The sequence below is a fragment of the Symphodus melops genome (genome assembly GCF_947650265.1).
Source record: "Symphodus melops genome assembly, chromosome: 14".
NCBI classification, from domain to species: Eukaryota; Metazoa; Chordata; class Actinopteri; order Labriformes; family Labridae; genus Symphodus; species Symphodus melops.
Genome location: NC_136704.1, coordinates 22,717,411 through 23,004,771, shown reverse-complemented (window position 1 = coordinate 23,004,771; position 287,361 = coordinate 22,717,411). Strand labels below are relative to the sequence as shown.

Sequence of the window (287,361 nt, the reverse complement as noted above, 5' to 3'; positions counted from 1 at the left end):
GGGGGAGTCGTACTCTCTCACTGTCTCTACACCTAAAAGTTATCTCACAGGTGAAGACACACTCACCTCTCGGCAACCTCCCAGTCTGTGAAGAGGATTAGAGGACTGCACCTGTTGACTGAAAACACTTCAGACATCCTGACTCAAACTGGTACAGTGTCAGCCCCCCTCCCAAATACACTCTATCTGAATTTAGTTTGTAAATTGTTTGAGCAGGTGGAGTACATATCAATATTTAATGGATTATTCTTAAGAGTGAATTAAAAAAAATCACAAAAATTCCCCAAATTTACTTAATCTGATTTATTTTAATCTGACTTTTCCAAACATACATTTGGCACCAGATTCATAAAAGTAAAATAAAACCTTGTTTCCTAAAAAGCTTTGAGGTTGAGTAAAATGTCAATAAAACAGAATATATCTGATTGCAAAACACTGAAACACCATATTTCTATTTCTTTAAAGGTTTATTTGTTTTATATCAACAAAAGTCAAAACTGAGACATTTGTTGTTGTTGTTTTTTTAAAGGATGTGTCCAAGTTATATCTGATGCTGCTTCCAGGTAAAGATATTCTCGATGTATGTAAAATAATCAAGTTCGTAGTTTTTTTAATCTACATTGATAAATATAGGTGAAATAACATGAAAAAGTTCAAAACCCACCTCAAAAAATTATTGTATGGGACAAATTCATCTCTGCTCGATGTTGCACATCAGTCAAATCTCTGTATTAATGAATATTAAAGAGTGGTACAAACAAAAACAGCTGTAACTTTATGAATATTCTTAAATATAAATACATGATGCTGCAGGTTTGGGCTTCAGTGGGCTTTTACACCAAGATAGCTTTAATCTGTTTTTAATCTGATTTTTAAATCTAGGGTACTCCAAACATTTTATTCAGAGATTTACTAAAACAGACACATTTGATTTATCAGTTTAGTGGAGAGGCTGACTGCTCTCTAGGACTTAAACCTCTGTACATGTACCAGAGCAGGTTTCTTTTAAAGCTGGAGGAGTTTCAGGCTGAGAAACACATCTTCACTTTCATGACTGATAGTTCAGTGAAATCCTGCACGTTCTTCTTGTCTGCACCTTAAAAAGGGGCCCTTAGCTGCCGTCTCTCTTTGCTGGTGGCCCCTGGCTGCAGCCTGAGTCATGCTCCTCTGTCAGGACTCCTCCTCCTTTAATCCCACAGCTCTCAAAGTGCAGCTGAAGCCTGAATGTGTCAGGAGTCTGTCAGCTGCTCTTTCTGTTATGAGGTTAAACCACTTATCCGTCCATATGGGAGCTCAGCTCGCACCCTGGTACCAAATAGCTCATCACTTTACTAAAAGCCTAAACCGACACCGGGTAAACAAAATCTGCTGTTTACTGTTTGGAGGGATCAACGGCACAGAAACACATCGGTTTGACTGGACGTGTCAGCCACTGGAAGCCGATATCAGTCCTTTAGAGAAGCGACAGGAGCTTTAATAGTTGGACACAATCACAATGAAAAATGCTTTATTGATTTTTAAAAAAATAATTTCTCTTAAAGTGGGAAGAAATGCTGGAAAAATCAGGTTTGTTTTTGTTCTGATGTGAAAGAGTCGTCTGCAAACATTACACCAATTTATTACAAGTATTTGCAGTGAAAGTTTTTTGCAGGAATAAACCTGAACATGAGAGACTCACTTTCCCCCCCATTCTGGAGATGAGACTTTATCTGAGTGATACACTGATGATGCAGCGCCCCCTCATGGCCAGGTCATGCTACAGCACCCAATTACAAACAGTGACTCGACAGTTCCTGCAGACCTTCATTGAGTCATCCATCAAAGTCTGAAAGCAGCTGACGTCCCGCTGCAACGCTCTTTAATGAGGAAGCCGGAGACGAGAACAAGCGCTGCATTTATTTTATTTTCAAGTCATGAAAAAAAAACAAAAACGAATATATTATTTACAATTACGTTCACAGACATTTGGCGTTTAAATGAGAGAATTTAGTGTCGTCGTTTCAGTTCAGACGTGTCTTCGTCAGCCTGGAGTTGTCCGCGGCGGCTTTACGTTTACGTGACGGAGTTCCCGGAGGGTCGTCGGAGGGAGCGTCGGTCAGGTGGTACAGGTCGATGGGCGGGGTCGGCTCCTGGAGAGAGGACGGAGAAGAATCTTTAACATTTCATCTTCTGAGTTGAAGCTCGTTCTGTCTTGATGCTTGTGATCACTTTCACACTCGTCTCACTCTCTGCTGATGTCCACTCACCTGCATGAGGTAGTCTGCGATGTACTCCGGCTTCAGGCAGGTGACTCCGTGCGAAGACGCCTCCGACACGCTGACTCTGAAGTCTCCAGGCTTCAGCCGACTGAAGTCTGCAAACAGGTGAGTGGCGTCCTTGTACAAAGACGGCGAGGGACTCGGCAAAACCTGGAAACATTCAAATCTCAGTTAGAAATACAACTGGTTTTGTCTTTTACACATGAACAGTGAACATGAACCAGCGTGTGATTCACACGACACCGAGGCCTCTTTGTGAGTTTTAAAAGCAAAACAAGACGAGGCAGCGACGGCCTTCTCGTCCTTCACTCGTCCACGCACAGCGTGCGACTGTGTGACTGTTGTTAAAGCGTCACCTACTAACTGAAGCCTTCATTATGTGATTGGTTGTGAAAATCCAGGTGGTTCAATCCTGACCGAAGCCCCGTCTCCACCAAGCAGTCCAGTTTGGTCCAGTCCAGTCTGGTCCAGTCCAATCTGGTCCAGTCCGGTTCAGTCCAATTTGGTCCAGTCCAGTCTGGTAGAGTCCAGTCTGGTCCAATCCAGTCTGGTTCAGTCCAGTTTGGTCCAGTCTGGTACAGTCCAGTCTGGTTCAGTCCAGTTTGGTCCAGTCCAGTCTGGTCCAGTACAGTCCAGTCTGGTTCAGTCCAGTCTGGTAGAGTCCAGTTTGGTTCAGTCCAGTCCAGTCTGGTCCAGTCCAGTCCGGTTCAGTCCAGTTTGGTCCAGTCTGGTAGAGTCCAGTCTGGTCCAGTCCAGTCTGGTCCAGTCCAGTCTGGTTCAGTCCAGTCTGGAACAGTAAACTCTGACCTTGTTTGCTAACCGTAGTTCCTGTGTGTTTTCTAAACATACATTTCACGTTTGTCTGATTTGGATGAAGGTCAAATAAAGTTTGATTTCACACAAAGAAAAGTGAGCGAGCATCAACCTTCGCGCTGCCAGACTGCAGTAAGCGCCTGAAGCCCGACTCTCTGCTCTGGTCGATGTTCAGCATGACTGTCCATCCACCGAAAGCTCCCTGAAAAAACAGACAAAGTCAGTGTACGTTCACACTGCGGTAATAAATGTTACAGTACAAACTGCAGCGTGTGTGTGTGTGTGTGTGTGTGTGTGTGTGTGTGTGTGTGTGTGTGTGTGTGTGTGTGTGTGTGTGTGTGTGTGCGTGCACCTCTTGCTCAGAGCGTCCCTGCAGGGTTTTTCTCCAGCGCATGGCAGCTGAAGCGAGTCTCCTCTGCTGGGAGGTGATGGAGGGCAGCGCGTCCAGGATGGAGCTGCTGCCCCACTCATACTCGTCCTCCTGCAGAGCGCACAGAAAGGAAATGTTCAATCTTTGATAGCATGAGGAAAAAAAAACAAACAAAAAAAAAACGCAGGTAGATGGGTGAAGATACTTTGAAAACTTTTTTGGGAAGAAAGAAGTAAAGTGGTGTGTTCACTCAGCTCTGCACAGAACAAACACACAGACGTCCAACTGACCTTAAACCTTTCAGGAAGTGGATTCTGAATAATAAACCTGATTCTAATAGCAGTGAACTGAAGACTCCTCGTACTGTCCAGATGGTCTGTATGAATCGGTGGTCCAGGTAGCTGACCATGCGTCCTTCAGACGTACTCTCATGCTGTGTGTTTTTATCATGCAGAAAAGTGCTCTCTGTTTTCAAACGCTCAAATTGAAATTGGGGGAAAAAAGGACTTTTGGGTGTTCTGCACCCTCAGCCTGGAAGGACGTGAAACTCAAAGAGCCGGTGTCCTTAAAAGTTTTTACAAAATCTCCAATGAAAGAGTTAAAAGTGGATTCTATGGGAAGTCGATGTTTTAGGCTCGCCTGCTTGACTCACTGTATCTCTGTCTGTAGCTTTGCGTTTGTGCTGCTGCCTGTTTAGTTCAGTTCCTCAGACTGATCCATACCGGACTGCTTAGTGGAAATGGGGCTTTAAAAAAAGAAGTTCTTGATGCCGAAGGGACCGGCCTGGTTAAATAAAGAAGGACTGATGCAAACAGGGATCAGCTCTCAGGTTCTGACCTGGATGAAGCGGCCCACGGAGCGGCAGGCCTCCAGGTACGAGCGGTGCAGGATCCATTTGCCTGCCGCCATCGCCGCCAGATACTTCTCGTTACGAAGAGGAGTCCCGACGATGATGTGGGAACAAGTGGGGTCGAAAGACTGCTTGTCGAGGACCACGCCGCCTGCACGGATGACAACGTCAAATAAGGTTTGATTCTGGATGCATTTACATAACGTGCACGCTGCAGAGTCTCGTGGCACATGTGAGAACACTGCACGACGAGCCTGCAGGCGGATCCTCGCCGTTAGTCATCGGGGATTTAGCGTCTCTGACTGGAGGCGCGTGATGTGCAGCGTGATGAAACACTGCTAATTAGACTCACCGAGCTCCTCGATGAGGTGGCTGTAGTCGATGCGTTCCTGCGGGCTGAGGGAGGACAGCTGGAATCTGGGGGGCGGCTTCTCTTCCTCGCGCTCGTCCTGAGAGACGGAGAACACTTTGAGCACATGTTTCCAGACGCCACGAGGCGGCTGATTCACGTCACGTGTGCTGGAGTTGTTTGGAGTTTAAACGTCGATAATAAATGTGAATCCTCACCTCTGGTTCTGGAGCCACGGGCGGTTTGGCGAGTGGGAAAGCGATGCTGGGCGCCTCGGGAGTCAGGATGGCGTTTCCTCGCCTTTCTGTCGGAGGCGTTCGTATCTTCCGTCCCATCTGCTGCTCGATGACATCACACGCCGCTAGGACAAGGAAAGTGATAACAGGCGAGAGTTGAACCTTTTTCTGTTCTGGGCAGAATTTCTACCCATGATTTCTTACCCATCTCCACCAGCTCCGAGTCCGTCATGGAGTCCCTGTAATGAGCGCCATTTTCTGCAGTGGGCGGCGGCGGGGGCGGAGCGATGGGCTCTGAGTGCTGCGAGGGACTGCCAGGCCACTGCAGATTATCGGCCAGCTTGGCCCTCTCCTGTCTGGCTGTGGGGTCGTCCCAAACGATCTGTTCACTCTGAGACGGCTCGGTGTTCATGTCCATGGCGGCTTCTCGGGTGACTCTGAGGTCAGAGGTCAGAGGTCAGAACGAGGTCAACTTTAACCTCAGCTAGAAGTTTGTCAACAACGCTAAAACACAAACAATGACCTTCCTCGTGTTTTAAAGCTTTCTTTAAAATCTGACCTCTGGGAATCGAGGTCAGCCCTGACCTTTGACCTCACCTTAAAGCATAATAACATTCGGCTGTCTCACCTCAGAGCTTCCAGAGTTCGCCTGTTCCCAGCGCGTCCCAGCCGGCTCCCGTCAGGCGTGTGAGGGCCCGACTCAGCGCCCCCTGATCCCATCCGGCTGAGTCTGACGGAGGCGCGGCGTCCCGTGGTTAGCTTCGTGGCGGACATGATCTCCTGCAGCTGTCTGTGCAGGTTCTCCCTCATCTCCAGAGTCTCTGAAATACCTGGACACAAATCATAAAGAAGAAGAAAAAATATCATTAAACGCGACTTTTGGTTTCTGACTCCAAAGATCAACCTTTAAAAAAAGACGGTGAATGAAACTAGATAAAAATAAACTTTAAACAATAGAAAACTGATCAAATTAGTAGAAGCTGTTAACGGAGGCTCACCGCTTTTATCTGCAGCGTCATGCACATCGTCTTCATCTACGCCTCCGTCACTTACTCGACGTAGAGTCGTTGTTTCTTCTGGGTTCACGCTTCGATCACCCTGATCAGGCCAGATAAATCAATCATGAAACAGGCGAGACATTGATGAGGAAGCTCTTCAATCAGATTAAAGCACCCAACATTGATTCCTCTGAGAAACAGACACGACGCACCTTGTCCTCCCTGGCCTCAGCTATCTCTCTGAGCTGCGTGCGCGTCAAAGGCGGCGACCTCTGCGAGCTGTTGGGCACCTGGCTGAGGTTGAGACTCATCTTCGGGTTGAAGGTGAACGGATAGAGAGACTCGGGAACGTGTCGCTGCTCCTCGGCACACTGCAGGGAAACAGATCAGCAGACTTTGTTTCTTCACATTCATTCATTTTTTCGGTTTCTCCTCAAACCCGAAAACGTTTTTTTTTAAATCTTTGCTGAACGTACCGCCTGCAGCCAGTGCTGGGAGACCACATGCAGCCCTCTCTCCTTCACTCCTCTGTACTCCCGGGTGTTGTCTCCCACGCGGCCCTGGTAAATGTAGTGTGTCACTGTGTCGTCACAAGCCCACCTTAAAAAAATAAAAAAAGAGTCAGGAAAGGTCTTGAGATGTTTGTACATTGACAAAAATAAAGGAAGACGTGTTTTTAGGTCTTTCTAAATGAAAACCATGAATATGATTAAGTTCGTGGTTGTTGTCATCGTTTCATCATCGACCCCGTTCACCAATCGAATGCGGCGCTGGGGATGGCGACGGCACTTACAGCCCGCCATCTCTGCAAAAACACGTCGTTGTCTTCCGCCGACGTTGGCGTTAAGCTCGATCTGCCTGAAGTAGAAGCACCGAGTGGCCTTCAGGTACAGTCGCCATGGTAACAGAACTTTAGGGGGAGGGGGGGGGGAGAGTTGGCGACTGCCGTGTCGTGACGTGTTTCCAAATGATACGGGATGAAGGCCAATCAGGAGATGGCGTTGGGAGATGGATCATTAGCTTCTATTTAACTGGTGAAAAACGAGCGAGGCTCGAGTCAGAGTGCAGGATGAGTCATCGAACATCTGAAACCTTTTTACTACACTTTCTTCAGCTTAGTACGTTCGACCACTCGACCTTTTCCTTTTACACTCTGTGCACGCTGACACCGATCATCTTATAAAATCCATCCTTTCATGTAACGCTGAAGTTTGAAAGAAACCTGAAGTCGGCTCCCAGCGAGGCGGCGACGGCATTCAGTTCACTCTGCATCTTGCTCAGCTTCTTCCCCACACAGATCACCACACCAGCCAGAGGAGCGGCTTCCTTACCGGGGACCTGACCAACGAGACAAACAGTCATCTGGTGTGGGAAACACACGGCAGGTCACACACACACACACACACACACGCTGAGGAAAGAGTCCATCACTGTGAACTCATCACATCCATACACTGAAGGAGTGTCTGAGTGTCTGAAGGAGCTGGGAGGTTCAAAGGTTTCATCAAACAAAACTGTGGAGACTTTGAAACATAGCTTATTATTCCACCTGCTTATTTTAGTTTCTCTATTTTATTTTACACTCTCACTGATTTCTTTCCCCCCTGAGATTGACAAAGTATGTCTGATTCTGAAGCCCCGTTTGGTTCACCTCCTTCTCAGTGGTCTTGTCAAGCTGAGGGCTGGCAGAGACAGCCTGCATGTCTGCGACGCTGTTTCTGCTGCTGTTGGCCAGAGCCACCTTCAGGTTCCTGTTGATGACGTCCGTGAGAGGAGTCCCCGCCTTCTCTCCTGGTTTGGCTCTCCCCCCCGGAGTCTCCAGTTCTCCGAGTGCATCCTTAAAGACAGTGCGTTTAGAAAACGATGCACAGCAGGATTGTAACCTGAAACTGCAGCAGTTTATGAGACTCGGGTCCAAACCTTGACGTTGAAGGTGGGCCTGAAGAGCTGATCTCTGCTGAGGAAACGAGACGGCGTGTCCAGCTGCAGCGAGGCGTCCTTCTGCAGCGGGTTCCTTCTGCTGCTCTCCTGGTTTTGTTTGGGGGTGCTGAAGTCCTCTTTGGGCTTCCTCTCGTCCATCATGGACTTGAACACTTTGCTCCGGAAGCGACCGACGTCCAGCGGGGTGACGGCCTTCCCGCTCTGGAGGCCCGGCAGGGGGATCTCTGGAGACGAGCGGGCTGGAGGAGGCTTCTGGGAACCACCGACAAAACTCTCCTCGTCCCTCTCTGATAAATAAAAAAAACTCACTGACCACCATTTGAATAAACAAACATCCACATGGACACTTTTAAAGCTTCTCTAACCCGGTGAAGGTGGCAGGTCGACGAGAAAGCGCTCCTCCTCTGCCTTCTGGCCGCTCCGAGCTGACGCCAGTATCCAGTGCATGGTGACGGCTGGGAGACCCCATTTCTTGGCCGCCTGGTACTTGGTGCCTTCAGGGCTCTGCAGCACCAGGTGACTGCTGGCCAGCATGCCTTTCTTCTGGTTGGCCAGGCGCACAAAGTAATCCTGGACACTGCAGGAGGGACAGAAGGAAGGGTAAAAAAATAAATAAATAGGCATGCACCAAAAACGTGTAAAACAGCCTGATCCTCTCTTAATGTTTCTCAGACACACTTTGAAAAAAGAACCAAATATTCCTAAAGCTCGTGATCTCTTATCCATAACACTGAAAATGAAGCAGCGTGTTCGCACTTTGCTCCGAGGTGCTTGGCCAGCTCCACCAGAGACTCCCGCTCTGCTCCCGTGAACTGACTGACGGAGAGCACGCAGTCTTTGAGAGGAAAACGTCCGTCCATCACGGGAACGGGAGTGAACAGAGGGTTGGAGGAGAGCTGCAGAACGCACTCCTTCTCCACGCACATGGCCTGAAAAACATCGAGCAGAGCAACACAGACCGGTCAGGCGTCAAATGGAAGAAAAGGAAGGAGCACACAGACCTCCCTTCACACAGTGTTGGACTTTGATCCTACCAGCCAGGTATCAGTGACCACTTCGTCCACAGTGGCTTCTACAGAGCAGCCCAGCAGTGGGACCACCGCGTAGTCTGCCACGACTCGTGTGCGGCCCGTCAGCGTCCTGCCTCCGTTGTCCGTCACCAGCACAGAAAGCTGGGCCTCGGCGTCGGCGCCGAAGCCCACCAGAAGAAAACACTTCCCGAAAAACAGGCCTGCCTCGCTGGCCTCCTGCAGGATGGACTCAGCCTCTGCTGCTCTGCTCCGGTTTGGCGCCGCGACTGTGTCGATGGACTTCCTGCTGTTTTCCTCGGCTGGTGGGGGCACGTCAACTGCAGGGTTCAAGGACAGCGAGATAAGCTGCAATACAGAAAACCACGTCTCATACAATCCCACAGATGATTCCTCTGAGACTTGCCGACTGTCGGATCATCGTCCTCCATGTACTGCGAGAGCAGATCTTCATCCGTCCTCTTCAGCTGCGGCGTGCTGGGACTGGCTGCAGGGGGAGCAGCGGAGAGTGGAGGGGGCGGCGTGTGACGGGCAGGGACGGACACAGCAGGAGGCAGACAGTCAGGGTGGAGGTAACCTTCCTCCTGGAGGCGACTGCCTCTGTTGAAACTGTCCAGCAGCCACTGCACTGTCACTACATGTGGTCTGTGAAGTTATTTACAGGAGGAAAAAAAAACATCGTCCAAATGTGTTAATGTGCAGTCGTGTAACTTAGCATGAAAACACATAACAAATAAAGACTAATGTGAGGGGGGGGGGCACGTTTGACCTATGTGTTGCTCTTAAAAGAAAGTTCTTGAGTTCCTGGTCCAGCTCTCCCATGACCACATGCGTGAGCTCCTCGCTGGGCTGGTTGAAACGCAGACCTCCTGCCACGTTCACGAGACGCCGCAGTTTCTCCAGCTTCTTTCCTGGCAGGCCGCACAGATACAGCTGCACAACAGCAAAACAACTTGTGACGCAAAACATTCGAACACGCAAGAGACGACTGTGAGATTTAAAAACAAACAAAAAAAAGTATGGTTCTTCTTCTTTGTACCTTACAGCCGTCCAGTATATCTTCAGCTGGGCACACGGTGAGGTCCAGGCTGTCTACGGGGTCAGGAGCTTCCAGGCGACTGAGGGTGCCGTTAGTCAGGGCCGTGTCATTTATTGTCATGCTAGCGTTAACAGAGATGTGACTCAAGCCCAACAGAGAAGGCCCATCTGAGGTGAAAAAAAAGATAAATAATAATTATGACAATTAATCAACTCATATTTAAAGAAGAAACAGAATGACAGAGTGCTCACCCTCTTTCTTGCTCGTTCCAGTCGGCGTTGACGTGTGCGGTCTTGTTTGTTTGGCGGCGTTGGGCTCCACGGTGTATCTGCTCTCATCCTGACAGAATCCTTTCTCTATGCTGTCGAACAGCCAGTGCAGCGACACGCAATACACATTCCACTTCCGAGCGCACTCGTACTTCTGACCTGCAGTCAGACACAAGCAACTCAGAATCCAACCTTCGCAGCGAGGACGAGAGCTCCTCGTCGTCATGACGACAGTTACGTTTTTTTTAAATTTGAAATATTTTTCCCCCCATGACGCTGACTTGCCTGTCGGTTCGCTGACGATGAGGTGTGTGCACTCGTTCATCTTGAGCTGACCCGTGTAGTCGGCTCCGTGCTGCTCACAGAGGCGCTGCACCTCTTTACGCTCTGTGCTGGAGAGGCCGGTCACACAAACGGTACAGCCACGAAGCACAGGGCACAGGTAGTCCTCCACGGACAGATCTGTGTACCTGAAAAGACTGAAAGACGCACAGGGAGGAAGTCCTTTACTAGCACGCATTTACTCTTTAACTTGATGCAACATATTTTTGCAGAGAGAGAAACCCTCGCAAAACCATTGCTTATCTTGATAAAGTAACTTCAAGGAGATAAATCATTGCACACACACACACACCTGTCCTGAGATTTCTCCCAGCAGGTTTTGACCCACGCGGGCAGCAGGATGGGTTTACCCAGGCTGGCAGCTACCAGGTACTTCTTGCTGCCGACCTCTCCTGCGATCAGGTGCGTGACAGACACGTTAAGGTCAAGATAGACCCGTCCACCCATGAGTTGAACCAGATCCATCACCTCTGTCTACAAACACACAGACAGGGACACATTCAGACAAAAACATAGAACATAAAAACACTTTGCTGACTCATCTGTTTTGGCTAAAACATCCACAGATCGGTCAGACAATCTCCTGTCATATAAAGTCGTCACGTTAACACCCTGAGAAATATTCTTTTTTTGTTGCTTAAAGTTAATTTAATGTTTTTTTTTTGCTTTTTAAAGGAGCAGTACGTAACTCAGACACCTAGTGTTTGGAATGGGTACTGCAGCCCAAATAAGTCTTTTAATTAAAAAAAATTTCCAGCAGGATGGGCGACAAATAAATGAGTATTATCCATTTCATTCGACAGAAAGTTGATCAAATTTACACTTTGACAAAATGTGCACGCTAGTTGACCTTCGACTCATTTCATCAGAGCATGAAGGAGACTTTAAAGGACTTATTCATAATCACCTTTGTATTTCTTAGCAACGACAAAATTATCAATCACTAACATGTAATGCATTAAAGCCTCATTCAGTTTGCCTCTTTAAAGGGGGTTAATGGAAAGGATATATCTGCATAACATGTCTTTGAACTGTGTTTCTGCAGAGCATGAGTCTGCAAAGCATCCTCCTTTCGTTAGGGAACCAACCCGCATCGTTTTATCCAGGCTTGTGCAGGAAATAGTGACGTCCGCCATGGCCATGTTGTAGACGGGCTTCTCTGCCTTGGGGACACAGTGCTGCTGCTGCAGACAGTACAACACCACCAGAGGACTCACCACTCGGCAGCCGAGCTGAACGAGAACATGACACAACAGAGAACAGTGTAACGGTTACAGTCATTGATAAGGTTTCAAAATTAACAATAAATAACAATAACAATGTGTTTAATACACACAGTCAGACCTTTTTACAGTGCAGGAAGGCCGGGGTGGCGAAGCTGCTGAAGACAAACAGAGATCTGTCGTTCTGCTCCATTTGTAAAACAGCATCTTCATCGATGGTTTTCAGGTGCTTCTCAGACTGCAGCTCCAAAATGGCCTGAGTTTAAACAAAACACAAACATCATCAGGTAGAAACAAAGAGACGAACACAGCCATCATCACCATCATCAGCAGACACATAATGAGAGTTTACCTCATATGCCTTGGTAGCATACTCTGATTTCTGTCCTTTACTTTCCACAAACTTCACGATGAATTCTGCCTTGTCTCCTTTGGACATGATGCTCGATGTGACTGAAACAATTCAGGTTATTGTTTTTAATAATGTGTGTGTTTCTCCTTGTCAAAGCTGGGGTTGAGATATTATCACACAGTTTTAAACACTCTAATATACATATACATAGTTTAGCTTGTACTTACTGCTAGCTTGTCGCTGTCAGGTAAATGTAAGATTGACTGAATAAAAGCTGCTAGTTTCATGTAACCGGGTAAATTAATATGAAGTTTAACATTCAAAAATATTCAAAGGACATACGTGCTCATCATATCTTACACAAAGAACACTATTTTTAATAAAAACGTAATAACTCTTGGGGAAGACATCTGGGAAATCAGTTTCACGAAATTCAAGAGCTAGCTTTGTTGTTGTCATTCGCGCCAACTGCGTCACTTCCGGTGTGTTCTGATATTCTGACCGTGTGGAAACAGTCTATGGTGGAAACAAACATCGGGCGAGAAAGAAACCGATCCGTCGAAACGGGTATACCATAGACTGTAAAAATAATGGACGGGACAAGGTCCCCTGTGAAGTGAAGCTTTTTTTTTTAGATCGCCCCCTACTGACTGGCTGCAGTATAGGTCATAAACCCCGCCTCCTCAATGATAACAGACGGGACTTGGGTCAAACTGTTAAGTTAAAATACTCGTCACATAATTTTTTTCCAGACCTAAACTCTGCTGTGATCATTAGATATTATCACCCTACATGGTGTTCAAGTGCTCATTTTTCTGTGAAGTTTGTTTTAAATAAGTTATTTGAGGTTAAAAAACGGGATTTGACGTCACACATGGCGATGATTGACAGCCGCGGATCTTGCGTAGCGCTCTTTGTAAATAAGTAGTTACGTCGTGAAGTGAAGCCGGGACGCCACGGAGCTTTTCTGTTCAGTTTTTTCGTCTTTTTTGAGCTGGTGAAAGCTGTTTTTTCTGCAGTAAACTAATGTCACGGACCTGTGGACTCTAAGGGAGCTTTGCAGTTTTTACAGTAAGTAATAAAGTTTGATTTATGTGTCATTGCTTAAAGCGCTATCGAGCGAGCTAACATATTAGCAGTCTAAGCTAGGTTAGTTATCAGGTATGATTTATCTATTTATTTTACTTTTTAATATGAGCAAACCTAATAACTGACATACTGTGTTTCTTGATATTGTTATATCGTTTTTGTGAGTGGAATTGTATTTAAAACCAAAACATTGTAATTAAAATCAGCTCATAGATGCCGTTCATTGACTGTACAGTTATGTTTCAGTAAATAATAAATAGGTCTGATAAGGTTTTTAAAAAAGTATCAAGGACAAAAACAAAGATAAATACCGTAAATTCCGGACTATAAGCCGCTACTTTTTTCTCACACTTCGAGCACTGCGGCTTCTACTCCGGTGCGGCTAATGCATGGATTTTTTATGGGGGACAATGAGCTTCTGCCGCAAAAACATTTGACTTCGTCACGTCGGATCTTAATATCAGTCATTTTGCGCTTCATGCACGCACCCTCATGATGGAAAACACACGGAGAAATACATATGATGCAGCTTTCAAGTTAAAGGCGATCGAGCTGGCTGTCAAAGAAGCTAACAGAGCTGCTGCACGTTAAGATGACACTGACAGCGACAACAGAGACTGAGGAAGTGAGTAATGAAGTCATTCTGAGGCAGTGAATGGATGGACTTTTTCTTGTGAAATATATTACGGTCATCTTTTTCATCAGCCGTGTTACAGACACCGTCGGCTAGGCTTCTTATTGTAACGGTTCATGTTGTAAAGTCAGTAGTTGATAATGTGTTCATAATTCCGATTATGTGGAGAGTCAGTGAATGCACCAGCGAGAACGTGTTGAGTGGCTGTATGAGAGAACGCTGGGGGAGAGAGTTGGATTGTTACGGCAAGTTATGTGTTGCTCTCTGCTGTAAACGGCGTGGTCACGGCCGACAGTGATCGGGTTATTAGAAGTTATTATTTGAACGCTCTCGTCGTCCTTTAACGTCCGTACAGACGCTACAGTATTTGCGGATGTTACTGGTAGCCTACGTCTGTGTAAATAGCTCTTGTTATAGCGTGGACACCTGCGGCTTATAATCAAGTGCGGCTTATATATGTACAAATACATTTATTTACTTATTTTTAGCCGGTGCGGCTTATATCCAGGTGCGCTCAATAGTACGGAATTTACGGTACTATAAATCTGTATAATTACTGATGTGAACATGTTTACAGTCTGTGTAAAGAGTGTGTTATACAGAGATTAACATATCACCATGCAGCCTGATATTTATAATACTCTATAATGAGGTAGAATATGTCTGTAGATATCAGGATCAAACTAAAGTAAGCTCTGATCTAATATAACTTCTGTCTGATTTAAGAGACTGACAGAAACATGAACACAAACAATCAGCGGTGGGGTAATATAATATTAACCGAGCATCACGCTGCTGTCAAATATTCAGCATGAGTTTACACACACATTACCAATCCAATAATCACAAGTTGATCATGTTGTACATTTAATGACGCTTATTAATAAATTGTGTTATAACTTCACACAACCTGACACAGACTACAAAAACAGGCTGCTTGTTTTGGTGGTTAGGAGGAGACAGACAGGCTCAATAACAGAAGTCATAAAGATCACGTTTCTCCCAAAATTATATATTAATGTTTTTTATTTTGCATCTATAATCATTAATGAAGATTTTATGTCTTTTAATGGGTATTTCCCTGTTTTCACCAACATATTATACAGTAAACTGAGGATTTCCTTTTTCTCATGTTCTCTCTCTCTCTTCCAGCTCGTCCTCGGAGGATTGGAGGACCTGACCACTGCTTCTCTTACCAGGGCGTTTGGTCTGATCTTACCTGGACGGCGGTCTGATGTGAAACACCTGAGCCACAGAGGACGCAGCTCGCACGTCCTGAGCAATGTTTGACTATTCATTCAAAAGATGAACGGAAGAAAAGAGAGGCTGTTTAATACCGAGGTTTTTCTTATAAGCCACATTTTGTTTTTGTTATTTTTAGATTAATCTGCTTTAACTTTAAAATACTGTTCACTCATTTGCCTCTTTCAAACCTGTATAACCCACAAAAACCTTAAATACTGCCTCCATCTAACTGAACAATCAAGTGAAAGAAAGTATCTTAAAATACCACACTATGTTTTTAAGCACAATCTGTATTTGTTAAAGTTACAAGACTCGTGTTACATTTCATGTGATTGAATAAAATATAATAATGTAATTGCCTTCTCAGTCGTGTCTGTATCATACCACTCTACTGTCTTTATGTTCATGCTGTCTTTAACACTAACCTGCATTAAATGTTCAGCACTCGAGTGTTGAAGTACTTTTAAAGCTGTTTGTTTCCCAGCTGTGACTTCTGTCATTGCCCTTCAAGAACATGAGACATTCTATGTTTTTACAGCTTAAAACAGGAGAGAAAAGGTTTAAATCAATAAATACTTTATTTGATTTATAACACATAGTGTGAATGATGGTTCAGTTATAAAAGTGAGGAGGTTACAGGTTTGAATCCCTGTCTGACAGGAGTCTCTCTGTGAGGAGTTTGCATGCTCTCTTCCTTCCACAGTCCAAAGGTGTTCACCCAGAGGAGAACAAAGTAAGGGAGACCATCAGGTGAGCTGGCAGGGGTATCTATCAGCCATCTTTCTTCTTCCTTGTGTCTAAAATGAGGATGATAAAAAAACAATGAGATAAACATGTTAGACAAGGAAAAGAACCAGAGAAAAGGTCCATACAAGCAGAAACCTTAATGAAACAGATTCATTTACCAACTCCACAGTTATGCACAGAAACACATACTCTGTAAATGTACATAGACCTGAAGTAACTACTGACAGCAGATATAACTTAAGTACTATGTGCACCACTACTTTCTATCATATAACATATTTTCACCAGCATATGTTAGATCACTACACAGCTTATGTTGCTAACTTAGCTTAAAATAGTTTTAGTTCGTTTTTTGCCAAAAATAAAAGGTTTAATAACCCACAGAGTTAAATAAGATAGATAGACAGATAGATAGATAGATAGATAGATAGATAGATAGATAGATAGACAGACAGATAGACAGATAGACAGATAGATAGATAGATAGATAGATGGATCCTGAGGGAAATTCAAGGCATCCAGTAGCAATAAACAAGACATACAGGACACGGAAAAACGTTTAAATTCAATAATTAATATAAAAAGTGTGATTTTCTTAATTCCTGAATGAACTACGTTTAGATATTTGACTTGAAATGTATGGTGGTTTTGTACTCACCTCTATGGTCGGTAGATGAATTTCTCTCCGTAAAGATTCTTAAGTTCTTGGCGTAGCTGGGCTGCGTAAGCTATCAGAGCGGTACGCAAAGTGGGCGGGGCGTGTTGCCAGGGCTCCTCCCGCCGGACCCTACTGCGCAGACTCTGGTTGCAAAATTCCAAGATGACAGCGCCCATGAGGGCCGTAAAAAAGCTTCACGAACGTAGAACGGAAACAGCTACAGTCCACACCCACTGGGGTATACGCCATAGACTGTAAAAATAAATATATATATAAATAAATATATAAAGTAATATATAAAGTAATAATATAAATATATATACGCTTATAAACCTGTGATGAATATTACATCTGAAGTTTTGTGGTTCTTTTGAATGCTGCTGCTCCTGCAGAACATTACATTACTTTAGAGTTCAAGATATTCTTCAATCAACTCGTAGATTTGTCCTTTATTGGCGACTGAAGTGAGGCAACAATATGCAAAACTCGATTTTAGTAGACAAGATCAGAATCAGAAATAATTTTATTGGTGTTTAACACACAACGAATTTAACTCCAATAGACTGTGCTCTCTTTGTACAAATGTAAAAAATAAATATTAACAATTAGCTAATATGACTAAATAAGATACAGTGTAAATGGGTCTGTAGGTCAGCAGTGAAGTCGGTCTTTATAACCCCAAATTGCTCCCGCTGCAGAGTTGGTGGTGTATGAATGGGATTAATACTGATGTTTCTTTACATCGCAGCCTCTACCATCAGTGTGTGAATGTGTAAGTGTGACCTGCAGAAGACCAAAAAGTCTAAAAATCTAAAAATGAATTTAAGGTTCAGTCAAATTTCCAAAGACAGATTCAAGTCGGAAAAATTGCATTTTTACTTCACTACTTGGAGGTACTTCTAATTGTTCTCCTCATGGTCCCGAAATCTCTGGTATAATAGAGCGATCATATATCAGTAAATCTAAATTATATTTAAGAATGATCGGTTTGAACAAGCTTTTTTTTTATGTTTAAAATAGATTTAATAGATTGTAGTGGTAATATGCGATATTGGAATCATTTAGTAGATAATCATGGGCTCAGTGCATTTAAAGAGACACACACCAAAACAGAGCATTGTGAGAAAGCTGGAGAACCTGAGATCTAGAGGGAGGCAGTAATGAAAACAGTAATACTTCCTGCATCCTCAATGCCAGCAGTTCCCAAAGTGGAGGTTTTGACCCCCCCTGGGGGGGTTGAACGATACATTCCAAACACATCATGATGCACACTGAAATAATGTAATGATCGTCAGGCTGCTGTACTCTTTAGTGTTGTTCTAATGTCAGCGTTTGAACCACTTCCAGGAACAGAGGGGGGTCCCCACGCTCTCGCATCATTATCTCGGAGATTGTGGGATGAGAAGTTTGGGAAGCCCTTCTTCTCAGGAACCAATGGCCCATTGCTTTGGAAGTCATGACCGTTGACAAGCACAAAAACAAAATCAGATCATGCTGTTGTTTTGATAACTCACCCTGGAATAAAAACAAAGAAGTCACACTGAGAACAAACGTGTCATCATCTTTGGTAACTACGTGAGCCGTGGTCTGTTCAAATGTAAATAGAAAAGAACAACACTGTGGGTTCCCTTTTATTCTTAAAATTTTATGTACAAGTGCGGCTGATTTTCTTTCTTTTTTTTTTAATGTACATTCAATATAGAAAGTTTATATACGCAATATTACATTGAACAAATTGCACTAGTCTTTCACATAGATTCAAAATCAGAGTCGGCGTCATGTCTTTGCAGAAGCTCATTTCGGGTGGTTATTATTCACTCATAAATATTCTAGTGCTTTTTGCATTCTGGGGAGGAAAGAGGAGAATTATCTTAAAAAAAAAAAAAACTGAAGTGAGGCATGAAGGGAAGCTTTCAACGAGAGAGGAGAGAAGAGCAATAGGCTGGATGTTTGATCTGAGTCAACCTGGCGAAACCCAAAAGGGTCAGCATCCGTCCAAAGATTCGTTAGTCAGAGGGGAAAATATACACATTTTCTGATTTCCTATTTTAACATTTGTTTCCTTTACCATATGAGAATATGTTATATAGACTAATAAATCAAATGTTTAGGTCCTGTGCACAATGTGTCGCCTTTCTTCAGGCTTTTTTGGAAGCGTAGCCAATCAGGAATGACAAGGTGTCGAGATAAGAGTCAGGCTTCAGTCGTTCTCATGAGAGAAAAAAAGAAGAAAATCTAGAGTAAAAAATATGTCCATACAAAAAGTAAACTCTTCTGTGCCATTGGAAGAAACAAGAAAAGTGCAACAGAGGAAAAAAAAAAACATGTGGTCATCATCCATTAAAACATTTGTAAGCGTTTATGAAGACTTGAGTGCCAATTGTGAGGGGGGAGGAGAGCGATGCTGGAGGAGGTGTTGCAGAAATTTTGGTGACTGTCGCCGACGGCCCGTTCTCCTCCTCCTCCATCCTTCTCTCTCTCTCTCTCTCTCGGTCGCCCTCGTCTGGGAGCTGAACGGTCCTTCTCTGAGCTGCAGGCCGTGAGGCTGCAGGGCAGTCTGGGTGCCTGAGCGTGACTGACTGTGTGGGTGTCCATCAGCCTTGGTCTCCGATGTCATTGTCCACGGGGGGTGGGACGCTGGGCATTACTGTGGTGCCAGTTCCTGCTGTAAGGTAACCCGCTACTCCTGGACCTACAAGTGACAGGAAGACAGAGACGGTTCAGTACAGATGTGGCTTCTCAGGACAGATGATGCTACGAGACTTTAATGTACTAAACTACTGAATGTATGAAGTTATGAACGAGGATGGAGGGCTTAAAGACTCCCCAGTCTGGAGTCTCTACATGAATGGATTTGTTGCAGATGTATGGAGCCCCGTCAGGTTTAAGTGATTCTCCATCTGTTACATATTTGTTATGAAATAGACTCGACAAATAACTACACAAATCAAAGTGGGCTTTGAACGATGGGCCTCTCTGGATCCTGGATCTTGGTAACAATATTTTCCCTATACCGCTCTATTTGTTTCAGTCCTTACCCATTCATATTCCTCAATTTAGAGATGGTGATTCACCTTTAAGGGTTAACCTCCCCCAGGACAAGATTCAAAACTTTGCAGTTGCCATGACGCACAGGAGGGAAGGCCTGACTGAGCTTTAGAGCAGGGGTGTCCAAAGTGCGGCCCGGGGGCCATTTGTGGCCCTTGAGTGGATTGTTTGTGGCCCTTGACTTCGTTCGAAGAATTAGAAGATTTTGGCCCGAGGCCTCATCAGATGGCATATTTCATATTTACTTTTTTTCTTTTTCATGTTAGCGAGGGAGACCTATAAAAGCCTGACTATTCTTTCCAAAAAATTAGAACATAACAGTTTCCCACTGCAATTAGTTATTGTGTATTTACATTATTTTTTGAAGAGGTCAAAATACAAAAAGTTCCTTCCAATATTTAAGAAAACAAAAAAAAAACAACCTGTGGCCCGAGAGCGATTCTAACACAACAATTTTGGCCCGCAAGAAAAAAAGTTTGGACACCACTGCTTTAGAGAATATCATCTAGAAACAACGATTCTCTGCTGCAATCAAGATTATAAATCATTTAAAGCTCCTGATATTTTTTTACTTTATGTTAATTTTGGAGACCCCCTGTGGAGAAAGCAGGTACTGCAGACAGGAGAACATGTAAATGTTTCTGACAGCAAAGATAAGAGCAGAAAACGTGCTCATATCAAATACTTGGACAGAAAACAGTGTTCTGCTCATCTTTTATAAAATTAGCTAAATGACGGTACAACGGCCCCATCTGCAGTGAAGCACAGCCTTCCTTTGCTGCTGATACTTATTTGGGTGTCTCAATAAAGGGGCCATGATGCCAGCATCTCTTACTAATGAAAAGTACCTCGTACCGCCTTAACTAACTTAAAACTACTCGAACAAACATTTTAAAAAAGTAGCCTCGGGGCGCGCTGGTGGCGCAGTGGTAGCGTGCAGCCCATGTACTGAGGCTCAGTCCTCGCACTGGCGGCCCGGGTTCGCGTCCGGCCTGTGGCTCATTTCCCACGTCTCTCCCTGATTTCCGCCTCTATCCACTTTCCTCTAATAAAAAGGCATAAAGGCCAAAAATAAAATCTTAAAAAAAAAGAAAGAAAAAAAAAAAATTGCCTCGTTCATAACCAGCGAAAGACTCCTCACAGGAGCTTTAAAGTCATTAAAGTTCATTTAATTAAATTTTTTTAAATGCACCATTTTCTTTCATTGCTGTCTACAGACTGCCAACATTTATCATTTCATTAAGTTTTATAGTTTTCTCGTTTAAAACTTGAAATCCAGACTGGAAATCCCCCCCGCTATCTTTCCCAAGTCCTGTCACATGGGTGAGTAATCACACTCATGCGTCTATGTATTTATTATCTCTGGTTCGAGCACAGTGTGACACAGAGTTAGTGGATGGAGGTGAAGATGGTATGACATGATCTTCAGCAGTGGGGAGGTGGAGATGAAGGTGGAAGGTTAAAGAGGAAAGGAACGGCGATAGGAGCCAGGTCACAGTCTACCTGCATCAGAGCAAGAGAGAGGAGGGCTGCGAGGGCCCTGCTGAGGGAGTCTAGAGCCCACCTCGCAGTGGGCTGCTGGCGGCCAGGAGAGAAGGAGTGGAAACCCCTGAGGATGAAATGTGGAGGACACAGAGGAAGGGGAAGGAGAGCCAGAAGGTTACAGGACAGGAGAGAGGTAGGATCGCTGGATTCAAGCACAAGTGAGGAGTCAGCCAAGAGGTGTTTTTATTTTTCGGGATTAAAGCAAAGCATTCAGAAATCAAACAAAGAAGCCATGACTTACCTTTCTGACACTTCAACAGCTTAAAGCGTTAAAACAAATGTTTGATTAGTGCGGCTGGGTTTGCATTAGAAACACTTCACCTGTCAGGTATCCAGCGGTCTGAGACTCTGAGATGAAAAGGTCGTGTTTCTGGTCTTTGAAGGCACTCCACACCGAGGACCTGGCTAGAATCTCATTCACCTGCAAAGTGGGGATTAAAAAAAGTTACAAACACCCAATCATTCATCTGATTGAAGTCTGTATCCCGCTTGTTGAGATGATCCTGCCACACCTGTTCTCCAAACTGCAGACTGCGGCTCATGGACTTGAGAGCCTTCACTATCTGGGCCTTAGTAGCTGATGGGTTATCTAGTGTTTCCAGGCCGATCCCTTCGAGCAGCTTCAGGAGATATGGAACCAGCTCCACACGAAGAGCCTGGTGGGTTCATTATAAAATCACATGTTTTACTAAACTATCAAACATCATGTATAGAAATGATATTCAAACAATTAGTGTGTGTGTGTGTGTGTGTGTGTGTTACATTGACTGGAGTTTACCTGAGCCACTAATTCAGTCTGCTCTTTCTGAAACATACGGTTGAGAGCTTCACAGGCCAATCCGGCCATGTCTGCCCGACTCTTCATCCCCGCCATGAGGGGTCCGATGGTCTCCAGAGACGCCATGGAGCGTACGCAGAGCTGCACACAACACAGTTAGAGGTCATAATGTGAGCGCGTGACAGAGCTGACAGCGGGGAGCAGAGCACAATGAACCAGTGTCCACTGGTCGGAGTGATTCTGATTTGTCATGTACTTTTTAAAAAAGAGATTGGATATGTTCAACCTGATAAACATGCAGCATTTTAAGGCTCCTCACCTCGTTGTCTGAGAGAACGTGGATGAGGCGGATGGCGCTCTTGGGCACGGCGTTGTTCTTGTGGTTCAGTGCTGCCAGGACGCGAGGCAGGTGACCCAGAGGAGGGACCTGGTCGGCCAGCTGGCTCTGCGTGCTGAACAGACACACCGCCGCCGTGGTAACCGTCTCGAGGGCCTCGCCCTGTGGGAGACGAGGAGGGGAAACAGCCGGTGTGAGATGACGGAACGAGCCGAGTATGAAATTGCGTCACACAAACGTTTATTACGTTGGGGTTGTTCTTCTCCAGGAGCTCGGTCAGGGTCTCCAGCAGAGACACCAGGAATTCTCGAGGCTTGCGCAGCACCCAGCCGGGCTGAGCGATGAAGATACGCAGGAAGACTCCGCCCACTTCTATCTCGCCATGTCCTGTGCCACAAGCCACTGTGAAGTCCTCAGGCAGCTGAGCACACACACACACACAGCGACAGTTCAACGTCACACCGAATCAATCACAACATCAAACTGTCTGAGAGTGAGTAATACAACGCCGCACTCACTTTCCAGTTCACGTCGGGATTATCCTTCTGCTGTTTAAAGTGCCTGCGGTGAAAAAGAACAACGTGATGCCGAGCGTCATGCATATTCAAATATTTCACACTTTCACTCTGCCGACAGCTCGCGGCCCAAAAAAAAAAAAATGTTATTGAATCGAGGTCATGTCGTACTCGAGCATCATCTCCCGCACGGTCGTTGACACTCTCTCTCTTGAGGTGTCGTTCCAGATGAGTTCAGGGTTCTCGTGCGTTCCCTCGAATATGTGCACGGCTGCCTCTGCATTGTCCCGCATGGCGTCCATGAACACGCCGGGAAGGAAACGCATCAGCGTCAGGCGCACCTGGCAGAAAGCAGACGATGTCCGTTTTTTTTATTTTTAATAATGATTAAAAAAAAAGGGTGCAACAAAGACGTAAATGATTCCGTCCGCACGAACCTTCGGCCCGACCAGCTTGTCTGAGGTCATCTTGGAGAAGAGCTCTGCAGTCTGTGTGCGAACCTGAGGATGCGTGCAGTTACAGAAGAGGTCGAGCAAGTAGATCAGAGCACCTGGGGGAGAGAGAGATTCAAATGAGCATCCCTTCATTTCTAAACATGGAGCAATCCTCAGAAACAGGAAAGAAGGACACTGACCCTTGGCCATCGCCTCTTTGACAATCTTGGTGTTAGAAGTCAGTGCATACAAGGTTTCCAGCACCATTTGTCTGCCTAATGATGAAAAAAAAAAAAGAAGATTTTAGTCTGAAGATACTCTGCTCATCAAAATGCAGAAACAGAGACAGCATGTTGACATCTGAATGTCTTCTTACTGGAGGGCAGCGAGTGCAGCAGCAACAGGAGGTTAGACAACACCAGCGACTCGGCTATGTTGCCAACACATTCCTGGTTTGATGTTACAGTGTTGACAACCTGAAGAGGGAAAAAAAAAAAAAAAAAAAACTTGATTAATACAATGTAGAGATACATCGGGGAGAAGAGCAGTAAATAAAGATCCTCCACCTCCAAAACCAGCTGCTGCACCCTTCCAGCTCCGTGAACCCGCAACAAAGAGAAGAGCAGTTTGAAATGTCCGATGCACTCCGACTCCGAACCTGAAATGACAGACGAGCTCCAGAAGTTAAGAGCCGGGGAAGTGAGGGTCATGAGACAGGAGGGAGGGGAAAATCTCACCAGGGTTGTTCTTGATGACGTTACGGAGAGCCTCTAACGCCATCTCAGCGAAGCGGAGCCTCTCGGCGTGCTGCTGAGACTCCACCTTGTTGCTCTGACTCATGGCCAGCAGGGTGTGCAGGTACTGGGCCTGGGAGCCCACGTAGTCCAACAAGCTGGCTGCAAATGCTTTGGGGTACTAAAAAAAACCCAGAGATGGCAAAACAAGTCTTGTTTGATACCACGCAGAGGATGGACTGTTTCGAGATCGTGCCATTGAAACGGATTTTTAGCCATGGTTGTGCACGCTTTGTTTTGATACTCACCTCCAGAGGAAAAGTTGGTTGTTCATTGTAGACACGCACAAAGATCTCCCCGACGATCAGCTCTTTGCTGTGATCGCTGAAGACAAACTCCGCCCCAAAGCTTTTATCGTTTTCTCCCTACAGAGAGACACCGGACAGGAACGGAGGGGCAACTTTATGATCACTCCAAAATTTCTTATCAAAAATGTCAACACAACGTAAACACACCAAAAGTGCTAGCTCCTTTATTTTAAAGTCCATATTGATTTTTTTGAGCAAGTGGCAACCATCGACGTTGAAGGAAGCAAACGTGCAGTTCCCTGAGTGTCCATTAGAGGCAGGCTAGAGTAGCCGGGAGTCTCTAATAAAGCCCATTTGGCATGAACAAACCAGCTTACTGCGAGGTTTATAAAAATGGTTGAAGGTCTGAATATTTCAATTATTTATCAGCAAACACTTTACGGAGAATATAACTATAAGAGGGCACGTTTGTTTAAAGGCTTCAGACTCAACTCCACCTCGTTGCCTCTGACTTCACTGATGACCTCCATTTGGCTTCATCACGCCTCATCAGAGACCAGTTTGTGACGTCCATGTCTTACACAGTCTATGGATGAAAGCTATACACTGATTAACCCCTTGATGGATGAATTTGTCTCCAAGTATTAAAACATTTATTGTATTTTTTTTACGTTTAAATGGATGCCAAATTAAGTTGAGAAATGTGCTATAAAAATAGCACATTAAATGGATGTTGTTCCGTCTCCGACTGGTCCTATGACAAACTAATGCTTGCAAAAGGTTCCTAGGTTTGTATTGAAGGTGCATCAACCGGCATTGGATGAATACGGACGCTGTTATGGCTGCATTTGGAGCCGAAGCAGTTTGATGCAGATTCGCGACGTGGTGTTAACTTCAGAGGAAAGGTAACAAAGACAGGACTGATTTATACCCTCTTGATGTTTCCCTCCTGCTGAACCTCCAGGAACTCCAGCAGCTCGGCTCGTGTCCCGTTGTTCCAGATCAAGTAAGGGTTCTCCGAGTTGCTATTCATCAGCTTTAAGACCTAAATCAAAAAACAGGGCAGGTGGAACTCAGCTCGTTGTTGTTGTAAATACTGTGACAGAATATACACATCTCGCTGCAGCGCATACCTCAGGAGGAGATCCTGTTCCCAGCTTCCTCGAGATGTACGGCGTCAGCATGGCCGCCAGGCTCTTGCGGATGGTCGGGTTCTCCGGAGGCTGGCCCTCGAAGCCGTTGGTCTCCGACACGGGATTGTTCCCGTCTGGGGCGTGTGGAGCCTGGACGTAGCCTCCCAGCCGGCTGAGAGCCACCAGGCTGAGCTTGGCCAGACTGTTGGACACTTCCTGTTGATTGGTTTCCTGGCTGGCCTGCACCCCGCTCTCCTCCAGAGTGTAGTCGTAGTTAAAGAGGTAGACAGCAAGTGCCAGAGCACGCCGGCGTGGTACAGATGGGTCTGCAGGAAGTAATCCACGGCGAAGGAACTTACGCACTGCACAGCCAGGGCGGCGGTTTTTGAGAGACCCTGAGAGGAAGAGAAATCCAGCTGTGTCAAAACTATCTTAGAGTAGATATTGAGCGAACATCAAAGGTGAATGAAGAATATAATGCTGCTTTATTAGGAACTTAGACGACTACAAATAAAGCAGAAGGAGCTACTTGATACAAAAAAAGTAACTCCCATAGAGCGGAAACCTCCAGGATGAACTCGGAATTTTTACATTTATACAGCATCTTAACGTTACCACGTTAAGATGCTGAAAATCATACGGCGCCTTTGTGATTGTTTCTTTTTGTTTTTATTTTCATTTATGTAAAATTTTCTGTGATTATTGTCAATATGATGTGTTACGTTATAAGTTTCCTTCCTTGAATTGCCCCCCGGGGACAAATAAAGTTTTTTGAATTGAATTGAATGTGTGAATTGCATTGTCACAATGAAAGGCTGCGGCCCCCAGGAAAAAAAGCTTCTCGCTATGTGAAGCTAATGAAGGATCCAAAATAAACCAAGACAAACCGAAGGTTGCGAGATTCTCACCTTTCCGTAGAACAAGATGTGACAGAGATCTCGGATGATGTTGGGCAGCTCGATGATCTTTTCCCTGCATTCCTCAAACTGGGCCGCGACACTGAAGCATTTACAGACGTGCCCGCACACCTGTTTCGAGAGAGAGAGAGAGAGAGAGAGAGAGAGAGGAGAGAGAGAGAGTGAGAGAGAGAGAGAGAGAGAGAGAGAGAGAGAGAGAGAGAGAGAGAGAGAGAGAGAGAGAGAGAGAGAGAGAGAGAGAGAGAGAGAGAGAGAGAGAGAGAGAGGAGAGAGAGAGAGAGAGAGGAGAGAGAGAGAGAGAGAGAGAGAGAGAGAGAGAGAGAGAGAATAAAGTGTTAAAAGGAGGCACATCAAGAAGAACATGTTGGCTGGATGTGATGAAAGACTTGTGTTTTGTACCTGTACAGCCATGTCGTCAGGTTTGCTGGATGCAGTTAAAACAGCAACGCAGCGAGAGAGCGCCTCCAGCAACACCTGCATCAACACAATCATTCAATCCAACGTCTGAAAGGATTCTCTAAAATCAGGCTGGGTTTTTTTTATTTTCACATTTCGGAGGGTGAACGCACCTCGATGCCGTTGTCGCGGCGCAGCTCCTCCGCATTAAGAGCCGAACAGTTGACGGTGTGGAAGGCGAGTTCGACCGCAGCCGGGAGGAGAGGGGAGGTCTTTGAGAAGAGCTGACTGTCATCCGTCTCCATGGTGATTGTTTTGATGAGCATGGGGTAACCGGCGTACTTGTACGGTTCGAGTTCTGCGAACAGACAACGAAGCGGGTCAGATGTGTAAACTCGTCTCCTTCAAAGTACAGAAAGAGAAGAAGGATAAATGTGAACCTTCTTTGTGCCGGTTGAACAGGATGCTTTGAGCCTTCAGGATGAGGATGATGTTTTCCGGGTCGGGCCCGTCCAGGATTCGTGCCGACTTTGTGCAGAGGAACTCGTAGGCTTTGTTGACGTTCTCAAACATGTCCTGAAAGTCACATGACAAAATAAAAAAAGGGAGGATGAAGCCAGAAAACGTGGGTGCCATAAAAAAAATACGTCAGTAGTGATATCAGTACGCACCCTCCCCTCCGGGTTCTTGTCTGGATGATACTTCTGCGCCAGTCTGAAGTAAGCTTTCCTGATTTTACTCTCATCGTGCCTGAAAACAAAAAAAACGCAGACACCTTTTGAGTCATTTTAAAAAATATATATTTTATGTATTTTATTTTAAACAAAAAAACGCCAACACCTTTTGTTTTTTAATTTAAAAAAATATATATTTTATGTATTTTATTTTATTTATTTAATTGTATTTTTATTTCTTACAGCATACCATAAGCCATGTTTTTCTTTTTTTATGCCTTTTAAATTATTGTGTATTGTGCCTTTTTTTAACTTTTGTTAACTTATTGTACAGCACTTTGTTTTAAAGTGCTTAATTAAATAAAGTTGGATTGGATTCCAAAACATCAAACATGGAAGATAAATGAACTCCACAGTCATCTCTGCTGGTTTAAAGAGTGAGTCACTCACTGGCCCTGTCCTTTAGGGAGGTTGAGGACTTCATAGGCATCGTCCACAGACATGGAGGGAGGCTTCTTCTCCACCTCCCTCTTCCAGGCTTCAAGTGTGTCTTTCAGCAGCTTCACCTGCACAGATGATAAAGACCATCCAGGGTTAAACACGGTGTTCAAAGCTGATACAGATGAAAACAAAAGAAGAGACTCACAGCATCTCGTATTGGCCAGTTGGGGAAACGGGTGGTGTCACACAGGTGTCTGAGGTAGTAGATGTTGCAGAAGAGCTCGTTGTCGAGCTGAGGGAAGCTGATGACAGGGATGGGGCAGTACTGGTAGAGAGCCCGCGTGTTGCTCTGCAGCCTGGGGCTGAAGTCAGCCACGTGGGCAGCTATCTTTTCAATCATCATCCGCCTGAAACAGAGAGTTAAAACCTCACACGGGCCGTCACCACTTTCACTCGACGCTGACTTTAAGAGACCGGACGAACACGTACCTCATCTCGCTGCTCCAAATGGCCTCAGGCGTGTCGAATTCTCCCAGAAATATCTCAGAGATGCGTTCGGCCTCGTAGTTCTCCAGGTAACACACCATGGCCTCGGGCAGGACTGGACCCAGAACACTACGCTGCACTATGTCCTGACCTTTAGACTGAGAGGGAGGGACACGAGACACGTGTGAGTCAAAGACAAAAATCATCCATGTTTAACGTCATAATGACTCCTCAGCACTAATGATGCATCCATACCTCCTCTGATTTGAAGGCTTGTTTCAGATGTGTGTACTTCAGGAACCTATAGAAAAAAGTTTTTTTTTTTAAAATTAAATCCATAATAATGTCACAAAATGCAAAAGTGAAAAAGCAACAATTATGTGCAGAAAATGAAATCCATGTACGTCTGTAAATCTGTGATATTTATGTATCTGTTGTGGTGTTTTCACACATGCACTAACATCCTGGAAACATTCGTTTCATCGAGCTGCTTGTGTGAATGCAAACGGCCTACTTTTTATGTCCCAGCTTAATCTACAACTTTTCCTGCCAGCCGTCTAGTAAAACTGCTGCGTGAAGCTGGGTGGGCTCTGGTCTGGACATTCACCCCGAGTGATGTGGAGGATCTTTGTGCGTGGAAAAAAGCAGCTTTTATACTTCCATGTTTTCTTGCCTGTATGTTCGTCTTTGCTGCTGTTTACACTGTGAATACGTCACATTACAAGTAGCATTGAGATAAAGGATTTCTGGATTTCTGTAGCATCTTTTTTTTTTTTACATTCTGATGTCCTAATTTCCTGCTGTGAGTCACGTGTGAAAAAGCAACTCAGGAAGATTTCAGGAGACGGCGGTCGTGACCTGATCAGGAGTGCATGTGTGAAACAGCTCTGATGCGTATGAGCCTTTTTGCTGCCTGTTTTTTACCTCGCCACAGGAAGCACGTTGGAGCCCGTGTACATCATGATGAAGAAGAAGACCCCGGTTAAATAGAGGCGCTGCAGGTTCGGATTGTCCTGCATCACCAGGTACAGAACGTTAGCCACCTTCTCCACCAGGATGGGGTCAAAGGTCAACAGCAGCTGAAGTAAACAAATATAAAAAGCATTAAAATGTCATGTTAGCAACTATAATGAGGAAAGAGGATAATCTCATTCATGCAACAACATTACCTGGACAATGTGAGGGAGGCAAGCATTGTCACTGATCATCCTCTTTATCTTCGGTAGCGGGCGGATAATGGCGTTGTCTTGGTCCCTGAATAATTATATGTAACTGTTAAACAGATTCTAACAGCACTGGGAATGGAGCGTGTTTTCTGGATGCGTTTCTGCCACCGACCTGCTGGGGTAGTACGAGCACATGGTGATGAGCATGTTGAGGATTAGCGTGGCCAGGTCCGACTCGTTCATCACCGCCTGACCCGAGGCCAGGAGGCACCACTTCAGCTGCGGGATGGCCTGCAGGGGGCGCCATCCGTCCATCCCCTGAGCCCAGCAGCGAGTCTTTGCCGTCAGGACGCCGGTGTTCCAAAACTCCTGCATCTGGACAAGTGAAGAAAAAAACGACAAAGATGAGTACTTAACAAGCAAACTGCAAGAAACCAGCAAGAACAAAAACAATATAATTAAGTTGCACATGTTAAGATCAGATACATTTTTACAAGCTGATTTTAACTTAAATTGATTTTACAGTAAAAAAAAGTGACTCCAGAGTTTACGTTTTCTTACACACCTCCTCAAAACTGAAAGGTCCTCGTCTCTCCTTGTCTGCGTTACCGAAGTACCACTCCTTCTCACTCTCTCTCTTCATGTCTGGCGACGCCTCCAGCACGTTGCTCTGCGAAAAACAACTTCTTATTGACACTCCAGGCGGATTACGAGTTTCTCACACGTGCATTCTCATTAAAATAATTTATTGTATTTTAATTCTGCACTTCGGCCTGCCGATTCACAACGGTCCGGGGACGACAGCTGGAAATTAGCCGCAAAGGCTAAAGCTGCTAAAGGCTAAAAGGGATTGTCCACGAAATAACAAAATAATAAACTAAAGCTTGAGGAGCATGAAAGCATCGACGGGTCGCGCCTGTTTATATGATACGACTCAAAGCTTTGGGTTCTGACCTGTAGGGGCACTGTGGCTCTGCTCGTGTGAAGATGGGCCAAAGTGAGCAGATCCACCAAAATGCGCACTCCGTTTGAGTCCATCACCTCCTTCACATTTTTCTGCAGGAAAGAAAATTAAAAGAATCACACCGGGCGAAGAGGCGGGGAGAAGAAACTGCAGGAAAGTCGACAGGCGTGTTTTGCCTCCAACTCACCTTGTTGAGAATGAGTTTGTTGAGGAAGAGGATGAGCCTGTCTCTTTCCAGTTTGTCCGTACACTGTCGAGAAAAAGAAAGATTAATTAACACTTGACCGAACTTCAGGAGCCGTCGCTGAGAGTTTTTCCACTCACTCTGTCCAGCATTCCCACGATATATTTAGTGTCTGTGAAGGGGCCAATCTCCTCGCAGCATTTCCCGTAGACTATAGCCAGCGCCTGCAGGCACAGGCACTTCATCGTAACTTTGGGTGTCAGCAGAAAGCGATGGTAGAGTTCATTGAAAAACTCATAACTGAGAGGAGGGAGACAAAGAGGGGGGCGTGAGTCATGTTTTAGATGCAGTCGAGGATATGATCGGGTTTTTGTTTTTGTTATCTTACGATCTCTTGATGGCGTTGGATTCTTCGTTTTCATCCTCCTCGAGCAGCAGACGCAGGTAATAATCCCCGATCTTTATCTCGTCTGAAAGGCACTCGTATCTCACCTGCGTGCAGGGAGGAATAAAGACGCCATGTTAGTGTCAGTTCATGCATTTGTGTTTTAATGAAATCAGTGAATTCAGCGGAGCACAAACCTCAAACTCCTGGTGGTTCCAGGAGATGACGGTGGCACTTCCCAGCTCTCGGTCCACGCTGAAGGCACGCATCTCCCCCTCCAGAGCGTCCCGCAGCTCCTCCCTGGTTTTCAGGTTCCAGATGAGGTTAGATCGAGCGTGATCGAGCTGGAACCTTTAAAAAAAAGAAGAAAATAAAACAAAAAGGTGAGGATGGCAGGCGGGAAAAATTTGGATCAAAATGAGAATGAGGCTTCAAGATTGGAGGTTTTTAGAGCGACATTTCCAACCTGTAGTAGAAAAGCTCCCAGTTGACTTCGATCTTTATTCTCTGCCGTCTCTTCCGCAGGATGACCGGTTTTTGGTTTGGATTCTGAAAATAAAATAAGAGAAAAAAACAAACCCTGATGAAGTGCTCAGAGCCAGTTTCACATGTTACACAGCAGCCATCCTCGTTCAGCTCACAGCACAGAGAGAGTCGTGAACATTTTCACAAACAATGCACCACAGATGGAATGAATGAAGCAGAGGTGGAGAACAAATACAGTTTTTTTTGGGGGGCGGATGAAGAAAGACAAACGTTGTAAAAATGTCATGTAAAAAAAAAAACAAAAAAAACACATTACCAACCAAAACAAACGTGTTTCTCATCACCACACCAACAAAACAAAGCGAATAAGACAAAGTTATAAAAACACACAAACAGAGATGGGATCCCAGTATTGAGCGTGTTCTCGAATTCTTACAAGGTGAGACTTTACTTTGGACGACACGTCGAGCTTTTTATAATCTGAAGCTCCATGAGCGCCTCATCAGTGTGTGGTGAGTTATAGATGATGGGAACCAGCTCCCTGTGCAGTCCAGTGTTTAAATGTTCACAAGGCTTCCTCCCAAAAGAGGCAACAAGAGCAGCTCCCCCGTCCTGCTTCAAGAGCCCAGACCATCTCCACACACGTGTGTGAGCTTCTGATTGAACCTCATTCGTGATAAAGTAAGACAGACTTCATTTACAGATCATTAGACTTCAGCTCATACAGAGAGAGCTTGTCTGTGACATGCTTTAGAAATACTGCGGCTCTCGGCAGATATTCAAACTTCAGCCTGATGGCTCCGAGCTGTTGGTGAATCACACGGTTAAACCTTTAAATATCTGCAGCTCCACCGCGCTTGAGATGTTCTGCAGCCGGTCGACGGGAGCATTTAACCCTTCACGTGTACTTTGTAATAAGAAAGTCACTTTGTCTCTTTAGCACAAGTTTAATCCCGCCCCTCAATCAGAGATCAGTACTGTCACCATGTGAAGGCTGAATGTGATTGTATGCGATACTTTAACGCTCACTGGACTTTGCATACATTTGGTTTACATGCACTCTGAGTATTGTTATAGTATATATTATTTATCTACACTGTGAGATGGTTTCATTGCATCTTTTGCATGTGTAAATGTTCTTTTTCAATCAAAACCGACTCTCTGGCATCTATTACATAGACAACACCTCATCCCTTAACTTGCCATTCAGAGCACATTATTTTTTGCATTTATGTTACTATTTTATTTGGTTTTTGATTTTTTTTTATTATGTACTGATGCAACGCCCGAATTTCCCCACTGGGGATCAATAAAGTTATATCTTATCTTATCTTACATAACATGCAGAAATCTGGATTAAAGGTCGTCACCTGGCCGAATGAAGAAAAACACACTCAATATGCCACATGAAGATGAGAGAGAAAAAAAAAAAAAAGGAGAGAGAAGATGAGAAAGCAAACAGCGTGGATCCCATTTGTTAATCCTACTTACCAGGTTATTTCTGTCCTGCTGCATTGTTTGACAGCAGAGAAACCACACAAGACGAGGGGGAGGGGTGGGGCAGAGACAACACAGAGAGATTATTGTTCCTCCGATCAAACAGGACACTAAAAAGGTTCACAGGTCACCAGAGCTCAAACAGACTTACTAACTGAATCCAGATGTGCGAGCACTCATTCAATGTTTCACTTCTTAAGAGCTGAGAAAACAACGCATGGAGCAGGAGGTGCAAACACGAGGAGATTAAGAGGCGTTCAGTGTAAAGCAAGAAACAAAAGGAAGACGTCCTTCATGAGCTGATTTGAATTATTCAGAGAAAGAGGAAGAAAAGGAGCAGCATTCAAGGTGAAGGAAGGTCACGGCTATAATGTGCTACAACTTCTGTCGGATCCAGTTTAAAGCGACCTAAAGTGACCTTTGAGCACCCTTCATACTCGGGCACAGCTGTAACAGAAAGCTTTTTGTCTGCTTTGCATCAGCGGAGAAAACTTGCAAAAGCGGTTAAAAGAAGGCGAGAAAAGACGTAAAGGATGGCGTCAGGATGTGAACCGGCTCCCTAAAAAGGCCAGGCAGCATCTCCATGCAGAACATCAGCGGCTGGAAAGAGTGTTATTGAGTTTGCATGTGGATCCTGCAGTACTGTTCAGCATCAGCAGGAGGAGCAACAACACGGGTTAGAGACGCCTCAGCAGCAGCAGCAGCAGCAGCAGCAGCAGGTTCACCGGGCTGTCTGCTGCCTTCCTGACTGTACATCTATCCTCACCTCTTTCTGGGCGATTCCCATTTTATCCCTCCAGTGCATCAGCACCAGATCAGCCTTCTCCTTGGCAAACTTCTCCACCTCTTTGGCTGCTTTGCCCGCCATGCGCTGCCACTCGGGCACTTTGTTGCGATTCAGCTGGTCCTGTGGAAGACGAATTAAAAAACACATTTCTGCACCTCCATTTTATTCCTTCTTATAAAAAGGTCACCAGCTCTTTTCACAGATTGAAGAAATGACCCTAACGCTTGAGGTTGTTTTTTCAAGTTACCGTGGCAATTTTCAAGTTGTCCCGGATGTGCATTCTGTCGACGTCTTTCTCTGGGACGGGGTCAGGACTGTCCAGGTAGGCCAGCAGGCCAGTGGGCTGGGAGTGGAAAGGAAAAGACAGAAAAGGAAACACGTTAGGACTTAGAGAAAAGCAATGAGCAACAGATACCTGATGCTAACAGCTCCTGCCAACAACTCTGAGAAAGAATCAAATATTTGTTTATTCTCACCAGGATCCTCTTTAGGAGGTTCATGGCGACCGGGTTTTCTGCCGTCCACAGGCCCACGAGGTGACGGCTCAGCTGCCTGATGAACACAAATACAGATATTGGCAGATGAGCCGTTTTTACAAAGAGAGAAAGAAAAAACCTTCTCGTGCATCGTCTGATGGAAAAACGTCACGGCTCCACTGCTTCAGACGAGGATGCGAGGGACACAGAACCAGTGGAGCTGTACCGCCAGAAGTAAAGGAATGAGTGTGGATCTGATGAGGACTCACCTGTTGGTGAGCATCCTCTGGTCGGCGCTGATAGTAAACAAAGAAGTGTGCAGATGTCTCGGTAGAGCTCCTTCACTCAGCGCCAGCTCCTGCATTTTTGTGGCAATTTCCTTGTCTCCCTCCTAGAAGTCGAAACACGTGTTGATTATGATTAAATCCTAAAACATCCGTGTTCACATTGTCAGTCAGCAGAGCTGCAGAAAGACTTGCCTCGATAATGGCCTTCATCACCAGACCTGCTCCCTTCACGATGGCCATGGAGGGATGCTAAGAGACAAATACAAGAAGACTGAATTTAAACCAGCCCAGTCACTTCTTACACATCATGACGAGTGCAGAGAACTTTATTATAATGTTTATAATCCACTTCTTCAGGTGGAACTGTAATATAATGTGAGCTAAATGTGATCAATCTAGACTCAGACTTTATTTATCATCTGAAAAGTTGAACTTTACGGTGCAGATTATTAAGTATTTACAAAATAAGATATAAACAGATTTAAAAAGAAAAGCTATGTGTGAAATTACTATACAGATAGATATATTGCACTTTTTTTTAAATGTATGTTATATTATTATTTTTTTGTGCTTACCATAACAAATGTGTTCAATTAAACTCTGATAAGATGAAAGGGAATTTAGCCTTTAGGAACATCCCTATATTGGCTACCTGAAAGAGTTTAAACAACGTGCGTCCGTTCGAGGCGACCATCTCCAGCAGCATGTCAAACTGCTGCCCTTCTGTGGTTTCACTGTACGGGGCGCAGAGGGCGAAGGTCAGGAAGTCCAGTAAGGCGCTGATGACCAAGGCTCCCGTTCCATGGTCCTGAAAGCAGAGGAGGAGGAGGAGGAGGAGGAGGAGGAGGAGGAGGAGGAGGAGAAGGAGAAGGAGGAGACAAAGAAGAAGAAGGAGAAGGAGGAGGAGGAGAAGAAGAAGAAGAAGAAGGAGGAGACGAAGAAGAAGAGGGAGATGAAGAAGAAGAGGGAGGAGGAGGAGACGAAGAAGAAGAAGGAGAAGGAGGAGGAGAAGAAGGAGGAGGACACGAAGAAGAAGACGAAGAAGAAGGAGGAGGAGGAGAAGAAGACGAAGAAGAAGACGAAGAAGAAGAAGAAGAAGAAGAAGAAGGAGGAGGAGACAAAGAAGAAGAAGAAGAAGAAGGTGAAGAAGATGATGAAGATGAAGATGAAGAGGGGGGGATCAGAAGTAAGTTCAAGGGGAAAAGTCTAACAGGAGTTCTGATGTGAAGTTTTTTTTCCTCCAGCTCGCAGAAAAACAAAAGAATATTGTACCACATTTGTGATGAATTTTTCAAGGAGGTTTTCGAGGAACTTCTTGGAGGAAAGCAGAGACGCCTTGTTGAGCTGCTCCTGCCTCAGGTCATAGTCATCATGCATCGGCTGCAGAGGCACATGAAAGAAAAGGAGTCAGCCGCACAGACCAACACAAATCAATACCGAGCATTGTTTTCAACCTGAGAAAGAAAAACAAAAACAAACTCCTGTGTGTGTGTGTGTGTGTGTGTGTGTGTGTGTGTAGTTGATTAAAGGTGGTACGTACACACATGAGGGCACAGAGCATGTCGACGGCAGCGTGCGTCACACCGTTGTTGTTCCGTTTTAAAGCTTTTACCGTCTTCACTCCCAACTTCTCTCTGAACCTGGAACACACATGAGCACACATTCACAGATTCAACATCACATGCACAGTCATACAAGCACAGACGGACGACAGAATACAAAAACAGTTTGATTCAAAAAGGGGGGGGGGGTCTGAGGGGTTGGATACACACAGAGTTCATTGCTTCAGAAGTGGTTTGTTGTTACTCTCTTTGCTCGTAAAAGCGTCACATCGTCTACTGAACCGAAAACTTTAACGATATCAAAGAGGCTTCCCCTTGAAGGCACAATCAACTTCTTCTTTTTTTTTTTTTTATTAATCTATTTATAGTGTCTGTTTCTCGTGGCTGTGCGAGGGAAACACCAAGCGACTCGTGCAATGAATCTGTCAGGGAAGCCAATAAACGGATCATTTGCTTCAAAAAGGAAGAAATAATAAACGGTAAATACAGTTCCTCTCATACATCTCAGTGACCCACGGAGAATGCGAGCTTCTCGTGTTTTCTCATATACAGACATGTCGAGGGGGGCAGAACGGGCAGAGAGATGGATGTACAGATGAAGGAGAAAAAGAGGGTTGGAGGCGAATTGAGGCGAGGCAGCCCCGACTGAGTGACATAACCTCCCCCTCCTGTGCCGGACTAAAAAGCCTGAAGATGAAAGCAAAAAATAAAAAGATAGAAAGAGGAGAATGCTAACAGAGACTCTGGAGAACAAGAAGGAGAAGAGACAGGCGGGCAAAAAAAGGGCAGACTGAGATGTATGGATTCATATTTACGTTGCATCTGTGAGTCCAGACCCTTGACCAGACCTTGGAATGACAGAGCATGCCTGTTACCAGCAGCTCGACAAACACATTCACGTTGCAGAAATAAGAAATTGAAGGTAAGCAGAGAATAACGAGCGCCCTCTTACTTAGGCAGCTGGGTGAAAGCCTGGAAGCCAGCCTTGGAGGCCACCAGTCTTCGGATGGCCTGGAAGTGGCTCTCCAGCTCGGCGTTGAGTGCCGGCAGCTCGGCCTCCTGGAACAAGAGAGCCAGGATGGCGTTGTTGATGAGCTTCTCTTTGTTCTCGGAGAAAAGGCCCTGAAGAGTGAGAAGAGAAACAGAAAAGAGATGAAGGGCGGGGTGATGAGCAGATGGATGTCCATCCAGGCGGGAGGTGAGCACACTCACATCTTGGGTTACTGCATGCAGCACTCCGCTGTAGGATATGTTGGCGTTGAATCTGAACACTGCGTCTGCAAAGTTTCCATCTGATGCAAAGGAAGGAGGGATGGAACAGTTAACGCAAAACAATAGATCACCTCAAATCCAAATTAAGACGCTACAGGCTCTGGGGTCAAAATCAAACAACATATGGACACCAGTTTCGATACCGCAGCAACAAAAATACAAATCCTGTTTAAACTTTCACGTCTGAATTGCAAAAAAAAAAATGAATCGGCAGCAATCGTTGCCTGTGTCTCTGAAAGCAGCTGATCCTCAGTCAACCGTTTATTTTAGAGGGCAGGAGAGTGGAGAGACCTGGGCCGCCCAGCTGGACGACTAAAGCCTCCGTACACTAAACCAGCGCTCCACCAGTCTTCAGTCATTTCTTTAAAAATGGAGGGAAACTCGTGCACACGGTCTAAAGAGCACAAACACACTGACAACACAAACGCTGCCGATATTTAGGCTCTTTCACTGCTGCGGCATCCAAACAGATATCCATACTTCATTACGGTTTGATCTTCACTAGAATCATATTGAGTACATAAATCTTTAGAAAGAGTTTATATGATTTTGAGCTGACTAACAGAGAAAATATTCTTCCACTTAAATGGTAGAGAGAGTCTTTGAAGAAGAAGCAAACTCGAGTTTTTATTTTACTCTCACAATAAATGCTTGTATAAACCAGGGTGAGGCACGGGGGGGTTTAAGGCAAACGCTAATGTTAGCATGCTAACATTCTCATTAAAGTCATGCAAACATGCTAGCAATTAGCTGAAATCCTGTTGACCATTTTCCCACTGACACACTTTCACTTGCTTCCAGTTTTGCTCATAAACCAAAGGACGACACGACCGCACATTTTGATCTGATGGAGGCTGGATGGCGTTCAAAGGATGAGAAAAAAACCTGACGTTTTTATCCTCCTGTGGCGTTGAAGCAAAATCTCAGGATACTTGCACGGCTAGCATTAAACACGACTGAGCTGCACGTTTATAAATGTCAGTTCATGTAAATCAGGAGACAAAGGGGTTTGGTCTCACTCGGAGGGGCTGCGAGAAATTTCAGATGCAAACTCTCCACTTCCTCGTCCACCGGCATGCTCAGCAGGCCCCATCGTTGTCCCCTCCTGGTGGGCGCCATTTTGACACACACGTCCCTGTTGCCCGACGCTCGGACTCCATCGAGCAGGCTGGCCAATAAGGAGTCCCTGCAGATGCAAAAAAAAAAAAACATCTCTGTAACTAAGAACCAAGAAAACAAACAAGAGCAACGTGTGAATACAGAGTCAGGTCTGTTTACCTTTCTGTGGAGGAAAACTTCCTGATCTGACCTCTGATGAACTCCACTGTAAACACCTGAGGGTTGTCTGCGTCACAGATGAGAGAAAACACCTGAAGGGAAGAAAAAAAAAAAAAAGGCGGGAGTGAAAAAAACACATCGCTCTCATCGAAGCGGTGAACTCGCAGTGATGAAAACAAAGACTTTTATCTTGACAGGAGTCGGACGCGACAGCGCCCGGCGTTTTTGAACTGAACCATGTCAAAGTGCTTTTACTCGCCTCTCCGAAGGGTTTGAGGGTGACTATGTTGTAGGAGGCCGGGTCTCTCTCCACTAGACACGTCTCTGTCAGGCAAAGAATACGCTTCACAGGCTCCTGAAGAAACACAGAAGAGAACCTGAGTCATAACGCTGACGCAGAGGAAACCTTCAGGGCTTTCACACAAACAGCTCGGCAGAAGCATCTTGATGCCAATTCAGAAACCTGCTGGTTTCCAATATGACACGTTAAACAGCCTATTGAAGACACACAGGGTTTTTAGACTTTTTTGGATAATAAAAGGAAAATATTCTCTATCTTTAAGAAAAACCTCAAATCCATGATGACTTTGATATTTTTTTGCCATCATCCTTCGAGCTTCACTTCATTTGTGTCTGGTCTCATAATCTGCAAGGCGACTTCTTTTCTTTCACCAATTATTTTATCATTATAAAGATTGGAGGTGGGGGAAATTTGGTCTGATGGAGGCATGAAGCGCTGTGTGTGTGTGTGTGTGTGTGTTGTCGTTTTCTTTTGTTCTGTCTTGGTTACATGGTGAGGCAAAGTGTATCTCCTGTGTTTTGTCTGTCTGTTTTTTTGTTCCTTTCCTGCTCTGTTACAGCTTCTATTTATTCATTTTTATTATTATTATTTTTTTATTTATATATTTGACATTTTCTAAAATCTATTGTATATATTGGTAATTTTTGCTTCTCATATTTTATTTCAACCTTGTTTTTTCTTTCGCACCAATACATGAGACAAATGTACCTGGTGATAAAACCAATTGTCCCACACCCACACCCACACACACACACACACACACACACACACACACACACACACACACACACACACACACACACACACACACACACACACACACACACACACACACAGCTCTAACCAGGTGTCTAGAGGTGATCTTCTGAACCACAAACTCGGCCAGCGAAGTGATGCTCTCATCCGAGCTGTACTTCCCCAACCGGTCCGTCACAAAGTCCTCAAACGTCAGCGCCTCCTTCCGTAGCCGTAGCGTGATACCAATATAGTTCCCAGCATGCTCTATGGCACTGCGGATGATTTCATCCCGGTTCTCAGAGGCAAACAGATGCTGGGAGAAAGAGGCAACGAGAAACGGCTGTTAAAAGACACGAAGCATCCAGCGGACGTAAACGTGTGTGTGTGTGTGTGTGTGTGTGTGTGTGTGGATACATACGAGCCTGCTGAAGCCCCCGTACAGGATGCAGAATCCTCCCTGGTAATCGGAGACCTCCACAAAGCCCTCTACATTTCGATAGTCATAGGAGCACACCACCCGGTTGGTTTGCGGGTCGATCTGGTCGATGCCGCCTGGCGTCACCTCTAAACTCACAGGCTTCCTCGTGTCGCTCCAGTGGTGCTTGTAGCAGTTAAAACGCTGTTTGGCACATGTGTTGCACCATTCTCATTTTTGTGTCACAACAGAGGGAAAACACAGACTCCATTTTTATTTAACAGATGTATAACTTACCCTGCCTGTTATCTTTCCCTCTGAAAACTCTGTTCTGAATCTCTGCGAACAAAAAAAAGAAACAGGAAGTTAGTAGAGTTGAATATTTGAATCATCTGTGTTTAACATCAGCATCTTAATAAAAAAAAAAAAAGATTAGCCTTTTGGAAATATACCCATCCTGTGATAAACACCTGCGGTGAGTCAAAGGCTGTGATTTGACAGCACTGTATTTCCTAAAAAGATCCTCGGACATTAGATGACTCAGCAGTTTCCTGATAAGACCGAAGAGCAGATCGTGCAGCCATGACACGACGAGAGAGGAGGGACGAGCCACATCACAGACTCACTCTGTCTGTGTGTGTGTGTGTGTGTGTGTGTGTATATGTGTGTGTGTGTGTGTGTGTGTGTGTGTGTGTGTGTGTGTGTGTGTGTGTGTGTGTGTGTGTGTGTGTGTGTGTGTGTGTGTGTGTGTGTGTGTGGTGGTGACGCAGCTGTGACGGTCTCTCACCAGCGCTTCAGTGAGCAGCTCCGTCCGATGCTCCGTGGAGAACTTGAGCGTTTCCGACTTCTTGCCGGTGCCTTTGCGGAATGTGAGGTTGAACTCCGTCCCCTGACCTTTTCCCACCGGGCCGATGCCACAGATGTCTCCGTAAGGCCACTGGAGACACAAAAAGCAACATCACAGGGATGAACACTTGTGTTCAGTCACACACACATTACATTTGACATGTATAAGCAGCAGCACACACATTCTGTACGAATGATTGAAAACCGTAGATTTGGTCTCAAAGGCGCCAAACGTTGGTTTCTGAGGAGGTGTGATGAAGTCAATGACGTATCCATATTGTAAATAATGACTGGAACTCACTTCCAGCTAATCGAGAAGCAGATAAAGAGGTGGAGTTGTGTAATAACATTTATCTTGGTGACTCAACATGCCCATCTAGCTCTTCACATCAGGAAGTATGTTGCTATCAAATAAAAAAAATGCACAATCAAAGCGATGATGAGATGACGTGGCAGTGCTGCCAAACAGCTACGAGACCATCTGTCAGTCAAACAGCCGAGTGCCTGATGAGCCGTGAATATTTCTTGCACATGTTAAAGCCCAGGACAGTTTTTGTCTTTGACAGAAAAAAAAAAAAAAAAGCTACAGAGACCAAATCCAGACGCTAAACACGTTTATTTATGCTGCATTAAAAAGGCTCTACGTGGGATTCTTTAGCTTTTAGAGCCAGCCCTCTAGTGGACAATCGGGGAACTGCGTTTTTTTGGGGGGCACGTTCACATTGGTTTGATTTTTATCATCAGAGCTAGCATCTGCTTGCTGAAACCACAGTATGTTAGTGGACTCTGTGAATTTGTGAATGACTGACACTCATCCTGTCTTGAGGATAAAAAAAAAAGTTACCGACTTGTAATTTAGTAAACGTGAAAATCTATAAAATATTTGTAATTGCAGAGATTACCCGTGTTATTTTTGGAGCTTTAAGTGTTCTTCTTCCTGTTTTGTGTGACTGGGGCTTTTATTGAGTCAGGTTTGTAATTGATATTGTACAGAGCATGTCTCAAGGTCTAATCAATGAAACGCATGCTGCTGCACCTTTCATCACTGTCGAACCGAAAGCTTGTTTAGCAGCTGAGCACACGTAATAAAGAGGAGGAAAAAAAAAGAGCAGTGTTTAAGCTTTTGAAGAGACAGCAACGATTTTTAAGTGTGACATTCATCCGAGAGCAGCACGTCCCACGAGCGTCTGGGAGACACTGATAGCACGAGCAGAGAAGAGCTGGAGCCGCTTCACTCACTGACCTGATTTGTTACTTCTAGCGTGGCCGGGTTGTAAGTGGTGATGCCATGCGTCCCCACTGAGAAGACTCGCTTGTACCTGGAACACAAGAGAGAGAGAGAGAGAGAGAGAGAGAGAGAGGGGGGATGAGTCAGACACCCCTGCACCACTCACAAATGAGAGCAAAGCCAACGCTAGAACAGGAAGTCAAAGAAGATTAGATTAGCATTCAACGTTGCCTTCAGGTTTATAGCATTACAAAGCTAACAGACCCAGTTAGCTGGGATTACTCAGAACAGCACGGTACCAACTTTTTCAAAATGTGTCCCCACAAAGTCAGAGAGCTCCATTACGCCGGAACGAGGGCAGAGCGAGGGGGGGGGGGGGGGGAAGAGAAAAGGTGCTCTGTAAACTCATCTCAAGTCGAGGACAGGTGACATCAGCAGGATGATGTCATACAGACACGTTTATGATGCAGTGGATGAGATAATGCACACGAAGAGAAGAGGTGATGAGAAGAGATTACCGTCTGTAACAGTGAGACATTAATGTGTGACGTTCATTTTAGACAGACGGAGACATCTGGAGCTGAAACGAACCATGTCAAGTCCTCTTTAAAAAACAACAACGAACGTTTCTGGTAATAATCCAGGACCAAGATGAAACCTTTCTTGGGTTGTCCTCGACGCCTCCTCGTAGCGACACTATTTAAATCTCGTGTGTGATTCTCCGCGACCCCGACGGACGCCACAAGCCGAAGCACGTCGGTCTAATTTGTTACTAAAGTTCATCTGATACGTCCTACAAGTGTCGTTGGAGCTTTTTGACTTCTCAACTCAAACACAGTCAGACTCCTTTTTACTGTACAGAGGAGCACAGAGAACAGAAAACGTTGAGATTTAAAAAGGTGGCGTTGCTCACAAACAAATATATTCATGAAGTAGGAGAGTAGACATTTAAAAAAAAATAAAAAAATCCTCCACACACCACTTTTGTTTTACGCAGCAGACACGCAGCGGAGGGGGTCAGAGGTAGCTCACGATGTGATACGATACAGTACATAAGACAACATTAATGTCAGCATACAGACATTTTTCAATAATCAATATATTGCACATCACGATATCTGAAGAATATATAAAATGCTCTTCTGAGTGTTCATTTCTTTTCTATGTTTGCTACCTTCCTCCTCTTTAAAGGAAACATCACCGACACTCAAACCACTAACAGCGACTCTTCTGAACTGAGATGAGAGCGGGGCTTTCTCACATAGTAGGAAGGAAGTGTGAAATTCTCTCTGGCCGACCTTTCTGCACATTACACACAAGTGTGCATGTGTGTGTGTGTGTGTGTGTGTGTGTGTGTGTGTGTGTGTGTGTGTGTGTGTGTGTGTGTGTGTGTGTGTGTGTGTGTGTGTGTCAACGTGCAGGCATATCGTCACACAGCGTGCTCGCTCATTATTCAGGCGTGTATTCGATTTGTAAATTGGAACCTTTGATCATTTCTGTGACGTGAACATTTACGTCTGCTTCATTAAAGCAGTAAAACGTAAGTCCATGTATGCACGAGACGGTCTTTTAGCGCCTCCATTAGCCTGCATACTGAACACGCTGACTCGGCTCCTTTTCTATCTCGCATTATCTCTCAATCGGCCTGGACAGCATTAACGGGTCTACTTAAGGTCCCATCACATAGAAAAGTAAAAAGGGAGTCAAACTGAGAGCGTGCTTCCTTATAAACACGTTTAATACGTGTTCTGAGATCACAGCTAACGTGCAGAGACGGGTCCTGCAGCGGCCTGCGGCGAGGCTGCAGTGGACGATTCAGCGTCCTTCCTATTTCATAATTATACTCGTGTCATGTCCATGTCAGGAAGAAAGCCTCTGACCTTCTCTCTTCACTCAGAGAGAGTCTCTCTCTCTCTCTCTCTGTCTCTCGCTTGACCTTGGTGTTAAGTGGCCGGCTAAACTGGGTGTCAGCACAAGCCTAGTTAATTATTTATTCTGTGTGGGATGATTGTTTTGTTCTCAACTCTACTTTAGTTCAGAGACGATATCCGGCCCTCGCTCGTGTGTTTACACGGCACACTGAATCTTTTCTTTGTTTTTGTTGCTAGATGTCAAACACTTTTAAAAACTTTGTTACGTCTTTCAGAAATCGGAGATCTCGTGTGTTTATTCACTGCTGCTTCCCTTTAACTTCTATTGTCTGATTTTTAACCGAGCACCTTCAAATGATTTGCTTTTCATTTCATTTTGAGATGAGTCAACATTTTTTGTGCTTTTTAAAAAGATACTTTATAACTTAATTCTTTAAATACTGTTTTTGAATCTGTTCCTGTTAATCGCACATCTTAGTGGATTCATGATTTGAACCATGTTGTATTTTAAGGATTTATGTTTTTTAATGCTGTTTGTGAAGCATGTTAAATTCTCTACATACGAGTAGAGCTTCGTCAATAAACTGGCCTTGACTTTTTTTTTCTCTTCATACAGACACTTGAATAGAAGTATTCACCCTTTCAGAAGCAGCGTCCGATGAATGGTTCATGTGTGTTTAAAAACCAAATCTAATTTCCATCAGACTAGTCACATGATGAGAATCAGTGGTTGAAGCGATTATTAAAATGACACGGATGATGACACATGTCAAACATGATCTGAGAGTAATCGAAAACAAAGTCAACAGCTGTGCGTGACAAAACATAAAAATCACACGAGTCAATGGAGGAAAGTACTTCATTATGTTCTCTAACTGCAGTCTTAATCCAAGTAATGCAACTCATGAGGAAGGATCCTTTGAAACACAACAACGCTGGTTTTCTGACTGATGCATGCACAGTAACTCTGCTGATATAAAAGCATCGAGTCCTCTTTCAGAAACCTCTGAGTAACATATTTAAAGGCCACCATGCTTCTCTAACACTGACGTGTGTCCCTTCATCTATAATAAAAAAAAAGATCCATCCTCTCCGTCTTCTGCCTGCTCCACTTTTCAGAAAATGTGTGCTCAAACAGGCGAGATTTTTCGCTTCATGACATCACAAAGGGCAGTAGCCCCTCCCCCAGGTGGGTGACACTCCCACAGCTAGGTGTTTGTTCTGCCCTCTGAGTCTGCCTTCTCACCGTAAACAATAGGACATGGAGCCAGAAAGCAGCGAGTACACCCGAGCCCTTCCTGAGAGGGGGCGTGGTCAGACACAGCTCATTTACATATTTAAAGCTACAGACACAGAAACAGTCTGTTCTGAGCAGGGCTGAAATAGAGGGGTTTATAGACATGATCAAATACAGGATCAGAGTGGATTTGAAATTCACAAACTATGTTAAAATTTGTTGAATGTTTATTTGTTAAGAGTCAGTAAAGCTAAAAAAAAACCAAAAAAAACATTAAGAACATAAGATTTAAAATCACCATAACACAGAAATCAAATACTTGACATTACAGCTAATCATTTGCAAATCATGCTGCTGGGTTTCCATGGAAACGACCTCAGCGGACAAACGAAACAACGGCTGAATCCATCACACTACACTTAGTCTGTTTACATTATATAATAAAATGTTTTGTATCTGTTGACACACCAAATAACGTGCTATCAACCTATGTCAGAAGCATCTAGAAATCCCCAAATGCTGAATTAGAAAAGAGTCTTTTTGTCCTGGTTAGAGGAAGTCAACTCCCTGATTTGTTTCACGGTCAAACATAAAAATAAAAATGTGAGCAGTGTGGGAGTCTTACAAACGTGAACAGGGTCATTTCAAGAGGAGCGACTACCGACAAGGAATTTAATTAATTTTATTCCTAATTTGAAAAACAGACAAAGAGTTGAAAAAAAGTGACAAATAAAAGTTGGTATTTGAATCAGTGTTAGTATCATAACTGATTTGCACAATCTCTGCATATCCGCAGATCAGAACATCTTCCTGTTTTTGAAAGTAAGAATTGTGAAATAATTATAAATGTGTTCTGTATTAATGTTCCCCAGCATACGACTAAAGGAGAGAGACCAATGCACGTAATCTGACATGCATTTAGCAACACACAAGAATAACAGCCACCTTCGTTCAGTCTTACTGTCCAATGTGTGTTTGGAGCTTTTCTGTCCATTTCCAGGGTTTCATAATGCATCACATTAAGCAACTTCCTGTCGCTTGCTAAACCCTCTTAACAACTGCATTTCTCCTTTAAAACAAGGGGGGGAAAAAAGTCAGAGCTGAATATTTGTATGACTGCATTATTAAAGTTAGAGAAACGCATCATAATCTCCAACACAAGACTGAACACACACTTCATTTCACCGCCACAGTGAACGGTGGAAAGAGAGCTGAATGTGAGCACAATGTACAATGACGGGAACAACGAAAAAGGTTGGAAAATCTTGATGTGCTTATCACAAGGAACAGCTTGAGCATGGGTAATAAAAGAAAAAAATGGCGTCCTTAGTTCATAGTGAATTACAACAAAAGATTCAAAAGATGCTCTCTGCGTGCTGAGAAGAAACGCTGGGCTTGAAAATCGAAGCCCTTTAAAAAAAAAAAAAATGACCCGATGACACTTCAAGAGTTTAATTTAAAAAAAAAACCCACGAAAGCATCCTTCAACAGGGAGCGGACGGATCAAATGTCCTCTACGAGTGGGAGTCACAAGACTCCAATTGAACCTGATCATGAGCGCGCACACACAGAGAAACATGCAGATATCACAGCAGCTGTGTTCAGGCTTCCTCTCACACCAATAGGGATTTCTTTTCACAAATTTGATTATGTTAATATAGAAACATTGAGAGATATTTGTCGACTAGACGACCAGACAGACGTAAGAAGGAGGAAACAAGAAACGAGCAGGATGTCAGCCGTCGTGCAGATGACTGATTTTCCCTCTTCTCTCCCGACCAGTCGTCGTCGTTTATCCACAAAAATACATTTGAGCATCCGAGTCAAACTTACTGACACTGAGCTCTGAATATATTCTACATCTTAATCACAGTAAACCTGGGTTCAGTGCATGTTGGAGGCGTTGTTGAAGAACTTGCTGAATGCTGTCTGACATCCTCCCCGATCAAAGCACAAAGCGCCCTTTAGACATCGCTAAAGAGGAAAGCTAATCACGGACGAGGATAATTACAGTCGACGACGGGGAACAAGTTCTGTACTCACAGTGAAGAGCTGCACGCTGTCACTGTTTAAAGGGAATGAATGTAGCCATCCAAAGGTGTTATACATTTCTAATTTGAGTTATGAGCTGATGAAAATGTGTGTGACTCGGTGGAGGGGTCTCAGGAGGAAAGATAAAGATGCTGCACAAAGACAAATACAGTCTGACACTAGAAGAAGGACAGTTTGGTCACTTTGGTTTGAGTTTGAGGCAGCTTTGTTACTATTGATGTAAACACACCTTCCAGTGAGCTCGTCTGACTTCATGCAGACCGGAGAGGGTTCAGGAAGAAGTCTGGATAAAGTTTGGACTTTCATGTCCAGACATGCAGATAACTTGAAACTTGAAAACACCACTATACTGACGCTGTGCAGACCTAAATGCTGCAGGATGCAATTTCAACTTTTGCCTGGCTCCAGGCTGAACACGCACACGAGTAAAATGTATCATCGCTCAAAGCATCCTCTTCAGATATATTCTTGAACCTCTGTTATGACCCGTTGGCTGCAGGTTCGACTCCTGGCCTTGACCCTTTGTCTCACCTACTTTTTCCCCTGCACGCCTCTTCACCTGTCCCATCACTAAGGCAACAAAAAGGCCAACAATGACTCTGCAGCAATCGAGCTACTTTGCAAAATCAAGCTATGCAGAGACTGGAAACCCGAGCTGGATTTTCCTTCTGAAACATCGACGACATAAAGAGAAGAGAACAATTTGCACCCAAGACAAACACCAAACCCCCTCCAGATCTTTGAGGAAATAATCCCCTGAATTTGAAATGATCGATCAAGGGCCATGGTTTGGAGAGCAATTTGGCCAACGTATGTTTTTAAAAACTATGACTCCATCTTAAATGTCTCTTTTACCCAAGAAAGAATTCATTAAAACCCTACAAACAATATATTGAGATCATGAACTAAAGCTCCTGTTGGACTCTCTTCATGACATGTTCTAGTTTCAGGAAGCTTCACGGACAGACCACAGTGTTACATTACACCAGCATCAAATCAGGTTTGCATTTGCATTTCCTGATTGTCCACTCGCTGTCGTCCTGCGCTCCCTCGTCTTTCTCTTCCTTTTGGGAGAGACAGTTCAATTTCCTTGAAATATTAATATCAATGATTTTCCATTTGTCAGACCCGTGTCAGACGCAGGTTGACAGACACAGTTCAGACGACACGTTGGACCCGCACATCAACCATGAACGTGGGTTTTTTTTGTCTGCATCACTCACTGAATGAGTGGGGGGGGGGGTCGTTCTCTGATGTCCACCACACACACACCCACACACACACCCACATCAACGCTGGCCTCTGACGGACGCTTCAGGACGCATTAGCCGGATGAAGCTCTGCTGAGGGCTAATGCTCTGCAGCCAGGCTTAAGTTACCTAAGTCAATGGCAGACGGCCTTAATGGGACAAAGACATTTAGAAAGCAGGTACTGGTAATCTGATCCCTGTGTCCATCAAGCATCGACATGCACCGCCGCCTTCTTTTTACGTCTCTACTGGACCAAGTGCTTCTCATTATATGATGTATGATCGGGACGGGACAACATATTGATGTGGCCATGTAGCATCGTCCTGATAAAACGAGCGATAAGCTAAGTATGACAACACAAGCATCTGACCCGTCATCTTTGAAGTGATGACGTAAAAATGTAATAAAGTGGGTTAAACTAGCAGTTTGTTCTACAACAATTTAGCTGCATAGGACTCAAAATAGGAGGGAAGTTCCTGGCTTGTTCGTAGCCTCAGGTGAAGTCTTTTTGTTCCCTGCTTTCATTTCCATGAATGCATCAATACCTCAACCTCATCTGGCTTGCATCTAGTTCTACCAGTCTTTGTTTGTTTGTGAGGCTGACGCCTGAGAGAAAACAACAAGGTCACAAGCACTGGTCTGCAGAGCTCCTATCCCAGGCTGGTTTGAGGAAACCGACACAAAGGAATCACTGAGTCAGGGTTTCAGGAGTTTCCCAAAGTGTTAGTCAGGAGGTGATAAAAGGAAAAAAGACGAGGTCTTCAGATTGAGGATTATTAAAAGCGCCACCATCCTTGAAATGCTGAAAAACAAACAAGTCTCTTACTTTCCCCTCCAGGAGTGTTTGGTGGTGTAGAAGCAGGCCAGGTCTGTGTTTTCTTTGACGACGTTCATCTTTTCAAAGGACCTAAAACAAAACAAACAGAAGAAATGTTTTAATGACGAGGATCACAAAGCAAACCTCCCCTTCGAAAGTTTCAACATGGGAAAAAAAAGGGGCCCAGAGAAAGAAGGTTTTAAATCTGCCTTTGAGTCACAGCACATCATTGTTACATCAAGTTTATGTAACACACATTCCAATCTACAGCCACACACGCTTCACACGCTCATTCAGTATTTGACGTGTGAGAGGGAGAGACTCCAACCAGGACGCTCGTTGGACTACAAAACCAATTCAGAGTCAACTGTGATTGTCATGTGACTCACGGGAGCCGTGCAGCATGGCGGCAGCAGCAGGTCGCACTCGTGCATCCCTGACACAAGCTCGAGATGCTCCGATTCCGACCAATCACTGGAGAGGCCTCGGATTCAAACTTGGTGCGTGAACACGACATATTCCTTCAGGAGACAGATCTGATCAGATATCGGCTCTGATGTTGATGTAGTTCTCGTATCGGATATCAGACTGACAGCGGCGCCGATCAAGACAAATGGTTGTGCACTTTAAGCTTTCTCAGCTCGCACGGCCTCGCTCCGAAGACATTCAGAGCGACCTGTAAGACGTGTCCACAAATCGTCTCCGTGCAGACGTTCGGAGACGTTGGAAGAGCTGCTTCTTGATGCTCAAGAGTGCAATTCTTACACTTTCAGTTTAAAGCTTTTAATTTGAAACCCTGTTTTGTGGCTTCCTGTTTGTGCATGACTGACCAGGATGTTAAAGATTCAGAGTCAGTGTCGCTGCAGAAGAATCAGGATCGAGGTGTTTGGAGCTGCTCAGCACATTTTTAAGGTGGTGCTGTTATGCAAAACATGACGCGGCATTTATTTTCTGGATTTATTTTTTCCATGTTTTACAAAAAGATTTAACCTAAGCCAGGCCAGTGTTAGCAATCACATTACATCATAGCATGCACTGCTTTTTACTCTACCCGACACAAAGAGGACACGACAGCGCTCCAGCTGAGCATGTGTCAACAAAGTCTGGTGCAAAGGCAGACTGGCGTATTGATCCTTTAAGATATAAAGGAGGGGAGGCTCATGACGAAGTGTTACGCTCCCAAACTTGGAGAGCAGATTCACCAGATCACCAGATCTAAATGTGATGAGTTTCCTTTCCCCCCAAAAAAACAAGGCATTGGCGAGATGGATGAGAGGACCTCTTAGTGACAGAATATTTTAAACAAAAAAAACAAAAAAAAAACAAAAAAAATAAAATGATGGCGGCACCAAAGACAGAGGACTGAGCAGAATAAAGAAAACAGAGCGACGAGCCCCCTCTCTCATCCTCAGTGCAGTAATTTGCCGGCGGCTGCAATGTGACAAGGGGAACCTGTGTCAGCACTCTGCCAGGATCCTGGAAATATCTGACTCCTGTTTTCCTTCCTCTGCATGTCAGTGAGCAGCTGAAGCATCGAACAAAAACACCCAAATGAAGGAATCCACATTCGACTGAAAAAAGGCTCCACGACGCTGTATGAAGCCAGCTCTGCACCTCCATCATACATATGTGTGTGTGTGTGTGTGTGTGTGTGTGTGTGTGTGTGTGTGTGTGTGTGTGTGTGTGTGTGTGTGTGTGTGTGTGTGTGTGTGTGTGTGTGTGTGTGTGCTGCAGAAACAAAAGGTCCAAGGAACAGTCAGAGCCAAGTTTTGCATCGACTGTTTTTTTTTCTTCTTCTTTCAAGCGTTCATTCATGGAGCTGCATAATGAATCTAATCCGAGGCAGGGGGCTGACGGAGTCCACAAACATGTTAGCAGCGAGTCATGCCCAGCGTGCCCTTTGCTTGCTGCAGAGGGCAGTACACTTTTTTTATTTCTATTACTGTGATGTGTGCGCCGAGAGGGCAGACTCCAAGCAGGATCGGGGGTCATGTGATCTCCCCTCTGCTGGCATGTATGCAGATCACTAGCATGTAAATCATGACTCACACCTGACTGAGTTTTGCTCAAAAAGGAAGGACAGGAAGACAGGCAGGTAAATAAAAGCGAGACATTGACAGAACAACTTGTTCCAGACAGGTCTCACAACAAACAGAGCTTCGGGTCATTGCTAACAAACTCCTTTTGCATTATAAATGCATAGCTGAGTGCTTCAACCAAGACGCATGGAAACAGCATTTTAATAACTCTAAATGACACACGTGAAGAACGTAAACCAGGATGTACAGACTCACTATGACTCTGCAGCCACAGGGGATGAGTGCATGTAATATAGAGAAAAGAACTCTACACATAGGAAGACTGCTTCAGCACGTGTGTGGGTACAAGGGTTGAAGCATCATGTGCCATTTTTACTGCCATGTCCATATCTGACATCTCCTGTTAACATTATATTGAATCCACCGCCACCACACTGGAAATGAGTCCGAGCAGGACGAATGAGCTACGTCCCACATTACATCTATCACAAACATGTAAATGTGAATTTAACCTGAGAAAAGGGGAATATCAAGCTGGATTCTGCAGGTTTCTCCGTGTTGCTTTTTCTTCTTTTGAAGAGATGATGCAGAGAAACGTCCCCTCCCCACAAACGTTAGCCAGTGACATGAAGATGGAAACTGTACAGTCAGGAAACAACTTAATCTGAAGTTGTTTTTGTTTTGTTTTACGAGGAATTGAATCATGAAACAGGACGTGATGGAAAAACTGTCCATCACTCCAGTGGCTGGTATAATACACATGATGGTGAGAGTGTCGTGAGAGCTTGATCTCAGACGTGGGAAAGATGTCAATCTTGGGACACATCATCATCATCATCATCATCATCATCATCATCATCAGTGGTGTACCTTTGAATCAGGGAGTGTTTTAGTTTTTCAAAACCAAAAAGAGGGGCGACGACTCATCCAAGCAAGCGTTGAGTCAAATCAAGTTTATGTAGCGCTTAAAAAAACCAATTCAGCTGACTAAAGTGCTTTACAGGCACAACAAACAGAAACAACAATTCTTATAATAAATAAAGCAGGTCATGGACTTGGACCCACAGGAGAGACTGAGGGACTCATAAATGGTTTTTGCAACTTGCTTTCACAATGTTGTAAAAAAACAAAAAAAAAAAACAACATGCAGATGTTTTAAGACATACAGAGGATTGAAAAGAAACTTTCAAATAGCTCAGGGTAAATTAACCCCCCCCCCCCCTCCACCACACACACACACACACACACACACACACACCTGTCAAAAAAAACCATAACCAGCAGCACTTATGTTACCTGAGTCGAAAGAAAGCCAGTATGTGCTTCATTGCAGAGAGGCCTACATCCCTGCTCACTGTGCGGATACAAACATGCACGACAGCTGCTTTACTGCAATGTTGTCTCCAAACCTCTACATGAGCACAACAACAAACACACACCTTTGTTAGCAGAGTGTGTGTGTGTTTGTCATATGCAGATTAGCTTGTGTCAGGCTGCTGTTGAGTTAGCCATCAGCTAATGGCTACCCATCTAGCACTTGAGTCAGGTCTGTAAGGCAGAGCTAGCTCGTCTCGTTAGCAGCAGGATTCAATCAAGCAGACATGGGAGAGCACGGCGCGTGCGTTTACCTGTAAAATGTCTTTCATGTGTTGTTCGCCCCCCCACCCTCCTTCTGAATGCAACCGGTGCTTCTCAGTGTTCCTCCACTCCGATGCTGAAGGTGCTCAGTTACGGCGTATGATTTCCCCCCCCCGACAAGGGCTCAGGACGCTGCCATATTCCTGATACCAAAAGTGTGCCCACTGCGCATGCGCGAGGCCTGCCTGTCATGCGGCTGTCAGCTGATTGGTGTGCAGGCACGAGGGCTCGTCGAGAAACCTGACCGGAGATCAGTTTTTGATTTCTGTTTTCTGTGTTTGTATTCATGCATACAGTCTAAAACTGACCTGGGAACATTTGATCCTGTCGGGTTTATATGCGGACTAACTAAAGTACAAATCTTCTGTTTCCTTCCATTTTATAGCTGCTTATTAAAGGAAGGATACAGATCACAAGATATGAACACATTTGAAAATCCATACTTAAATTTGCAATAATTGGATTTTGAAAGTCAGTCTGTTATTATGTTGTTGTTGTTGTTGTGTGTGTTTTTTTTTTAGATAATTTAACTTAGTGAATAACTTGAATGAAACAGTCAACTTAATTGCTTAAAGTTCTGTCATTTACTTCGTTTTGCTTTTTCTTTCTTATTTGTGACACAGGGAGAGATGAGGTGAAGAGGACCCTCAAATGCACATTTAACAGTTCATTCTTTAATATGCAGGTTTGCCTTGCAAGTAGCCTGCTGAGAAAACCGTGTTATCCTGCCCTCTAGGGACTCTAATGCAGCAATGTAACCTACAGTCAGGGTAGAATATGACATTTTACAGTAGGCCATCTTCTGCTTGTTAAAGTCAAACATAACCTTCAACCGTCTTTTGCATGAAGATTGTAGAGCAAGACATAGGCCTACAAACACACTCACAATGTAAATGGCAAAAGCCACACACACTCTTGCATCTGCAGACGGGTATATTTAGCTAGTAATTTAACATATTTTTAAGAAGAAATAAACCTCAAGTATGCACCATTCACTTTTCAAAATAAGTTTCCTGATCTTCACCATTCATTTGTCTTTCTTAAAGGAAGACATAGTGTATTTTTGCTGTAAAGTCCTCTCTGTGGAAAAGTTTACACAACACATGCATGTTTCTATTGCTTGCTTAGTTCAAGGATTGTGTTTTTATTTTTAACTTTGTTCTGTTTTATTATTTCCACATGCGTACACTCACTGACTCATGTTTAGTATTTTTTGGAAGTTTGCTCTTGTGGTCCAGATAAGCTGCAAAAAATGACATCAACATCAACTTATAGTTTCTGCCTCAAGATCTCAAAAAAGACATTCATGAAGATGAGTAGCCAACGTTACGTAACCGACCACTGTACAGAAGCATCAACTCAACGCATACAAACAAACTGTCAATGACTCCCACCTTTAAAATCTCTTTAAAACAAACATTTGAACCCATGATATCCTGTCCCTGTTGAAGTGACTCACCTGGATTGAAGGTAAAGGGGAAACATCTTTGCCTCTGTGACTGACTGATGTTACACACTGAACTCGAGCAGGGCAGACAAAACTGGTCACGTTATAAGGCATCTGATTTGGTGTCCAACCATGCGCCGTCCGTTAGTCTAATTCAATTACAGCGAGAGAGACAAGTTTCCCTCTTTTTTGTCTCAGGAAACTCCTTCACATAGATTTGTAATTTCCTTTAAGATTCGGTAGTCACAGAACCTCTATGAAGTTTTTCTTTGGCTCACATGGAGTTAAAATGAATTTATAAGGAGCAGTTCATTGATTGAATCCCCTCAGTTGAGTCATTTAATTTTGTTGTCAATTTAGCAAAGTGAAAGTGTTGCCAATGTCAAAATAAAAACACTGATATATGAATTTCATGTGAAAGCTAAATGATCAAGTGTTCCAAAGTCCAAACAATAAAACCACAATGTAAAGGGCTTTGTATGACTAAAAAACAGTAAAAGAAGTGCCAATCATTTAGCCTTTTCAAATTAATCATCTCTTGTCAGTCTGATACTTATAGACATAAATAATTACATTTAAATTGACATATCACTGGTACAAGGAAATAGTCAGATTTAAGCTCTCTGGTAAAAAAATAAATAAAAAGATGACCTATTCTTTTACCCATAGCTATACTTTTTTTACCATGGATTATTTTATTACCAAAATGTGTTTTCCTGTATTATTTTCAATTTCAAAACCACACCAGTCGATAGCTGCACCAAGCTGAGAGCGGCACCTGAGAGCTCATCTAAACGGTATCACAGATTCTGTTATGATTGCATGACTTGTGCACGAACATTTCCTGACACGTTAAGTACGGCACAGGAATGTCATGCCAGTCCTTGAGACTGCGGCTCAGTTGGTTGAGTCGGTTGACTCATCCAGAAGGCTAGGGTTCGATCCCCAGCTCCCCCACAGCTGAAGTGAAGATATCATTATGATGTCAAAATAAATCTTTTCTATCTGCCTCGAAGCTACTTCTATTTCTGTCTTTGTACACCGGGTGACGTGGAAACATTTGGATGTAAAATGTAGAACAGACATAATCTGAGACTTTATGTGCAGGATTATAATTTATTATTTTTTTTATTTTTTTTATTTAATGTTACTGAAATTGATGTTTTTTGGTAATGCTTTACTTTACAGGTGAATTTGTGATTTAATTTGATTTTTGTTTTCTAATTGTAATGAAATTTGGGGGTAATTTCAAAGAAGTTTGTCTAATTATGGCCGAATTTGTAAAGTAAAGCATTACCGACATATTTTTCAACAGTGGACATTTTTGACCTATACCACAATTTGAAACATGATATTGAAAAAAAATGTCTTCTGTGAAAATAAATGTTCTCATGAAGTGCAAAGGAGAAGGGGAGAACCATCCAGGAAGACACTTTGCTTGGTTCATTCACTTCCTGTGGTCTCTTCCTCTGGTCTCTCTTCACAACGGGATCTTTTTCTCGTGGAGGTCACACTCTCTTCTCTGTCAGCATGCAGCTGCTCCGTGAGCTCCATGGTTCTGTGGAGCTGCTGATTGAGCTGAGCGCCCAGCTCTTCCAGTTGTCTTACATAGAAGCGCTCCTTCTCCTGGTGGCTCTGTTGCAGGGCGTCCTGTTCAGCCCTCAGCATCCTGGTTACTCCCTGGCTCTGTGTCAGCTGGTCTGAGTGAGCTCTGGTTTCAGTCTCAAACTGACACAGCTGGATCTTGGCCTGATGTTCCAGAGTGGAAACTTCGGACTGGTACCTCTGGTTCAGCTCCTGATATCTAGCTCCTAACAACTGCAGCTTTTCCTGGAAAAACATGGTGTTGCTCCTCTCCTGCTGGATCTGAGCTCCAAATTGTTCCACACAGTTCTTAAGCATGGCTTGAAGCTCCTGGTGGTCTTTTTGAATGTCATTCTGGCCGCTGAGCTGAGTCTTAGTCTGCTGCAGCTCCGTCCAGCACATCTGCGCCTTCTGCAGCAGGACAGCGTTGTCTTCTGCCATCTTCTGACAGCTGGCGTTGTATTCAGCCGTCAAGGACTTGACGTATTCTTGAAACTGGGAGTCCTTGTCAATGTGAGCCTGCTTCTGCTGCTGAAGCTCACACTGCAGGGCCTCCACCTGCTGCTTGGCACTCTGCATGATGTTCTGGTGCTTGCAGCTCTCCTCTGCCATCTTCTTATGTAGGGCGTCCTTTTCTTCGGTTAAATGTTTGATGAAAGCCTGGTCGTGAGTCATTCTGTCAGTGTGAGCCTTCAACTGTTTTTGCATCTCTTGCTGAAAGGCCTGAATCTGCTGCCCGGCACTGTGCATGTCATGCTGGTACCTCAGGCCTTGCTCATTTAGAACACGTTTCACCTTCTCCAGCTCTTCTTTCAGGAGTTTATTGGTGTCTCCTCCGAGTTCGGCTGAAGTTTTGTTGGGGATGCTTGTGTTGTCCACTTCCATTTCGTCTTCAGCCACACGTCTTTTGTGTCTTTTGTTTTGTCCCTGGTTGGCGGCAGTGTCCATCGAGGTGTGTACCTGCTGTCTTTCCAGCGCTTTGCACCGGTTCATAAAGAACTCCTTTTGAGCTTTTTGGCTCTCAAGCTGTTTCCTGGTCTCCTCCAACTCATGGTGGATCATCATCTTCTCTCTCTTCTCCTTGGTGCTTTGCTCCCTCTCTCTGTTGAGCAGCACGTTGAGCCGGGTCACGTCTTGTTCAAGTTTTGAGAGCTTGTTCATTAGCGGAACTGTTACTTGGACCTTTGGCTTGAAAGTAATTCCGTTCCCTTTGGGGAAGGTAACTCTGTTCCCTTTGGGGAAGGTACTTCTGTTCCCTTTCGGGACCTTCGCAAGCTGCATTTTGTTCAGAGATTTTACCAACATGTTTAAGCTAGTCAAATTCAGAACTGAAGAGATGCTGCTGTTTGAAAACTGTTATTGTTTCTGATAAACAGAATATCGATCAGAGGGTCTTACAAATGCTGCTGCTTGATGAGAGACTTGAAATGATCTGACTGACCGGATGTCCTGATTCATACTTGGCCAAATTATGACATCATAAGACATCCTTTGAAGTGGACGGCCTTTGATCTTTGAAAAGTTCAATTTTCATTTTTGCTTGTTTACATTCAAAATGGGGGATTTGAATGTAAACAAATGGAAGCCACACTAACTATATTCACTTGTTTATGTGCTTAATTAGACTGGTACAGTAATGAGTCCGAAAACCAGGAAGTGAGTTAGCCTTTTAGCGTCATGGGTTCCTAACTCTAAAAGTCAATGGGGATTTTGAATGGGTTTGTAGTTAGACGCCTGAAATAAGATCTGTGGTTAACACAAGCTGAAGAGAAGCTGACGTTTTGTTAGAGGAGATAAACTACGATAGCTAAGACCCCCACTTGTGAATTTTAAAGTTTTTATGCATACTTTATACGGCGGTTGCTAACAAGGAGCTAACTGAAACTACAGTGGTTGTCATGGTGACATTAAACGTCATCACTGCTCTCTGAATTCCAGCCTTGATTGGTAATTGGAGGCAGGTGAGCTCAAATATGTGAGCTTAAGCTATTCCACTTTCCAAACTCTGTTCAACTTGAATTAAATATAATATTTAAGTGGAATGGAAAATGAATTAACTGTATCATAAATTTGTTAAAGGGATGCACAAAAATATTGTCTTTATTTTGGTGGATAACCAAATTGTCTATTACATGGTAAATAAATGCACGCACTGTGAACTATACAGGTATACAAATCTACTAACAAGAATAGGCTACATACAGATATGTAAACATTTTATGAAGTAGGTTCTAGTATTGAACCAATTCCTAACTCTATACTGCCATCTACCGCCACATGGTGCACAACAGCCTACCCTACACGATACAACTCTTCAATACTATAGACTGTAATATTAATATTCAATAATATAACCTGTATGGTTCGGTAGCCAAACTGAAATGAAGAAAATAAAGAATTGCTAAAGACTTGTTGGGTTATTTTTGCTTAAAACATGATTTTGCATCAAATGTTTACATGTAAAAAGACGTGATTTAAAATACATTTTGTTTTTAACAGGCAGATATGATTTGACAGAAAATGTTTGTTTACAGCAGCCTATTGGTAAAAATAGCGATATTGCTTTGTGATTGGCAATTCACATAGGGTTTTTTTTTTCTTCAAACTATACCTCGTTTTATTTCGTGAAAAAAATTGGCATTGTACTTACAGTTGAGATAACTTTACGTCGCAAAATATTATTTAATTTAATATTAATAGTCTTTTAAAATATATTTTAGAATTAATTTATTTTTGTTTGTTTGTTTTTTCTATTCTATTCATTTATTGTTTTATTTATTTTATTATTATAATTATTTTAAAAGACGTTAGTGACGGCGTACGGCGTGTACGCAGCGCCGTTGAATGCACCTCTCGTTACCAAGGTGATGACGCTATTACCCGTAACCAAGGCACTCTCAAGGCAAACACTAGCTGGGTTAGCTAGGCTAGCCAATCTGCCAGATAATCTTTTAGCTATGAAAACCCCCCTCCGTGTCTATCGTATAGGGGATTAACTCCAAGTATAAAAAAAAGGGTTCACGAGGACCTTCGACTTCAAGCTCTTACGCGACTTTAGCGTCAATTCAGTTCGCTACGTGGCCAGAATTAGAGGCAGAAACACCCATTTTTTCTTCTTGGGATCAACTCAGTCTACAAGCTAGCAAACTTAGTAACATTAACGTTAGCTACACAGCCACCATGGTAAGTAAGTGCTCTCCTTGTGCTGTTGATGCCTATAGCTGAACCACATTTTGTGCCTTTGCAAGTCGCCATGCTCCACGTCTCGTTGTTTTGACGATTACAAAGTAACCCAAACAGATAGCACGTAGCGGGTAACCTCATGTGAATAGGCCCTGTCACATATTAGCAGGGGGAAAATCCTCCTCCAGGTAGCTTAAGAGCTAGTTGTGCTCTCCACTGCAGCCTCTTAGTCTCTCTCTTCATCTTTAATGACTGTCTTTTAACTGTTGTTTTTTTGTCTTCATGCAGGCTGAATTTGGGTTTAATGATCACCATCAGAATGAAGCCATCAATTACATGCGATTTGCTCGTTCAAAGAGGGTCCTGAGACTAAAGACCATTGACTCATGCTTTGAAGAACTCAAAGATAGCAGGTAACCTGTCATACTTCAGTTGTTGGCATCAGTGTTTGCACATTAACTGTCATGCAGTTAGCTCTTTTATGCAGGGAGGCGAGGTAAATGTGCATCAAATTAACGTGCAAGTGTTTACACACGTGTTTCTAAAAGGCTGGTGGAGGAAACCTTCACGGTGGACGAGGTGAGGGAGATGCTGGACGGGCTGCAGGCGGTGGTGCGAGGGGAGGTAGAGATGGAGCTCATCAACACGGCGCACACGAACGTGCTGCTGCTCAGGCAGCTCTTCTCACAGGCTGAGAAGTTCTACCTTCGATTGCAGAGTGATATCTCAGAGCTGGAGAACAGGTGAGAGAGCGAAAATGCGGCACAATGAGGCTTTTTTTTGTTAGTTGATGAGCAGGGATGTAAAGGTTAATCGTGAGGCGGTTAAAAATCGATTCCAAATGTGTCAATGTTTTTGCAGCGCCTCCAAAGTCCTGAAAGTCAAATCATGTTGTTCATGTTTCAGATAATCAAGATGTTTCATTCAAAACAAAGAGAAAAAGAAACACAAATAGAGTTGTAAAAAATGTTTTCAAATCTAAATGGCTGTAACATGACAGTCCAGGGTCAAACAGAGAGTGACACAAAAAACAATACACCATCACGCACTCGCATGAAAAGAGCTGCTCCTCTGTGAACCACTTCCTTCTTCGCTCTCTTTAGGATCAGATCTCTCGCAGTTTTAAGGTACATGCCTGTTGAAAAGGTCACCAAAGCCAAACACGTGCATACTCTATCTGAACTTCCTTCCATTCTATGAAAAAGGTTTCCACTCAGTTGACCTAAAACCACAACATCTGTTGCCCCTCGCTTTCTTTTAAGGTCAGTTCACCTAAGTGACACGCGTATCTCGAGGCCCGATACTGAGTGGTGGAGTCGACTGTTGAATTAATCACGACATCATAAAGAATAATGTGCCACTGGAGACACAACATCTACTTTCTCAGAATAATCTTCAGACCTCACGACCAGTCGCTTGACATTTTTACGTTATGTCTGGTGGACCTATGTTTTTGTTTTTAGAAAAAAAACCACTTTTGAAATATGTAAACTTTTAAATTCTTTTATCCTTTTGGAAATGTAAACTAAAGTAGGACTCAGGTGTGACTATCTCAACGCTTTTTAAATGAAATGTTAAACTTTTTCTACTTTGTATCACTTCGCGGTCTGCGTGAATACACGTCTCACTAATCGTGTTTTAAAACCTCTCCTTTGGACAAAAACTAACAGGGCAGTATTTCTTTGACTGCAGATAAAGATGAGCAGAATGTGTGTCAGAGCATTCACCTGTCAAGATAATGTGAGGCCTTTTTTAGCTGAAATATCAACCTATCTAAATATTGGGATATACATACAGCATTATGCAGCTTAAAATGAAATGAGCAGAAGTGAATGAAAGTTGTTGAAAATGTTGTTTTTGTTGCACGTCCAGCTCCAGCTGTGAGCATACGCCGCCCTGTTCCTCTTTTTGAGGAGGAAGAAAGGCTCTGCTTTGTTCGCTGTCTTCCATTCATCTGACCTTCAGCGCTCAAGTAAAAGTTCACAAACTGCAGGCTGTGTTATCAACACAGCCCACCTGTGTGATGGTTTTAAAACTCCACAGGTGTCACACTCAGGTGAACTTCATCTAACTTCTGACCTCGTAACCCCTCACCTCCTTCACTCTGAGCGTGTTTTGGAAATGTTTTTTTTGTTTGTGATGTGGACATGGTGGGTGGATATTTAAATCTTTTATTTTTGTCGGCTTCTACGTGACACACACAGGGTTTTAAAACGAGGAATACGCCCGATGTGACGCTCTACGTGTGTTCTGCAGCCTCCTGCAAACCACATTTAAGCTTTTTAGAGAGCTCTTGTTTTCACCACAGGCACATCTTAAAGTGCTAAACTGCCAGCAGGAACCAGGGTGTTTATTTACCTTGTGAAAGAGATGTAACCGACAAATAGCAGTTAAATGGTAAAAAAACAAAAACACAACTGTGTGATTGCATCGAGAGGTCGAAAAGATAATCAGATCTGTTTGACCCTGATTGGTGCTGTTTGCATACTTAGTACATGAAAAACACAAAATTCATACATTCTAACAGTTTCGATGTTTTTTGAGCTGAAGCGTTTATGTGTCTTATTCTTTCCACTTTTCTTCCCTTAAAGGGAGCTCTTAGAACAAGTGGCAGAATTTGAGAAGACTGACTTTAAACCCACTGATAAGGTGAGTGTAATGTGCGGCTCTGTGACACGGACAACTTCAGACATCACCATGGAGGAGCTGCCGTCAGTCGTGTGTTCAGAGTCGATCTGCACCCACATGGGCTTCAGTTACTGGAGAGCGGTCCTGTGTACTTAAAGCCGTTTTAAATAACAAGCTGCATGTCCTTCACACCTCGCTCTGTGGTGCAGAGTTCACACTTCACTGAGGTTACAATGCACGCTGACTTTATAATGCAACACTTCACTTTATCATCTTCACTGTCCTGGAAAAGTTGACCTCAGTCATCCCCTTACTTCTAAGAATAACAGAACTAGATGCACACAAAGATTTTAACCGTCAGATGTCACATATAATACAGAGTTAGCTTGGTATAGACAACATTTTTTTAAATTAGGATTAATTAGGAAATCTTCAGTCATGTTTCAGTTATGTTGATCTTTCTCCCCAGATAAACCAGGAAACAAGCAAACCCAAGCTAGCGCCACTGAATGAAGGTGGCGTTTCTGAACTTCTTAACAAGGTAAAGAAAGGTTCTCAGACCTTTGGAAAGTTGTGTCTTCATATATGTAATCATACAGTCCTTTGAATCTTTGTTTAGGAGATTGCAAGACTACAGGAGGAAAATGACAAACTTAAAGCCAGGCTGCGGACTTTAGAATCACAGGTATCTTAATCAGCCGTTGGTGTCAACATATTAAAAACATCGAGTTCATGTTTTTAACGCACTCTGATTGATTTTTGTGTTTAGGCAATGAGTGCACTAGATGAGAGAAGCAGGGCAGAGAGAGCTCTGAAAGATCTCCAGAAGGTCCAAGGTGAACAGCAGGTACTGTGTGTCATGCGACAATCACATTTTCTTATTCCATGACATTTTGAGTTTGCCTTTTTTTTCTCATTATTGCTTCTCATCATTTGGTTCTATTTGCCATCTTGGACTTTGAATGGTATGTATCCAGTGCTGCACACGTCTGTCTCTGTGTATATAGGAGTCGGGTATAGATTCTGTAGAATCAAACGTTTTCCCTTCACTACATCTGAACCTGTGTGTTGCCTCTTTCCCCTTGAAGCTGGCCACCCAATCCCAGGAGATCAACAGTCTGGAGGACACCGTGGCCGCTCTAAGGGAGGACTATGAACGGTCTCTCAGTGCCAATGCTATGTCTCAGAAGGATCTGCAGGAAAACCTGATCTCTGCCAAACACGAGCTTCTTCGAGTGCAGGAGCAGCTGGCCCTGGCAGAGAAGGTGCAGCGTTGTATTCTTTACCTGCATCAAGCATCTGGAGTTTACACCCAACAACATGTCACATCGTGTACCTCAGAGAGTTCATATTCATGCGCTGAGCTTCTTTGTTGTTTATGCTTGTGTGTGTACTGTGTGCAGGAGTTGGACAAGAAGTTTCAGCAAACTGCAGCCTACCGAAACATGAAAGAGATCCTTACCAAGAAGAACGAGCAGATCAAAGAAATTAGAAAACGATTGCAGAGGTGAGTATTTTTTTATTATGAGAGATGAAACAATAATAAAAAATAATATTTCCCCCTTTGGAAAAGGTTTGGAAAATCTAGGAAAGTTTTGTATGTAATGGTAACTAAAAAAGATTTAGTAGTGATGTAAGGGCCTAAAGCCCTGAAGGTCCCACCGCTCCTGTCCTGTTCTGTTTCTCCTCATTTGTAAAGTTGTCTTTCTTTTTTTCTCAGAAATGTTTCTCATTTGAGGTTTGCGAAACTTGCATCGCTCTTTTTCAGATACGAACCCAATGAATGAGTTTTTGCCCGGAACAGCTGCTGAAACAGGTGTCCAGAGGCCAAGACGGGTGCAAGATTTACGACTGTGGTTTGGACTTGAAACCATCGGCTCCACTGCTGAGAGAAGAGAGACAGAAAAAGAAAAAAAAAAAGCATTTCCATTTGGAACTTTTTATTCATGTTGTATCTGGCTTCTTCAGTAGTTTTGTTGGCATTAGTTAAGAGCAGGGAAGGGAGTGTTGGCAGTAAACACAACTGAACACACTAAACGAAGCAGTTATAAATGATAGCTCTGCTTTTTTTTTTTTTCTTTTTTCTCTACGTCTCAATTCGGAGCTCACTTACAGTAGCTAGACTTCCCGCAGTGCTCTATGCAAAATACTATCACGTCCCTGTTTGAAGAGGCCTTGTCCACGTGCTGATTTGGACAGAAACTTTACTGTCTGCCTGAAGCTTTGCAGTCTTATCGATCAGATGGTTATGGGTGATATTTAGCTTTTTAGCACCTGCTCATTATTTATATTTGCGCTGTTTACTCTTTATTTAGAAGCTCCCCTTGAAGGCAGATTTTAAGGCATCATTACGTCAGACCCAACTAAAAACCAAAAAGCTTTTTGTTGGATAATAGCGAAATCTTAACTCGAGGTTTTTGACCCTTTGAAGTCAGACCTGCTTTTATTTAACACGTTCAATCAGAAACATTTCCAATGATCTGGCATTCTGTGAAAGTCTGATCATCTTAATTTTAACCGGGTTTCTTGCGTTAATGTTTTCCACTCTGACATGGATAGTGATGTAGATTGTTTTCCCTTACTCCCTCCTGACGAAGGGCATAGAATATTTTTGTGTAAAATCTTTAACTGTGTACTTTTGGTATCGTGTGGCTGAAGGAGTGTACGAGGGGCAAAAAAAAAGAAGATATACATGATGTTCATGAGTTAATGCTCTTGTAGAGTATGATACATCGACCCTATATTACACTACACTAGATGTGTGTTTGTGTGTATCGTGCTAAGTATGGGGTAATAAAAGGCTGTTACCAAGTACATGTGTGGTCATTTTTAGTTAATGTTTATACTTTCAAAATGTTTGTCATCCATCCTATTAAATCTTACGGATACGTCTGGTACGTAAACAGAGAATTTAAAATATCTTTCTAACTTCCTTCTAATCTTTCAACCTGCTGCTCCGGCTTGTTTTATTTATTTTTGGGCACTTTGCCTTTATTGGACAGGACAGTGGATAGAAGTCAGGGAGAGAGATTGGGTGATGCCCAAAAGGTGACACAAGTCGAACTTGAACCCGGAGTGCTACTTAGAGGACGAGCCTGGCCTCTTTTAAAACATTACATTCACCTAGATTCACAGGGGTGTCAAACTCCAGTCCTGGAGGGCCGGCTTCCTCAGACTGCTAGATGTCTTCCTGCTCGGACGCAGCTGAATCCAATGAGTGACTCGTTCTCAGGCTTCTGCAGCGCTTAATGACAGCACATTGGTTTAAAGCAGGTGTGTTAGAGCAGGGAGACATCTAAAAGTCTGAGGACGCCGGCCCTCCAGGACTGGAGTTTGACACCTGTGACCTAGAAGGACATGCTGCCATTAGCCTTCAGGGTGTCATAAGCAAAAGGAAGGGTGTTTAAACGCCCCTGTGTATGCAACTGACAGGCTCAACAAGGGGGCGCCATTCATCAAGAATGTAACATCTCAAATTATGTAAGACTTCATTGAATGTATACTTAAATAATATGGGAATGTATAACCTGTTTGGTTGTTATGGTAATATTTTTTGGCATAGTTAAGGGTAACAACATTTAAGGAAGTGGGCAGCTTTTTTACACAGAAACCTTATATTGACCACTCTTTGGTTTTATTGTCTCTAAATAGTCGAGCCTCTTTTTGACAAACGTTGTTTTAGTCTGCCTGATGAGCTAGAAGGCGTATTTAGGAAAAGGTATGTGTGTGATTTTCATGTCAGGGACACGCACAAAAAAGGAAGCAAAAGAAGGTAAGAATGACTCTCTGGAAACTTCTAACCAGTCCTTGTTTCTAACTTGGTCCTGGAGAAAGGCCAGAAAAGAACAATTCTCCTGAGAAGTGATTATAAAAGAGGGGAGGATCTAGTGCTGAACATCATTTTATTGGAGACCGCTATGATGGATTAACTCTAATAATAGTATAGAATAGTAACACAAAATGAGTTTTGTCTGATCGGACACAGAGGCGCTGCACAGCATCAGCTGTTTGTTGAGAGTTTTCATCAGCACCACACTGAGTAATGTCATTTGTCATTAAAAAACAAAATCCATCATCAATATCATTAATGTAAGTGCATGAGAGTCCATGAAAGAGTAAGGTCTGTAGCTTTGTCTTAGAGGTGCGGAGGGACTCTGCAGACCAGGCCTTATGTGACAGTAGTATAAGGCTGTATCTATAATAAAGTATCTATGTATCTATCTAGTATCTTTATGGATTATTTAAAACACAGGACAACGTTTGTTTTTAAACTGATCAAACATTAAGGAACCCCCCCACAAATAAAATGGACGCATGAATTAGTGAGGATCATCCTCTTTGTACAGCCACATTGCAGTACATACACATTGCTTAGCCCCTCCCACACACACACACACACCCACCCACCCCCCACCCCGTTTGTTTGGTAACCATAGCAGAAGAGACCGTCGTAGATGAAGAGACAACGCGTTCACCAATCACTTAACCATCAACCTCACGTTGTTTGCAGCGAAACTCTTCAAGCCACAGTCTGTCCTGACTTCAACTTGTGTTGGTTTCGCATCACATGCAGGAGTCGTTTGCATGTTGTACTTTTCTTTCTATTGGTGCGAAATAAAAAAGAGGGCGGGCTGGTGAGAGGGGATGGCGTGACAAACCACGTCATTTAAAATCAACAATATCTGTCAAACTTTTTTTTTTCTGCTTTCATCATACGAGAAAAGTGACAATACATTACCTCTTCTTTATTCCTTTGACGTTTCAATAAGAGAATATCTCGTTTGCATTTGTGTGCGTACATGTGTGGATTTACAAATGTCTGTTTTCTATCTATCTAAGTGTCACGAGATAATTGCTGATAGGTTCAGATATGATGCAAATGCTGAGCCGTTGTCTATCACTGCATGAAATAAATCACAGCGAGCGAGTACACAGGAAGTGGTGACAAATGTCTCAGAACCAAATGCCTACGTCGCAGAGCGTAGAGCGACAGCAGTGACAGTACTTCACCTCAATACAGGACAACAGCTAATATCTATCATAGTGTCTGTACCCATTCACAGTCGCTTCCTGCTTGATGGCAAAGGCATCACAGGGGCTTTCTCGGTTTCACTGTCACGCCACACTTTTTGTTTTTCTCTGTAATCACGAAGCAGACTTGTCACGCACATTTCAAAAGAATACGAGGTGACGTCCAGAGTGTTGCGTGATGATGAAAACAAAGACGATGAGCAATGAAACATCTTTTACCTCTCTGTCCTTGATTCAAAATATTGTCTCTGGGATCCAACAGCTTTGACGTTAAGTGAGGCCTATTAAACAATAAGCATCACTTTTCTGTCTTAAGATAAGATAAGATGATCCTTTATTCATCTCGCGAGCGGAGAAATGTTCTTTCCTACTTAAATGCAGATGTGATGGAAAATAAAATGCACCATGACTTGGTCTTACACTCATTGGATTTAGAGCGCTGGTCTCAGGGCCCATTAGCTTACGCTAGATAGCATTTGGCTTTATATTTGACTTCAGGACTTCTCTTCATTTGTGCTTTTGTTTTCCATTTAGCTAAAACATGACAGATAAGTCTCTTTGGCACTGATTCATACACAGTTAGATGGTCTCCCTTTAAAAGAGAAGTCACTTGTTTGTTCACAATTACAAAGCTTACATTCTGGTTTTTAGTAGAGTCATCAAATCTCGTCTTCATGCAGTGTCACAAGTCAATCAAAAGAGGAATCCACAAGTCCTCATTACCTGAGTCCGAGTCGCATTTATCATTCACTGTAAAATCTTTGAGAGCAAAACTGTGGCGCCTCTTTAGGCATCCTGAACAGTAACTGTTGCTGGACACAATGTTAAGGCCTCAAACAAAAATCCACCACAAATGCTGTAAAACAATCTTCATCAGTAAATCAAACAGAGTTCTCTCCGTCTCCTGAGCTCTAATGCAGTCAATGCTCGAGTCCAAGTCGATGTGAGTCCTGGTGTTTATTTACCATGTTAAACATCTCCTAAAGCATGAACGAGGTTTCAGACAGAGCAGGTAAGGGGGAGTTTGCGGGTTTGCATTTACCAGCTATCAGAGGCTGATCAATAACAGTGTATGATGTGCCACTTACCCCACTACAGCATGGACAGCATCAAGATTAAGAGATACTGGTGCATATGCCAAGAGCGTGTTAGTTTTCATTCATTTCTGCAATTGTACAAGTCCTATTTATCAAATAAAAATAATGCAGTTAGCTTTTAATGCCCCTTCTTTTTCTGTGACGCAGAACATTTTTATGACTGGAAATGAGATTGATTAGAAACTTGATTAGAAACTGCCGATAAGTTCGGTTGCCCTTTTCCTCTTGAGATATGAAGATAAAACTGGTAAGATGTTTCACCACCATCAGTAAGGTCATCGAAGAGCCACTTTCATAATGAAGTATTTAGCACTTGTGGCAAAGTGCTCTTTCAATATCGTTAGTTCAGAGGCATAACGTGAAATAAAAATAATGTTAAAAACCCCCAAAATTGTCCCATGTACATTTTCCCTGACAGCTGGAAATTAGCCGCAAACGCTAAAGCTGCACCTTTTATTGTTAAAGGGGATTGTCCATGAAATAACAAACTAATGAATAATAATAATAATCTACTTTATAAAAATAAATCTGCACATTACAATTGTGTTTCTTAATTTAACTCCACCGCAACACTACTACTACTTACCTTCATGACCATACTGAAAATAAATGCCTCTCATTTGAATCTTTTTCTTCTTCTGCAGATCAGTGAGGTGAGTTGTAACAGTTGAGTCACTGCAGCTGCATCGTTCGACCACATGAAGGTTGTTATTTGTGAAACCTACTGATGAGAGATCACGTAGCATACCTGAAATACAATGCTAGCCTAAATAATAAAAAAAAAAACACTTTGTTTTTCAGATGTCACTATGAAATCAAACAGCTTTGGTCCTCTCATACTTTAATTCAGTGTTTCTTTTTATTAATTTTTTGTTAATTTGTAGGTCAACACATTTCCAAAAGCAGTCAAGTCAGTGAATGAATGTGAATATTATATCATTTTATTATCATGAGAATCTAATCTGACTTGTTAACCAAATGAAGGAGATTCTGCTTTCACAGAAATTGTAATATTCTTTTTTAATGTTTTATTTTTGGTCTACTTATGCCTTTATAATTAGAGGGAAAGGATAGCAGATGGAGTCAGAAATCGAAGAGAAGGCCGCACGCTCAGAGGACTATAGCGTCTGCACGCGTGGTGAAAAATACCACACTAACCACTACAGGCTACCGGCGCCCCAGAAGTTGTGATGTTCTAATAAAATTGAAGTTGCACCGCCCTTTTGAACTGTCATGATAAACTTGACTTCTGGAAATCTTCAACCTGTCCAGTCTGCCTGGCTAACGGATCGGATGCTTTATCAGATGTCTTTAAAAAAGAGAGAGCGTACAGTTAGAGGTTGTAATGAAAATTTTTACAAGAAATTTTTTTTTAAACTCTATATTTGTCTGTCCTTCGTCCTGAATGAGACATACCAGTCTAGATTATTGAAATGACTGAGTCTGCTCACTCACTTCATCATGCAGGCTTTGGTTTATGTAGATTTCGGCCTTTAATCTTTGCATGAAATCAATCAATCTATACTTGTATAGCATCAATTCTTATCAAATGTTACACTAGAGCAGTTAAAAAAACACATGAGCACTCAGCAAAGTTACAGTGGAGGCTTCTTTGTGACAAACTTGGGACCAAAGAAACAAAACAAAATGAACATATTTTGCAATGACAGTAGGGAATCTCCCTAAGAAGCCCCCATCTGATTGCATTGACACTCATTGCCCGACTACAAGAATAGTTAATCAAACATCAGATGCCTCCGCATGTTAATGTGTTGAACATCTTTATTCAGCACTGCAATGTTGATTAAATAACCTGAACAATCCCTGAAGCTTGTGAAGAAGAGTCTATTTCTTCTTCTACAAACATCACTGCAAAGTAAAAGTGAATCCGTCTGTGAATCTGATGCGTTATGAAACTTCAGAGTAAGCAACCGTTTCTCTTAAAACCTCAAGTGCAATTTAAACCAGAAGTTTCCAACTATTACTAAAACCACTGTCTCTTTGCGAGAATTTAAATGCCTCGTTTTGATTTAATAAAATCTTCAACCGTATGATGTCTGTCTGATTGTATTTTCGTCGACAAGTTTGACACTATTTTTGCTGTCGTTTGTGTCTCTGTGTGTTTTGCCTGCAGATTACAATGAGATGAAAGGATCACTCACATAGTCAGTCAGTTTAACTCAACCTAGTAGTTGGAGAGGCAGCATCAGTGAAACCTCTCGGTAAAGCCACTTTCTTCACCAGCTTTTTCTTTTCTCAGAAAGAAAATACTCATCGGATCGTGACACAGCCATTTCCTTTTGCCTCACTGTGATTAAAATCGAGAAATTACATGATGACCGACACGCTGAGCTCTGAGTTTTTAACGATGTGGGTGAGACTGAGAAAGTCGTATCAGGACCGGAGGTGAAACTATGAGAAGACAGCAGTAAACCTTCTCAGGGGGACACTCACAGGAAACAGACACGATTGAAACACTTCCTTAACGAATAAAGATGTGTCATTTACTTCAATGATTTATCCTGTTCCCATAATAAAGCAGTGTTATCTTTGCTACAGGTTTGATGTGATACCAGGGAGTTTCTACCTTCTCTGATTTTAAACAAATGTGGGTCAGCAATGTGACTGTCTGTCATTTCCCTTTGGCAATTCCAATAACGTTGTATTTCCCTGTTTTCACAGGAAGTTCTTGTTTTCTTTACAGAAGAAAAAAAAAGAAAACATCACATGAAAGCACATTGAACCATAAGGAAATGATTCAGTCCAGTTCCCATGAGGCATGAACAGGCTTAAAGTCAAACTGTGAAATATGGGTCAACAAAACAAAATGCATTGAAAATTATATTTGGACGTTTTTGGGTAATATAGACTGCACTTTCTCACCAAGACAAGAAAATTAAAGCCACGCTTGTATCTTCCTGCTAAAGCAAAGCAAACCTTTAGTCTGCCTAGCTTAGTTTACCTTTATATGTAAACAGCTAGCCTCTTTACAAATTACAAAACCCTTAATCCAGAACAATTCTTCCACTATCTGTCCTGCTTTTTCCTTGTTTGGAGTTGCGGGGTGCTGGAATCGATCCCAGCTGCCATTGGGCGAGAGGCCAGGGACATCATGGACTGTTCACAGGGATGACAACTAAACACACTCATTTTCACACCGACAGGCAATGTAGAGTCACCTATGAACCTAGCAAGCATGTTTTTGGTTCTGTTGAAGGAAGCTGGAGTATCCAGAGGGGGAACAACATGCATGTGCAGGGACAACACTAAAACCCAACACAGAAAGGCCCGGGGATTAGAACCAGGGACTTTCTTGCTAACAGCGCTAACCCTAAAACTCCTCTTCCAGAATGTTTTTTTTCTAAACACATTTTTATTCACAAAAGGAAAACAAAGACACAACAACTTAACGGAGTTGTCCAAGCCTTTTAGAGTCTTTATGCTAAGCTAACCGCTTCCTGGTTCGTCAGCTGACCATCAGCTTTCTTAGGAGGCATTCACCAAAATGCTGACTCATTCCTTTGTATGATGTTTTAGCCAGTCCAGCGTCACGTTACTCTAAAAAAAAGAAGGATGTTGTTTTTCTAAGACTCTGCGTGATTCGTCACATCTTAACTAACTTGTGAGCGGAGTTCCCCAAAAAAACTAAATTTCACAAACAGGCTGATGACTTTTTTTTCAAAGTCAGGTCAATGTCAAGGTCAAAGAGGACAATTGTATTCTATGCTACTTTAGCTAGGCCTGCAGCTGGTATAGACCGACTTTACAGGCCTGTGTGACCGGAGCTGGGTCCGAATGTTTCAGGGGCTGTATGAACCCCCTCTCCTCTGGATCATCTTCATCCTCGGTGTGGTGGGTAACCTGATGGTGGTTTCGATCTACTCCATCGTGCGTCACCGCCTGAAAACCTTTAGCTAGGCCTGCAGCTGGTAAGCTCAGCATAGCATAGCATAGCATAGCATATGTAGCTCCACGCAGAAAGAGAACTTCTTAGTCAAAGATACCAAAAGTTTCCTACCCACCACTTCCCATTAAAATAAAAAAAGATTTACTTTTACTTTATTTTTGATGCAATAAACAAAACAGCTCAAAAAGCAGAACAACATGCTGATAACCTTTTTTTTTTGTTTAAAAAAGTACCTAAATTAGCTTTTCTTACCGTTAACTTTAAAAGCTTAACTTACACACTTCTTCAGACCATAGACTACAGATCTGTGACACAGTGATTTTCAGAATTTCAACACCTCTACGCCATCTGCCTCATCAAGCTTTGTTCTTTGATCGTGCCGTTCAGTTTTCAGTTTCACACATCACTCATCAGAAGTGTGAAGTGCTTCACCTGTGTACACAAGAGTGTGTGAAAAAAACGAGCTTCAATTTGATCCAACTTAATCGGTAGCAGAAGGAATGTGGGTGTATTGTTTTGGTTCCCTTGGTGGCCACGATTCAGTGGGTTGAGTGTAAAACTTCCAGTTTCCCTTTGAAATGTGACACTAGTGACACTGAGCTAATATCACACTGTAAAGGAAGACGTGTTACCGTGCTGCCCAGCTGTAGAAGAAGGAGAAATAGACCTTTACAAAGCACCAGGGGTTGTGCAGTGTTTTTCTCCTGCAGAGGGATGATGTTACATCAGCACGTCATCATGTGGTTAAAGGGAACCTATATAAGCATGTGAAGATGAGTCTGGTTGTTACCATACCAGTTGAACTAGCAAGATAAAGAAGCATCACTGTGACTGAGAGGTTGCTCTACACATCTCACCACTATGGGTAAGTGGTTTAGCGCTGTTTGCAAAAGTTTTGTTGCGTGATGTTTTTATCCTTATAAGATGTTTTTACTGTAAGAATGTTGTGATGATCTCACTTTAATTATTATGGTCTGCTCCTTTATAGATTACACAGATGAGACATTTACAACGTCAATAACCACAGAAGCTGATTACATGGGAACTGTAAGTATTCATTAGGATGATGATATGTAGCCATGAATCACATGCACACAAACAAGAAACACAAACTATCTTGTAATATAACATAAGCTGATATCTGTGGGTGAAGATGATTCTGTTGATGTTGAGTTTGACGATTTTTAATTAAAAAAAAAAACATTACATTTATGTTTTTGTTGTTTTTGTTATGCTATGTTTGTTTCGTGCTTGAGTGACAGTTTATCTTAAACAGACATCTGTATACTCAAATGCCAAGGCGTCATTTTCCGTTGTTTATGTAAAACCTAATCCCCGTCTGCAGCTATCTCTTTATCTCTGCTCTGAATCTGCACTTGATGTTTCTTGAGTTCTGCAGCAGTGCCCCCCTTTCTGGAGCCCCTCAGGATCGTTTACACCCCCCTACCCCCCTACCCCCTCAGGCTTGGATAGCTACAGGAAGTTGTGTTGCCGTGTGGTTTCTCCTGCATAGACAACACAACACCTGCACCTGAGAGCTTTTTTTTTTTTTTTTTTTTTTTTACACGCTTTGGTTAGCTCATACGTCACAGACAGCGGTTGATGTCACGTCGGTAGAAGCACATTTTATGCTACTGACAGCAGTTAGTAAGAATGCTAGCGGATATGGATATGAAAAAGAAGCTGTATCAGATGTGTGAAGCCTTATTTTTTACCTAATATATAAATATATATGTATTTTTTCTTTTTTATTGCAGGACACTTCTGACTACTCAGGAGATTATGATACAGGCCCGACTGACTTTACAGGCCTGTGTGACCGGAGCTGGGTCCGAATGTTTCATGGGGTGTATGAACCCCCTCTCCTCTGGATCATCTTCATCCTCGGTGCGGTGGGTAACCTGATGGTGGTTTCGATCTACTCCACCGTGCGTCACCGCCTGAAAACCATGACCGATGTTTACCTGCTCAACCTGGCTGTGGCAGACCTTCTCTTCCTTTGCATGTTGCCCTTCTGGGCGGTCGATGCCAACAACGGCTGGGGCTTTGGCGTTGGCATGTGCAAAATGGTGTCCGCTGTGTATAAAATCAACTTCTTCAGCAGCATGTTCCTGCTCACCTGTATTAGTGTGGACCGCTATATTTCCATCGTGGAAGTCACCAAGGCGCAGAACCTGAAGAAACAGAGGTTGTTCTACAGCAAACTCGCCTGCCTGGCTGTCTGGTCCCTCGCTTTCCTCCTGGCGCTCCCTGAGTTCATCTTCGCCCAGGTGAAGATGGACAAAAGAGGGCAGTCGTCCTGTTCTATGGTCTACTTGAGCAACAACAACAACCAGACTAAGATCCTGATTCTGTCTCTGCAGATCTGCATGGGCTTCTTCTTTCCTCTTATAATTATGGCCTTCTGTTACTCTGTAATCATTCGCACTCTTCTACAGGCCAGAAGCTTCGGAAAGCACAAGGCCCTACGCGTCATTTTTGCTGTGGTGTTTGTGTTTGTCCTCTCTCAGCTGCCGTACAATGGCCTGCTCATAGTGCAAGCCACGCAGGCGGCCAATACCACCATCACTGACTGTAAAACTGTCATGCGTTTCGATGTCGCAGAACAAGTCGCCAAGACCCTGGCGTACACTCACGCCTGCCTGAACCCATTTCTGTACGTCTTCGTTGGGGTTCGGTTCAGGCAAGACCTCCTCAGGCTGGCAAAGATGTGTGTTAGTGGCGTGGGCAAAGGAGGGCTCATTAAATTACAGGCAATACCCAAACGTCCTTCTGTCATGTCGGACACAGAAACTACCCCAGCCCTTTCATTATAAAAGCCCATTTCTTGCCCTTAAACCTGAGACTGTAGATTTCTTCAATAGTGTTCTCATTTTGATTTTGTTCCTCGTGCAGAACGTGATTCAAGCACTTCAACAATTACATTTTCAACTCTGAAAGGGATAAAAAAAAAAAACATGTTCTGTTCATTACATGAATGACTCTGAAATCACTGTGTAAACTGTATTATAGTGTAAATAGCTTCTTCTTTTTTAAAGTTTTTTAAGTATCAAAGGGTTCTCTGTTTTTGTTATTTTCTGCTGTACATACATTCACATGGTTGTTGTGATTTTTTGATACAAAAAAGCAATTAAAAAGGGGAAATCCTGAGCAGTTTCTGTCATTCTGTCCCATCAGCACAAAAAAGACAAGTAAGAATGTGCAAAACAGTCATTCCAATGAATGTATGCATAAGGTGATAAGTGATGAGCTCAACAACTTTTTGTGTTTCACATGGGAAAGTACTGAAAGGCTTTCACCGGCGTAACGTACCTGCTGTGGTGGGAAGTAATGCGGTCACTTCAATCCACAAAGTTTTTCGATTTGACAAGACATCCTAATCGAGTCTGTGCCACCGTCTGAACCGATCACTGGTAACTGTTGAACCCCGTCTGAGTCAGGCTATGACTTGGCAGTTTCACAGTGGATGCCTAGTCTAACTGGTGCGAGAAAAAAAAAAAAAGCTTCCCACACTGGCATCACAACGGCTGCAGCTCAGACAAGTGGCAGACGGACTCGAATCATCAAAGAATAATCAGTTATGCAGCTACGACTTCTCAGAGGCACAGGAAACTGACCCTGAATGCTTGGATGCATCATGTTTACATCTGCATTGATAAAGTCGAACAAAGGAGGAGTTGATTTTACTTACATGGTCCATCAAAGTCACGCAATACTGCTTTTTAAATGCATTCAAAACTGTAAGACGCATTCAAGAATCACAACACTTCCACATATGAACAGCTTAGTTTTTCTTTTTTTAAATGAACTACTGTCATAGCAGCTCATTGTGTGCAGCTGCAGTCCAAGACAAATGTCCTCCAGAGGACAGTAAAGTGCATCATATCGTATCATAACGTAAGATAAATGTTCCTTTTGCATGGAGATGTGTCTTTCTTTACAAGCTCAGGAATCCTTGCATCCCAATCAAATCACACTCTGGCAACATACGCAGTCATGCAGTATAATTCTGTATGCTATCATAAGACTTAATGCTAATCTGCTCCTCAATAGTTGGGTACTTTAATGGCAATCACCCTAATCACTCCTGGTTTCACCTTCTTGTTTTGGACACTTAATGCTAATCACTGCTCCTTTATGTTGCTGAGCACTTTAATGGCCCAATTTGCATCCCTGCATTGACTGTTTAATGACTGTACTCACACCTCTGGCACTACCTCAAACACCTCTGTACATACACATGTAACTAGTTTCTAGAAGGTCAGCACTTTGTTTCTAAGGCTCTTTAACTGTTTACAGGTCTCTTTTAACCAGCACATGTTTTTCTCTCCTTTACAGGTTATGTACATTATGCTATATAAGTTTTCAGTCTGATGCTAATGCTAACTGCACAGGTTTAACTTGTAATTATGTTTACTCTTAGGTCACATAGGGGCTCCTAAATCTTGTTTGGGGATTATTGTATACAGAGGGGAGGGGGGACAGCGAGTGTGTATTGTAACTAATGTCTTGTGTCCTGCCTACTGGATGCCTTGAATTTCCCTCGGGATCAATACAGTATCTATCTATCTATCTATCTATCTATCTATCTATCTATCTATCTATCTATCTATCTATCTATCTATCTATCTATCTATCTATCTATCTATCTATCTATCTATCTATCTATGTAACGTACAATACCTTATTGTACAGTGCTGTACTACATTATATCGTACCATACCATAATGTACAGTGTATTACGGTACAATATCGACATATCATACCATCATATCGTAGCGCATGTGTTATGTTGTATACCATTGTATCGTACCGCACTGTACAGAACTGTATTGTATTGTACGTATTATTGATCTGAAATCAGGATGACAAAGATTCAAACGTGACGTTGGTACCCGGCCCCATTTTTTCGGTTTTGATGGAAAATGTGTTGATTGGGTTGTAGCGTTTTTTGAAAGTGCATCAAAAATTTTTAAAGTCACAAAACAAAAAACAAAAGAACACGGGAGAAAAACAGGTGACGGGAGAAAAAGTACATGTTGGTTACAGTCTCACACTCTGACAGTAAAAAAAAGGAAAAAAAAATCTGTAGTTGTTATTGTGGGCACTGAGGTTGGCCCCAGACAACGGCTGCCTACCTGCTGAGCTCAGGTGAGACCACAGTCTTTTATTTCCCTCCTTTTACACTGTTTACTTCTCTCACGTCAGGAAACCGTCAGCTTTGTGAAGAACAACACCGGCTGCTTATCTGCAGAGCCGAGGCCTTACTTCTGATGTGCTGTGGGCCTCCACACATGCCTGGAATTTAAAACACTGAATGCAATACTGCCAACCTGCATGCTGTTTGCATACTTCTTATACACTGTTGACCTACCCTGCTTTTATATTTGCATGGCATTGAACAGCTATAACAGCTGACAGCTCCATCAGCACATGTACACACGTCCTGTTAGTGCACGTGTGTGTATTTCCTGCCTATGTGTGTGTGAGAAGCATGTCTCACATTAACAGAGGGTAAAACCAGAATTCCCCTCAGGGATCAGTGAGGTATGTCTAAAAGGAAAAAAAAAAGATGAAGTGAAATAAAAGCTGCATGCTTGAAAGAAGAAGTGCATTATTCAGTTTTTCTTGAATCACGCCAATTTGTTAAAAAATAAGATTTTTTTTTTCCAAAACACAATTATAAAGACAATTTCATCAGAATTTATATTTTTTCAGAATTTGTTTAGAAAATTAGATTTAATTCAGATCCATTGAATTGTGTCGCTATTATCTTCACCGACTGTATACAGCTGGCATGAGAAATTATAGTATGCATGCTACTGGCCACAAGGTGGCGTAGCTTGCCCATGAAGTCATCCTGTGAGTTTGGCTTTCAGATTTCCAGAGAACACACAAGTTGGAAATGAAACTCACCCCCTCTGGTGGCGGTCTGAACAGAAGGCAGTGTCTTCTGAGGCAGCGTTTCACTTCAAGTTTCAAGTGCATGAGGTTTGTCGTGTCCCAAAGAGCTTCTAATAGACAGGCAGATTGATTGTGTACTGCAACACTAATATTCTACGCTCCTTGTTATCCCATGACTGAAGCGCCATCGTAATCACCACCAGGGAAAACAGGAAAAAGAAAGAAAAAAAGAAAATTGAACAGGTCTGGTGAAGAATGCGAAAGACTCACAAGTGGAGCAGCACCTGTGGTTTGGGAGCATCCCATCCATCTTTCGGCACAAAGGGAATTGTGTATTATGGCTGTGTGCGTGAGGGAGACGTGTGAGAGAAAAAAGAGGGATGGAGGGAGGACATTGTGGAGTGTATGAGTAATAGAACAGACAGAGAAAGCATATGTGACCTATGACATTGAAAAGGCTGCAGTCTGGTTCAAACTGGCCTCTGATCTGGTTCTGCGGACCCCGGAAGGCCTCAGGGACCGAGGCTTTCGTGTCAAGAATGACCCCACTGGCTTTTGAGCAGCATCCACTCAGAAAGTCACACATGGCTCAATATTTAAATGTTCCAATGTGGCAAAATTGAAGCAAAAACAGAGAAATGACTGAAGGAAATTGAAAAGGAAAGCAATCCTTTATCCAAGCAAACAGTCCTCGCTGTAAAAAGAAATGTAATAGAACTTGGACCTCCACAATCCCAGCCCAAACAGCGAGCGTCTTATCAGCCGCCATCTCTCCCTCAGCTAATATTTCACTTCAGCTCCCGGGCCCACAGAATGAGAGACGTTTCCATTTCATGTCAGTCATTTCCAGGCCTGTGTGTTACCTGTGCGGTGATAAGTGTTTGAGTGACTGGGAGTGTCGTTAGTCACTGTCCGGTGCGGAGTGACAGCAGCAGATTGACGCGGATGATGAGAGGAGGAGAGGCCTGGAGTGTGTGTGTGTGTGTGGGAGGGGGGGGACACATTTACACCTATATAGTAGCAAACATGCAATAACATACTATGCATATCAAAGAAGGCGTTCTGTCTTTGTAATGACATAATCCAAGGACATTAGTGAATACATGACTGCCTTATTTACAGAAATGTGTTTTGTAACTATTACATGCGTCACCTTCTGTATTTATTACGAGGAGACTGAAGAAAAGGCTTTTATAGATTGAGTTAATATTTGATTGAATGTGTTAAATTAAGAAGCATTGTTGGTATGCATAGATTTTATTTTATTTTTTTAAAGAATCAAAATGAGTCTAATGCTGTATATTAACAGTCACAGTACCTGCTCCACGACTTCAGTTTGCATGAGGACTTCTGCCGGATCCTTCTATCATTAATGGTTTTTTTTAGCCTTGTTAACTTCCTTTAAAATGTTTTCTTCCTCTTCTTCTTTAAACTGTCTGTTTGTCTCCAGGATCTTCTCACTCCACCTTCTTAGAGCCCGGACCGGAAAAAGGACCTGAAATGGTATAAAAAAATCCAGAATATAATAAGTGGTCGATGACGTAACAAACTGCTGAGTCATGATAACTTCTAAATAGAGTTATTTTTGGCATCTTATGTTTGATCTACATTTTGGTTCAGCTGTATTCGTGACATTTTCTTTCTTTGTATTATTTGTTTTTAGGTTTTTGTAGTCACTATTAAATACGTCATGTTTCATCTTTACTGAGAACCAAAATACGACAAAAAGCTTCAACAAAAGTTACGTTTGAATGAAAGTTGCTTACTTGGAAATTGTACGAATACCTGCTTCCCCTCTCCTCACATTTCCCCCCCTGTTAACTTTTAATTTCGCTGCTCATCTGTGAATATTTGTGAACACAAGTGCAGCCGTTGCTCAGTCTGTGGGGAGCTGGTTGGGAACTGGAAGGTCCCAGTAAGGACTGCAGGGATGGTCTGTTGGGCAAGGCACCAAACTTCTGGGGAAACTTCATGGTTAAACCTTAAAGTGCTTTTTGACACCTTGCATAACTACGGAGCAGGATTTGGACCAAACTTTTTTTTTTCATAATGACGTGTAATTTCAGGAATCTGTGGAAATAAAGCACAAATTCCGACTGGAGAATCCAAGCTAATAAAAAAAAATCTTATTCCATTCACGACTCTTCTTGTTTTGTCTTCAATTTCTGAAGGCAGTATATATGTTAAAACATGACAGTGAGAACTGAAGCTTACAACACTATTCCAGCCGTTAAGAGAAAAATAACAAGAGCCTCGGTTTCACCATTACTCTCACTACTGGGAAACTTGGCAAAAAAACAAACAGGAAGTTATACAGCACTACAAGGCCAAGAAGTTCAATCTCTGGACATCTCTGGAACATGTTTTTCACCCTCGTGGTCTCTACCTTCCCTCTTCCAAAAGCGAGGCAGCAAGGCGTGAGATGGATGTGCCGAGCGTTGCGAGGTTTCTAAAAGCGAGGAGAGTCTGACTGCTGCTCTACCTGAGGAGCCAAAACAAAAGAGCCATCTCTACCTGTAGGACTGTGGGAGTCGAGCCTTTGATCTGGACCAGAAAGAGAGAGTAGTTTGATGAAATATTGATGCTTTTTTTTAACTGTGTCCTCTGGGAGCTCAGTCTGCTCTTAGGATGTGTGCGCTGATACACAATACAAGTCTGTGCTTTGCCAGATGAGAATGGACTCGACTATGCGGCAAAAAGGAGTCTTATCGCTTCTAATGGGTCTGATAATGACCCCCCCGGTCTAGGCCCGGGAGTGGTCAGGGACTTCTCTTTGGTTGATCAAAAGAAGAGGTACTTTTAATCAGTCAACACCTATTGTAAAATACACGCTCAGGTGATGTGTGCCTGACAACATCTTAACAGAATCTTGACAGCAAAGCCTGCACCTGACTCAAATCTTTATTTGGTGGTCAACGTGTAACCTTGTGCTCTTGAAACAAAGATGTAACGGCTTTGAGTTAACACATTTTATCCTTTCACACGTACGTTTGTAATTTAAGAATACCAAAGAGACATTTCTCTGCAATGTAAATGAGCTTGACTAATGTTGAAATTTAAAAAAAAGACATGAATTTAAAGAGGAATTTTAAAGTGGAAAGACAGCTTTCGAATAAAAATAAACAAGTCATTTTTAAAATGATGCCGAGTTTTAAAGTTGCTCCTCTCCTGTTTTAATATTCAAACACTTGGGCTGTTTAAAGGCCATGTAATTTGATTTCAACTGGTAGCTCTGAAACTTTGATTTGAGTTTTTTTACGAGTGACCCACATTCTTCAAGCAACAATGATCTCTGTGCAAAAGAGGGGGAAAAAAAATCTGAATATTGATAATTGCCTTGAGTGCTTTTGTCTAAAAGTTAGGAGGCCAACACTCGAATTAGACCAAAAAAAAAAAAGAGTTTGAAAGAGGAGGGGGGGATTTATCGCTCTCCCATGCTCATACACAGAGATAGGCAGGGGGCATAATGACTTCTGTGCACAAAAAAAATGGAAAACTATTTTTTCAACTTAAAGGAAAAGGCAAAATAAAAGGCGAGGAAATGGGTCGAATGGTGGGGGAGGAAGGAGGGGTCCAAGGAGGAGCCAGGGGCAGGAGATAGTCTGGGAAAGGTCTCGCGTTAAAGTGGAATTAACATGCCTTTCCATTGGAGTCCATTAGATAATCATATTCATACCACACAAGGCTCCAAACCCTCTCTGTTTCATTATTCCCTTTTAATCCAGCCTGATAAGGGGGTGCAGGCGACGTGGTTTTTATTATGTCGTCATTTGGATTCCACATGAAACCCCCACGGGACGTTATCACGGGGAAATTGCTTTAATAGCCAAAGTGGATACAGTTTGGCGTTTATTATTTCTGACGGCTTCAAAATAACTGCAAATATCCCTTTTTTTTGTGATTATTTGGGGGCTGAGAGTCTTATCAGTCATTCACACTAATGGCCCACTCAAGCCACCCGATACCTCCGGCAGGGTGGGAGGGGGGGGATGCTGGGAAGAGGGGAGAGGAGGCGGGCTGCGTTTAGTGTCCTCAGTGTACATGCGTGTACAGGTCAACCTGATTTCTAAACTTCGATACAATACTTCAAACATATCTGTTTTGAAACCATGGCAACAAAATTCTCTTTCTTATGTACCCAGTATTGGGTCATTTCTTGTTTTCAATTCTCCACCATTGCAAGAAAATATCTTTTTAACAGTACCGAAACATTTCCATTTTATCTCTGCGATTCAGACAGTGTAATAAATAATGGAGATTGTATTATTTTAAACATGTCAAAAAAAAGTATTAAAGTGTTGAAAATGATCGACAACCTTGCATGATGGAGTGCGGGTGAGAAAGAAAAGGTGAGATCAGAGGAGGAAGGAGACATTTTGAGCTTCTTACATCCAGACAGAGGTCACTGACGCTTCTCTTTGTGGTCTGTTTGTTTAGTCTCAAATCTCTGCTCCCTGGCAAACAAACCAACTGCAGGCTGCAGTCATTTGTCCGTAGGCACACTTGCACTTGTAGTCCTGAGATCAACAGCAAGCAAACACTTTGAGTTCGTCCTTTTTCAGCCTTTAAGACCAAACGATGGTTACACATGCGGAGAAGCAAGGCGTTCGTCTGGCCTTATATTTGCTATCCTATCTGTCCTATTTCTATATTTACTGCCAATGGGTATCTAGCAAGCTGCAAACCTCCACTCTTTAAATATGAAGCCAATGTGGATGTGTTAAATCCTGCAGTTCGTTGAGGGTCTGTTTGAGGCTAGCTGAAGGAGCCCCAGCATTCACCTGCACACCATAACATGTGAGTATAAATTCACATGTTTACAGCCTGGTACAAAAAAAACAAGCAGGTCTGATTAGTTACTGTCATCATGAACACACACTGTAGGGGGCAGATTTTTTTTAATGACATATCTGTTTGGATTTCATGAACAGGACGGAGTAACAGTTCATCATAAAACCCGCCTCAGCGTCAGTTGACTGAAAGTTAGGGAGAAACAGGATTTCCAACATGGCGGCTGCTGCCGATGAGCCTCAGGCTTCGCCCATTGATATTTGCAGTCTAATAGTCTACTGTAGGTTTTTAAAATGTCTCCTTCTGAGGGTTTTTTTTTTTTTGAGTTATCTGTGAGTTATCTGAAAATATGTTCACTTTTGAAAAGGAGATCAAAGGGCTCAAGTTAATCTAATACAGTTTGATTTAGTTTGATTCATGTCATTGTACCACTCATTGAAGACTTTCTGGGGCAACTTAAAGAACATTATGAGATACGCTTTCAACAGGGTTTTTTTGCATTTGGATCTACAAGCAGAAAATAATCCTTGTTGTTATTGGTTACAATAAGTAAGGTGCAATATTGCAACAATCCTCATACAAAGTATTGCACATTGCCTTTTTTCCACGAGTGACTGCTGTAAGTGCATCCACTGTGACAACACTTCATATTTATATGAATTGCCCTAAGATATGCTGTGAGCAGACGCGTTATATGTAGACTGATTCATGTCTCAGAGGTTTTCGTTTCTCAGGTTTAAGACGTTTTCTGGCAGAGAATAACGCCGACACTTAAATACAACCACAAGCAGCCACAAGAAACCAGTTAGCCTAACGAGCATGACTTTGGACTGTAGAAGGAAGCTGGAGTACCCGGAGAGAACCCGGGGAGAACATGCAAACTCCACACATGCAGAGAGGCTCCTGTCAGACAGGGATTCGAACCAGGAACCTCCTCACTGCGGGCAACGCTGCTGACCACCGCACCGCCAAGCCGCCCCCCTCTGAAAATACAATTTAGCTTAATTGAATTTCGCTCGTACCTAAAAGAATCCATCATCAGATGGAAAACCAAACATCCTCTGCAGGAAACAATGTCTTGTGACTCTTGTTGTTGTTTTGGCCATGTCAGAAAGTTCTCCACGAGTGGGGCTGTCGTTTACTGTAACTAAATGACAGCGCACAACTAGAGAGGGTACGCTGCTCCTGGATGGTGCAGAGAAGTTAAAAAGTCACACAACATACAGATGAAACACAATGAGGCTGCTTTATTCCCTTTTTCTGCTCGCCCGTATGTTCTTCTCTCCGCTCTTTAGTTCAGTCATACTGTGAACACGTCTTATTGCGTCACCTTGATAATGTCAGACTCTGTGACTTGTGTGTTTGACACCATGTGCTGCCTCCTGACTGACACGTGGAGAGCGAATCAGGAACATGTTACAGAGGCCGGCTGGTCTGAAATTATCTTGAAATATTCACGTGAATATTTGGAGAGGGAATAAAAGCACATTTTTCTCTTAAAATGTCAATACTTGTTCTGACAACGTTGAGTTTTTTTTTTTACAACATTTTAGTGGGACATTAGCACTTTTAATCAATGAGAGACCTAGATGATATCTGCAGACACTTTGAACGTCATTGTATCTGTGAACTGCTGCCTCCGTGCTGTGTTGGTCTGCAGCTCACATCTGTGTGCACATAATATGCTTATTCTGCCGTATCCGTTTCACTGTGACATCTGTCCAGCGGCGGAGAATTAAAGGCAAAACTCCAAATGCCGACACTACATTCTGCCAAGTATTGATTTACTGTAAGTCATGTAACATACGTGGACTCACTGAACACTGCATATTATTTCTGTGAGATCACGACTGAAAGTGAAAACACGCTCCGTCGCTCGGTCATTTTTCTGAAATATAAGCACTCGATGCAGATGTCGATTTTCAGTCAAAGTTTTTTTTTTTTTTTGGATTTGATTGTGCTCCAGGAAGAGTGACAAAATGTGCGTGCTTGTGATTGACTGTAGTCGGTGTGAGTGTATGTGTGTGTCTACCTCAGTGAGTACACCTCCCTGTCTGAAGATCTCAGGCTCTGGAACAAACAGGAGTTCCTTCTTAATTGGGGTGAGATCTGGGGCTCAAAGGGGGCCAAGAAGGGACCCGAACCCCTTTCTTTCTCCTCCAGAATCGCTTTGGCTACAGAGGTGCTTTTGATGTGTGCTTTGGCTCTGCGAGCTCGACTCTGGAATATGTTCTTGGGAGACCAATGGTTACTTGCCTCCAGGCAGAATCTCAATCCCCAGGATCCTGGCCCTCTTTGATGAAATACTTTCGGGAGCCGCTAACCCCACTGATGCCCATGTGCGCCCCCTCCCTCGCTCCTCCTTTACCCTCTTGTTCCCCCCCCCCCCCCCCCCCCCCCCCTCTCTCTCACCACCTCACCCCCACCTCCACGTTCCTTGGATTCTCTTTGAGAGATTCATAACAAGGACTTTATCTCTGTGTAGTCCGGGCCAGATGAGCACCGCCTGACAAACTGACAGGAGAATTAGTCGTGTCTTACAGAGCACCTTTGACTGTCTCCTCCTCCCTGACTGACTTCCTGTCGTCACGGAGACGAGCAGTTTCATTTTGATTCATATCACAGCTCATATTCTCCCAGTGTGCATGTGAAGCACTTCTATATTTTCCTCTTGGACCTGATTTAAAAGGTTTACGACTGCCATCCAAAAATCATCAATAGAAAACACTTACGCTCATCTGCTGTATGTGTCATTGGTTATATTTTTATTGCATAATTTACTGATGATCAGGAGAAACCATTTGAGTTCAAATCAAACCATGTGGCCTGAATATCAAAATACCCTTTCAGCTCTCACACTGGTAATCCATTTTATGAGATTACACTGTAAAAAACGACAAGAATGAAAATACCAGTCGATCTTTATCGACACGTAACAAAATGTTTTCTCAAGACACTTTTAAAAAAGAGCATGGTAGACTCTTTACAAGATCACACACCAGATATAAACGCATGTACGTCATCACCCGGTGACACTCGTCTGCAGTGAAAGGTCCTGAATTTCACCTGCTGTGTTTACACATCTTTCTCACACTGACGTCATGAGGACGTTTTACAACAAAAAAAAAACCTTAATTCAAAGAGAGAAAAATTCTGTCTAAAAGTTGTCAGATTTGATATTTTGTGTGTCATCTTTACTGATGTAAAGTTTTCTAACTAGTAAAGTTCTTCAATTTGGGGCGCCAGTTTCCTCGTGGTGAGTTCATGCACACGATCCCCTCTCTCCCCGATTACTGACTCGATCCACTGTCTCTTAAAATCTCTCAAATAAAGACACAAAAAGCCCCAAAACAAACCTTAAAAAAAATAACCCTGATTCAATTCAAATTTAGAACAGAAGTCAAAAGGATATAAAGTTGACCCATATTTAATGAAAGAGCAGCATGAAGCTTCTTGGTTTGCATCCTTGGTTTCACCAACGATTTAAACGACACAACTGGGCTGTAAATACAAGCAGAGTAACGCATTAGTACAAAACATGTTCATTTAGGAGTTTGTCTTGTATCTCAGATTATCATCTGAAGTTCAGTCAAATTAAAATCGAATGCAGCCTGGACACTAAAAACTCCTCTTTTTTTTTTTTGCAGTGTATTCTGACTAAATACGAGTCATTTATTTTGAGGTTTATTGATGACAAAGATGTTGACAGGTGTGACAGAAGATTTCAGGCCCTGATTGATTACGCCGCTAATTAGTCAATGCAGACTTTATCGTCTCAATCAGCATGAAGACAGTTACCTTCAAACATCTTTATTACATGTTGTTTTTTTATTTACCACGGCACTCGGTCGTTTGCGTGTAATAATCAGGTTAAACACACACGCTGTGACTTGATGCACTTGACCTCTCGGCCACACACACTCACTCACACACACATTCAAATCCCGCTTAAACGATTAACTGGTGATTTTGCCCTCCAAACTCCCACCTCCTCATTGATTGAAGCGGCACCCTAAAGACTGCTCTTACCACATCATTTCCCTGTATATTGATCATGTATATTGATTATAACCTGACCCTACAGGAGGGCTTCCCCCCTGCTTTACCGCAGCATTAGGTATCACTGTGAAGGCTGAGCCCGGGGGACTATTTCAGACCTCATAAATCGACAGATGCCAATATGGGAGACAAGTTGCTCCATAATATATTTTTGTATATTTACAGGTGGATCAGTCTGAAAGAGGCCTGAGTGAACAACATGATAGGACATTAAAAAAATGTAACAACAACCTCAACATTAAACTCAAACACTCTGAAATATCTCCCTACCTAATTTAGCAATAAAGCTAATTGATCGACACCAGATTTTAAAATCATGTGTGAATCTGTGTGTTTGAGTAAATCAGTTCAAGTTAAGATGCACCTTCGATTGAAGGCATTTATTCCTGACTGACAGCACATTTCTTCCTGACCTTAGACTTTGTTAGAAGTGACCCACAGCTTTGACTTCACACTGAAGCACACAGGAACAGTTTATCAGAAGACAACAGCATCTTTAAATAAAGCAGAGTATCAATGGAGTCCTTGATGTGGTCCAGGTTTATTCAGAAACTCGTGACTCAGAGTTACAGGGTCAGAGAAGGAGAAACAAAGTGAAAACAGAGCCAAATATAAGCTACATGTCATTTCTGTTGTCGGTGAAAATCTTTATTTTTCTAACTCTATAGTCTTTAAATATGCTTCAAATGTTCATTTGAGAGATAAAGGTGGGTAAACAGAGTTTAATGTTACACTTTCATTTGTAAAAAAAAAAAAATTGGCACTAACTTGGATCAAAGTGCCAAAAATGGTTGTAAAGACAGTAAAGAAGGGAGAATGAAAAAAAAGGGGGCTAAAAAAAAAAAATCACAAAAAAGGAGGGAGGCACTGAGTAAAGGAGGGAGCAATCCGAAGGGAGGAGGAGTCAAGCGAGGGAAGGAGCAGCTGGAGTCCCACACTTCGCCCTCTCTCTTCTCCTTGCAAAAAAAAGCGCACTAAATGTAACAACAACTCTGCACGCGCTTCTTCTTCTCTAGTTTTTACGCACATCTGCGCTCTGCTCTCGGCACGTTTTTTTATCGGCAGGCTCATGGTGGTGTTGGTCCGGCGCTGGTTGGACACTGACACAAACTGTGAGGAAGAGGAGAAAGACAGGCAAGAGGAAAAACTCTGGCAGCGCCGTTTTGGAGTTGGAGTTGCAGCGTAAAAAAAACAAAAAAAAAAACCCAGACACACACAGTCCGAGGCAACTCCAGAGGCACATCTGCAACTTAGGAAGAGAAGAAGACAAAGACACTAGAAACATATATTTTTCCCATCTAAGTGAAGACAAAAAGTGCGAATCAGAGGGGGAGTCACCCACGAAGAAGTAAGTACATTTACTGGCTTTGGACGTCTTTGAGCGGATTTGTCCGTGTGTGTGTTAAAGTTTGGAAATGCAGGCAGAGTTTGTGAAGCAGCAGAGGTTTAACGTTTCAAAACGATGGCTTTTCATACAAGTTTGTATTTAGACTTGGAGAGAAAAAAAGATTGCAGGAACACTGGCAAGAAAAAATCTGTTTTGAACCGATGATGTAAGCGTCGATCTGAGATCTCCAAAAATGAGCCGAAAACGCACCGAGTAAGTGTGTTTGGTTTGGCTCGGGTGTGAGTTATTCTCTCTGATATAAGTGCTGCTTGTTAGAAACCCCGGACGGCTCTCTTTACAAGTATCCAACAGACAGATGTGCATTTATGAAAACTAATCAAAAAAGTTGCAAAAAGTTTGGTTGAGGTGCCAAACTTGTTTCAGGGTATTTGAAGAGACAGATAAAACACGTGGAAATCTAATGGGAGGTTTGAATTGGCACTTTATGAACTTCTGCAGACTTGCAACTTCAGTGGACATTTGCCCGAAGAAGAAACGCGCGTGGGGTTTCGAAGTTGAGAGGTGGGGGTGCATATTCATGTGCCTGTGTGATCATATTTCAGTGTCTGCTATTGATTAGCTTTATCCTGTTGGGAGTTCTGCAGGAACATACACATACTCAGACTAATGGAACTTTATTCTTTTTTTTTTTTTTTTATCCATCAAGGATGTGAATGACCTCTGGCCTCGACCTTTACCATTTTACACATTTTAATTATTTATGCAGAACTTGTAAAAACAAACATTCCTGTAAGTGACGTTTCTGGGAGACATTAAAAACATTTTTTTTTTTTTTAAATTCGAAAGAAGGCTTTTTAAAATTCAAATTAGCTGGAAAAAAAAGTCCAGATATGAACCAAAATTTTGGTTCAAGATTTTGCATCAAACTTGGATTTTCAAACATTACTTACTGATTACAATACTGTGTATATTTTTTTAATACAATGCATGAAATCAGTGCATTTAATTTTAATTTCTGCAGAAACAGGTGTCAGTAAAATACACACAAATTTGATTTCGATTTGACAATTTGATTTTCATTGAAAATGTGTGAGAACATTTTATGCACATCCTTAAAAAAACACATGTTTGAGGAGAGATCAGAGCGGGTTTGAAGGCATGTGCATGTGCTCAGAGAAATGTAAGCCCATTACAGTGGGCTCTGTGGCGCTGCAGGGGTCCATGTGTGGACCTTTATGGGGCCCCTCGAAACATTTAGAAAAAGCATTAAAGCCACATTAATTTATTGAAGTAAAAATCAAGTCATTCACAAATGTAAAAGAAGAAGAAGAGGAACAATCTGTGGACTGTTCTTCATTAAATTCAGCACTTATAAAACAAACTCCCATTGACTTGTGAAGGGTGAAATAGAATCTCTCTTAACAAAAGTCTGTGTGTTCATTTTTTGGGGGTCCGGGACATGAAAACGTTGGAGAGCCCCCGCTCCTCCACATGTGCGGATATTTGTTTGAAACTTTCCCTCCTGTCCTCTCCAGCTGTTCCACATTTTATCTGCTTGCCTGCTCTCGGGTTTCACACAGACGACGAAGGTCCGGGCTGCTCAGCCATGCGGTGCAGCTCAAATCCTCCTTCTTTTTTTTTTTTTTTTTTTTTTTTTGACACTTGGCGAATTATTAACGGGGGTCTGGTCGCACCCTAAAACAGAGCAGAGAGTGAACACACCAAATAAGATGTTTAACAGCACTAGTTCACACAGATAAAAAAAAAAAAAAAAAACCCTTATAGCTGTTTTTTTTATGAGGCTGTTCCATCACTCTTCTTGTCTCTGGTTTTGGCTTGAGTCAGATTTATTTGCAGGTCTTGGTTACATTTATCTAATAAAATTAAATAGAGACTGTCACATAAACTGCCATATAAAACGGTCTCTGCTTTATTTGAAATAACAAAATAACATTTCACAGGGTCGAGAGGAAGGAAAGAAATCACTGTCATGTCAATGATTCGGCTCTGTTAACATGTAAAATAATGAATAGACGGATCAGGCCTTAAACACACTCAGATTAAAGGCCTTGTATTCTAAATTAAAAAATGACATTATATGAATTATTCGTCATTTTGATTTTCTTGCCGTTAATTATATTTCATTGTGATTTAAGAAAATGTGCTCCACTGTTTGCATTGCTTTGATTGGTTTTGTGATTTGTTACTCATTTTCCCCCCAAAAATCCTAAAGACTTAAAATTACAAAAATGCTTTCATAAAATCACAAAATTACCTCTCTAAATTTATATTTAAGGCCAAAATAGTGGCTGCATTTGGTTATATTTTATAACCAAATTTTCACGAGCCTGAATCAAATTTGAATTATTTACAATTAAATGTATGCAATGGAAAAACTGATTGACTTTTGTTTCCTTAAATCCAGTTTTACAAAACATGTGGCGCCTGTTCAGGGGTTTTAATATGTGATGTCATAATGCATAAAATAGTTTTTCGGATGTTTTTTTAATCACAAATATATCTACATTTTATCAGTAAATTTCACATATTGTTTATTTATATTACATTGGACCTGAATAGAAACTACAGAAACTGCTGTCAAACAGGTGCACCTTCTCCCAAAAAAAAAAAAAAAAGGGACTTAGTCTCATTATGATGCAGCAGCAGAGATGAATGCAGCAGTGTTTAAGATGCTAATCTGCTGGAATGAGATGCACGACTCAGAGCCACTCGCTTACTGTAGCCAGTAGAGATGTATCGCGGCCGCTCTCTGCTCCATCCGCTCCACGCGTGGGGAACAGGCGGATAACGTTTCCCTCTGCAGGACTCACTCCGTCAGATAGCAGCCCCGGATTCTTTTCTATTATCTCAACTTGAAGCCCTATATACTTTCTGTAAATGTATGCATAGCGACACAGGCCCGGTCCACCCGTGACCCAGCGACCCTGCAGAATAGAGGCTGTCATGTTAATGCAGGGAGATGACATGCTATTAGCCTTTTGAGGTATGGCCCTCTCCTCCTGTATTCACAGTTGCAGGCAGGTTGTGTCCCCGGGCCTTTTACACCCTGCAGGAATAATACCTGTTATCAGAAGTGAATGCAAGAGGCTCTAATGAGCTGTGTTGTTGTGCTAATGCTGCAACCTCAGGCTCTCAAAGAGGTGGCAAATGTTTTGTTAGAACGAGGGAAATGTGAGGAAGTTGATTTTCCCTAAGATAATGAGGACTGTAGTTTATTTTTAGCATTAGCTCGCTTGTTCTGAAGGTTTTTCCGGAGGTTGTGTCTTTTTCCCCGTTTTGTGTTTTTTTTTTCTGAATCCTCTTTTGCAGAAACATAGAGTTCATAAAAGGAGCAATTATTCATTTAGTTTTAGGATGCAAAGTTACCACGTGAGCAAATAAAGTTGGGAGTTATTCCCTCTATAATTTGATTAGCTGTCACTTCCCTTGCATATAACTGCTGCAGCCGAGTAGATGGCAAAGAAATCCCTCACTTTGATGATTTTGCTACTTTGATATGTTGACATCAAATGAAACAGACACAGTGAGGAAAGACAGAGGACAAGTCAGACAGAGGTAGCGGTTTAAGGGGGGGGGGAAAAAAGCCGAGTGGAAATTTGTGAGTGTGGTTTGCGAGGCGCAGAGGAGTGCCATGAAAAGTTGGGCTGAGACGGCAAACCTGAGGAGCGTCAAAACGTCTTGATGCATTTGCGTGTGAGCAGAGACAAGACGGGGTCTTGGGGTGTGCGAGGGTTTCTCCTTGGCCTCCTAATCCCCAGGCCCAGCCATCCCTTCAGGGCATGCCTCAGATCTGGCTCTCTGGCTCTCCGCGCGGACGACCCAGCTCCGCCAGCAGATTTAATATGCTATGTGTTCCTGCTCCCCCGGCTCCCCTCCACCTCAACCATCATTGTCCCAGAGCGGGACCCCCGCTCCCCAGTTCAAGGAGGCTGCTAAAGGCACCTTTCAAGCCGGGTGATGTCTTTGGATAAGGCGTGCGTAGGAAGGGGGGAAAGTGGCGATGAAGAGGGCGTGAGTCTCAAGATATCAGACTGTAAATTTAGATATGTATATTACACACATTCAGGAATGTGAATACACTCGGGGCTTTCACAAACAGCATACTGACACAACAGTCAGTGCAATGCATGCATGTTCATCCAATCTGCTGCTCATTCGCACTTCTTTTTTCTCTTTTTCTTCTCTCTCTCATGCACAAACATACAGGTTTAGATTTCACTTTACCCATTTTTCCTTCCTCCTCAACTTTTTTTGAATCTGAAAAAAAAAAAAAAAAAAAAAAATGGGAGGGAAAAAAGTGGGAGCTCAAGTTGCCTTCGCGGAGGCTGAGAGAAGGCTGGTTTGTTTTCCATGACTTTGGCTGGTTGGAAACTCCAACTGGACCTGACAATTACTCTGGTCAACTTCTCTCCCAGAGTCAGGCTCCATGCAAAGCCATAAAAAAAAAAGAGTGAAAAGTGCACTTAAATAAGGTCATTAAAATGTATGCTCAATCAAATTTTTTTGACAGCTTAACATGAGCCGGCTTGTAGGTCATTGTAAATTTTTACTGCAAATATGCAGGTGTGTGTGAGAGAACGCAGAGTGTGCCAGCGGCTCGCTGCGTTTTCTTCTCTCACATACGCAAAGACAAACAGGACAGGTCACGCCTGCATGTGGGTGCAGCTCGTCCCCTCCCCTGTTTGCTGTAGCGGCTGTAAAAATGTCTTAAAGGTCTGCGGTGTGAAGTGTAACAGCAAGAAGTGAAGTGCTTTTTCCTTTGGGTGCCCATTTGTGCTCGGGAGCCGCGTGTAAAGATGAGTGCCTGAAGACGCAGCTTCCCATGCAGGGCCGGGGCTGTTTTTTTGCAGATGTGGCATTGTGTCAGCTTTGATGGGAGCCGGTTGTGGCACCCGTGAGGGGGTCTGCGCTTTCTTGTCCAGGGTGGTGGTTGGGGGACGGATGAACTGGCTGCTTGCTGTGAACAATGATCTGTCACCTATCCATGCTTTTTGATGTGTGAAGCCATGAGTCAGGCTTTGAAACCACGAAGAAGAAAAAAAAATTGGTGGAATAAAACTATGCTGTTATATGCAATATTCTATACTAAACCTGCTCTTTCTAAACAAGTAATTAAGTTATGTATTGTCATGCACTAACAAAATGAACCCCATGTGTTTGCAGTCCCATGTTGCTTATGGTTGTCTTTCATTGGGAGTTATCCCCAAGTCCTGCAGCATCCTGGAGTGGAGGTCAAGGAGGGGTCTATTGTTTGAATGTCAAATGTAAATCCAGAGGTTAATACCTGAAAGAAGCCCAGGGCTGGACTTCTACCTCCTCTCCAAACATGTTTAGATGAGTACCTCTTCCCCTTCTTTTGCTCCTTCATTTCCGTGTGCTGCGGACTTTGGGGCAAGTTGCAAAAAGAAAGAGGGCGGGCATCCCGTTCTGAACCCTTCTAGTGTGTTCTTCCCAGCAATGAATGCTAAGAGACCCTGCCTCTAATAATGCCTCATCTTAGAAAACAAAAGGGGGCACTCTACTATCTGAGCTAAATTTCTGCCCCAACCTGAAAGAGCCCTCCTTTGACAGCGCAGCATTTGAAGACTAATCGTTTTTTCTCATGCAAAGCACGCTGTTTTAAGAGCTTGGGCCACGGAAAAGAGAGGGGGCTGTGTTTTAACAATACTCCGCAGGGAGTGAGGAACAGGGTTCGGAGAGAGGAGGGGAGAGGTGGGGTTGAGGAGGTGGGGGGGATTCCTCACTCCTTTTGCTCCTCAGACAAAGCCTGGTTCCTTTCAGGGTTTGCATGGGGGGTAGGGTGCAAGGGGAAGAGGAGGGAGCATCCAAAGAGTTTCAGTTACTTGAAAGAACGGGACTCCAGCCGTTTTTAATGACAGTTTGTCATCATGGCTCCTCCACCTTCCAGGGGAAAAAAATGTAGGCCTGGCCTTGCAGTGACAGGCCTGGAAAGAAGTGGGCCCGGGAAAATTTATAGGGAAACAGAAATATTAACGTGTACATGGGGCCCTAAAACGGCTTTGGCTATTCCTGCCAGACTGGTGTTTTTATTAAGAGGGTCGACTTGCTTTGGAAATATATCTTATTCATGAAGAAAGCCCGGTTAGACTTCCCAAAGAATTCATTATGTTCCCCCAGATGCGGCTTCGCGGGTTGCGGCCGTCCCTCGGAGGATGTGGAGCGTGGAGCGCGACATTGTAAAGCCTCCCTTAGTGGGCGCGGGAGTGCGAAGGGTTCCATTTGTCAAAGGTGCCCAAGTCTTTTTCCCCTCCTCAACACTTTCCCGGCTGAGTCTCAAACTCATTGTCTGAGCAAAGGCAGGACATTAGTCACCACAACACCACGCGGGAGCCTGCAGGGCGAAGGACCAGCGCTGTGGAGCTCAGCCTGGGACAGAGAAGGGGTGGAGGAATCGAGGGAGAGAGGGGAAGGTGAGAGGAGGGCAAGAAAGAAGGAGGAAATGTGGGGTATAGACGGAAAAAAAAGTGAGGAGGAGTGTGTGTGTGGGAGAGAGGGAGTAAGACCATGGGGGGGTTAGAGGGAGTGGAGTCTGTAGCTCTACCTCAGGGCTCAGTGTGTAAGCCCCTGTCTACCCCCCAAAGCTGCTTTCACAAAGAGATTTACAAGACAGGTCTCCCGTGTGCTTTGCTGCCCTGCATTATGAGTGAGCGAGTGTGTGAGTGTGCAAATGCATGTGTTGCTAAAAAGACCTTTTATTTTCTTTCTCTATCATCTATGCAAGACTGATATTCCCCCAAATTTACCAATCCGGGGCAGGTCAGACTCATAACAGCCCCAGAGGAGCAGTGTGTATAACCTATTCCCCCTGGTGGTGGTTTGTGTGTGTGCGTGTGTGCGTGCGTGTGTGCATTGATGTGTGAATGTATTTCACAGATTCACACATACGAGGGATGCTGTTAGCTTTTGGAATTATTTATAAAGCTTGGCTTTTGTGTGGCGCTCTAAGTCCCTGTCTCCTCCCATTACTGCCTATGACTACCTGGGCTCCCTCAAGCACCCAAATTTCCCCTCAGACAACCTCTCAGCATAAAGAACAGAGTTTGTTGTCATATGTAAAACCTTTTAAAGCGACTAGTGTCAGAAGAGAGTGGTATGAAGGTATCGGACAAATCGCTACCATTTCAGCAAATCTTAATTCTTAAAAACTTAAAAGAAGTCAATTATGTAAATCTGAACTGACACCAGGCCACATTAAACAATGGTTAAAAAGCTTTTTGCTATGTTAAATAAAATCAAATATTCACAGTCCTCCACTTTTAATAAAACTTGTTCATGATGTTAAACTTACTAGCTTACTAACTAGCTTACAGTATTGCTAACTAGCAAAGGGTAACGTGAGATAGAAAGTGGTTGAATGCTATTTAGATAGCAGCTAAAGTTCTCATTTAGCCACTCTCTAGCTAACTAGCTAGTTTAGTAATATTACAGAGTAGGCCTACAATAAGATAGGCAGCGTAACAGACTACAGAGTTGCTTAGAAACGAACTAAGCATCACTTAACAAATGAAATTTGTTTTACGTTTTATTGTTATGTAAAATAGATTGTTCAATTAGATAATCATAATGAAAATGCTAATGCGTTTTAGCCCAAAAATGACAAAGTTCATTATTTGTTAGCATCAAGCTAATAAGTTAGCATGTTCCCTTTCGGTCCATCTGAGAAAAAAAGATGCTCTCTTACAGACAATGCATCGGCCGCCACTGGCTAACAGCAATGTTTGCAAGGAATCATCTTAATGCTAACATTCGCTGTTTTACCTGTTTATTTTATTAGCATGAAATGTGGCCCATTTTCACGAAGGTTTTTTAACCATTGAATGTCTTATCATCTGAAACAGTGGAAAGAGTGTTCTTAGATGTGTATAATTATCCAACCTTAAATATGGAAGAATAATTCAAAAAAGGTTTGTGTGATATTTATAAAAAAATTCCATTTTACGTAATTGAATCAAGAATCACTTTCTTACCAGGTAAAGAGTTACACATTCTGGAAAAATGTATTTTAAATTTAGAAAGTTATAATCTGTGCGGACAAGCCTTCCAGACAGACACACATGAGTTCTTCTGACCCGTCCCATATGGCTCTGATTACACTGTAATTCAGGAAAGTTTTTTTTCCCACTTTTTCTCGCACGGACAGAGCGGGGGTGAAGGTTTTAGTATGTTTGAGATGGTTTATGTTAATGTTGCTTTTATTGAAACAAGCTGGGATGTGATTATAGTCCTGCTCGGTACATATGAGCAGTGAGCTTGCTCTAGTTTCCCCATCTCCCTCTGGCAAAGAGATCAATGCAAACCAGCTAACGTAGGGTAATAAGCCATTAGTTCACACATTGTTGGAGAGATTTACATACATCGACCGGCAAACTGATAAACTAGGTTCTGTGTCCTAGAGGTAAGAATGATTGTGTATAAGTGATTAGCTGAATGAACTCTGGTTTTCAGTGTGTGTGTGTCTGTGTGTGCGAACCATCACCATGTGACCACCAGTTCTGTGTGATAGGTGCCAGATTGCGTAGCGGCAAGCCAGGTTGTCTCTGCTTGTCAGGAGAGCAGGGTGGAGGAGGGGAGATGTGAGGATGATTACACTGTACACTGTTCCTCTGATCTGATTCATCACTAACTGTCTCTCCTGCAAAGGGTGAACTTATTATCCCTGTCTCAACTTCCACCGTGGAGCCAGCTGCTCTCCATGCTTCCCAATTAACCCCAGGCGCCCGTCAAACGCACCAATTAAGGCCTCCTCCTCCTCCTCCTCCTCTTCGCAGATGCATTTGCCTGCGTTAGCCAGCCCGGCTTAGTTTTGGATGCTCGAGCGTGCAGAGAGGAGTGAGTGAGCGAGTCGGATAGCGTTGAGCATGTTTGTTTAGGAGCTGTCCTAAGCGATGGCGTTACAGCTCCCAGATTTATTTGAGGTGGGGTTGCAAACAGCTGAAACAAGTAAATACATCCAGATGTTTGGCTTCCTCACGAACGAGCCTGAGGGGGCTGCCTGTTTAATGACAGTGTTGTTCCTCACTCTCTATGCTGGGGCCATTTTGTGACTGTGCTCTTTGGAGTTTATGGGAAGTTTTTTAGTTGTTTTTTTTTTTTTTTTTTGCAGAGCTGCAAGGTTTATGGCATCTCATTCCAGTCTAGCGTAGTGTAATGTCATCTTGGTATGCGAGTTGCGTGAGTCTTTTTTTTTTTTATTTAATTTTTTTTGCTGGGCTCAGTTTCTTCAGCCTTTCAAAATGCGAAATATTCAGCTGCGTGTTTTTGATGCATTGGCTTGTGATGCGCAACAGCCTCTCTGTGTGTGTGTGTGTGTGTGTGTGTGTGTAGGAGTGTTGCTGTGGGTGGGGTACAGGTTTGGCAGCGCTGCTAATTCCTCTGAGACTGCCTGTGCCGGTGCATGTGTGTGTGTGTGTGCGTGTGTGTGAATGTGCACGAGTGTGTTTGTGGAGTCTAGGAGCCGACTCTGATGGGGGGGCTCAGTGGCTGATATGAAAGTGAAGGGAGAGAGTTGTCTCTCGACGCTGCCGTTGGGAGAGCCGTCAGGGAGCTGGAAGTCTCCGGGACTCCCTCTGAGCTTCAGCTGTCTTTGATCTCACACCTCCACTGCCGTATGCTCAATATTACTCTGTGGAGCTCACTCTCACCTGCCGCTGATACTGCAACAGACAGGCAGACTCACACTGCATGAAACTTTTATCTTGTGTGCTCCACTTATGAACCTGTGCAATGGCCAGTAAACCCCTTTTTTCATTCTCCAGACATTTTCTTCTGACCTCACACGTGAAGCGGGTTTTTTAACGCTTTGCCGTTGTATTATAGAAAGGAGCAAAGGACAATCAACAAGGTGACGGTGGCCTTGTGGTTAGTTTGAGCACCCCATGTACACAGGCTGTTGTCCTCAAAGAGGGTGGCCAGGGTTTGGATCCGACCTGTGGCTTCTTTTCCTGCAAGTAATTCCCCACTCTCTGTCCCCTGTCCTGTCGCTACAAAAAAATAAAATATGAGAAAGGCCAATAAGCATGTAAAATCTGAACTGAAAGGACAGTTGATCTCGAGGGTGGTTCGGATCCTTATGTCCCAGCACAAAACCAACGTATTAGCTATAGTCAGAACACAAAACAGCTCGGGTGTGCATGTAAAATGTAGTAACCTCTGACTTTTTAGATTTATGACTAATCAGAGGTTTTTCATCAATAAACACGTCATGCAGAACATACAGTGTGATTAGACTTCTTAAGAGTCTGACCTAAACATACATACATCAACTAGCTTTCTTTTTTTTTTTTGAAGCGTGACTGACTGATTCAACTTTTCAACTATTCAGCTCCAGACACACAGCTGAACACGATTTGACTTAGCTGATAGAATTAGACCCATTCCATCCTTTGTTTTCATAAATCTGATTGATTGTGTTTTAGACCAGCACAGCCACCTCATAAGAATGCATGAACTTAGTGAAGTGTGCTCCCTTCCCCCCTTTTTTTTTTTTAACTCCTGTCCATCACAGATATGTTGAAATAAGGCTGGAGTGCTGATAGGGTGATCTTATTTTATTTTAACCTTTTTTTTCCCGAGCCCATCTGATGAAAGATATGCAGAAGATAGAACGGTATCATTCGTTTCTGGATCTGTGGAATGTGTGACCCGGTGTTACCCTGTTGGTTCAGTTCCCATCCACACAGGAAGTCGAGCATTTAAGCAATGCCATTTCTTCCTATTCCCCCCCCCCTCTCTCTCTCGCTCGCTCGCTCTCTCTCTCTCTCTGCATTCCTCTTGACTGACTTGCGGCACATTTCAGGACAGCTTCATTCAGCATTCCTTTACATCCTAATTTGTTTGCCCTCCCCTCTTATTTTTTTCCCAGTCACCCTCTGTTTAGGTCCGGCTTTATCACGCCGCAGCCAAACACAGAGACAACTTCATCTCATCCAATTTTCACCCCTATAATTCGGTTTAAATGGCACGGCCGCGAGGGCCAGAACGGGAATTAATAAGAACCAATAAAGCTTGCCGCTGGGGCATCGGGGCCAGTCTTAAGTAAACATTATGACTTCTTGAGGGGGGATTCAGGGGCAGCACTTGATGAATTGTGGCGGAGCTTGGGAAGGGCTAATTTCTCACTTAGCCGTCCTGATGGGGCTGGCTAATAGGCCTTGCTTTGCCTGGCTGATTGTCTGCTGGCTTTATTATTGTGCATTATCGCGCTGCCCCCTGGCTGTTGTTAGCGCTCGGCCCCGGAGACGCCAGGCTCCCGCCATTAATCACATAGCAGCTCTGACTCACTGCGCTCCAACGCTTATCCCAATGACTCAAAGGAATGAAGGAAAGGAGAGAGCGAGAGAGAGAGAGAGAGAGCAGGAAGAAAATGAAGAACTTTAAGTCCGAGTGGGCAGAATAGTTTGCGTGTAACTTCTCAACCTGTAGCTGTGCAGCCTCAGGATTGCTCTTAGTTGCTTCAAACAGTGATACTCTTCTGTCTAAGACACAGAGGATAAAAGCAGCATATGCCACAGTCCCTTGGGCTAAATGTGAAGACCGACTGTCAAAACCATACGTGCTGCCACAACACTCGCACAGGACCATCAATCTGCTTGATCGTCCTCTGAGCAAAGAGAAGGAGAGAGAGAGAGAGAGAGAGAGAGAGAGAGAGAGAGAGAGAGGTGTATGAGGTTTTTATCAGTACAGGAATTTCTCTTCCTCTACTCATCCGTCTCCCTCGGGTCCCCCTCTCTCTCTCTTTTTATCATCACACTTGCATACACTGAGCGGCGCATACAACACCTGGGTGCATCTCCTGCAACTCCTACGTCTAAACCTCACTCGCCATGTCTTTTCTCACACATGCATTACACGGGGATGTGCACTCAAACAACGCAGCATCTGGCGCAACATCTACTGTGTCGCCATGTGAAGGATGTTGTTTTCGCGCTCTGCGACTTTGGCGGAGTGTTTTCCAAAGGTTTGTATGAAGAAGAGAGTTTGCAGGGGAGATGAGAGACTCACTGACAGGATACAGACCTCGCTCTCTTTGCGTGACGGCGTCTTCCACGTGCAGGGACCACTGCAGAGGGGGAAACCTGTGGGGGCTTCTAATGCACTGACGATAAACTGAATTTTCAACAGGCTGTGTGGATGCTAAAGCAACACATTTGATGCCAAGACTTGAGTGCAAAGTGAATGTGAACAATGTAAGAGACAGGAAGAACTTGTAGCTACAGTAAATCCAGAGCAGCAGGGCATTCCCATGGACTGTATAAGACATGGACGCCGCTCTATGGTTCCTGAAGACGTGTCGCCATCGTGGAAACCTGACTGTTCATATCTTTCAGTCTGTTTTGTAACAGGCTTTAAGCGTCCTGACAAACACCTCAACACGCCCACCTGTCAGTCAAACCAGATAATTAAGTCAGTGTCCTCATACAAAATCAACAAGGAATAACAAAAAGCCCTGTATCGTGTTTACCAATAAAGTCATGAGACCAAACCCGTCTTTGGTAGCAGACTGTGAACATGTTTGAACACAAGAGCTTCCTTTGGCTTTTATAAGCAGCGCCTCGAGTGGACACTCGGGGGAAAAGCTCTTGCTTTATTGTTCTTTGACATCGGAGGTCGCAACTTTGACATTTCCACATCCCAATGAGAACATCAGAGGAATATTACATCCTTGTTTCTTAAACTGAAGTCTTCTTTATAACTGTGATTAAAGTACAGGTCTCATTCTTAAATATGGTTCGTTCAGCTTTGCTCAAAGACAGCTGGTAGAAATGTACTTCAAATGGCTGCTTTTCTCTTTTCTCTCAGACGCTGATTTTTTTCTATTTCACTTTAGTAACAAGTGGAATGAAATACTTCTACTTTTACATCCAGCATCCACAGCTACCTGCGCCTCTGCTTGAGTGAAATATAAGGTTTCTCTGCCCTTTCTGTTGATAAAATAAGACATGGTAAACTCGATCTTTGCAAATTTAAAGAAAAAAAAAAAGTTCTGCTTGTAGTCTTCTTGTAATCCTCCCAAGGACTCTCTTCATATTTGGCTGAAGTAATAGACTGCATTGTTTGCTTTGGCCTCCCGTAAAAAGCTGAACGAGCATTTTTCCTTCTTCTCAAGAATCAGGAAAAGTGTCGGATCAAACAAAGGCTCTGCATTTCAGCGTTGGGAGAAAGTGAATCAAGTGGCGAGCAAAGGGGGGAAACCAGTACTGCATAACTGGGCCACCACTGCACCAAAGCAGCCTGCATTATCCATTGTCTCAGCCTGCACGGCCCCCACTCGCCCTGACACAAGTGGCTCACCAACAAATGCAAAGCCAAAATAAATAAATAATCTAATAAGCGGAGCTCTGTGGGGAAAACGCTGAAGATTTCCATTGTGGTGCACGCTTTTATTCGCCCCTTATCTGCCGGGTAGCGAGCGCAAAAGAAGCATCGTGTAAGCATTCCGATTACATCGTGTGGGTTTGTTACACAGGAATGTAAGATGCACTCACAGCATCACACGGGGTCCCTCACCAGCCCTCCAAAGCATCTTAAGTGGAGAGGTCTGAGGGAGCAAGACGCACGCGAGGATAATCTTATTAGCTCCGCCGAAAGCAAACCATGAGCTGTGTGTGTTTGTCCTTGACGAATAATAAAAACACTGCTCCTCATTTACACAGCCGTATAATCTGGAGCTTTTCTGCAGTGCACTTGTGATAGAAGTCCTAATAGTTTAAATATGGAATATGCTACGATGCTATGCTAATATGATGCTGTAATAAATGAAGGACAGGTAGATCTTTTTAGGGCTAAACCTTACGAATATGTTCAGAGTTTTTTTTTTTTGATTTGTAGAGACTAAATAGTTGTGAAATGATTTATTTCCATCAAGCAAAACCCAAAGACGACTGAAACCATTTATCTACTATCAAAAAAGCTACAGATTATTTTTTTCTTCCGACTAATCAATTAATCATTCGCACTTTAAGATGTCTTGGGAAAAAAAAAAGTAAATGCGAAAAAAGCAGGCAGGAAAGTTAATTTATTTTTTTCATGCAGTATTTAAGATGATTTTCTGAAAAAGAAAAAAAAAAAAACAACAACATGAAGTTTGACAGACGAGAGTGAAACTTACACATCACCATGGCGACATTTAAAACCAGTAATATCTGAGCCGTGTCACTGTATACAAAAGAGTAAAGGGACTGACACTAAACCAGTTTGCATGTGTGTGTCTTGGATTTCATATGATCGTGTGTGTGTGTGTGTGTGTGTGTGTGTGTGTGGCAGGGTGTGACTAATTCCTGCTAAATGGCCCTTACTTGAGGGGCTGGTCCCCGTCAGCTGTAGGCCAGACTCAGTGCCATCTGGGCACAATGTTAGTTTTCACTGGTGAATGGGAGCCACCACCATCAAATCCCCAAACCCCTCCTCCCTACTTTCCCCTCTTGCCTCCCAGGGCCGAAGGCGAGCCATAAGAACGGTGTCAAACACAGCAAGCGAGCTAAGTATGTCGTTTCCCTACAGCGCCATTGAGTTTGGGAACACCTCCTCGGTGGGGATTTTGAACCCAACACGGCTCGTCTTACCCGTAGAAAAGCACGTCCACTGTCTCCTTCAGGGGCCTCATCCCCTCACTGACCTTATCCAATGCAAACACATGCAGCCTGAGCCAGCGCGTTCTGTTTTATTGCGAGATTCAGCTAATCTGGCTGAAGGGCTCCCACTCCTCCTCCTCCTCCCTCTCTGCCCCTCAGTGTTTTAGTTATTCCAGCTGTGCAGGAGCCCTTAATGTTGTTGGCATAGCTGCGAAATGTGCAAAAACACACATTGTACACACAGGAAAACATGTGCAGGCATGCAGGGGCGCAGCGAGGTGCGCACACACACACATGCACACACACTTTCTCATGCTCCTCCCTCTCTCCATTCATTTTCTCCCCCTCTTATCCCACTTTTGCTCACAATCTCCCCTCTATCGTCTCCATCTCCCATCTCTCCCCTCCCCTCTAACTCGCTGCGCCGCGGTGCGTTTGTGCCCCGTTGATAAGCCTAAGATAGCAGATCTCGGTGGTCGCTGATGTAATGATGATGAATGCTGCGGCGCTGCCAGTCTCCCCCTTAGGGGGCCCTCGACGCTGAACAGTCTCCCCTAATGAAATGAACACAAATACAGTACCCGTCTGTGAGGGGGGGCAGCCAAATCTAAGAAGACACTTCAAGAGTTTATATAAAAATGTCCCCAGTTTTACATTGTGTGTGCGTGTGTGTGTGTGTGTGTGTGTGTGTGTGTGTGTGCATACAATTGCAGGAGTGCTCCTAATGACAGACTGCAGTTGAAGTGGAGCTGCACCTAAAGCAGTTTAAGAGAATTAAACTTGTAAAGATTTGGCCTTTAAATAACAAAAGGCGCAGATGTTTTGATAGCGTTAGCAGCAGTTTAAGCTCACATGAAGAAGAAGAAAAGAAAAAAAACGACATTTTTCCCATCAAAGGCAAAAGTTTATTTTAGTGTTTCACTTTGATGTGTACAATTTTCAGATGACTTTCAACTCAGCGCCTTTGTCACCAAGGCGTATAATTTATGTTAAATTGATTTGCTTAATGTGCTTATAAAATAATGTATTTTTTTTTTTTTTCCGAGGGAACCGTCTGAATTGTGGTATTTTAAACCTGTTTAATCGCCTCCCTTTCTGTGTGGAAGGATTACAGTCTAGCACAAATAAAGATGCACCCTTTTTCTCTCCTCACTAATTGGGTGTGGGACAGACATTTCATGGGGAAGACACTAATATAAAATTGTCGTTCTTCCATTCTTCCTGCCGGGCCTCTGTGACAAACAGCTGATGCTAACGTTTCCATCATATCTGATCTAAACGTACATACAGACGTGATCTCTGCCTGTGGCTCACTGAAGGTTTAAAGTGCCCAATCAAAATGACGTAAGCTAATTCTGATCTCATGCACTTCTTGTCACATCTTGAGAATGCGTTCCACGTGATCACGTCTTGGTGTGAAACAGTCGGTAGTGTCTTTGCGTTGGTTAATTTTTTAACGTGTTTGTGGCCAAAAATGAGCAACAAAAACGACGAGACAACATCTGCAAGATTGGGTGTGGGCGTCCAGGTCAGAGGGATTATGGGTGAAAAGGTCCTGCTTTTAATTGCTGCTTTTGAACTGTGGCCTGCCTGGTGGAGCACAAAAGGCCGGTCAGACACGCTTCAGTGGCTCGGACTTGTGAATATTTGCCCGAGCAGTGGAATGCTCCGCTTTCTCCTCGACAAAAAAAAACCCCCCAATCCAGACCCTCATATTCACTGTTTATCTCCTGTCCAGCTCACCTGAATGCAGTAGGGGAAACCCTTACACACACACACACACACACACACACACACACACACACACACACACACACACGTGCATGCACAATCTCGATACAAATCATTAAGAAACAGCTTGAAAGTATTCTATGATCGCTTCAGTCATGAGAATGACGATTTCTAAAAAGCTCTCTGATCAGGCTCTTGAAAATATGCAGACCTACATGCACGGCACATATTCTGATGATTAACTCACTCATACACAACACACACACACACACACACACACACACACACACACACAGCTGTGATTTGAGATGATATCTGTGCAAGTAGGACAAAATGTCTTTGGTTATGGATGACAAATACATGTGTATTCATGTGGGAGTGATTAGAGGGACGATCTCTTGTTTAATTCTGTTTTGATTGGTGAGGCAGTAATTGCATTGTGTTGCTTTTTTTTCTCCGCGTGTGTGTGTGTGTGTGTGTGTAAGCTGGCGATTGCTTACAGATGTTGTCAGGTCAGAAAAACGAAGACAGACTCTCTCTCTCTCTCTCTCTCTCTCTCTCTCTTTTTTTTTCAGATGTTTGGGAAGAAAAAAAAAAACAAACAAAGCGCACAGTGTTTGTCTGAAGTTTACCCCTCACCACTTCCCCCTCGACTTACCTCCTTGGGGAGTTAGTAAATCTCCCCCCCCCCCTTTCTCTTTCTTGTACTTTTAGCACAACAACTCTGTTTGCATTACTTTACCGCTGGTCTTTGTATGCATGCATGTTTACAGGGCGGAGGACAATTAAAGCGTACACTCGGGTAATTAGCTGGTGTTTATTGGAAAGAAGACTAAATATTTCCAGTAGTTCTACGTGAATTATGGTTGGCTAAGTAGAGGCTTTGTATCAAACCTCCTGCACTTTGTGTAAATGAGCGGTTGGTTGTGGTGCATCACCGTGCTGTCTCCATAATAAAAGACCTCCATGACCTAGATAGATTTGAGTTTGTAGACGGCCTCTGAGGTGCTGAACTGAGCAGCATGTCTGCTAGACTGTTGGCTGAACCCCTTCTAAACCCACAGACAGCATTAACTCCAACCACCTTTATTCTTTGAAAGAAAAATTGCCCGGCACCATGATATTCCCAAAAGGGCCTTCAAACAACCCTTGTTTTTTTAGGACTGTGAACATTTCTCTCTCTGTGGTATCCCCTTAAGGTTTCTGCTTTCTCTGTGGAAAGACTGCTCGAAACAGGATTATCAGTATATCCACAAGCTGCCTGCACTTCTATTCTCAGATATAAAACCCAGTCAGGATGTCCTGCCGCTCTGTCTTTATGGAGGTGTTGTGTGTGTGTGTGTGTGTGTGTGTGTGTTTTTCACTGACAAGAAGTCAGAAGTTTAGTGAGACACAGTTGAAAATAAGGTAATCTCAATTTTGGGTTTTTATTTTTTATTTTTTTTTAACCACAGTTAAGTGTAAAGAGAAGCAGGCAGGGCGATCAGAGCCCAGCAGGTTTTAGTTAAAATAAATCAGCAGTGAGCTGCTGGATTGACCCGAGGTCTGCTTTGGGCATCATGAAAAAGAAGGGTTTGGATTTGAAGTTTTCCTCACAAGGTTCCCACTGTTGAAGTCTTTCCTGAAGGCGCTCTATTGTTAAAATGTTTAACTGAGATCAAGCAACGAGAACAAGCTTCATTTTTTAAATGAAAGCACACAGTAAAGCAGTGTGTTCCTTTAGTTTGACATATACACAGAAAAAACCCCCTCATGTTGTCTTGTTTGGTTTAAATCTTTGCCTTCATTTTCCTCTTTTTTTTTTTTTTTTCTCCAGTTATTCCGTCTCCATGAGGTGTTGAGGAATGAACAATCGCCATGGAAACCCAGTCCCAGGCCAATTCAGCAGCTGAGAAGAAGAAGAGGGTGGAGACCATCGTGGCGACCAAGGGCTCATCAGTGCGCAATGACATCAGCGAGAAGGCGGTGGCCTCCAGCACCACCTCAAACGGTAAACGGCGACTTTAACCGCGCGCTCACTTTCACCCACTGTGGTCGATGTTGTAATAACATAGGTCTTCTCGAGAAAGCGCCCAGTTTTGGACAGCATGTTCAATTAGCCAGTCAAACATAATGGGAACATGGAGTGAAGGTGACGAAACCTTGTCGTCTTAAATCCTTTAATTTGGCTGCTTGGTCACCGGCGTGTCAAATGAGACGCTGAAGGTTTTTCCTCTCGTGTGATTTCTCGACGCCGCTCGTTGATTCGATGTTGCGTTGAAGTTCGGTGATGTGCGGGGGGAGTTTAAAAGTCCCATCGGGTTGGTGGTCCAATGAAAGTGATGACGTAGACTTTGATCCGTTTAAAACAGGAAGTCAATGTTGAGGTGACACGTTCTTAAGTCACGTAATGTCAGGTCATGTAACTGACTGAGTTTTAAAGTTGTCCACGACGTAATGTGACATACAAAGCCAACCTACAGTGGTCATATCGTGAAGCTCGGAGCCAATCAGGGAGAAGGAGTTCCTTTGGCGAACAACCAAGTAAGTACTCGTTCTTCAGATATAGTGGAAAAAATAAACCTTTATTATTGGCAATGATTTTTTTTGTGGCAAGGCTTCACAATTTAGTCTTCATCAACAGTAAAAAAAAAATGTATTCTTTTAATTTATTTGGGATTTTGGAGAAACAAACACAACAGGTGTGTAGAAATGTAAAATAGATGTGTTCTAGCTAATGTGTAGCCTACTTTTTTTTAGCTTTTGTGTTTATATCAGACTTCAGTGTTGTTGCACAGTGCATATTTTTCTCATGTTGTGCCGGCATACTTTCAGGTTTTTCTGACATTATTAACATGTTGAGAAATTCAGCCTTGACACGTTTAAATAAAACTCGTCACTTCAAGTTCAGGGTAAAAAAACGCTGTTCGGTCGCACATCTCATTCGCTGCCTTTTCGCTAAAGTAACACACGCACTGATGTAGTCCAGACCTCGGTGCGCTGGAGATGGCTGCCATACATCACCTGATATCACTCAACATATTTAAGCATTGGAGCCTTTGACCTACTGCAGACTGAGGAATGTTTTTTGTGCCGATGTTCTCATAACTCTGAGACGGATTTGCCCAACTCCTTAAAACATGATTCACAGATTAAACGCTGACAGATCCTCGCTGATGTTCCTCATGTTTACATTAGCCCTATTCTTCAGGGTCACTGTGAGTCACTGGTAGCTAAACTTTGGCATGTTTACACAGCAATGTCTTCAACACTTGCTATTAAAAGCTTACCAGGCCATTCAGCGTCTCATTCTTGATTCAGTTGCTGGAAACAGAAATATATAGAGAGATTTTTGAGAGTGTCGACTTTTTCTCGCCCTGCATTCTTCAAATCAACCAAATCCGAGAGAGTGTGAATAAGTTGCTTTGACTTGCTCCCCATATGGGAGTTATCACAGGAAGTGGGGGTAAGGTAATGCATCCTGGAGCATCTCGGGAACACTCTCACTCTTAGTCATTTCCAGATGGCCAGCTCTGCTTTATTAATTAAAGGGGTAGCGTGTTTAAAACAAACAGTTTGTTGTGGAGAGAGCGTGGATGTGATTGGGCCCTGTGGTCGTGGATTTGTCTCCGTAATGGGCTGGTAATTACAGCTCTGAACGGCATACGGTTGTCTTGAAAAGTTGCCGAGGATTTTCCTACGCTGACGCGTCAAAAGATGTTTGGCTTTTAACGCTGCACTCCGTTAAATACAGTAGTCCCATAATTCACTTGACAAAGGGAGGGATGATCGGTATCGGCAGAAAAAGGTCCCGTTAAGATCCCAATCTTCCTCCCTTGGAATAAGAATATAGCTTACACATTCTTTGTGTAGTTATAATTACAGCACATTCCCCAAGTCGCCCCCAGAACTCATAACCTCTTATCAGGTGTAACCCTACACTCCCCTCAACTTTAACCCCCGTAGCCCCTGCCCGACCGCCTCCGTGCAAACAAAAGGTAATTGTGAGCAGCTGTGGAACCCTGGTGACTGCTTCTTCACAGCGAAATATTTCCCCCTGCAAGCAGAGCTGCAGCCCCTGATGCAGTGCAGCGGAAACCCTGTGGAGCACCCAGCAAGAGCATGCTACGATAAGTTGTGAAGGGGGGGGGGGGGGAGTAGGAGCAGGTGGGCTTGGCTTATTTATTTGATTTGAAATGATCTCACAGTGTCGACATTTCAAACTAAAACAAAGGTTAAACTTCTCTTTTGCTTTAAATGTGTTTGATTTGACAACATGACAGAGAACAACATTATTCTAAACAATCTCGCTGCTGCTACTGAGAATTAAAGCCTGGACCTGATCAGTGGAAACTTTACCTTCACTGATTAGTACACTTAAATTGGATTTACCTCTAAATTCTTAGAGAGTCTCAACTTCGCCCTGTCCTTGTCCCCTTGTCCCCTTGTCCCTTCTCTGTAAGTTTTGTCTGAGCTGAACAGGCCCGGAGTAATTATTGAGTCCTGGACGAGCGTTCCCACATGGTCGCCTAAATGGTGGCTTCATCCTGTGTGCCATTCATCTCCGTGCCCCCTCCTCTTGCAATGACAGCTCAAAAGGGCCGACTGTGCCACAACAATGCTGTGATTGGTGCTCTTTAGGAGAGGTTTTCAGAGCGGGGGTGAGCGGGGGTGGGGGGGGGGGTGGGTCGGGTGCTTCCCTCATCATTCGGCAGGCAGGTGGACCACAAAGTCCCCTGATTCTTTTGTTGGGTCCAGAGCTGGAAAGAAAAAAAGATGTACATGCTTCTTGCCTGAATAAATCCAGTCCTCATGGGATCCTTTACGAAAAAAAAAAACGGATGGGGGAGAAGAACTTTCTTTGGTTGGACTTTGATGACGAAGTTTCTTTTCCGCGAGAAAAATAAAAAAAAAAGGATGAGGAAAAAGTTTGATTAAATTTGGTAAATTGTTGCGTTCTTTTTTTCTTGTTAGTTTGGAAGTGCCTTCGTAATAGTTTGCTGGGACCTTTTGATGGTCATGCTTGAAAGGGCCGAGAGCAAGGGGTCTCCGAGGCAAACAAGTTAAGCCTTTAAGGGCGACAAATGTTTGGCTTTTTTTTCTGTGGCGAAATCCCAAAGCAAATGCAGAGCGTGGCTAAAGTGTTTAAAGAAGAAAAAGAGCACTTGAACGCTTTGAAAAATGGGAAGAGAGGAAAGAATGACACCAGGAGTGAGAGGGGGGGGGGGGGAGATAGAGGAAGAGGAAGAGTGAGGGGCCAACTCCTTTTTTTAAGGCTGCCATTTAAATGATCAAGAGTAAATAGAGGGGAATGTCATCTGACAGAAATAAAGTTCCCGTTAACAGCGGGGATGGAAAGTAATTTACAGATACGCTGTCCCCGCCATCTTTGTGCCTCCCAGATAAGGTTTCATTTCAGAAACGGATAGGAGACATTTTCACTTACGGGCCCCCATTCTGGGACACCTGTGATAACAGCTTGTGGACCCCTAATTGAAAATGGGTTTCAAAATGGATTTTCACTTTTCTTCCTCCTCTCCTCTCCTCCCCCCCTTATTCCCTCCCTCCCTCCCTCCCTCCCTCATGACTAACCCCTCTTCCATCCCTTTTTTTCCCCGTCTCCTCGGCGTTGGCTCATCGTAGGCAGAGCGAGGTGATATTGGACGGACAGGGAAGGAGGGAAGGGGGGGGGGGCGGGAAATGGAGCGTTGGGAGCGGATCATCCCTCAGCCCGTGTCACAGCTATGACAGGCGCGTGATCTGTCTTATTAATGAAATCATTGATCACTTGATGGAATTCCTAATCAACTGTTTCTCCACTGTGTCCGGCCCCGTCTCCTCCTCCTCCTCCTCCTCCCTCCTCATTCTGCCACCTCCACTTTCCACGTTTTCTCCCCCTTTGTTTTTTTCTCCCCCGGTTTAAAGATGAACCACTTTGGCAAGCTTCATACTTTTTGGTCTAACGGAGAAGCTTGATTTAAATCAAAAACAAACATACATGTAAAAGTGTGTCATCGTCGAGAACTCGTCATGGTAACTTATGATTTCAATCACAAGAGATGAATCCATCCTTTTCTTTAAGAAGAATAGTTTCTGACTGCTTCAAGGTGATCTCTGTCATCTGTATTTGTTCTGTATGTATTTCATGGGGGGACCAGCAGAGGAAGCAGGGGCCCCTCTGAGTTACCCTACTCGGGGCTCTGCCTGTGGGAGCTAATGAGAGAGGACTGATGGAGGGATAAGGGACCTCATGGGAGCTCTTGCTGGCCCACGGGTCAAACAGCACAATGGAGGAGGCGTTATAGAAGCTGACACACAACCCCACACAGGAAAACTGGCTTTTAGTGTCAAAGGACCTCTGTATGGTCCATCAATTATACATAAAACACACACAATCACATTTCTATGCAGAAAAACAGGCTCAAATGCTTTTTTTAAACCCAGTATGGTTGTTTTTGGACGTACTAAGGTTTTCAGGAAAGTGTACCTGTAGATTTGGGTTTGTAAAGTCTCTCCGGCCCCATGTGCATGCACACATTGGATGCACCTCGCCAAAGACATTTCATGGACTTGTGCACTGAAAGCAATTTCCTGCAGCAGCAGGGGGACCGGCTTTGGCAGAGCCACCTCACAGGGGCCTGAGGCACAGGATTAGCTTAGCCTCGCTGCTACGCAGGGCGGAGGGGAACCTCAGCTGCCCGACCCAGTCCTGCCCAGCCTGGCCTCTCTCATCTGGCACACTTATGCAGGCTCAGATCTGCCCGCCGGAGCTGGTGCTCTGCTCCGTCACTGCTGGAAAAGGCAATATAAGCTACTGCCTCAAGACTTCTGCACAATGTGGAGATGCAGCCAGAGTTTAGCTGTAGTGGAATTGCAATTGAAATTCCTCTAAGCTACAACTTGGTTTCTCCAGTTTTGGCAGTTTTGTAGTTTTCCTGAAACTGTTCAGCTGTATTTTGATAAAAAAATAAAATAAAAAAATAGCTCTAAAGTGAACTGGACTTCATTTTAATGTTGCCTAGATCCCAAGATCCTGGAAATCAAATCAGCGGTGTTATTACTGGCAGAGCTGAAGCCTTAACCACAAACATCCGACGCAGTTATTTGGTTGTAATGTCCCTTTAATTTGCGTCGCCTCGTGCACTCACGCTGAGAGCAGTTTGACATCTCAGTAATATTTTAAAGTCTTAACATGTTGTGATGATCCATGCTGGCCATCACAATGGCGCCTTGGAAGAACCGGCGATCATTTTCGCTGACACGCTGAGAACCAGAATGGCCTGGAGGTCAAAGGTCACCTGGGTCAGTGACAAGTCTCTGAACCGTCCACCCACCATAAGAAAGACAAATCAGCCTGCCCTGTGTGAGACACATCCTCAACCCCCTCGCCCCCCCGGGCCCCGCTGGATCTCACCCCCGCTCAGAGGGTGGGGCGACTGAAGGACCCCGTAAACTCATAAACCCACAACTGGAGGAAACAGTCGTTGATTACTCTCGCACTCTGTCCATTTGTCGGCAGGTGTGAGTGGCCTGGAGGAGACGAGCTGGAGTGTCTTGACCCTGCCAGGAGGATTTATTGCGCTGCGTTGTTGTCCTTGTCCTCCCTGTTTTATTTACTCACTCACTCGCACCTCCTCAACACAGCTGCGTTCCTGCTGAATGAGGATGAAGTGGCAGATAGTGGCATTACAGCCACGTGTGAAGAGGTGAAGGGCCTTTTAGTGAGCTGAGTCTGTGCACGCTGTCGGTTATTTTGATTGGCCGAATAAGGATTTTTTTTATAATCTAGCGTTTGTGATGATGTCCAAATATGCATCTGTATGAAAACGTCGCTGTCCTTTGAAAATCACGTCTCTAAATCTTTAATTTTCTGTACATTAACACGCACAGTTAAAATGAGCTACGATTAAAAGCTAAGTTTAAATGAAGTGAGTCTGACTCTGATGTGATAGGTGCTTCTTCCCGTTGAGTCAGGGAGCGACTTTCTGTAAAATGTAAACAGACTGACCATAACTAACAGGTTTTTCTTTTTTGATGACCATTTGTTAGATAATATAGTGGTTTGTGTTTAGCTTAAAGATACTGATCTAAAATGGAGCTGTGGTTCCAGTTGCTGTTTTTCTGTTAAGAAATCACAAAAGTATTAGATTTGTGGTTTTTTCAGTTGGCAGTGACAAAACTTCTTTATTTAACATTTGCTTTGTCTTGTGGAGCTGTCCACTCTTCCATGATGTGATCTTTTAATCTTTTCCCATCATCACATTACATAGCCTTCCTTATATTTTGTTTGTTTAAACTGCTGCTCTTCGAATCCGTCCAATCAGTTCCTTCTGAAGATGTCATTTAGCTAAATCAGAAACAGGCTGTTGACAAAACCTTTTTTGGCATCGCAGTTTTAAAGAAACAGCAGGCCGTTTTTGTCTGCTCTAATAAAATCCCATAGAAGTCTCCTTCAAGCCTGGAGCTGACGTCCAGCTTCGGGAAAAAATCCTGAAATGTCTGAATGCATGAGAATTGGAAGTCATTTTTCTGCGTGTGATGCAGCATGTGTCTTTCTGTCTGCTCTCTGCTCAAAACTCACTGGATTAAAACGAGACATGCTCTCAGGTTTGTGAGAGCAAAACGCCCTCCACCCCCTAATCTCTCTCCCCTGACCTGCACACCCTCTGGGCCTCCACTCTCACCCGTCTCCCTGCTCCCCGCCCCTCTCCCCTTCCTCAGCCCGCCGACTCTCTCTCCCTCGCAGTGCGAAAGAGGAGCCAGGATCAAAGGCCACAAACCACGGCAGTGATTTCTGGTGATTGATTAGAAGCAGAGGTTGAGAAGCAGCAGCGGCTCCCTCCCCTCCATTCTTCCCACCCTCCGGTACTGCGTGCACGCTCTCCCAGGGCTCTCGTAAATAGCGCAGGCTTCAAGTGTGAAAAGAGTTGCCACGATTGGCAGACAGAGCCCAGAAACACATCCGAGCCGGAGCGGCGCTTGGCCGGTTTTTCTTGCCCCTTTCTCCTTCCTGGGTTTGCAGGGGTAGGGGGGGGGGTGTCAGTTGATAAGAACCATTTGTTGTCTCGCTCGGATTTGGGGAGGGACAGTGTAATCCCCTCGCCCTGGTCTGTTCAGAGAGCTGGAGGAAAGGAAAAGAGCAGAGGAGAGGAGGAGGAATTGATTTTCAGAGAGAGGGCATGCGGAGAATTGAACTCAGATGTGCAGCAGAGACGAGGTTTGAAAGGAAAAAACGACTTGCGGGGAAACAAATGTCTGTAGCTTACAGCAGAGGGGCCGTGCAACTTGAACTTGAACAAAGTCCTTCTAATGTTAATCAATTGCATAGCTGTCTTTCACCATCTTCAGCCCGCCTCCTCCTCCTCCTCCCTCTGTCCCAAGCTCAACACAGCCCGGAGGCCCCTTGACACGCTATTGGTCCTGTAAAGGCATTTTAATAGGCCATGTCCTTTCAAAAGGCACTCAGATGAACGCTTGAACCACATGCATGCTCTCTGCACAGAGACACAAACACGCAGGCACCTCTCTCTCTCACCTGGAGCGGCGAGTCTAATGATGTTCGGGAGTGTGGGCCTTGCAGCGACAGCTCCAGTCCCGGGGAGATGTGTCTCATGTCAGACTATGCGCCAGACAGACTCCAATAAGGGAAAAAAAAAAAAAAAAAAAAAGGAGGCGATGTTAGTTGCAGTCGGGTGTGTGTTCTTCAATGCAGCTGGAGCGAAGCCAAAACTAAAAGTGCAATTCTCAAAAGGTTTTGTTTTTCCTCTGTGGTATTTACAAAATGATTGAGCACATTTTTGAGTGTCATGGAGTATCTCATTACGCCCTTAAAAGCTTTTTATCCATCCACATGCGCTCAGATATGGACACGAGTTTCAAACTGTAGATACTTAGTCATGCATGCACGCAGACACTTAATCTCTCATTTTCTCTCTCGTTCCTCAAAAGCTCTAAACTGTTCACACACACACTTTGTGCAGCTGCACTGTTGGCCGTCATTATTAACTGTTTGGCGACCTCATGACTTCATCTTCGGCGCTGTCAGAGGCAGCCCACATTATGTCTCCGCCCGACTCAATGGGCTCTTTGTTCTGGCTTGGCTCTGGAGCAGCTCAGCATGGGGCTGCGTGAGTCCAACAGTCCCACTGCGCCTCGAGAGGGGGTGGAGGTCGGTGTGGAAGGAGGGAGGGATGGATGGATGGATGGATGGATGGAGGGAGGTATTGGAGATTTCGGCTAAAACATGGGAACTGGGAGAAGACCTGAGAGATTGAGGGATTAGATCGGGAAAGTGAGTGACAAGAGATTAGCGGAAGGAAAGTGTAAATGAGGTAGGTAATGAAGGAGAGATGTGAAGAGGTACGAGGAAGAATGAGAGGGGAAAGGAATCCTTGTACACGCTACAGGTGAATCCTAAAGTAGCCTACTTAAGTCTTTTACTATGATAATTTAAAACTCGTTCCATCTCACTGATTCATTTCAAAATGAACAGCAGATTACGAGGACGGCGTGTCATCTGAGCTGCACTGGCCATCCTGGTGTGGAATGTGGGATTAATGCTAAAGTAATGCAGAGATTAGAGGAAGAGGCGAGGGGTGAAGCCGGAGAGGAGGATTCCACCGGCGAGAGTGACAGGAGAGGTCATACATGAGCAGAGCTCATTACCCAAGGAGAGACTACAACAGGGGGCAGAGACGGGGAAAGACTTTGGATGAAGGCAAAGAGGGAAAATGGGGAGTTGAAGCAGAAGATATGATGTGAAAAAAAAAAGAAAAGATAAGTCAAACAAACGCAATGCGCTCCAGAAGCAGGTTGATGTATCTGTTAGCTGGATATTATCAGGTCGATGGGGCCTGTCACAGACATGTTAGTATTGGGGTATGCTTTCCAAAGGAAGTCCTAAAAATAGCTTTTTTTTAAACAAGAAACCCTCACTAGTTGGCGACAGAATTATAAGTCCAGTAAATGATTACTCCTATTTTTTTTTTTTTTTTACGTTGGCCCTGAATAGCGGCAAAATATTTTGTCCGAGTCATCCAACACTAAACGGGGCTGTAGCCATACACTGGCTAGCTCTACTGCCTGGATGTACACAAGCACAGTGGCATTTTGATCTGAAAACTAGAGTGTGTGTAGATTGTGTTTGGTTAATCTCTTAACTGTAGCAAAGCGTTAAACGTAAAGTACAGGTATGCAGATGTTAACCTGCAAGGAGCAACAAAAGCTGGTGGTGCTAGCATCGCTATCGCTAGCTACACTTGACAAACCACATGATCGTGTTTGAGTCTTTTCTTACCGCTAATCTAGTCGCTTAAACTAAATTAAAATTTGTGTTCAGTCACCTTTGAAGTGTTGAAACATCCTTTCTCTCCACTTGAATTCATTGACTCTTAATGTTATAGGGAAATGTTCAGTAATAAAGTCAGTTAATTATGGATTCAGCCCTGTAGCGCCTTTGGGTTGTCATGCTGCAAAATGTGTTCACAAAGGTTGACTTTGATTCCAGCCCTTTTTTTGGCAACCATATTGGTAATAAGTGTACTTTTTACCTTTTCTATCAATATTTTTATTTTTTTAATCTCCGTCTGTCTGGTGTTTTATCTACTCCATTTTTTTCTTCTGATTTCCATATTTTTGAATTCTTCGCTTTCAAAGTAGCTCAACATGGAAACTTTAGGTTCTGGTTGGCACAACTTTGTTTGATCCATTATGAATTTGAAGATGTTGTTTCTGAGCAGTCATGTTTTTTTTTCTTCTTTTTTCGGTCAGCTGGGTATCATGAGTAGCTCTGAGGATGCTGCTGAAAGTTAACAGGATTGAGCTGGTGGATGTTAACATGTCTCACAAAGTGAAACTTCCCATCTTAAGCCCCTTAAAATTGTGAAGCAGGAAACAGAATGTTAAGCTACAGGGATTTGATGTTTCACGTCCCAATGAGCATTCGAAGTTGTACACGGTCTTGATTCCTTTTACAGTGTTTTTTTTTTTTAACGTGATAGTTCAAAGTGTTGAAGGAAAAAACTGTATGGTTTCTTAATTTGAAATACTCCCTCGCTATAACACACAACAATATACACTGACTGAGTGTTTGGGGAGTCATCCCTGCTGATCTGACCAAACAATACATTTTCCTCTAGCCACTAGTCCATGATGTCAACCAAACCTGCAATTTTCCCCTGTATCTTGCTTTTTATTGCACTATAGAGCCACTTATGTAATCATATAGAAAGTGTGGTGCCTTTCCCTCCCCCCCCCCCCCCCCCCCCCCCCTGCAGACTGTGGTTAAGTCTGTTTGGCCAACATAGCAGATCCTCTAATCTGTGGAGCTTTCCCTGCTGGCTGCAGACGTGGTAATGAAGGGGTCCAGGTCTCACCTGTGTTTTTAGGGGGAAAGGGGTGAATGACACCCTGTTTATTAACCCGGCACTCCCATATACATCACCAGAGGGGGGCTGGAGGGGGCCGAGGGAGTCTGGGATTTGGCTGCAAACGTCAGCCTTAATGATGATAGGATGGCGAAAGGCAAATGACTATTGAAATGTTTACAAAGGCTTCTTTGTGAGGGGATTTGGCATCTATTAAAAATTAGAAATGATCTAATGTTATTTTAGATAATGCATGTGTCAAACCGTTAAGGCAGAAACGTTAACATTGGAGGTTTTTTTTTTTTTTTTTAAATTTTAACACCCAGTGACTTAATGTTGCTGAAGAATAGCCCCCTCATTGTGGGAACAGAATGAAGGAGTGAGTTGAGTTGTGTTATTTTTATGACATTTGGCTTGTAGTTTGGAATTCTGATTGTCATGCTCTCGGGATATAACGGCCTTGTGTCCAAATGTGACGGGTAAGAAACTGTAAGCATTACCAGCTGCAGCATCAAAGACGCGGGCATGCTGTTCATTTCACCCAGATCCGTCACACTCATGTGTAGCCCCGGATTCAACCTGTAATGTAGACATTCAGCAGAGGGCATTGGACTGAGACTAATGTGGAGTTATGGAGGTGAATTAACTCCGAGCACCTTTAAACCTGTGATGTGTCATTATTATGTGATTATTGAATACATTTGAATATGTTTGACATAATGTGCTGTTATTGGTTTAACGTGACCATCTGTCACTTCTGGATATTTCAGGACTGACATCATGTCATCTGATGACAGAAAAATGTGCATCTTTTTTTTTTTTTTCTATGCTGCCAATTGTGACACCTGTGAAAAAAGGATTTTCTAAATGAATTTCCAGAGTGTGTGGAGGAAGCCTGGAAATGTTGTCAGTCTGGTTGGGAAAAGTTTTAAAGGTGTGTTTGTATGCGGTTACTGTACAGCTAGTTTGAAGGACCTGTGGCAAATTGCACATTTTCCTACTGCAGTCATTGCAATTCTGACATCACAATGAACCAGTGTTTCATATTTATTCATAGTCTTTAGAAATGATCATATTATATTTTTGGGGCACTGGTGGCAGTTTGGCCCGGGTTCGAATCCGATCTTCGCACATATTTTTCCTCATTCTCTCTTTCTCTCTCTCCTCTGTCCTTTCTCTCCAAACAAGAGAACATGTATCCTCTTCATTGTGGCTCATCACTGAGTTTCCCCCACTATTGACTGGTGTTCACTGTTTAGTGTTTACTTCTCTCACCCGCTAGGTTGATTGAGCCTCAGAGCAGGTGTGAGAAAAGATGAGCAGCAACAAAAGAGACTGTAAATTAGACAGACAGATCTGCACATCCACAGGCCTAATCACCCAGAGAGAGAGAGATAGAGAGAGAGAGAGAGAGCGAGAGAGAGAGAGACAGAGAGTGAGTCCAAGTCCACTTAGACGTTCACCAGTCATTGATAAAGTGCTTAGCAGCAGGAAAATTAATGAATCTGGCCTGACTGGGAGAGAGGGGGTTTTGGGGTTGAAGGGGAGGGAGAGGAAGAGGAGGGCTATGGGGGGGGAGGGGAGGGGGGGGGGGGGGGTAATCCTGTTCCAGCTAAATGGCTGATCCCTCTCATTCCTTCGATATCAAATGTCAAGAGTTAAATTAGCCTGCTAGCCTCAGATAGGAGTTAACATGCTTTTAAATGGGGCGGGGCACAGCGATTCCTGCCCCCCTGTGGGACGGCGGGCAGGTGCCTTTGAAGTGTCTAATTATCCTGCTCCTAGTAAGTGCTGGAGAACTATCTTAATGGGGGCCTCTATTGCCTTAATGATTTAACTCTTAATCACTTGCATAGTTAGTGAGCAATGAGTGCAAAATGATGAATGGACATTATGAAATCATTGCATACTGTCAGGTGGAAACATCCGCATTGGTCATTTTGGACCATATTTAATGTGCTTGAAATGACTGTATTATTTTTTCTACTTAACTGTTGGCTGTGTGTTTCTTTTCTTTGGCTGGATATCTATTTCTCTTGGCGAGCCGTTCCTAATCTGAGTGCCACAGACTTGGTCCGCATCACTCTGGTGTCAGAAGTGGGATTCCAATGCTGAGGCCCAGTGGAAAGCTGGCCCAAACTGGTCTGGTAGGCAGTGTGCCCAGATTCACCCAAAAAAGACCCACCATCCCAAATGGCCATATTCTGCCCTTTTTCTATCCGAGGACACAATCAGTTTATATTGTTGCAGAGGAGAGCGTAAGTAACTAACAGGTTATGGCTCATCATTGCTGGCTTGTGACTATTTGAAGCAATTCTAATACGGTCTATAAGCCAATCAGAGCACTCTTTTTTTTTTTCCTGCTTTGAAGCCTTGATCAAATGCATCTCTTGGTGTTTGATTCCTCAAAGAATGAAGGCCAAGGTGCCCTTTGAGTGAAAAAACCTTAAAAGCCATAACTATCCATGGTCAAAAACGCATCAGTGTGCATTTTAGAGTCGGGGCTTTTAGCTCTCGCTGCAATGCTCATTGCTCGCTCACAATGTGGCCCTGATGAAATGGTAGTGGGGTTTCAGGCTGCTCTATGGTCGGCCTGTGCCCCTAATGGGTGAATAAGGGTTACCTAGGGGCAGGCGGAGGCTTGGCACGACACTACCCTGCTGTGAGGCTGATTTGAGGTGAACGCAGAGAAGAAGGAAGGCGCCAAGCAGGCTTTGATTTGCCCCTCCCCAGCCCCGGGGCCTGGAGGCTGGGACTGCTAGATGCTGAGCTCTGGGGGAGTCCCAGCAGACCCCTGGCGGCATAGAGAACAGGCTGGGACTGGCGGGTAGTGGAGCAGAGTGGGGAGGAGGGTTTGGGCTGCCAGGAGCCAAATTGAGATGTGGGAGTCGTTGAATTTGCCTTGATGAATATTGAAGAGGGCATTTGTAGATGCTATGTGGGAAATCAGCCGCTGACAACAGACTGCTAACCAGGAGAGGGAACATCCTGACCTGCCCATGCCTCTCTTTGCAATTCGTCCAAACATCAGTCACACGCTGATGGTTAAATAATCTACCACCAAGGATTCAGTCTGTAGAGGCGGAACCAGACACGAGCAGAAAGTTAAAGAGAAATAACTTTGTGTTTGCTTCCCGAGCTCTGAAAAGCTGTTTGACTTTTACAATCAATCCACCAACAGATACGAGTGTTTGACCTTATTCTGCCTTCTAACATTTACGACTTGGTTCGAGCTGGACCGATCGGGAAAATGAGAGAGGAAATCAGACTGGTGATTCCAATGCTGATGTTTGTTTCATGTCTTCTTTTGGTGTTAGACTCCCACAATCCCACTGTTTTCTCTCATGTTTGATAATGAGGTACAAAAAAAAACTCTGATTGAATCAGTAGTTAGGTGTTTTATATTTCAGCATCAAATTGATTTTGCTTAACAAATAAACTACTAACATCGTTTCATCCCACAGTATTTCCCCCGATAACGATGCATCCCAAATATTTGTTTGTCATGAAGTTTCTCCAAACCCCCCTTTTTTTTTGACACGGAGCCCGCCCTGCACGGACATCTTAACCTTCACACGATGTCGAACTGACTTGTTTTGGTGAAGGCACTCAGCTCCTCGTGGCGCCGAGCCCGTCAACCAAGAAGTTGATCAGAAAAAATACCCCACACAATTGCGCTAATCCCCGGCGCTCTTGTTGTTGTGGGTTTGGTAGAGTTTGAGCGCTGTCTCTCCCTCATCAGGCTGCACTAATCGTGAATGATTCCCCGGGTCTATAGCGCCAATGCCAGGGCCGGTGAATCAGGTACATAAGCCTAAGCCGCTTGGAGAGGTGCTCTTATTAAACTCTAGCCAGCTGCTGGAATTCTTCTTCCCCCTCTCATTGTTAATTGGGGAGTCTTGAGTCGTTCCCCGGGAGTTGATTTGCAAGAGAAAGAAAAAAAGGAGCAAGAGATTATTGCACAGGAGGAGAGGCGCTTTGAAGAAGTGTTTTGTGGTTTCACTGCATATCCTCCACTCCTCTTCCTCTTGCTCTCCAGCCAAAACCTGTTTGTGCCATGGAAAACACTGCTTAGAGAAGTTCGAAGGTGGAACACAGAATATGTCTGGCTTAGGCTCGGAGGTACGACAACACCTCCTCTGATGTTTGAGCTTTTAGGAAACTGGGGAAGTTTGGGGAAGAGCTGCAATGTGTGTGTGTGTGTGTGTTGGCCCTTTGTCTACCCAGACAACACATGCATGGAAGAATGAATCAGACTACTTAGAGTCAAGGACAGATTGGCATGTGGAGCAGAGGCGATTCTCCTTCTTAACCTCTGCCTGTAGAAAACAACCTGAAAAACAACAAGCTAAGGGTTTTGTTTCAGTTTGAATTGGCCGGGCACCCTTAACTTAAGCCCCCCCCACCCCTCCTTGTCCCAGCGCGGATCTCCCCAAAGAACTGGCCACACTCCATATCTCATTATCTCCTTTAAGATTCCATTTTGTCATTGCATCCACTCTCTCTTTCATGCCGCTATATTAAAGGCCATGCATAGGGTTTTCTCTGAAGGTATTCGTACCAGTTTTACAATAGAAGCCTCAGACAAGGGGGGAAAAAAGGAGGAACCTGGGCTTTAGGATTTAATGAGAGGCTTGCTGGGGGTTAAAGAATGATATAAAGCAAGTGAGGGAGAGTAAGAGAGGGTGCATTTTTAGAGGGTAAGAGGGGGAGAGAGAGAGAGAGAGTCGTAAGGGAGGAAGAATGCAGGAATGGAGCACCAGGTACCATAATAGTGGCGGAGAAAGCTCCTGAAATACAAGAGCTGGGGCGTGTGCTCTGATCAGGACGGCAGTGAGCACAATTACCTTCTTTTCAAATCCTTCAGTGACACTGCGGGAGGAAGGAGGACTTTGAAACTTGAAAGGCAGGAGCTCGCTTTCAACCTCAAACGCAAGCAGGAAAGGGCTCTGAAATTTGTTCAGTGCTCCCCATCCACCATTAGCTTGTTTCTTCCTCTCGCCTCCAGGCATTTAAGCGCTTTTTGAAAAGATGTTAAGAAATTCAATCACCACAGAGAGAGAGCGGGATAGTTCTTTTTTCTGGTTTTTTTTTTTTTGAGAGGCATGCTTTCCTCTGGTCCACAGAGGACCGGCCCGCTGCTTTTGTATTGGGCTGAATAGACCTGCAAACTGGTGGAGGACTGGATGTGGCAACCATGGGAAAAGAGAGGGAAATAAAAGAGGAATAAAAAATAAGGGAGGGAAAAAGGGAAAGGGTCTGTTGGGCAGATGGGCAGCGTTCGTGTTGCAAGATCGAACTTTTCAAAGTTCAATGTTTTTCACCGAATCAACTCTGTCTCAAACTGACAATATTTTCTCCAGTTTGACAACTGACAAGTTACTCGTGTAGGAAAAGTGAAGACGTTTCGAGTCGTTTTATGGGTCTAATCTGATGATTGCACAGACTAGCATACATGACAATCAGTCTGAGAACATCCCTTACAGATACTACGCCGCTCTGGGACTGAGAAACGTTGACTTGTTCCTGCGGCACAGAACAGAAACCTCACCTTGAGACTTCTTGTTCTCGTCTCGATTCGAGCAGTCAGTTGACCTTTGTGCTGCCGGGTGTTTGTTTAACCATTTAAGGTGCTATAAACTCAAGTAATGAACCCCCTTAAGGTGGTATACGGTAGAATGATGAACCCCCAGTGGGCTTTTCATGGCGACAAGAGGGGGGGGGGGGAGGTGGGACTGTGACAATGCTGTGATTGAACTATTAGTCGCTTGACCTCCCTTAAAGGAGAGGGAGAGAGAGAGAGAGAGAGAGAGAGCGAGCGAGCGGTGGGGATCAGAGAAAAGGAGGTTCAAGTAAAGAAGAAGGGAGACGTGGAAATAAGATCAACCAAGATGAATTAAAATGCATTTTTTAAAGTGAGCAGCCAAGTCTCCTTAGTAGTTCTTCGTATATTAGCTATGGATTTTTTTTTTTTGGCTAGCTTACGCACCCAAAGGCCTCTTAATGCTACACTATGTAAGGCCCCAGAGATGTATCTATATATAAAACATCAAACATCTGTATGAAAGTTAGAGAAGAGCCCATAAATATGGAGGTAGCTGTACTTCCTCATGCTAGATATTTTGGACCTCAGCGTCCCTCACAGTGGAAGCCTGTGCTACACAAGGCTACATGCGCTACTCTTAGCAGGATTGGCTTCCAGCATAGTTCGCCGTCTCGACTTCTTTCAATCCATGTCAGACGATGAACCCAATTCCGAAATCCCTTTATGTTAATATTGCGCTTTGCGAGAGCAGACCTATTAATCCAGCTTTAACCGTATAAATGCCATTATTCCCTTAATAAGATCACTGGCTGTGCAGTATGGGATTAAATACTTATATCATAACTGACACTGTCATTTCCCGCGGATGAGAGTGGCTTGCCTCTCTGGCTGTCAGTTCCGCGTTAAGAATCCTTGAATCTGCTGCCAGTGCTGCGCCAGTGCGCGGCTGGCCCGAACGCTGGTAATGGATGTGGGAGAGTGCGGGGAATAAAAGCAGGACCCGTGGGTTGTTACCCAGCTCTCTCTCTCTCTCTCTCTCTCTCTGCAGCTCGCTCATTCTCATTTTCTCTTTCTGTTCCCCGGCTCTTAACCTCCCCCTTTCTGATCGCTTCTCTTCTTGTGTGAAGTGGTACAGCATTATGGCGGCCCTCTTCACTGCTTAAGGTGGTAGTCTTTAATCTGGCCCCTCTACTCTGTGCTTAATTGGCAGTTGGATGCTGTGTGTTTGCAGTGAAAGTGTGTGTGTGTGTGTGTGTGTGTGTGTGTGTGTGTGGGGGGCGGCTTTGCACCGTGCTTCTGAACCTCTGGCACCATCACAGCTTCTTTTTGTTAGATTCCTGTTGAGTGACAAAAAAATGAAGACAGGTTTGGATGCACTGGTGATCAAACTGTACAACTAAAGGTTCAGGGTTGTGTGTCGACATGATGAAATTGTTATTGCACTAAAACAAGGCCTGAAATTTGGGAATATGCAGCTTATGAAAGGAGTCAGGGCCGAACACTGAATCCATCCGCTTCTACGATTTTTAGATATTGAAAGTTGTTTTTAATGCAAGTAGGTTTTACATCATTGCTTTTTCCCTGTTTTTTTTTTTTTACTTTGTTGTGGTGTTAATTGTAATTGGGCCTGTATGTATATTAGGCCTATCCTATAAAAATGGACTAATGCCAGGTCAGAAGGCCAGCTGACCCTCCTTCATGTCAGTTTAAAGGTCGGGCAAAGGGTCAAGGGTCATGTCTTCCAAGCGGAGATCAGCTCTTGAACTCAATTCCACAAATACCCTCTTTACCCAGCATGCAACAAAGCTTTCTGCAAGATCCCCGCTCCTCCTGATTTTGCACTCTGAGTAAGACTTGGGGGGGGGGGGGGGGGTGTAAAGGAGGGCGGGGTCGTAGCTTCCTCCGCCGTTGGAATCAATTCCTTCCTAACAGAACTGACATAAATCAATCTAAGAAGAGACTTTTTGAAAACCCCGGCCTCAACTGTGTGAAGTGAAGGGAGGGGAGGGGGATTATGTCATCCTTGGTGTCCTCTGAACTTCGACATCTGGCACTGTGGAAGGCAAACCCTGCAGATTTACACTCATCATGCCCTCTAGGTTTTGGATGTACGAAGCGGATTTTTTTTTTTTTACCCACGCCTTCTACGTGAAGTAACTTACCAACCATGTGGATCTGTGTTCGGAGCAGCTGTGGTTGTAAGCATGGGTGTATGTATGAAACTGAGAGATCCAAACATCTGCTTCCAACTTTTATTTTTTTTTTATCTTCTCATAAAAAAATAAAATCTGCATCCTCAGATCATGTTTTCCTTCTCTCTCTCTCTCTCCACAGAGGACGAGAGTTCAGGTACGCCTTACCACCGCGAGAGACGCAACGCCATCAGCTCCCAGGCCCCAACGCCGACCCGGACCATAAGCGAGGAGCCGTCTACCTCCACAGAGGATCGTCCGTCTCTGCTGAAAAAGGAGCTGCATGGTTCGATCCCTCACCTGTCTGACCATGCCCTGCCGTACCGAGGCACGCTGTTCACAATGGATCCTCGCAACGGCTACCTAGACTCACACTACCGTAAGTCTACTCGTCAGAAAATACTCATTCGTCTTCAGAAGTGGAAAAACTTGAAACAAAACCGCAAAGCTCAAGGACATGTTTGTAGTACACCCAAACACTGAGGCCAAAGTCGTGTCTTTACTGTAGGTGAGAGGCAGGACTGTCAGATTCTTGATGAAGTCTGACAGATTAGCCTCTCTCCTCTACACACACACACACACACACACACACACACACACACTTTCAAGCGCACACATTGTCGAACACATGCACGCACACTTGTCTTGTTTTGTGCCTGGGAAGTTAGTATGGGGAACGGCCAGCGTAGCTTCTTAATTCCCTCATTAGGGGCCTGTCTGAACACAGCACTCCGCTTTCTCTCATCAACACACACTTCAAAGCCCCGAAGCAGTGCCGAGTCAAAACCCCCACCACCCCCTACTCTGGTGCTCTGCCTCGCTCGCTCTCTCTCTCTCTGTGGGACTCAGAGAGTGTGTGTGAGAGAGAGAGAGAGGGGCAGAGACTAATGGAGTTGAAGTCTGAGAGATGGAGGTGAAGGGAGAGCTGTGGCTTGAGTGAGATACTGAAGATAATTCGTAAGAAAAGGTGAGATAGACGGGAGATGAAAGAGAAGCTGTGTGTGTGTGTGTGTGTGTGGACAGAGAGAACAGTAGATAGATGATTGGGGAGTAAGAGGCTGATTAGGAGGTTAATTCAGCGGCCACTGTAGCCAGGACTTAGCCTGCAGACAAGGATTTGATGTGATAGCTTGTTTAGTTTGGTTAAATTGGCTCTGAATTGGGGCAGACAGAGTGGGACAGAAGGATTTTAATCCAGTGGCAGTAATGAAAAGTCCAGTGGAGCTCAACCTTTGTACTGTATCTCTATTTATTCAGTCACTTCATTAGTTCCTGCTCCCGCTTGCTCGGGTGCCTGGGAGTCACCAAGGTGCCTCTTAAAGGGAAAGGTTACTTAAAAACCAGGCGAGGGTGCCGTGGACAGGACCCTCGAGGGCAGAACATTACTGCCTATTACATCCTGACCTAACTCAGCAACACTGCCACTTCTCATTCTCTCTCTGTGTGTGTGTGTGCGTGTGTGTGTGTGTGAAAGAGCTCTGGAGGTTCCACACCGCTGAAGCCCGGAGGTAGAAGTAGGGGAAGGGCGGGAAGGGGAGGGGGGAGGGGGTCAATCTGAGGCTTGGGGTCATGTGGAAAAGTCGCAGTCTGAAATGGAGAGTTCAAAAGCTGCAAGTAAAGTCAAAAGGGTTGCAGAGCTTCAAGAGGTTTTCTTTGTGCGCCGGGACTCGAGAGGCTGGACGAGTGCAACCATATACCAGACAGAGAAGAGTAGAGCACAGTGATGCATGCTGGGAAACTGTGATTCACAGAGGTCCTTTTGGCCTTTTGCATGTCGCTTTTAAAATCCTTTTTTTCTGGATAAACAAAAAGGAACCCACGATAAATAATTTGTAACAATTGGATCTTTTTTAATGACAGTGAGAAAATAAAAATCGACAGCTGAGCCTTTTTAAAAACAATGAATTGATTCTATTATATCATTTTAATGGATTACTTATTTGAAGGATAATTCAAGACATCCCAACCAGCTCTGAGTTTTTTCTGTCACATGTTTCTGCATCGTACTGCCAGGATGATTTATCAAGTGAAAAAATGTCCCATTACTTTGAGATCAGAAAAAAAATCCAACATTAATGTGGGCAGATTATTTGTGTCACATGAAGAAATATAACGACCAAAAGAGGTCAGTTTGTGCATTTTCTGACTTTTCAACACCAGCCTGAATGGCTTCAAGTGTTTTTCATTGATGTTTGCGTAACTCTGCTCTGATCCTCCCGACTCTGATCGGGGAGACTTATGGTCTCAGTTGAGAGCGTCGCGGCGTAAAACACCTATTCCTGGCCTCAGGTGGTGAAGACATGGGGAGTCCCCGAAGGTGGCAGCCACATTCTGTCTGCCTGAAACCAGCACCACTGTTAAATCCTCATGAGTCCCCCCCCCCCCGTGCTCCAGCCCTCTCCCTCCCTCAGCTGCTTTCCAACCAGAAGCCTGTAGAGTCTGTCGCCACTTGTGGGCTACAAGGTGTAAAAAAGCGACGGGCTCCTGTTCTGGTTTCTGGTTCCACACATAACACACAAAGCCCTTACTCCATCAGCGGTAGTCCCTCTCTATGAGGGCCTTGTCACCTCCTAAATTCATCCCAGGTGTGTGCCTGTGTGTGTGTGTGATGGAGAGGGGGCCCTAAGCCTTTGTGCTGTGTTTGCATAGCGTGCTACGCCACGCAGCAGACAGCCAGGTAAATCCGATTACTCTTAGCGCCGGTGTGTGTCAGTGCTTAATGTGGCTAAATGCGACGGCACCTGCAGCCTCCCCACACCTGGTCGCTGGGTCGTTAGTGTGGCGGAGAAGCTCTGGGAGGCGTGGGCGCTGAACAACAAGCGGAGAGCCGGGGAGGTTTATCTTCAGAGGTCTTTGCTTGGGGTAAATCTCTGCTATTCACTCAGACTTGTGATCTCCCACTCCCGCTACGTCCACGGCCTCCGATTGTGTTTACTCTGGCTTTTACACCCACTTCAGTGTAGAAAAGAGGAGGCACTAAGGAAACATTCCCTCCTATTGTTAGCATTAGTTAATCGTGATGATGCCTGCGTCTTAGCTGCCTTTCTTGGGCAAACACTGGATAAGAGTCCATATCCTTCTTACCACAACACTAATACATGGGGCTTTGCTGCAGGATAAGAAGAAAGGATTGTGATGAGGATTAATGAGGGAGAAGTCTTTTTCTTAACATCTTAATTGTGTAGAAGTGTGAATAGGATGCGCGGCGCCGACATCTGTTTACATTGTGCGCTGATTAGCCGGTCAGCTGTCCTGCAGCCACAGTGAGCCCACTTGCTGGCGAAGCATCGCCGCTTCCTCCGAGGGGATCTTCTTCTTTTAAGTGTGGCTTTCTTACACACTTCCCCTCCTCTGCCAGCCTAAACACACCCCCAGAGAGACTTAAAGCACATTTTCCAACAGCTCTCTTGCTCATGTTAAAACTGATCTGAAACGCCCGAGAACGTTTGGTTGAAAGAAGACGGTGAATTCGTCGTGCTTTAGAGATTTGGGCGCTCATGTGTCTTGACTTTTGTGGCAGTTTTAAAAACTGTAATTCAGTAAGGGAACAAGGCACATATATGGCCATATTGTAAAAATCTCTATATTATGGTCTGACATGGTTGCGTATTATTGCATTAAGGATATGCCAGATCTGCCTTTACACATGAAGTGGTGCGTAATCAGGAGTCTATGCAAAGTGGTTGTAATTAGTCTCCTCACTCTTCATGGGTTGTTTCATGAATCAGTTAAAAGAAAAGCTCGAGACGGCAAATCTTTCCATCCAATAACCAATCCAACCGCACCATTGGTCGCTTAGATTGGCTCAAGTAAATTTGCTGCATAAACCAAAATGGCATTTGTTATTGGTCGTCCATTTAAAAAAAATAAAATAAAAATCCCACATGTAAGAAGATACATTATTTTATCAATGAGTAAAGCAGAGAAACTTTAAAAGACAATAGACCATCCGTCATATTTTTAACCAAAAGCTGCAACGAGCAAAAAGAGACAGAAATGTCTAAATTGCACAAATACGTTGGCAACGACTGCACATCAGTCCGATAGCCTTCAGCTTGGCTCTTTATAAAAGTCTCGCAGATATTTGGTGTCCAGGACCTAATCCTTACACCAAAGCCTTGCTGTCCTTGACTGGTCTCGATAACCGAGCCGGCTAAGCTAGAGGCCTTGGCGGTGTGGCTCTCTTGGCTGAGGGATTCCTTCACATGTATCACAGTATCCCTGCTCTCTGAGCCTGGTTAAAGGTGACCGCTACCTGGATCATACTGGCCCTGTGTTCTGGGAAAGCTTGCAGGAACACTGAGCTGAGGCGTAATACCCGTCCTGTGGTTTTATGATGTGGTGGGGGGAGGTGGGTGTCCAGTCACAGGGGTTAAACTCTAAACTGCTGCGCCGTGCTGATCTCAGGCCTACTGGGCCGTAGCACTCTCGCCGCCGCCTCGGCGTCACTCTGTCTGCCTTGATATCAAAATGCAGCTGACCACTGAACTGAATGAGCTCGCTGTCACCAAACCGAACGTGATCCGCACAACAATGGACCGAGACTCCGTGTACTTAATTACAGAGCTCGGTCAAGACCTTTCCAGATGTCGTGGACGCGCCAAAGAGAGTAAGAGAGAGCGTTTTTTAAATGGACTGTGTTTGAATGTAAAGGTGGAGAAAAAAAAAAAAAAAAAAAAGAACAGACACGGTGCTCTTGTGAACTTGCACTCAAAGAACAAACTTTCCAGCCTCTTGTTGGTTTAAACATGACAAGCACTGGCTTGGATACTGGTTCAAACATTCCCCCCCCCCCACCCCTGAAGAACTGGGGTGTACAGAGGGGAGAGCCTGGGGTGAGAAGACACGTGCCTGTTTCAAGGGTAAGTGTTTGTCTTTGTGATTGTTTCAATATTGGCCTTTTTTGAGCGCGGTGGCACGGTGTAGTCCCCCAGCGGTGTGCCGGCTCAGAGAAGCCTGAGGCACACTGCAGGCAACGGAGAGGGATCCCTTCCATCCACCTCCTTTCATCAAGAAAGAACAACATGGGCCTGTGCTCGACTGTGGCCCCTTGGTCCAGCGCACCAGGGATAATCAGATGATCCCCTTTTATACAGCTTATTAGAGGCATCTCATGCTGTAAGATAGGCCATATCCTCACATGCATGTGCCCCTTTGTAGCTCTTGATGATTTAAGAGGGTTTGCAGTGCTACAAGAATGCACTTTCATACCATCTTAAGGTCACGCAGTGCTCTTACCATGAAGCTGATGCGAGCCGAGTGATTTTTTTTATTTTCCTGCCAGTCCTTATTAACAATGACGAGATTACACTTGAAGGGGGCCTAAGAAGAATTAAGAAGAATTTCTTTTTTCCGAGAACTTAAGATGTTCAAAGAGGAATAATACTCAGCGTTTCTTGGTATCATTGTCACAACATCTGTCTGCGTGTTTTTTTTTTTTTTTTTTTTTTACTCCTTTTCAAATGAGACTGGTTTAATCAGTCGGGCCACAGAGGAAAGAAGAAACAATTCCTCTTCGCTGATGTTGTGAAAGGCTTAAAGTGAAGATTTTCAGCATCTTGTACGTCCAAAAGGAGAATCAGCGACTGAAAACAACAAAAACATTGAGCTCCATATACGATGAAAACAAGCAGACTAAATGCTCATGGGGGCTTCTGCTCTCCTCAGCCTTCTGCCTGAGCTTCTTCTTCTCCTCCTTAAGTTACCCTGTATTCTCCAGGAGGATAATCACCTCTGTGTGCTTCGGGAGAGTCAGAGTTATTTCACGCCTTTCTTCATCTTTGGTTTTTTTTTCGTGTATCCAAATCTCATCGCTCCTTTTATTTATTTTTTTTATTTGCATTCCTCTCACATAGCGGCGAAGATAAGCGCCCTGATCCCTTCAGCCAACAACCCCGTATCTTGTGCTCGTGTCTGGAGGGTCGCAAGTATACATTGTTCTACACAGAGAGGAGGCTGATGAACACGGTTTAATTAAAATGTTACCGTCAGCTTGTTAGATACCGCTGAAGAGAGAAAGAAAAAGTAAGGGAGTCTGAGTGAGACAGGAGGGGTTTGGAAGAAGAGAGAAGAGCCTGAGAAGAAGGAGAAGGAGGAGGAGGAGGAGGAGGAGGGGGGGGGTGTAACAAAGCAGAAAATGAAGAGAGACATAAAAGAATGGGAGCTGGAGGAGGTCAGGCCCATCACAGGCTTTAGTGTTTCCTTTAAAGATGCCTGGGACAGGTGGCAGCTCCAGACAATCTCGCACCACAGAGCAGCATCCTCTCAGGAGGAGATAAGGGATTCCTCCATCCAGGCACCCTCCTCTCCTTCACTCACACCCTCCTCCTCCTCCTCCTCCTCCTCCTCCCCCCTTTCCTCCCGTCTTGGGGTTCTCCCAGACAGGCTGCTTTGATGTGTGTCAGTGTAAGCGGGCAGCTGTAGGCCACGGGGGCTGCGGCAGCGCTGCTGGGCCACTGGGCCAAGGCGGACCGTTGGGAGCCGACTCGAGCGCGGCTCAATCAGCGGGGCTCTCCGGTGCCCAGCACTTTCAGGTCTCATTAAAGTGCTCTGGCAGGGTTAATCCTCTTTAAGGTTTACACGGGCCCCAGTTTGTCTCTCTGCCCAGGCCGAGGGAACCCCTGGGCGCCACCTGCGTGACAAAGACCCAAATCACTGTGACACAAGTTCCCTCCGTCTGCTTCCTCACTTCCCTCTTTTCTCTGTGTGGCGTTCTCTGACTTTCCCCCCTCTGTGCATCCTGCCTCTTCCCTTGGTAGTACCTAGGCCGAGTTGTAAATCTTTTCGGATTATTTGGGCGTAAATCTGTTGACGGGGATGCAGTAAATGGATTACAACTTCGTCCTTGTTTAGGGGGATGCTGTGAAGAAGAGGGAAAAAGGGGGGAGAGAGATCAGGAGGACTCGCTCGGAATAATGAGAGAGGGGCGAAGAAAGAGTGAGAGCAGGATTAACAGGAAGAATTAGGAAGAAGATTGCAGGAGGAGGAGAGGGTGAAAGAGAGGCTGAGGTGACAGCAACAGAACAGGGCGAAAGAGAGAGTGGAAAACGGGAGACGAGCGGAGAGTTCCAGATGTTGCTTTTTTCTTATGAGATCTAATTGGTGCAGAAGTGTCGACCTCTCCGTGGCCCTGCGGAGCCCAGCAGCTATTTGTCTGATTGCTGTGACAGTGGGCCTTTTTTTTTTTTGTGACACGCAATTTTTCCTCAATTAGGCCAAATAATGGTGGCGTTCCTCTGGAGGCCTGCACAGACTTTATCTAATGTCTGTTTGGGTGTGTGGGAGGAAAAAAAGGGGCGGTACATTTTAATTTAGAAATGTCTCATGTAGGTGTGCACTGACACATTTCCATTGTAGCATTTAAATGGTTGTATGAGAGAAGCCACTGCTTTCCTCTCATTCAAAGATTTTCCATCATTGAGATTCAAGCGTCGGTTCTGAAAGAGATTTTCCAACCTTTTTTTTCTTTTCTTTAATGTGCAAATGTGGTCACTGTGATGTGTTACCTCTGTTTACCAATATTAAAGTCTCTTCTCGGTAATATTCATAGCACACACACACGTGTTAACAAAACAATCTCAATAAAATAACCAGCTGTGGTCAGTGGGAACAAAAAACCCAGCGTGATCTGAAATTGATTCGCCGTCCACTCCTCCCAAAGCAATGTGTCCACCCTGTGTGTTATTGTGATGCAGGTGTGTTAGCCTCACAGTCACTATCACACACCCTCAGTCATGCAGCTTCAGTGTCACCTGCACAGGAGCCGGGGGGGGGGGGGTGTTCAGGGTCAGCGTTTCACACAGGAGTCTGACACGACTGTAGCATTCATGAACAGTGTGTCTGAAGTGACCTGGACATGAGATGATAAAACTGAATAACATTAACAACTAGAATGAGGTAAGATGCTGCTTTAGCTAGTGAGCAACGTCAACAGTTGATCTTAAAAAGATAAGTTTCAAACATAACTTCATAACTACATGGGAGCAAATATTTTTTTTTTGGGGGGGGGGGATTTATTTTCCAAGTATAGAGAAATGTGTATTAAAATAAATAGAAATATATCTGCAGAAATGTAAAGTGTTGATTTATTTAATTGCAGACTTCGACTTTACTCCTTTGCGTTACGATTTTGTAAATTGAACAGCTGGCCTCGTCAACCCCAACGCATGTGGTTCACTTTGTCCCCGTGTCCCCACCAACATCCAGTGTCTTTAACTCACCAGCTAAATAATTCACATGCAGCGCTTTCACACTCGCAGAAAACTCCTGAAAAACCGACTGATGTTTCCAGGAGCAGCTGTATGTGTGAACCCTCAGACTTCACCTGTCGTTTCCCCAAAATATTTTACACATGTGAAAACACTGACTAGAAAAATGAATCTGCCTTTTACACATGATGATTACACAGCAGCGATGTAACTCCACCATTGTACTCTTACATTTCATCCTTCCAGCGCTGACGTTACAGATTGTCTCCTCCCCGTCAAGCCTCTGGCAGATCGGGGGCGGGGCATCTTCACCTCGGCGTTCTGCCCCTGTGTGGTGCACGTTGCAGACGTGGGAGGTGGCACAACAGGAGCGTAAACATCCCGCCTTGAACTGGCAGCAAATAACTTGCCGAACTAATGAAATGTTTTGGTTTCAACCGCGTTCCTCTGTTCTTATCAGCCGGATAGAAATGATTCCCGATGGACATTCAGATGCTCCGAAACATCCAAACGGACACCACGGAAACATTTAGGAAAACTACACAACTTCTGTACCGGCTCCTGCTCAGCCCTCGACATTCCTCTGATACAGGCAATAACAAAGGACCGAAAAACTGATTGTGGATTCATCTTTTCATTTCCTCACTGACCCCACTTCCTAAGTCAGGATCTCAAACTCTCGAGCAGCCTTTTATTTATATATTGAGTTGAATAAATCACACAGTGGGAGTTGAAGCCAGATAAATGTAACAAAGTCCTGGTGAGTTAACGCGAGTTTTAAATCAACTCCCTTCTCTTTGAGAGGTTCTGAGAGGAGGAGATAGACAGATGTGAGATCTGAAGAGAGAAGAGGAAAGAGGTGTAGCACAGTGTTTCAGCTGCTAAACTGCTGTGTAAATCTCTCCCCGGCTGGGTGGGGGCGAAGAGTCTGGAAGGTGGGGTATGTGGTGCGGGAGCGAGAGGGGGGGGGGGGGGCGACCCATAACGCTTTGTTCTGCTCCCCCCAGCTTATCCCAATCTGGAGAAATTCACCAAATGTAGGAGATAGATTGGCGCACCGCAGAGGCCTCGTGAAAACAACCCTCGCTCTCCGATCCACGCTGGGAAAGGGAGGCGGGGAGGGGCGCTGTGGGGCCCCTGGAAGAGCAGAGTGCGTGCTTAGCTCCAGTCTGTAGCCGGGGCGAGGGTCCTCGTGCCGGCGTGCAATTTGTTAGGATTGACTCCGCTCCGTAAATGTCTTACAGATGCTGGAATTCCATGAAGACATTTGTGTGGCTTATGACGGCGAGGTGACGGCGGGGAAGCTTTGAGCTCGACGTCTTCATTAACACAGGGCGGATACAAACAGAGATGTTTACTCTGTGTTTTTGCACAGCTGTTTTTTTGAACTCATTGTGATCGATCTAACGTCTGCAGTTGCTCTAAACCGTTGCTATGAGGAGCAGGAAGTGATCACAGACTGAAGGACTAACTCTAACCATGACATCCGAGAAAGACGTCCAATAATTAAACTGTGCAAAATGACTGCAGGAGGATGAAAACAGGGACACAAACAGCACATGGGCACATGATTTAAAAAAACGTATTTGTCCATATTTTGCTTTCTTTCATGATTATAGGCTTTATAACAGTCAGATCCTTCATCATCCTGTTTGGTTTCGTCTTCTTAAACTCATTGGACATGAACCCCCTGCTAATCAATACATTTACATTTAAAATGGATACCTGTAAAGTTTGCAGGAAATTGTTGCTCGCCTTAGCAGAGGATGTCCGAGCACATTGGATCGTCTGGTTAAATGAACAAACCAAACTGTAAAGACATCGATTTTGTATATCGACAGCTGATACGCCAGACGGCAAACATTAGAAGACGGATGGATTGAATTAAAGAGTCCATGAGTTCACCAGTCATGAGGCAGAAAACCTTGAGGTGAATCTCTGTCCATTTAGTCTCAAACAGCCAGGTATAGTAATGTAAAAATGTTGTGTAAGGTCATGCACATTATCATGTCTTGGTTCCACGCTTCTTAAACATCCATTATGTTTGTGTTGTGGAGGAAAGTTTGCAGCGAATCCTTTCCTGCCTTCAAAGATGATGTAGGAGCATTTTAAAGCCGGTGTTTGGATGAAAAATGATCCTGTAAGAAACTTTGTAAATATTTGCACGAAGAGATAACCCCTGCTTGGACAGGACGTCTCGGAGCAAATATGCACAGACTCGTAGCACCATGAACGGGAGGGAAAAAAAACCCAACAGCAACAAGAAGAAGAAGAAGAAGAAACGACGGGCATTGACCGACTTGTTCAGTCTAGACAAACAAATTACTTCTGACAGCGAGTAGCGGTGGAATGTGTACTCGAACAGGGAGCCTCTTATCGCACGTAGCTGACGTTTTTTCTTTTTTTTTCTTTTCTCTTTTCTACCACTCACTCTCTGTTTTTCTTTTCCACCATGTTAATTACATTTACCCACAGAGAGAGTGTTTGTGTTCAAGGGTGTGAGAGCAATTGAGTGAAAGAGAGAGAGAGAGAGGGGGAAAGTGGAGGAGAACACAGCGGAAGAGATATAAAAAAAAAAAATCTATTGATTTACAGAGGAAAAGGCTGAGTGTGATCTGCCAGCCTTGCGTTTATGATGAATGGCAGAGAGATTGGCAAGGCAACACTTAACATTCCTCTGTTATTTAACCTCTCTGCTCGCTTTCTTCTCCCTGCGTCTTACCGTCGCTCTGTGCACAATGAAAGACTTTCTCTGTTCTCGTGCCCGTACAGTATGGAAAAGCACTGAACAGCGAGAGCATTAGGCTAATTTATGCAGCGGTAATTAGGCCATTAGACCTGAAACAATCTGGGACCCGTAATTAAGCAAAGCGCTCCAAAAAGTCAACAGCAACTCCCATTGAGCTTAGCTAAACAGTCCCCGAAAGTGTTATTTACATGTCCAAACAGCTTGAGGTCTCAGTGTAAGCAAACAAGATGAGAGCGAGGGTGTGAAGGGATAGATCAGACGGAGTTCGCCTCCTTAAGAGAGGCGGCTTCCAAACTACTTCCACTGATAGTCCGCCTTTTGGTTCTGCATGTCGTACCGTCCCCGTCCAGGAAACCGACAGGAGCGTCAGAATCACAGTTTTTTTGGGGGAAGAGCTCAGCGCGCCAAATCAAAGAGTCCAGACACAAAATGAATACTCATCATATCTGTGTTTCCCAAAGGAGGACTCTGAGGAGGTTTTTTTTTACTGATATATTTTAGAGTTTACTGAAGGCCTTAATCATGTGAAGGGAAAATAATTTGTTGGTAGAACTGCTTTAGGTGATTTTAATTGCAAGTGTGTTGGTGTTCACTTTAAAGGGTCCCCATGTAAAAAAAAAAAAAAAAAAAAAAAAAAGTGCAGAGGTTGTAGTTGGGCGAAATGGTAAGTTTCTTAAGGTAACATACCAGGAGCTGGTTAAGACAACACGCCATCAGGGATGTGCTTCAAGCTGCATCTTCCCTTCGTGCTGCACAGTAAAGTCATGTAAATGTGCCCGTATTCACTCCTCATAAGTTGCATAAGCAAGCCCTTGCAAACAATCAAACACACCAAGTCGGGAGCATCTTTCTCTCCCTCTGTGAAGAGTTGCAGAGTTGTGGTGAAACTGCGGGTCCCTCTGCAGACGAGCGTGCCTGAGCAGTGAGATCATGAGCGGGGAGAGAGGTGGCATAATGAAATCTGGCAGTCACAGCCCCGGCACAGGCTTCATATGTTCCACATTAGCAATTCACAAACCTCTGGAGCGGGCCCCAGAAGCCCTTTCCTCACTCCGCCTTAGTCGCTTATGACAATCTGTCAGTGGCTCTTTGTGCTGTAGCGGCGGAGCGTCGATGAGAAGCGGCCGTGTTTATGGAGGAGCGCCGCGTCCTCAGCTGCGGGTGACACCCTGTTAGAGTCAGTGAACCCTCGCCGGAGGAAAGGAGGAGCGCAGGTTTATCAGCGGAGACAATAAACTCACAGTGCTGACTTGACAACAAAAGAGAGAGGAGTGAAACTGTTTGTGTGTTATCAAAAACCGCATCAGAGTTATGAGTGACAGCTCAAATTCTCCCAAAGTATCACATCTCAAAGCTTAGAGAAAGATCCTTTGTGGTAAAACGTCCATTATGAAAGGAGATTAACCAATAAGGATATTCCGAATGATGCGCTTTCGGTTTTATCCTCCCCTTGTCCTCCCCCTTTTCTTCTGAAATTATTCAAGTGTCCAATAAAGGACAAGGCAATTACCATCCTCTCTTTAATGAAGGGAAAGCTGGCTTTTGGTCCTGAGCACGGTGTGTTTGTGTTGAATTAGAATTAATGAGCCCGGTCAAAGTTTGCCTCTAATTGCCCTTTCATTAAGACCCATTTGTAATCATGTCTTAATGACTTCCGTGCCTTCTCGTAAAAGATTAAAAAGAGGGAAAAAATTGGAGTAGAAATGAACATCACTGCTGGAAAAGTTGCAGTCGGCTCATTAAAATGTTTGGGACGAGTTCTGAAGACTTTATGAATATGTTGAGAATAAAAGAAAAATGTTAATCGTTGGATATTTCAAACGATACATCGTGAATCAGTTTGCACACTATTACATCCTGAATTCCTGACTTTGAGTTTTTCATTGCTTTCATTTTCTTTTTAAGTCTTTCTTACTTTGCATGTTGTGGTTTAGCTGTATTCAACCGGGACAAAGCTGGCGTTATTGCTCTCTCCTTAGGAATGCTCCAGTCGCTGTGGTGTGTGGTTTCAATGAGAAGGTAAAAAACTGTGACACGTGAATTGGCTTCCTTTCTGCCCTCCGGCTGTATTCTGTATTAGAGAACAAAAATACCCTTGAATATCCAGAAGAGCAGGGGCAATTTAGCCGTGGCGTAAACAGTAAAGAGTCCCTACAGGAAACACTTAAGATGGATTGCAGGCTGGTGTATCTCCTTCGCTCTCTGTTCTTTGCGACTGTATACGTTCCCTCCAGTGACACGCGGTGCTGTTTGGATTGCTAATGGAGAGCCGCGCTGGCGTAAAAGAGGTGGCAGGCTTTTATTTAGATAGGGCCGGGGTAAAGTAAACCTCTGAGTTGGATTCAAATAAACCTCGGCGGCACGGTTTACCCTGCAGGAAAGTTGTGGGCCATAGCGAGAGGAGGGTTGGAAAGGAGCAGTGATGAATGAGGAAGAAAGAGAAAAGAAAAAAAAGGTCCAGTTGAGGTGCAGGGCTTTGCTGAATGAGGAGCTCCAGAGACAAAAAACTTATAGGAGGGTTATGGGTAATTCAATGAGGAGAGGAGGATGTGGGAATGTAGGTGTCTGTTGCATGGTCTTTAAAATGATTTCACAGTTTGCAATCTCCTCCGTCATCCCTCATTGCCCAACAGGACAGAGGTTAGGGCAGGGATCAGTGAGATTAGAGAACATGAAACTTTTACTCCCACCGAGCAAGAGCCCAGAACACAGACCCCAGTATATCTGAGTGTCCATTTCCGACTCTGACAGCGAAGGGCCGACAGCACTAAAGCGTCGGAGTTGAGTAAACAAAGCAGATTCTGCCCTTGTCTACCGCGAGCACATCTCCCAGCATCCCCTCATCCCTCCCTCCCTCTGCAGCTCTGGAATCAGCCGAGGTGAGCCAAGCCAAAACTGAGTCATCAGGAGGAAACTATCAACAGTCAGAGACAGAGTGCTCAGATACTTGCCAGAGCTGCATGGGGGAGGCTTTTACCACTTATCTCTGCTAGTGTGAAAACAGGATGAAAACCCTCCAATGGTTCCTAGAAGTTTACCAAAGTTTTCTTTCGACTTGTTGAACACTTTGAGCAAATGAAATACGCGCTTACAGGGTTGTGAGTTATTTGTTTAGGGTGTGAAATGATAAAAAAGTAAAATGCAATTGCAACTTTCAAACATTTTTTGCTACTTTGAATCACAAGTTAAGTATAAAGCGTAACCTACGACCTGCATTTAAAGCTTGTTTCTGCACCTGAAGAGCCAATCAGCCAATCACTCAATCTCTTGGAACATTTCCCATCAAGTGCCAAGTTGAAAATACAACAAAAGGAGCATCAAACTTGGCTCATACTGTACGTTTCTGCGATTGTCATGACAAGCATTTCCAGTAGTTTTAAGATGAACAAAACTGGTCACATAACATAAAGCAGTTTGATGTAAAAAATCTGGGTTTTCTGATCCTGTTACGCACCGGGCATCAGGAGAAGTAGCTAACTGGGCTGCCACTAGCGTTAGCTTAGCTTGTTCTTGGTTACTTAGCTTTTTTTCAGCATTCCTTCAGTGCACTTAGCCAAACCACAGCAAATCTGTAGATAAATAATATAGCCTACAAAGTTTTAATAATAGTAAGAATATGTTTATTTTTTTTAAGCGTACTGGCGTTGGAAGGGTAGTCAGAATTGCCGACTCGTGTTTAAGAGTTGGTATAAAGTCGATAAAATCTGAGCAGCTCAAGTTGTGCCTGGCTCTAAAAAGATTTTAATGTGTATATTTTTTAAATTACTCAATTCACAGTAGGCCGACCTTGTATCCCGGTTTCAGACTTTGAGACCAACATAAATAAAACTTTTACAGTTTTCCAAAATAAAAGTCCAACACTAAATCCCTGAAGTACATTTTTAAGACTAAAACATCCAACTGATCGTTCATGTGTTGGCTGAAGCTGGCAGTGATCGGACCAATGAATGAATGAATAAGTGATGAGGTAAAAGAGAGGTGCTCGGGGGGGGATCAACACCTGCTGAGCATCCCAGCTGCGTCTGGCATGGACCAACACTTGTTGAGCTGTGGGGCACCTCACTGTTGGCCATCTGCCCTCTTGGCACATACGGCTAAATATTTACAGGCGAAAAAACACATAGCTAGCAACCTCGGAGACTTGCTGCATGAAGGTATGCAGATGTTGACACGTGCTTTGCCTCGGGGATTCTCATACACAACTTGGCATTGGTCTCAGCCGGCAATAAAGAAACATGTGTTCATACAGCATTCATTTGTTGCCTTGTGTGTTTTGTTCATTTGCTGTTTCTGTCCCTGTGTGCAAGTTTTAACCCATTTCTGTTTCACAACTCGACCCTCAAGTAGGCAGCGTATGAACAGAATTACCCTGCATGCTTTGCTTGTTGCTACTTGTCCCACAATAGCTGCCGAGCGGCAACGCAGAATTCCAATTTTGGTTTTAAAGATTTAGTTGCAGAGTGCAGTTAAGGTTGAGAGATGAGTGTGCACACATATAGGAACCCAGTCTGATGGCTGCAAAACTATTTAGGTGGTAAAAATAGAAAAAGACTTGGAAGCTCACATTATGCAAATGTTTTAATGCCTTATCTTGAGGGTGGGGGGGGGGGGGGGGGGAAGCTTTGCAATTCTCTCTGGCAGTTGTGACAAAACACTGAAGCAAAAAAAGGATGTTTCTGTTCTCATTTTGTACGTCTCTTTGGTTGTACTTAAATGTTTTTCTTTGTTAAAACCCATATTATGTTTGATACGGTGAGTAACGTGGCTTTTGGCTTAATTTCTTAAGATTATTTATCACAGTTTATTTTGAGTTCTATCAGCCCGGAGACATGTACTTCCTCAGTGAACATTTCGGAGCAGTGCGGCTTTTAGTTGAGCGTTTTTAATGAGGTCTAATTTGGGTGGGTCTGCTGAAAGATAGCCATCAACCACTGCCTTTCATTACGGCTGCTGTTTAGATTAGCCGAGGAGGGAAGGAATCAGCCTGACAATAAGTTTTGGAGGAACCAGAAGTCATGCACATTGTAAATGACAAATCAAGTCTCATATAATGTTTCTCTTCCTGTCTTTATACAGATGCGCCACAGTTCTTCCCGACCTTCCATCCACCCGTGCCAATCGATGACAGACATACGCAGGGACGTTACATCTACGAGCCTTCCCCCGTGCCCCCTCTTCACGTGTAAGTCCCTCTCAAACACACACACAGTCGCACTCTCATTAATTCTGATCATACCTGAGATCACATTGGATTCAGTCAGATGCACTCATTCTTTATCAAAGTACAGATACTTAAAAAAAAAAAAGATGTAAAGAAGTAAAACTTTAAGCACTGATTTAGCATTTTAACTTCAGGAAAAGTTCAGAAAAACCAGCCCTCAGGGGCGCAAGATGGCCGAGCGGTTAAGTCTTGAGGCTGATGTCACCCAAGCGGGTTGAATGGGGTTCAAATCCAACCAGTGGGTCCTTTCTTGCATCACGTTCCCCACTCTCCCGGATTCCCAGCTCTATTTCGCTGACCTATCAAAATAATAAATCTTTATTTAAACATGCCTCTAATGGGCATTTTTACTGATACGATTAAACTTTAATCGTTCTTTACGGAAATAAAACACATCTCAAATAACCTGAAAATTATGAACACTCACATTGACTGATGTCGTCGGCAAGGTTGGCAGATCCACTTTCATGGACCGCCTTGTAAAAAACTTTTTGTTTTCAGCTAGATAAGAGAAGGTAATTGCTCAAAAGCAGACAAAATCTTAAAAGCTAAAGTAACCAGTGTGCAAAGCTGGTTACAGATATTTGCTCTAAAGTGAAGTTTGCTTTAAAATGTAGAGCGTTAAAGCAAAATGCTGTCAAAGAAATGAATACTCAAATAAAGAACAGGCACACGAACGCTCTAATTGAAACTTCTTTACTTTATATTTCTGGATTCAGTGGCATCACACTAATCATTAACGAGCTCCTGAATCCTGACGGCGATACAAATCAACGTCCTGAACTTCCTTCCGCCTGTGGGCGTGGAGCATCCTCCTCACGGGTGCTGTGGGTGCCTCTCGTTACCTTCCAGGATCAAAGGCCACGGCCCCTGTACCGCGAGCAACATGATCCACATGTCAGAGACACGCAAATGAACACGTGTCAGAGACGTGGAAATGAGAGCGGGTTGAGTGGGGAGCCTGGGAGCGTGCGACTCTCATAAGAGCAGTGATCAAGCCTTGTCAAGAGCAGGAAGCGATTCCTCTGCTGACATCTGCCCGTTTCTGACAGACACAAACCGACTCCTGACACATGAACTAAAAGCTACCAGCCTGCCCAATCACACGCATGTACGGCCTATGAGACATGAAGCAAAGAAAAACAAAGTCGTCATTTCTAGAAAAAGGATATACAGTGACCAATTTAATTCGAAGTCATGCTAACCATGAAAGAACTCAAGTTCCCTTAAAATGTCAGTGCACTGTTACAGTTGTGTTATTTATAATATCTGATAAATTATTGTCATACACCATGTCTTGATATGACAGAGAAATGTGGCAATATTAGAGTTACAACAACATATTTTATAACCTGTTATCAGACCAGAGCTAACGTTAGCCTATAGCCACTTTCTATCTTACATAGCTGTTAGCCTGGAAGTAGCTTAAAGCTCATATCACAGATTGGTAGCATTACAAGATGAAATAGGAAAGGCTTATATTTCAGACTTTTTTTTAATGTTAGCTACAGTTTTACGTCCTGGCTACGTTTTAGTCCTCTGAGCTAACGTTTTGTTTGTTTTGAAGAAAGCAGTGGAATGTTATCTGTCATGCTAGCTGGTTTAACATGCTAACATTAGCTGTTGCTGTTTTACTTTAAATATTGCCTTGTGTTCCTCCGCATTTAAGAAATTATATGTATTTAATCAGACTTTTTTAAATGAGAAGCTGTAAAGTGACAAAGATTTTCAGATATGCTACATTTATATGACTTAACCTGTTATTATATCAGCATCTGAGCTAAGCATCCTGAGTGTCGTCGAAGGAAAACGGCCAGCGTGTGATTATGGTGAAGAACAAAAGTCTCCAATTTCACTGGAGTGCCTATGATGGTGCTTCAAAGCGCTCTGTTGCACATATCTCCTCCCTTTGATCCACTTTCTCTCATACTTTTTGACTCTTTTGCACCCTGCTTTATTTGTATTCTCACGTTGAATCTGCAAAAACCACAAGGAGATGCGTCATTGTCCTTGTGGAGCTTGTTTCCTTACCGCAGACACGAAGGAAGCGATCATGGCGCGACGAGGACAAATTGGATGGGGCAGCTACTTGGGCCGCATTATGTTTGATATTCTTCATCATTATCAACTCCCCCTCTTCTCCTCTCAGGAGTCATATCTCTCCCTTGCTGATGTGCCACTAAGCGTAATGAATTTTTTATGTCCCCCCCCCTCCTCTCTCCGCTACCCCACCTCCGGCCCACCCTACCTCTCAACCCCTCATCTCCTGCAGCAGAGGGGGGGGGGGGAAAACAAGGGGGAGAGAGGCGAGGAAATAAAAAAGGGAGGTGATTGATGCCCCGTGTCACTGCAAACAAAATGGCAAATATAATTTAGCATTTAGCTTATGCAGAGATAATGGGGCGAACACGCGCCGGCAACACAGGCGCGAACAAACAGCCTGGCTTGTTATCCGTCAGGGGTGCTTTGCTACGATGTGGAGCACAGGTTGGGGGGGGGGGTGAAGGAAATGAGGAAGGGGGAGGAGGGACAACACGGAGCCAGGGAATTGAATTAAGGGTGGGAGAAGTTTCTCGGCGCTGGTGTCTTCAGTCACTCTGTCGGGACAGGAGTTATCTGTGCGCTTGGTTTGCTGTCAGCAGAGACACCGCCATGCTCTGCTTTACTACTTAGGGCCTATTTATCCAAACCATTAAGCAACGAGCTGTTTAATATGACACACTATGCTGAGGGAAACTATTTGTCATTATTATAAGACAGCTGTTCAGGGGCCAGACGTATTTAAAACAAGTGTGTGAACTGTTTCACAGGTTATCTGTGAACTTCCGTGAGCCTCATGCAGAACAACTTCTTTGTACCAGGAAGATGCACTCTATCGTTTGTCAACCACATTTTTCTTTAATTTTTTGTAATTGCCAGATCATAAAAAAAGTGATCTCATGTCATTTGACTATATGTCACCAAACATGCATATGAGAAAGCAAGAAAAAAACAGGCAGAAGCCTTGAACAGAACCAGATTCTTGATGTTCAGCAGCCGTCTGTCGAGACTGGATGAGCAAAGAAAGTGGGATAAATGGAGTAGTGAGTAAGTAGCTAATATGGCCTGCTTTATTAAAAAAAAAAAAAGCAGCACAAAAATCCTCAATGACAAAAGACATCCATCATTTTCCGTATTACAGCGGGGTTTGACTGCTTGACGGCAAATTAGAGTTAATTACAGTTTCAGGTTAAGCTGCATGCAAAATAAAGTCAAGGAAGTTTCCAGCTGCAGCCAAAAGAGTAAACATCACCTCTGACTTAAAGTGATGCTTTCTGCTCTGCAGTGCTGCTTGTAGCAAGCCGGAGCAAATAGAGGCAGTAAACGCACAGATGTCGCTTCAGGGAAATGGAAAAGAGGCAGCTTATGGAGAAATATTGGATTGTTTTAAGACAAGTTCTCCTCGGTGTGCAGAATTAATCGTTATTAGCCCTCTCAAAGATATGCCTAAGTACACAGGGACTATTATTGCAGTACTTCCCCATGCAGCCTCTCATTACGGCCTGTAATTACAGTTGGGTTGCCCCTGCGGCGCTTCCATCAATCCAGCCAGCTTCCCCCCGCCACGCACGCAAAGCCAGTCACCACTGGGCATCCGTGGCCGGAGAAAAAAAACACAGCAGACGCCCGGCAGCTTGTTTCCTCTACGTCGCAATGACACATCCACCATCCATACGTTGCAAATGAGCAGAATCATATCCTATTACAGTGAAGGGCCTAATTGAAACATGTTTATTTATGGCCCCCGTTCTCAGACGAGGAGCGGGGCGTCAGCGGCGCAGCTAACGGGCTCCAGCGATATGAGGCAGTAGAATTAAATTAAAAGCTCATAAAATGAAATATGCTCTGTATTAGCTGTTTGACACTTAATTTGCCTTCAAATGAGCAGAGGAAATCACAAATTAACTGTCCTTTGTTTTTTTTCCCTCCTAACCTCACCTCCCCTATTAGGCAAGGGAGCACGCAATTACAGACAGAGGCTAATCGTTTAGTTTATGAATTCTTGTGGGGAAGGTACCAATGTGCCATTCAATATTAAAGCCTCAGGGTCCGGGGGGAAGGGGGTGGGGGTCCCCTCTTGTGGGTGCTTGCTCTGCTCAGGAACTCATATAAAAAGAGTGGGGAAGAGTTTCAATAACCCAAGTTTAGAATGAAACCAATGAAGCTTCTTCAGAGATTTGCAACCTCCTGATTTAAGCTTTCGTTCTGTTTAAATCGAGAACCAGCAAAAGAGCTGAAACTGAAGCTAGCTCTTTTTCCTCTGGTGGTGAAATAGCTCATCACTAAAAAAAGAGAGAGGCCCCTTCCTGCTCCTGAGAAGATGCGTCCTGCTTAAATAAACACATTGATCGGTGAAGAGCTGGCTCTCCGCGGGGGCTCAGGTCCCCTCTGCCACCACCATTGTGCAGGAGTGGCTTAATGGGAATTTAGGGGGGAGTTCGGGGTCCGAGAGTAGAGACGGCTCCTTTCAGTCGAGCTTTATTGCCTGACCACGGTACACAGCTAAACAAAATAGGCCTCTCATGCGGCTCAGCGCCGGCTCTCGGTCACCCGGAGACGGCTGAGAACAAACAGAGGTATTCGTCACAAGTCAATTATCAGCGTCGCAGTTTGCTCTGCAGTCCCCGGGCCCTCGTGCTGTGAATGGAGCCACTAAAACAACAAAACATTCTTACAGGATAAGCAATTGACTCACAACCTTTTGCGTTGTTACCGTATGTGGATTTAAGAAAGTATTTAGAGAGACTGATGGAGTCCATTTAGGAGTTTATAAACATGCAAACCAAAAAGAATAACTCGGAGGGGTCAATTAGTTGGAGGATTGTTTGCTAAACGTGCCCTGTGCATCGCCTGTCAGGCTTTGTTATCAGTTTAATGATGAGGTCACATTTACCCTGAATATTGACTTTAAGGTTTTTTTTTTCTCTGTTTGATTTATAAATATAACTTTATATGTATTTTAGTTAAAAAGAGGGAATGAACTAGAAAAGGTTTAGTGGAAAAAAAATGCCCTGAGTTTTGACTTTAAGGGATTGATTATAAGTTGTAAGTGGATTTTTGATGAGATATTCATTAGTAAAACATGCCATGCAGTACTAATGTAGTATAATAAAGTGCAAATTTAGAAACTTTTCTCTCTTCTGCTATCTACGCCGGGAGCTTTTCATTCATAGGGATCACGTTTTTTTGTTCTACAAATAAAGATTGTTTTAATGGACTCAGAAAAATACAAAATCTGACGCTGAAATGATGCCTGAAAAGAAAACATCAGAGTGAGACTCGTGAATAAAGACTGTGTGAGTTCAGGTTTGTTTTGGTTTTTTTTTTTGTCTGTCGAGGGTGTGTTTCCATCTTCCCAGCTTGTGTGGTTATTTCATTCAGGAGTGTGTTTGTTCAGCTGCGGGCTCAGCCTGACTGGAGGTACCAGGGGAGAAGTGCAGCGCGTCTCTGTCATCGCAGCACAGCCTGAGTTTGAAACGATGAAGCAGGAAGAAGGAGTTAATTGACTCTGTGTGAGTTGTTGCTGCTGCTAAAAAAAAAAGAGTGAATCAACTCGTTGTTTTATTTGTTTAAGACACTTGAGATTCTCACGAATATCCCGTCCCCTGATTTTAACACCAACTCTTTACTCTCACGTCTCCCTCACTGTCCTCTCCCTTCGGTGCAGAGCAGCCCCCCCCCCACCCCCCCCTTAAAGATGTGCACTGTGTTGTTTTGTAATTTACATAAACTGTTGTCAGAGCGCCCAATCTGGGCATAGAGGAGCAGCGTGTTGCTTAGCATAAAGACCAGGGTCTTATCTCAACACCTCCTTCCAGATGAGACGAGGCCGAGCATTGCAGCACACAAAAACAGACACACACACATACATACACACACACACACACACACACACACACACACACACACACACACACACACACAGACACATAATGCAAAACAATAGAAAGACAAAGGGGTCTAGTGTAGCTTTTCTAGAAGCTGGAGGAGAACTGTTTTGTGCAGCTTCATCGGTCGATGTTTTCGGTGTGATTGGAGTTGAACGTGTCGGAGGCTCTGTTTGATATTTCGTACTTTGTCGCAAAGTTTCATTTTCATTTGTGCAGATTTTAACCGAGCTTGAGACCGTTCTCAGCCAATTCAGCAGCTACTGATTGTTGGGGATTTTTGTTCTGGAAAGTGGAGGCCTGACTGTTATTTCCAAACCATCGTCATTCTAACTAATTGTATCCTCTTTCCAGCCCGGCGTTGTAACTTTCACTTTTTCCGTGGTGCAAAATAAAAAATAAAAATCACAGCCTTGCTTGTGAATTCCCGTTTAATATTCACATTTGAATATCGTCTAGACCCAAGCAGAATGTGAAGTGGAGCCATAAATAACTTAAAGAATTGATGATTGTTTCATAATCTCATCTGATCATTTCTGTCCTGATACGGCTGCTGTCACCGAGACGCACGCCACCGAGGCGAAGGCCACTTTTTCATCCTCCTCTCCAACTGTCCAAAACCCATTCTGTGTGACTTCATAGGTCACCCCTCTCTCTCTCTCTCTCTCTGTCTCTCTCTCTCTCTCTCTCTCTCTCTCTCTCTCTCTCTCTCTCTCTGCTGCAGTCACTGCTTCCCCCCCCCCCCCGCCTCTCCTCTCCCCCCTCTTTAATACTTTCTCTATGGAGTAAGTCGGGGGGACAGGCGGTCACACACTCGCTGGCTTCATGATTAATGGTGTTTATTCTTGACAGAAGGCTCCTTTATTTATCTGCATTGCAGTTTCACTGATACTATCAGTCACCTGAATGAAAAATATTCAGTCATACCAATTTTGCAGTATAATTGAGTAGAGTCACTTCCTTTCAGTTTTTTTCCCCCCTCCTCTCCTCTCTCTCCCTCCTCGCTCTCCTCTCCCGCTCTATCTGCCAGCCTTATCATCGCCACAGTAATTTTCGCGCTGCGTTGTTTGATATGGAGAGGCTGGCTTTAGCCGCATTTGACATAAAGCCTCTTCAATTTTCACTGGAGAGAGAGAGAAAAAAAAGGAAAGAAAGAAAGTTGTGCACCACTCTGTGAAAATGTGCAAAGAAGGGCAAGTACCCCCCCCCCACCACCACCACCACCACCACCACCACCACCACCACCCCCCAAACCTCTTCTTCTTTTTTTTCTGAAGCAATTTCAGGATTTAGAGAGAAAGGAGATAAATGCCTAAGCAGAAATGTGGGCAGATTGAAGTTACAGTATATCTATTTTTTTTGTAATACACCCGTTTCAGAAGCTTAAATGGGCAGCGTAGTCTCTCTCTCTTTTTTTTCTGTGCAGGCCGTGGTGTTGTGAAGGCACCGGTGTGTTTTGAGAATGATGGATCCAGCAGGTTTTAGGAAAAGGGGGGGAAAAAAAGGAGTTGGCACAGCAGATATTTGACAAGCCCTGTAAAGGTTTAAGGGTTGAGTCGTTACCCGTGGAGATGTGTTAAGACATGTTCCAAAACTCTGCTCACCAGGATACGATTACCTGCACGGAGGCTGCTCCTCCTCCTCCTCTTCCTCCTAAATATCACATGCATTTATTTCTGCACAATGCTTAATGGTTGATGACTGATGCATTCATGAAATAATCTCAACTAAAAAGCAAAAAAAATCCCCAAAAAATGATTCCTTATGTAAACGCTTCCTTCATGATAATCCTATGCTTCTATTTGTTCAGCAGATATTTCCGCTCTTTGTGAGTCCTGCAGGTTTAGTCCTGGTTTGAATTTAATTTAAGGGCCGGTTATAAATACCTTTTGTAAAATGTACATATGTCGATAAAAGGAGAATACATTAATCTCTAATAGGAGGCCTGTGAATTTGCACATGTAACACATTAGCGGATTTGATTTCCTTCACACCAGTCATTTACCCCCCTCTTCATGTTTGAGATCTCAATTTGTAGCTCTCCCATGGAGCACAATGGAAAACCAGGTCTGAGGGGGAGAGATAACAGGCAGGTGCCAACAGCCTCAGTGCTAATGTGTGCGTGTGTGTGTGTGTGCATTCCAGCTAAAACTCACATTTTTGTCAGCGTTTAAGAATCACCACATTTTTTTCATTTCATCAAAATTGTTTATTTTATATTTTTCCTCTTTGGTAAAAAATGAACACACAGTTTATTAATCGCTCTCTTACAGCGCTGGCACTATTATCTTTATCTTTATTAATTACTATAATTCATAATTCATAGTCAGGAAAATAAGATCATAGAAAATGAACAGGCTGCAACTTGTGTTTATTTTTACCAAATGATTTTTTAATTTTTTTTATTTCTAACGGTGAAAAATACAAAATCTAAATTTCTCGCTGCACAATGAGACTGTTTAATAAAACACAGTGGACCAACACCCCCCAAAATATTCAGTTTACAAAAATATGTGCCAAATGAAAATGAATAAATGTTCCCATTAGAGAAGCTGAAACTGAACATTAATCTGTTTTCTGTTTGTTTTAATGAAATGATCCCAGTAATAGTTGGCGATTTTTTCTTGGAGGTAGACTTTTTAATTTGTCCGTTTTTTTTCCCTCTCTAAAGTCCAAATCTTCTGCCCTGACGATCTTTGAAAGCTGCAGGCTCCTTCGGTTTGAAGCCTGTTTCTTCCTGTCTGCGGCGGTCACGTACGCGGTGGGTGTGGCTGACTGTCACTTTTATGAGCCGTGCCGGTTTCTTAATTGACTTTGTAATAGACCCTCCTCCAGAACAGCAGCAGAGTGTCAAGTTATTACAGCACGAGCAGCGCGCCGCCTCGTTCTGACTTCTACATCCTGAGGCTAGACCGCTGTCCCGACGTCTGCTTTACAAATCGTACTTTAAGCTTGAGATTACATATTTCTGCGATCACGGGTTATTTCATTTTACACCTTACATAATGCACAAGACTGTTAAGAAATCTTTTTTTTTTTTGTACTTTATTTGCCTCAGCCTGTGCCCTGCAGATGTCTCGCTGCAGCCGAGTAGAAACGTGGATTTTCCATTACTGTGATCTGCGAGCTGAGGGCTCCGGACCCCGCCGTCCCACTCTGGGGGCCAGTTACAGCAAGTAACGAGACCAAGGGAACAGGCTCATAAATCCTCTCCAACTCTCTCCTCGTTTTCCCTCTCTCTCTCTCTCTCTCTCTCTCTCTCTCTCTGTCCCTCCCTTCGTTTCCTCCCTTGCTACTTTGGCTTCCATCTCTCCCAGTCGAGCCTTCATTATATGATTCACAAAACCGAAATGCAACAAATAAAGTATTTCCACATGTTTAAAAAGGCCTTTAGTTCAAGAACACATTTGCAGTTTTACTTAAATGAGTTGAACCCCATTTTTATCTCCAGTCTCCACTCCTCCTTTTTTTACTTCATCGAAAAAAAAAATCCAAAGAAGAAGTGAACTCCCTGTATCTCCAATATCCGATTTTATATCCATAACATGTATAGACTTAATGTTACTTTTTAGTTCTGACTGAGCAGAAACCTTTGCCACCTCTGTTTTCCCATGATGCATCACTTTTCTTTCATTCGTTGGGAGGAGTCGTCTTGTGAGTGTCCAGTGGGAGCTGCTTAAACGTGCACTCATGCACGCAGCTGCAGGGTGACTGCACTGGTAAGAAAGAAGCCCGCTCTGTGGCGCCTCTCTCTGTCACTACATCATGGAGGAAAAAGGTTGAATTTGAATGGACTTAATAGCGCTAAGAAACCTGCCAGAGTGTAGCGCTGTAATGTTTTGCACAGCAGGCTCAGAATCATTTCTCTTCCTCAGCAGGTTGTTGAAACATCCTCTTTTGGTTAAATCCAAATTTCACACGAGTCTGTGTTTAGTTTTTCTGCAAGCCTGAGCTCAGCAGCACCACGCACTCAGCGCCTCCATGATTAAATATCAAGGAACTGCACTTGACATTTTATTAGTCCAGCAAGATGGATGAAATGGCGAGAAATAAAGTAGGCTGTGTCTGTTCACTTTCCCACCAGCACTTGCCTCTCTTCTGTTCCTTTCCTTCCCCTTTCCTCCAACAGAAGTATGTATTAAGAAAACGTGATGGATTTCACTCTGGGAAGGAGAATTTCAGCTCTGAAGAGAAACATATATTTGTGTCTTGTACCTGATGCTCCTCTGTGTCTCAGCCCTCCTCCTCTTTTTTTCCCCCTCCTCCCGACCCCCTCTCTTTCTTTTCCTGTTGTTCTACCTCAGATCTCCGTCTGAAGGATTAACCATCTCCAGCAGTGTGTCTCTGCTGTCTTGTAGCGCCGCGTATTGTTTGTGATTTGCTCGGGCCCATCCGTGCGGCTGCTCATTTCATCCGCCCAGCGTGACGCGCCGAATTGAGGGGGATCCACGCCGATTCCTCGCAGCCCTGGGCCACACTCGTACTCCTCACCTGGGACACACACACACACACTCATTACCTGACTTGTCGGGGTATAGCGGATTTGTTGGGTTGTGGAACCTGAGCCTCCTGTTTGGCTGCAGGCGTCAGCCGGGTGTTTGTGTGAAGGCGATGTCGGGGCCATCGAGACGTTACTTGAGAGGAAGAGGAGAGATAGATGTGCTTCCTCCCTGTTTTCACAAGTTTAACACTTCAACACCCAGGAGTCCCTTCCTGTCTTCTCTGTAGCCCGCGGCATGCCAGAGGAAGTCAAAACACCAACCGAGAAGGGCTGCTAATTCCACCTGTGCTCACTTTTCCAAAAAGAAAAGAAAAGAAAAGAAAGCAGCAATCAGGCAAATGGAGATGAAGGAGAACGTTTCACGCTATAAAGTGTTTGAAAAAGGGAAAAAATCAAGAAAGAGAACAAGAAAATCTTTTTTTTTTTTTTTTTTTTTTTTCCTTTTTCTTATGTTGGTCTCATGATTGTTCCCTGACTCCAGCCGCCTCCTTCAAATTACAGGAAAAAAATGGCAAAAGCTCATTTTGTGCAATTTCACTTTCATGTTTTCGTGCTTGGTTCTCTGCTGATTTGTTTTTGGTAGACGTTCTTATCTCAATGGACGAAAATTACGTTTGATTGCGGAGTGGGGAAAAAAAAGAAAAAAAAAAGGCGAAACAGCCGTGTGAAAACAAAAATAGTCCCGCTGGGTCCCAAATGTAAACTTTACAAAACCTTAAACCGAAGCAAGGCCAGATATGTGACAGTTCAAATGATGTTATTTATGATTAATCGCATCTCAAAGATCTCAGATAAGCAGCGTTTTGTGCGTCTTGTGACACATCTTCAGTGAGGTCACGACCTTTCACCGGATCCTCCGCCACCTGGAGCCCCTTTGTTTTGACTTCAGCGTGTCACACTCGCTGCACCATGTTGATAAACACGTGTTACCACTGCAGTGGCGTGGAAATGATACGTGCCCACAGAGAGGTACTCTACGTCTTACCGGCGGGACACGTGTGTTTGTGTGTGTGTGTGTGTGTGTGTGCTTCTTCTGCTGTTTATATGTCGACAAAAAAGGGAGGGCGGGGTCACAAGAGGCTGAACGTGAGCGCTGTGTAGTCAACTGGACAGCGAGTGTGTGTGTGTGTGTGTGTGTGTGTGTGTGTGTGTTTACGGGAATGTCTGGCGCGCCTCCAGAAGCATCCCACAGAGAGGGAATCCTGCTTGATGTGACCATGAATAGAAAGCCGTCCCCACCCTCCTGAACCCAGACCGGAGTCTTTGATGTCAGAGGGTCACACAGAGACCTGGCAGCTCCAGGGGGACATAGTTCCCCAGAAAGCTTGGCAACCTCACCCTGCCAGTCCAGGCCAGACCAGACCAGACCAGGTCTAGGATCTGCCCCGTCCTGCCGGGAGAGTGGGAACTTTTCACGTAATGGTGGAAGAACTGATCAAAAGGAAAGGCTTTGTTATCTTCATTTATCACCCTCGGAAATATTTCGAGGCTTGTTGTTGTTTTTCTTATCTCTACTCATAAACTCACAAAACCAGCACGATGAGCACCACCTCTGAACTTCCTAGTTTCAACGCTGGAAACATTTTTCTCTGCTGATCAGCTGCCGCAAACGCAGCTACAAAGCTCAGCTGTCACTCAGACTCTGAACGCTGCCACTGCGTAGTTTTGGCGTTCACACCGGCGGTGCAGAAGAACGATAAGCGTCACATGGAAACAAACCGCATGAGATTAACATTCACAACACACTCAGATGCATCATCTCACCTGTGTGGAAATAAAAACTCCTTGTCTCACAAATAAAAGTAACGCACGAGCATCGCAAACCTGTCCTTCCGATTGGCCAGCAGGGGGCGACTCAACAGGTTGCAAAAACAAGTCCAACTGCATGCAAACCAGACGTGCAGATGACCAAATCATCCCCCCCTGATTTATCACCACGGTGCGGTCTAAATCTCTAGTTTCAAGTCTTCTTCTACACAGAATGGTGTTCACACTGAAAATAACTTTGCTGCTTAGAATAAAACCAACGATAAAGCAGGATATGACACCTGCAGCAGACAAGTTGGAGGAAACCTATATCGAGTAATTAGTATCCACCATCTCCTGCAATGTGCTTGCGTACTCCTTTTTCAAAAATAAAATGGTCCAGTTGGTGGTAAACACGAGGCTACAAAGCCAGAGTTTGTAAGTGATGCTTGTACACTTCTTTTAGTAAAATCCTGGCGCCTGACCTTGAGGACTCTGGTTTCAAAAGGCGAGCAGGATCTGAAATTAAAAACAGTTCCGTTGTTACAGTTGCTGTAATCGTCATTACCAACATGGAAAATGAAGTCACCGGTTTGTGCTGCAGTGACAGAACTTGTTAAAGGGGTTTTTTTCCGATGATTTATTAGGAATCGAGATATCCATCTACCTCTGTTCTGTTCCTCTCTCCTTGTCTCGGCTCCCTCTCCTCTCTCCTTGGGTCTCAGCTGGCTCTGTTCCTGTGCGTCTTTGATCTCAGTGAAAGGGTTTGGAGCTTTAAAGTGCTTCTGTTTCCGCTGTCAGGAGCCCCTCTCTTCCTCCTCTCAGGTTTAGGCTTTCAGAGCGGTGGCAGCCTTGTACTGTAGCTGGGTGGGTTGAGGTGTGTGTGTGTGTGTGTGTGTGGGGGGGGGGGGGTCTGTGAGGTGGTGAGATGAGGTAAAGTTGGAGAGGGTATGTGATGCTGTCAACCCCCGGTCAGAAGACGACCTGACTGTTCCCGCCTCACTTCTCTCCTCACTCAGCCTCTTGTGGCCACGGCTGCGATGTGTCAAGGAAGACAAGTCTACACTGTGCACCCGAGTCGTTGTTCTACTTTTTTAATTTATATACTTTTAGCTTTTCAAGTGTTCTAAATTGTTCCATTAAAGCAAAAACACTGAGACTGGCACAACTGCAGCTTCCAAAATAATTCCTGTGATACTTCAAAAAACATTATTCTCGCCTTTTTTTTTTGCTTCAATTCAAAAAGTCAACATAACTAATTTCCTCCAGATCCATTTTTTTTAAGATTTTGGTTGAAATTGTCTTTAGGTCCAGACAGAAATTAATAACTCATGTGCTCTGAAAAACAAACAGAATCTGTCATCTGTAGCAGTTTGTGAGCCTGAGAAGATTCGACCAATGGCTGCCACGAGGTACCAATCAGATGAACCAATCACAGCCTCCCTGCTCGTTCTCTACCATTTGTGCTGTGAGTTTGAGTTTGAAGGAGCTGGGGATCGAACCACCAAGCTGCATCTGAAAGTCAGTTGGACTATCATCAATCGGCTGATGAGATTAGTGCAACATTTTTTCCTCGTATGGACTTCGTGGTCGAGGAAAGCGCAGAGCGTGAACTGCCTCTTGAAATGTAAGGATGCCAAGTTACAGCGGATACCAATTCTTGCATAATGTTGCTTTAATTACAGGAGAATAAAAAGCAGGACATGGTTGGGTATCGTGACTCTCAAATTGTCGGTCTTTTTGTTTCTGAATCTCCGTCTTGGACCACTCCAGCAGCTATGGCTGAAAAAAAAAAAAAATGTTGGGCTTTGAGTATTCACAGTTGCTGGATTATTGGATTTGGACTCAGCAATTTCCTGTACCCTTCTGTAAAGCACACATCAAGAACATTTTCATTTCGAGTCATGTGCGACCATTTCACGCTCGAGCTAAAGCGATTTTGCGAAGCACGGTTCCTGTTTTAGCAGACCGCTGTGTCAATACCAGCAGGTTTAACCAGGCCGCACCACAATGATCGCTCCTGTCCTACATTAAGTCATCAACCTCCACCGCAGCTGTGTGTTTCTGCTTCGGCTTTCATTTGGAAAAAATTATTAGTGTTGATACAACCGTGTTCCAAACAAAGATTCAAGGCCAGTTAACATGAACACACACCCTTGTACCAAACCTCCGAATGGCTTCAGGGCATATTTACTCTTGGCAAGTGTGTGTGCATCCGGTGAAAAAAGGACGACAGTTTAAGATCCACAGACCGCCCCGTGTAAACATGCAATGTCTTAAAGAGGAGCTGGCTGGTTTAAGCGAGGCCACGTGAAAGGAAATGGTTTCCATATGTCAGGAGCTGAAGCGTTCCTCGTGCCCTGCATCGCAGGACGAAGGTTAATAGGAATTGTGAACCGACGAAGGGAAAATGGAGGAGAGAAGTTGAAGTTCTTTCTATGCTCGGAAAGAAAAAGGAAAGTGCAAACCCTGCGGTACAGCTTTGATGTAAATCTTAAATCAGGTGTAACTAAGACCCGTTCGCATATCAGCACACACACGGGGTGAACATTCCTGCACACACACACACACACACACACACTGCACTTTGTCAGATTATTTCCTTTCGTCATGTTGATTTATGCATTCTGGCAGATGCTAAGACGATCACGCTGAACGCGGACACTCTTTTGCCTTTTTTTTTCTCTCACAAGAGCAGAGACACGCCGCACTCCTCCAAAGCATCCATCTCCCTGCTGTCCTCCTCAAATCCCCTCACACCTGGCTCTGCCGACCCCCCCCCCCCCCACCCCCCCTTGAGACCTCTATTTCACTTCTCCCTTTCAAGCTCTGCTGTCTCCTAAGTCTTCTCTGTCCACCTTTCCCTCCCCAATGCAAAGTCCTCTGCATATCAGCACACGCTCACTCACTACTGTTCACACTTCCCTCCCTTGTTTCCTCTCGACCTTTCCCTCCTTCTCATTCAACTTTTCGTTCCCTTTTACTGACTGTATACAAGAAGTGTCACCAGTTGGGTTGTGAACCTAATCTTTTGCAACCTTGTGTTCAGTATTTTGATCTTTGTCCTCTTTGGTTTTTATGGAACCAGAGGTTGGATAAACACTTCTTGCTGAACGGTAGCAAACAGTTAGCATACATTCTTGTTAGTCAACTGTACCACAAGTAAGATGTCATCTTGCTTCCTGGTGCCAATTTCATAGTATTGGCTAACTTTGATAAGACATAGAAAACTTGTACAAGTTCAAATATATTTATAATATTGGCTGTAAAACACAGATTGTTGATGTTTTGTGAGCTCTTACTGACTTTACGCTCTCTGCTACCATCACACTGTTGTTGTTTCTTCTTGTCTCATGATGGTTTACCTGTAACTAGTTCAACTTCTTGGGCTCCTTGGTTGTTGTTTGGTACTCGTTGAATTTCTTGGACTTTGTATTGTTGCAATGAAAGATACCTGATATTGTATTTTAGCCGTATCTGAAGCCGATACCGATCTTAATATTGGTTTCAGAACAATGTATCTCCAAATAGGATCGTTATTTACAAAATGAACTCTGTGTTGTTATGAAGAAGACTTAAAACCTGCACTTGAGACCAATCACAAAATGTATCATGCAAAAAAAAAAAATATATATTTTTGCAACCAGTTGAGTCGCCCCCCGCTGGTCATTTTTCAATATGCAGGTTAAAAGCCTTTCTGCTTTTTTTATCCCTTCTTTTTGTTTTGTCGTCTTCACCTCATCAAACACCATATTATCATCTCCTGTCAGCGTCTTAAATCAACTTGTCTGCTCTCTTGACTTTTCTTCACCCTGCTCTTTTTTACAGCGCTCCAGACCTTCCAGTAGGACTCTTCTGGTCTTATTCGGTAATTTAATTGGAAAAACAAAGCGAGTGGAGGCATTTAGCCAGGGTCAGTGTAAGGAGACGCAGCCAACACATGACAGGGTTAATCAGCGTCAGTGCAGCCAGAGTGGGTGTCTGGCTCTCCTCAACCGGGCCAGACGAGGAAAAGAGTCACACAACCTTTCCTTCTGGGGCTTCAGGTCTAAATCGAAAATGTCTTCAACTCTGTACACAGCCATTGCAAGGCCATTAGGATATCTTTTTTCCATATTCTTTGCCTTCACATGGAAAATACATCTGGGAATAGCAGGGCTTTTTTTTTTTTTTGAATACTTTATGTTCTAAAAGATGTCAAACTCAGGACGTGCTTAAACGTTTCTGTTTCTCTCTCATTGTTCTTTTTGTTTGTTTTCCCTAAAGTGTGTGTGTGTGTGTGTGTGTGTGTGTGTGTGTGTGTGTGTGTGTACGTGTGAATAATGCGAGGTCAGCCATGTGACATCAAAGTGCCAAAGCGTCACGTCTGCAGCTGTGTGTGGAGATCTGTTTCAATGAGGCATGTAATGGTGGCGTGTGGGCGCACGGCTTGCTTATTGTAAACACGCTCGTTCACACACCTGTTCTGAAGTCCCACCGTTTGCCCTCAGCTTTGCTTGCAAGGCGTGGAGGAAGTAAAACAATCTCTTGTGGATCTGGCGACTGAAGACGTGCAGAATCTCACCAATCGAATGCAGGTTGGAAAAAAAAAGAAAAAAAGAAAACCCCGTGACCGTGATCCCTTAGTGGGTCACCTTTGCACACTTTTACAACCAGGCTGTGAGGTTCCTGTGAGGACTTTGTCTCCTGAGAGTCTTCCTCGCGCACAGCCTGCCTCAGCATCACTGAGACATGTTGTCACACACTTTAACGCGGTAAAAGCCGTTAAAATCTTCCCATAACCCCTTTGGGCTCATTACAGAAAGACCGCTGAAGTTTATAAGTGTGAATTCCACGTCTGTGTGTTTCCGTCTGTCCTGGCGTGTGTGTGTGAATGTGTGAGTGTTGTTTCCGCTCCTCAGGGCTCATTATTTGCCTCGGCCTGAGCTCTTTCATTAGGGGGGCTGTGGAGTGGAGGGACTGCAGGGCCGGTTGGGGATCAGGGGAAGGGGCGGAGGTCGTAATTGGGCTGTTCCGCTCCCCTGGCCTTGCTCAAGGTCACTGCCAGACAAACTCCGGGGCCAGGTCTTTCACCCCCCCCCCCCCCCCCCCCCCCCATCCCACCCCACCCCTTTCTTTTTCTCTCATCTTTTCCCACCTCTCCTCCTCCCTCTTAAACCCTCACTTTTCCTCTCCCTCCCTCCCTCCTTCCCTCGCCCGTCCTCTCCTCCTCCTGGGGTCTTTTGTCACAGCAGACTGGTCCACCAGGGAGCCTCAGAGAAGTGGAGGGGCTAATTCAGTCTAATCTCTGAGCCTGTTAATGTCTGGCTGATATGTGGATTTCTCCTCATCCTCAGGGGACGGCCTTTGTGGCGAAGGCCATCATTATGAAGTTACCGAGCCCTCCTAGCCAATTATAAGAAGGGAGACAAATTAGTTCATCTGAAACTCGGCTCATGAGAAGTTTTTCTGGATCGTTCCTAACTTTGCTTCTCATCTCAAACTGTGGAGACAATTCAGGCTGATAAGACGGGAAAAAAAGCCTGAGAGTGCTGCGTTCTATTTAAAGGGCGAGATTGTGCATCTCGTGTGAGACTTGCCGGTGGATTTTGTTCAACATTGCACTTGTCATGTGCAATTCTGTACGGGGGTTTTCGGATTCAGCGGTGTAGTGTTGCTTGTCTGGCGCTGGCCGGCGGTGAGCTCGGTCTAACGTTTCCCTCTGATTAAGACGCTGGTGGTGAAAGCTGCCTTTGATCTGAGGAAATGTCTGCGTAGGGAGCCGGTGGAATGCGGCGCTCTCGTCTCCGCCTCGCAGTCGGAGGCAGAGAGATACTGTCACAGTCCGTTTGTCTGGCTCTGCCGCTGACCGCACACCCACCAGAGGAAAGTTTGGATGGTCGGAGTCCGTCACGCTCCGATCCAATGAGCATGATGCTGCTGTTACAAGTCAACTGATGTTGTGTTTACGCAACGTTAATGACAAAGGTTTCACAGAGAAGACATTTACATGTGTATTCATGTTCTCCCTCTCTCTCTCTCTCTCTCTCTCTCTCTGTCTCTCTCTCTCTCTCTTCCCCTCTGTGTGTCTCTGCAGACCTCCTTCGCTGGCGGGCAGTCCAGCTTTCTCCGACATCTCCCTCATCCGGATCTCGCCCCAGCGGAACCCCTCTGTGGGGGCGGAGTCGCCCTTTCACCCTCCGCACCCCTACATCAACCCGTACATGGACTACATCCGCTCGCTCCACAGCAGCCCGTCCATCTCGGTTCTGTCGGCCACCCGGGGCCTCAGCCCTGCTGATGGTGAATGAAGAGAAACACACACACACACACACACACACACACACACACCTGCACACGACCCCAGCGGAGCAGAAATTGATCTGGACCTCTAAGGATGATATTTTGTAATTGATTAGGGAGCTTTGATTGCTAGAGGAGGGACCCTGATTCTTTGTATGAGTTTAATTTCTCTCAGAGATCAGAGGAGGTCAGGTGAGAGGCAACAAGATCCATCTCTATTAAGGGGGGGGGGGGGGGGGGGGGGGGTAGGTAGGTGCGTTATGAGTGCGGTGTGATCTTTGTGTGTGGGTGGGGGTTTCAGGTTGGAGCTGAGGCTAATCCTTTTGATCTGTGAGTCATGTCACAGACCTCAGGAGGATGCTTCAGTGAGCGGCAGGGTCACGTACAGTTACAACCTGCACGGGGGGGGGGGGGGGGGGGGAAGGGGGGTAGACCCAAGTTCAGGGTTGGGGGGAGCGAGCTGCACGCTGTTATGGTTTCCTACAGGGAGCGTCTTTCCCCTCGGGATCCTGAAGGTGGATTCAAACCAAAGATATTAATTCAAGCAGACTCACTGAAGCCGGTTTCATGAGAAATAAAGAAATTTAATAAGTCAGTGATGATAAATGAAAGTGTTCAGAAGTTTCTATAATTCTGTAATTATTCTCTTTTAGAAAAGTCCTTTTCATCGATGCTGCGGCTGTTAGTGGGACAAACATGCTTTTAACAGATCATTTAACAATCTGGAACATTTTTCACATTTTATACATTTAGAAGTAAAACTTCTTTTCTTTTCTTATTTCACAAATTAAGGATCATTATCAAATAAAGACTGGTTGTTGACTGTTGTTATTTTTCATGTTAGGAAACAAAACTCTGAAAGTAAAACTGCTGTCAGTGACTATGTCTCTATTTTGGGTTTTTGATGCCTTTATTAGAGAGACGGGAAAGCGGATAGAGAGAGTGGGGAATGGTCAGATTTAAACCCGTGCCGGATAATTAAAGGAGTATAAATACTTCAGTGTAATCTTGTTCTCATGTTTGCACAAAAACCTGCTGCAAATAAAAAGTTGCATTAAAGAAATGACCGGGGTGTCAGTAGAGTAGTGCTTAGTGCACACGTCCCATGTACAGAGGACAAAGTCCCCCAAGCAGGGCGGGTTCGAATCCGACCTTTGGCTCATTTCTGCGCTCTCTCTCTCCCTGATGTCCACCTCTATCCACTGAGCTGTCTCTTTAATAAATGCACAAAAAAGGTCAAAATAAATCTTAAAAGTAAAGAAATGACTGAAATCATGTCAAAGGTCAGATGACTTTATCCGCCCCCCTGCTGTCATCCCGGATCAATCGCTCAGCAGCCGGCAGCAGAGACCCTCTCCAGCTCCTCACCTTGTGCTCAAGTGTTTTTCTGAAGGGGCAGATAGTACGGGCACTCCCTCCACTTCATCTCAGCCTCGTCTGTAAGAAGCTGTTTCTAAGTAAAGACGAGTCGAGTCTCTGCTGCCAGCTTCACTCATCCCCTCTCCTGCTCTCCAACATTCGTGAACAGGAAGTATAAACTCCGGCTCAAGCTCTAAACCCTCCAATTTTCCATTACCGCAACTTAATGTGCACCAGCTTCGGCTTGGTTTAAATCAAAATAGTTCCTTCAACCTACCACATGATCCGCCCTTTCTCGCTTCATAATGCTGTGAATTGTGAATGAGGCACCTAATTACTCCTTTAATCAAGCCGGTGATTAATTAACCCATCAGCCTTTGTGTTGTTAGTATATCACCACGCTTACAGGGAGACTCCGGCGCCAATATGCATTTTTTTTTCCTCCAAAGCAAAAGTACATTTAAATAATGATGAATTAATTAACAGAATCTAATGGAGATTTAAAGTGGGTGGGATTTGGTGCCACCCTCTCGCTGCCACACATTTGCTTTTTTTTCTCCTCTTTTCGTGCCCCTCCCTCACTTTTCTCTTCTCTTTTCTGTGCGAGACGAGGTTCAGAGGTAGGCTCGCCCCTGATCCTATTGTAATGCTGAAGGAGCGCCCGTCGGCTCACAGAGTCCTGAGGCAACTCTCTGCCTTTTTCCAAGTCGACTGCCACACTGACAGCCATCCAACCCTGCACTCCCCACTCCCCACTTTTTTTTTTTTTTTGCCCCCAGCATCGCACTCTGGTGCCAGCGTTTCTGATTTAGAAATTCCGCAAAGCCCCCTTTTTTTTTTTTTTCCTGTGTGGATCCTGAATGGGCCACATTATAGTTGAATGCAAAAGCAAAGCTAAGGCGGAACACTGGAGACAATTAAGAAACTCCCCCCCTTCTACTGAAGACATAATACCCAGATCGAATTAATTTAAAAACGTTCTTACATTCATTCAACCAATCATGGATGCATATTGCAGGCGTGCAGGCCAGCCTTAAGAGGAAATCTCCTCATACACTGTTTCTTTCTTTATTTTCTCTTTATTTCCTCAATAAGGGGGGAAAAAGATCCGCAGCACTCTGTGAGTCTCAACTGATTCTATATCTGCATCCAAAACCACAGTGTTAGTCTTTTCCTTCTCTCTTTCTTTGAATATTTGCATAAGGAAGCCCACCACCAGATGTTTATTTTTAGGCTCCGGTTCAAGGACTTACAGATTGAAATAACTGAGGGACCGACTTAGAAAAGAGAGGCAATCGTTTGCTGCATCTTTATGCATGCGGAGATATCTGGGCAGACTTAGGCATCCTTTTGTTTTCACATGCAGTACAAATGATCTTATATGTACAATTTAATACCTTTTGGTTGCTTAATTCTGATGGGACAGAATTTGCAACTGTAAGATTTCAGCTTTTAAGTTTTAACTCGGCTGCCCTCCAAAAAAAATAAAAATAAAAAAAGCATTAATGTATCTGCAGGAATTAATGAAAAAATAATTGTTGCGATCTTATTTTTTTATTGCCGACTTGGCAGACAACAAATTAAAAAGTAATCTGCTGTAAATGATTCCAGATTTGCATCTAAGACCAAACTGTAAATTTGTGCTTTTTTTTTTTTTACCCCCTCTTTGAATATTTTTGCATAAGGGAGCCCACCACCAGATCTTTATTTTTAGGCTATGGTTCAAGGACTTACAAGATGAAACAGCTAACGGAATGACTTGAAAAAAAGAAGAGGCATTTAGAGAGGGGGGAAAAAAAAAGAAAGTGGCAGAATCGTTCGCTGCATCTTTATGCATGCAGATATATCTGGAGAGATTTAGGCCTTTTGTTTTCCAAACGCAGTTTAAAGGAGCAGGTTGCATATCTGCACACTGCAGCCCTGACGTGTACAAACACACGAGCAGAATCTCTGGCAAAAGATGTGTCAGCCCACATACTCTTACCACACACACATACAAACGTATAAACACTCTCTCTAAAGTGATCAAGGAACGGTGAGAAGAAGAGAAAAGGCTGTTTAAGAAATGTATTGTAAGACGATCGGTTCTGCTGTGCTCGCTGTGAATGCATCAATCAAACACTAATGCACACTCACTGTAATCTCTGAGCAAGCACTCGCTAATCCCTAGTGAGGCTCTCCACTTCAGGTGATGCTCCCCGTGCAGCTGTTTTGCTAAACTTGAGGGTGTTGCTAATGTGCTCATTACTGTTCTGCTGAGCTGATTAGCATCTCATGTAAATGAACGCAGGTTTGGGGTGCAGCACAGGTGCTCTGCCTGTCGTCTTTCCCCCCCCCACCGCCTCTGTCTTTTTCTTTTCTGTTCTCCAAATTCTCAGTCTTGTACCTTTTTTATATTTTCCTCCAATCTCACTGAATCCTCCTCCTCCTCTTCCTCCAGCGCCTCACACGGGCCTCACCACAGCAGAGTACTACCACCAGATGGCTCTGCTCGCAGGCCACCGGAGCCCCTACGCCACTGACCTGCTCCCCTCTGTGGCGTCCACAGCCGGCGCCAGCAGTGCCAGCGCCCTGCACATGGAGTACCTGCAGGCCATGGAGAGTAAGTCTGCACTGACCTCACTCAGTTCATGACACATTGTTAGTAGCTCATTAGGTTTGACCTGGAGCGGATCATTTGGATCTTCAGTATCAGATTTACATGAGATCCAGGATCAGCAGTGCAAGACTTAAAGACTTCTGGAGGATTCTTCCAAACGTGGGGTGCTGCAAATGTTCACACACCCTTTACTTAAAGTGAAGCAGAACTATTGATACACAAGAAGTGATACCTGAGACAACTATTACTGCAGTGATGAATGTCCTTAAAGGAAGACGTGGGCCCTAATTCTTTCTGACAAAAAAAAAAATCAAGATTACCAAACGCAGAAAGCTTCAGGGTTTCTGCTCCATGAAACATTTGATGTGAATTTTTTTTTTTTTAAATTTTTTTTTTCTTCTAACATTTAGATACTTCAGACACCTTTAAATAACAACATTTCAGTGTGTAGCATTCCCAAGATATATTCAAACATACTAATATAATCATGAAACTGAATGACGTGAAAAGAAAAGTTTCAGGCAAAGGGACGTAGTGGTTTGGTGCATGTCACATGTCCAGCGGCTGGAGGTTTGAATCCGGGCCTCGGCCTTTTGCTGCATGTCGCCCCCAGCACGTCCCGTCTCTAATAAAAGCACACAAAAAAACACCCAAAAACTAAAACTGAACAAGTCAAAGAACGAAATGTTTGATCCTCATGAAGCTCAAAAAACATAAACCTGCTGGGATTCCTGCACCTTAAAGTGTTCTGAGTGCATTCACACAGCAGATGATAACATGGGTGGCCCCAGTGGGAATTGCACCTTTTAAAATGTACCTTGACAATTCACCTATCTTGTTCTATTTATAGAAGAAGCTGCAGCTCTGTGGCGGCGAGGAGGGACCTGCAGCTTTCCCTGTGACACGATTTAAATGAGCTTTTGTCTTAATGTGTTGGGCTCAGGCCCGTGTGCAGAGGACTTATGCTAATGAGTTATTTTAAAGTGTAAATAGGAAATTAAACGCACAGTGAATCTTAAAAAGGTCACGCAGCCTCACCCCGCTCCCTTTGATGAGAATGTATTTAGTCAGGCAGACGCCGCTTTCATGGAAATCCGGGGTGAAGTTCCCCCGATTCCTCTGAACAAACTAATTAAAACTAGCCAAACTTGTGCGGCTATCAGAAAATTAATTGCTAATAAGTGGGAATTGGAATGTCCCGCCATTCATCACCGGAGAAATCCTTTCTTCTGTGTCACTTTTAAGATTAATAGACTGAAACAAAACAATTAGGGCCAAATTTGAGTGGAGATGCGATGCTCCTCACTTTAAAAAAAAAACACACAAAAAAAACCCCGGCTGTGATCATTGCTGGTAATAACTCGTAACGTCTCAACAATGTGTGTTCCAACGCCAGAGAAATTAACACTTTAAAGCTTTGTTGGATTTGAGGAAAAGAAAAAAAAAACAGGCACACAAAGAAGAGACTATCAAGAGGCTTGTGCTGATAATCTGGGCTACTATGTTACTGCGGCTGTTTGAGTCTATTTCACATCAGTGTAATTAGCTTCAGCGAGAGCACTGCTAATGAAACAATGAGCCTGTCCTGCCTTTTCCTGCTTTAATGGGCTATTGTCTCTGTTCGCACTGCCTAATTAGTGCCATAACTCTCTCAGATCACAACACTGAAGTCTGTGTTTGTGCTATTTATACGTGAACTTTACATATTTATTCCACTAATCGGACGTTTTCCCCTCATAAATAGGTTCTCTTTAAATAACGATTTGAAGAGCAGAAATCTTTTTTTTTTTTTTTTTTTTTTTTTTTTTTACGATGATGATCGAATCGAATGAGTGGAGCGACGTTTTCTGCATGCTTTTACAAAAAAGGCAAAAAATGGAAAAACATGCGGAAAAGTGGGATTTATTTCGTCTCATCAAAAATGTTTGAAAAGCACAAAAGAAAAATGCAAAAACACATCATTTGTATGCTTTTGTAAATGTGTTATTCATTTGTAAGGGAGTTGTAGTTTGTGAGCCAGTTCCCTAAAAACACTTAAATGAGCAAAAAGTGGCATCAAATGTATAAAATATATAAAGAGCATAATCCTGAGAGGAAAGTCTTTTTATTCAGCTCCAGATTTATGATTTGATTAAATAGCATGACAAGTTTTCTGTTGCACAAAAAAAAAAAAAAAAGGTAACTCTGGGAAGTTTAAAACCTCCGTCTCTCTCAGGTGGCCCGAGGTGTGCCGGCCTTTTTATTTCTTAACGCCGTCAGTCTGTCCCGTCTGCAACCCTCCGCGACCACGAGAATTAATGACGCGGCACGTAACCGGCCGTCCCGTCCATAAATCAAGAGGAAATTAGAGGGACAGTCCTGCAACGAGCCGGGACGCTCCTCTCTCTCTCGCTTGACCGATTTATCATTTGGGCTGTGCATTAATAAACACAACTCCCATGAGGCTTTGCAGTGGTGGGACTCTAACCCTTGCTTCCCTCTCTTTCACGCCGTGCTGGATTCGTCTTGTTTTCAAAGAAAGAACTGTCAGGTTTTTTTGGGACGTTGAAGCTGAACACGTCCAAAAAAACGAGAATAAAAGATGTTTTTCCTCTTCTCAGGTTTATTCGTTAGCTGAATGACACAGTGAAAAATGTATAGTGTGATATTCACGCTACACTGTTTTTAACAATGTGTGTGCGCGCAGGGATTTGAGTGTGTGCGACAGCACCGTCACTAAAGGCATATTTTTCCATACAATGACGACGTAAAGGGGGTGTTGCTCTCCATACGGCTTCATGCAGGAAAGAAAAGTCAGGCCTACATATGCCAGGACACCGCTGCTGCTGCTGCATCCACACACACACACACACACACACACACACACACACACTCTGATTACCATGTGAATGGAGCGCTCTGTAATCGTTGGATGTGTCAGACGAGAGATGGAGCATTTACGTTCGGGAGATGGATGGATTGTGGGGGACGTAAATACGGAGGGGGGTTATCGGGGCTGCGTAAGCTGGTTTTGTTCGCCTTTTATCAAATAACTCAAAATGTTTTATTTCCGAGTCTTGAGTCACAAAGTCATTGTGTCAGTTCACGCACAAAGCACGACATCCCCTCAGCGCTTTCTTTCTTTCTCCCCTCCTTCCATCTCCCCTCTGTTTTTTCCCTGTCTTGTTTGTGACATCTCCATGTGAAAAGACAACAAAAGTCATGTTTTAATCTCTCCCCGTGGCTCATTGTATGCGCACAGAGAATGCATTCTGCCGATTCCGCCTTTTACCTTTTCAAACCCCCTTTTTAGTACTTCCAGTCAACACATTTGATTGCATTTGAATAACGAGTCAAATTGGACTTGATGAAATATTACCATACACCGTCGGAGCATTTCTCCAACATAAAAGGCATGTTTTCTCAGGGATGAAATGCAAGCAGTGCATCAAGTGACAGCCGAACACTCATTCAGACGAGCCTTTTGTATGATGATTGACAAAAGTGTCATCTGTTGGGGTTAGATTAGGTGAGAGTTTGGATGAAGTCAAACACAAAATCAGCGCTCGTCACTCGCCTGTGACTAATTTGAAGATTTTGCAGACGCTCTTCTCCAAATCGACGGAATGAAACGAGAGCAAAAAAGGGTTTCGTTTACAGCGACGCACAATGTTTCAAGCGTTCTTTTCTGACTCCTCTTCCTCCTTCATCCTGCAGATTCTCGTTTCTCCAGCCCGAGGCTTCCGTCGCGGCCCAGCAGGAAGCGCCCTCTGCCCATCTCGCCGCTCTCCGAGCACAGTTTCGACCTTCAGACCATGATACGAAACTCGCCCAACTCCCTCGTCACCATGCTCAACAACTCCCGCTCCAGCTCGTCCACCAGCGGCTCCTACGGTCACCTCTCTGCCGGAGCCATTAGGTAAACTTCATCTCCTTTTTTTTATTATTAAGCTCCCAGATCTTCAGCAACATTTCTTCCCTTTTCACCTTTTTGTTATATAATAAAAACTTCCTGCATTACAGACTAGAAATGTGGGATTTTAAAGGAGGAAACTTTGCCAAGACAAGAACTCAGAAATGATCAGAAATTAGTGAATAAAGGGAAATGTAGGCTGTAGTCCTTCCCACATGTCATTCCCCCTGACTCTATCCTCTGTCCGACCTCTCAAAGATATAAACAGCACAAAAACTAAATCCTAAAAATGTCCGCCTTCTCTCCTTCCTGTTAAAGCTTCTTGTTAAAAATAAAAGATAACAAAAATCTGCCCATCGTAGAGCCTGAATATGTTTTTAATTCTCTCAAAATCCCATGAAAGTAGCTGCTGTTTGTTCCGACGCTGCAGATGTTTTAGGCAGTTATTGATCGCTGTTTAAAGCATCCGAACACGTTCAGTGATGACCACTCGCTGCTCGGAGATTCTGTGAATCGCAGGTGAGAGGTAGAGTTGTGAAAAAGAGTTTTCTTGGGTGCAGAGTCGGAAACTCGAGCGTTTGAAGAGTCATAAAAAAAAAATTTGTTTTTGTTTCCTAAGACATGTAAAAATCTCACATTTCCCTCAGTAAACAACTTGTCTGCGTCATCGTCTGGCTGTGTGTAAGATGACGATCCATAATGTGAGAAAGAAGCTCGACATCTATTTGGATGAAATCCAAATATTAGAAGTAGAAGAATGATGTCACTAGCTTTTCTGATATCATTGATTGAAGCCCATATGGATTGTACCATGTTATTGTCATTTACAAATGCACAATGTTTCATAATGTGAGAGAGGAGGAAAGCGTGCGGTGTGGCGTTCGTATCAAACCCCCGTGTGGGTGACGATCTCCCAGCCAGCCAGTCAGCCTGCCTCCCCGGCGGCTTGTGTCAGTCATCCTGCAGGTACACCTCGCCAAACATCACATACATCACCCCCCCCCCCCCCTCCCCCAGTGCAAACATCCAGCATAAAAGGGGAAGGAAAAAGAAACGAAGAGAAAGTGTAAAAGGAAAGATCCATGGCCCCACCCACAGCCATTGATCAGCGATCTGTAAGAAGAGCCTGATCAATCACGCAGTTCGCTCCGCCGCTGTCCCGGTGACAGGAGCCGAATAACCCGGGCCAACAGACTGATGAGTGATATGACAAGCGGATAGGCCCCCAAATGTGTCTCGGCCCATTGATTTCCACTCGGCTCGTAATAAGATCAGCAGACGTATGGGTCGCGGCGAGAGCGAGGCGTCAGAGCGCAGGATGAATGTGGAGCCACACAGATGTGTGTTTATCCGCTGCTTCACCTGCGCTCGCGCCGACCCCAGAGGAGGTTGTGTGGTGGCTTCTGGGATTTAGAGGATCAACAAAGTTAGCTCGGGGGGGGTCGAGGGTAAATAAACAGACTCGGAAACAGGAAATGAATTATTCCCTTTATTTACATGGCTGTACGACACACTCGGGTTGGTTTATCATCTGTATCATTTGCCCAGTGGAAGAATGACAAACTGCCTTACACAGACCGCCTGATAATTCACAGTGTGTTAACAAGCTGAACATTCATTGGCGGGGATTTGCCTGTAGTCCCATGGTTCCAGCATTACCACACCATCTCCTGTCAGATTGTCCTCAGGGAAGACCAACTATCCAGAATAATCCATTTATTCGCTGTCTTTTCCCCCTTTTTTTTCTCGCCTCAATGTCATTTCAACTAATGTTCAAGTGAAGTTTTATTATTATTTCCCCGATACGACTGGTCAACCCTTCTTCCGTCTGCTCTCTTTAGCCCAGCGCTAAGCTTCGCCTACCCACCAACGCCTGTGGCTCTGCACGTGCACCAGCAGCTCATGGGCCGCCAACCGGGCATCGTGGGCTCTGCTTTCGGCCACAGCCCGCCCCTCATCCACCCGTCACCGGCCTTTGCCACCCAGAGGCCCGTACCCGGCATCCCCCCCTCGGGGCTCAGCGCCAGCGAGCGCTCAGCCCTCTCCAACGACTCCTCACAGGTGAGAGCGGCCCCCGCGCGTGTGCCGGTGCCATTCATCATCACAGGTAATGGATGGCGTCGTCGGATGGCAGCCACGTCTCAGTGAAACGCAGCGAGCTAACGTGGTACAGGCAGGACCCCCCTTCCACATGCTCCTCTCCTGGGAGCTTCCTCCTACTTGTGTTGTCTCTTGTTTTTTTTTTGTTTGTTTTTTTAAGACTGCCAAGCACGCTGCAGAACGTGCCTGCAGCAAACAACAAGGGGCTTGTTAGCATAGAATCCCACTGCTGACTCCATTAATCACTGGAGAGAGAACACGGATATAGAGAGGGAATATTGACACGGATGGATGGATCCAAAGGGGCTTTTTCTCTCCTTCCACACTCCTTACTGTATGTGCGGGCCGATATTTGAAGTACATATTCAATATTCAATCAAAACCAAGGCTTGAATTTGTGCTGTTGTGCATGAGGCCACACTCAAATAGAAAAACAACATCTTTCCACTTCTCCTGAACGGAGAGAAGATTGCTTTGGGGAAACAGACGACTCTCATGTCTGCAGAAAAGTTTATAAAAACTGATCAACTTGAGGTGAAAGTTTTCAAGAAGAACAAAGAACAAACTTTGCAGGACTTGCTTGTAAATTGTTTTATATTTTCTGAGCATGCAACAAGAATTTCCCCCAAGGGCGAACTTAAAGCTGGGCCAAAGTTAGGTCATACTCTGGTTCAGTTAATGGTTCGTTGAATTGGTCCATGGGTTTGTTTTAATTGCTGTGATTAGAGGAGCTAATGTGACACAGTGAATTGCAGTGTTTTTCATTTGTATAACGCTCCTGCCTGGAAATCATTACGGTTTCTTCTGTTTGATTAGGCGAATGATTGAGAGCCTTTAAAGCAGCGCATGCATTTTTAATGCTTTCATAGAGGACTACGTGTTAAATATAAGCGAGGTATGAAACGGCATATTGTCAACAAAAAAAAAAAAACGAAGCTGGGAATTTCAAAATGTGTTTTTGTGTCTTCAGATCAAACCGACGAGTGAATCTGCAGTGAGCAGCACGGGAGACCCCATGCACCACAAACGCTCCAAAATGAAACCGGAGGAAGATTTGCCGAGCCCAGGAGCAGTGAGCGTTCAGGTGAGGATCACCTGCAGCCTTAGCTATATTATACTGGAAGCGTGCATGTGTTTATTACAGACTCCGTAGAATATTTAGTAGCAGTCCAGCTTCTTGCAAACACTATGTGTAAATTTCCCTCTGGAACACGAAGCCTATAGAAAGTCTGGTCAGGAGCCAAAACGGCTGCAACAGTAGACAAGCTGAGCAGCCACAGTTTGTATTTGTTTACCTGCATTTGGCTGCTCGTGCGTGTAAGTTTCCCACACGGCTCTTATCAGTTCCTGTTTCTGAAAGCGAAACAATTCATCGATCTTTGTGAAGCTGGAAGGGAAATTGTTTTTTTTTTTTTTGTTTTTGTGTGTGTAATCAAAAATTGAAGGTGGCTGAAAAACTAAAAGAGAAATATGATAACAGTTTTGTGTTTGTATCGGCAGGAATAAACCCCCCCCCCCCCTCCTTATTAGGGTCCATATTGGAAGAGCAGCAGATGTGGTGGAAGCTCCCCTCAGTGAGCCCACACCAGCTCTCCTGCTCCACTCAGCCACACAACTGTGACAGTGAAATATGTCTGAGCTAATAGAGCAACCTACAACAGGAAAAAGGGGGTTAGATTCCTCAAAAACTGGCCCAGTGCTGCCGTATAAAAAAACCCCCCCAGGTACAGAGAGGGGCTTTCAGCGCTACATTTCCGCTCTCCAGACTTCTTCTCCCAGACGGCCAAACAAGGCCAGCTTCACAGGGGCACCGCCACTGAGACCTGTAACCAAATCATTTTTCACTCAGCCTTTCATGGAAACCAGCAGGGTGGTGCAAAAAAAAAAAAAAAAAGGACAGATGTTAGAGAGAAGAAGGCAGCTCCTTAATTAAACGTCAAACCTTAAATAGACTACATTTATTTCCATTCATGTTGTTTATTAAAGCAGAACTTTTTTCCCTCCGATCTGACTCAGGACCATCCTGATGGGATGACCCTGGTGAAGGAGGAAGGGGACAAGGACGAGAACAAACAGGAGCCGGAGGTGGTTTATGAGACAAACTGCCATTGGGAGAACTGCTGCCGCGAGTTTGACACGCAGGAGCAGCTCGTACAAGTAAGTAGCACGGAAACAAAAACATGAAAAACATGGATACAAGCTGCTTATTTAAAGTCTTTCATTGTCCACATGAGCTGCTCAAAGTAGTTCTCGTCATTGGATAGATAAAAGATATTTCAATCAAGATTTCCTGTAAGCTAACATAGTAGCATTTCTCACAGTTAAGAAAGACCTAATAAAGGCTCTAATTATCTTCTGTGACAATGTTGTGATGCGACCAATACAAGTTCAAGAAGCCTCAGACAAAAACGTGTCAGCCAATAGGATGGGCTAGTCAAAGCACCAAGTTCTCAACTCAACTCAACTTTATTTATAAAGCGCTTTAAACAGCCATAGCTGTGACAAAGTGCTGTACATCCATGAAGAGCACAAACACAAAACATAAGTAAAACACTAACAGGGTTAAAAACAACGTGCACTAGCTTCTTCAAAACAGTAGCCGACACAGCAGGAATATTATGGTTACCGATAGCAACAAAGGAGAACAGCTGAATTCAGGTGAATATGGTGCCAGCCGCTGCAACATGTTCCCAGAGCTCCATTAACAGCTTTTGTAAAAAGCTCGTTAAAAACAAGATTCACAGTGTTTTTGGTTTTATGCTGTCAGAGATTTCAGCGTTTGTATCCTCAAGCTTCGTTGATCACAGCAACTTCAGCTGCTCGCTGTACCACATGAAAAACCTCCTCTGTTAAGGCCTGCAGCAGCAGCAGCGGCGGCTTCCAGCACAGTGGAGTCCAGAGCTGCAGGCGTTGACTGATACTGCTGCTGGGTGCCGTGATTGGGTCCAGGGACGGTGGTAATGGGCTCAAAAAAGCTGAACGGGGCTAACTGATTCAGGCGGGTTAAGCCTCCCAGAGTCAGGATGTGAGCTTTGTGTACAACGCTGGTCCGTCCCTCCTCCTCCTCCTCCTCCTCCTCCTGCCTGTTATCACAACTCTCACACAGCCCAGGAGATGGATGGCTCTCATCTTATTGCGCCAGAGGGGTCACTGTTAAGCTAAATATTAATGATATTATGGCTGTGCCCTCCTCCACTGTAGGGGCTACTTACACTGACGCTATTAGCTCTGCTGCTCTGTTGTGGCCTGTGAACCCGTCACCCCTCGGTCTGCTAACAGAGAGCGCTGAAGTTGGAGAAGTGGTGAAAATACACCAATATGATGCCTTGAACAAGGGATGCTGGCACACACACACACACGCGCGCTCGCTCGCACACACATGAAACACACATCACAACACATCTGATAGAAAGATCCTCAGCTCTTCACAGCTGTCTATTTGCCGTCTTGACATTGCAATCCTCTGCCGCGGTGGTAACCCCTATCTATAATTGATATCCTCAGCGCGGAATGGGCTGCCTCCAGTGTTTGAAGGGCTCGGCTCAAAGGTTGAGGATCTTGACAACTTCTTGCTCCTGTTTCAGGAGGTGAGATGAGTAAAGGTGGTGCAGGAGGAGGAGGAGGAGGAGGAGGAGGGAGGGGGGGGGGACTGAGAAAAAGCTCGCTCACACACTCCCCCTCCTGTAGTCGCACCAGGTGGCCATCAGAGCACTAAAACAATGTCCTCTCATACCTCTTCAACCTTGCCAAGCTGCCCTTCTTATCAGATCACCAGCAAAATCCTTATTAGTTTCCCATTTTTCCATTATGGAATTGTTTTTTCTCTCTCTCTCTCTCTCTCTCTCTCTCTCTCTCTCTCTCTCCCCCATCACATTTGACTTCCTGATATTGCATTTTATTTCTCATTTTCTATGCACATGCAGATATGCAGAGCGATGCCAATAAAAGTCTTCGCCTACAGAGTCCCTGCCCTCTAATTCTGAAGCGCGGACGAGAAAATGCTCTTATCTCTCCGCGCCCCCCCCCCACCCCCCTCAGTAATAGGATAAGTACAGTATTTGGACCACAGTGGCTCTCCTCGCACACTGGGAGGGGGTTCGGGGGTTCCATACAACCAAACAATAGAGCGTCCCTTCCCCCTGTACTTGTCTTTTTTTCGAATAGCTTTGGGGGGGAAAAACATGACAAGAAAAAAAAAACAGTTTCTCCTTGTTCTGTTACCCACCAGCCTTTAAATAAAGTTTATACAAAGGTTTATAAAAGTCTTGACTGCCATGTTGACGATCGACGTCATGAAATGATTATTTAAAGTCCTAGCAGTCGCTCTGTTCTAAACGCGTCCTCCCCTTGGTGGTTGGCCTAATTTTAGATTGAAGCCTTCACGCCACCCTCACTGCGTTCCACCTTGTTCAAAAGCACTCCTGCCGCGCTCTTCATGCATATTTTCCACACCCTCCAACGTGCTCTCACCATGACGTGCCACGCCGTTCCTTTATCATCTGCACTTAAGCGCTCTCGGTGCCGCCGATAAGATACACATCAGATCTACGCAATTTAGCTCACTTATCTGGCCTACCCAGTCAGCAAAAGCGAGGCGGGTGTCAATTTTTTCTTTGCTGTATTTATTTCATTTCTTACATTTCCACTCCCTATACCTCTCTCCATCTCCCCCTCTCACACTTTCCCACATTCTTTTGCTTCCCCCATGTTTGGGCACAAACCTCTCCCGCTCTCATTTTCTCTTTCATTTTCTCTCCCCCCCCCTCTTTCCCCTCGGAGCGAGCACTTTTAAAGATAAGGCCTGGTGGCTTCTTTAATGTCTCTCTTGAAGTGGTCCTTCTTTTTCCTCTGGTTGTGTCGCCAGAGATGCCAACCAAACCCCCACGCTGCAATATTTCCCTAATATGGTCTTACTCAACACTCTGTTATTTTCTCAGCGATCTAATGCTGAGACTTCACTTTAGAGTAATCTATGAGGGAGAGATGCATCTTTAGTGCCCTGGTATGATGGGGGGGGAAAAAAGCATGTAAGCATTATTTCTGGAGTTGTAAGATGTGGGAGGACAAAAAATAGTATCATGTAGTTTTGTGTGGAGGTTAAATTTGATTTTCAAACATATGATTGAGAAATTAAGAAGTCCAATTTATTTATTGTTCCTTTATAAATCAAATCTCTTCACTGTTTTCATTTAAAGCTCCTGACTTCGTTAGTTTCGCTTTTGGCGCCCCCTTGTGGAAATCATGTCCCGTTGATAATCCATTCCTGTGCATGTTTAGGTCGTGTTTAATAAAATAAACAATCTGATCCTGCTGTCGATTAAATGTTGTTTTTTTTTGCTGTTTCTGCAGCCTGCTGTATAAAGTCTCCTGTGACACCTACCCCGCCGCAGAACTTACACTCTTTGAAAATCACGATCTAGAAAAATGTTCAGTGCTGTTGCTGATGGAGTGGTTTGCTTTTATAAGTCATACGAAGGCATCACTGTTGATTTCAGTCAGTTTCATAAGCACCCAAAAACTCCTCACAGGAGCTTTAAAGTGTTTTTATCCTCCCGTTGGAAGACATTTCTGTTCTCCTGTGAACATGACCTTGAACTGTTAGACGGGTTTTTTTTTTTAGGATGATATACGAAGACAGTCTTATTGGAGTTGGTGGTCTTGTTTGTGTGTGTTCTCGCAGCTCATCAGGCCTATCCCACCCACCACAGTCAACCGTTCTCTTCCAGGTCATCTACATAGGTGGCGCTGTGATGGGGGGAGCTGGCTCTCCCCGTGTGGGGGAGCTGGCTCTCCCCGTGTGCAGCCTTGTTGAGGCGGCTGCTGTGCGCCTCCCTGGTGTTAAAGCGAGATAAACACGGGCGCAGTCTGAAGGCAGCCCCCCTCTCTGGCTGCCGGCTACGGCTTTTAATTGGTAAAATGCAGATTTTTTTTGATCAGGAGAAGGATTAGGCTCCTTATCTGTCAAGAGTATCTTACTCTTAAGATGAAAAGACTGTGCTGAATTACACATGCCAATTCCAGCTCCCTGCCCCCTGCTCGCTTACTCACTCATTCTCCTCCCTTCTTTCCTCGCTCTCTCAATTTTTCCCTCTTTAACTCCCCCTCTCCTCCCTGCCCCCCCCCCCCCCCCCTCCCCCCCTCCTCCCTTACCTCTCTTCTTTTGCCTTTTTTCCACGCTCCTTTTTCTTCCTCCCTCTCTTTACACAAAGCACTTCAGCAACTGACATCACAAAAGAGCATATGATTTATTAGGCGATGTTTGATAAAGCTAAACGGTGTTGCGGGTCCCACAGCTTAGTGAAATTGCCTTGTAAACAGGCCCCTCTTTTCATGCACGCTTGCATTCTAATGCATGAGGACGGCGTCCCAGAGAGGGTTTGATAAGGAGACATGGAGATGGATGCTGAAGTGGGCAAACGCTCGTAAATAGCCTGAAAAAAACCCAGATGGGATTCAGTGTGTTATATTAATGTGTGTAGAGGTGTGTGGGCTCCAGAATTTGCATAGAAGGAGAGCTTTTTATTCTTTTAAAGCTAAATGTAAAACTGTGTGTTTTACGGCAAATTATGTTTCTGGATGTTTTAGTGATGCAGCGTGTGTGTGTGTGTGTGTGTGTGTGTGTGTGTGTGTGTGTGTGTGTGTGTGTACTTGCACCTCTCATACGTCACAGACGGCCACAGTGTCCCCTGTGTCCGTGTCCCTCGTGCTCCCTGTCGTGCGACTCTCCTCTAAATCCATCTTGGTGGCGTTTTTACAGTTGTTGGCCGATAAGCTGGCAGGGGGAAGATGAATAACCTGCCGCTCGGCTGCTATCAGCACCTGTTTGTCGATTTAGCCGGCCAACAGGGCCTGTCTGCTCAGCATGGAGATTATTGATTCAATAAGAATTGCCATTAGATCATGCCATTAGGCTCCTCGCCGGCCCCTCACCCCGAGCTGTCTGTCCCCGCTCTTTGTCAGCTCAGAGGCTCATGCATCACACCCGTCAACGACCTCCTTCATTTGTACAAACAGGGTGTGAGTGTGTATCCGTCTGTGTGTGTGTGTGTGTGTGTGTGCGTTCACATTGTGCCAGCCACCCGCGTGATCCAGCACCGCAGCGCGCTCCCATCGCTCTCAGCCCGGGGATATTGAACGCTGCCTCACAACAGAGCGATGGCTTGCCACAGGGATTCCCTCACAGAGAGGAAGAAAAGGAGAAGACGAGTCAGGTTTTTCTGAGGCTCGGACCGAGCTCGGGGAGGAGATCAATCTTGGGGAAACTTAACTAACGTCTGTGGTCATCCAGTCCCCCAATCATTTGCTGTGGAATTAGTCTTGTTTTGTCACTTTGAAATTAAAGAAACGTCAGCTGAGAATAATGGTGGCCCTTTGCAGATATTTTAGTGTCAATTTGACTTTTTGCTTTTGCTGTTGTTCCCTGCTTTTACTACGCTGACTTATTTTTCCAACGCTCTTCCTTTACTATGACTATAGTGTGTGAGTTCACTGGGTTTTTTTTGCTGGAAGTGACTTGAGGTCAATAAGTCTTGAAGAAAGATATAAAATAGTTCCTCGTGGACGCCATGGTCACGGTTCATGGTTCTACAGGGGTCATGATCTGGCCAGCAGGCAGGGCACAAGGACGGCACAAAGACGCCTTTGTCGGAGCAGTGTCACGCATTGAAGGGAACTGACCCCTTGACTCTTTATTTACTTTGCTCCCGCATGGTTTAGAGCTGAACAATTTTCAGAGTAAGTGCTCAAAAGAAAGCACGGTTTCCCCGAGCGTTCAGCTGAAAGTCTCCCTGCTTATCCCCTCTTTCCGTTTCTCCTGTTGCCTCTTCGTTCCGCCTCAAGGTAAAAAAAGACTCTTCTTTGCTGCTCAGGAATGTAATAATGCAGGTTTCTTTTGGTCAGGATATTGTGTCTGTCTCTCTGGGTTTGAATTGCTCCCAGAAAGGAACTTCAGAGGCCACCACAGTGATGCCCCTGAAAGACCGCCAGATGTTGACTTTGTCCCCTGAGGTTCTAAGTCAGCAGGCCTATTTATTCCTCCTAACCTTCAATCCTCTGAAACATCCACCACTTACCTGCTTTAACAGGAGACAGATAGAGAAAAAGGAAAGGATGGTGCTAACAGATATAATGCCTGGCTGGACTTGTAAAGCCCTCCCTTTCTTTTTAGATGCTGCGACTGAACTTCTGATTTCTTGCCCCCTTTTTTTCCCCGCCTCCCTTCCCGTCTCATCTTCCTCTTAAGCTTCAGATTGGAAGTTGCCACGGCAGCACAACTGTCAGCACTTGTCACCTAGGGGGCAGGAGCCCAATGTGATGCGAGGTGACAGGGTTTTATTTGACAATCCTGTTTAGATCGGACACCGAGGCACACAACTCTGCCTTTTTCCCTTTGTTTGTGCAGACTGAGTGACGGTGGAAATAAACCAGAAAAAGTGACTCCAAATGAGGTGAAAATACTTTAATAGAGGGCGTACCAACAAAGTAATACATTACAGGGATGCAAACCAGTATCTGCAGGTTTTGCTATCGAGCAAACGTTCCCTTACCAATTTCAAGACGAGATGACGTTGGACCTCATTCACCTATATCTTCCTGTTTGTTCTCAAACCTGTGTTTCTTAAAAAGATCTTCAGAAGAGGCAGATTCACGAAGCTGTTCTTAAACTGCAGAATTTTTCGCACCTGTGTTCTGAAATTGTTCCTCATGCTAATTCCTAATTGCTAATTAGCTTAGCAAAAAGCCTGACCCTAATCGGCGACCCCATTTAAATTCCATGCGACCCCAACAAAAGGTTCCCTTTTCAGCCTCTATTTAGAATTTCTTTTAAATCAACAACATATTTGAAATATAAGTTGCCTACATATAAAGCATGTATCTAAATACAGTACTCTGGTTTGGTTGGAACTTCTTCAGATCCCAGATAAGAAACTTCTTCTTGAATGTTCTTAAAAACTGCATCAGATGGTTTTAAGAACAAATGTCGTCCTAACAGCGGTTGATGAATGAGTCTCATGACATCGTGAACTTCTTCACGTCTTGTTTCCAGAGAGAATCCACTCATGGCTCTGGTTTAAGTTCTGTTGTCTTTTTTTTTCCCCCCCCAGCACATCAACAACGACCACATCCACGGGGAGAAGAAGGAGTTTGTTTGTCGGTGGGAGGAATGCTCTCGAGAGCAGAAGCCCTTCAAGGCTCAATACATGCTGGTGGTCCACATGCGCAGGCATACTGGGGAAAAACCCCACAAGTGCACGGTAAGGATAACGCTCAATTTACTGCGTTTAATTGTAGGCTTTTCACTTGTACATGTAACTTGCTTACACAGGATCTATGAGTGATGTTCTCTTCTTCTTTCCTGCAGTTTGAGGGCTGTGCCAAAGCCTACTCCCGTCTGGAAAACCTTAAAACTCATTTACGTTCCCACACTGGAGAAAAGCCTTACGTGTGTGAGCACGAAGGCTGCAACAAGGCGTTTTCTAATGCTTCAGATCGGGCCAAGCATCAAAACCGCACACACTCAAATGAGGTATTGAGAAAGTGCATGCCAGACGGTCGTGTTGTTCTTACCGCTTCTATAAGCAAACATGTTTCTCACAGCTCATCCTTCTCCTGTCACTCTCAGAAACCGTATGTGTGCAAAATCCCAGGCTGCACCAAACGCTACACAGACCCCAGCTCCTTACGCAAGCATGTGAAGACGGTTCACGGACCAGAGGCGCATGTTACAAAGAAGCAGCGTGGAGATTACCCGCGCCCTCCGCCCCCCAGGGAGCCTGGGGGCAACAGCCAGGGACGGTCCCCAGGGCACCACCCCCTGGGTGGGTATACGGACCAAAGGGAGTACAACCATGCTACCTCAAAACAGGATGAATGTCTGCAGGTCAAGTCCATCAAGACAGAGAAGCCTATGGTGAGACTTACCCTCGGCTTTTTGTTTTTCATTTTGCAGACACTCACAGCTTTAACATTGTGTGATTGCTGTCGACTAATATTCTCTGCATTCCTTTACTTATACATAGTAGTAATAGAACCTATTATTCAGCTTTCTGTGTGGTTTATCATTCTCTTGGGCCACGATCATTTAACCCTGAAGTCTTCTAACCAGTAAACCTTTTCTTCTATTCAATGCTTCGGCATGTCTCTCCTTCCCTTTCCTAAGGACAGTGGGTAATCAGGTGAGATAGGTATCTCTATATTTGTCTGTCAGACTTTTCTCATCCCATAACAACTGCTCAACTTTCACCAAAACCAACGTTTCCATTCATCCCGCACAGTCGTTTCTTTGAGTCATTTCATTGTAAAACATTGTAAGAAGCACACGTGACATTTACTAAAGGCAATTCAGCTTGTGTGACAGTCGTGCCTTGCCTTTGGGCAGAGCTGCGAGGGTACTGAGAGCACGCCTGAATAAAAGCTCTGGGCTTCATTGTGCTGCCAGAACACACCGTAAACAAGGCGAAGACCTTAAAACAGTGAGGACAGTGCATGCCAACAAAGAAATTAACTATTTCTCAGTGCAAGATAGTTCCTAAAGTCAGTGAACAACATAATTAGGCACCAGCCTTTAACGTAAGAGGCTATTTGTGTATCCTCAAAAAAAAAAAAAAAACCCATTTTTTATTTGAGTCTCTACTGGTGAGAACACGGGGAGGCATCACTCATGCCGTTCTCTCCTGGATCACTTGTTTTCTCTTGAGGAATACATGCAGGAGTTTTCCAGATTAAACCTCAGTGTTTATGCATCATTCTCTGAACAAGTATTTTTTCTTTCTTAAATGTCTTATATAGATTTTTATCATTGTATAATTTGTTAAGGAATGCATACTTCAACGGGTTACGTCGGATCATTGTTTGTGACACATGACACTGTTAAACTTCCCGTGACTCACATGAGATCAACTTGATTTTAACTTCTAATTTCCATTTCTTTTCTTTCCTGTCTGTTCCCTTGACCTGTGACTGTCAGGCGTCTCAGCCAAGCCCTGGCGGTGAGTCTACATGCAGCAGTGACCAGTCCCCCTTCGGCACCTATCTCAGCAGTGGAGTCCAGCTTGCTGTGAGCGCCGGACGCTCACCAGGGGAGGGGCTGGAGGAGAACGAGGGGAAAGAGGAAAAAGAAGGGGAGGCAGAGGAGGAGTGTGAGGGTGAGCCGGCCCCCATTATGGACTCCACAGTCTCCACGGCAACTACAGCCATGCTGACCCTGCAGGCGAGGCGAAGTGTTGGCCGCCCCGTGCGCTGGATGGAGCATATCAAGATGGAAAGGCTGAAGCAGGTGAATGGAGCGCTGCCCAGGCCAGGGACCCTGTCCCCTACACCACCTCCTAAAGGCTCCACACTACCCACCATCTTGGGGAAAGGTAAGGTTAACTTATTAAACTTTGCAAGTTTAAAAAAAAAGTACAACATTTGATGAAAAAATTGGGTTTAAGAATACATGTCAGTGCATAGTTCCAGGCTGCTAATAAAAATAATGTCATCACATGCCTTCGCAGTCCATCATTGTCTTGTCTCAGTGTGACATGTGAACTGCAGGAATCGGGCCTCACATTTCAAGTCTGCTGATTGGACAACACGTTCAACCTCTGAGCCACTGCTGCCCAGAAAAAATGTTCTGGATAATGTTTCTCCAAAGTCTTCTTTGGAGTTATTGCACAGATTATCCGTCTTCCAACATAGGATTAAAGATTGGCACTTTGCACGGATGCATTTTTAGATAGAACTCACATCACAACTGTGTACACAAATCTAGCTTTGAGAAATGATTTATCCTGCATTCCATCTTGCACATCTTGGCTGCGGCGTTTATGCAAACCAAATGCTTAAAATTGTCTGTTCCACTTGGAAATGGAATCAAACCATATCAAGCTGTATATCATATCAGAGAAAACAGCATGTAACAATGTTTCATGGCCAAGTGTTGCCTGTTGTCTATGGCAACATCTGTGTAAGAGATCTCTCCAGTTTTTCTTTTCACTCGTTTTCCTGTGAAACCCCTATGACCTCATTATGTCCTTATTTTTCCCAATTTCTGCCCTAATGTTCTTAATTCCTTTTTATTTTTGTGTTTCACCTCAGGATCCTGTCTGGGCAGGCAGTGGGGGGTGTCTGCTCCTCAGCCACCTGCTCATGCTGAGCTGGGCAGCACAGAGCTAACAGTGCTTAATTTGCTTCGGGACCGACGTGACAGCAGCGGTAGCGCCACCAGTTCAGCCTACCTGAGCAGCAGTCGTCGCTCCTCGGGCATCTCCCCCTGCTTCTCCAGTCGACGCTCCAGCCAGGCTTCCCAAAATGAGGGCATGATGGCAACCACCCAACATCGTCGCCGCCACAACCTTAGCTCCACTGACTCATATGACCCCATCTCCACTGATGCCTCCCGCCGGTCCAGTGAGGCAAGCCACTATGGTGGTGGCATAGGTGGAGGCTTTGGAGGGATACCGCTAACTGGGAGCTGTGGAGGTGTAGGTGGAGTAGGTATAGGAGGAGGAGGGTCACAGGGGATGCTCACTTTAACCCCAGCACAGCACTACCACCTAAAAGCCAAGTATGCAGCAGCAACTGGTGGCCCACCTCCCACGCCTCTACCCAACATGGAGCGCATGAGCTTGAAGACTCGCATGGCCATGATGGATGAGGGTGGTAGCAACCATTCTTTACCACCTCTTGTTAGACCGCATCGCTGCAGTGATGGCATCAACGGGTACACCAATGGGTATATGGGACATTCAGGTTACAGGAGAAGGGTTCTTTTACCTGGTGAGGGGCCACTAAATGGGAACCGGAGGGCTAGTGACCCCGTGCGAACGCAGGCCCTTGATGGTTGCAGTCTGCCCCCAGTGCAACGCTTCAACAGCCTTAACAACCTCCACCCTCTTCCACCTCTGTCTCAATATTCTACGCCAGAAACTCGCAATTTGAGCCTTCAGAATTACACGCGCTCTGAGGGCAACCTGCAAAGAGGTCTGCAGCACTCACCCTACACTCCTAGCATCGCAGAACACTCAGCCTTAGAAGCCCTGGCCATGGAGGACGAGGGGGAGGCTGGTATTTTGCTTGGGGATGAGGATATGCTACCAGATGATCTTGTTCAGTATCTCCACTCCCACGTTCAGGTGGATGACGGCGCCTACATGAATGTTGAGGACCAAATTGTTTCTAGCCACAGGAACAACTCGCATCCATCTGTGGAGGAGATAGAACAGATCCAGAATGGGTTGAATATGGCATTAACTGGTTCCCACTGTCTCCAACAGCAGCAGATGGTTGAGCGGAAGAGCCCGAGTAAGCTTCCAATCCAGTGGAATGAAGTGAGCTCTGGGAGTGCTGACAGGTCTCCTCAGAGGGAACAAAACCACCAGACACAGTGTGGAAGGTGGTCAGGTACTGAACATGGTTCGGCATCTGCACCTTTTGGAAGGTTTGGAAACATGGTTGTCCAGCAGCAAGTGTCCCTTGATTTCCAGAATAGTTGTGCCCAGGCTAATCAGTCTCAAAGTTCTTGTTGTGTCAACCCTGGAGTGAAGCTAGAGACTTCACCCAAGTCCTGCATGGAGATGAGAAGTACTGGTCAAAATCCTACAAACCCCTTTGGAAGGCCAAACTTTGCACAGATCAACAATGGGCCTCAGCATGAATTAAAGCAGCAGGCCTCTCATGGACCTCGAAAACAGAGCCACTTCCTACAAAACCACAACAGCAGCACCTCTTGTCAGATTGGGAACAATCTAGTTCTTACCAGAGCCTCTATGGACCACCTACCCAGCCACTCCCAGGGAACTGCTCCTCTTTCCAATCGGCAAGTCCATGTCCCTCGCCCACCAAACACTTACAGGAACTTGGTCAAGACCCAGCAGTGTCTCAATCTAGAGAACTCTGGTGAAATCCAGGGTAGTCTGAACCAGCAGCAACAGTTGCAGAGAAGTGGTGACCATTGCTCCCTTGCATATCAGGTATCTGGGCTGAAACTGGAGGCCCCAGACCATGGATACCAAGAGCAGGGCTATGGTGACTGCCTTTCCTATGAACCAGTGGATCACAAGACCTCCTCGTACCCTGTTGTGGAAGATCAGTGTTTACTGGACTCAATGGCTGAGACCGTTGGACAAGGTGGTAGCAGTGGAAGCGGGAACTCTGTTGCCCTTCTCTCTCCTGGTGCAGACCAGGTAACAAGCACGGTGGATGGCAATGTCCCTGGGGTGTTAGATGAAGGGGTTAGTCTGGACTTTAGTGCCATGCTAGAGGATGGCTTTGACCAGGGTAGCCTGGTCTCAGGAGTGTTGAGTCCCTCCATTTTCCAGGGTCTGTCCAGAACCTCGTCACGGCTGACTACACCTCGAGCATCTGCAAACTTCCATAGTGTAGCTCCTGGCCTAAACAACATGGCCATTGGAGATATGAGCTCTCTCCTCACCACACTTGCTGAGGAGAACAAGTTCCTGGCGATCATGCAGTAGCTGCTCTCTCTCTCTCTCTCTCTCTCTCTCTCTCTCTCTCTCTCTCTCTCTCTCCCTTAACTTCCTCCTCCCTTAAAGAAAAAAAGGAAGAGAAAACTCTGGTGTATGTGAAGATTAAGACCAAAGTGTCAATTATGAGAACTATATTATGTACTTTGTCTTGTGAAACAGGCGGTTGCCAAGTCTGTTAATTTTGTAAAAAATTTCATCCCACTCAGAAATGGGATGTGTCAAAATAATGTACAGATAGTTGTATTCCTTTTCTGGAATGTAGGCTATTTTTGGAAGCTCTTCTCTTTGTAAAACTTTGAAATGTTGAGCTAAAGCTCACTTCCTTGAAACAGTATTCTGTGTATTGTCACTGTTTTTGCAAAACACATTGATGGTCAAAATGCATGTATTCAAGGTAATGAAAATCATCAATATAAAGTACATACTCCATGCGCCAAGAATCACCCGTTCTGGTCCCAGAGGTACAAATCCAATCTCCTTACAGCAGGTCAGACATAACCCTAACTCTGATGGTATCTTTTTTTATATCATAAGTTTTAAAAAGTGGTGGAATCTGTTGTCATTTAGTTTGTATGTTAATTTTGTGAATCTGTAAACGTTACAGTGTTCTTCCAGGTTTTACCAAGTGGTGTTTTAGTAACTACAGTATGGCATCGAGTCCAAAAAAAATACCACATCACCCAAGACTCAGAGGCAGTCACAGTTGTCTACTTGATATCGAAAAATGGCTCAATTTAGTCTGCTGAGGTACTCAGAAGTGTATATAACAGTGTTTTTTTTTTTATAATCTGTTTGTGATAATCCTGTTATTGACGTTGGATTGCACGGTTGCTGGAGTCGATGCGATGAACGGACATCGGTGATCAAAGGTCCCATTCGGTGCTTTATGTATGCTTACATAAATAGATATTTGTACTTTTTAATCTGTCTTAATGGCCATCAGTGGTCCATAGCACATGATTTTTCCATCTCATGATTATAAATGCTGTAAAGTGGTGTTTTTCTCCATTAGGAAATCATCTGTGTTCTCTCCAAAGCTCTTAAATTCAGAATGTGTACTGCCATCAAGTATTGCAGTGATTTTGTCAACAGTGTTAGTGTTGCCTTGCAGTCTTCTTTGACTGAACACAGAGTATTGAGTAGTTTACCTTTTATTCAGCGTCAAAGCAATGAGGTACACATGGTTTTCTTGTTCTTTGGTACTTTTGTCATTTTTGTAGCTGTGCATTGTTGTTTTTTGTTTTGGTTTTTTTTTCTCCAAAAAGTAGAAATCATTTCCTTTTGAAGGAAGGAAATTACATTGAGGTATGTGCCTTATAAGTATCTGCCTGACGGTAAACAGAAAGATCACTGCCAATCTTCCATTGTGAATTATAAAAAAGAGAAACGTTTTAAGTGTCTTTTTAAGACTGGGGGAGAAAAAAAAAGAGAAAATGATAGAAAATTTATATAAGAAAAGTCAGATTATGAGAAAAGTAAAGATTTGCGAAATGCATTCTACTTTTCTTTGATTTTTTTTTTTTTTAAGTTTTCACATTAATTGTGCTTTTTATATATATTGTGTAAATACAGTACTCTTTCTGTAGGTTTAGCAGAGGACAGGGGAAGTAATCCTGGGGCCAATAAAGAATAGACTTTGAAAGCAGGGACTCCCAGGCCCTGGGGTAGAGGGCCATGCAGATCCGGCTCAGTGCAGAGCTTTCAGGGCCCGGCACTGCCCTCCGCCTGAAGAGCCACTTTGCTCTTTTATAACTGACTACAAATGTTTGTATGGTTTTAATAAAAATGGAAATTATATTTCAAGTCTCCTTGGGTTTTTTTTTTCATGTGATGAAAATCATGAAACGTGTTGGTTTGGATTGCAGATGTTTCTTATTAAGACAACAAATCAATATTACGTAGCTCTACTTTAGCCACTGTTTAAACTCTCCTTATATTATCATGATCACCATTTGAAAACAACTATGCGTTAGTGTCCTTGGAGGCGCTGTTTGTCAACAGGCAAGACAGGAAACTGCTTGGAGCTGCAGGCCAAAAAGGGCCCCCCAAGGCAGCCAGACTTAAAACCAAAGCAGTAACTCAAAATGAGAAGAAACCTCCCTAAAAGGGCCCAATTTGCCTTTTTTAGCGTCTTGTATTTTTTCCTTCATTACAATTAAACCACTAATGGAAAATGAAGAGGAACAATCTGTCTGGGACTGAAGAGGAAAGAGGAAGAGTAATAATGGTGGTTGAAGAGGCCCCCAATGATTTTAGGCCAAGGGTCCAAACAGACTCTAGAATCGCCCGACTGTCCTGATTTCAAACAAAGTTGGTTGTGAAGAAACGGAGATTGAACTCAAAGTCAGACGCATTCAGACTTCCTTTACTTTTCAGCTATTTGCACCCGATTCGTCTACGTTTCAACGCAGTGCAGCACTCGCTTCAACCTTTTGTTTAAACACTGACTTTTAACAGATTCCTGATTTAGAAGTAAGAATAAATTGTATTAGAAACTTTGGAGATACAAAGATCATTCTCCTTTATAGACTTCATACAATTTTAGAACTTCTGATGCCCTCTTGTGAAATTTGAAGGAAACTGCAATAACTGTAAAAGGCAGGAGGTAAAGAGTGTAGGAATCTGATCCTCATGGATGAATAAGCATAGTTCAAAAATACTGGTTTGTTTACATATTTACATGAAAAAAAATCTGTCCTAAGAATAAAGATTAAAGTCTGTGGTTGTTAAATGGCTTCGCTCGTTCATACCATCATTTATCCCAGAGCTTATTCCACTATAGCCAAGATGTATCTGAAGAGCTTTTTAAGGCTCACAGCCCATCGGCTCATTTCTGAAGTCCTCTTAGTGCACTTATTTGCAAGCACAGAAAGTTCTTGCGTCATTGCCTAACTTTTCAGACGGAGGAAAAAAAAAAAACGGATCCATTTGAAGAGTCGTCCATTACGCCTTTGAGAAGATCTACACACAAAAAAAAAATTGTGACGGAGATGAAGGATGCAGTTAAGAGCTGAAAATTGTTCAAACTGGACACGAGATGGACAGATTGTACTTGTGAGGGTCTGACGCTGCAGGACATTCACCATCTCGCCTTCTTTACAGTGAATTTTTCAGGTTCTTATTTGGACAGCTAACGTGCATTTATGTCATCTTCTATCTGAACCCAGTGAGGATGAAGAGGATTAGCAGGACATCAGAATGAAGGACGGGGGGGGGCTGGTATATAATAGGAAACGTTTTATTACTAAAAAGTGGTCTCATACTGAAGGTGCTCTTTCAGCAGCTTTTCCACAACTATTCTTTATTGAAATCACAAGATCGTTTTTTTACCACTTCATGGAAAAAAAATAATCACACATGAAATGACTAACTGTGGACTATATACAACAATAAGAGGGGAGGAGGGTCAAGGTGTGGCTTCATGAGGCCAGCATTGTTTGGTGCTTTTTAAACACACAAGGGCTCATACAGGAGGCACTTAAATGTGAGAGCCTTAAAAGAGCCAGGACCGAGCCAGAGCGCTGGAAGGAGAGGAAAGTTTAAAAAGAAAAACACAATATGGAAATGTCCAGCAACAGAAAACGATGACTACCTGCTCTGAAGAAAGAAAAAAAAAAAAGAAAAAAAAAAAGTTCTGCATCTTTGCCTTCAGTTCAGACGTCACAGCCCGAAGAATTTGGAGTTGCTGCCACATGTGGGACACTGATGCACATACACAGCATTTACAGAGGCCTGCACCACGGAAATTTAGCGCACACTTCAGTGCACATTCGAAAGCATGCATTGCTCTACGATGAGAAATGTGGTTTAAAAAAGAGACGATGTTTTTAGACTTTTGCAACTACATCAAAACTCGACTGTCTGCTGCTTGAGATTGGTAATGCAATAGACGTACAGTATTTACAGGAATCTTTTTTTTTTCTTTAAAACATCTGTCACTCCAATGCCAGTTAAATAATTAAAAAAAAAATAAGTCCATAACTGCATTGCTGGGTATGAGGGGGAATTTTACAATGATATATCGCAAAATCTGTCTTCAAGAATGGCTACCATCTGAATGATCTATGTACAATAAAACAATTATGTAACCATAAAGAGAACAAGTGGAGGAAGAACACAAATGCATGACATTCTGATCAGAAGTCTGTGGAGTTCCTGTCAGAGCTGGTTTCATTGGTTGCTCGTGTGTCTGCTCTGGGGGGGGGGGGGGGGGGGTTTGTGGCGCTCGAGGTCCTCAGATCTTCTCCTGGATGAACGGGTGCTGCAGAGCCTGGTTGATGGTGATGCGTTTGGCCGGGTCCAGCATCAGGGTGCCGTCCAGCAGGTCCTTCAGCTGCATCACCTTCTTGCGCTGGTCCTCGGGCAGGCGCTGGCCTCCGATCATGTCCGTCAGCAGGTCTTTGGTGGAGTTGATGGTGCTCATCACGGTCACCTTCTCCTGATCGGGCGGAGAAAAGAACATTTGAAGTTGAATGCACGTGTGTGTGTGTGTGGGGGGGGGGGGGGGGCACAAAGAGCCTGTTTAGTTTGATCAGACTGCACGATAAGAAGGAAAGAACGTTCTTACCCTTTCTGTCACTTTGTCCACTTCGATGTACAGGAAGTTCAGATTCTGATCAAAGTGCTGGTCTTTGAACAAGCCTTTGCGGATCATCTGAGGAAAGGAAAGCGCGGCATTACATCAGCTCCAACTTCTGCAACACTGCACGGATCCAAGTTTCACTTCACGCAGGAAAGGCAAAAAAAAAACAACCAGCTGACACAAGTGAACGCGTGTGATGCAATCTCACCTTGTTGGGCATCTTCCCCTTCAGGTCCATGGCTAGTTTGATCATGTGGTTGTTGGAAGATCCGGGAAACAGGATTTTCCCGGTGTAAAGCTCGTATAAAGTGCAGCCAACGGACCACATGTCGATGCCGTAGTCGTACGGCTTTCCGATGACTGAAGCAGAAAGAAAGGGTGAGCGTTCACGTTTGACTGCTTTAAAGGTGACAGTTTTTTTTTTTTTTTAAAAGAGAATTCAACTCACTGATTTCTGGAGCTCGGTAGAACCTGCTGACCAGGTACGGTGTGATGTCGTTATCAGCAACGTGGGAGGCCGAACCAAAATCACACAGCTTCAAAATGGTCTTCGACTCGTTCACCTTTGAGGACAGAAAACGAGAACATGTGACATCGTGTTGTTGTTTTTTTTTCCTCCTTCGAGTAAATGAGAGGGCTAGGAGTGGCGGCGTACCAGGATATTATCTGGCTTGATGTCAGCGTGGAGGATGTTGCATCGTTTGAGCAGCTTGAGGGCCAAGAAGAGCTGCTGGCTGTAGGAGCGCACGGCCTTGAAGTGGAGCCCGACGTCTTTCCCGTACTTCTTCAGCACCTCTCGCAAATTCATACTGGGGACGAGAGCAGGAAGGAGGCAGATTAGAGGGGCGACCACGCGGGCACACGCGTGTGAAAGGACGGAGAGCGGCGCTCACCTGAGAGGCTCAAACACCAGACAAAGATGCTGCTTGTGGTAGAAGTGCCTGAAGAGACGGAGGCAGTGGAACTTGTCGTCGGGATCGGCGTCATTCAGCTTCTTCAGGAATTCTAACTCTTTCAAGCCGGTCTTCTGCCTGGAATCCAAAAAAAGCCGCAAATTCAATCCATGATGTTGTTTTTATTTAACAGAAGTTTTTTTTTTAGGCTCTATAATGTTTGATAAATATTCCTGACGCTCCTTCTGACTCACATGAGCTCGTTGTTTCGGATGATCTTTACTGCCACCTCCTGGCCGGCCCTGGCAGTGTCCCTGGCTCTGATCACGTTGCTGAAAACGCCCTGGCCCGTGTATCCGTACACATCGTAACGCTTGTCCAGAGTCTCTCCGATGTTCACTCCTACACAGCGACACGGCGAGCAAACAACATCAGCGAACAGAAGACTCTGAACCCTTCACGGCGATCACACAGAGGAGCCGCTGTAGAGCGCAGGGACCCTTTCAGCTCATTACTGTAACACTGATAAACACACGTGTTCATGTACCATGTAGCACTTTGCAACCACTTCGGCCACTTTTACACTTTCTAAGGAAATTCATAATCTCTGAGAAAATGAGCTGAGGTGTTTTTTTCCATGTGTGACTGTGAAGTGACAGACGCGTCACGATCATAACCGAGTCGATCTGTTGGCACAAAACTAAAGTGGACAAAGTGTTGGACAAAATACCAGATTGTATTGGTGCAACAGGTCCCCCGTTTGTAGATGTACGTTTTAATTTTCTTATAAATTATGGTGGAAGGTAAAGGGGGACACATCGGGAACACAGTTGCTGTTTGCTAACCGGGCCTCGGGGTCCACTCTCAGGGATTACTAAAATAATCCAGCTGAGTCCGGAAGCGTCCCCTCCCTGATGTGTGAAGGTGTAAAGGTGTCCCTGCCCTCCTTCGTCTCAAACACAGGACACTTACTGTAGTAACCCTCAGCATCAGTCCAGTTGTCCCTGAGGTTGGGGTTCTCCTTGAAGTCCTTCCCGACCCCTGCTGCTCTCATCCTGGCGCTCTGCAGAGACAAATCCAAACACGATCAGGGGACTCGTCACGTCTTTAATAATGCGGCCTGAGACGGGCGTACGCCACTTCCCAACCAAAGTTTGAGAGTGAGTGTGTGTGTGTGTGTGTGTGTGTGTGTGTGTGTGTGTGTGTGTGTGTGTGTGTGTGTGTGTGTGTGTGTGTGTGTGTGTGTGTGTGTGTGTGTGTGTGTGTGTGTGTGTGTGTGTGTGTGTGTGTGTGTGTGTGTGTGTGTGTGTCGATATGTGAGCACGTTACCAGCTGGGTCCTGACTCGTACGTTTTGTTTAACTGAATTATTTCCGTTTTGGATTCTACCGACATTTAAAACACAGATCAGTAGATTTTTAAAGAAAGGAGGTTTGAATGTTCTTACGTCAAAGTCGGCAGCAAACATGTCATCAGACTCTGTAAACATGTCGGGGGCTGAAGGCTTCTTTGGGTTTGCTCCTGAAACAAAAACAAAAACAATAAAAAAACAACAAAGGGGTGAGTTGGCGTTCATGGAGCAGGTTGTAAAACAGAATATCATGTGCTTGCGTTTGATTCACATACTCTGCAGAGATCAAAATATGCTGCAGGTGGCAGAGACACCCAGGCTTTGGATTACAAGCCAGCAACTGAATGAACACATGACAGAAAGAAAGAAAATCAAAAAGGGCTGCATCACACAACTCGGCATTTCTCACACAAATCGGACAACTGGTTTAGTTTTCAGCCCCGTTTTCTTTGACGGATATCAAACAGAACCAACAGACACGTCGTCAAGGAGCGAGCGTTTACGCTGTGTGTAAAGTTGTGAATTTTAAAGAACAAAAAAGCAGCGAGCACGCAGCTTTCACTTTTTATTTAACTCGTCCAAATCATCTGAAGCAACCGAAGCTCAGAACGTGAAAAACGTCGATTTTCAAAACTCACTACAGACAACTCGGAGGAGACGGTCCGTGAAAGGACTGCGACGCCTTTTAGCGCTTTTATCCGTTCAGGTTGTGATCTCTGGGCTCTTCAGTGATGAAGGCGAGAAGACGACGTTTGAAAGGTTCAGGTTCGGGAGGGAGGGAGGGGAGTATTCTGCCGTTAGCGGGGTCAAGCCGACCCCGCTAACAGACGGGCTCATTTTGTTCCTGACCCATCTTCTCATGAAGATTTGAAGCCAAACACGAGTGATGTACTCTCAACAGATAAAGAGCGTTCATGCTTCTGATGAAAGGATAAGTGTCGAGAGACGAAGCCGAACTTTTGGAATCAGTCAGGAGAAGAATCTGATTGGTGCGTTCGCTTCCTTTGATAAATCTAATCAAGTTCTGTTTATATATCAAAGAAAGACATTTTAATTATACATCCTTGTATAATTTTTTATTTTTTTTTAATCAGCTGTAAGTGAAGACTGGTGGGTGACTCTCGGGCTCTCACCTGACCGCGGTTCATTCAGTTGGCCTTGTATGCCAGCACACCTGAGGGTTTGACTTTGGACATTACCGTCTTTCTCCTGCGCGATGAGGTTCTGCTTGGCTTTGATGTTGGCCTCGAAGGTGTTGAGGTTCTCGCGTTCGTACTCCTTGACGTCGGCAGCGACTCTCTCCAGGATGTCGTCGGGCGACGGCGAGCGGCTGCGCGTGCTGCTCTGAGGGCTGCTGGGCTCCGACACCATGTTGGTGTCTTCGTTCACGATCTTGTATTTCTGTTGGACGGCAGCAAGCGTGTCAAACTGGAGCAGTAACGCTGACTCATCTGTTTTCAGGTTCACACACACCAACATACAAACACACACACACACACACACACACACACACACACACACGTCGTTAGATTGAGAGGCGAGGATACAGACCTGGACGATGGCCAGGCGCTGCTGGCGGCGCTGTTCGATGAGAGCCTCTTCATCGACCTCCTCTCCATCGAAGTCCTCCAACCTTCAAACGCAAACAGGAAGTCATGAAATGTGAGCACAGCTTCCTGTTTCGATGCGGGTCAATGTGCTACAGCTGAACGACGTCATCATCAATGACCAACATGAATACAATAAAGTCATGATGCCCTGAATAAATGGAACATTAATCAGGATGACGGTGGCTGTCAGTGATACAATTTCAAATTAACACTTTTGTTTCTTCTAATCGCATTAATCAGATGCTATTTTGTCCCTTTCAGCTCTCTGTCTTCCTGCTGCCGCAGTGCTGCGCTCTCACACGGCTCGATTCACTTTGAAAAACACGTTGTGGCGAACGGATTGGACATATCTCCTCGTTTGATGGTCCACCTGCGAGCTGAGCGAACAGGTGCAGCTGATCAGACTGAAGTCGGAGAGCTTTGGATCACCACGGAGCACTAATGCACTATTTTGGAAAGTGTGAATCGCCACAGACAAGAGGATTAAACTAAACGGCTCTTACGAAATAGAAACTGAACTCGCTGATAAACTTTCAATGCAGCGACGCAGAGCCAGAGAGGAAACTTAATGACAACATGCTGCATGTCCTGCCTTGACGTCATCAATCACAGACACCATGTAAACAGAACGCCCGTGTCCGTCTGTCAGTCTGGACAGGGAGTAGAAGTTTCACTCACACTTCTTCCTCTGAAGACTCCTTGTCCACCTTCATGCCCTCCGACAGGCTGCCCTTGAACTTGTCCTCGTCCCGGCTGCGTCGTCTTCTTCGATCCCGATCTCTGGACATCGAGCGTCTGTACTGTCTCAGCCTCCCGTAGCGGTCTCTCTCTCCGGCCCTGCAAAAAAAAAAAAAAAAAAAAAACAACACGTGTCAGGTTTGTCATCTCGCACAAGTTTCAACTGGAGGAAGCAAGAATTAAATCAAAGAGAAGTTTCACAAAGCCACACGCGAGAGAGAGAGAGAGAGAAAAAAAGACAAATGTCAGACTAAAATTAGAAACCCGAGCGCGTCTTCGATTACGTAAAAAGAAAAGTGTTGAGAAAAGGACTCTGCTGTGAGAGGGGGAGAAATGAAAGACGAGTATATAAAAACAAGAAGAGAACCACTACCTGTGTCCCAATGGAGAGCGTCTGCGAGGGGAAGAGCGGGACCGTCGGCGTGGTGACAGTGACCTCCGTCTCAGTGGGGAGCGACTCATCCTGCGGCGGGTCGCCGCTCGGGGACTGATCTCCCGGGACCGGTCTCTGCCGGGCCCTGGGTCTGGGCGGGGACGCTTCCTGTGCGGACATCAGAGCACGTTCAACATGTCCCAGTGCAAGCCTTTAAAACCAGTACGCTTCTCCGATCATCAAATACAAGATCTGATCACATGATGTTCAAAGAGACACTTCAGCTCTTCTGGTTTACAAAGAATGATGATCGCTCACACTCGATTCAGTAAGAGCATCAAAAACCTAAAAAAATAAATGAATCCTTTGACCCACCTCAGCGGTGAGTCCTGTCTGTCCGGCTCCCTCCTCCGGACTTCAGGCGAGCGACTTCGGCCTCTCCTTTGGGGAGACCGCGTCCTGTCTGAGGCGGCGGCTGGGGGCTGGTGGGCGTCTCTGTGGCGAGGGGAGGCGCTGCGCTTCCTCGTAGGGCTGTGAAGCCCCCGGCGATGAGGGGAGCGGTTCTCTTTGCCCGACGAGGCGTCCTTGGAGGGGGACTTTGCCGGTCGTTTGTCCCGGTCGGCGTCCGAGCGGCCAGGCCGCTCTCGCCCGGGGGATCGGGACCTGTGGATCGCTCTGTCCTGGTTTGGTCTGTCGTCCCGCTGCGGAGATGGGCGTTTCTCGGAGCGGCTGCTTTTCTGCTCTCCTCTCCAGCTGGAGGGCGAGTTGGACTTCCTGCCCCTGTCCTTGGACCGCTCAGCGCTGACTGAGCGCTTCCTGTCTTTTGACCTGCTCCGGCCTCGCCCTCTGTCTCTTACACTCGGCTCCTTGGTGGTTTTGGTCACCTTGTCCTGCTTGGACTCCTTGGTCTGTCCCGACCTGTCCGCAGACTTACTCCGACTGCGACGCTTGGAGGTGGACTTGCTGGCGTCTGTTGAGTCCCGTCTAGATTTGCCACCTTTCCCCCCTCTGGGAGAGATTGGTTTCCCTGAGCTGCCCTTTTGACGCTGTTCTCCATTCCTGACTCGAGCTTCTCCGTCCTCTTCGGACCCAGAGTTATAACCCTGTAGGATCAGACCCATGCCCGACTGAACCTTGCCCTCCATCAACTGGCTGTCCAGCTCAGCTTTTATCATGGCCCTCTGCTTCTCCAAATCCTCCAGGAGGGCTCTGTCGTCCAGGCTCGGGTTTCCAGAGGAGGGTGACGATTCCACTTTTCTGTGACTGGAGGAGGCGAAGAGGACGGCGCCCGAGGGGGACGTGCCCTCTTTGCGTTTGTGTTTCCTGTGTTTGTGACGATGCTTGCGCTTGCGCTCTTTGTCCTCGTCGGAGGCATGCTTGTGTTTTTTGTGCTTGCTGCGATGCTTGTGTTTTTTCCTCTTGTGTTTCCCACTGCTGCTGTGATGTTTGGACCCTTCTTCTGTCTTCTCGCCGTTAGTCACCGCCTCCTCCTGCGACCAGACAAATACCAGCATGTTGGAATCAGGTGACGTTTCATCTCAGAATTTACATTTCTCAAACGTGCGTGAAGACAGTTCAAGCGTCTTTTCTTTAAATACGCTTGAAAGAGGTCAAAGAAACTTTACTGTATTCAATTTCTGTCAGGGTTCAACAATACGAGACCCTCTTACACCTTTATCTGCTGAAGATCACAAAACTAGATCACCTGCTCTTTAGCCTGCAGACACAGTGCAGGTATATGAGAGAGAGAGAGAGAGAGAGAGAGAGAGAGAGAGAGAGAGAGAGAGAGAGAGACTTAAATACATCCGATTCTGCACAACAGAATAAGAGTGAAACTTTTGAAACAGGAGTTTTGTTTTTAATGAATTTACAAAATGTACTCCTGATGAAGATTGGAGGCGGCACATAGAGGGGGAGAGAGAGAGAGAGAGCCACTGTGTGTGTGTGTGTGTGTGTGTGTGTGTGTGAGGCAAGAAGAAAGGTCAAAGTCACAAAAACTGATTTGATTAAGAAAATGAAACAATCAACCTGATGAATAACATTATATCAGCAGCATAACATCCATGTATTTCATGAGATCTAACAGGTGTTTAAAACTAAAACAGCTCACCTCATTTTATTCAGTGTTTTTTTTTCACAGGTTTATTTTCGGGGCCTTTTGTGTCTATATTTAGAGATGGGACAGTAGCCGTCTTACAGTTACGCATGTGCTGGGATGAACTGCAGATTAGGTGTGTTCTCAGACTCTTAAAGCACGAGTATCTGGACTGGATAAACACGTTCATCTACTTTAATTTGTGCTTTTATTCCCCCTCCACTTCTATGTCAGTTCTTAATCTCGTCTTAATAAGTGTGTGTGTGTGTGTGTGTGTGTGTGTGTGTGCGTGTGTGTGTGTGCGTGTGTGTTATTGTGGTTTTGATTTCTCTCATAACATGTTCACACTGTTAGAAGAAGGACACTACAGTCAGGGAAACACAAAATGCCAGGAAGGGACATTAGACGTGTTGTTAAGCTGTTTGTGAATGAAGCTTTGTAAAGACCTTCCACTATAACACACGTCTGACGCTGTTTCTGCTTTAAGGTGTCCAACACAAAGAGAACAATAAGCAGCACATTTAACACCAAATCAGAATCATGGCATCATACCACTTCAGATATTTAGGTCTTGCTGTAGTCCACCCCTACCTCTTCCTCCTCCTCTTCCTCAGAAACATCTCCGCTGTCTTCATTTCCACTCCGTTCCTGGCTTTCCAGATCTTGCTTCCTGTTTAAAGAACAATTTTTAGACATGAAGCACATGCTAATGAACTTTCCTTTTAGTTTTAAATCAAGACTTTGCAGAAAAACGTTTATTTTTTAAATGTAGACCATGTCAAGCAGATAATCTACCCACCATACTTATACTACATCATATTTAACATACCATGCTTTGTTCATATTTTATAATCCGAGGGTTAAGGTTACCACTCTCTTATTGAGAGACACGCTTCTGACACACAGAGGACCTATGGACAGGGATGTATAAGTATTTGGTAAAATAAATGTGATGAATCGCTTCGAGATTCACATCAGTACTCCAAGGAATGAATCGCAATGATAATATAATCCTAAAGGTTTCAATAGGGTCCTTCGCAATGGTCAGTGCTTCGGTCCCTAAATACGGTCAGCATTAGCAGCTGCAGAACAAGACTTAGAAATTAAGTTATTTCATAAAAAGAGAGATTTCGTTCATTGTCAAAGCGAGTAAACAGCAGATTTATTTGACGTTCATCAACTTGATTTCTTCGTATGAAGATACTCAATTTCGATGCTGTTTTAAAATGACGAAAACAGCATCGAAAATTAGTATCTTCATATCTTACATCCCTAATAGAGACAATGAACCTTCACTTATTCATCATTATTTATTTACTATTATTTCATAATTATTTATTTACTCATTACAACAACAACAAAAAAGGATTATTTTATTTAGTAGTAAATATGTACAATCTTTAAACTACTCCTTTTCGGACATTTTAAAATGTATAAATATTTTGTTGGTTATTGTGTATGCTTAATGACTTTATTACTTATATACATGTTTATTTATTTCATAATAACAACAAAGTTCTTGTTATTATTTTGATACTATTCTTAATGATTTGTATCTTTCACTATTATTATTTGTTGTTATTCCTTCACATGTTCGAAATAAATTCAAATAAAATAAAAAGTTTGTGCACTGAGCCGGTCCGTTGTTGTCTCTTCTCCGATACGGTAACCAATGGCAACCAGGTGATTTTATTTTATTTTTTAAACATAATTAAAAAAAACTATTTGACCTTTTCGGTGAGGGGGCGACACGTGGCCCCACCGTCTGAAACTTTAATTTGTTTATAAATGTGACATTTCAAAAAAACTTGGCCTGAAGCTTGAACTGTTTCCGTTTAAGGATAAATAGAGCAGCTAGCTGTCGGGCTAACAGCAGGGTTAACGCTCCTTACGTAACGCGCTGAATTCAGATGTAAACTGAGGAGCTGAGCCACCGTATGTGGAGCCAATACAACCAAAAACTGCGAGAATAACGAAAATATGTCCCTTGATTAACTTTAAAGTATCTCTGTTTGGCTCTCACCGAAAATCCGCCAAGACGATTTTCACTCATTAGCCACTTAGCTTCACTTAGCATGCTAACTCACGCAACTTAACACTTGCATGCTACACAATTTAATGTTTGAGTTATGCTTCGCATGTGCATGCTAAGGGAGTGAATAGCTGTAGTATGGTTAAATAACCCGTACGTTTTCGTTTTTCTCGGTGGGGAACTTAATGCTAGGTGCGTTCAAGAACATTAGCTACCATGCTAACACGTAAAAGACACTCGTTGACATGCAATGAAGCTAGCTGCTAATAGGCTAACACCCGCAGTCCAAACCCCTGACACAGTTCCATGTGTGTCCCGGATGATGAACACGAGCGCGTATAGTTCAATAAAAAGGCTTTATCTGTAGGTAAATGACTTACACGTGTTCGTTTCCATTATTCATTCTGCTGGACGCAATGTCCATCTCTACGTCGGCCATTTTCCTCAGCTGAGAGGGGGGCCTTTTCTTCTTCGTTTATTTTTTTTTGACCGCAGGCTGCACGGCTTTCAAAAACTCACATGTCCTCTAGTGTCCCGGAGGTGCACAGCAACCTTGGACATGTGCGCTGAAATCTGCCTGTTCTCCACCAGGGGGAGCGTTTTTGTAACTATAAATGTTTTCAGCCCAGATGATGACTTATTTGTTTAAAAACGTGTTGTTGTTTTCCTTTTGTCTTCTTTTTTCATGTGTTAACATGTACATGGTTGTTTAAGGGTGTGTGGGTGTTTGCGGATGGTGTTTGCACACACATGCGCATAATATGTATGTTTCTTGTGTATATAGGCATATGGTACAGCCGTATTGTAAAATGTATATTTCATATAAAAACATACATTTGTTAAAAAAATATTATTTATAAAATATGTATGAATTAATGAAGAAGGGGTGGGATTTATTTTGACTTTTTTTATAGTATGACAATAATTTTAAAAAATGTCGTCGTAAGATAGAAATTCAGTGTTTCCCACTGCGTGAACCAGGAAGAAAGGATATTAATTAAACTGCTCATACACATGCAACGATGAAATACAATATCAGAGATGTTAATCCTTCTTAGAAATGAAACCACAACATAATTAACATGAAAGGGCAATTGCAGGAAAAATACATGTTTCATGTGATCAGACAGATCTCAAAATGCAAACTGCACTGTGCACAACGTGTATAAACTAAGAGCAAACACAACTCAGTGACATCAAAGACACTAAAAGATGCAAGATTGTTCACGGGATGTATTTTCCAGTTTAATATGTAGCGGTAACATCCTGTTAAGGTGAGGCACCTGCATGTAGTTGCTTATTAAGCTTCATTTAGTCGCAGCAGTGTGAAAGTGAGCGTGGTGTCTGACATAATGTAGACATGCTGGCAGATATTTGATCCTCATCATCTGTTTTAATGACAACTTGTAGGCTTGACCAGAAGTTTCTTTATTCCATACACTATACAATTATTTATAATATCTAGTTTCACATAAAGGCTGTGCAGTAAATAACTGTCCTTTTAGAAGGCACAGAGGGTCCAGAGGTCGTACCTCACAGCCTGTGGTCATGTGTATCTCACATCTACAGTAAATATACGATTTACACTGTACAGTTGCAGGCTGGAGCTCTCACCGCAGATTAAAGTGTGGGTCATGGAGACATTAGATATTCCATTAGTTGAGACTTGCGTTCCAGTGTGCTCAGTAAATCCCAGACCTGTGCAGCGTGTGGTTCATGCTGTGTACTGCAGCGGAGTGTGGCGAGGAAACTGTGAGACAGAGTGTGATTCATCATGCAGGTGACAACATGAAGCTTTTCATGCTTTTCTTTTGTTTACGTTCTCGCTTGAACTTTTCACTGAGAAAATTTCACCGAATGCGATACATCAAATCCATGATCAGAAACGCTTAACTGTGGGAGTTATGAAGGAATAGTACAACCTTAGGGTAGCAATCACCAGAGGCCCTGAGATATCACATTATCGCGATGGGCTACGATTGGTTGTCATTGCGATTTTAAACATTTAGCAACATGCTAAGAACTGAGACACAATATATTGCGACTTGGCTTTTTTAACTGCACAAGATGAGATTTATGACCTCTGTAGCTGGAGGTAGAATTTCCATAGAGATGATGTGAAGCAGACTCTCGGGGGCCTCTGCTCTCCAAGCTTCACTCGAGACACAATAAGGATGGAGCCATAAAACAGGAGGTCCAACAGATGCACAGTGACGACATCCCCAGTCCATTATACAGCCTGTTAAAAACACTCAGGCCCTTCTCTAACCCACTGTCACCTCGGCCCCTTCACTCTTCACTGGGTTTTGTCTGCTGGAGGACAGACTTATGGCTCACATCGACTTCCTCCGAGTTCAGCTCTGCCGCCGCTCACAATGCTGATCAATGAGAAGGGAACGCCTTCTTCCATCCACGCAGATGTTCTTTGTTCCCTGACAGATGTGTCCAACTTTATGTTCTCTCTCTTCCCTCCACTTCTCTTTGCTTTACGAGACTCTGCTGTTTGATTTTCTGAAAGCTGAAAGGAAAAAGGGACTGGCTAAAGGATTTACAATCGTGGCGGAGAAGGTTTGGGTGTGTAGGAGCAAAGCAGAGGGCCCTGATGGAGGAGGACGAAGACGCTGCTTCACGTCTCTGCGGCTTGAGAGCAGCACAGCGACCGGGATCGAGCCTCATCAGCTCTGCGTTGTCATCATAAGTGATGTGATTAGAAAACTGATATGATTAAATTCCATTTTGAGAAAGAAAGGCCATCATGGTGTTTGATGTGAGAGGACTCGATGACGGCGTCACTGCAGGGAAGGTTTGGAGCTTGGCATCGATGGTGAAACAGGACACGCGATCACCCAGACACGTTTTCCTATTCTCAGTCAAACAGAGGTGCACACTTTTAAAATGTTAGTCTTGATCAATGCTGTCCACCTGAAGGTCAAAGGGTTAACATCAAAATGTTATCTGAGTGAATACTGGACTCACTTTGACACCAGATGAACTTTTAAGGTCTGGATTTGTATTTGTCCATTTCTTTTCATTTTTTTACTGTGATTTTTCTGAATATTACAGGTTTTAAAATGAGTCAATCTCTTTTTATTGAATGATTTATATGGTATCAAAATACACAGAAATGTTGAAACAAACCTTTTATCTTCATATGAAGGAGTTAGATTTGACTTTTTGTCATGAAAAACAAGAAATGAAACAACACTAGATGTCTGACTGGCTTTTTTTCGTTGCTGTGTTATCAAAACATGAATCACTATCATGTCATTTTTTTACTGTCTTTGTATCAACATTTAAAAAGCATGTATGATGACGGTGCCACGCGATGACTAAATGTTGTGTAGGATGTTCAGCTGAATGCTCTAACGCGGACCAACTCTGGTTCAATATGACTTCCTGTAAAGACTCAACAGCATTGGTGAAGTGTGACGGTCGTGACTCTCAGTAACTCAGGAAGGGGAGGAGCTAGAGACCTGAAAAATGGAACTGGTTTCTTAAACTATATTGGGGCCTAAAATAATGTGCCTGTTCCTTTTACCCAGTTATATTCAATTTTCAAACCAAAACCAAACTTTTCTTTTATACACAATCCTGGCCCGCTGTAGTCCCTCCTAAATGAGTAGTAATTGTTCATATCTTTCTATCACAAGCTGACATTTCAACATAAACACAACTGCTGTCTATCTGGTTAAACATCAGTCTCTGACCAAACAAACCCTGATCAGCTCCTCTTGCCTTCGTTCTTTCCGCCCGGCTAAGTTTGGGCCTCAGCTTTGTTGTAAGGACGGACAAATGTGTTTAGGATTTTTGCACGAGTAAGCTTTTAAAGATGAGCGGGCAGAAGTCTGGGGTTTGTTTTTCCATTGGAAGTTGACTTCTTCAGAGGAATTATACAGGAATAGGATATTGAGTCAGAATGTGCTGACTCTGTAAATGTGGCCAACCACAGATTGAAGCAGCACTGAAAGCAGACCTTCTTATAACTCAAAAAAGGGAGACGGGGTTTTTCTGATAATAAAGGAGCAGTTTCTCTAATATAGTGTAACACAATGATCAGCCCAGCCTCAAACTGAATGTGCAGCGGACAGGATATCCACACCTGAAACATGGACGCCTTATAGTGGGAAAGGTCGAGATGATTCAGATCACATGCAATCAAAATAATTTAGCAACACTCAGGTAACGCTGAGGGAATACTTAGTAATGACTTACTACATAAAATATGACATCCGTCAGACACAAATCTGGATTTATTTTTCCAAAGAGGCACAGTTCAGCTGCAATGTCTGCACATGTTGCTGTAGCTCAGGACTGACATCTGGCTGTGTGGCTAATCAGAGGAGGAATTTAAGATCAAATCAAATACTCTGGCTGTTAAACAGGGCTCTTTCCATAAAAATGTTCAAGCAGATATATGGGCACGTGTCTAACGTGCAATGGATTCAACTGCCAATAAATACATGTTTTCAAGTTAGACAGTATACAAGAGTTTAAATACAATTAAAATGTGAATTTGCACGTTCATCTCTGTTTCTGAGTCCCTGAAGAATCAAGTTAAGAAGCTATAGGCTACATGTTGCCAAACTGTGGTATCTATAATCATATTATTAGGGGGATTAGATAGGGTGAAAAAAAAAATCAGATATACATGCGTGTGTGTGTGCCCTCAAGCTTCATGCCACCCCTGCAAAAGTCAGTGTCAGAGGTGGGCCACAGTCAAAGTGTGGACACGCTCCTGGTTCTTTTTGCTGTTTGTTTACTGGACAAATATTTGAGGTCAGAAACTGGGATTCTTGCATGATGGCTATTGTTAAGGGGTTTTTTTTAGACTTTGTGAGATGAGATTGCATTTCAGTAGCCTGTTCTCTGAAATATTCATTTGTTATTTTCCACTTAGCAGCATCTAAATGAAGAATAGATGTGGACATGGCATCAAAATAAAGCGTTAACAAAAGCAAGCTTGGTAAAGAAAAAGGGAGATGGACGTATTTCTTTTGTTTTTTGCAGCTCTGAGCATTCTTTGCATAATAATACCCTCTGTTGTCAAAGAGGGAGGAAGGAAGGAGGGAGGAAGGAAAGGGGAGGAAACTGTGCTGAAAGAGGAGCAACTGCTGATCCAGTCAATGTGAAGTGAAATATTAGAGTCAGGAAAAGTGTACGCTGGGAGAGAGAGGATACTTTTAGAGATGTGGCATTAATCTTTGGACTTTTTGGAAGTGCGTGCTGAAAGGGATGACGTGGAAATAGACGGTTGTGGGATCAATACCACCAAATCAATTTTTACAGTGGGCGGTATCTTTGGCTGCTATAAAGCCTATTTCTTTCCTCAAATCATGCCACGTTTGAGATTACGCCTGTTGTGAGCTGAGCTGTCATCCTCTTCTTCTCGCTCACAAACACAGGAGCTGCTGCTCCTTTGAGAGGAGCGTCTGGAAACTTGGGAAAGTCTTGTTGTGGTTCGTGCGTCTTGCTTGCTGTGCGCCCTGCAGCAGCGCAGCATGCAGGACTGACGTCCGAGGAATGGCATCAGCTGTGTTTGAAGGCACGTCGCTGGTCAACATGTTTGTGCGGGACTGCTGGGTTAACGGGATCCGCAGACTCATCATCAGCCAGCGGGGAGAGGAGGAGGACTTTTTCGAGATCAGGACCGAGTGGTCGGACAGGAATATTTTGTACTTGCACCGGAGTTATTCGGATCTGGGACGTCTTTTTAAAAGACTTGCGGAGTCCTTTCCTGAAGACAGAAGAGAGCTGTCCAAGTGTCCGCTGATAGAAGGTGGGTGTGATTTCTCATTTTAAGGCAGGGTTAGAGCTTTGAGAACAGACAGAAGGAAAACACTTTGAACAGGGGCGTAGCTACAAAATAAGGGGCCCGAGTTCATGCCCCCCCCCCCCCCCCCACACACACACACACACTTTTAATTCAGAAGGCTTATTTAATGTGTACCTTTACTGTAGACTGTGCAAAAAATAAATAGCTCAGTTATGTCACGCTGGTTTCTGAAGTAGAGGTCTGAAGTGATGGTGGTCGCCTTATAATAAGCAGTCTATCAATAATTCTTGGTCAACCTATCAAAAGGCAAAGAAGTTGAATTGATTTTGACATTAGATTCAAAATGTCCACCTGTTGTTCAAATCAGCTAATTGAACATTTAGGCTAAGTCTTAATCTAAATTGAATCAAAGAGGATGAGTGATGAAAAATCTGCCCGGTACAGTGTGTAGTCCCACCACTAAAAATTATTACTGATTATTTCGTGGTCTGATTCATGTCAGACAGATTTTGTTTGGCAGTGGTGCTTTTTATACAATGAGGAAAACAACTCCCACAATGCAACACTCTCAACCCCCCTCCTGAAGTTCTGGTTTTCAATACGAACAAAATAAATATGTTTGTTTTAAATGCAGAAATAACAAACGTTTTAAAATTGAGTTTCTGTCTTTTTGTGTTTCTGGAAGAACTACTGCAACTTCAGTCGGTCACACTTTTGGCATTTGTAAAGTTTTGAAAGCTTCATATTCGGTTCCAGCAGACATGGGAACTTTCTTAATTGTGGAATCTGGAGAGGAAATCTTTGTTTTGGCCTGCACAGGAAAACCCCTGCAAATATCTTGATACTCTGGGAGCACAACAGCTGTGGGTTTTTTTTTCTTTTGGGAAAGTAATTCAGTGGATTATAGTCAGACCACGCTGCCAAACAGGCTGTGGGAATAATGAGACATTTTTAAATGTACGACAGAGAGCCATGAGGACAAGATGGTACTTTAATGCTTTGATTGCTGAAAGCACAATCAATACAGTTCATGATAAATTGTGCTAATCTGAACTAAACAGCTTCAAAGCCAAAAATACAGACTTTTGTTTGGACAGGTTAATATTTAACTAAGTCCTTTTTCCGATGTCAGATGAGCAGACCTATGAGTAGATCACAAGACACACATGCTGACAGCATATCTTTAAATCCTTGTCAATATTTGAGGGCTTAAAGGGCGAAAGGTCTGCGAAGCTTTTCTTTGATTACTCTTTGGCTTAAAAGTTGGACTCCCTGTGGGAAACGCTCCTTCATTATAACTAACTTCTTGTTGATGTTTTGCTCTCTGCATTAAGCATAACTTCTCTTCAGGAGGAGATATATTACTGGGCTTCTTCATGAATATGTGGGGCGCAGGATCTATGGCCAGAATTTTAAACATCTGAAATGTCAGAAGTATTTCAAATACATAATGTCTTTGCAGAGAAATGTCTAGGAGTGTGATGTATGCCTGGCTGTGTGGGTCACAGCTCCTGCTGCTGAACATAGGCTGTAAAAGAAATGGCTGTAGTGTCAGTGACGTCACTCATCGGCTTTTAAAGTAGAGTTTTGAAGCCCAACAGTCGTGGTCGCCATGTTGGAAATGTCTCAACCCAGCGACAGACAAATTAGTTTTTGAAATTCAGGCTGTAAACTTATTTATGTCTGAAGTCGAAATAGGTTTTAAAACATTAATGTTACTTTTGGAGCTCGCTAGCCAGTCTCAAGTGGACATTGAAGGAACTGCAGTTTTTATTAAAGAATTTTCATGCCCTTATTTTATCGATAGGGCACTGTGGATAGAGTCAGAAATCAGGGAGGAAGACAGAGTGGGGGGGGGGGGGGGGAGAATGACATGCAGCAAAAGAGCCAAAGGCCAGACTGGAAAAAGGGCAGCCGGCCCAGAGGACCACAGCCTCCGCACATTAGCCACACTCACCAACCACTCGAATACCAGCGCCCTGAACTGCAGTTTTTTTAGTTCCTCATTGGCTTCATGTTTTTAATACCAGAGTTTGCTACTTGTTGCTGCCTCAATCTCTGGCTAAAACATTGACATTTAAGGAAACACGACGCTTGAAGTGGTGTTGTTTGTTCTGGCCCTCAGTGAGCAATTCACTCTCTCTCTCCAACTACTTAAGAGCAAGTCTCGCAGCCTTGGCCTCTGACTTGGCCACTTCTATTTCTATTCAAGTAAGAGAATACCATTGAGGTGGTTTGGAGCTTCCCAAAACTGAGAGTGGTAAAAGAAAACGCTCCAAGACTGGGAAATTCAGAGATTGATATGATGGCCAATAGGGGGAATTTTCTTAGTCCAGAATGAAATTAGACCCCTTTTTATGCACACATTTGATTATGCAAACACACTCAGAAGGCTGCTTTCTTTGAACAAAGTATTTTAAAATAAAAAGATAGCACTGTAATTACTTTCTACCCTTTCAAATGTGGACTGGCGTCTACCAAGCTGGGATGCTCTGCTACATCTGCTTTTATACGAAGGGCTTTGTAAAGGATAGTCCTTGACTGTTTGAAGCCCAAACCTTTGGCCCTTAGGGTCTGGATCTTCAACACTGTGGGGCTGTGACACTGCCAACAAGTCTGGCAGAGGTCCCACCTTGTTCAGCGAGTATGATCTCCCCACAAAGTCTCCTTGGCATTTGCCTTTTGTCTCTACCCACTGAGCCTGTACAAATGTTTTGGAAACGTCCCTTTAGTGGCGGATGGAAAGCTTTGCTTCCTGCTCAGGCCCTGAAATAGCTGACATCTTGTTGACAGGTCAGTGCTTTATGGCTACCAGAGTAGTGTGTGGTGCATTTTGGGAAGGGACATTTTGGACCTTGTGACTCACATTTCACTTCTTTTTTTTTTTTTTACCGTCTATTCCTCTTCAAATCTTGAGTAAAGCTCAAAATAAGACTAATGGCGATTGATAGCAGCATTCAAGGAAACATTTGTTTTACTTTATTAACTCAAGCAAACTCAACAGTTCAGAGATGTAAACCAGGAACAGAGTTCATGACATTCTCATTCCTGGTTCAATATTTCATTTGCATCCTTAATTGAGCTTCATATTTAAAGTCCCATGCTTTGGCCTTTCCTCAGTCCACTTTGCTCCAGATTCTGCCTCTGCTCATGTTTTCCTTGTTTCTGTGCTGCACCCAGGCAACGAGGAAGGCGTGCAGAGCTTTCACACTGATGTCATGATGAGACACACAGAAAGAGGGAGGCTGCGAGAGGAGTGGACCTGCCATATTTAGTCCGCTTGGTCTGCAAAGGCCTCATAACACTTACCTTCCACGTGACCTCAGTGTGGACACAGACAGGAAGTGATTCCTGAGAGGAGTGCTGACACAGGCTGTGAAATCACTTCAACGTTATTCTTAGTCACTGATGAATCATCAATCTAGCCGGTTCTTTGATCAATTTAGCATTGTGCTGTTTTATAGTGTTTTTGTATGTGAGAGAATTGTCAATTGAGGCTTAAAAGGATAGAAAATACAACTTGATGTGCGTCATTCTACTCATATATTATGACCACAGAAATGTCTTTGTTCTGATTGGCTAATAGATTCCCTGTTAAAATTAGATCCAATATGGAATGGCAGATCAACAACTTCAAAAATGAGCTATTTTAATGCAAAGCCAGTTAGCTTAGTATAGCAGTAGGAATGCTAACAACTAGCCTGTCATTAAAGAGTAAAGTGGGCCTTTTATATATAAATATGAAACTACACTTCATACGTAAGCTTTAGAGGTACAACTACACAAATCAGTGCCCAAACAGAAAATGTTAGTTTTATGCTAAGCTAACTACCTTGACGCAACTCGCTCTTACATTTTAGCAAACTATTGTTTGTTTCACCAAAGAAAAAGAGTTTTTCAGCTGGCCCGAATATTTGACTCTTCAGGTATTTGGTGTTATTTACACTATCCATTAATCCATCAATTAATTAATTAATTTGGGGTCACGGGGGCTGGAGCCAATCCCAGCTGTCATTGGGCGAGAGGAGGAGTCAAACCCTGGACTGGTCGCCAGTCATTAACAGGCCTTATTTAGACTAATGTTGGTTATTAGTATTACTATACAACCTTTACTTCAATTGTGTGATATTTTTCTAAGAAGCAAGTGACAGCTAATATTTTATTTACATTCTTTACATCACAGTGAACCTCTTTGGGATATAGTGAGAAAATAGAAAATCGTGTTAGTGTTATAGTAAGAGTATGTACGCATGAATAAGTCAACACATATCACACTACTGAGCCAATAGGTTCATGATGAACCTAACTTTCACATGGACACGACTGCTTATGTTTGATGCTGACGGAGATGTTCAGAAATAACAGACGTGTTATGAAACAGCAGCGAGTTAGCGGTTAGATGATACAGTGATACACTGCTGACATGTGCTTATCAGATCCACGCAGAGGACAGATGTGAAATAACGGCTGCTTGCAAAATCTGATGGCTGTTTAGATAATGTGCAGGAGGATGACACAGTCGAGTTGGTGTCAGCGATTACCTCCTCTCTGATGTTTCAGCTAATAGATGAAGCGCATTTAGGTGTATTCATGTAAATATTATTTATCTTTTTTACCTTGTTTTATTTTATTTACCGTACCTTTTTTTTTTTATCTACATTGCACCGTGGGGAGGGGGGAAACGTAATTTCGATTTCACTGTATGTCTGACATATTTTGGAATTGACAATAAAGAACCTTGAAGCGACTATAAGACGGGAAATAAAGGGTGCAAGGAAACTGAAATGCCATGCATACGTATGTGTAATAACTGTCAAAGACTGATTGACTATGATGTAATTAGGAGTAACAGCCTCAAAGAGACAAGTCAAAGCTCTTCCTGGCTCATCATTTTGGGAATAAGATGAGTGTTTACAGAGGAAAGTTAAAGATGTCAGGGGCTGAATGAGTCATCTTAGAGGGAAGACATTGGCATCAACTTCAAACACAATGACCTCTGTGTTCAGGACGCCATTGCAGGACGTAGACTCTTCACAGGAAATTGGAGGAAATGCTTTCAGGGATTCTGGTGGAAACAAAGACATAGCTGCATTTTGAGTCAGGGTCTTTAAAGACGTTTCGCAGAGGACCACCCTGTAATTCTCAACAAACACAGCAAACCTAAGATTTTTGGAGTTGAAGCCTGCTTTGTTTTCCCGTCCTTGCATGGGCCCGTGTGGTATTTTTAGTGTTTTTCCCCCCCATGTGCCTCGGTGCAGAGGAGAGGAGTAGAAGGCAGGGTGACTCTGGCAATTAAGCGGTGCTCTGCAATTTCAGTGTCAGGATTGATTGCATTTTGTCACGCCCGCCTGCTTGGACAAAGTCAGCAATGCACTCCAGAGTTTTTGTGCCCTTAAACACTTTCATTGATTCAGCCGAAACACATTAACTTCGCTGAAACCACCTAAACATCTTTAATCGACCGTTGAAGCTTCATTAATGCAGAAGAAGAAATGAAAGAGGAACTCTGCAGAGAACTCTAATGACACTGGCTTCTTCTGGCTATAGTAACAAAGATGGAGTAAAGAAACTATCAGATTCTAGCCAACATCCACTTCTTTATATTCAGCTGATTAACATCTTAAATATTCTTCTGATTGGAGCAAGTTTGTTGGATCTGCCGTTTCTAATTGGGAAAACATGCATCGTCAAATTACAACTGCATACACACTATCGACTGCGGTAAACACGATTAAATCTTGCACAACATAGACCAAGCTGTTTTGCAGAATTAACCACACATACTTCAGGTCTTCTTATCAAAAGCATTCAATGTTGACTCTATTTCTGTTGCACTTTACATTTTTCATTATCAAATGTGGCTGTTGTTGTTGAACTAGTGCCATATAGCATGGAGACGTACGAAACTTCAGTGTGCCCATGAAACTGAAGAAAAGAGACACCGACAGCTCACAGCTTGGGAAAAGCTTCGCTGGACTTTCGGCTCTTTATCCAAGCGGTCAATGTTGATGTGAACTAAACAGCTCTTTAAGGGTTTGAGATGAGTTTGGACGATTATCACACCCCAAAACATACACATTCTTCCTCATCCAGCCCTGTTTCCATGGCAGCCTTTGGTGTGCACACTGTGAGCCCCAACATGAGCTTGTTTTGCACTTGATTCACGACATTAGAGCTCAAATCGTCGTAAACTTTATTAATATGTTGTCAAGACTCGTAACTTACAAAAACTTATTGTTCAGTGTCTGCAGCGGGGTCATCATTCTGTCGAGTAGCTTGAACTTGAGACGTGCAAACTTTTTGTTATCCAGCATTGTTCAGTCTCCTCATAAATTAAAGTCATTAAATAAAAATGCCCTCCTTATTGCAATTTACCCTTTTAACATCTTCATGCTCCTTTATTTATTTTTGTACAAAGTGTCTTGTCACAGGCTGTGTATAACACGGACCCATTAAATGACATCACACATTGGTTTCTAAAGAGGCATGATGAAGCCTAAGGTTTGGCGGTGACCATATTTGAAATGTTTTTTCACCCACTCTGATCAGTCGAGCCTCAGGTAAGGAGGCGGAGTTGAGGCAGGATTTACACCTTCTTACAAACAACTGCTATGCATCCGTCAATATATCAACTAATGTCTCTAATTTTAAAAAATCCACTGTACCAGTAAAAATTTAGATATTGATACCAAATTTGTTGTTTTTTTGTTTTTTTACACTTTTTTTGCTGTAAAAATTAAAATGGAACATAATGGAGTTTCCTTTGTTATTGCAGTCAGCCTGAAGCGGACACTTAACCAACTGCAGCTTATTACACTTAAACATTAGTTTCATTTTTCAAGGAGGTTTCGGCTTACTAAAAGTCTTTGGATTGTTGTTTGCCTAAAATCGCCTTCAAGCTTAACTTGTAGATTTTTGACGAAAAATGACTGAGAAAAGCACATTTACCTCTTAAACACAGTTATCACTTAAATTTACTCCTGTATAGTTTTTTTTTTTTTTTTACATTTCTTAAAACAAATAACTAGATTCGCTTTTGTTGAAAAGAGTGTCGATTTTTTTGTCCTTAAATTGTCTAAAAGTTTTGTGCACAGCTGTTTTGTTGGGACAAACCCAGAGAATTTATCAATATTAACTTTCCACATGTGTGATCGGTCAAAAAAAGTCTTCGAGACTCTTTACACGTTACACGTGAAGCCATGATCCGGAGTCAGTATGAGGTTCACACTGGGTGGTAGCCCAGTTCCTGGTTTAAAGCCCATCACTCCTCACGTCCCCCGCTATGTGATGTCATCAATACTGGATGAGCCTGTGACTATGCACAGTATTGCTTCAGGCCCTCTGACTCAGTACTTCCATGTAACAGTAACCGCTGTGTGACCACTTACAGCCGACAGAGGTCCGTCAGTGTGTCTGCAGTCTGCATCATTCTTCTCCTCCTCACCACATCCCTTTGTCAGCACGGTCATAAACGATGATCAGCTCAGTGCTCGCTCTTATGGGCGGCGGCCTCGGATCGCTAAAAGTGCTGATTTCACGATCCCATCACTTCTTAAATTACATTCCTAGCTTCATGCTGGATTAACATGTCATCACAGACTTCACTCTCTCTCTCTGTGTTATTACTCGAGTCTGTTATTTAAGCAGCGGCAGTGTGTCCTTGTTCTTAAGACAATGATAAGTTGTCCTGTGGTAAATAGCAGTAGGTATTGCTATTTCAAAAGGTTACAGTTTTAAACACTATCTTTTTCATACATTAGTTTATTCAGACCAGCCTGGCATTTAATCCTCAGCGCCTGGACAAATAACAGTGTGATGGGAGAAAAGGTCAAAGTAGCTGCCCTTTTTTATCTGGCAGGCACAGCAGCTTATAACAAACAACATGTAAAATGTTTATTTTTAATATTTTGACTCTCGTGTCCTCCATTGTGCATGCAAAAGGACAAAGGAGGGAAATATTAAAAACAAGAAGGTCTTGAAGTCATCATTAACGTATCTTAAGCTTGATAAGGAAGTTTCTTATTGCATTCTATTTTAAATAAAAACAAATCCTTGATATGCTGCTAACCAAACCAACTAATCCAACTAACTTAACTAATCACTGTGACAGCTTCATACAATGTATTGTTTGAAACTTGTGTAAGAACTTTTGGTATTTGTATTATGTTACCAAAGGTAACAATGGGCAAGGAAATATATTTAAGGAAAACCCGTTTTTTGTTAAAAAATTTTTTTTTAGCACATTTGGAGAGTAATTAGCATTCAGTCACGGCCTAGCTAACATTTACATTATGTAGTAAGTAGCAAAATGCTAACGTTAGCTATTGTCCGATGGTAGCTCCTCTGATTGTAGCTACTCAGATATTAAACATGTTTTTCTTTTACTTGAAATATGACCTGATGTCTCTCTGTCAATTCTCTATCAATTTTCTTTCTGTTGCTCGTCACAGTGAAATGATTCAAACTTTATCCATTGCAGGGTTGGTAAAAATCAAAGAGGCCAACGACATCGAGGAGAAGTTGAACGAGGTGGAGAGATTGCTGAAGAACGCGATCAACATGCCCTTCAAGGTTAGTTCAGCACTAGTGTTAGGATTCTTATTGTACATTAGGAGATCATCATGGTGCCTCTTCCTTCAGGTTCAGTCAGGCATACTAGATAATTCAAACCTTTCTCCACAGTATTCCAGGTCAGAGGTTATGTTGACTTTCTTCGAGCGATCACCCCTGGACCAGGTCCTGAGGAACGACAAAGTCCACAGAATCCAGCCCTGCTTTGAGAGCCCCATCAAGATATCAGGTACATATCTGGCAGTTTTCAGTAATCCACTGCTGAAAAACATGTCAAGAATTCTTTACAGCTCATCCAATATTGCACTCTGAACTTTTCTTTTTCTTTTTTCTTTTAGAAATCATGCGGTCCAATGGATTCTGTCTGGCCAACACAGAAACAATCGTCTTCGATCACAGCCTGCCTGAAGAAAAAGAGAGACCCTCATCTACTGACTCTGTGGAACATACGTGAGTACCGTAAATTCCGTACTATTGAGCGCACCTGGATATAAGCCGCACCGGCTAAAAATAAGTAAATAAATGTATTTGTACATATATAAGCCGCACTTGATTATAAGCCGCAGGTGTCCACGCTATAACAAGAGCTATTTACACAGACGTAGGCTACCGGTAACATCCGCAAATACTGTAGCGTCCGTACGGACGTTAAAGGACGACGAGAGCGTTCAAATAATAACTTTTAATAATCCGATCACTGTCGGCCGTGACCACGCCGTTTACAGCAGAGAGCAACACATAACTTTCCGTAACAATCCAACTCTCTCCCCCAGCGTTCTCTCATACAGCCACTCAACACGTCCTCGCTGGTGCATTCACTGACTCTCCACATAATCGGAATTATGAACACATTATCAACTACTGACTTTACAACATGAACCGTTACAATACGAAGCCTAGCCGACGGTGTCTGTAACACGGCTGATGAAAAAGATGACCGTAATATTTTTCACAAGAAAAAGTCCATCCATTCACTGCCTCAGAATGACTTCATTACTCACTTCCTCAGTCTCTGTTGTCGCTGTCAGTGTCATCTTAACGTGCAGCAGCTCTGTTAGCTTCTTTGACAGCCAGGTCGATCGCCTTTAACTTGAAAGCTACATCATATGTATTTCTCCGTGTGTTTTCCATCATGAGGGTGCGTGCATGAAGCGCAAAATGACTGATATTAAGATCCGACGTGACGAAGTCAAATGTTTTTGCGGCAGAAGCTCATTGTCCCCCATAAAAAATCCATGCATTAGCCGCACCGGAGTAGAAGCCGCAGTGCTCGAAGTGTGAGAAAAAAGTAGCGGCTTATAGTCCGGAATTTACGGTATATATATATTAAATAATTATTTTAGGGTTTTTAACATTTAGATTGTAGGCTACAGTGGAAAGACGAGAATGGAAATCACTGAGACAGATTTGGGGCGGACACACAGGAAAGCAGCCGCAGGTCGAACACGAGCCGCCTGCCTGGAGGAGCACAGCCTCCACATGGAGCACAGACACAACACATAATGCACCCACACACATTTCTACAAATGTAAGGAATTCAATGTTCGCCTTTGCGGGAATGTAAGTAGACGTAGAAGTGCTTGAATGTGAAGAAAACTCCCGAGACCCTCCACCCCAACAGGATGAGCTTCTGTGCACCTCTTCCTTCCCTGGGTGTGAAGGGAACAAAAGCAGAACACATTCCTCTTCAGACTGTACACAAAACAAGACTTTACATAACTCTCAAATAACTAACAACTGAGATCCGACTGTGTCTTTGCTTTTACGTCTTTAAATGAAACAGCATCCCTGTGGTCATATTGTCCTTTGAGAAATGCTTTTGTTCGATCTCCAGGTATGACGATGGATCGGAGTTTTTGCCGTTGGAAGGAGACGAGTGTGATGAGGACACAGAAGCGTATGTCACCAACCTTTCCTACTACCACCTGGTCCCTTTTGAAACGGACATCCTGGAATGAAGAAGCCGACACGTGTCGACGGACGTTCGAGGAGTATTAACTCTTCAGTGGAACCAGGCTGTGCGTAGCTACGCTCCACGTGCGCGCCGCCGCTACGGCTCTATTCCAGCAACCTCAGGAGGAGTCTTCTGCCACTTTGAGCAACATCACCGGCGTGCCTCTTGCTCAAAATGTTTCAAGGAAAAAAAAGAGGCGAGAATGACTTGACGTCAGATAGATAGGGCTCTGTGTTATAACGAAACCTGCGGCAGTATTGATAAGGTGGATGCAAACAGCCGGAGACGTTTCAGAACCCTGCATTTAAATCAAAGAGGGCGAAATATGAGAAATTGAAAGTGTCGGACGTTTCGGGGAATTGTCTGTTTTTCTATCTTCTTTTATTCTCCAGTGGAAGCCAACATGATCGACATGGAGATTCGCGGTGCATCTATAAATCATAGTGTAATATAAACAGCATCCTGTCAAAGGTGTATTCACAGTGTTTTATTCCTGTGGGAACACAGGAGATGGTGCAGTTTCCAGCATTTCATAAAATATCAGATCAAAACCAAACGAATAACTACGGGATTTGTAGCTGTGATAAGTAAGATGGTTTTTAATTTGAGAGTACTTCAAGATGTGAGTAAAGCTAAACATGAGTGTTTATATGTGAAACGGGAAGAGGAGACGTCCATCGTAGCGGATGGGACAGCTGCAGAGAAACAGGAAATGCTGGGAGGAGAGAGCGGGGGGTGACATGCAGCGAATGGCCGAGGTCAGATTCGATCCCATGGCGGCTCATGGAAGATTATAGCCTCCGTACAAGAGGCACAGAACATAACCGCTGAGCCATCCGGCGTCCAAGAGTAGAAGTTTTGGTTTCTATCCAGTCAAACACAAATGTCTCAAAAGAGTTTCTAGTGTTTTTTGTGCATCAGCTTCTGCTTGATTCATGGAGTACTGTCAATATCAGATGATAAGTGTTTTTATCACTTTGTTACAACACACTCTTTCCAAAGTGAGAACTTCATGCTGCCTTTTTGGATCTTGTATTTTTGTAAGAATTATAAATTAGAATGTATTAAGTGTTCGTAATATCCCGTGTTGTCTATTTTTGTTGTTGTTGTGTATGAACAGATAACCTAATACAGCAGAGCATACAGTATGTTTTGCCCTTTTTTTGTGGCTAAGCTGAATCGTCTCACTGCTCCTGCTGCTATGAGATACATTGATAAAACGGGGCAAAGAAAGCTTTGTTTTATGGGTCAGTCGAGGTCACGTCTGAGCCGTCCTGTAAGATGACGATGTGTGGGTGAGCACAGACTCCCACAGTCAGACAGCTGACCACGGGAGTCTGCTGCTCGGCCTGCAAAACAAGTCGTCTTTTTATCAAAAGAAAGACAAATGACTGTGCTGTAGTAAAACCTTCTACGGGGGAAGTTGTGTGAAACGGGCAAACACTCGATTAAAATTCATGCTTTTGTATGTTTTATGAGCCCGCCGGCTGTGAGGAGGCTGCTTTCACTTCATGTGCCTTCTTTTATGAAACTGTTGATGCATTACATGTGTATTTGAATGCAAGTGAAGGGTGGGGAAAAAAACAACATATATTTGTGTTGGGCTAAATAAGGACGTCCATTTGTACCTCTTGTTTTGACAGACTTGTTTATGCTGAAGTCAATGTTGCATTACATTGTGCTGCTAACAGCGTGCGTCCAGTGTGTTTTTGCCCCTTTCAGATCCCAAAGCCATTCAACCCTCACAAACTTGGCACACGAGACTGCAGCGGGACGCTCCTCCACATGAGTCTGTTTAGTAACACAGTCATGATCACCATTCAGAAGCATGAGAAAGTGCAGCTCTCGCTCTCAGGCTGCAAAACTATTTCTTTGTGTTTGCTTTTACCTTTCTTGAAGAATTAGGCCATGAAATGCAACGTTTGGTCTGTCAAAAACAGCGGCACACATATTAGACCTGATAACATAATTTGATGCAAAGACACTTGTTTAGTTGTTTAGATTTCAAACGTTTAGTATGAGTTAATTAGAGACATTTTGCAGGCTGAGTAAATGCGTTGTGAGTGGTTTTAAATAAAGGTACTCAGCTGATTCTGTGCAGTGACGGGCATGTGTGGTGCTTATACTCCAGCTAAGTGTCCTTTTGAAACACGTCAACGCCCGCCAGAGAGGGAGGCTCTGAGGCGTCAGAGTGTAAAAGATAACGTGAAAATAATTTAACACAAATGATTTTATTTATTCTGTAAACTTCAGCCACACTCTGTGAAGCTAACCCTTGCCATGTCGTTTCATTTTGGTCCTCGTGTGTGATTTTGTGTTCATAGATGAATGTTGATAATTATAACCTTCAATGTTTTTATATAACTTTAAAGCTATCCAGACAGTATTAGATTCAAATTATTATTCTCAAAGCTCCTCAAAATAAACATGTTTTTCAATGAAATATCCGTTTGATGTTTTTTTTTTTTCTTTTCTGGTGGACGAGCGTGCTGCTGAATTATAGAGACTGTTGTGGTTCTCAGCTGGTGAATCAGAATCAGCTTTATTGGCCAATTATATTGAACACACAAGGAATTAGACTTCGGTGGACTGTATGATATTATATAACCAATCAGAGTCATTTAATGACAAATTGTGCAGTTTAGTCCTCAGATGCTAAACAGCGTGACACAGAGGACAGAAATAGAACAAAACAAATGTTCTTGAAATCAATATTTAGACTATGATATTGTTGTTATTTTCGTAAAGATGGTTCTGGGACACTGTTTTGGCCCCTCTGTGTGTGTGTGTGTGGGGGGGGTACATTAGTACTGGATTACAGAAAAACATCAAAACAACTTGTGTTTGAATTACAAAAAACAATCAGAAAATGTAAAAACATAAGGGCGATGACTACGCCTACAAATATGTGAAATACAAATGTAAAGAAAACGTTTATTTTATTTTTTTTATTAAAAAAGTTATGGTGTGTGTGTGGTGTGTGTGTGTGTGTGTGTGTGTGTGTGTGTGTGTGTGTGTGTGTGTGTGTGTGTGCAGTAGTGTACAGAGAGTAGTGCAGTGATGATTTTGGTCTATGAGTGATGCACATTGTTTATGTATTAAAGGTATATTATCTTAGAGCGACACCTAGTGGCAAGTAAAGGTAGACACATCACTATCTACTTATTTAAATTTAAAATCAGTAAGAAAATGCTTTTCACAATCTAAATTAACTCGATATTATTTAAAGATTTAAACTTGTAAAATATTTGCAAGTTTTTATTTACTAGTTTAATTAAACATTAAATAGTGTTTCTGACCGCGCATGAAGGTTCGCGTGACCCCGCGCATGCGCAAGAGCTCCAGATTTAGCAGCTGTATTTCCTGCTCGCTGTTTCCAGTCGAAGCGATGGCAGAAGTGAAAGCTTCTCTGTTTTATGGAGGTACGTTCACGTTTTTATTTCACGTATATTTAACAGTACACCATACGGTGCTCCCCCAGCGTGTGTGAAAACGAGCACTGCAGCTCCCTGCTGCACAGTTAGCCGGGCACGAGCGCTTTAGCTGGGGATGCTTCAGTCATGAGGCTTCAGGCTGCAGAGAGCTGTAGGACAGAAACGACATGCAAAGCTCTTCTCCACACAAAGATAACATGTTTTTTTTTATTGCTGTTTGATTATTCCAGTGATAGCGGCCTTCCTCAGTTCAGCGGTGCTTGCATTTGTGGAGGATCTAGATGACACGTAAGTGATGCTCTCTCTATGAATGCTCTGCCTCACCTTCCTGTGTAGTCATCACATCATTATAACATGAGCATTTAATGCAACTCCCTACGAGACTGCATGTGTGTGAAAATCAGAGTTTAATTCAGTACTTACTCATCTCTCATTTCCTCCTAAACACTTGTTTGGATCATTTTGGACTTGTGCACAAGTTGCTGCTAATTTAAAGTCATTTAAGGATTCATCCCATTTTCCAAACTTACATTAACAAGAATTGGGTTGATTTAAGCAGAAAAGCACATTCTTGATTTTCTCTGAGGTTTGAGATGGCAGAATACTCTCTAATTGGATGCCTGCAGTTTTAAGTCTGCCCGGTTTATTTGTGTTTTTTTTTTTAATTCTCTCTGATTCGGGTGCTTTTCCTGCAACTCGTGAAGATAAATACTTACTGTAAACATCAAAAAGAAGTTGTTCATCTGTCAGCTGTGTGGGACATTATTTCTTAATATAAAGCATGTTTTTTAAGCATCTTAAGAAGAGGGAAATTCCAAACACTGTAAGCCATACTGTACAATATTCACATTGTCTGTTTGAAGTCATGCTCTCTCTCTCTTTTTTTTTTTTTTCTTTCTTCGACAGATTCAAAGACACCAGGGTGAACGATGTCTGGCTGGTGGATGTGAGTTTTGCGTTATGCACTCATGCACACACAAACCGGTCTGGGTCCATTCCGCTGCGCTTTACTTTAGATCCAGCACGCCACTGTCCACATCATCCCCTGCGGAAGCGGCGGCGGTCAGGGTGGGGACGTTGGAGGGCGGGAGGCCGGAGGGGTGTGCAGACTGTCCTCTGTGTGTGTGATTAGCGGATGAGAAGTCATGCATGCCAGCCAAAGCCAGCGGGGCTCGGAGGGGGTTTTTATCACCGTTTGGGATTGGGTCTGTTTTTCTGCTCGTGCTCCGGGTTCGTGTTGCAGGAGGAAGTCCTTAAACTGGGAAGTTGCAGCAGCGGTGTCGATGATCAAACACTTTACGCACTCGTTCGAGGACTTTGATTTTCAATTCGAGCTGGATAAGAACGACTTCTGTTGGTCTGGTTGGGTACTCTCAACACTTCAGTGCCCTGACTCACAAACACAGTTTGCACTTTACTTGTGAACATCGTGAGTTCAGACGTCTAAGAGACAGATATTTTCTGATGGAGACCAAAAAAAAAAAAAAAAGCTAAATTTTTCTCCTCCCAACACTTCCTGTGTAGTAAGCACGTAGTCACGTCAGACCTCCTCTCTCGCTGTGATCTAAGTGTCGGTACACCTGACAGACCTTCAGCTGGTGACCTCAGGACCCTGTTAGAGGTCGCAGGCTGAGCCAGGCTCCCACTGTGGACCTTCTTCACATTCATGGCCTCAAAAACATTTCAGTGTTTGAGCTTTAAATCTGTTTTAAAGTTCATAAACTCGATCAAGTATTCTGTATGTGTGACTTTAAGACAGAAAGTTAAACAACGTATATATTATATTTATGTATCCTGGTGTCTGACCTGATCTACTGACTGTTTTCCCCAGTTCTACGCACCTTGGTGTGGTTACTGTAAAAAACTGGAGCCAGTTTGGTACGACGTGGGCGTTGAGCTGAAGAGCTCCGGGTCGCCGGTCCGCGTGGGAAAGATGGACGCCACTGCTTACTCTGGTGAGTGGGTGATGATAATGAAGTGCCTCCGTGTCTTTCCCATGAGCCTCTTCTTTCCTCAGGTGATCGTTTCACGAGCCGGAGGAAAAACATTGAACTCTATTAACCCGAGTTGTTCCAACAACACGACGGCGTCCTGTTTGCTTTGAAGGCTGTCAGGATTGGCTGGTTAATTTAAGGTGTGATGATGTAAACACATCCAGCGTTTCATCGCATGTTGTTTTGTCCCCGAAGACAAAACGCTAACAAGCCTCCTCATCGTCTCCTTTTAGTCACACGGATGCAAAGGAAGGACACCGCTGCATCAAATCCACCTCATGACTTCACACATCGACCTTTCCTGCCGTTCTTTTCACCTGTCTTCGTTTAGTTTTTGATCCGCGTGTCGTTCTTTTTCTCCGTGTTTAAGTTAGTGTCTTAACCTGTGATCCACCGGAAGTTCGTCTGTATGTCAAAAGAGCAGGTTTGAATTCAAGCAGCAAGTGAAATACTCTCAGCTCGGGCTGTTGCAGTGCTCGTAAAAATAATCACAAAATGAATCCTGATATGCAGGATTTAAAATCATGACGGATGAGCGTTCGTCGTGTGAGGATGAAATAACCACGAGAGAAAAGCGAGGACGGTGAGAACTGAAATGCACCCGACAGTTAAACTCTGAACGACAGACGATCCATGCTGTCAAACATGTCTTCACCCAAACTTGTTTTAAAAAAGGTTTTCTGTCCTCTCTGCAAAAAAAAAAAGCAAAAAAAAAAAAAAAAAAGCATTAAAATGACAAACTGAAGTGGCGGTTATTCGTCGTGTTGTTCATGTGAGGTCACGTGGAGAGGCTCTAACATCCTGCAGTGTGTGCATCCTTCAGATTATGGATCTGTTCAGATTCTCCTCGTGTGTGTGTGTGTGATGAAAGTTGCAGGCCGGGGTAATAATCCAGCGAGCCTCAGCATGGAGAGAACGTGTTGTCATGTCTTCAGGTGAATCTGCAGGACCTGCTGTGTCTCCATGTAAAGTCCACCACATATTTATCTCCCGGACATTAACCAATGATGGAGCAGCTTGTCCTGACCGTGTCATCACGACGGCAGGAAGCGTTTATTCTTGTTGATAGGTTAAATGTTTTTACATTAAATGCTCATGTTATTTGCTGCCCTGAATTGCCCCCCGGGGACAAATAAAGTTTTTTTTGAATTGAATTGAATTGAATTGAATTAAACCTGTGTTGAAAAGGTGTCTTCAAAAAAAGTCTGTCTTTGTTGCAGGGATGGCGTCAGAGTTCGGTGTCCGTGGTTACCCCACAATAAAACTGTAAGTGACACAAACTCACTCAAACATCACATCAAATCTTCCACTTTGACTTCAAGCTTTCTGCTAGAATAGAAAAGAAAAGAAGGCTTTTATTGTCATTGTACAATTGCATAACGAAGTTATTTGGCTTCACCTTAAATTATTATTATTATTATTAAAATGCACACGGCTAAAAAGAAAAACAACAGAAGAAGAATGTGAATAAGTGACTCTAATGAAGGTGAGATGGACTCTGTATGGTAGGTGTTATTATAGGTAGCAGCATCGTAAATTATGAATAGATAGTGGAGAAATATAAAATATTTGAAATGTAAACTATCGCTGAATTTAAAGTATAAATGTTAAATAGTGTGAAATGTAAAACTATTGCAGAAGTATAAAAAGATATTGTGAAATTCCTCCGCTCTCCTGGTGTGTGTGTGTGTGTGTGTGTGTGTGTGTGTTTTCAAACAGCCGTGATGGTGTTGTTTGTCAGCTGAAGCCCTTCATGTTGATGTTACGTAACCTTCAGTTGTGTTGTGATCAGCTTCACTCCGCTGTCGTGTTTTTCTCCCCTCCGAGGTTCGGCCTCTCGAGGTGCCCTGAGAGGTCGGACCCAGGAGGGATGGAGGTGTTGTTGCTGCTCGCACCTTTTCAGGGTTTAATTGTATTACATGTTGCACTGCTGGATGCTGTAATTAGTGAAGTTTCCCCCTTTTTCTTATTTTCCCCGCCATCTCCTTTGATTTGATCTGTTCATCAACAAATCACAGGTGATGTTCGGTGTTGATTTCTCCCGCGTGCCTCATTAAGTGACTTTTTTATTTTTTTTTCCGGAGAAACGAGTGAATGGAGGGAGAGACGCCGGCTGCTGAGCTCACATTGACTTGAGAGAAATGATCTTTCCACGCGGCGCGGTTTGTCTTCGTGTATTCCACACAGTCAGTCAGTCATCCGCTCGCTGCCATAATGGGCTCCCCGTTTACTTTCATCACGCTCATTTGGGAACGGGCCTCGGGATCGCGGCGGGGTTCATAACATCAAACCGAGCCAGTGATGAAACATCCGCTGAAGGCATGAGATGCCTCCCTCGAGAGACGCAAGGAGGCTGGATTTAGAGCCGCTGTCCCCCCCGAGTTCATTAAGCTCTTTGGGCTGATGCAACCTGAGCAATCCTTAATGCCCGCTGCCCGCTGGAGGGGTTGGACCCGGGCAGGACGCCTGGCTGGGACTCTGTGAGGGGCCGTTCCCTGTGGGCCCCTCCAACCAGCGTCCATTATTATTTTCACAGCAATAACGCACGAGACACTTAGCAGGGCCCCTGGAGTGTAAGTGCTGTCAGATGGGGCCCCATTAGGGGGGTTTCCTACGGTAGTTGCAAAATGTGCACATTTTGAGGCAATGCTGTGGTTTAAAGTTTATCAGCTGTTGGGGGAGGGGGGGGGCTCCCGTGTGGCCCTGGGGCCCCAAGCAGTCGCCTGCCTTGCCTGTTGACTAGCAGCGCTTCTGTCTGTGCTGAAGAAGCGTCTCCTGATGGAGTTAATGTTAATGTAAACGTCTTGTGATGTTCAGACATTAAAGTTAGCATTTGTGTTTTAGTGGGTTTTTTTTTTAGTAGGTTAAAAAAAAAAAGTTCCCAAAATGACGTTTTCTGTGTTTGTTTAATAATAATAATAAAAAAAAAAACCAACAACATAAAACCCCTGAGATATTTTCGGAGCATTGATGATGTGTTAAATAACTCCGGGTTCTTCTCAAACAGATACACTTTGTGGTCACTTTGTGTAGTGTTGTAGAAATCCACGGCGCTCGTCTTCATAGATCCACTCAGAGTTATAAAGACTGTGACGCCCGGCTGAGGGGAAACGACGCGCAGCATAAAGCTCTACTTCCTCACTCCCAACGACGAGCCGAGAGAACAAAAAGTGCACAGTAACACATTTTATTTTTCACCTTATGGAGAGCTCGGGACAAATAATAAACCCGAGTGACTTCATAAATCAGATATGGAAAGAAAAATGGAGACACCTTAGATATGCCCACAACAGAAAAGATAAATGTCTGCTCTCTCCTTCATCCTAAGCAGACTATTTTCAATATTTACAATAAATCTGGAATCAGTCAGAACTCACTAAACACACTCTGCAGTGAGCGTAACGAGCAAAGACCTTGAGCAGGCTTTGATTCGCTGTTTGATTGAACAACTCGACCGATGACTAATCAAAGCCTTTACTCTGAACTTTGCTTCTGCTGCAGTATTGTTTTCCCTCGTGTTTCACTGAAGGAGCTTTTTTCAGACTAAAGCGACACCCTGAAAAGGAACGTTTAAAAAAAAAAAAAAAAAAAATCTGATTCCTGTTTCATTTTATTTTCTATCAGCTGCAAATTCAACGAATGCTTTGTAATGGTTCTGCAAATGAAACCACGTCCCTCTTGTTTTTCTGTGTCCTGTGCAGGTTGAAGGGGGACCTTGCCTACAATTACAAAGGACCGAGGACAAAAGACGACATCGTGGAGTTTGCCAACAGGGTGGCGGGGTGAGTTACGGCGGTTAAGCTCGAGAAAATGAAACTTAAAAAAAAGAAAAAGAAAAAGGAGAAGTTAGATTTTTGCAGCACAGGAAACATGCCGTGAACGTGCACATCATCCATGCAGGCTTATCAACGCAGGCCATATTTGTTTCATAGCTCAGTGGATTTCCACCTTTTGATGCTCCACTTTAAGCCCTGCATCATCTGAGCCTGACAGATTTCCCCTCCTCGAGGGAAAATGGAGTCCGATCCGTGACAGAGGGCTCGATCAAAAGCTTGGCTCTGACTCTGCGCGGGGCTGCAAGCTGTCGAACGTCCACCAGGTGGAGCTAGCAGCACAGAAATCCCACATCAGAACTGTGGGAGTTGTTTCCATCAGGGAGCTTTTTTTTTTGTTTTGTTAGGCCGAATGGACTCATCCCTGTTTGTGTTATTTTCCCCTTCAGACCGGCCGTGCGGGCGCTTCCCAGCAAGCAGATGTTCGATCACATGCTGAAGCGACACGATGTGCTTTTCGTGTACGTCGGTGGCGAATCTCCCCTCAAAGTAAGCCACACTTACGTCACCCAAACACGAAGCCCCCCAGCTCCTTCTGAGTCCTGAAGCGGTGTCAACACGGCTGCTTCCCAATGAAGGAAAAGTTGTGTGGAACGTCACGAGGACTCGTCATAATGGATCTCTGTTGTGTGTTTTGTTGTAACAGGAGAAGTACAACGACGTAGCCTCTGAGCTCATCGTCTACACTTACTTCTTCTCGGCGTCAGAGGAAGTCTTTCCAGAGGTAACTCTTTGAATAAGCATCGTCATACAGTCACTAGCTTTGCATGCTATCTTTGCAGTTTTCATGGAAGGTTAAAGTCTGAAGTTCTCACTCGTAAACACAGACGTGACATAAATGAAAGTGTGTTTTTTTTGTCAGTCTGTCTCTTTGCCAGAGGTCCCAGCTGTCGTCGTCTTCAAGGACGGAGTCTACTTCACCTATGACGGTAAGCATGACGTCTTCATCTACTCGTGTCTGTGTTAAGGCAGAAGAAGAAGAAGAAGAAGTCATCATTTAAGGAGCCCTTTTGTGTACAAGCTCCTCGGCCTTCCTTCCCTGCAGTGCTTGTTTTTCTCTGGCTGCGTTCCTCACAGTTTTCCCCGTCCCCTCTTTCATCTTCTTCACCACGCTGAGTTATGGTGTGCCTGGCCCCGTCATAAAGCACCCGGAGCTCTGCCCACTATTGTGTGTGTGTGTGTGTGTGTGTGTGTGTGTGAAGCGGGCCCCGTGATGTCGCAGTGGTTTGTCTTAGGGCGGACACGCATAACAAAGCAGGCCGGGTTCGGATGGGCGTGAGAGACCACAGTTTATACTGAGGAGAGCAGGGCAGAGCTGCCACTGTATTTAGCGATTCATCTCGTGACCAGCCGAGATGAATCGCTGACGCAGCCGCCGAGTCCCCACCGGAAATGATCTGACATTTTGTCACCAACTTGTAAGCTTCTCACCGCAACAGGGTGAGCTCGCCACATTCCTCCATGATGTCTTGGATGTCGCCGCCGCTGAGCGCTTCAGCCGGGAGGCGGAAGCGGAAGTGGAGCGCGTCGAGGCACAGCGCTAACACAAACGGGCCCCAGTAGTGGCTGTTAGGCACGTTGGGAGCACGGTGGAGCACCCGCAGGATAAAATCCAGCTCGGCGGGGTCCCCGCGGGAGTTGACGTCCGTCTGCTCCACCTGGCTGTTCCGAAACGCGAGCTTCCTGCGCCAGAAGCTCAGCAGGAGAGGCTCGCCGCAGCACACGTTGACCACGAAAACGCCACACTCGGCGGAGTCCTCCAGCACCGTGATGCAGAGGATGTGGCGGATGTCTGGCATCGCCATGGTGACGGTGCATTAAGCAGAATGGAGAAATGACATGCTGTGTCCTGTCTTTCTCACACGGTGGATCTCCTCTCCCTCTTGAGCATCTGGAAATTGGAAGAAAAAAAAAAAAGGGAACATTATCTCGTGAAAGAGTAAAAAAAAAAAAAAAAAAAAAAGGTGCCTCATTTCGCTCTTACCTTTCTCAAAGCACATTTCCCACTCTGCATAAGAGGAAGTAGTTTGCCTGGTTTTTTTCCCCCTCACCACCTGTGGTCCTGGTTTTCTTCAAGCTGTGCGTTGCCGAGTTTCTCCGAGGACTCTGGAGGTTGCTGGAAATCGACTCTCTCGATGTTTCACTCGGGGATAAAATAAAACTGCGACACTCACTTTGCATGATGTTCTGTTTGGCTAAGTGTCTGAGACACATTTGCATCAGCTGCCAGTGACACAGTTTTATGACTATGACATTTATTTAAGCGATAATGTACTAGCATGTAAAAAGCAATATAAAGTAGCGTGAGCAGATTGTTATACTTGTCGTGTCCTCGAGGGGTTTTTTAACTGCTTTAACAACCCGCCTGCTGTACTCTTCTTCTGCTGAAACACTGAAACACTGAAGGAACGGATGTTTTGACACTTAATATTAATTTTAAGGGGAGTAAATGCGACACAAGTTGTCTTGCCTCTCGAGAAAGCTCCAGCTGTGAAGCAAATGAGTGAAAGAGCAACTCGAGTAAGAGTCCCGGGGCAGGCTGTCTTAAAGTTTAGCAGATATTTTTAGGAGCTTGAGACTCGACGTGAGCTGCTTCCAAAGTGATGGATAACTCAGCAGCGGTCTAAAATTAGTTTCTTAGCTGCTGTAATCTACAAAAACTCAAACTTTTGAATGACAGTGAAGTGAGACAAGGTGACAACGACCTGAAATATTTAATCTCCTGGCATTTTGTTTTGAATCCTTCCATCTTCGCACACAGGCCATACTGTGTGTTCTCCACTTAGTCTGCTTAGCTGTCTTCTAGATCTCAATATCGTCTTTATTAGAAGAACTCAGTGCTCGGCTTTCACCCCCTGCAGGTGATGTGTGCATGCATGCGCTGTTCCAAGCTCTGCTGTCACTCCCACCAGACATCGGGGGGCGTGCCAAACATTTGTTTACAAACAACTGTATACAAACAGTTGTTAACTTTCATGGGGAGTAGCAGAACGAGAGCCGGGGCTGCTAACGTTTCAGATGCTAGCTTTGCTAGGTGGTCGTAGTGAAATATGGCATTATTTCCCCCACAACCCCGAACAGTCATGGTCACCACACGGTCGACACAACGCCCGTGTGTAAATGACATTTGAAACCCACGCAGACCAGGGTCGCTAAGCTAACACGTCCAGTTTAGCGAAGCATCTCGCAGACAGACATGCCGAGTTGTTTAAAGAATTCAAACGGTGAACGTTTGTTCAGTGAATGTGATTAATAACATCACGACATCGCCCCCATTCACGAACGGAGTGGAGACCTCCATTAATAAGGACGTGCATTCAGTGGTTCAGTTAGTGCACGGCTGTAGTGTGCAGGCTCATAATCCTGAGTTGGAGCTTTTCTAATCACCAAGTGTTGTTTTTATTGGCAATGAAAATGAATTATTAAACTATTCAAACTAACATTGGCATCGTTTTTATGTCTTCCACCCCACAAGGCAAACGAACAGATGTCGGCTAAATCTGTGAACAACCAATGATGCAGCTTTTTCCTCCAGCTGTTTGAAAAGAACAAAAAGTCTCAAAAAGACTCAAAAGATGCAGAAAGTCTGAACAGAGCAGTAAAGGATCAATTTAAAAGTTAAACATAAAAAAAATCTACTTCATCTGGTTCCTCTAACTCTAACATGTGTCTCTAGTCTGTCTACAAACCCCCTCCATCCTCTCCGTCTTCTGCCTGCTCCACTTTTCAGAAAATGTGTGCTCAAACAGGCCGTTTGGAGATTTTCCCTTCATGACATCACAAAGGGCAGTAGCCCCTCCCCCAGGTGGGTGACACTCCCACAGCTAGGTGTTTGTTCTGCCCTCTGAGTCTGCCTTCTCACCGTAAACAATAGGACATGGAGCCAGAAAGCAGCGAGAAAGTACACCCGAGCCCTTCCAGAGAGGGGGCGTGGTCAGACACAGCTCATTTACATATTTAAAGCTACAGACACAGAAACAGCCTGTTCTGAGCAGGGCTGAAATAGAGGGGTTTATAGACATGATTATCTTTCCTGATGTTTCGGGATTTAGCAGTGGTATCGCTTCAGTTTCCATTTCGAGAGATTTTTTCAGGTAGCGCATTTAAGTCCTAATTTTTCTTTTTTTCCTGACAAAACTAACTTTAAGGCACCTGTTCTGATAATTCATTGGCTTTGGTGTATTTTTTAATCTACTGATTTGGGAGGCCGGTAGCTCCCAGGATATGTAAGAAACCTTCAACATCTTCCCCTCTTTTATCATTTGTGTTTACTTTGAAGGGATTAATACACTTTGTCCTCTGACTTTGTGTAAAATAATATCTGTTGTTGTTGTTGTGTTGGTTCGCTTTGATTGGTTTAGTGCACATCACAAAGTGCGGCATCCCGTTTGAAGACCCCGGTTAAAATACAGTCCAGCTCAGCCTCATGCATATTTAATGGGTGAAATCCGAACTTGTTTTCCTGCCGTACAGGTCCGCTCTGTTTGTGTGCTTGAAGCGCTAAATGTTTCTGATCGTCGTGTGTGTTCAGTGCCGTGTTAGTCCACACAGTATGCTTTTTGAAATTGCTTCACTGAATTGGAATTGGCTTTGAAACGGGGTTTCTGTTAATACACGGCAGTAAACGCTCAGCGGCCTGTGTGAGCCTGTCACTCCTCGTGTGGAGAGGAAGGTAAAGCAGCCAGATGCGAGAGAAACTATTTGCATAGGTTTTATTGCGAGCGCAGTCGAGTGACAGTCAGATTAACAGCAGGTGGAAGTGTTGACAAGAAGAGATCGCGCCTGAAAAGGTGATAACACGCCGCTGACGCCTTGTGACGGCGAACGTGTCCAGTGTTCACCTCAGAAGGAATGTCAACCCAAATAATGTGACATTCCCACCGATCAAAATCCAGTCATGTGATCAATTCAGTCGAAGCAAACGTTAAAAAATGGGAAAAGAAAATAGTGTTTGAATCAGTGACGATGAACAAACTGACATTAGTACGAGCAGAAATGTGGCTCAGTCGTCCTGACCCTGAAGGTTGAGGGTTTGATACCCATGCGAGCAACATGTATGCATGTGTATGGAACGGATTAGTTACTGGATGGTTAATACACACAGCAACCAGCCGTCAGTGTGTGAATGTGGAGGTGTGACATGCGGTGTAAAAGCACTTTGAGTAGTCAGAAGTTCAATTCCGTCTACAGCAGCAGAATCACAGCTTCAGCACATTGATGCACATATTTCCTTCATCATAAAGAATGGCTTCATGCTTTAAAGCTGGACTGTGTATGTTTCAAAAACAGAACAGATGAGCCGACTTGTCCCTTCGAGGTCGCAGAGAGGCTGGAGCCCAGCTGACGAGGGACAAGACGGCACACACACACACACACACACACACACACACTCTCCTTCACACCTACAGACAGTTTAGAGTCACCGCTTCACCTAACGAGGATGTCATGAGGTGAAGAGAGAGGCTGGGAGGCTGCCCGGAGAGAACACACACACACACACACACACACGGAGAGAGAGGCTCCTGTCAGACGGGGATTCAAAATAAAAACACACAACACACGAATGTTCAACGCGGTGAAGTCAGGATTTGTTTTATACTTCGTCTGCCGTGCTCAGTACTTCGATGTGGGTAGATATGAGTTGTACCGCTGTGATCTTTCGGCATGTTACAGTCCCCTGAGGTAAACACCTTCTCAGGTAAAGTGTCCGCTGAGGTGTCGGGTAATTAAGAGACATCAGAGCAGCTCACAGACTCAGTCTTTGTGTTCTTCCGTCAACCTCAGAAGAAAAGCTATAACCATTATTCATCCCACCACAGAAACACTGACCGTGTTACAGCAGCTAAGAGCAAAAAAAAAAAAGAGCACACGGTGCACAATGAAATAATGGAGGAGCCGAAGCAGAGCTGCAGTTGTTCGAGATGTTGTCTGAACGTTCACAGATACACATCATGCACACAGGGCACATCAAGTTCAACGTTTTATTGCCCCATTGAGCATTTCATCATCATCAGAGGACGCTGTGATCCCATAATATTACACCAGTGTTTGGAGTGAATTGTGTCCAGCATGTGTGTGTGTGTGTGTGTGTGTGTGTGTTTGGGGGGGGCAGGCTTGGTTAAGGGGTGTGACTGCAGCAGGAAGGACGGCCCTGCAGTATTTCTCCTCACTCACTCACTCACCACAGGTGGCTCGGTCACCCGTGGTGGAGCTGCCCGGTGCTGTTAGCGGCACGGCGCGGCGCAGGGGGTGGACGAACAGTTTGTGCTTTCATCACAGTTAGTTCTGCGTTTTTGGGCTTGACTTGGACGCTGGCTGTTTGAATGCATACAGCTAAAGCCCGTTCAAGAAGCAGCCGACGTTCCCCGACATGAAGTCGCTTTCTGCGGCACAGATCTCCACGTGGTTCCCATCACTTCCTGACGCTATTCGGCAGCTAGCCAAAGCGTCGTTTTCATAGTCAATCCTGTAAAAGCTTGACCCGCCCCGTCATTCCACTGAGCCTTCCTTCACTGTGAAATACATCAGTGCTGTGTGTCTCGTCCTGTTTGAATTCTCTTTGATTCCATTACGCCCCCCCCCCCCCCCCTCTTCTCTCCGTCTCCGCTTTCTTTCCTGTATATTTGCGTTGTCTTGGAGGTCTTCTGCAGGATTCACCTTCATCCTTGAGAAAGTGTCAGCGCTGCCTCCCTCCCTCCCTCCCTCCCTCCGCTCAGACACTCTGACACGGGATCATCCTCACTCCGCCCTGCGTCTGATTCCATCTCCCCTCCCAGCCCCTCTCTCTCTCTCTCTCTCTCTCGCTCTCTCGCTCTCTCGCTCTCTCGCTCTCTCGCTCTCGTCTCCTGCTGTGTGAACTCTGGGCTGACAGGCTCCTGCAGGGCGCTATGAAGATTGCAGTGTCGGCGCCGAGGAAGCTCGCAGCTCTAATTTGTTTCAAGGTGAAGCGGTTTCTGTCCGTGCAGACTCGAGGCTCATCAGGAGCTGTACCATCCCAGGGGAGGGGGGCGGGGGGGCAGGGCGGGGGCCCTCGTCTCTCTCTCTCTCTCTGGGCAGCTGCGTGCCGTCTATAAAGCCAAAACATCTGTGGAATGAACTCTCAGGAATGTGGACCAGATTTACCGACTCAGCAGCGTGAACGACACGGCCGCTCCGCCTTTGATCGGCGGCACAAATAGAGTGCGTCGCATTAAAGCGCTCGTCTCTAATAGCAGTATAAGCTAGGACCTCGGCGTCTTTAAAAAAAAAACGTGTTCAGGTTGGAGTTTGTCATGTTCGGTATTACTCTCCCAGCTCCCTGCAGCTTTATGAAACCATGTCCAAGTCATCAGTGTTCTTGTAATTATTGCAACGCTTGCAGAAAGGTCATGATAACTTATTAACATGTCATAATGAGGTCTCAGCGACGTTTGACATCAATTATGAGCATCCTGCAAAACGGCTCCACTTCAAGCTGCCGCCGCTTTTTCTACCCTGATGGGAGCGGCGCCGGCTCCCCTGTTTGCGTGTTGCCTCCAGATGTTCGGGTTGCATCAACATGTGGCTCGCATTCAGGAAGCAATCCGTTATTTGACTTTGGCACATTTTTTATTTATTTGTTGCACTTTATCATTTTAGTTTTTTTTGTTTTTTTTTGTTTTTGCACTTAAGCATCTGTTGAATTCTACATCTGCTCCAAACGCAGGAACATGTGCCAACAATGTGTCCCGGAAAATGAATGTGCATGTGTGTGTGTGTGTGTGTGTGAAGACAGACAGACAGTCTTGCTAGTTGTAAAACTGAGGTCAAGTGAGGCAGCTAAACAGAAAATCAGTGCAAAGTGTGAATAAAAATGACAGAATTGAATTTCTGGAGAGAATCCAGCGTTGACACTTTGGTTTTATTTGTCTTTCCTCTTTTCGATCGTTACACCTCTGAATTGATCACACTGAGTTGTTTCATAACCTCCCTGACCTTTGTCTCTGGACGCTCAGCTTGTCCCCGCTCTTTATTCCCAGGACGGCCAACAGGTGCTAAACATGATCTTCTTCCAATCCAGGCGTCAATACACTGCTCTGCTTTGCCTCTAATACAGACAGGCTGTGAGCTGAATGTCAATAAGTTGTTTTGTGTTTGTGTCTGCCTCTGAATGATTCGCTCCCTTTGTGTCGCAGAGTACGAAGATGCCAGTTTGTCATCGTGGGTGAACAAGGAGCGCTTCCAAGGATACCTGCAGATTGATGGATTCACCCTCTACGAGCTCGGAGAGACAGGTGGCGTGTGCATCCAACATCTCACCCATTACATGTTTCACTTTCTGTTACATTTTGAAGCCCCTTTTTTTTTCTTCCTTTTTTAAGTTTTGTGCAAATTATTCTCAAACGTTCGTCGTATTGTGGATTCTCAAAATGAAGAGCAAAGACTTTTACTTTTCAGTCGAGATGAAATCTCCCGTGAGGAGACGTAACAGACTGAGGTTAGCTCTGATGCCTCTTTGTGATTCTACAAACGGAAATGAGAGCATCAAGGGTGTGATGGGATTCTTCTACCAAGTTCTCTTATGTGACTGCCACCTCTGCCGCGAGGTAGGTGTCAGACAGGAAGTGAAACCCACTTCACCACACCTCCCCCACATCCTGTGGAAACGTGCAAAGATTTATAAATCCTGTGAGACATTTGAAAGAAAGAAGCAAAAAAAACAAAAAAAAAAGAAGTTAATTGTCTGGCTTAGTCCACAGGGGGGCGCCACAATCAACACCACACAAAACCTCCTTACAGGTACGGTGGCTGGGAAGTGCAAACCAAAAGTACAAATTGTGAAACACAGATTTACACTTTGGAAAGCTTTTCGACATAAAAAAAAAAAAAAAAAATGACGAAAGCAAAATACGCAACTAATCGTAAAAATACGAAACACTTCTACGAGTGCTGAAACAAATTGACGAGTAGCAGAATGTATCAGTCCCGGAGGTGAGTGTTTGAGCGGTCATTAGTTTAGTGTGTACTGTATATAGTGTACAGTGTGTTGTATGTGTGTGTATGTTGATAGAAGTGCGTGTGCTGTGGATCCCACTCGAGGCAGTTTCTGCACAGCTCTCTGCATCTTACACACCTTTTGTCCGCTAATCTTCTTTTCACTCCCCATCTTTTTTTTTTTTTTGTCAATAAACTTTATCGAATCATCTCTCAGGACCTTGACAGTCCTGAGAGATGATCCAAGTGTACGGAAACAAAGCAGCTCCCCAAAATATCCCATCAACCACTTCATCATTAAAAAAACAATCGATTTAAAAGCAGCTCCTGCCAAAACCGACTCCAATAAATCTCTGCATCAGTCCTGTTCTGTCCTGTGATAGGACAAACATGGTTAACCATGTAGATAGAGATAGATAGATACTAGACGTAGATGTGTTCTGAGCCACAGGGCAAGAAGCTCCAGAGTGACACACTAACGCTCTCTTAAAGGCCGACCATGGAGCCTCTGAGATCGTCTACTCAGATCAGTGCTGCCCAATGGTTGGATTTGTTTGTTTAACACATCTCTACAAAGTGTGCAGCTCAGTATTGGCAGGTCTGAATACGGGGGGAAAAAAAAGTCTCTAAAGGTTTCTAATTGGTTAAACAGTGTGTGACTGATCGAAGGCGGCGGAGTCCGAGGCTCCTGTCTGTTAAAATAAGTTAGTTTAGAGAGAGTTAAAATCGAAGTGAATTTGCTAAAATAGAATCAGCAGCCTTCTCTCTAAAGGGCTTTTTCAGCGAGGAGTCATGTTTCATTCACTCGAGCTCGCTGTGGAGACGCTGAAGACTTTTAAAAGCTCTGGATCCGAGACACAGTGTGAAGTGCTGATGGTCTGACGGACTTCAACACGAGCCCGCCCACAGAGGCAACAGAGGTGTGGTGAGCGGGCCCTCCACAGAGGTCCTTAATAATATCCATATATATGTGTGTGTTGGATCAGCAGCATTAGCGCTAGCCTCCTGGCTAACGTTAGCCCCCCCCAGCCTGGCTCAGATCAGCTTTGGAGCGGACTGACAGAAGCTGCTCGTCCTTTTCATGGCTACACACAGTCCAACTCTGCTGGCCTAATAGTTTTAATAATAATAATACATTTTATTTGTAAGCGCTTTTACGAATGCTCAAAGACACTTCACACATGAAAATCATAAAATACACAGTTAAAAACAGCAAAGACAGTATAAAACAGAAAAGGAAAAAAAGAAAAAAGTTAAATTTAATGGACCGCCCACATGCTGATGTAACAAAAACCAGCTCTTCCCAGTTTAAGAATCAAGGGATCACTTTTTCATACAGGCAACACAAAGTGAAACATGTAATTGTGTTAATGTGTGATGTTGAGCATCATGGTTCAAATAAATGTGGACCTGAATGGACCCACCGACGCCCTTTCCCTCCTCTTATGGGCGACCTTGCTTCAACATACTGAAGCTGTTTACTGCCACCTTGAATAATCTGAACTTTATTTGTATAGCACCGTTTCATAACAGATGTTATCGCAGGACATTTTTCAAAAGAGCAGGTAAAAGACTGTAGCTTATCTCCAAAGAGCCAACATGAACCATCATGAGCACAGAGCAACATTTAGCAAAGGAGTGTGACTCCTGTGACCGTGGCTGCTTTATTCCTGTTCTCCGTTTATTTCAGAAGGTCAGAAATATACTGAAATGTGCAAATAAAAATGTATACAAATGAAAGTAGAAAAAAAAAAGCAAAAAAACGCATGAGTCTTGTCGACACTAAGTCAAAACTGGGTGTAAACAGAAAAGCAGTGAATAGTCTCAGGCTGTTCATTAGATGTTTTTAGGCATCTTAAGGGAAAGAAAAACAAGATAAAAAATGAACCTCAAATAAAATCTTTTTCCCAGATTCAGTAAATAATTTTTTTTTTTTAAAAATCAGAAAATAATAAACAATTCTGTTCTTTATTTTTATTTTCATGATACCAAACGTTTTCCTTTCCTCCCTTTTTTTATTTATTTATTTTATTTTTTATAACAAACCCTCTAACTATCCACTCACCCGCCATGAGTGACCACCAGGGGGCAGGCTGGTTCTCCACTCCCCTCAAAAAGTGGGTTTCAAGCCTTTAAGCAAACCTTTTATTAAGTTGTGTAACAGCTCTTTTTTTCTTTTTGTTTTCCATTCTGTTGAAGTAGACCTATTTGTCATGCGGCAGGTTTGGGTTTTTTAAGAATGGCTCAGAAATAACTCTTCAACCTGAGAGTGACCACTTGTTTCCTGATCAAACGGAGCGTGAAGCCTTTAGCTAGCTCCGTGTTTGACTGATGAATGAATAAAAGCGCTCTCTCTTTCTTCTCCCTCCCTGTTGAGAGGTGATTCGTCTCCTCCACAGCTTCTTATCTGCCTGCCGTTGTCTTCTCATCTTCTTTTGGGTTTTTTTTTTTTTTTTTGTGTGTTTGTGCATGATTGTGATTTGTAATCCTTGTCTAACACCACAGGCAAATTGGTGGCGATTGGAGTCATCGATGAGAAGGACCCCACAGAGGAGAGTGGCAGGTACAAAGAGCACTCAAAATTAAAAAGCATGGCTCTGAATAAAAGACACCCACGGTCACCACAATAGCTGCTTTCAGATGAAGAGAAGTCTTGCTGTTATTGTTCGAGCCCTCCCACAAGTTGCAGACAGTGGCTAAAAAAAAAAGGTTATTCTTCTTCCACTCGTGTGGTATTTCACTCTCGTCTCATTTGCTTTTAGATTAAAGACCCTGATTCAGAGGGTGGCGAAGGAATACAGAGATCATTTTAACAGGTAAGGCACGAATCTGTGAATGATGAACATCCAATTTATACATTTATTCTGGGATGGTGCGCTCACTGGGGATCCGCCGCCCGTCTTCTCACGAGCAAGTTTATGCCTTTGTCTGTGTTTTCGTTGAGGCTCTGTAGAAAAGGTAATTATGCAAAATGTCAACCCTCCAAATATAGGTAGTTTGTTTTTTGTTTTTTTTTCCCAGCTGTCAGTCAAAAGCTCCGCTCCGGTTTGTATTAATGCATCATTTTGTGTTTCTCTCCCGCTCCGATTGTGAAATAACAACTGGGGATGGGATCTTTATGTTCCACGCTGCCTGTTTGGGCCTGTTCTTTGACTGGAGAGGAACCAATTAAACGAGGCGCTGAATACAACGAAGCAGACTACAGGAAATGTCGAATGTCCTCCATGTTGTTGTTGATAGTTTTCCTCATGAGGGACAGTAAGAGGTCGGTGAGAAAGTTGGTTTAAAAACAGAACGTGAAGGAAGCGATGCAGTCAGATTTTGGCGTCTTCGGCCTCGTCGTTTGTTTTTATTTTTGTTTTAGGTCACTGAAAAAGCTCTTTTGGTAAAACTCCCGTCCAAGGTGAAGATTTTCAAAAACTCTGGTTAAGGTGTTCATGTGTAGGCGGGAAACAGAGTTTTGAGTTTGATTTAAAAACCCCAACCCAAAAAAAAACAACACACATTTGTTTTTGACAGTAAAGGGAGACTGGATTGTGCAGTTTTATCTATTCACTGATAATCCACAAAACAATAGAGGAGCGTCAGGCTTCACCAGCAGCTGATAAGCGCCCTCTGCATCCCAGCTCGTTATCCACACGTAGACTATTTAAGGTAAACGATGTGTTAGTGGTGATTTCTGTTTAAAATGAACAAACGTGTGAAGTTCTCTGGATTAAACACAAACTGGGGAGGTGCTGGAGTCCTGTGCTCAGATGAACTGACCTTCTGTCCTATCAGCTGTAAGGTCGCTGCTCAGCGGCTGACCCATCCTCTCTGAACACGCCCAGCAGGTGAAAACAGGATTTCCTCGAAAAGGATTAATCAAAAAAAAAAAAAAAGTCTGACATTTCCATCATGATGTTGTGCTTAAGCTTCTCACTCTGCTGCGTCATTGTCCGTGTTTCTCATAAGAGAGATTTCTTGAGCTTTTGAATAACGGGGGTGTATCTCAAACCGCCGTGATCAAAGTCTTTCTCTCTCACTAGGCGTTCCCATTAGGACTGATTTGAATCACACAGATCTCTATCATCAGTTCGACTTCTCGCCGCCACACTTCTTCTGTGTTTTGAACTTTTTTTTTTTTTGAGTGCGAGCTCCCCCGCTGAGATCAGAGCTACCTGCAGCGCTCTGACACGCCTACATGTACTTGTAATTACAAGTCGCAGGTCTCGGCGTTCAGGTTGTCGAAGGCAGCGCGAAAATCCCCGGTGAAGACTTCACCGTCATCATCATGGTGCGATTGATTCAGCCCAAACTGTGGTTTCAACATTCGAACAGAACAGTGAATTTACAAGTCAGATCTTGAGAGTCTGTGTGTGGGTGAAACTCCCCTCATCCTCATGCCTACATGCGAATAAATTGCTCTTGCGGGAGAGTCTGATTTCATCAGCTGGTGGGCTGAAATTCTGCAACAGTCATTATTGTCTCGACAAGACCAGACGAGCAGATCTGACACAAAGGGTTTTTATCCGTGGCTGAACCTGGTGGAGTCGTGGTTTGTAATCCAGATAAACTGGTCTCTGTGTGTGTGTGTGTGTGTGCATGTTAACACCACGTCACCAATGTGATCAAAACCGGGACAGAACTCATAAACAGTAAAGTATCCACACTCAGTGATAAGCTTCCCTAGAATATAAATTAGTTTGAATCAGGGCTCAATACTGATCTTGAAGATTCATAAACCTCATATTGAAGAGTGAGGGGTCGATGAATGTTTCATGACTAAAGCTGTTTTCACATATGAATTATACTCCTGTAAATATCGAGATAATTTCAGGAGGACTGTTCCGGAGAGTCTCCGGACTCGTTGTTCACACATCCCTGTCAGACAGGAGGGGGAGCTCCCGAGTTAAGACGTAACATAAAAAAAAAAAAAAAAGACTTGTAAGTTGCAGACGGAGTCACAGAGTCCGCTGTATGAGGCTGTGAGAATATTTACCTTTATATCAATGCTCGGTGTAATTTAACAGGATGTCCACTAAAGAGCAGAGAACAACGTACCGACAAACGGAAAACATAATGTGGCCGTTTATTTCTGGGCCCGGAGGTCGCAGCGGTTGCGTGAATACTCTATGCACTGTGCTGCAGTAACAGGATATAAACGTCCCCTCCGATTGGCTCGAGGTGAATTCTTCAGGGAATGTGAATCTGCTTTCTCGCATCCGCTAGCTCGGACTTGCTGCAGAAAAAAAAAATACTCGTCTGCGTCTGGCAGGAGAAACTCCAGGTGAGGTCAGAGTGAGAAATGTCTGTTTGCGTTCACACGATCAGATCATAGACTGTAAAAGATCCGCCTGGAAATATCAGGAGTTTTTAAGGCTTATAACTTCGACAATTTCAACATTACCACAGGGAGTGTTTGAAGAAAAAGCCCAAACTTCAACTTTGGCAGACAGCTACAAGTGTTTTCCCCTCAAAATGTGATGCTCGCTCTTGGCCTCTCATTGCTCCGTGCTTTCTCTTAACACATGCAACTTTCTCAGTTGGCCACTCACCCTTGTTGGCCGGTCTGTTCATCAGTCAGGCCAAAGAGAGAGAGAGAGTCAGCGGGGCTGTGAAGATGGTTCTCCACTAGAAGCAGACCATGTGCTGTAAATATCTGGTGTTTTTTTTTGTTTTTTTTAAGAAGACAAAGTTTAAAAAAAAATAAAGTTGAGGAAAGCATCGATATCCCTGCATCCATCTGGATTCACCGCCTGTCAGTCACGGATGTGCACTGATGTTTCAAACGGACTTTTTAATGAGTTCTGTTCCCCGGTCTTGCCTGCTATTGTCGGCAAGATTATCACTGACACAAAATGATTTTATATTGCATGCACTGGATTTATTATGGAGTTCAGCCTCTTCATAATCATGTCATTGATATAATCTCAGGCAGCACCCAAGGGAGAAATGTGCGAGATGTAGCTATGATTCAATATGAATATAATATATATGTAGAGGCCTACATAATCAGTCATTCAGTGGAAGTCAGTCTCTGGACTTCTCCCCCCCCCTTCTCCCCAGTCTACCCACAATACACTCTGCTCTGACATAGTGCAGCACAATGAGATACAAATTGAATTCCTCCTCCTGCCTTATCGTTTAGATAAATCACCTGAGTCGCTTCTGTGGTTGGAGAAGACGGGGAGGAAACAGGATACGGCCCAGGAAGGCGCTTTGGGGATATATTCTTGTTTTTTTTCTCGCCTGCTTGGACGAACATTATCCCAGTTTTCCATAACAGAACATGGAATTCCATTAAATATGATTTTTTTTTTTTACTCTATTCTGCAGGAATGTCAGTGTCCCAGTTTATTGCAGTGATAAGAAGCCCACTGAGACAGAGAAAAAAAAATCTATTTTTAGTGTTTTACTTGTTGTTTTCGATGCTTTTCTTTCCCCTTTTCTCACACTGCTGATTTGTCTTTCTTCCCCAGAGAGTTCCAGTTTGGCCACATGGACGGGAACGACTACATTAACAGCCTCATTATGGGGTGAGTTCTCACATCCGACTTCCCTCTTCCTCTCCTCTAATGTTATCCTCGTTTTTCCCCTACCTCACAGCACCTGCTGTCTGCCAGGATGAGACTGACTCATAACGCCAGCTTCTGCTGGAAAAGACGCTCTCTTGTGGAGAAGTCAATTACACAGACGGACTGTCATCTCTTTCTTTTACAGTAGTGCTCCCGGCAATTTAACCCCCCCCCCCCCCTCACACACACACACACACACACACACACCGCGCGCACGCCGTCATACACCAACGCTTAAAAAAAAAAAAGCACATAAAGGTGAAAAGGGTTCACTGGAAATCTTCATCTTCTTCTTCATCCTCATGTGAAAGGCGGGATTGTAAGAGGAATATAGGAGGTATAAGGCAATACATGGATTAAATCTATAGTGGTCATGTGATTTAGTGGCCTCACAAAGATCTGCACTAATGACGCCGAGAGCTCCGCTGCAAAAGCTCTGCGCCCAGGCCGAGCCGACTACATGCGCTTCTTACTCTGAAGGCTCTGCAACCGACATCCCACACTTTTAATTAGACAGAGCCCCCGCTAGTGTTAAAGACCAGCAGGGCTGAAGCAGTTGGCGTGTCTGTTTTGTGTCTACCAACCTACTGTATCTAATTATGTGTCTTTGTGTAATGTTGTGGGTGTAGTGTGTAAGAATCCGCGAGCGTAATAGACCGCTACAGGATGTTCTTTTAATTTGTGCATGTTATTGTTTGTATGATGGCGATTATAGCCGACATGGTCTCCAAAGTCTTCTGTAATTAAAAGTGTGTCAGCGCGTACAGCAGAAGTCATTCTGGGATGTATGACAACACTGAACGAGCAGATTCTTAGACGCAGCTTCAGATCGGACAGACTGTTTTATTTCAGGATTAAAAAGGTGATTAGCTTTCCTATTATTATTTTTTCACAAGTATTTATTATTATATGTATTTCCTCAGATTTAACAGGGCTGATTCTGGCCGCTGCAGCACTGGATTAATTGCCCTCCTTTGAGGAATGAAATCCTGTCCTGTCAATGTCCACTAATTCTCTCCCTTAGGAGAGCCGTGAAAATAAATCTGATGGCTTTTTATCCCTCTTTCTGTCATCACAGCTATTACTGTGTTCTGGCAGCGGTCTGTCTGGCGTGAGGCTGCCCCGGCTTTAACCAGAGGCACATAGACACGCTTAGGGAAATGCTCAGTTGCACACACACACACACACACACACACACACACATACACATTCAAGCATGAGCACCACTCTAAGCTTGAGGCTGTCTCTGCCTCTGTTTAAACGTGGGATTATTGCTAACCCCTTATATGGAATGCATTGTGGGCTGTGAAAGTCCTAAAGTGATGTGAGGTGACTGTAAAGCCGCTGTGGGATAAGAGAAGTTGTAACCATAGAAGGTGAATGAGTAGAGGGATCATTACATCCACACAAAGCAGCTGTCATTTGATTTGCATACTAAATGCTGCCTTTGTGGAACCTCTAAAAAATGTTTAGAAATGCTTGCCATTCGAGCAGCTAACGAGTATCAATAGCAAGTTTCGCCTAACAAATTTACATTTAGGTTTTTAATTAAGTCCTCCTTCAATAATTGAGGCTCAGAGAAATGCCCCTGGAAACAGGAAGTGAAAAGAAAACGTGAGGAAAAATGAACTAATGAACTGCTGATAATGAGCCAGAGTCTCATTAAATGAGTATGCTATGGATCTACAGCAAGGAATATTATATATTTGAAAGACATTTTAATCATTTTAGTGAATCTAGGTATTTGTTCTTATTAAAAGCTAGATGAAAGGAAATTATTTTTTACCTCGGTCGACTGTTCGAAAATGAAAATACAAGAACTTTCAACAAACATTTCAAATTATCACATGTAAAATTGATTTTTTTTTTTTTCCTTAAACATTTCCCTTTCTGAGGTTATGAAAACTACAAAAAGACAATGTTTATGGATTATTTTTCACAAAAATAGCAACCAAATCCCATTTAGCACCCTAAGGCCAGCATGTTAGCGTAGCATGTTTGCTCAGAGACGGAGTCACCGTGCAGTGTCTCAGAAGCAACTTTCTTTTCGTCTTATTTTGCAAAGTGTCTACTACAAAGAGAATAGACACAAGAATATAGAAAGTAAAGTTCGGAGGTTCTGGTAATATTTGAAAGAGCTAATGCCTCTTGCTGCTCCTAGCATTTATGCTAACATAAGCTAGCAGCATTCTGGCTGTCTACATAATCAGAGCACACTTATTAGAGCGGTATCTTTGCTCCCCTCTAACTTCACAAGCTGCCTAAAGACAGTCAGCCTTTTTGAGTGGTTCCTCCTGTGTGCAGCATACACATTATGACAATGCTAATCTATGCTAACTTTACTTTAGTAACTACTGAAAGCACAGCTAAAGAGTAGTACTGAAAGCTTACGAAGGATAGCTAGTAAAACTCAGTCTTCCTTTTAAAGATCACAAAAAAAGTGAAAACGATGATTAGCTCTAATTATACTGCAGCTCTTTTCCCCAGCTTACAGGATATAACTTTAATGTGTGCTTCCAAGCTGTTTTAATGCTACAGCACAGTATATGACCCTTCATTATGGGCGGCAAACCCCGGTAGTCTCCACTCACAGAGGTGAACAGGCTAATCCATATTTATTTTAAATGGGTGCCATCTGTTGGAGTAGGCCGGATATCAGATGGAATACACACTGTGTGTGTGTGTGTGTGTGTGTGTGTGTGTGTGTGTGTGTGTGTGTGTGTGTGTGTGTGTGTGTGTGTGTGTGTGTGTGTGTGTGTGTGTGTGTGTGTGTGTGTGTGTGTGTGTGTGTGTGTGTGTGTGTGTGTGTGTGAGAGATTGCATTTCTCAGCTGGACAGAGTTGTGGGGCGTTGATGAGTCTACTGCTCAGGCGTGTGTGTTTGCGTTCCTGATCTCAGCTGGGTGGTGGATTGGGACAGTGATGGATACGAGCGTGTGTGTGTGTGAGATGTGAAATTTGTTGCCGGGTTGAGTAACACCGCAGGGATGTGAGTGTGGCAGCGATGTGATGGACTGTTGGTGTGCCTGATCGTGTGTGTGTGAGTGTGTTTCTAAGCACTTGGATACCTTATCTAAGCCTGGGTTTGCTGCTTTGTGCGAGACATGTGAAAGAGGGATTGCTTGTTTATATGACCTTGTTTGTTATCTCGCTGAGCTCTGTAATTCCTCTGCTGATTTGTGGAAGTAAGTGGGCTTGAGAGCCAACAGTGTGTGTGTATGTGTGTTTCTGTTTCTGTTTTTCTTCTAAAATGAGGCAACATCACTGGACTTCTCGGCTTCTTTGTGTATGTTTAGTCTCGGCATGGATGCATAGTTAAATTCTGCTGGACTCCCTGCACTTCCCTTGTCAGCCATAATTTGCAAAGGTCTCTTTAACTGTGAGCAGCATGGACCCGTACAGCCTCTGAGTTGCACGCGGTTTGCATAAAAGATAGAAGAAATGCCACCCTGAAATAGGCCAGGCTGCAGAATCCTCCCTTTGAGAGAGCGCCCATGAGAAAAGTTAGGTTTCTCTGAGTACAAAGCCTTTGTTTGTCCCTCTATTGTAATCTGTGTTGCATTGTGTTCTTTAAGAAACCACAATTTGTTCCTGTCTAATGATGCACTTTGATGACGGCAGCTCAAGGTGCCGAGGTGAAGAAGATTAAAAACTTGTGTTTCTTGCTTTGCCTCAGAGAGGTGACGGTGCCCTCCGTTGTCATCCTCAACACTTCCAACGAACAGTACTTCCTTCCCAGCGAGCCAATCGAGACCATGGAGCAGCTGGTCCAATTCATCAACAGCGTTTTGAATGGTTCTGCACAGGTACGAATCTTCTATCTTCCCTCCTTCCACTCCCACTCCCACTCCCGCGTCCTGTTTATGCATTCAGCTCAGTGCAACCCCCCCCCTCTTCTCTTGTGTTGTACCATTGTAATCACACCAGTAGTCTTCATTAATCAGGCATGTTGCGCTGCATTCTAAGTCCCTCCTGGAAAATATTGTCCCCCAGATGAGGTATTTTTGCAATCTTCTTTTGCATGTTTAGATTTCATATTGCTGTCTCTTCTGAATAGATTATCTGCAATAATTCGACCGTCTTACTCACACACTGGAATTACTACACGACTCTGTATTGTGTTCTAATCCGGGAAAAGAAATGTCATCGCTCTCCCCACTTGACACAAAAGTCACCAGATGTATGAAACCATGAGCCAAACAGCCAGAGGTCCTCTCTTTCTTTTTTTCCCCCAACAAAGGTCCGAGCTATTTTCTACTCGGCAAAACAAACCTCCTCCCACCAAATAAACAGAAACAGAAACCTCCATGTTTCTGCAGTCGGGTTCTAGGCAAAGCCTGGCCAGCTGCAGCCATGATGTGTCTCAAGGCTGGTTTGTGCATAATGAAGAAAAACACACAATGATGAGATAGATGCAACCAAATACAATCATGAACATGCTGCAAAAAGCATGAATAGTTTATTTTAGATTTCAGGGAGGACTTTTGTTTTTTGTTTTTTTCCTGAGGAATGTGGAGAGCTGATTATTTCCTTTTTTAAGGGTTTATTTTCTCCAGATCCACTTTTTAAGATTTTGGTTGAAATGGTCTTTAGGTCCTGACAGAAATGAATAACTCAGGTGCTCTGAAAAAGAGTTCACTGTGTCTCTTTTGCTGTTTTTTTTGGCGTATAGATTGACATCTTTTGAAATGTTTTGAAGTGCACATCTGCTTTCTTGTCTTGTGGTTTATTAGACTCTGTTCTTAATCCTCATTCGTTAGCTCATTTGAAACAAAGAAAGAACTCCTTTTTCAAATCCTCCCTCCCTACTTATACAGTCGTCACACAGCGCAAGCCTGAGTCTGTGCAACAGCTGTTTCCACAGAAGTCGTCTCCTGCCCACCTCCAGCTCGTCGACAGAAGTCATGCTCAGTCATTGCTCACTAATTGGCCGTCGTGACAAATTAGCGTTGGGACGGATCACTCATCCGCTGTCCAGGTGGTGTTTCCAATAAATGAGCTCAGACAGACGGGACCTGCTGGACGGTAAACAAACGGTTAATCAAACAACGCTTTGAATGTCTGACGCGCGCTGACCATGGGAAGAAGACGCCGTTTCGTTGCTACAGGAATTAGCCCAAAGTTATTGCATCAGATGAAACATGGGAAACTGCAGGAGTTCACATGTACTCCTTTTTAAAGCTGCGAGGGGCATTGAATGTTCTGTCTCTCTGCAGGCGTACGGAGGAGATGGTATCGTTCAGAGGATCAAGCGCGTGGCCTTTGATGCTCGATCCACCATCATGGTAAGTGAGAGTTCACACACGGTCTGAACATTTGCAAAGAAGAATTAAAGAATAATCCAATTGTGTTCACTTTGCAGCTCTTCGTGTACAGTAGATTAATGACGTTGTATATGAGGCTCTTCTGATAAATCAACACAGTAATGGAGCTCATTAAAAAAAGGAAAGATATTCGACACACTAAGGGAACAGCAGGAAAAGCACTAATCACTCCACTGACATTTCGTAAAGATTTAAGTAGCTATAAACACAGCATATAAGGCTCCTTATTTACACACCAAGCTGAGAGGATGTAAGTTCCACATACTGTAGCGCGTTACACTTGCAGAAGAGTCCTGATGCTTCCCGGAGGAGCTTTACAGTATTTTTGAGCCGATGTGTGAACGCAGCAGGATTTTCTCCGGAGAATTCAGCTCGATGAAGAAGGGAGAGGGTGGTGACGTTTATGTCCTGTGAGCGGAGTCAGGGCAGTGATATGAAGGCAAATATTCTCATTGCAGCGTTGTTTAGCAGATTCCCCCCCCCCCACACACAATCTCCAGGGCAGTCCTCCTTAAATGATCTGATTATTTTCACTGGTTCATTCATTGAAAGATCACTTGCTTGATGTCAGTTTCCATTTTTAGCAGCTTAATTCACTTCACTGGCTTCCCTCCTGACTTTGACTGTCTGCTGCTGGGTGCTGGAAAGCTTCACACCCTGCTTCACCTTGACTCTGTTTGCCAGTCGAGGGTAAATACTGTATATGCATGCAACCTGTGCCAAGTTCAGTAAAACTGTAATACAAATGCCCGAGCGTTCTGCTCTCTCCCCGTGGGAATAAAAACAACTTTCAGAGGACGAAGCCCGGAGTACAGCTGAGAATATGCAATGCAGGCAGTAAACACGGAGCGGGCAGGGAGAGGAAGCAGGCAGCAGAGCGAGAGGAGGTGGAGTAATGAGGGAGCACGGAGGGTCACGAGGCTGAACCTGCTTCTCCTCCCACTTTCTCTCTGAAGTTGCTGCTTCTTTTGGGAGACCGGGTGTATTTTTACCGAGGGTGTGATAGGAATGTAAATACAGCTGTGTTGTTGCGCTGAAACCGCGGGTAGAGCTGCCCTTAACGGCGTCCTTAAAGAAATGCAGAGAACTCTTCAAGGGAAAATATAGATTTTTTTTCATTTAAGGGGAAGGTGAAATACAAGGTAAAGTGACTTTTGAAACTGTTGGAAATATTTTTCCTGTCTATCGGATAGAATAAGAAATTCTTTTACTGCAAAACCTAAATGATGTTTCATAAAGTGTAACAGCGTCGTTTTCAGGGTTTTTATTGGATTCACTGCAAGCGTTCAGCACCAAAGTAAAACTCTTAAGAGTTCGTTTTTCACCTGGAAGAGACAGGAAATTATTCTCTCCATTCTTGCTCCCCCTAAATTTAGCCCGCTGCAAGTATCACCATGGCTACTCTCGCTCGCGGTGCCATGATATGACACAGAGGAGATAGGCAGCAGCCATCACCTTGCCCCCAGAGAGCCCATCTAAATGCACGTCTGACAGGAGCATGAGGAAGCAGCCATTAGACCCACTGACTCATAGCCAGCTCTGTTAGCATAGCATACCCATTTCTACCTCATGTAGCATCACAGCAGTGGCAATTACCATCCCTCTTCCAGTGGCAGTGACTGGAGGGGATGTGAATATTTCTCGTCTTCTCAGCTCAGCGGCTGACAGAAGTTGTGACTGAAGACCGCCCTTCTAGGTAAATTGTATCCTATTATATGAGAGCCAAATGATGTATCCTGCCATAAAAAAGGCCAAATGACGCCGTTTTCACTTGGTTCATTTAAAGGGGAAGTTGCAAAGTTGTCCTTCAGTTTTTTTGTGCTCTGAGGAGACGAGAGGTGTGAATGTAAAAACCTTAAAGAAGGTGAATGTTTGTCTTCACCGTCAGGACACGGATGTAAAAAAAAAAAAAGACGTTCTACTCAGGATTTCTTTTCATATCGATGACTTAGAACGTGTTACGGTGCAAAGGCAAATACAACTGCTTACTTCCTGTAAAGACCGTTTATAACCGATCTCTGTTTAAAGGGCGACGCTGGTTTTCCAGTAGCCTAACCGCTCAGCCAACTCTGCTTATTTTCACTCATCAGAAATCAACACACCAAGAATCTAAAAAACAACAGAGGAGAACTTACAGATAGGATAAGTGGTAAAGAAGAACTCCAGTTTGTGTGAGAATGCAAAACAATATGTCTGACACTGATTGAAGCCCGTGGTTATCGGAGGTGAAGCATACAAAACAAACAAACAAAAAAAAGGTTTAGTTTGTGTTTGTACAGAAAACCTTTTGTCAAAGACCGGTGTGTAACAGTGACTGTTTGAAGTGTTGGAGTTCTTCATTTGTTTCACTTCAAACTGTACCATGTAATGGCACAACACACCCCACAGGATTACAGATAAAAGGCTACAACTCTTCAATATGGCCGTAAATGTAAAACAAACCCAAACAAACAGGGCAAATGAGACAGGCGAGAATAAAACGATATAGGCTCTCTTAAATTATATGACTGAAATTTAATTTGTGCTAAAATATTAAAGCCTGCCGAGTTTCTGCAAATGATTTGTGACCTGGCTGCTGAACACACTCAGCCCAGCTTTTAATGGTCTAATGCTAATGAATGAATATATGAATGAATAAAAATGCAGCTAAAAACATAAAAGCCAGTCTGCAGTCTTGTAACACAGAATATTTTTGGATCAGCCGTCCAATAGTCATTTAATTCACGCTACTTAGAGCTGAGAGGCTGCAAACACTGTAAAGAGAGATGCACTACTTAAACGGCCTTATACGCATTTGTGTGCGTCTGTTATTTTAAAGGTACTGAGAGAATGCAGGAAACAGAGCGTTTGTTTGTGTGATGAATTGAAACGCAACATGAAGTGCAAGCAGCGGAAGAAAAGAGGCCTCTGCTTGGGCTCGGATGACCGTGATCTAAAAACACTTACGTTCAAAACAAGCGGAGTTTGTTTTTTCTTCTTTTCTCTCGTCCTCCACTAAAAGAGCTTTTAAACACAAGGCTATCCCGCCCATGTAAATACAACACATCGTACACAGCCGTGAGACATTTACACAGGATATGTACACACAGGTGTGTTCAAAAGGTTGCACACACAAGTCATGATTGTTGAATATGTTGGGGTAAAAGTTGAAGCTACCAGCCAAATCACTTCTAGTATACAAAAAAATGTTGTTTCTGTCTTCTTCCCCTCTCAAGCTGTTTCTCGTTTATTCCATTATTTCGCTAACACTCTCCCATTTTTGTCTTCCTTTCATCTTCTGTCAACACATCAGTCAGTGTTTCGCAGCTCTCCACTGCTGGGCTGCTTCCTCTTCGGCCTACCGCTGGGTGTAATTAGCCTGATGTGCTATGGCATCTGCACAGCCGAGTCGGATGACGGTCCAGATGACATTGACGCGCTCAAGAGGGAGGGCCTGATTGACGAGGAGGAGGAAGAGGATGAGGACGAGGAGGAGGAGGAGGGGGAGGGGGAGGAGAGGCAACACGCCGCCGAGCTGGAGGGCCCCGACGAGGAAGACGACGGCGGGGAGAAGGATCCCGAGGAGAAGAAAACCGATTAACGCAGGGGGCTCCCCCGCTGGATACAGGATGATAGGCCTCGTCGAATTCAGTGACATGAAACTCGAAGACACATCAATGTATTACAGTTCTGCTTCTTTGTCTTTCATATCACTTCCCCTCAAAGCCCCTTTAGCACAGGAGACCCCCCCCCCCCCCCCCCCCCCCCCCCCACCACCCTTCTTTGAGTTCTGTGTGTCAGTTTATACGGTCAGCTGCTTAGTGGAGTCGCCGAATCACTTTTACAACCAACAGCCTTTTAAAACAAAATGTTAAAGACCAGAAAAAATGGCTGTGAACCAAAAATACAACTTATTTATTATGATTCGACAAATGAGTGGTTTTCTCCATGTGATATGTTACCCTTTTATTTGTTTTGCATTTTTTTTGTAACCACCTCAATGCCCTTATTATACCTTCTTTTCTTTTTTTTCTTGGTCATATTCCGCACTTTCTTATATTTACGGTTTAATATGATAGAATAGAATATTAGAAGTTGTAGATAGTAGATATATTTTGCCTTCAAACTGAGAACAACTTAAATACAAAGACATTTTGTGCCCCATCCCCCCTCCGACGTGTGTGTAGGCTTATCATGTACAGCGATTGGCGTTTAGAAAGCAAAGGAAGTGCCCATGAAGGAAAATCTGCCATAAATGAATCGCGCTTTTTCTATTCTGTGTTGTTGCCTGAAATGAGTTCTTCTTCTAAGGAATGCAAAGTGCCGAACATTTCATGTAATGTCTCATCTCAGCCACCTGTGAGCTGTTACTGTCCATTCATAAACGGAGCTGATGGAGAACAGCTGGAATGGTAATTGGTTTCAGTCTGTCTGATGCTGAAATATGGCAAATGCACCTTTTTTGGGGGTTTTTTTGGTTTGTTTTGTTTTGTTCATAGTTGATTCAGACCCAGCCTGCTCTAAATTCCCAGTGTGGACGGGTTGTACCTGTGCAGCAGACACCCATAACATGCACCAGAAGTTCCTGCAGCTTTTTAACAAGACGTGTTCTTCAGATAGACTGGCGCTGCCTGCTTCCATATTACAATCCGTTCCCCATCACTGCTTGCCATTATTGAATTCAGTAGGCAGGTTGAAGTTTACATTGAAATGCACTGAGAAGTACGTCAAAGGTATAAAATATAAGGACCATCTTTCTACGATTTAGCCCCCCCCCCCCCCCCCCCCTCTTTTTTTCTTTTTTCTTCTCTGCATGGACTAGAAACTGAAGTGGTGGGTATTTTCAGCTTTCTCTTTCCTGTGCTTGTATCCTTGTGACGTTATCAAGTTGGGATTATGGCTTCCTCCAAGGCAAAGGTTGGCCACTTTACTTTATGACAAGAGCGAGTGTTCCTGGCATCAGCTGCACTCAGTTTAATGCCGTCTTTATGAAAAACACAATGAAGTGCACCTTGTTGGATTTAGGGCCTGGTGGAGCTTTTTTTTTTGTTGGTTTTTTTTTTTCTTTTTCTTTTTCTTTTACTCTTTCAAAGAACCTGAGAGCTTGTGACATCATCTTTGAGAGCTCGTAGAGCAACACGTGTCCTTAAAGAAGACAATAAAATGAATCCAGACGATAAAGACAACCTGCTTAATGAACCCAAAACCTCCAGGATTTATTCCTGAACTTTTACTTACAGCCGTATTTCTATGGCGTTGGGTGATCTCAACACTTCTCTCATTTGGTTTCTGGGGCTACAATCCGTTTTAAGACCTAACCCACATGAAACCAGTGAGGAGAACTACGGAGCCCCTGAAGGCTCAAAAAGTGATATCTTATGCACACAAATTAAGAGATGACTATCTTGTTCCCACTTGTTATTATGATGTGTGCACAATCTAATTGACTCGTGCATAACTTGCTTTTCTTTTTTTAGGACTTTAGGTGCTTTGTAAAGACGAAAAATAAAATATAAACAATTGGCATTCAATAAAATGTTTCATCAAATTACAAAAAGTAAAACACTGATTATGTAGTTTGACATTTCTGTTAATGTTCACTTTCCTGCTTAAAGAAGACGATCTAAACTGCTTGAATGTCTGACGCAAGTACATGAAGCTACAGGCGGCAGCTACTTAGCTTAGCTTAACAAACAGATACTTTGAAAGTTACTAATGAAATATTTAAAATATAATTCATATTTGTTTGAGTCTTCTTTCATTGCCTTAAAACTAATAATATAACAACAAAGCTATGAGGTAGCAGGCAAGCTTTTTACCACCATATGAACCAGGAAAGCTAGCTTTTGTGTTCATGCTAAGCTAAGCTAAGCTAATCAGCTGCTGGTTCTTGTCTGAGAACTATTCAGATGATTTGTTTGTGTTTCAGGTTTCTAATCCAACTGTATGTGAGACAGGAAATCCTTTTCATTTTGACATTCTTCACCAGACACATTTAATGCATCATAGGCCGACGTGACGCACCGAGCTGCAAAGTCATTATAAGTTTGAAATGAGCAATGAAGGCGTCTATAACAGGCTTTTTTTCTCAAGGGGGGACATTTAACACGCTGTAATGAACGAGCATTAAGTTCATGCTTGACCTCGGGAACAGAAGTGCAACACATTCATCTTAAAGCTTGACTCTAGCTGATCCTCATCCTGAGTCATTGTACACTTTTCACGTCGTAGCGGTGGAAGAAGAAGCTTCACAGACTCGGCGACAACACGGCAGACTATTCAGATTCTAAGTGGGCCTTGAAATGAGATGATATTTTCAAAAGGGTAATGAATGTTTGGAGCTGTCACTGCGGGTGTAACTTTGTGTTTGACAGCTGAGGTATAAGACGGCTCCAGGGTTTGATATATTTATCACAGCTCATTTTTTTCATTGTGTTTTTGCAGCTCAGTTAATCTTGTACCTTGGTCAACTTAGGCACCTCAACCTAAGCACACTTGTTGTTTTGAATACACAGAGTTCATCTGTGTTGTTACTGTGAAACTGCACTTATGGAAACCATGCCCTCGCCTTGCCTTCTGGTCTTTGTAGTTGCCTACCATTCTCTGCCAAACTTCCTTATTGGGGTTGGATTGATACTGTCACACTTTATTACACGATTGAAAGATTGAAATAAAGATTGTCCTCTTCTTTTTTCTCGTTGATTGCTTTCTGTTTTTTCCTGACATCTTTCCATTAACACGTCTATTTCTCCGTCTATCTCAGACTGTCACACGCGTGAGTGTTTTTCTTTCTCTGCAGCGTAATCCGAGGTAGAGGTGTCTCCTCAATTATAGCTTCACATAATCACATTTTTGGATATCTCGTCTTAACCGCAGCTGATTGCATTTCTTGATGTGAAACTCATTTATTTTGCTTCTCTTTTGGGAATAACGGCGCTCACAAATCAGCGACGTCACTCCGCATTATGAAAAAGCACAATATTGCTGTGTACTTCCTGAAAACTGACCCTCGCTCAGTGGCAGAAATTGAAGAGGGGGAAGATGGTGTTACTTTAGGGAATGGTGATTGGTTGGCTTTATGGTCTGAAAAAGAAGGATGTTCATTTTCCATCTTGTGTCATTCTCGGGATAAATTACCACAAAGAGGGAGATAATATATGACTACATCAGAATCAGTGTCATTGAGTGGTGCTGACGCAAAAGTAATTCATCGCTCAATTACCTCGCCATATATTCAGAGAATGAGTTTTATCGTGTGGTAAATGAAGGAGGCCTGCTGTCTCTTTTTCTTTCTCAAGACCAACAATCGAGCACACCAGACAAGGGCAATTACACTGCGGCTCGTTCTGACGCCTGTCCTATGTTGAAAAGGCAAATTAAAGCCAGATAGCAATCATCTCATTTCTGAATCTCGTGAGTTCTTCGGGTCGTCTCCTGGGTCAAGGTAAAGAGATGGGTGGTTATTTGAGTTAATGCTTTGGGGATGTGTTTCGAGGTTCAGGCTGAGTCAATCAACTCCGTGAGAAATGGATGATTTCTTTTTGTTCACCATGAGAAAAAAGCCATCCCTTGGTCTCTGTGGGGTTTGTGCAGGTCTTGTTCGAAATGCTGTGTTGTTCCCATTGTGTCTGATTAGATGGTTACAGCTGCTGAAGTCCATCTGTTTCCTGCCATCTTCTTTTTTTAAAAACACCTCAATGCATAATTAGGCAAACAATGTAGGCAAATGTGCCCTTTTGAGAGATCAGCCGCATCAGTAAACAGCTCTTTTTGTGTTTTCCCTCCATCATCAGCTGTTAGATTATGTCTCGCAGCCCTGTCTGACTTTTTTATTTATTTATTTTTTTGTGTTTGTGCTGCGACTTCACGCCGAAGGTTCAGCTCGGTTTAATGGCCGCGTGTCAGCTCGTCAGTCGATAGATGGTGCTTGTTACTGTTGTTTTCTTTCTGAAAGGCCTGACATTTTGGAAAAACTTTTCTTCACGGCTGATGTGTGAAAACGACTGCCTGCAACTGGTGCCGATCAAAGCTCACCAAACACACTCAAACACTTGCACTCCTGCAGAGGATACTATCTGGAAGTTGAAAAGAAGAAATAAACACATTTCAAAAAAAACATTTCAAAGATATCTACTAAAATTGTCCTCTATGTCACTTTACAATCAAAAGAAAAAGAAGTCATAAAATGATGGAATTATTGTGTTATGGGGGCTGTAAACACAGAGTCTCTATTTTAACCCCCTATTATGTAAACCAAAGGTTCATCGGACCAAACCTTAACAGCCACATCTGTTTACCGTCCACTTCCTGTACACTCCATGTTTTCATTTATCTTATATGTAGCTCTACAGCGAGAAGGGGAATTATTTACTTCATTAAAATAAACAGCAGTACCATATTAACTCAATATCTAAACAATAGGCTAGATTTTAGTTAAATGCAGGTCACCTTACAGGACAATTATAAGCGTTAGCCTGCTAGCTAGCTAGCTAGTTCAGTAAGCTAACATGACTTCTGTGGTTTAAACTGTATCTTCAGTCTTAAATGATATAGAGCAACAAGGCTTTGTTGTCCTGAGACCTCAATAAAAACAATGTATAGTCATTGCAGAACTTTTGTACCTTGTATGAGCAGTGGAAAGACAAATTAACTTTTTTTAATTTTTAAATCAACAGTATGATGTATACTGCCTGGCGTTCACTCAGAGGTTGAATATGTTTAAATGCCCAATGGCATCAGGTGAAGCTGCAATACCAGGTTCGGCCGCCATTGTAGGTGTTTGCTGTTTTTTATACACGTACTATAAAGACACAGATATCCTCCGCAGGTTAAATTAATTGTGTATGTCCATTGAGATTACTTTTTATTCTGCAAACCTTAAAAAACTTTATTTCTGTTTCCCATTGATTCTGTGATGTGTCGAGTAGTCCTACTCAACGTCCCCTTTACCTCTCTGCGATGAGCCATTGGCATCTGCATTGACTTCATGCTTAATGACTGATTTTAGTAACTTTGAAGATAGCTCTTAAACTTGAAACAATCAAAATCACCTGTATTAGCAAATCTAAAGGTGCAACAAGAAGAGTTTGAAGAAAAAAGGAAACTCTTATTTATGTATGCATAACACAATATTTAACAAACACAACGTGCCATCTTTGCCAGCGTTGTGTTGCCCAACTTTTTCACCTGCTTCGTTGAGGTGGATAAGTGTTTGGATGCTGTTTTGCAGCTGCAGGATTGCAGCTCATTGCCTCATCCGGACTCCATATCTCAGTTTGTGACAAATCTATATTTATAGCCGGAGTGTACGAACGGTGTGCAGCTCTGCAGAGAATAACAAGAGCATGGCCCACATTATCCCTGTCACCTCTTAGTGCACTGTAAGCATTTCTCCAGCTCAGTGTTTCTGTTATCACTCCATGACGAGGAGCTGCTGCCACACAGCAGTCGCCTAATGATGTCGCCTGGGTTGTTATCATTTACTGATGGGACCTGTCCCCTTAGGGGGGGGGGGGGGGGGGGTTAAGGGTGACTTACAGTACCTGAGACGAGCTGTTTCTGAGGAGACAACATGTACCTGGGCGCAGCTGGTGGCACCGTTTCCACAGGCTATTTCCATCGTCTAACCTGATTCCATAATCCAAATGGCTTAAAGCCCAGCGTTCACAGTCAAAGAAGCGAACATGCTCCTCAACATATAGACGAAGTTTTGACGTGTGTATATTTTAATCTGATACTTAGTCCCTTCACTCTACACATCCGTTCAAGGATGTTACGTGACTCGCCTTCTAGGTTCAGAGCTTTTTTTTTTTTTTTTTTCAAGCCCTCTTACAGGGACTGTAGCCAGCTGGGTTTTAACAACAGTACAACCACCACACTAATGCACACTACACTTCAACTCTCTAATGCTGATGTGAACACATGTTAATGCCCTGGCCGTAGAACTGGGAGAGCTTGTGGGAAAAAAATCCTTTTAACCCTTAAAATACCATATTTTCCCAAGGAATACAATATGAGATGAGAGCGTGGGATTTGTTGAAGTGGAGAGCTTTCGCACAAAGATGCTTTAAGTGGGATGAGGTCATGATCCAAAACAGACCATAATACTGTTTAATTTCTCTCCACACACAAAAAAAGATCTGCACTGAAAGCGGTTCAGCTCTTTAAACATTAATGCAGTTCTCTAATTATAAATACACCTGTAGCTAAAAGGGTAGCCTGCGTGTTTTCTGTGTAATTAGAGTTTGGAAACCTGCTGGTGTCTTTAAACATTTAAAGCTTGTTTGATGCGTGATGTTATACTTTTATCTTTTCCATCGTATTTTTTTTTTTTGAGCAGGATTAGATCTCACTCACTCGACCAAAAATTTACAAGTAACCTAAAATAGAAAAAAGACATCAAAAAAGTAAACACTGATTCAATACGCCGTGGGATGTCAACACACCCGAAATCATTCCAAGTTATATTTTTATTCATTTTATTCAGGCTGCTCAGGGCATCAATCAACTAGTTAGATTAATAAAGTCTTCCTCATGTCACATCTGTCTTAAGATGAATTGAGAGGCAGGGGCAGTTAGCTTAGCTTAGCATTGAGGGTTTTTTTTAGTGGGTTATATAACAGACAGCCTAAAAAGACCATCATCAACAAGATTGTTTTTTTTCTACACACACATATATATATATATATATATATATATATATATATATATATATATATATATATATACATTTCTTAAATCATTGCCATGGGTCGGATGTTTCTGAAGCAGCCTTTGTTTACATTTTCACCAGCAAAAATTCACAAAGAGTGAGTTACCTGTTTCACGACGCCGGGGTGAAAAAAGGTTATCAATAGTTATCGCAATATAACATTTCTCAGCGCAAACACAATTTACACATATAACATAGTTACAGCTTTGTCCATAGGGGGCGCCAAAATTCACACAAAAAGAAAGTTCCTCAAAAATGTTATTAGACATGAAAGTTCAATGTTTTGAGCGTGGCTTTGCTGAAGACGACTAAGTGCTTTTTGAACGCATTAAACGGTGACTTTCTGAAGTGTGATCAGTCCACTGAATAACGCTGGATGGATGAGTGAAGTGGCAGCACTTAAGGCGAGCGCATCAGTTTTTGCAAAATTACATCTGTGTGTCCTTTTTAAAGAGTCAGACCACATTTGACTGTCTCTTCTGTACACTGTGAAGCTTTTTAAAACCTTACAGTAGGTGGGCCTGGTTGTGTAAATCTTCAGATAAACACACGAAAACATGAAAATGAATGTCAGAAAACACGACCTTGCACACTGCACCATCAGGACTTAAGTGTCAGAAGACTTCATTGTGCAGGAAAGATCCGAGCCGTCCCGCCTGTGTCCCTAAGCTGGGAGAAAATGATTCATTCAAAATGTACCAGACGCCTTTGAGAGTTCATGTGAACAATGACGCGTCAGGTAGAGATGGTGACTCGTGATGATTTCTCAGAACAGCAGCGGGAAGTGCTGTTAGCGGTCATTACTGAGCCCACTTTAGCATCCAACAACACGGAGGAATAACAACACGGCGCCTGCAGAGAGTAATAACATCTTACTGCTCCTGTGGCCACGTTTGGCTCAGGCCAGTGGTTAACTCTGCAATCTAATAGGAAATGTTTTCTTTTGCACCTCCCTCTGATAGCTTTTTAATTGGTTTTAGTGACATTGTCACCTCTTTGCCTCAATAGCCCGGAGACCATGTTGTGTTTACTACAGCAAGGGAGCACTGTAATGTAATCATGAAATAATCATAATTAGAAAAACATAATTGTGAGCAGTTATTTGGTTTAAAGTGACCCTGAGGTAATCTCTTCAAATACATTCTCGTGGACTGATGGTTTAGAGGAACGGTAACAAATAAGCAATAATGAGGCTCCGAGGTCTGAAAGTCTTTGGGCCACAGCAACGTCGAACACCCTCCTGTGGGCTTTCTGTGGGTGCGTGTGATAAAAAACCTTCTGGGTTGTGTTAGTACAGCAGGTTTTTCAGATTGCATAGAATCACTGGGACTGCATTGTTTTAAACTGCAGTGCGTCTAATATTTGTTAACTGCTGACAAAGACGGCGTGGAAAAACATTAGAAAGAGATTTATGAACTGAAGTGACACAGCACCACACACAGATGGCTTGAATGTGGTAGGTTATATAAACATTTAATTTGAAGCTGTTTGTGCTTTTTTTTTTTTTTAGAAGCAAGTTTGTCTTTAAAATAATTTATTTCACTTCCAAAAGGCCTGGCACGACTTCCCTCAGAAACAGGATGGGTCATTTTAAATTTTAATCGAAAACAATCATACATTAAAGAGAGCCAAATGTCATTTTCCTGTCTCCAACATCTGCCGCCTCTGAAAGAAGGATTCTGTCCAAACTTTGCAAAGAGGTTAGTTTATCTGCAGTTTGCTGCATTTGCAGTGAAGGCAGGACAATATTTGAATGAGAAACATGTGGACAAGAAGTTAGGTGGGCTTTGAAAAGAAGTTGAAGGATGAATCACTTTCAGAGGTGAAAGTAACACCAAAGTGCAGCGAGTACATTTGTCCTTCAATTCAATTTTCAGAGGCATTTTATATTCTTCAGCTCATCTGACATCCACATTAGAGGTCAGGAACAAAAAAATACACAATTTATGTAAAAATTTAAAGTCGAAACCTGTTAGATTTTAAATTGATTCAGCACTTTTAAAAATAGATTTTTTATTCAATTTTTTTTTGTTGAACAAATCAGTCCCTCCTTGCTAAGTGCTAAAGCTAGCTCTTGAACTCAGTAGAATGTCAAATGAAGCATCAAGGAATAAAACCAGTCTATCAGATGATGATTGGCGTAGATTGTGACGTGTATTCATTTTTAAAAGATCAACTTTGAATCATCAATACATAATCGTTTGGAATCGAGAATCGAATCTGAATCGAATGCTGACCCCCAGAATCGAAATTCAAATCGGCCCTAATCAACGTGTCATTTTAGTCCATCCATCAATGCAGAATCGCTGTGACATCATTATTGTGACCCTGTGCTTCCCTCCCTTATGTTTATTGTAAAGCCATCGTTTTAGTCTTCATCTTTAACAAGTCAATATCAGTATAGCTGTTAATTTTTTCTGTTGTTTTTATGTATACAAAAGCACCAACTCAAACTTCCTTCTCTTCAAACTTTTTCAACAGTGCTCAAAAAAAAAAGTGAAACCCGGATTTAAAAAAAAAAAAAAAAATCCCACAATGTCATTGTCAGGCAGCTTTGCTTTTAAGGCAGTGACATGTGCTCTCTGTGGGGACGTGAGCAGCCGGGATGAGCCGTGCACAAGTTGTCAAGCATCCAGATAAATCTTCTCAGAGCTCCACGCTGCTCAGACCACCCGGGAGGCTCTGGCCTGGAGGTTCGTCAAGGACAGCCAGAGGCGGATTCAGGACTGGCCCTCAGCCCTGTTTTTTTCCCAGAGTGGGCTGACTTGTGCAGATTCACTTCTACTTGTCTCCCTCTCTGTGTGGTGTTCGTGTCTGTGCAGAGTAGCTGCAAGTAGGGCAGAGATTGTCTGTCATGCGTTTTCCGCCTATCTGGACTTGGTTTAAACAGAGCGGAAAGGGAAAGCGCAGCGGCGTACAGGCTGTGCAGCTCTGACCAGCAATGACAGAACGGGGGGGGGGAAAGACTGGATGCATGGTGCACCTGGAGTTAATGACAAAAAAATGTAACGTTCATATGCAACGTGAAGGGTCCTGCAGGATCACAGTCTGCCACAGACACTTAGAGGCTACATTTGTCACGAGCAAAGAAAGAGAAGAAAGCAGGGAGCGTCGTCTGGTGGAGTCCTCTGTGGCACCAGTTTGTATCAATCAGACCGTCCTGACAGCAGCACGAGGAGAAACAGATGACAGATGTCCTGGCTGCAGAAAAGAAAAGTGCACGTCTCCAGTTAGCTGTCTACATTCTTATCAAGGATCTGCTTCAAAAAAATCTATCTGTCAGGGAAGTATTTACACAGTATGTTTGTAGACGCTAACCTCATTATCTATTAGTCCAAAGGCGCTAACTCCACATGAACATAAGGAGAAGCTAGCAGTCTCATTGTAGAAACTATTCCACACGTAACAGAGGAAAAAAAAAAAGCTTGGTTTTGTGTCAGATCGAGAAAAGCATCCCTACATCTGTAACAATTCATGTGTTCGTGTTCTTGTTCTTGGAACCTGCACTTTAAACTCATGATTTATTTATCCCGTGAAGAAAGACACAAAACAAAAAGGAGTCTGCCGCGCCGCGCTGCACCTCTTGAAGAAAGAAAACCCCATAATGCAATTAAGAGGACGATCCTCCTAAATGATGAATGCTGAAGCGCTGGCTCCATTCATCTTTCTTTAGAAATGCTGTTGTTTCTTTGAGAGTCTCCCCTCCCTATCACATGCATCTCGACAGGTTTGTTTCTCTTCATTATATTTTGTTGAGCTTTAAGCTGACTAATCGGCCGACTTCAGCGTATCCAATGATCGATATCAGCTCGTTTGATCACAGATATGTCCCGATATGAACAGATTTATTTCACAGTCACATAGCCTCAAGCGGACACTCGACTAACTGCAGCATGGCCGCAGGAAGTGGGGGTGCTGGGGGTGCTGCAGCATCCCCTAGTGGCGAGGCGGAGCTCTTTATAAATTTTAATTATTAAAAATATTTTTGCACAATTTATAAATTCCATTTTCCCATTCCTTTATGAATGGGAAAAGATTTTGACACGCGTAGCCTATTACATGTATTTCTTGATTTTGATTTAATTATTTTTAGGCCTAATCAACACAAGTTCACGGAAGTTACGTTGTCAACGTCAGGTAGGCTCGTGGTTGCAGACGCCGAGTAAAGTGAAAAGGTTCCCAGCTCGCTCCATGCTCGGTCTACGAGTGGCACAGTTCAAGATGTAGCATCGTGATGGACTAAGCTCCAGTAACAAACAAGAGCCATGTTTTCAGAGACAGAAACACTGATTGAGTTCCGTCTGTGCCTTCACGTCTCTGTGGCCTCACCTGAGCGCACTTTCTCAGCCTTACGTCTTTTGAAGACACGCAGCACCATGATGACCCAGAAAAGACTCACAAACCTTTAATTGATGTATGCCAACACAGACATCATGAACTCTCTGGACATTCGTCCCCTCATTAGAGACTTTGTTTCCACGACCCCAGAGCGCACCTGGACATTTGGACACCTGTAACCAGGACATCCTGTCTGCAGCTCAAAGTAAGATCATGGTGCCGCCGCGCACTTTCACATATGCAGTTTAACGTCACACTATAGTATTTTGGCAAGGTGTTGGGGCTTGAGAGTGTTACTTTGATAGTGTGTTCTGTGCGTAATGGATTTGGAGAACTGTTTAATAACATGTCAATGGTTTGGATTGTTTCCTTGTGGCTTGCGTAAAAAAGGTTGGAGATGGAGATTTTGTGCGTATGTTTGCGTAATGAATGTGGAGAGCTATTCAATAATGTGCTTAGATTGTCTGAGATTATTTCTTTGCGCTGTGCGTAAAAGGATTTAGGAGCTGATAGAGTCGTGCGTGACGTAAATGTAGGTGCAGTGTCTCAGGTTGATGCAAGCTGATCAAACCTATTGCATTGTTAAAGTGTTATTGTGAAGTTTAAGTACTTGTGCATATATTCCTCTGAGAGCTGATGGTGTCTGTGTGTGGCCCTGGCTGTGTTCACTGAAGAGTGTAAACAAATATTTAAATGTATACATTATGAATGTATTCTAAATAGGCCTATAGGCTCATCTTTTTTTTTTTTTGTCCAAAAAAGAACAGAAGATTTTTGACAGCGCCCCCTGTTCAAAATAACTTCCATCGACCCTGAACCGCAGCATTTTGCACTTCCGCGTTGGCTTCATGTTTTTAAAGACAGCAGGTTGCCGCTTGGTCTTGATTCTATATAATAAACCATTTCTAGGATTTCAGATGAAACATTTCACCATAGACGAAAACGCCCCTCTTCACCTCTCTCGGGAGTCGTGTTTTACAACAGTGCAGTTGCACTCGCAGACCTTCAGTGGGTGCCAAAGTGCATCAAACCGAAATCCTCCATCGTGTAGCTTTAATGTCAGTATTCATACAAACACCCATCTCTTTAAAAAAAAAGGAGGAGGATTTAGTGATTATGTGTAATTTAGATCCTTTTCATGTGTGTTGTGATTTCACTCAAGTCAGTGCTGCTGCTTCTGTGAATGGGGGAAAAAAGAAAAAAAACATTTTAACAATAAACAGGATTTATGACTTCCTAAAATGAATGTGGCACAAACAAAATTGTCCATTTTCATGGTGTGTGCTGGTATCAGAAGCACCTTAACTTCCTTATTCGCACGGGGACGACCGACCTGAGCAACTGAGACTTCCCTCTGCTTTATTGTAGCTGACGCGTCCGCTTTATATACTGCTGCTGTAAAATCCCATCGTTTGTGTTTACTATCCGCCCTGACTGACACGCACACACGAGCACATTATGCAGAGCTTCTTCTTTCACCTCAAACATCCTGATGTATTAAAATGACCTCAAACCCACTCATGATGCAGATAGAAGCGTTTGCTCTTTTTCTCTATATATATTGCTCTCCCCCCCCCCACGCTCTCCCTTTGGCTTCTGTCACCGCAGTGTCTGATATCAGACTGAATCTGAGAGCTTGCCATTCTTCGTCCATTAGCATGCAGGAGAGCCTCCATCTTTTTTTTTCTTGCATGTGAATAAACAGCCATTAAGATGACAGTGTGCCTCTCAAGAGGTTCAGAGATTAAACGCTCGCACTGATTGACACTTTCTGATCCCATCTGAAACATTCATTTGAATAACCCGGTGTTTACTTCGACCTCGTGACAGTCGCCGCTTTAGACAGCCGACAGGAATAACCTTCAACCGGATGATGCGGCGCTAAACTACTCGTGTTGGCGGGGCCACCGGTTCAGCTGCTGAAGTGCTGCACGCTCAAGCATTGTTGTATGCATTGCTTCTTTGTTCAGACAATACTTGACTGTATTCATTTACAACACTTGTTTTATTTCTTCATTCGTTAAAAATTCTGCTTAAAAGCAGAAGCTCTTTACTTTCCCTCTGAAGTTGGCTGTTAAAATTAAGACAGATTTATCCTCATTACAGGCTGAAAGGCCAAGAGACTTAAATAAATAGTGCACAAACATCAAGCAGGCGTTCTTCATTTAATCATGACATGTTTTATAAATGCTCTTTCTGAATTGTAAAGCGTTTATAACTTATTCATCAACTTTTAAATAAAGTAGTTGATAGAAGCCCGACACGTCTCTCCAAAGAAAAGTTGGTGAAATTGTGGAGAGATGTCTTTGTTGAATTACATTTTGAGTGACTGGGTGTTCAGACAGACAGACAGACAGACAGACAGACAGACAGACAGGGAGGTAAAAGAGGCGAATGGCCTGATGTGTTCTGAAGTGTCAGGCGGATCGTTGGCACTGATTCAAGGTTTTTGTTTCAGCGTGGAAAACCAAAAGTTGGAGTCTGGATCTGTCAGCAAATGTTTTGTTACCAGCCACTTCCTGTTAGCTTTCACCTCAGTGAACTACAATAAGCTTTATTCTTAAGATCCATGGCCATGGTCATCATTTTGTTGTCAAATGATACTATCCTGTAAACACTGTGTTATATCGTGTTCTTAATAAAGAGCTCTCGGTCTCAGTAAAACCAGAGTAAACGATTATAAACCCATAGATCCATTTCATCTCAACATGTGCAAAGTCTCACTCACGTGTTTAGGGTATAGTGATTCCATCTTTTGTTGGGTGAGGGTACGAATGGGGCGACTGTGGCTCGGCGTTGGTCGCCTCTGAAACGGAAGGTTTGGGGGTTCAATTCCCAGCTGCTGAAGCTGCTAATGTGTCCTCACAGAGGGAAAGACGCTCCACACACTCTACCATCAGTGTGTGAGTGTGTAGCTGTGAGCTCACCTCCATCATCACGATGCATATTTTGAATATTTTGTATATTTTTCCGACTGAGTGTTCTATCATTTATTTGATCTTAATCTTTAAATTGTTACTTTTTTGTGACCTGCTACATTTTATTTAGTCTTACATGCTGCTCCTGAGGGATCAATAAGGTTCAGTCTAAGTCCATTCATGCCGATGCTTTGCGACCTGTATCTTTGTGAAAATGTGATCACATATATTTCAAAAAGACTCCTTGTGAGTACCGTGGGACTGCCTTCTTTTTACTGAGACTCTGCACAGGGATGAAGCCGTCGTGTTTAGAAATAGAAGGCTAAACTATCTGCACTGTAAAGTTCCAATTTGAATGACCATCCATCCATTTTCAACCGGGTCGCGAGGGCAGCAATCTTAGCCAGGACGCCCAGATCTCCCTCATCCCAGTCACTCAAGCTCTTCTGGTGTGGGACCCCGAGGCGTTCCCAGGCCAGGCCTACCCCGAGGCCCGCTCCTGGAGGGACATGCTCGGGGGCATCCCGGGGGGGGGGGAATCCGGAACAGATGCCCGAGCCACCTCAGCTGACTCCTCTCGACGTGGAGGAGTAGCGGCTCGACCCCCCCGAGCTCCTCCCTGGTGACCGAGCTCCCCACCCCTAAATGTGAGTGACAATAAAGAAAGTCTCCGCCATGGCGGGTCGCACTCCGTTGATCAGTGGAGCCATGATCCGTTTGGATCATGATCCATTTTTACAATCCGATCATTTTTCGTTCAACGATGAAAATCACGAGGTTAAACGTCACGGGAGGAGATCTCATCTATCATTTACACAATGTCTTCACCTCTGCTGTATGAACTCATCAGTTTCCCGTGAGAGACACTACACCATGATGACGGCGTCCTCGGTGTCACCGGAGCGTCTGCGCTGTGTTTTCAGCCGGTGATAATGAAGTGTGGTTGTCTCAGCTAACAAGCGTTCCCTAACCGCCCCGCTCTCTCACTGACACCCTTAACAGCTAACAATCACAAAGCTTCATGTTAGCTTGTTATGTGAGTAATAAGTCGTTGGCTGCCGTCGTGGCGAGACACTTGTGTTATCATCGAAGGAGACTTCACTCGTGTCATCCACAGATGACGACTCGCAGAGTCGAAGCGTGACTTCTGAACGCACTTTCTCTGCGTCACTAATGTCGCTCCGTCTGCATCAGCAGGTTTTTTTTTTTTTTTTTTTTTCTTTCATTGGCACTCACTGCGCACACGCTGAGGCATCACTCGGCAAAACCAAATGAATCTATGAGCTGTGAAACCCTTTAAGGGCTGTGATGATAAGCTATCACAAATCTGCTCCGGCTGTGGTGGCCATAAAACACACACAGGTAGGTTTAGCAGTGTGGAGACGCCGCTGACGCCTCGGGGGGGGGGGGGGGGCTGCAGAGTCGGGATGCAACCCGCACCTTCACTATTCTTCTCTTCATCAATCTGAAAGCATATTTCTTCAGAGTCAGCGGACACTTTTATGGGACCCCAAAAGCAGCCGAAGGATACCCTCGCTTAGTCTGTAATGAATACTTTGATTTGGCGTTCATAAATGTGTTGCCTGACAGGTTTCTGGATTTATTTAGTCCAAAGTTTTGTCATGTGGGAAGCTCCAAAAAGACTTCTCCGAGCAGCATCGTTTCATCCACGATCACGAAGAAATATGCAACGTGCTTGGCTTGTTTCAGACGAGTCTCGGACTGCGAGATGGAACTGAAGTCATGTTGACGTTTCCTCAAGTTTGACCAAATCGGATGTGAAACTTTCAACATGTTTATTATTATTTTTATGTACAACTCTCTGTCTCTGTTTTCCAATGATGAACTTCAAATAATCCATTGCTAATAATGTGGTAAATAATCGAAAGCAAAGAAAATATAACACAAGAAAATGCCCATTTAAATCTCAGTTTGTTTCTCAGTGCTGCCAGAGACGAAACACTTCACAAGCTGTAACGCTTCAGGACTTCATCACTCTCGGTCACAATTGATTAGCAGACAGCGGCTGTTTTATGGGAGTATTAAGGGAACCATTGGCTTTGGGTGGAATAATGGAGGAGTTTTTAAACTCAGGACGCCGTTGACAGTGAAACATTTGGCATCATCTGCCAGGTCAGAATTGTAAATGTCACCAATTAGGAGTCCTCATGTCGTGAGACTTCCCTCCTCTGACAGCTCCTCTTATCCACAGCCTGCGTGTGACTTATGTGACTGATCCTCCCGGGTGAATCCTGAGCCTGTTGCCTAGCACTGTATCGCCTTCCCATCATTCTTCTCACTTGGCCCGCCCCCCCCCCCCCTGCGTGCGCTCTATAGGTGGCTCATCGCTGCCTCCTCACACCGTCTTCGGGTGAGAGCGACCGCCACATAGGTTTCTGGTATCTCAGCGCCCATCTGTCATCAGCGGTCAGCCTGGTTCCACACGGTGTCGAGGGAGCGTCAGGCGTGGGCCGGACACGATGACCTCAGTGTGCTGTGTGCGCTCGCTGGTACAGAGCCGATCGCAGATTGGAGAAGTGTCAGAAGAGCAGCAGGTCCGAGCGCATATCAGCTGTAATCGTGTCTGCGTGGTGCCGCTGCTGATGGTTTCCCAAGCCTCAGCAGTTATCACGCACTGCATGATGGGATATGACACATATAACTCAGTGTTAGGGCTGTATGACTGTACGACTGCTGCTCAGTAAAGGAAAGAAAAAGTGAAGCTTAAAATTAAAGTCAACAGGAGAATCTCATTTGTATTTGTGTTTTAACTGTTTTCACTGAAGAAATACCAGATTACTTTCCAGTCATTAACAGATATATTGCTATTATAATTGTTGTATTTATCAATACATAATAAAAGTTGCTAAATAAGGAGATTTTCAGTCTTTTAGGTTTCTTACATTTCACCTTTATTTTGGTTTATGGGTTCAATGGATGGACTCATGGATTAAGCTCGTCTTCATAAATCTTATTTTATCTGATTGTCCAAAATCTTATTGGTCGGATGATATCCCATCAGCAAACTAATCAACCAATCAGCCGAAGGATGTCAGCCCTTAAATGAAAGCTCATAAAATCAATCACTCCGCAGGTTTTATTGTGAAATAGGAGACCAATGTATCAAAGGTATTATTACGATTATAACTGAAGATACAGTATGTCTGTTGTTTTTAGAAGAAATGGACTCAGTGTGCTCACGTCTTCTTTGACTCCTGATGGAGAAAAAGTTTCCTGAATCTCAAACGAGTCTTTTAAGATCTCTGATATTGCTGCTCTACTGATGGTTTACTCTTTAATGGGATACATTGAAGTCAGACCTTTCTTGGTTCTGATTAAACCCAAACAGGACAAATATTTCTCTGTCTGTGAAGAAAATCTTTCAAAGAAAAAAAAAAAGAAATACATCACCCAGTGCATGGTCCAGTTCATAACAGTCCAGGATGTAGCCCCGCCTCTCGCCCAGTGTCAGCTGGGATCGGCTCCACTGATCAATGTTTTTTATCTTATATTTAAGGGAGACAGAAAAGGACTTTTTGGTGTGTCTGCTTTTAACGAGGTCAAAAATAAAGGGGACAGAAAGCTGGAAGCAAAACCAATGTCAACAGTAAAAAAAGCTTTTGAAAGAATTTAGTCCTTCAGCTGCAAAGTGTGACACAGCTGTTAGAGAATAAATAAGCCTGAAAAGACTCATCTGAACGCCAGCTCCGCTCAGACTCCTCGCTTTCCACACAGATGTTGTTCGTGTGTGTGTGTGTGTGTGTGTGTGTGTGTGTGTGTGTGTGTATCCCAGTTTCCCAGCTGAAAGAGCTGCACATGTGATCGTACCAAAGGCCGTTTTCCGGTGGTTTCAGCATTTTTAAATCGCTTGCTAACCCAGATTTTGTCTCATCGCTGGATCCCAACGCAGATCTGGTGTCTTGGCTCGCCCTCCACACGACTCTGAGTGGGTGATTTATCAGTTTCTTGGAATGGTGGGAAGCTAAATGATTTATGTCCCAGCTCTTTATAACCCAAATCTTATTTATGTCACTGCTTCATCTCCGTCCCCTTATCCTCTTGTCTCTCTTGATTTCCATCGCGTCTTCTTCTTCTTTTGTTGTTGTTGTTGTTGTTGTTGTTGTGGTCATGCCAGTGAGGTGTAACGTAAAGCCTGATGGGTAATCCTGATATATGCTGAAGGGCATCAGGAAGCCCCGTGCGATCCCAATGAGCGCTTATGATTGATCGGAAGCTTTGTGACATTTACATCTTCACAAAAAAGACACGCGTCACTCCAAGCATGCATTCATGGGGGAAGAACGTGAACATGCACTCAGACACGCTCGGCTTTGTGCCACACTGGATGAATGCACAGGCTGCAGATTTCTGCAGGAGCAACTTATTGCTCATTTTTTTCTTTTCACCGAAAAAGTGCGCAATGAATAAAACATTTTATGAATAAACACATATATTGATTTAAATATAACTCTATGAATACACTCTAGATTGCTCTTGAGATTTGGTCCCCTTCTTTCCTTTCCCCTTCCCCATTATTCCATAATCACTGACGTTTGCATTTTTTTTTTCTTTCCCATCTCCCCTTTTTCCATTTCCTCCCGTTCGCTATCTGCCAAAAACCAAATTAGACTATTACCATCGTGCATGCAGGAAGCGTTGCCTGGGGATATAAATTGGGCAAATGCAAACAAGTGGGATCTGCTGATCCAAAATGTGAGTCACTAAGTCGAGAATTTGGGGCCTTGAAAAGTCTGACGGCTTACATCAGCGTCAATCTGGGCAATGACGCAGAGAGAAAGAGGAGGGGATGGAGAGAAAAGAAAAAAGCGGGCAGTAATGAGTTTTCCTACGTCGCTGTAGGGCCACGAAGGCCACGGTAAATATGGAAAGCATTTTTATTTAAGCTTGTCATCCATGGCTCTGTTCCAGCTGACCACAGTTTGCCTCTTTCATGAGCTCCTGTTGATCAGAATGCATAATCCAGATCTGCACTCTCAGATCAAAAGCCCCCCCCCGCCCCCCCCCCCCCCCCCCCCAATCTGCAAACAGATTGTCACCTTGTCTGAAACAGAGATGTTTCACAATGACGAGCGCCAGTAAAACCACTGCGGGACACGGGCCCCCTCGTTGGGTACGAAAGCGATACTTGAAAGGGGAGATAAAATATTCACCAGAGAGAAATACGGGGAGATAGCGAGTAGCCTTGAGCAAAGCAGGGCTCCTGCTGCGTGACGCAGGCAGAGAGACTGAGATAGCAGGAAGAAAATGAGAGGAGAGAAAGATTGGGAGAGACTGGGGAACTAAAAAGGAACAAGAGAGGGAGTGTAAAAAAAAAAAAAAAAAAGGATTTACTGAAGCAGAGATAAAGAAGGAACAGGTGGAAGAATGACCAGTAGGCAATTAAAACCTCAAAACTGTAAATCTGCCTCGGTGCCTGTAAAATGTTTTACTCCGCCCAGAAAGGTCACATCTGTTTGCAAATTTGTTCAACAATAGAGGCGAACACGTCCCCACACATTTATAATTTAGCTCCAAGTACAAAAAAAAAAAAAAAAAAACGAAGCAATTTCACATCAAAACAAGAAGCGACGACGACAATTTTCTTCCTCCTGACATTTCGTCTCGACGCTCCTCCACCCTGCCAGAGAAAGACACATCCAAGGGATCATTAGATCACAAAAGAAAAGCATGATGTATCGATTCAGGACATAAAAATTCGAGGTCACAATTGATTAGCAGACGCCGGCTTTTTACCCTGCCTCTCTGTCACTGCGCGGGCCCCCCGGCTTATTTTTAGGCGAGCGCTGATCGATAGGAGGCCGCTCTGTGTGAGCCTCGGTGGCATCGTGCCTCCCTGTGGAGTCCGTGTAGGTCAGACCAAAGCACTCGCAAAGGTTGAACCAATGATAGGAATCAATGGTGGAGAAATGTCAGCTAACATGGCTGTTTACCTTCCAGGAGGACGCTGACGAGATCCTCATTGTTTCATGGATGTCAAACCTGCATTTCTTTTTACACCCCCTTTAAACTTTGTGCGAGATCTAGCGCTATGACAGCCGGCTTAAGAAAACAAGCACGAGGGACATTTTAAACCCTTGTTGATTAGTCTTTCGCAGGGACTTTATACGTGGTTGTCATACAGGCTTAGCAGCAGGAGCTGTAGGTAAAAGCTGACGGGGGAATTCAGAATGTAGCCGTTGAGTTCGTCTGGGAGGGACAGACGTGTAAGGAGCTCGTTTGTGAAGCAGGCACTCGTTGGGCGAAGAGTTGAGACTTGTCTTGGACGCGCCCTCAAACACTTGAGATGACTCGCCTTCAAAGACTCGGAACTTGACTAAGATTTGCCCTCAAGTACGCGAGACTTGACTCGGACTTGAGGCCGCCCTGCAAGACTTCGGACTCGACTCGAACTTTCCCGTCAAAACGCTGAAGAGTTGACTTGGATTTGAGGCCACCTTCCAAGGCGTTACTCGAGACTTGACCTTCCTCTCGAACACTCGAGACTTGACTTGGACTCTGCCCTCAAAGTCCGTCTCTGTTTTGTAACCTCGGAGTCTCTCTGATGATCTTTACGCTCGACTCAGTCATGAAATGTGAAAGCCCAACACATTACACAGAATGGAACAAACGTCGTGTACAAAGGTGACCTGACAACACATTGTTTTCAGGCTTCACTCTCTCTCTCTCTCTCTCTCTCTCTCATTTCCATATGAGAGTCCTCTCATGGTGCAAACATCCGCCCACTTATGTGAGCCGCTTGAACTGCTCGATGAGTCAGCGTCGGTCCACAGCGGAATCACAATCTGTTTGTGAGAGGCACTTCAAGATCCTTAATCCATTCTGAAATTGGCTGTGTTCACTTCATGGCGTGGCTGATTGTTTGTTTATGGTTTCAGACGGCGTTCAAAGTCACCTCTTTGTTTAGTGCACAACTCTTCTGGACGGCTAATGATGCAACAATGAGGAAAACTGTATCAACTGTAAAAAAACCATTGTGTGTTTCTATTGAAGACTTTTGGCACCTGTGAATTATTGATCATTAAAAAAAAAATTCTCAAGGTCAGAAATGATGAAATGAGAAGATCATTTCTTCATACATTTTCTTTTATTGCAGCATGAGAAGGAGAAGGAGCACACAATAAACCTTTTGTCCTAAAAAAAAAAAAAAAACACACACCTTGCAGCTGTAATCATTTTCAAATTTCTTTTCAATTCAGACCTTGAGAAAAAGAAAAACAATTATGTGAAAGTAAAAATCAGGGGAGAAAGAATTGTTTGGATCGTCGACTTGTGTTGATCAGTTCCTCCCTGAAACGTTCCCTTCTTTGTCTTGCTGACACAAAAAACAGATCTTTACCTTTGTCCTTCATTGGACACTTCCATAAATACTTCCTTTTCGAGAGAGAATACTCCAAGAATGTCCAAGTGTCCGTGGAACTGAATCATTCTTCTGAGCTGTATTTTCAGTCGGAGGATATTTTCACATCGCATCAACGAAACAAACGTTGTCTTTCACTTTCGGCTCCTTTCAAACTTAGCTCTCCAAAACAAACGAAGAGATGCTGATGGACACAAGAGAGTGCTGAACTCGTCTGTAAGCCCAAACATAACATATCAACAGGTCTCTGAGCGCCAAGGAGACCAGGAAGAAGAGCACGTCTTGTGAATCTCTGGATGTAGACGGTATGTACGTTTAAGTCTGTCATGTCATTGGCGACGTTTTCCAGATTGAGTTCTTAAATCCTTTATTCATTTTCAGCCTCTGGTTTCTGTCTTTGAACGTATTGCCTTTTTTTTATGAAGCACTGTAGCTGATTGGATGCCTTGGCGCCACCCACTGATGTGCAAACGTTTCACCTTGCCAACGAAAACTTAGATTTAGTTTAAAGAAATACTACCCAGACTATTTTTCCCCAAAGGCTGGACTAACGGGATCAGCCAAATCTTTCTCCGACCAAAACACCTTTTCCAGTCCTAAACGACAACGCATTATTTAGTATCTTTACTCAGACACACGACTTATTATGAAAATCCTCTTTACAGTCAAGTTTGGGTACATCTCGAGGAAACGGGTTCTATGTGTTCTGGTATATTGACAGCAAAGAGCAGAAGAAACTATGTGAACTGTTGCAGTACTTGTGTACACAGTATCAGAGGCTCAGGTGCTGGTGTGAGAGAGATAACAGGTGATTATAGCAACATCCACACCCGTAGGCCCCGTGTCGCCCACAGCGTCTCAGCAGTGCTGGAGTCAGCAGGGCCGAGGTGCACGCAGGGCAGCAGCCAGTGAAGCCACGGCAGCTGCTTCTCCGACGCACACGCCTCCGAGCATTGATCCCTGCTATCGAGCCTCCTCGTGCTCATTAGCAGAATTACTTGGAGCAATGTAAGGCCCAGGGATCCAGTCGGCGGTCTGAGGAGTAATGATAACATACCCCATTTTCAGGCCAAGGAGCACACACAAGAGGCCAGGCGGATTAGAGAGGAGCACCGTCTTGTTTGGACAAAAAAAGCGAGTTTGCAATCTCTATGCCAGCTGGTCAACTGTAGTGCATACAAGAGGCTGAGTTGTAGTTCCAGCGCCTGAGGAAATGATAGAGACGACGGCACCGAGGCTGCCATGGAAGGAATAACAAGCTAGTTAAGAGTGAGCTGGAACAAAAAAAACCCAAAACAATCCAGATATTCTTTCTTTTGTCTTTGGAAAGTATTTACCTTCCTGGGTTTATTGAAGTGTGTCACAGTCTCAGCAAACACGGCACTCGAAATGCAGCTATTTCAAGGCTTGCTTACCAAACTCCTCTGTTCGACCGTCTGCACACAGGCAGGATTTGATACCGTCGGCATATTAAATGTGAGATCTTGTTTTTGTCTCAGACTAAATACGCACATTTACATATTCTCCAGAAGGGAAAAAAACAATACCTGCAGAAAATACGCTGGACAGTTCAAAGGTCCATACAGTTGAGTACTGGAGAGATTGTATTTTTTCTGTCGGCTCAGATGCTAAACTTGCTCTTCCAGGGCGAGAGATCCAGTGGTGATTTTAACAAATTCAAATTTGAGTCTTTGACCCGAGGATAATCCGTTATTGGTAAGACATTAATGAAAACAGAGACCAGTCATGCATTATTTTTGCAGCCTCTAATTGATAGATTGTTATCAAGCCTGTAGCGACAGTATCTGATGCAGTGGAATCAGATTTGACTGTTGAATAAGAAGCGGCATTATTAGGTCCTGTTTTGATATTTAAATGTCACACACGGCTATTTAACATCCCACATGGAAAATGGCCTTCTTACATTCTCAGCTGAATCATTCGTTGGAGCACTCAAGTCAAATTACAGACCTTTTCATGACCTAATCGCTCAACCAAAATAAATATTGTGTACAGCTAGCGAGCTTAAGTTAGCAGCAGCTCGACAAACTCCACCAGAGCGCTCAAAAAACCCAGATGGACATTTTGTTGTTTAGGCTTTTACCAGTTTTGATGTCTTCAATTTGTGTATATGTGTAAAACAATTGTAATCTCAAACAAGCTGAGCACTAAGTAACTAGCGAGCATGTAGCTCAGCTCACAGCCCCCATGCAGAGTCTTCAGAGAGCGTCCAAAATATGAAAAAAAAAAAAAAAAAAAGATCCTAGTCTTAAACATTTTTATTACCAGGTTTGATTGTTTTGAAGGAGAAGTGGCTATTTCCTCTTCCAAGGCTAAACACACATAAAAGCTGAGAAATGAATCAAACCGAGCACAGAAACAAGCTAGCAGCGGCTTGGCTAACAGCCTCTAAAACGCTAAAAGAGATAAACAAAAAAAAACACTTGACTTTTTGATGAGATCATTTTTTGTCTGACCAGTTTTGGGTTGGTTGTGTTGGGAATGAGGAGGCCTCTGCTTCATTTCAAGTTAAATTCACATTGATTCCTATGTGTTAAAGAAAAACGTGCACTTAGCAACAAGCTATCGGCAGCTCCCCTTCCAGCCCCCAAAGCCCGAGTCAGAAAACCACAGATTTGTAAAGTGAGAGAACTATATTCAGTGTTTTACCTGTTTTTTTTATTTAGTTTTGTAGATGAGGATCTCTCTGTGGAGACTGTAGCTCCTGCGTAAACCCTGGTAAGCTCCTGCAACGAGAAATGTCTGAGGACTCTTTTACTTTTACATGGAATTTTATCTGCTGTTTGTTTCATCATCATCATAACTCTTTGTGTTGTAGAGCTCTGTGTTAAATTATCCACCTTAAGACTTACAAAGATTTAAAGTCATATCGACAGAAACGAATCTGTGGCCTAGTCCATACTAAACTTTAAAACACGTTGCAGTTTTTCCAGTTGACGTGACCACTAACACGTTTTTGAAGTCAATTAAAGATGTAGGAATTTAAAATGTGATTCCAACAGTTCAGCTTCATTGAGCTGATGAGATGTTTTGAAGCTGAAAATACACCCTGCTAGCAGACTTTTAAATTATGCATTTATTCCAGACAACCGACACAATTCCAACTTTGTGTTTTCTTGGGGGATTAACACTTGAAATGACTCCTCATGTTGGAAAAACACTCGAGGAGAGAGAAAAGTTGGCAAGAACGTCAGACGCTCTCATGTCTTTAGCATCTCCGGTGTGTTTGTGTGATCACAAAGTGTCACTAGTAATGCGACGTTCACGAAGCGCGTTTAAACAAAAGGGCGTCATTTGAACCCCAGCGGCGTCTCGGTGCTCCCTCAGTACCACGGCACAAAAATACCGCAGTGAAAGAGCACTGATGTTCCTCTCCGTTTCCTGATAAACAAGCGTCTGACATTTGCCGTCTTGCACATTCAACACTGCACCTTGTACTTCTGTCAAAGCCTACCTTTGACTTTCACAAGTAATTCTTGTTTGAGTGCAGTCTTCAAGGATGATGTGAGGGAGACGGCTTCCCAAAATAGGCAGCATATTTATATGTTCAAAGCCCTCACACATTGCTCTCTTTATCTAAATATATATATATATTTATATATATATTCCTGCCGCGCTGTTTGGTTGAAACAAGATGTGGCGTCGTCTCGGATAATAAGCAGGAAAAGTACGAATATCTGAATGTCAATCTGACAAAGGCAGCATGGTGGCATCAGTGAAGATAAATGTCCTGATGGTTAAAGCTGGTTTACTGAAAAAAAACAAAAACAGCAGAGATGATGAAGAATCAAATCAGCTCCTTTTTTTTTTTTTTTTTGCAGTGAAAGTCTCACATTTCCCCCCCAAACAATGTACATGTAGATGTAAAGAAAAAAAAAAACAATGTCCAACATTACCAACTCCTGTTACAAGTCATAAAAAACTTTAAATGGGAAGTAAATCCGTCCACACAACGAGATTGACGAGTGTGTTTGGAGTAATAATCTGTAACCTTGGTGGACTCTATTAATTACAATCTCCTCACCCTTCAACACTCCACGTCCAAAGGACCTCAAACATTTTACAAGTCAAGCCCGTTACGATCTTGAATCTGGCGTCGACCCGTCTTGACACGGGCCGCCATCACCACTCTCCATCCTCTGGGGTCATACGCTCTCCTGTGACTGTGAGCGAACGACACATGTTCGGCGCGCTTGAAGATTTCAAGGCTCCAATTTGCTCACTCCTCCTCTTCGCTGACGCTCTCGACATAATTCCATCCAGCTGTTTCTCAACCAGAGAGGCTCGTGCGTGCTGGAAAATGGCAACTGACAGCGTTTCCTTCAGTCGGCCCAAAATTAGGGACGAGAGATAGGAGGAGGAGAGGAAGGACGCACCTCAATCTTGACATAATGGAATGATTAAAGCTTTCGGAAACCCGTGTTTCATCCCCTCGTTACAGACAATTTATGGCACCTCTCATTACTGTCCCGCCGACTGTCGCGATGTTGTCCCAGACGCTCCGCACACTTCTCAAATTAGCAGCCCTACATCATGTTGCCTGTTTATTTCCAAAGTACACAGATTGGGCTGTAAAAATCCATCATCTCAGAGAGGAGGCGGAACGCAATCATGTGACAGCACTCACACTTACATCTGCACCTCATTTCTCCGAGATGGTAGCAAATTCCTGGATGTTTCATCTCTGCTGAGCTCTGAAAGCAGTCCCCCCTCCCCTCCTCCGTTTCTTTAATCCTCTGCTAGCAGCGATACGCTCTCTGCCCATTGTGTGTTTCCAGAGGAAGAATATGAAGCTGGCAGGTAGAAACGAGCCTGATTGGTGTCTTGCATCATTAAGGATGGGCCGCGGCGCGGGTGTCTGCACGTCTGACATTTCAGAGCGGCTTGACGCCGGGGCCTGTCACACTGATGACGCCCCTTGGGGTGAAGTCGTAAGCAGAAAACACTGACTTTATTTATTTTTCTCTCATTAATCCCACGCTGTAGAGGTGGCAGCGACGTGCGTCATATTTGTAGCATCTGTCTCATTGCTATCACAATGTCCCACCTTAGCATTTAAATTCTCATGCTAGCGGGCAACTTTTAAAATGCGAACGCTAGGCTAATGTATGCAAGAGAAGCATTGTAAAGCTTCATGCAGTGAAATGCTCTTTGCTGTTTCCCAACTGGGAACAGGGCTCGAGCATAATTGAGGAGAAACAAGGACTGCTGGCCAGTTAGCGGTGGGACCCTGGAGTAATAGCTACGTCTCTGCTGCCACCTCTAAAAGTAGCATACGCATTGTTTATGGCTGTGGCGCTTGCAGTTTTAAAATTCCAATGAGGCTCCCATCCAGCGCTGTCTTTATCAGGCTGGATGATTTAAGTGCACCCAGGGAGCTGCAGACCGCTGTCCCTGCCTCCCCTTCACCGAGCGCGTGCCGCGGGGGGGGGGGGGCACCGCACCGCACCGCCACCATCAAGTGTGCTTCATCTTCAAGCCTCTCCATCGGCCTTTGTGAGAGCGCCGTCTCCTAAGACTGAGGTCACAGAGAAATCATTCATCCGTAGCTTTTGATCCCTAATTTCACATTGAGTAGTGTTCTGAAAGGCCGTTTCAAGGACTCTTGCCCTTTAATAGAATTACGTCTCCGAATCTGGTGCAGCGTTCCTTACTCATGACTTCTAAGTCCAGTTTTGTCCTTCTTCTTGATTAATTTAATTTGAGGATATGAAGTGTCCATCTGGCCACTCGTACAGCACTGTATGGACAGCTGACTTATTTAACAGCTACATATGGGAATATTGACTCTTAGAATTGCAATTGGTTTATTTTTTAATCACCCACAGAGTTTGGGAAGTGAAAGAGGAGATTAATAAAGATTTTTTGGCAAGAACTGAGCAGAGACTGAGAGTTTGGAAACCTTCATTTCATTGATAATGAATGTGAGGAAATGTATTTGCAGTGCACCTTGCTTTTTCTTAGTATTGTCACAGTGGCAGAGCTATTTTTACTGAAGTACACGGGTCCTTGACTGCTGCCTTACATAGACATTACATGTTGAGCTTTTTAATCTCATGTTCAAACCAACCATACATTGGTCACAGAGCTACTCTTCCCCTAAAGAGCATGTTTCTACAGATGTTTAAAGAAAGACATGGCTGTCGAGCTCTTTAATGAAGTTGGATCGACATTTTGCATTTGTAGATTCAACATTTATGAGCTCTCCTTGTCTTCAGAGCATGTGGCGCTCTGCTGGGCCTCGTCGTCCCATATGGCACAGCGCCCTGGAGAGCATGCAGTTTCACTGTTTACATTTAGGTCACATCTTTTAATCGACCACGTGAGGACATTTTATTGAATGTTACGCAATTAGGTTGTATAGATTTTGAAGATGTGATAGATTCAGAGTTTGGTTCCAAGCTAGCCAGCAAAAATATACAAAGTGTGAAGAAAGTCCTGCTTTCCCATCCATCCATTAAACCACTCCCAACGCTGATATGGACTTCCTGAGTCTTCATACATCAAGTCACGTCACTTCCTCCTGTACTTCTTCCTGCCATAATTACTTCAGCTCCTGAGGGTATCCAGGTCGTCCTATGTTTCTAATATGCTAACAGCCGACACAGCTAACCGTCAGGTAGAGTACTGCCCTGTCATTTCATTATCTGTTGGCTGCAATCCAAACACTTTGTAATTATAGAAGTGTCTTCTCATCAGCTCCACTGGGTGGGAATATGAGGAACATTTTTGTATAAAATGATACCTCCTAAGATCTTAAACAGAGAGCATCATAAGCTGACTGCTTTGATTGCATGCAGTGATTTTTATCGTGACGGTAAATCCAAACCATTGAAAAGGTAATTTTGACGTTTTCCACAATTTTGCCGTCTGTGATTTTAAAGTAGCATCTTCTGTAAACATTGGATATAAAAAGCGAGGTTTGCAGGAGAAACGACGAGAGGCAAAACGTGTAGCTCATCGAGAAGATACAGGATGATTTATGAAACTTTAAACGCGGGGGGGGTTTTGTAAGCCTCTCCTCTTCCTCTCTCTTCGTCTCTTTCTATCACGCTCCACGAAGTGAGTGAACACATTAATCTTCAGAATCTATTTCCTCGTTTCATTGTGCTCTCTGCAGCTCGCCTCTATCACTGACGGGATCTTCTATTTCTCACGCTACAATAACCGAATTACCAAACCGGCAAAGAGACAAAACTATGGATTCGACCATTATCGCCATGGCAACATGAGCCGGGAGTGAGAGCTGCCGATTTGATATTGCACTCTGAGCTTCAGCTCACTCCTGTTAAGAGGATGGGGCTTCAGAGCATTTTGTTCTCTGCAAAATGGGGGAGAAAAGTGTTGCCGTGTTTGTGCGCAGGCCTTCAGGAGATACGATCTGAACGATGAGAGGTGCTGAGCTTTTTCTAAATAAGCCGAGTCCAACAGTGAGACGAGATCCTTTGAAATGTTTGATGGGCGGGCTGTTGCTTTGAGAAAAGGCACAGATAACGTAAAAGTCAAATAATCAGAGAGATTTGTGCCTGATACTTGTAAAGCAGGAAACCTTAGGAGGTGACTTCCAAGTCTTTCTTTTAAACGATGAATCAAACATGTCCTCGTTTTTTTAATGTTTTAAACGAAAGACTTTCGACGGACTATGAATACAGGAGAGATTCCCAGAACATTTCCAAGCATTTGCTCCCTTGATATGCCCAGTGGATATCTCTTTAGTTTCACGGACAAACTTCTCTGGATGGTTTTCTGCTTTTGAAAAATGTTTCTGAGTTTACACAGGACCAATTTAGCCGACTTCCACTGAGTCGTACAGAAAGCAACAAGCATGAAATATATACAAGAAGAGGTTAAATGGCTTTTCAAGGCCTCGACTGTTCACCTTTAGCGCGAGACGAAAACTCTCCCACAGTGCTGAGTTCAGAGAAAACATTTTCATAAACTTTGATATGGATTCTGTAAGTTTGTTGGTAATAATAATAATAATAATTTACACTTTATTAATCCCACGAGGGGAAATTCAGTTTTTTTTACACTCTGTCTAACACACACATAGGCCGAGATACACACTCATGCACAAACAGGGTTCTAGTGACATGCATTAATGGAGAGGTCTCAGAGTGAGGGGGCTGCCCACAGCGAGCGCTCCAGAGCAGTTTTGGGGTTCGGTGCCTTGCTCAGGGGCACCTCGGCAGTGCTCAGGAAATGGACTGGCACCTCTCCAGTTACCAGACCAGTTTCCGGACTTGGTCCGTGCCGGGACTTGAACCGGCGACCCTCCGGTTCCCAACCCAAGTCCCTACAGACTGAGCTACTGCCGCCCCAATGTGTAATGTGTACAACCGTCCTCTGACCAAAACCTAATGCACACGACTGCTTTTTTTTTTTCCTTCTGTGAACTTTAAAGATACTCTACAGCGATAGCATCCTCGTTGTTTAGCTTCTAGTAAAAACTGGAGACATGCGACGTAATGTGCCGGCCAACCGGTCTTAAATTGATTAATTTATTCATCGTTTAAAGTCACAGCAACAATCTGATCAAGTCTTACTTTACTGACAAGTGTCCCAAAAATTTCAAACTTTTACTTTCCTGTAAGCAATTAAAAATTTGGATCACAAAACCAAATGAGATTCCAATTGTTCATTCCCTTAAATATGAATCTGTGCCAAGTCTTTTTACCATCACTGGAAACTCATTTTGGTTATCTCAGCCTGAATTGTCCCAGTCGGTCCAAATACAATTTTCTTTTGTGACTGCAGGAGCGGGAGACAATGATTTCATTTACACGGCACAATGTGGCTCTTCTGGGCGCCTGCCTTTTGATGTTGCTGAAACTGTCGCTCGGACGGCGAGCGCTCCGAGATATTCCTCTAACGTTCGCTTAAAAGCTGTGTCGCTACATCGATCGAGCACCGCCGGAGGATTCATCGTACATACAAATGATTCATGAATACAACACAATGTGAGAGAGATACTTAAAGTGAAATCTGAACAATTAGATTTGATTGAACCGAGTCACAGACAGCCCTAAAGAGCTCCTTAAAGAGGTATCACATGTGCTCAAATCTGATTAGTTCAAGGCCCCACTGGAAACCAGAGACACCTTTCAGCGCTGACATTAAGATTGATGCCTTCACTGACATGAATACGACAAAAACCTTTCCCACCGACGGGCCATTTCTGCTGTAATGAATTAAAATCCAATTACAAGTGCTCATTACTGTAAACAAACAGCACATTAGTATCAAATATGCAAATGTGTGAGTATCATATCACTCAGTATGATGAATCGCTGTGATTTGGACAGAAGGGAGCCACTGATAGGTCGGTAACGGCTTCTCTTTTGTTCAGTCCGAGTGTATGGATATGTGCAGGAAATAGTGCGTCTGAGTATATCGTTATTTGCAGCAAATACATTTCCCATTAAAGATTCATTAGTGAACCAATGTACCAGACATTTCTTTTCGTCCTATCTGGTGCATCAGAAACTGAAAATTGCTCAGAATCATGTTAATGTGTGTTGGTGTCCTCGGGGTCCTTGCAATTAAGTTTGAACTGGTGTGTGTGCTGTAAACAGAGATTTCTTTTAAAGTGCCTCTTCAAAGGCGAGTTGTCAAACACGAGCTGAAAGGACTTTCAAAAGAGGCTATCATTCGAAGATGAAGTGAAGCACTGCATCAAATTGTCTTCAGGCATCCCCTTGGTTTTGTTTTCTATTGTTGCCGTCTGATAGATTCACAATGCTCGGCGTCGGCGGCAGGACACCAAAGAGGACGTTTCAGCCGCTCGCACAGATGACAAAAAGCCTGTAATTTGGCCTATTGTGCTCCAGTGATGGAAGAAAAGGCACAACTGATATCTGATAACGATTTTATAAAGATTCTTCTGCTTTTTAAGGGTTTGCAAAACAGTTAAAAAACAGATTATTTAAACCCATCAAAGTTATGCAACAACAATTCTTTATGTATCGACACAGAAACGTGACCGCAATGCTGTTTTTACCTGTTTCATTTTATCCTCTCTACATTGGTTCCTGTTAAGTTTTGCATAAAATCCTTGTGCTAACTTTTAGAGCCTTACATGGCCTCTCAGCTCCTCTGACCAAATCAACTTTACTTGCTTACTTATTAAGATAGTTTAATGACGACCATCCCTCATCATCTTCAGTTAGCATATTAGCATTCTAACATTTTCCTAGTGCGCATGAAGCACAGAACACGATTGGTTCTGCAAGTATTTGAGCATAAACCAAAGTAAAATCTTAACCACATGTGCGAGTTTAAAAGTCAGAATTAAATGATCCTAATTGGGATACATTAATACCAGTCCCAAGCTTTATAGCGATAACCTTTAATAGTTGAGAAAACAGAGCTAACAGGATAGCATCCTCTGGGTACTATGCTTTTATAAAAACAGATTACATAGATAAAACATTAGTTTTTCAAGGATTTGCGGAGGCTGTGAATAAATGCAGACGGCGATGGTTGTGGTTCTGATGGCAGTCCGACGGTGGTGGTTTGGCGTCATCATTGTCGTCACACAAATTTAGTCGAGACCAGAACTTTGGTTGCCCGACCATATTGTGATCAGCTACACAATTTTACATTTCAGATATATTCTTGTCATCTTGGATCGACATTGCTGGTAAAAAATAAGTCTTTTTTTTTTTTTTCTTTTTTAAATTTTACGTTGCACCATTGAACTCCTGAGTGACCATAATGTGGATCACTACTTTTATTCCATCCTGTTGCCTCTCCTGCCCGTAAATCTTCACCGTTATGTGAGACCAAATAAAGTGAAGAAAGGAAGAGAGCTACCTTTTTATTTTATGTCGCGGTCGAAGAGCATTGACTGAAACACATTACCCTCCATCAAAGGGCATTTACAGGACATCTGTTGGATCTTAGGGGGGTCTCACATAAACAGACGAGGCTATTTTCCAGAAAACTGCTTTTTAAAAAAAAAAAAAAAAGGCAACACATAACCAGTACACCAATTTTTTAAAATGGTTTTGCCCTTGTTACACTTCTTTTAAGACGGATAAAAACAGACAAAACAAGCGATAGAAGATAACTAAAAACTATCATTGTGTAATTCTTAAATCTCACAGCTGAAAGGACGACATCTTTGCAGTTTGGTCGTTCTGGCAATCCAGTTGTATATATTCACTAGCTTACCCTGTTTAAAAAAAATAAAATAAAAAAAAACCGGTCCATGCTTGAAATGTATTCCTCCAACACCACTGTTGCTCCTGTATTGCAAATCTCACCAACACTCCAGCCTCCACATGCATTAGTATTCATGAACTCTTTCTATTTTGGGACCGTATATATGCAGTATAACAAACATCAGGTCTGTGTTTGCTGTGTAGTGATTACATTAAGGTGCGATGATATGCAGGACGAGCAGCATGCAGTACAGCAGCGTTGTTTGCTCGGCGCTATGGACTATCATGTTTGCACACACTTGTTCTTTGACGACATTGTTTGCAGAGAAACAGACAAACACAACTTTTGCAGGATAAAATAATGTCACAGTAAAATTGGGTTTATTTATGTTTATTATTTCCCTGTTAAATTATAACTTTATAATGCCATGTTTCTTCAACATTTTATGAAATCCAAATGCTTATTAATTAATAATGTTTTTTTTAAAATAAGGAGAGCATGTGTTACGTGGGTGTGAACTTTTAGTTTGCGACAGCTGCTGCAAATATGAGCAGACTGACTGGTTGTGTCGACAGAAATATATAAAGTGCAGAGTTTTTGAAACATTCAGAAGTCGTTGCTTTAAATATACTTTAGTGAATGTTGGGTTATCACTGGGACCGGACAGCCGGCTTCTCAAAGATGTAAACTTTCCCCACAAGTGTCTGTCGTGGATTCAGACTTCACACTCTCTTCCCTTTTTTTTTTTTAGACAAGATGTGCAGAAGGAAAGGCAGTCTGAAAAGGGCTTTTCTTGCATGTTTGAAATTTTGAAACACACACACACACACACACACACACACACACACACACCGAGAGCAGAGGTGATTCCTGAACTTTCTGTTTTCTGTTTTTTTCTAATAGCTCAACAAATGGCTGATGGCGCTTCTGCTACTCCTTTCCCCACTGTGAATCACGGTCAGCTGCTTCTTCCCCTCATTGTTTGTTTTGCGCTTCCCACAAAGCATCATGTAGTGAATAAGTGAGAACACCTTTTAAGATAAACAAAACAAATAAAGGGACCGGTTAGAAACTTAAATGAGATCCATGTTGGCCGTTTTCAGGAAGTCTAACAGAGCGGCACTACGACGACTTTAATTGGACGCCTGCTACGTCTCTTTATTTCCACATGAAGTATTTTTTGTGAAGCTCTAATAATCAGACGGAGACAACCGCTTTATGAATGGAGAATCAGTTTAATGCATTGGGAGCAGTTCGTTTATATCATCATCATCATCCTTTTTTAGGGCAATCGAATCACCAAGCAATGACGTGGGACTCACAATAACGACGAGTGTATTAAATAAAGAACATCATCTGAGAGGCGGCTGATTTCATGATGCGATTAGTGTGTGTGTGTGTGTGTGTGTGTGTGTGTGTGAGACCATCAGAGAAGGAGCTTTAGACTGGACTGAATCTGAAGGTCAGGCAACAACTACTTCATTTCCTGCTGATGTTCAGTCTCTCAAACTCCAACACTTTCTCTGCTCGATAGTTCGCCGCTCTGTAAACTACAAACATCTCAGTCTGAACTTCCATTTTTTTTTTTTTAGAACTACAAGTGTAGAATCAGTTGTCTGCCGTTGCTGTTATTAATCAACCAATAAACCAATCAATCAAACACCCTTGCACTGCATACTTGGAGGTCTAGACTCAAGGTTTTGTATTTTTTTAGAGACATGAGCAACATGAGTCCGTCGTGAGAAGTTAAAAACAACTGTGGAAAGAAAGAAACTCCTTTTTAATGAGGCAGAATCTTTGAGCAGATCTTTGGTGACGACTGAGCGGTCCAGGAAAGTGAGACAGAGGACAAACGGACAGACAAGTTGCCGACCACGACGTCGGTCCAGAGCACTGAATTTTAATGCTGAAGATGTGAAATGAAGGGAGACCATTTGGAGCTCTTCTTCACTGTCGTACGTTATTAGCATTCAAAGCGGAAAGGTTTACAGTTACCTATCTGAAGCAATAATCCGTCAAGTAAACAAATGCGCTCTGTAAGCAAGAGCTTTAATTTTTTCGGGGATGAGTTTGATATCAGTGACAGCAGGTCCCTTGATACGGAACATTTTAATGACTGCAATTACGGGAAACAACGCGGCTTTTGTTGCTGCTGATAACGAGACGAATTGCTTTTTACTCCTTTCAGATTTGTTTGTGCTGGGAATACGCTGAGCCAGGACTATTATGCTATGTTCACACGTGATGTCATTAAGTGCTGCTGCCCTTTCACTAAATCTGACTGCATAAAAAACCATCCATCAGGAATTAGTTAGTGGTTAATTTAAAACACAAGAGCAGAGACAAATGATCCCAGGAGAAAGGCACCGGCATTTCCATTTGAAAGGACCCTGAGAGTCTGTAGATACAGCGGTGGGATGTCATTCCCTCGGCTGTGTTGGGATGTGATTCGGTTTAGGGAATGATGAATAACTCAATCTTTATAAATCTACATATTTGGGTTATTTTTAGTCTTGATCCCTACCTTTTAGCTGAAACACAGCCATGTGGAAAGACATTTAACCTTGAGTTCCTTTCCATTTACCTCCTATGGCGATGATGTCTTAGTAATTATAACCCTCCGCAGGGGGCCAAAGACTAAACAATTTAAGGCTTAATATTGAACAAAATCCATGACAGGGCCGAGCTTCAGGCTGATATTAATGGAAGGTCTGAGAAGAGCGCTCGGGTATACCCGTGATAAATGGCCGACTATGTTGTCCTTTAAAAATGCTGCCCTCTTTTTAACGCTATGAATCATCCACCGCGTTAGAGCCTCCATTCTAAATGTGCAGAACACACACTCGGAAAAGCCTGAGGAAATTTTTACCCCAGTTGTTTGCCACCTGAGAGTTCAGAGAACTGATTGGGACAGAGAAGTGCCTCTGGCGGTGTCGCATCTGATGGAAACTGGGTGTCCCACTAAGCCCCAAGTGGAGCTAGATCTTCATTCTGCTACTTCTTCTTTTTTTTTTCCCGGTATAAAAAGACTCGGGTTTCATGGCAACTCTCCCCGCAAGACAGAAGCGTGGCCTTAGCAACAGGTGTCTCTTACTGGGGCGGCAACATTGCGGCAGTTTGGAAATAGAGACGGTGCCCACAGTGATGGATGTTTTTGTGTCTGTTGTTTTGCCTAACCGTGTTCTGAGACCTAATTTGCCTCGGGCTGCGTGCCGCAGAGGGAGCAGAAATTCCAGCTGCTGGCATTAAGACTGATAACAAAAACCTGCAGCTCCCTTCAGCGTTAGACAGCAGGCCCATTTTACACGTTTGTTTTTCTGTCAGCAGCATTTTGTTCTTATGTTGACTTGACCTCATTAGGCTTCACAGAACCAAAGAACCTCACTTTCAGTAGTGTAGCAGGGCTCACCGCTGACTCGTCCCCTGATTACAGCTGGCTGCTTTTATCAACAGTTTTATTTGAATAAAGCACTTTGGACCAAGAAGTTACAACCCGCCTATCTTTAACAGAGAAGCACCAGCCATCGCTTATATTCAGTACGAGAATGAGAAAGATGGAGCCAGAGTTGCGTGTTAAACTCTGCCACGTCGACTGACCTAAACACACATCTTACAGACAGCTCGAACAGATAAGAGCCCTCAGGTCGACACAGTCTACAGCATGTCACCAGGCCCCATCAAAACCTTGAAAGTGGTGCAAGTTATTTTTGCACTACCATAAGGCCTATAACTCTAAACTACGGCTGCCAAGAATGTTCGGTGTTCATAGTTCATAAACATAATTTGACCTTTTAAAACTGACATTTTACTACTTTACCATAGCAGACTAGCATGTGCTGTATGGTATGCGAGGGAGTAAAATGTCAGTGTAGTTTGACTTAAAGTGCCCCTGCATCACATTCTGTATGGCTGCATTGACGACTGATGAGGTGGAGATATTGATTGATGTTGTTATAAAGCAATGAATAGCCCGTGGACTCGTCTGAGCTGAAGGGTTTTTAACGGTTTCTTTCGACTGTCAAGATTCAGCTTATAGTACTTTTCTATTCTTCTGACTACTCAAAGGTCTTTTACCTGCCATGTCACACCTTCTGGCCTGACAGTGATGTTTGAAAAGCAACAAACCTGAGTTATTTTAATGGTATGGAAAATCGAAAATCAAAAGGTATGACTCACAGGGAAAAAGAAAAGAATAAAAGTTTGTTTACTTTGGTTTAAACAGGAGAAGTAAAAGTCAGGCAGCCGAGGGCCAAAGAGAATAATGGTGCAGGCAAACTGGACAATGAGACAAAGACAAAGGGAAGAAACATCATCTGTTAATAGATCCACATAATCTATTCCTACTAACATGTTGCCAAATTCATACTTTTATTTCTTTGTTTCCATTTTAATTCAAACGTGAACAAAAACAATTAATTTGAGACGTGTTCATGAAAACATTCAAGCGTTCAGTTAATCAGTGCTTTTTGTTCAGAAGGGATAATGAATGGAAGCAATCGAAGCGTTTCCAAACAGATTTAAAGTGTGCGGAACACTTGGGCTATTTCCATTTTGGACGACGCCACGTTTTAGCTCCTAATGTGACGTGTTTTGTTTTGTTTTGTCTTCGCCACCTTAACTCTGAGGTGTTTGCAAGACTGCATCGGGTGTCACTCCAGGGCGAGCAACTAAAAAGGCAATTAGGCTTAAATAACACATTTTAAATGACACATTTTCCACCCAGAAAAAGCAAGACTTTGATCATGAGATCATTTTATTTTTTTTGTTGATCCAAGTTCCCATTTCCCTCACTGAATTCAATGGAAAATGATAATAAAGGACTAATCAGTTAAACCAAGAGGGAACTGTTTAAGTGTTGGGGGGGGGGGGGGGGGGGGGGGGGGGGGGGGGGCGGGGGCTCCAGCACCCTTTTAGGAGTGAAAGCGAGCAATTACAGCATTTTTGTTACCGAGTTTTAACCACCATTTGTAATTTTTAACTGCAGATTTTATTCCGATGATAAGCGGTGGTTACATTTTCTCACTGCATGTATGTGACCAGAGCAAAGAGAACAATAAAACAGGTGAAACAGACGAGGACTCCCGTCTCATCCTCCAGCCTTTTCTGTGTTGTTTTTCTCTCGTTTCATTCAGACCTCGCCTCGGGGAAGATACTGACGTGGGCGTGTTTGACCAACTTCTCCATCTCTGACTGGTTCGCAGGGGTGGCAATTAACCTCTCCTCTCACAGGGGTCACAGGCAACAGAAAACACACTAAAGTACACTACATGCATGGTCTATTGGATCACATTTATTACTTTGCCCCCGTCCTTTGCGTGGACGCTTCAAAGTGTCAGCTAATAAAGATCACGTTCTCCTCGTCTGACAGGGTTATTACTAAACAGTGATTATCAGCAGATTAGGCCTAACAGAAACTAGATGTGGGCAGTGAAGTATTCCAGGGTCTTAAAAACACATCTGAGGTTTGATCTTCCATTGCGCTCCATATGTGACGACAGAGTATGTACAGAGTATGGATTTCTCTCCAATGCAGATATTATCCTTTCCCATAAAGTTAAATAAATAAAAAGGAACTAATCCTAATCGGCTCACGGAGGGGGAATGAAACCACCCGCGAAAAAGGCTTTTATGCGCCATCCCTTGCTGCGTTGCCAATAGCAACCATCTGCGTCACAAAACATCAGATGTCTCTTTTGTAGAAATTGAGATCTATTTTTGTTTATTATTTTCCTTTTGAGCAGACTGGAACTTTTACATGTGGATGACGAGCGTCACGCTGGCATGAAACCCTCCCTCCCATGAAGTGTTCGTCTCGAAAAACAAATCAGCTGGTTGTAATGAATGAAGGGGGAAAACAGCGATGTCACAACGCGCCACTCGTGTATCGTCAAAAGCGGTTTGACAGTATTTATTTTGAGTTCTGAAGGTTTGATGAAAGCGTGCTTGAAACCATCCAGAACTGGTTGGTGTGTACATAGAATCAACTTATTTGTAATATACTTCAGACTCCTTTCCAAAACAACAGAGCGATATTTGCTGAAGCTTAGAAGAAAAACAGAAGGAGGCCCTGTAACAATACTGCACGGACATATTTCAAGGCCCATCACAAAATCCAATTTGGTCTGCTGAGCTGTATTTATTCTAAAGCCCTCAAGTGATTGGTGGTTTGAACCTCGCTTGTAACCAAGATGGCCTATCAGTCTTTTTTGCCTGTCAACTACTTTGGCATCTAATATACAACACACACACATTACCAAATAATGTTGTACAATGAAATTATGAATGTCTCGGGTGCAGGCAGAAAGCGGTCTGGTGAAGTAGGATGGATATATTTGGTGGTTTGCGTTCACACATGCAGCCTTAGTAGCAGCTTCTGAACCTATATGAGCAGATTCCTTCCTTGTTGCCGTCTATAAAGGGAAGACATTTAACTCAATGCTGCCACAACCATTCTTACTTCCCCGCCTGCAAAATTAAAGGTTTCTATTTAGCTAACTGTTCCAGCCTCCAGCGAGCGCTCGCTCTGATAGATGGACATTAGGGACCTGGGTTTCCCTGATCTGTCATTTCAAGACTGCCAAGGCGTGCCCCGAACCGTGTGGTCTGCTGTGCGCCCCCTTGAATGTAAAGCACTTAGACTGTTTCTGGAAAAAACGTCCATGAGTAAGAATTTCAGATCACATGCCAGGCGAGTATATAAGTAACATTCTTGGAAAAAGCCAAAAGTGAGCTGGATGGAAAATGATTCCATATGACCGTATGAGCAGCAGCTGGTTTATGTTTTCTCTGACAGGAGGAGTTTAAATGGTCACATACTCCACAGACGTTTGTCCACACCACAGTTAATGCTCTGTAAATTATATCTTGCATGTTACAATAATCCCATCTCCTTCCTTTTCCCCGCAGTCGTATCGCAGACCACCTAAAATGTTACACCAGCGTCACCTCAGCTTGGCATAAAGTCCAGACCGCCGGAGCGGGTGGTCAAGGTTGGCTCTGTTTGACAGTCTCGGAGAAGATTTGAGGCCTGTCAATCAGCAGCAGCATCACTGTGAGAGATCCTCCGGCGGTAGTGATTGATTTGGAGGTCTATCTCATCTAAGGCCTCTGAGTGTTTTCCCCCTCTTGGAGCCATGGGTTATAAAGCGATGCGAATCCCTTAAAATTGTTTTTCTCTCCACCATCTGATAGAGAGCGACTTAGGTTTTGTTTGCCATTACATTTTAATAAGATAGATGAGAGAGAGGGGCCGGGGTGTTTTCAAGAGGAAAATAAATAATCAGAGACCCGGCTGACTCGGGGGCCATATTGCGAATGAATCAATGGACTATTAGAGCCTGAAGCCAGGCATGAAAAAGCATCTATCTC

The 287,361-nt window shown here is 43.8% G+C and overlaps 8 protein-coding genes across 9 annotated transcripts; 5 read left to right on the top strand and 3 right to left on the bottom strand.

Annotated features, from left to right (window-relative positions):
* Positions 1–1,884: 1,884 nt before the first annotated feature.
* topbp1 (DNA topoisomerase II binding protein 1) lies at positions 1,885–12,576 on the bottom strand. The gene is made up of 28 exons (XM_079361430.1): positions 12,296–12,576; positions 12,069–12,169; positions 11,838–11,972; positions 11,582–11,725; positions 10,786–10,967; positions 10,437–10,630; positions 10,134–10,310; positions 9,883–10,049; positions 9,613–9,776; positions 9,250–9,488; positions 8,850–9,163; positions 8,572–8,744; positions 8,181–8,392; positions 7,795–8,102; positions 7,526–7,711; positions 7,097–7,212; positions 6,351–6,474; positions 6,087–6,245; positions 5,875–5,974; positions 5,505–5,706; positions 5,081–5,313; positions 4,859–5,001; positions 4,644–4,740; positions 4,279–4,442; positions 3,424–3,552; positions 3,184–3,273; positions 2,247–2,408; positions 1,885–2,129 (listed from the first exon to the last, which is right to left on the bottom strand). The coding sequence occupies exons 2-28, from the start codon at positions 12,153–12,155 to the stop codon at positions 2,001–2,003; spliced, it is 4,530 nt and encodes a 1,509-aa protein (XP_079217556.1). The 5' UTR covers positions 12,156–12,169; positions 12,296–12,576; the 3' UTR covers positions 1,885–2,000.
* Positions 12,577–18,039: 5,463 nt separating this feature from the next.
* dnajc13 (DnaJ heat shock protein family (Hsp40) member C13) lies at positions 18,040–52,742 on the bottom strand. Its single transcript, XM_079360821.1, is given in 57 exon segments — positions 18,040–19,133; positions 21,356–21,455; positions 21,547–21,690; positions 21,813–21,953; positions 22,132–22,311; positions 22,397–22,570; positions 22,668–22,710; positions 22,836–23,005; positions 23,102–23,214; positions 23,299–23,373; positions 23,475–23,574; positions 23,665–23,756; positions 23,836–24,013; positions 24,141–24,257; positions 25,072–25,185; positions 25,274–25,560; positions 25,563–25,668; positions 26,182–26,301; positions 26,590–26,664; positions 26,760–26,944; positions 27,027–27,162; positions 27,258–27,336; positions 27,711–27,826; positions 27,907–28,108; positions 28,191–28,345; positions 28,443–28,488; positions 29,112–29,266; positions 29,357–29,441; positions 29,526–29,728; positions 29,919–30,023; positions 30,308–30,409; positions 30,505–30,567; positions 30,642–30,801; positions 30,890–30,993; positions 31,084–31,237; positions 31,353–31,435; positions 32,864–32,881; positions 33,636–33,776; positions 33,904–33,999; positions 34,133–34,208; positions 34,402–34,523; positions 34,612–34,668; positions 35,072–35,227; positions 35,692–35,799; positions 35,960–36,059; positions 36,934–37,103; positions 37,194–37,273; positions 38,273–38,439; positions 38,532–38,623; positions 38,791–38,886; positions 39,677–39,883; positions 39,989–40,189; positions 40,283–40,324; positions 40,773–40,922; positions 42,075–42,150; positions 49,297–49,377; positions 52,623–52,742. Coding segments are annotated over 57 exon segments (6,828 nt in total). The 5' UTR covers positions 52,655–52,742; the 3' UTR covers positions 18,040–19,035.
* Positions 52,743–58,838: 6,096 nt separating this feature from the next.
* On the top strand, positions 58,839–64,620 carry lztfl1 (leucine zipper transcription factor-like 1). 2 transcript variants are annotated; one of them, XM_079361299.1, is made up of 10 exons: positions 58,839–58,859; positions 59,467–59,591; positions 59,727–59,921; positions 61,770–61,827; positions 62,276–62,347; positions 62,426–62,491; positions 62,576–62,653; positions 62,895–63,071; positions 63,210–63,313; positions 63,575–64,620. In XM_079361299.1, the coding sequence occupies exons 2-10, from the start codon at positions 59,515–59,517 to the stop codon at positions 63,591–63,593; spliced, it is 846 nt and encodes a 281-aa protein (XP_079217425.1). In that variant the 5' UTR covers positions 58,839–58,859; positions 59,467–59,514; the 3' UTR covers positions 63,594–64,620. The 2 variants fall into 2 exon arrangements, with proteins under 2 accessions (XP_079217425.1, XP_079217424.1); XM_079361298.1 differs by lacking the exon at positions 58,839–58,859 and adding an exon at positions 58,866–59,178.
* A 7,513-nt stretch (positions 64,621–72,133) lies between these two features.
* Positions 72,134–74,991, top strand: LOC306834973 (C-C chemokine receptor type 9-like). Its single transcript, XM_079361317.1, has 3 exons — positions 72,134–72,706; positions 72,830–72,888; positions 73,599–74,991. The coding sequence occupies exons 1-3, from the start codon at positions 72,703–72,705 to the stop codon at positions 74,655–74,657; spliced, it is 1,122 nt and encodes a 373-aa protein (XP_079217443.1). The 5' UTR covers positions 72,134–72,702; the 3' UTR covers positions 74,658–74,991.
* Positions 74,992–87,478: 12,487 nt separating this feature from the next.
* On the top strand, positions 87,479–186,975 carry gli3 (GLI family zinc finger 3). The gene is made up of 15 exons (XM_079361427.1): positions 87,479–87,943; positions 106,103–106,276; positions 124,510–124,746; positions 140,400–140,505; positions 158,795–159,000; positions 162,800–162,961; positions 166,655–166,856; positions 168,692–168,911; positions 169,921–170,034; positions 170,967–171,107; positions 178,055–178,204; positions 178,312–178,476; positions 178,573–178,860; positions 179,917–180,310; positions 181,029–186,975. Exons 2-15 carry the CDS (start codon positions 106,144–106,146, stop codon positions 183,404–183,406), a joined length of 4,896 nt encoding a protein of 1,631 aa, XP_079217553.1. The 5' UTR covers positions 87,479–87,943; positions 106,103–106,143; the 3' UTR covers positions 183,407–186,975.
* On the bottom strand, positions 186,669–197,589 carry prpf4bb (pre-mRNA processing factor 4Bb). The gene is made up of 16 exons (XM_079361428.1): positions 197,472–197,589; positions 195,651–195,729; positions 193,340–194,454; positions 192,965–193,132; positions 192,532–192,690; positions 191,795–191,876; positions 191,443–191,644; positions 190,340–190,413; positions 189,866–189,956; positions 189,148–189,295; positions 188,894–189,031; positions 188,656–188,809; positions 188,449–188,563; positions 188,209–188,360; positions 187,986–188,072; positions 186,669–187,856 (listed from the first exon to the last, which is right to left on the bottom strand). Exons 1-16 carry the CDS (start codon positions 197,528–197,530, stop codon positions 187,653–187,655), a joined length of 3,027 nt encoding a protein of 1,008 aa, XP_079217554.1. The 5' UTR covers positions 197,531–197,589; the 3' UTR covers positions 186,669–187,652.
* Positions 197,590–202,187: 4,598 nt separating this feature from the next.
* pxdc1b (PX domain containing 1b) lies at positions 202,188–215,832 on the top strand. Its single transcript, XM_079360907.1, has 5 exons — positions 202,188–202,867; positions 211,344–211,435; positions 211,547–211,664; positions 211,774–211,885; positions 213,270–215,832. Exons 1-5 carry the CDS (start codon positions 202,612–202,614, stop codon positions 213,391–213,393), a joined length of 702 nt encoding a protein of 233 aa, XP_079217033.1. The 5' UTR covers positions 202,188–202,611; the 3' UTR covers positions 213,394–215,832.
* Positions 215,833–216,703: 871 nt separating this feature from the next.
* Positions 216,704–250,161, top strand: tmx3b (thioredoxin related transmembrane protein 3b). The gene is made up of 16 exons (XM_079361429.1): positions 216,704–216,811; positions 217,054–217,111; positions 217,730–217,769; positions 218,655–218,778; positions 220,038–220,083; positions 222,519–222,599; positions 223,040–223,139; positions 223,297–223,374; positions 223,513–223,579; positions 230,804–230,902; positions 234,108–234,165; positions 234,365–234,418; positions 238,064–238,120; positions 241,835–241,964; positions 243,375–243,443; positions 246,775–250,161. Exons 1-16 carry the CDS (start codon positions 216,718–216,720, stop codon positions 247,060–247,062), a joined length of 1,443 nt encoding a protein of 480 aa, XP_079217555.1. The 5' UTR covers positions 216,704–216,717; the 3' UTR covers positions 247,063–250,161.
* Positions 250,162–287,361: the final 37,200 nt, after the last annotated feature.

What these genes read in the sequence shown, in the direction of transcription:
- pxdc1b (XM_079360907.1), top strand. Translation starts at nt 202,612, where the DNA reads ATGGCATCAGCTGTGTTTGAAGGCACGTCGCTGGTCAACATGTTTGTG. An exon ending in CAAGTGTCCGCTGATAGAAG is followed by an intron (nt 202,868 to 211,343) that starts GTGGGTGTGATT and finishes TATCCATTGCAG; the next exon opens with GGTTGGTAAAAATCAAAGAG. An exon ending in ACTGACTCTGTGGAACATAC is followed by an intron (nt 211,886 to 213,269) that starts GTGAGTACCGTA and finishes TTCGATCTCCAG; the next exon opens with GTATGACGATGGATCGGAGT.
- tmx3b (XM_079361429.1), top strand. Translation starts at nt 216,718, where the DNA reads ATGCGCAAGAGCTCCAGATTTAGCAGCTGTATTTCCTGCTCGCTGTTT. An exon ending in GGACGCCACTGCTTACTCTG is followed by an intron (nt 218,779 to 220,037) that starts GTGAGTGGGTGA and finishes TCTTTGTTGCAG; the next exon opens with GGATGGCGTCAGAGTTCGGT. An exon ending in ATGCTCGATCCACCATCATG is followed by an intron (nt 243,444 to 246,774) that starts GTAAGTGAGAGT and finishes TCAACACATCAG; the next exon opens with TCAGTGTTTCGCAGCTCTCC.
- LOC306834973 (XM_079361317.1), top strand. An exon ending in AAGCTGATTACATGGGAACT is followed by an intron (nt 72,889 to 73,598) that starts GTAAGTATTCAT and finishes TTTTTATTGCAG; the next exon opens with GACACTTCTGACTACTCAGG.
- lztfl1 (XM_079361298.1), top strand. An exon ending in ATCTCAGAGCTGGAGAACAG is followed by an intron (nt 59,922 to 61,769) that starts GTGAGAGAGCGA and finishes CTTCCCTTAAAG; the next exon opens with GGAGCTCTTAGAACAAGTGG. An exon ending in AGGTCCAAGGTGAACAGCAG is followed by an intron (nt 62,654 to 62,894) that starts GTACTGTGTGTC and finishes TTCCCCTTGAAG; the next exon opens with CTGGCCACCCAATCCCAGGA.
- prpf4bb (XM_079361428.1), bottom strand. Translation starts at nt 197,530, where the DNA reads ATGGCCGACGTAGAGATGGACATTGCGTCCAGCAGAATGAATAATGGA. An exon ending in AATAATGGAAACGAACACGT is followed by an intron (nt 195,730 to 197,471) that starts GTAAGTCATTTA and finishes TTCTTTAAACAG; the next exon opens with GAAGCAAGATCTGGAAAGCC. An exon ending in AGGAAGAGGAGGAGGAAGAG is followed by an intron (nt 194,455 to 195,650) that starts GTAGGGGTGGAC and finishes GTCTGGTCGCAG; the next exon opens with GAGGAGGCGGTGACTAACGG.
- topbp1 (XM_079361430.1), bottom strand. Translation starts at nt 12,155, where the DNA reads ATGTCCAAAGGAGACAAGGCAGAATTCATCGTGAAGTTTGTGGAAAGT. An exon ending in CATCGTCAGCGAACCGACAG is followed by an intron (nt 10,311 to 10,436) that starts GCAAGTCAGCGT and finishes GTCTGACTGCAG; the next exon opens with GTCAGAAGTACGAGTGCGCT. An exon ending in AGGGACGCTCTGAGCAAGAG is followed by an intron (nt 3,274 to 3,423) that starts GTGCACGCACAC and finishes CTGTTTTTTCAG; the next exon opens with GGAGCTTTCGGTGGATGGAC.
- gli3 (XM_079361427.1), top strand. Translation starts at nt 106,144, where the DNA reads ATGGAAACCCAGTCCCAGGCCAATTCAGCAGCTGAGAAGAAGAAGAGG. An exon ending in GGGCCTCAGCCCTGCTGATG is followed by an intron (nt 159,001 to 162,799) that starts GTGAATGAAGAG and finishes CTCTTCCTCCAG; the next exon opens with CGCCTCACACGGGCCTCACC. An exon ending in CAGGAGCAGTGAGCGTTCAG is followed by an intron (nt 170,035 to 170,966) that starts GTGAGGATCACC and finishes GATCTGACTCAG; the next exon opens with GACCATCCTGATGGGATGAC.